The sequence below is a fragment of the Falco punctatus genome (genome assembly GCF_963210335.1).
Source record: "Falco punctatus genome assembly, chromosome: 3".
NCBI classification, from domain to species: Eukaryota; Metazoa; Chordata; class Aves; order Falconiformes; family Falconidae; genus Falco; species Falco punctatus.
This window is the reverse complement of record NC_137582.1, coordinates 110,818,317-111,088,759: the sequence shown is the minus strand read 5'-3', so window position 1 is coordinate 111,088,759 and position 270,443 is coordinate 110,818,317. Positions and strand designations below refer to the sequence as shown.

The window sequence follows — 270,443 nt, the reverse complement described above, 5'->3', positions numbered from 1 at the left end:
CTGGCAACGCCAAACAGAGGAGCCTTTCTGTGCTGCACCTCTGCAGCCTTCGAGGCTTCTTTGGTTCCCGGAGGTGTATTATTCCTCTCTGTTGTGAGGACTGTTTGCACTGGTAAGGGTCTTTTGGGTGCCACAGAGTTGGTTTGTCTGCTGGTGGTGACTTGAGCTCACAGACTGCGAAGAGCCTCTGTCTTCCCGTAGGTTTGAGGCAAGCGAGGGGGATGCTGCAAGAAGCGTTACCGCTGCCTGCAAGCAGTTCTTCTGCTGATGTTTGTGGCTGTTGTGTTTCTTTTCTTCCAGACTTTAGGAGCAGCCCAGACAGGAATGTGAGACACTCACGGGGAGCCCCTTCCCTGGTGCCTCGTGATGCGGATTGCGTCTCGCAGAAGGTGATGGTGGGGAAGGTGTGAGGGATGCCATCCCTGGCCTGGCCCTTGGCAGAGCAGGCAATAAACCCTGCCAAATGGTTGTGTGTCTGACCGTGTGTTCCAGCAGGGTGCAGGGGATGCCACTGAAGGGGACTGCTGGGTGGCTGGAGGATGTGGTGCAGTGGGATGTGGGCAGCCAAGGCGAGCAGGTGGCATGTAGTCCATGCCCATGAGCTGGTACCACCAGAGCCGGTGTCCCGGCATCTCCGTAGCAGCAGGCTGGCAGACAACTGCCATAATCTGCCCACAGGGTGAAAAGCTTCTGCAACTGGACAAGGAGATGGATGGCCTCTCAGGGTTGGGAACAGAAGCAAAGCAGGAAAAGGAGGTGGTTATCAATCTGCAGGATGAGATCACAGTGATGGCAAAGACCCTGACTCAGGCAGCAATGAGGAACGAGGCAGAGCTGACCCAGAAGCTGGGAGCCATCAACCGAGAGCTGGGAGCCAGAACACATGAGGTCAAAGCCTTGGACCAACAGCTGAGAGCCAAAACAGAGGAGATCAAAGCCTTGGACCAAAAGCTGGAAGTCAAAACAGAGGAGATCAAAGCCTTGAGGGAGCAGGTACTGAGTGCCAGGGTCAGTACTGAGCAGGGACAGTACCGTGCCGATACAGCTGGTGGGCAAACACCCAGGTTTTGGGAGGAGCAGCTCGCGTGTCAGAAACCAAGGGAAATGAGGGCAGTGGGATTTTTGCTTTTTATTCCAGTTGCTTTGCACATTTGCTTGCTTCCTCTGCAAGTTGACCTTAAAGAAGCCAGTGAATACATGTCCCCTGTATGTGGTGGGCTCTGTAAAGCTGCAGCGGGGAGGGACACAGAAGCTGCACCAGCTTTGGGTGGGGGAAAGGCATGCAAGGTCACCTCGGACACCGAGCTTCCCCCTGGCCGCGGGAGCAGCCTGCAGGGATGCAGCTGCAGGGGTGTGATACCCATCCCAAAGGCCACACAGCCCCATGGAGCCCAGCTGGAAATAGGTGGCTGGGTAAAGGAAGGAGGGCTTACAGTGGCCTTCTCCAGGGGGATGTCAGCAGCAGTGTGTGTGTCACCCACACCTTCTGAGGCCTTGGAAACATCCTGGCAAGCCAGTGACAGGGTCCTCCTGGGTGTCTCCAGGTGGGAAAGGGGCCGGTCCCCACTGCCGGCCTGATGCGTGGTGCACAGGTCAGCAGCTGGGCATCTCCACCAGCCTGTCCTGGCCGCATCCTGCTCTCCTGCCGGGCCTGAAGGAGGCGGTGAAATGCTCTCTGCTGGTCCTGACTGTCATGAAAAGGAGTTTTTGAGCAGCAGGTTCCTGGGGGGAGAAGAGGCGAGATAATTTTGGGGTGCTGTCAGCGTGGCTGCTGTTAGGCTGCCAAGATGAGATGATGTGCGGTGCCTTTCTTTTCTTCCTGGCACTTTTTCTTTCTCTGACAAAAGCCTTGCCCACCAGTCCATGTGCTCTTCTGTGCCCTCCAGTAACTGCTTTGCGAAACCAGTTGCTTGAGCGGTGGGGAGCGTGCTCGTGCCTCCTGCACAGCAATGTTAGCTGCAGTGGATGGCACAGGCTGTTCCCCCATCCCCATTTCCAGGGGGGACTGTAAAAAACATCTTTGCAGAAGAAACGCCAACGGGAGTTGTTAGCGGCTCTGGATCTGTGTATTTGGTAATAAATACATGTGTCTGGAGAAGGCGATGAATCTACAGGCGTTTCTGGCTGTTAAAGTGTTAGCAGTGTCACCCCGGCCCAGCCACAGATCGCCAGCTTGGAGATGGTACTTCTCCATGCCTCTTATGTCAGGATTTGAGCATGAACAACCAAAGCAAATTAGAGGCAATGCCATTCGAGGCAAGGTGCTGAGTGAGCTGGAGATGCTCAAGGGTAGCCCCATCAGGCCATATCCTGGGAGTGCTAGGCTTCCCTCTTCCAGGGGAGCTGTAATAGAGGCAATAAGTGATGCGGCAAGTAACACGGGGGGCATCTGTGTTTTACAGATCATCAACCTGCAGAAAGGCTCCAGCCAGATTTTCAGCCATTCCCTCTATGAAAGAGACCAGGAGATTGGAAGGCTGCTAAATGAGAGTGAGAAGTTGAAGAAGGAGCAGGCTCTGGCCACAGGTACTGTATCCCTGGAGCTCTGCGCAGGGGCACGATGCAGTTTGGGACCGGCTCTTGACAGCGAGCGAGCGCTGGCCAAACAGTCCAGGCAACAAGCCACTTGTAGTGGCTCCTGGAAATTGTCCATCCTCTGTGTCTGTGTCCTGCAGTTCTGCGGGAGTTGCAGGCGGTGTCAGACAGGACAGGACAGTGAGGGGAGGGAAGGTGGTGAACGATGGGACCGAGAGCTTTTGTAGGGGGGAAAAAAGTTCAAACGTTGACGGCAGCGCAGGCTCGGAGCCGCTCAAAAGCGGGGCTGTGTGACGGGTGCCGTGGCAGAGACCTGCCTGCCCAAGCTGCTGCAGAAGCCGCCTCAGACCACGAGCCATTTCCAATGCTCGTGGCATTTGGCAGGCACAGGGAATGCCCCATGGGCACGAAATACTGGCTTTTGTACTGCGTTCAGAGCAGCAAAAGCGTTCCGCTTGTACGTGTTGCCTGAGTCAAGGGAGCGATATCGGTGCCAGGCAGGGAGGAGACATCAGAGCTGTGGATCCAAGTAAGGCAGCAAGAACAGATCCGTAGGAGCTGCTCATCCTCCTGCAAGGCCTCGAGGAGCTTGTTAGTGACACTGTCACAGAGCAGCATCCAGCACGGCATGCCAAAAGCTGACTTGGCTTTGCGAGGCCGCCGGCTGTCGGGGGAGGAGGGCTGCTGGGCGGCCGGAGGGCTTGGCAGGGATGCGCTTGGGCAGCCTCTCACCCCAGCTGGTTTTCACAGGTCTAGTGAACAGCCTGCAAAGGGAGATTGCTGGGAAGGAGCAGAGGATCCAGCAGCTTGAGCAAGAGGTTGGAAAAATGAAGAAGGAAAACAGAGAAAAGGACAATCAGATAGCAGTTATTTCTGCCCAGGTCAATAGCTCAGTAATTTAGCCTTGCGTACGCGTGAACATGGGAAAGCAGGCTGAGAAGGGTCATGCTTTTCCCTGCTGAGGATTGTAGCAGCTCTGTTTGGGCAGCTCTTTATCAGGGCAGTTGGAACCCACAGGTCCTAGCTGCATGCAAAAAGAATTTGTGGAGCTGTAGCACAGGGATGTAGCAGTGAGGGGGCTGCGGTCACATCTAGGGCTCATGCAACGCCCGACAGAGCGGTGTCACCTTGCCCATCCCCCTCCTTGTTCCACATTCATGTACCCTGGATGTCTGCTAGCAAAGCCCTCATGCTGAGGTCCTCCTGAGGAGCCCTGGAATCTCTGTCTTTATGTGGCTCCCGGCAGCCCAGCCTGGTTTTTCCCTTAAAGAAAGCGGCTTGTGTGGCAGGTTGTTTCGCTGTATTTGCAGCTCCCTCCTCAGCTGGCGTTGCTGCATCGCCTGCATCGTAAGCGCAGAGCGGGCGTTGTGTCTGGGCTGGCTGGATAGGAAGGTACACTTCCAGGAGTGATTTCAGGGACTGACTGTGGATTTGAAGGAATGGAAAAGATGCAGAGGTCGGGTGCAGGCAGCGGTCATGGCACTTGCCAGCCTGTACCCTGCTGAGCATCCTCCCCGAGTTGCTCTCTGGAGACAAATGATGTGGCCCGCTTTGCTGAGGGCCAGCCCTTGAATGGGTGAAAGGGGCTGCGTGGGAGCGCTCGATCCACCGTGCAGGGGAGCAGGGGGGACCAGGCATGCCGGGGAAGCATCCTTGTAGTGCAGAGAGGCTACCCAAGTACCCACTGGCCCTTGGTGGCCCACACTGCTCACGTTGAGGCAGAGCGCATGTCCCAGAGCATCCCTCTGCTGTTTCCCCTGCTCCATGGGTGCAGAAAGACCCAGAGCTGGTGCACACAGCTTGTGGGAAAGGTGCTTGGGGCGGGCAGAACGGGGTCAGTCTCTGGAACACCAATATCCTGAAATGTCGAGCTGCCACACACAGCCTGGCACAGGGGTGATTAACCTGGAAATGATGGTTAACGTCGAGTTCTGCTGACGGTGGATGTTTGAAAGTAGCATTTGTTTTCCAGCATCCTTTGCCCTCTCCACCGTTACACTGTTCCTCAGGCCAGAGGGCTTTCTCTCTGTCAGGTACCCCCTGCAGATGTTTTTCCTTCTCTCAGCCAATTAAAGCAATGTTTTAATCCAGTCAATTCCAGGCACAGATACTCCAGTGCTCTCAGTGCCTTGATGGCCCCATCATGGGCACTCTGCCACCCCTTGGGCATATGAGCACTCAGCTGGGCCATAGCACTGAAGTACAGCTTGACATTTGCTGCAGAAGTGACAGAATCTGCCTGCCTTAATGATTTGTTTTCCCTGCTTGCTGTTCATTCTAGTGCTCTAGAATTAAAGAGGAAATGAAGCATGAAGTTGAAGAGCAAGAAATAACTACATGCCGACACGTGAGTCTCAAGTCATTTGGGGTGATGGAGTGCACGGGAGAGCAGCGACACAGGAATGCATCATCGAGAGAATCATTAACTGGGCATTTTAAGGGACTTGTTTGGAATCCGGCTCCTGTAATAGACGGCACCTAATGTGCATAAGGAGCCGGAGGAGCATAGATGCCCATAGAAATTGTAACACTGCATTACAATGCAGGAGGACACTGTCGGAAATGAGAGTAAAATGCCACTTGAAAGCCCATATAACCACAGTAAAACTAGGTTAGAAGACAAAGGCAGGGTAGATGAAATGGGACAGCTGGGGAAAATGTATCACTTATGGGGTGAAGTCATCCTGAGAGGCAATGCCTGGCTTCTTGGGTGCGACCCTCCACCATCCCGGGACTTTTGCAGCGCATCTGGGAGCTGGAACGTGACATGGACAGGCTGCAGCAGGACATCCAGAAGCATTGTGCTGAGCAGGAGAGCGTCCGCAGCAAGCTGGCTGAGAAAATCAAGGTAACCGTCTGGCTATGGGGTATGCAGCGGAGGGCAGGCACACCCTGGCGAGCACGCAGCAGGTACCTTGGCTGCCTGGCAGGGGTGGCAGAGGTGCGTGACGAGGGCCAGCAGGCCCCAGGAACACGGGCTTGTAGATACAGGCAGGGGGCCAGAAGGCGCTGAGCTCTGCCATGGACCCCAAGGGAAGAAGGTCCCGCCAGTAGCGGGCTGGCCTGTGCAGGCAGCGTGGTGGAAAGCTGAGGATGGATGCTGTCCCGGGGAGCAAGCCTGGGCAAAAAGTGACAGCAAGGTGGGGGGCGATGCTGCAAACCCACGCGCTGCAGCCAAAGGATTGCTGCGTGCCTCCTGGTATTGCAGAGCTCTGCTGGGAGGCTTGTGATGGGAAGAGTGGTGTGATTTTTGGGTATTGCTTTGATATGCAGATGCTCTTGTTGTTGCAGGCGGAGGAAGAGCTGGAAGCAGCATGTGCCAAGCGAGCCCTGCAGCTGCAGGAGATGGGGCGCAGGGAGCACCTGCTGAGAGCCACCATGGGGCAGGCCAAGGAGCAGGTAGGGGGCAAGCGGGGGGGAGCAGCCTGCCGCCGGGGCTGTAGGCAGCACATGTAGGGGTCTCCCCGTGGGGAAGGACATCATGTATGAGTGCAGGGAGGGAAATGCAGAAATGAGCACCGAACCCTGGCATGGGGCTTAACTTGTCATTGGGTGCGGTATAATAGGCTTATCCAGAGGATTTGTGTAGGCGTTGTAGAAGATGTGGTGAGTTTAATGGGATACAGAAAGGCGCTGTACTCTCTGTAATCCCAGTTAGGCTGCTCCGGACCTGTGCGAACGCTCCTCTGTGCCTGGGTAATGCTGCTCTGGGCAGGCACGGCTTTTTGCTGGAGAACATTGTGCTAGTTCATAGAACCACAGAGCGGTTTGGGTGGGAAGGGACCGCACAGAGCACCCAGCTGCAGCCCCTGCCGTGGGCAGGGACCCCTCCCCCCAGCCCCGGCTGCTCCCAGCCCCGTCCAGCCTGGCCTTGGGCACTGCCAGGGCTGGGGCACCCACAGCTGCTCTGGGCAGCCTGTGCCGGCGCCTCGCCGCCCTCACCGGGAGCAGTTTCTTCCCAAGATCCAACCTCAGTCTCCCCTCTTTCAGCTTAAAGCCGTTCCGGCCTTGCCCTGTCACCACGTGCCCTCGTACAAAGCCCCCTCCTGCTTTCTCGTAGCCCCTTTATGTACCGGGAGGTGCCCCAAGGTCCCCCCGGCGCCGTCTCTCCCCCAGGCTGAGCAGCCCCAGCCCCCTCAGCCTGGCTCCGCAGCAGGGGGGCTCCAGCCCCCGGTCACTGTGTGGCAGTCCAGCCTGCACCGACTGCCTTTCAGGAGGAAATAGAAACCAGCCATGGGGCAATTCCTGCTAGAGCGCAGGATGGATCCACCGCCTGGCTCAGGCGGGCTGTCCTTTGCCATGTATACCAGCCCTGTCATCCTAATCCTCCCGCAGCAGCGGAAAGGCAGCAGGGGATGCTCGGGGGTCACATCGTCCCTGGTGGCAGGGACCCGACAGTCTCCCCCGCCGGGGTCCAGGTGGTCACACCGCACGGCTCATAGGCAATGTAAGGGATGGGTGAATCGCAGCACCTGGCTTCCCTGGGGGCTGCGAGCCACCAGGGGCATGAAAGGAGGGGTGTCGGGGAACCCTGGCCGAGGCACGCGGTGAAAACGGTGCGTGAGCTGAGCAGTGTCCAGAGGGGAGGGCAAGAGCCTGCACAGGGCCTCGGTGGCAGGGGTGGCAGGCGCCGGGACGCCCTTTGTGCTGGTGTGTGCGGGGTGGGTAGAGCAGGCGGCAGAGCTGCTGTCGGTTACTGGTGATTTTTGTGTTCTGGTGTCACTCTCTGCTGTAGCTGGAGTCCTTCAAAACCCAAGTGATGCGAGCCTGCTCTCCGGCAGCAGCAGGGAATGACGTGACAGAGCAGCAGGTGAGTTTGGATCCCAGTGCACAGAGATGCTCGGTGCCTCCAAAGCCCAGCGTGGCTCGAATTGGCCATGGTGCCTGCTCCCTCCACGGTAGTGCTGGTAGCGTCCGAGCCTCTCCAGATGGTAAATTGTGCCACAGCTGTCCCAGCTGTTCATGTGGAGGAGACACAACCCTTTGGTCCCCCAAAGCCTGGATGGGGTCAGGGGGCTGCAACAGGGAGGAGCCCAGGAGTCTGGCGGGGCTCCCAGTTTGTGGCAAGCCTTCATCACTGCCCACGGAGACGATCCGCCGTCCTGCAGCTGCAGACAGGTATTAGCACAGCGCCTCAGGCTCCTCTTCCTTGGCCTGCTTTTGCCAGGTGCTAGAGAAGGTCAGGCAGATCTCCAGCAAGAGCCAGCAAAGCCACGAGAGAGAGAAGTACCTGCAGGAGGAATTAAACTCCAGGCTCTCTGAGGAAAAGGAGGTGTCTGCCAATCTTGAGCTGTTCCAGAAATCCCTGCAGGAGCTCCAGGTCAGTCCTTTAAATACCGATGACAAGCTGGCAGTCGGGAGATGAGCGCACAGGGCAGGATTTTGGCCTGAGGCTAGGTCAGAGAGCAGATATGCCAGTGCCTCAGCACCAACCAGCGTGCAGCTCTCCTGAGCAGTGAGAGGTGTGTGTAGCCCCTAAAAGCATTGGTGGGAAAGAAAGAGGAGGTGTCACAGAAAGGGGCCTCCCCCGGGCCAGCAGGGAGCTGGTCCCACTGAAGATGGTGACCCTTGAAGCAAAGTGTGGTACCCAAGTGTTCCTGCAGTGGTACCCAGGAGATGTGCAGAGATGCTGTGTTAGCTGCCAACCCCCAGAAGCCCACGGACTGTGGCAGCTAACTTGTTTCATCACTTGTGTTTTTGCCCAGACTTGCCTGAAGAGCTCCTGCAGCAGCCACAACCTGCGAGAGGAGCTGAAGAGGCTGGAGGCAATGTGCCTGCATCCCATCATCTCAGCCGTCGGGGCAATGGTGGTGGAACTGGCACGTGTGCCCCTGACCTGGCTGGAGGGTATGGAGCAGCTCCTGGCTGGCGTGGAGATGGACCTGCACTCCTCTGGCAAAGGTCTGTGTCCCGCTGGGTGTCCTTGGGAACACAGCAACTCTGGGTGGCATGTCCTAGCCAGCCAGCCATAGAGGCGAAAGACCAGCGTGAGCCATCGCTGGGGGATGTCAGGCGAGGTGGGCAACAAAGAAATGCACTGGGGCAGCACTGGGCTTTTATCCCCTGCCACCGTGGCACCGGCTGCCCTGTGTAGCCATGCCACCCACAGGGGTACAGGGGGGTGTCTGTGAGGCTGCCGTGGTTAGCAGGGTGGTAATGGGAGCACTGGGAGCACTGGGCAGCAGCAAGCCATCCTCAGTTCTTGCGGAAGCATCAGGCTTAGAGGAGACAGGGGTGCTGTGGCCTCATGGGTGGTGGTGTGTGAGAAGGGCAAGTCTCCCATGGGAAGAGGCACCCGGGTTGTGTGCACAGCCGAGCTCCCTTCCAGCGACATCTGAGCAACAGCCCCAATGTCCCAGGGGTGGGAATGTGCCACGGCTCTAGTAAGCGCAGAGGGGTGACACTCGGCTGGCCCCTCAGAGCCTTTCCAAGGGAACCTCGGAGCCTCAATCCTGTAGCCAGAGGCTAGCGAGGGTCTCCGGGTTTAAGGCAGAACTTGCCCACGGATGCCTCTGTCCCCGGTAGCGGGAGGGCAAGCCCGGCCAGGTGTGTGTGTGCTGGGCACCCAGCGAGCGCAGGGGGTGGCTGCGTGGGAAGTCGGTGGCAGTCCCTTCTCCTCCCTGCTGCCTCTGGAGGAACGTGGACTCCCAGCATTGGGTGAGGAGGGTGAGGGCCTGAGATGAAGGTCAGCAATAACCCAAGGGAGTCGTGCAAGGGGGCAAGCAGGTGGTGGACATGCTGCATGAGCACCCCGTGCAGCAAGCCTCCCTCGGCTTTTGCAGGGCTGCTGGCTACTCTTGAGATGTTGCTGGAGAACAGCCAGGCGGCTGCACAGAAGAATCAGATGCTACAGGTACAGAAATTCATCTGTATGTAAAGCGAGGTGGTTTGGGATCTTTCTGTCGGTAAGCACGACGGTAGCCCAAAGCAAGCTGGTGTGGGGCGCGAATTGGGAAGGTACAGTAGCGGAGGTCCCGGGGTCTGCAGTAAGTGCAAGGCAATGGAGAAGACAGAGCCCACCATCAGCGTGTCACTGCCTGTGTCCCTCGTGCAGCCAGGGTGGAGGGTAGTTCTCTCTGTTGGGAGTTGTTTGGGAGCGAATGGATGCAGGAGGTTTACATCTTGCCCCGCTGTTGTGAAGATGCTCCCCTGAACGCCTCGGTATCCACCATTAGGTGCAATTAGAGCAGCAGCGGGAGTCGCAGGCTACTGAGCTGCAGGAGCAGATGAAGAAGCTGGAAGCAAAATATGAGCAAGACCTACAGCTAAAAATCCAGCAAATTATATTGGAAAAGGACAAGGAGAGCAAGGAGGTATGGAGGCGCGGTTGCTTGTTAGGAAAATGCCTGTGGTGTGGGAAAAAGAGGTGTCTGGTGAGAGGCAGAAGCCTCTAGCTCCGAACTGCCTGGGTGCAGCCCCAAGGGGCTGGCTGTGGACGCTCTTCGCTATCGATGCAGATGATGGGAACTCCCCGGAGTACGCAGGGTGGAGCTGGGGAGCACCCATGGGTGCCAGCAGGATGCACCAGTGCCTGGGAGAAAGCGCAAAGCGAGGAACATCATCCAGAGTTGTGAGCTTTGTAAGGCATTGCATGGTCTGTAGGCAGCAGCAGGCTTCCTTGCAAGCCCTTTGCTCCCTCCCTTCCCCGGACTGAGCTCCTTTCAGGGCTGCTTTGGCTGGGAAAGGTGATCTACCCCCCCGTGGAGCCGGGGGGGCACCCTCAGTCCCGGGGAAGGCCAGGTCATGGAGCCGATGGTGCTGGTGAGGGCATGGTGTTAGTCAAGGCGGTTTGCTGCGTGTCATGATGGGGACAGCATATCGTGGGGTCTTGCAAGGCAGCTTCTCACGTGCTGCTGTGCCTGTCGTGTGGGGAACAGCTGTTGCCCAGCGCTGGGTTGCCTAAGGAGGCAGGTGAGGAGCAGCTAAGCGGCTCCTTGTTGGTCTTTCTGCTGTACTCCCTGGAGCTGCCTTGTGTCCTGCCAAGCTTTTCTCCCGTAACGTGCCCCTGCTCCAGAGCGGGGACCCTCTGGCGGGGTTAACCCCAGCCGGCAGCCAAGTACCACACTGCTCGCTCCTGTCCCCACCTCAGCGGGATGGGGAGGAGAATTGGGGAAAAGGTAAAACCTGAGGGTTGAGAAGAACAACTTCATATTTTAATAACAACAACAATTGTAATTAAAAGGGGGGAGAAGGGGAGAGGGATGATATCCAAAGGGAAGGGGGAAAACCCCAAGTGATGCGCAATGCAGTTGGTCACCCCGTGCTGAGCGATGCCCAGCCAGCCCCCAGGCAGTGATCGGCGGACCCCAGCCAACCCCCCCAGTTTATGCACTCAGCGTGACGTCCAGCAGTGTGGCATATCCCTCTGGGTGGTTTGGGTCAGCTGGCCTGGCTGTGTCCCTTCCCAAGTCCTGGTGCCCCTCCAGCCCTCTCGCTGGCAGGGTCTGAGGGACTGAAGAGTTCTGGACTTTAGCACTACCCAGCAACTACTAAAAACATCCATGTGCTGTCAACACTGTTCTCCACCAAACCCAAACCACAGCACTGCGCCAGCTACTGAGCAGAAAATGAGCTGTCCCAGCCGAAACCCTCCTGGCTGCTTTCCTCAGCGGAGTCGAGGTCTTTTGCCGAATGCTACAACTTTGTGCTGAAACTGTGGGCTCTCAATTCTCAGATGCTGGAGAGCACTGTTGCCAAGGAGAAGGCCCAGTATGAACAAGCCATGGAGGAAGAACAGAAGAAGATCCAGGACCTGGAGACCCACCTGGGAAGCCTGACCGAGGTCAGTGGCTCGCATGGTAAAGCAGAGCTGCTCAGGCTCAGGATAAAGAACCGTGAAAGCGCTCTGTCGTGTGCTGGTCCGCTTGGCCAGGGGCCATCGGTGGGCTGTGGGGTGCACCCCCACCTCCCCAGTAGGCAGAGGTGCATCTCCACAGAGAGAACGGTGGATTCCACCAAGCTCGGTAACTTAATTGCTGCCAATGTCCTCGTGCAGGAGGTAGCAAGGCGGTCCGAGGAGCTGGAGGCCACCAACGGCAAACTGAGAGCAGCTGAGCTCAAGCTGGAGGAAAGCACCAAGCGAGAGGTAGCTGCCACCACCCACGCGTGCAGGCGGAGGACGTAGTATGGGGCAGGGGTTCGGTGGGGAGGGGTTCCCTGGGCCCCACAGCCCTGAAATCCTGCCCTTCCCTCTGTCCTCCCGACTGCCCGCCGGGTGAGAGGATGCGGATCGCGATCCCAAAGGAAAAGTGAGAGCGTGCACCTTGTTCCCTAGGCGGCCTTGCGGCAGCAGGTACTCACACAGGATAAGCAGCTCCGGAGTGTTCGGAAGGAGAATGAGTTACAGCAGCAGAAACTGCGGGAAGAAGCAGCAGAATATAAAGAGCAAAGCAAGCAGCATACTCTGACCATTGTGGCTTTAGAGGACAGGTTGCTGGAGGCCAAGCAGCAGCAGAAGGTGCTGGAGGAGGAAAAAGCAGCACTCGTGGAGAAACTGGAAGGTAACTAAGGGCTGCGTGGGATGAGTGGGTGCTGTGAACCTTCTCGGTGAAGGTGGGATTGGTGTGGAGAGGGAGCAGGGCTGTTGCTGCTATGGGAAGCGTTGTGCAAGACGAAGGTTTGCCCGCACGCAGGACAAGCTCCGTGGGTCCCTGAAGAAAGCGTTTCACAGGGCCTCGCAGTGCGTCGGTCTGTGGCTTTGGGAACTGGTGGCGTGCCACAGCTGTGGATGGGGCTTCCCTGCTGGAGACGGGCTCCTTGCCCTCCCAACCAACGGGACTGGGGTGCTTCGGGGGGCTGCCCCCTGGCAGAAGCCCTCCCTAGCCGGGAAGGGTGGAAGGAAGTGTCCAAGCGCTGTTGGAGCAGCACCCTGAGAGACACGGGTTTCCAAAACAAAAAAAAAAAAGGTGTCCTGCAGGCTTCAAAGCGGCAGGCCAACATCTCTGCATCACCGAGAAGTAACCGGCCTCTGTTCTGTGTCTGTAGGATTTCAGAGCACTGCCCACGAGTCGACACTGGGAGCTCAGCTGGAGGCCTGTCTCACCACTGAGGCACATGAAAATCTGAGGTGAGCGGCGCTTGCCGATGGGGGGCTGGGTCTGGGGGCTTGGGGAAGAGCCGTTATCCCTCGGGGGGGGGGGGGGGGGGGGGGGAGGGAGACCAAGGGGCTGTCTGCACCGATGAAGAGTCCTTTGGCTAGACCGAGGGGGTCTTAAGTGCAGGTAGTGTCCAAGTGATGCTGACCAGCGGGTGAGCCATCTGCTGCCCACTCCGGATGGCTCCGGGTGGGAGCGAGCGGGCAAGTGCGGGTGCCCCAGGCAGGAGCCCAGGGGACCGCAAGGCAGCTGAAAACATTAAGTGCATGGATTAATCGTGGGGTGCGGATTAGGGGGGCACGCGCAGGGTCTGTGAACTGAGTTGTTTGAATGAACCGTGGGATTTGCAAGCCTCTTTCTTGGGAACCTCAGGAAGGAGCTGGCAGCAGCGCAGGATGCGGTCCTGGCCCGGGATGCTGCCATCAGCACACTAAGAAGAGACCTTGCGGTGGCCCAAGCCAGGATAGTGGACGTAAAAGGTGAGTGAAGCGTGCTGCGGCATTTCCATCTTCCCATCCACCCCTTGTCCGAGCAGTGATGTGGGCAGGTGGTAACGGGAAACAGACGTCACCATCCCAAAGCGATGGTATCATTCTGCTCAGGGCAAAGCCAGCGGTCTGTTCCCTTGTTCCCTTCAGGGAGGCGACTTCTTCCCAGCCCCTCGGCTAAACAATAGCAGCGTGACAGGGAGCGAGGGTCCGTGGGTGCAGAGCGGGTGGATGAAACAGGGTCCCTCTTTATCCAAATCCTACTGGTGAGCTCCTTGGAGGAGCTCCTGAGTCAGCAGAGTGGGGTCCCTGGGTGGGCATGCCCGTGCTCTGGGGTGGCTTTGGAGAGCGAGCGGGAAGGAGCCGGAGCCTGACAGTGATGGCGTGGGCACGGCTTGTGCTCGCTGCCTGTATGGTGAGATGTGAACGCAGGGATGGAGCCAATGAGGAAGGTAAGGAGGGGAAAAGGCAGCGAGTAGGGAAGCGCTGGTGAGCCTGTTCTGCAACCTGAAGGCAAGTTGCCGGAGGCAGCAATGACTCTGGTGTGCGTCTTGCTCAGCCGTTTAGCAAAGTGGGGTCTGCTGGCCCGGCTGGGGATCCCAGGGGCACTGCCAAGGGCAGGGCCAGGCTCCACGGGGACAAGCCCTGGGCATGGCGAGGGCACACTGGGAAAAGGGAGAACTGCAGATCCCCTGGGGCTGGGTGAGGAGACAGTCAGAAACCAAGGAAGCTGCTGTGTGCCCAGGGGAGCTGTGCGAGGAGCTGAAGGTGGAACAGGAGCGCAGCCAGGCCCACCTGAAACACCAAGAGTGGGAATTGTCCCTGCTCCAAGAGAAGCTATGCCAGATGTCCAGACTCATGGAGAAGAAGGATCAAGACCTGCAAGTGGCAGCTGAGGAGTTAAGGTATACACTGCCAGGACCCCAGGTGTTGCAAAAGCTTCTGGGTGGAAAGAGGCATGTGAGAGCATCACACTGGAGCTCAGCAGTGTGATCTCTACAGAAGCATCACATGAACCAAAAACTGGTGTTTAGTGGCACTCGTGCCAGCAGGCAGATTGCTGAGGAGTTGCTTGTACCGAAGGGGTCGTTCCCACCCAGGCAGTGGTGGTGGGCAGTGGGTGTGTGGGATGCTGCTCTTCCCAAGTTGTTTGGGCAACCTTCTCCCATCACGGTGGCCCACAACGGTCTTGTCTCTCGGCACAGGCAAGCCAAAGTCCACTGCCAGGCACTGGAGGCTTCCTTGGAAGAAAGGGTGGAAAAGGCAGAGGATGCTTTCAGGAGACCAGCACAGGCAGCCAAAGCCTCCAAGCAGGTAAGTTGGCACAGAGTCTGCCAAGCTCTGGGTGTGCCGAGGGTACCACGTGCCCACACGGTGTTTCTCCCGCACCAGCGCTGCTGCCAGCTAACGAGTTGATGTTTGCACAGCGCCTTGGAACCGTGAAGCATTGTGCGTGCTCGTGGCTGCGATAATTGCTAATTAGAGGGGATAGCAGCGGGTGGGAAGATCTGCAAGCACTCCCTCCTTGTCCCGAACTTGCTGAGGATGCAGCAGCAGGCGGAGGGCTGAGGGTGCAGGGGCAGTGCGTTGCAAGGGACAGGAAAGGACGCTCCTTGTCCGCCTGCACCAAATCCCTGCTTGATTTCCCGGTGCTAGAAACGGGAAGAACGCAAAGGCGGTTGCAGCAGCAGATGGAGGGACTGTAGGATTCGTACAGCCTGTACCGCCACAGTGGCAGACAGCGTGCCAGCGAGGCAGGCTGGACGGAGGCGGGCGGCCAGGCAGTGACTCACAGCCAGATGACGAGCGGGGGGTCTCGCCCGTCCTGTGCCACACGTGGCGATGGGGTGGCAAGTGTGGGAGGCCGGAGGGGCAGCCTGGCCCGAGCAGTGCCGCAGGGACTGGCAGCCGGACCTGAGCGCGCTGTTTGCAGCCCCCACTAGCTGTCTGTGTGTCTGGCTGTTGGGCACAACGCAGCCAGCTGGATGCGGCTGGACCAGGGCAACACGTGCATCTGTGGGCACGGGTATAGATTAAAAGAGAACAATGCATGAGATAGTCTGAGCTCTGGCCACGGTGCGTAGCACAGTCTTGGTGCGTTGAAGATGGGAAACGCTCCACAGTTGTGGAAAATGTTGATGTGGCTGTTGGGAGCCACGCATGGTCCCTCTCCTGGCTTTTGTGGGGCTTATGTCCTGCAGCAGAGTGAGAAAGGGCTCTCAGATGCTGCTCCTCTGCCCAACGAGCCCACGGCAAAATGCTCCGTGGGCTTTGCTCTTGGCCAGTGCCCAGTGGGCAGCATCTGCCAGTAAGGCTGCCTCAGAACCAGGGGTCAGCTGAGCTGGCGTGGAACCGGACCCAGGCTGGGCTACTTCTTGCAGGAGCTGCAGCTGCAGCTGGTCAAGCTCGGCACGAAATGCCGAGGCCTCAGGCATGAGGAAATAATCCAGCGCCAACAAGAAGGTTTGTCCGAGCTGCGGGCAAGAGTGAAGATGCTGGAGAAGATGCAGTCATCAGGTAAGTGTGGCTGTCCCTGTAAAGGGAAGGTGCATCTGCTGGCTTCGGCAGAAGCTGGGATTGGTGCCAGCAGAGCACATAAAGTGACGGGCTGTGCTGGGGGCTCGAGCTCTTTGCTTGCAAGCGGCTCAGGCTTTGCCTTTGCGAAGTCAGCTCTCCCATGCACGTGTGTGTGCGTGTAACGCACACAGGTGATGGGAAATCACCTCTGAAGCACCCGCAGCATGGCTGTGGGCTTTAAAAAGGCGCTCAGCATCCTTTGCAGGCATCATGTGCCAGTAAGCTGGTACAGGGGAGGAGGTGGCATTTGCAGGAGCCAGCAGAGGCAGCTGGCAAAGGGGTTTGCAGCAGCAACTGCCGAGCAGCCAGAGAGGGGTGCAAGCAGGCACCTGCGCTGGGGTGCTGCTCACCTCAAAGCAAGACAGGGCAGCTGTGCCCCAAAGGGACGGAGCCTTGCTGCGGTGCTCTCAGAAGCTTGCAAGTGCTGCACACTGTCTGCTCACCCTGCCTGCTTCTCTGCCGGGCCCTTGCCACTGTGTGCATCTGTGCACCCAGAGCAGCAAGGAAAAGCAGCACTTTTTTTGGTGAGAAGCAACAAGTAGAGTAGCAGTTTGCGGTGCTGCCATCTGACGAACAGGGTGGTGTCCCACTTAGTTCTGTAGCAAGAGCGATGCCCAAACAGCTAGCGAGGTGTGCAGGGGCGTCTGGGGTGGGCTTTGCTCCACAGCCTGCACGTCTCTCCGTGTGCTCTGTGCAAGGGCAGCGTGGCCAGCCTTGGGGCGGCTGCAACGTGAAGGTATGAAGCTGTGGTTGTCATACCGAGAGCAGAACGATGCAGTGACTCTGTGTTTGCCCACAGCTGCCACGGAGAATAGTTCATTGCCAGTGGTGGTCCTGGAAAAAGATTTGCCAGAGCAAGTATTTTGCAAGATGGGTCTCAAGAAGAAGCCGGCAGAAGCACCAGGAGCCAAAGTGAGCAAGGTAAGAAGGCACTTTGTGGGTCGTGGGGCTGGCAGCTGCGTTGGGAAAGTATTCCCTGGGGTAGGGAGGGGCAGGCTCGCAGGGATGCTATAGCAGCAGCCCAGGGGGGAGAGGGAGGTATAAAATCTGGCAGGGTGGGAGGTGCAGCCTAATGGAAGGCAGCACTCGCAGAGCCGGGGCAGCTCCTGTCTGGCCCAGCAGCACTGGTGTAGCGCTGCTCAGGGATACCACAGGCTGTGTGGCTGGGAGGCTTTGGACCACAGCAGTGCCGGGGTGCTTTTGCTGTGCAGGGAGGAGGAGGCAGTGGAACCCAAAGGCAGGTGGTCCAGGCCATGGTCTTTCCTCCCCTGCACAGGTTCCTGGCCAGCTTCCTGATGGGGGCTCACAGGGGCCTGCCAGCCTGGAGGCAGCTGAGGAGATGGACTTCGGTGAGAAGATGGTATGTCGGCGAGAGACACGTGGAAAGGGTACCCCACGTTCATGCAACACAGGGTGTTTTGAAACACATTTCAGAAGGAAGCAGTCAGCATCGGGGTCCCCAGGAACAGCGTGTCACAGGGCCCGGGGTGTGCTGGGCATCTGCAGAGGGGACATCTCAGCACCCCAGGGTGCACAACAATGTGTCCTTCTCCCCTCTCTGCCCAATGTCTTCAGGGATATTCCTTTGGGCAGGCTTTTGGTGAGGACAGAGACCTTTGCTGACTGATGCACCCGCTAGAGGAGGCACAAGGCAGACAGCTGCCAGAGGAGGTGGCCACCTCCACCCAGCATAGCGGCTGGGTTGCGTGAGTGGGTCTCTTCCCTCAGAAAAGGGTGTGGAAATGTCCAGCAGGGCAAAGGGATCATCTTGGGAAAGGACAAAATCCCACCCCAAAGAGTCATGTGACTGGGAATTGGCCGCCAGGTGTGACAGGGGCCGGTCATGCTGCGGCGCAGTGCATCATCCCCCCAAGCGCCTCGTGCGTGCACGCCGAAGGCACGGGGAGCTGCAGCCAGCCGGCTGTCGAGGCAAGCTCTGAGGAGCTTGCCCAGGGGAAGCCCACGTGGAAACGGAAGGAGAAGGCATGTGGCAGCTTCCTGGTGACATTGCCATTGTCATCTCCTCCATAGAGCAGAAAGAAAGCAGATGGCTGAGCAGTGTGCTGTTAGGTGGTGGAGGAATTGGCAGGCAGAGTAAATCATGCATTCCCTTTTGTGCCCGCAGTACCTTGATGCAATTAGAGCTCTGGGAAAGCTGATGGAGATTAAGAGGCTCTCAGGAATGCAGCCTTTGAAGAACCTTCCTCAGGATAAGAGGGAAAAAGCAGGCATGCAGAGACAGCAGGACCTGGAGCTGCTGTATCACAAGGTCAGGAGCCTCAAGACTTGCCTACAAAGAAAAGAAGAAAGGCTGAAAGATTACGAGGCCAACATGGAACAGCTCAGGTATGGAAAGGCGAGGCGGCCGCTAGCCCCAGGTCCTGGGATGCAAAGCCATGTGGGATGGGGGAGCGGAGCAGCACGGCCCCTGAGGCAGGGCGCGTGGTGGGCACAGCTGAAAACCAAAGCGGTGGGAGAAATGGAGACATGGCCCCTCGGTGCTGCGATGGTGCTCTGCGGGGTGCTGCGCGGCTGAGCAGCATTGGAGTGGTGATGGTACAGAGTCCCGAGCCTGCGGTGGCCAGACCCTGGGACACGACAGTGGGTGGCCCGGCCGGGGCAGCAGGAGGCAGGTGTGGGAGCCGATGGGAAGGGCTGTCCGGACCGAAGGCGATGCTCCCGCACCAGGTTATAGGAGCAGGGTGGGACCCATGGGTGCGCTGGTGCCATGGTGTAGAAGGTTATTTCTGGGCTTGTGTAAATGTGCCGCCGTATTCAAAGGAGGCTAGAGGTCTGATAGTGATCTCCAAGGCGGCAGCCGCCCAGCGTCCCAGTCCGGGCTGGTCCACCAACAGAAGGAACGGAGACCAAAAAATCAGAGGCAAAACTCTGTAATACTCGGTTTGGAGTTTTAGAAAGCAGGCATTCCTTATTTTTGGTGCCGGATGCACAGAGTCTAAGTTCCTCCTAATGTGCATCCTGACTTTATTTCACCATTTGTCTTTACATCGCCAATCTATACATGTTAATGACATTTCTGAGAAACTATTGGCATATTCATTACAGCTCCATGAACCACATACCATATCTACATGTGGTCTAATGAGTCAGGGGTCCTCTGGTGGTTGGTTGGGACATCTTCATCCTTTCTTCATCATTTTCCTCTTCTCCTGGCCCTGTTTCAGCACTCTGGGCTCATGTCTTGGTTTTGCACCGGTTCTTGCCTACTAGCAGCTGAACTAGACAACGCAGCGCTGCATGGCGATGTCATGGCTATGTTAGTTGCAACATTTACAATTAAGCAGAGCAGTAAAATTCCTCTGGTATCAGGACCACCGCCATCAGTGAGGGGTGCCTGGGGGCGGGCGTGAGGAGGGGGAAGCCTTGAAGAGGCAGCGTCTCATCCATGGTGTAAGGCATAGGAGCAGGGAAAACGCTGGCTAAGACACATGCAAGGTGTCAGCCGCTCTGACAGCCCATAGTGTCACCCCGTGGCATGGGGGTCTGAGGTGGGAGGTGGGCACCGTGTGATTGTGCTCCACAGCCATCGCCTCCAGGCAGAGCCCCGCCTGGGGGTCACAGCTCAGTGGGGGTTACAGAGCTGCCCCCCATCTGTTTTGCACAGGCTGAATAAAGCATCCCTGCAGCGGTGCCAGGAGGAGAAGTCCAGGCTGGAGGATGAAGCCTACAGGGAGGCAGAAGAGAAGGTTCTGCTGCAGGAGACTCTGGAGAGGACACAGCTCCAGCTGAGCCGGGCAGAGAAGCTGCTGCAGGAGTCCAGACAGCTGAAGGTGAGAGCAGGGGAGTGGGTAAGCGCAGCCCCCTGAGGGCACCTGGAGTCCCGCGGGGGCAAATATCCCCATGGCCAAGGGTTCAAAGGCAGCTCACAGCGGGCATTGGGCAGCTCTGAGCTCAGCGAGGCACTGGGAGCTGCCTCCACCCCGACAGTTGTAGGAAGGCACAGAGGGTGCGCGGCACGGGGGATGCGCAGCACAGGGGATGTGCGGCACAAGGGATGCACGGCACAGGGATGTGCGGCACAGCCACAACATTCGCCTCTTAGTAAGAGGCAAATCCTGCAAGCAGAAGGCAGGTGACTCCTGGCATTATCCCGAGCCTGGCAGGGGACAAGGACAAGGGGCCTCCTGGCTGTGCCGGTGCTCCCAAAGGCAGGAGCGATGCCCTCCGCTCGCTCGGTTGCAGGCCAGGCAGGGTGGGAAGTGTGACTTTGCTCGCTCTGGGGTGACCCGCTCAGGCAGCGTTCGGTAACCAAAGAGCAGGGGGTTGTGGCAAGAGACCCCCGGAGCCTCGGCAGGCTGGAAAGGTGCAAGAGCGTTGGTGGTTCTCAGGGCACAGTGCCTGCATGGGGCCCCTCCGCGGCGTTTGCTGCAGCCGGAAAGGTGGAGGAGCCCAGTGTGGAGCCTCGGCAGGAGCCGCAAGCCCGGTGTAACGTGCCGAGCTCGTGTCTGGGACAGGCTGGGCACAGGCAGCGGGGCTGGCGCAGCTTCCCGGGTGCCATGGGGTGGCTGTGCCCTGCTGCGGCAGCGGTGGCTGAGTGGCCACCAGGTGAGGAGCTGGGTGCTGCGGGCCACCCCAGCTCCTGCGCTGTGGGGGCATGTGGGGCAGTCCCCACTCCATCTGTCAGCGACCCAGGGGTTTTGAGTTCTGCCGGACCCTGGGCGTTCCCGAGCCGTGGCAGTGGGTTTGGGCGCTTGGGGGGAGGGAGAAGGGAGGACATCACGCAGCTGGCCCAAGAGCCGTGCCAAGCGCTGCAGGTGAGCGTGATGTGACGTCCAACCTCTCCCTGTTCCGCAGACTGCAGCCAAGAAGCCTTTCTCAGGAAAGCCGAAGGCCAAGGAGTTGGCGGCAGCAGCTGTCCAGACAGGCTGCGCGTAGGGCCGGCACTGCAAGTGAGGGTCTGCGGTGGGAGCAGGTCCCCACGCCGTGGACTCTGTAACGTGGGGTGGGGTGCGAGGTGTGGGCACACCTTAAGGACCCTCGGTTGGTATCTTGTACCTCCAGGCATGCCAGTGGGTCAGCGCGGCACCTGGGACTGGATTTTCCCGCAGCACATGGATTGCCCAGTGCGGTGGGTTTATGGCATAGAGAAGGTCTGGATACATGTCAGTGTATATCCTATGCGTGTACATATATATTCATATAGATAGATAGACACCTGTGTCTGTGTGTGTGAATACAGCCCGGCAGCTGCGCGGGGTCTGCCCCATCGCCTGCCCACCCTCCTCCAGTTGTCACCCCTTGCGCTTGTGACCCCGGTGCCCACCAGTCCCGTGCTGTGGTGGGCAGCTGGAGCATAAGGCTGGAAACGCGGTCCCCCAGGAGCGCAGGGCTGCGGCGGTGGGCTGCGGCGTGGGGTGCAGTGTGGGGTGGGGAGGGGGAAGGGGAAGGGGAAGGGGAAGGGGAAGGGGAAGGGGAAGGGGAAGGGGAAGGGGAAGGGGAAGGGGAAGGGGAGCAGGAGCTGTGCCCGTAGGTGATGGCTGGAGAGGGGAGCAAAGGCTGGGCTGGGTGGGCTGGGGCAGGGCCATGTGCCTACCCAGGCTGCTGCCCTCGAAGGGGGGTCTGGGGGGTCTGCCAGGGGATCTGGGGGGGGTCTGTTGGAGATTTGGGGGGGATCTCTGTTGGGAGTCTGTCAGGGGATCTTTGGGGGATCTGTCTAGGATCTGTGGGTGGTCTGTGGGGATCTGTAGGGAGTCTGTTGGGGGTCTGTCAAGGATCTGTCAGGGGGTCTGTCGGGGATCTGTGGCGGGTCTGTTGGAGATCCGTCGAGGGGTCTGCAAGGAGATCTGTGGGGAGTCCGTTGAGGGGGTCTGTTGGAGATCTGTTGAAGATTTGGGGGGGGAGGGTTTGTCAAGGATCTGTTGGGGATCTGTGGAGGATCTGTCAGGGGTTCTGTTGGAGAGCAGGGGGGGCAGTCAGTCGGGGGATCTCTGGGGGGCTCTGTTGGAGGTCTGTCGGGGACCTCGGCGGGTCTGTCGGGCGAGCCAGGGCTGGCCCCCGACCCTACGTGTGCCCCCTCGCCCCCCGCCCGGGCCAGGGCGGCTGCCTGCAGGTGGGAGCTGGGCCCCGCGGGGCCCCCCGGGCCGCCCCCCCCGCCCTGAGCCGGGAGCGGGAGCCCCCCAGGGCAGAGGAGCCCCCCCAGGGCAGAGGAGCCCCGGGGCCGGACCGGCGGGGGGCGCTGGGCGGGGGGCGGGGGGCGCTGGGCGCGGGGCGCTGGGCGGGGGCGGGGGGCGGGGGGCGCTGGGCCGGCCCCCGACGGGGCGGGGCGGGGGGCGGGGCGGCCATCCGGGAACCATGGCGGCGGCGGCGGCGGCGGCGGCGGAGGGGCCGGCGGGGCGGCGGGGCCGGGGGCCGGAGCCGGGGCCGGGGCCGGGCAGCCCGGCGGGGCGGCCGGGGGCCGAGGGCTCACCCGGGGGCGGCCGCCGCGTCTTCAGCCCCGCCGGGGAGTTCCGCGAGTTCTCCCGGCGGCAGCTCCGCGACATGGAGCGGCTCTTCCGACAGTGAGTACGGGCGGGGGGCGGCGGGGCAGCGGCCACGGCACCCGCGCCCAGCGGGAGAGACCCCGGTTCCTCGCCGGAGGGAGCCCCGTTCATTGCAGGATGGACCCTCCGCACCTTGCGGGAGGGAGCCCCCCCATTCCGTGCAGGAGGGACCCACTCATTCACTGCAGGATGGACCCCCTGTTCCTTGCCGGAGGGAGCCCCCCGTTTATTGCTGGAGGGACCCCCCCATTCCTTGCGGGACAGACACCCCTATGCCTTACATGAGGGACCCCTCCATTCATTGCATGAAGGACACCCCTATGCCTTTAGATGAGGACCCCCCCCTCATTCCTTGCAGGAGAGACCCCCTGGCTCCTTGTGGAAGGCTCCCCCCCAGCTCTGTCTCTCTGCAGGAGGGATGCCAGGGGCTCCCCGTGCCCCCCCCCATCCCGCACTTTGCACAGTAGGGATGCCAGGGTCACCTCCCCCCCAGCTCCCTGCAGGAGAGATGCGTGTGCACCCCCAAACTGCTGCCAAAGGGATGCCCTGTCCCCCATCTCCTGTGAGGAGGGACCCCAGCACCTTGTGCTGAAGGCAGGGCGGGGGGGGCTGGAGGAGCCCGCAGGTGACCCCCACTTCTTTGCCAGCAGCACAGACCCCGGCGGCTGCAGCGACGAGGGCAGGCGGCGTGTCCTCAGCATCCCTGGGTGCTGCGTGCCACCACGCGCGGCGGAGCGTGACTTCATGTGCCAGCTCGGGCTGGGGGGGGGGATGCTGGCAGCCGACAGTGAGCCCTGGAAATTTCCAGGGGGGGAGACAGAAATGGGGATGGCTCTGAGCCTGGTCATGCCAGGATGCGCACAAGTAACCGGGGGCGAGTGGGACAGCCTGGAGCATCCCCCCGGAGCATCCCCATAGAGCCATGGCATGTCAGGTGCTCCGTGGCTCTGGGGGCCGTGGGTGAAGGCAGGGTGGTGGTGGGCTGCTGCCCCGCACCCTATCCAGCACCCTGCCATGTGGTCTTGTTCTGGCATGGCCGAGCGCTGGAGAAGGTGCAGGGGATGGAGGCGGCCAGCACTGAAGCACGAGGCTGGGGGTGTTTAGGGTGCTGGCAGCATGAGGAGCCCCCTGTTCCCCGCTACATCCCATTGCCTGGATGCAGCAGCGAGGACTGCAGCAGAGGGGAGCCCCCAGCGGGGCTGGGGGTCCCCACGGGGCAGAGCGGTGGGTGGGTGTGGGTGCTCCGGCCACGGCGCAGATGGCGGTGGTGGAGCCTGGCCAGCGCTGCGCAGACGAGGGAGCCGGGTGTGCGAGGCAGACGTGTTTGCTCTGACAGCTGCAGCGTCTCACTGCAGCGAAAGGAGCAGCGCCGGGGCTGCGCGCCCGCCGCCGAGGCGGCCCCCAGGGGGTTGGGAGCCAGAGGGGGGGTCTCCCAGGCAAGGGGTGCGTCAAGCCTGGCTCTGCCACGCTGTCCGTGCCACTGCCACAGTCCTTGTGACATGGCCATCAGCTGTGCAGGGTAAAGTGACACATGGAAGGGTATTTTTCTCTCCATAGGGGTGATGTTACCCATTGGGAGCTTCCCCGGGGAGAAGCAGAAAAGCAGCAGCACCCCTGAAAATCAGAGAGGAGGGTTGCGGGGAGTGAGGCAGCGCCCTGCCATCAGAGGAAGGCTTAGGGGACGAAGTGGCAGGGCCAGGCTAGCAAACTTGCCCCTTGCAGAGAAACTCTCTGCCCAGTGCTCCGAGAGGGGTCTCGGAGGCAGAAGTGAGTGGGGCTGGCCCTGGTTCGGGCCCCAGCAGCGTGGGGGAGCAGGAAGGTGATGCTGGCAGCACGGACAGAGCAGACCGCAGCGGGAAGGTACAAATGAGTCATGGACCTGCAGTGTGGGGAGCCGGGTGCTCTGCGGGGCTGCTGCAGCGCCTGCAGGCACAGGAAAGAGGAGCCACGAAAAACAAAAAGGCAACACACCAAAAAAAAAAAAAAAAAGAAAAAAAAAGAAAGAAAAAAACCAAAAAAAGCCCTGTCACGACAGGTACAGCTGCGTAGGTGCTCATCTACTTCTGAAACGTCCTGGGATGTGCCGCAGGGCTCTCCTCTTGTGTCCATGCCATGGAGCCGTACGAAGTGCTGTGCCACGCTGTGCCGAGAGGTTCTGGGGCAGGGGACCGTGTGCCACCAGCACAGACAGCGGAGGGGTGGGCTGCCAGCCCCGGGTGGGTGGGAGGCTGGATGGGATGGCGGCAGGGGGCCGAGAAGGGGCATCCCTGTGGGGTCTGTCAGCAGGTTCGGTAAGCAGCAGTGCGCCTGGGTCTCCTGGTCAAGGCTGGGCACCTGGCTGGGGCTGGAGCATGGATGCCAGGGGGCTCTGGGCAGGCGGGACCTGGGGGTGTCATAGGGAGGAGGAGGAGGAGGTGGTGGCTGTGCTGGAGAGCTCCTGGTCCCCACAGCCCAATGGACAGGAGCTGCTGGGAGCACCCACACAGCATCACACCCCTGGGAGCCAGGCAAGCTGCCGGCTCTGCTGAGAGGATGGGGGGCTGTGGCCAAGGGATGATGTGGGGAGCAGCACCTGGTGGGCTTAGTGCCGTAGCTGTCATCCCTTGTAGCAGCCGAGGGGAGTGTGCACTCAGGCTCCCAGTTTGCGGAGCCAGCAGCAGGTTTGGCAGCATCCCGGGAGGTTTTCCTGCCAAGTGCCGCACAGCAGCAGAAACGATTCCAGATGATGCTCTGGGGAGCTGTTAGCGGTTCGCTGGCAGCTTCCCCCGCGGTCTGGCAAGCCGCCTGAGAGCGTCACTGCCCCGGTCCGTGCCATCTTCTCCATGCCTGCTGCTTCGCTCCCCAGGTAGCGTGGGCACAGGGTGCTGGGTGGGCACAGAGGGCCGGTGCCAGGGTGGCTGCGTGCGCTCTGTGTCCTGCTGCCGTGTGACAGGACTGTGCCTCCTTCCCGCAGGTACGACGCAGGGAAAGATGGCTTCATTGACCTGATGGAGCTGAAGCTGATGATGGAGAAGCTGGGGGCTCCACAGACGCACCTGGGCCTGAAGAACATGATCAAGGAAGTGGACGAGGACCTGGACAGCAAGCTGAGCTTTCGGGAGGTGAGGGGCTGGGGGGCTCTGTGCTGCCAGGGAGGTGACCCGAGGGCTGCTCCGCTCAGGGCTGGGCTGGGCTGGGGCGGGAGGTCGTGGTGGCTTGGTGGTCTCGGGGGAGCTGACACCACCCTCTCCCCTGGCAGTTCCTGCTGATTTTCCGCAAGGCAGCAGCGGGCGAGCTGCAGGAGGACAGCGGGCTGCACGCCCTGGCCCGGCTCTCCGAGATCGATGTCTCCACGGAGGGGGTGAAGGGCGCCAAGAGCTTCTTTGAGGCCAAGGTGAGGCAGTTGTGGGGACACTGGGTCGGTGATGGGCGAAGGTTCTTGGTGCTGGCTCGCTGGGGACAGGGGTGAAGATGGTGGGGGGAGCAGCAGCAGGGGTCTCGTGGGACCCAGCTGGACGTGTCCCCCTCGGCAGGTGCAAGCCATCCATGATGCCAGCCGCTTTGAGGAGGAGATCAAGGCAGAGCAGGAGGAGAAGAAGAAGCAGGCGGAGGAGCTGAAGCAGAGGAAGGCAGCGTTCAAGGAGCTGCAGTCCACCTTCAAGCAGTGACGGGCACCGGCGCGGGGCTGGGCAGGACTGGGCTGCGGTGCCCGAGCTGGGAACGCCGTGTGTGCCGAGTGGCCGGGAGCGCTGCCCGAGCCACGTGTCACCTGTGAATCCCGACGGGCAGGCTCGGGGCCGGGCTCAGCACACCAGCACCAGCCACTTGGCCCTGGCTCCCCGTCTCCTTGCTGTGGTGTCTGTCCGTCTTGTTTGTGCTCCCCTGTGTCCCCAGCGTGTCCCCCCGCCGAGCTGCTCCCACCCCGAAGGGCAGCAGCACCCCGTCCCCTGCCAGGGGTTGCTGCTGCTGGGGCCCCTGTCCCTGGGCTGTCGTGCGTGGCGCGTGCACTGTGAGCTTTGTAGGGTGGGGGCTACCCGGGTGGGTGTCACAGTGGCCGTGCTGGCTCGGTGCCCGTTGGCCACTGCTGGCCATGGTCTCTGTGCCTGGCATGCTGCCCGTGAGCGTGGCGAAGGCCAGGTGCTGGCAGAGGGGCTCTGTGCATGTGTGGGCACCCAGGGTCGGTGCCCACCCCGCGGGTGCAGCCCCCAGGGGGCTGAGCGCCATGGCCCCCACCTGCCTGTGTCTGTGTGTCGGGGGGCAGCTGCTGGCTCACCAAGCTGCGTTACGGTTGCGTGCGCCATGTCCAGCCCAGGAGGGCGAGTGGTGGAGCCTCGAGCAGGTCCCGTTGGGCGACTGAGTCTCCCATGTTTGGGGGGGAGGGGGGGGGGTGGCTGTGAAGAGGCACATCTGTCCCGCCGTGTCCCCTGAGCAGCGGTACTGGGGGAGGGAGCTGTGTTTTGGTTTTTTTTATTTTAATCCCAAATAAATATTATATTTCGTAAGCACGCTGGGTGCCTGTGCGGCGAGCTGAGGCATGGCTGTGTCTGGGGGGGGGACGGGGGGCGCTCGGGTGGGGGGAAGGGGTCTGTGGCTGTGAGCATCCAGCTGCTGGTGCTGGGGGCCAGCGTCCCCATGGGCAGGCAGTGGCGACGGGCACTGAGCTGTGGCAGTGCCAGGCTGGCAGCGTGGGAAGCGGTTGGGGCCCGCTCCAGGTGTGTGGATGTGGCACGATGGCAGGTTTTTCAGCATCACTGCGGGTATCGGCCTGTGTGCCCAGCGGCTGCCCCCCTCCGCTGGGGGCTGGCCAGCCTTGGCAGCACAGAGCGTGAGACAGGAGCGCAGCAGCATGGGGGTGGTGGGGGCTGGGGGGGCCACGTCCTGAGGCAGTCGGTGCTGGAGGTTGGGGTGCAGCTGGGCTGGCCGACTCCCCACCCCCTCCCCCCACCCCCAGCACAGAGCGGCATGGCTGGGGGTCTGTCCAGCAGCTGTCCCCAGGTTGGGGCCAGATGTCCCTGCTGTGTGATGGCACGGTGCCGGCGCGTGGTGGGCAGATGGGGCCGTTCCCAGGCAGCACAGGTGAGGGTGATAAGATGGGGCGATGGGGCTGGGGTGCCCTGCCCCCACCAGCGTGGGACAGTCCCCACATGTTGGTGGCAGCAGGGGTGACGCCAAGGTCTCTGCTGCTGGTGGCAGTTGTGGCAGGCACTATAAGAGGGGCAAGCAGCTGTGGCACGGCAGCTCGGGACTGCACGACCATGCTGGGGGCTCTGTGTCTCGCTGTGCTGCTTGGCTATGGTGGGTAAGGGCAGGGGATGGGGGTGGGGGGGGTGGGGGAGATGGCACCCCAGCACAGGCTGTGGCCCTGGGTGCTGGTGGCAGCTGAGGTCCCTTTGCCGGGTGTCCTGCAGCCTACGGATGCGGTCAGCCGGCCGTGCCGCCACTGCTGGGCACCCGCGTGGTGGGCGGTGAAGATGCTCGGCCCCACAGCTGGCCTTGGCAGGTAAGGGGTGGGAGGGAGGCATGGGGATGGGGGGGGCATGGGGATGGGTGCGGGGGACACCCCTGTGCTGACGCTGTGCTTCTACCCTCCCAGATCTCGCTGCAGTACAGCCGCAACAATGCTTGGCACCACACGTGCGGCGGGACCCTCATTGCCCCCAACTGGGTGCTGACAGCCGCCCACTGCATCAGGTGGGTGCTTGGGGGTGGGGGTCGCAGCAGGGAGGGGGACAAGACATTTGTGGGGACTGACACCCCCTTCTCCCCATCCGGCAGCTCTAGCATGACGTACCGCGTGGTGCTGGGCAAGCAGGTGCTGTCGCAGGAGGACGAGCCGGGCTCGCTGGCCGTGGGCGTTGAGAAGATGATCGTGCACGAGAAGTGGAACTCCTTCTTAATCATGTAACGGCCGGGACGTGGTGGGGGCGAGCAGGGGGACGTCGTGGCTGGGGTCCCTCAGCCCCATGGCTCGGCTTTCCCCGCAGCAATGACATCGCGTTGATCAAGCTGGCGCAGGAGGTGGAGGAGAGCGAGACCATTCGTCCTGCCTGCCTGCCGCCCGCCGGCCTGGTGCTGGAGAACAACTACCCCTGCTACGTCACCGGCTGGGGACGCCTCCGGAGTAAGCGTGGGGTCCCTGGGGAGGAGTCGGGGGGCAAGGGGGCGCGGGGTACAAGGTGCTGTCGTTGCAGCGAACGGGCCTCTGGCTGACGTCCTGCAGCAAGCCCTGCTGCCCGTGGTGGACCACGCGACCTGCTCCAAGCGAGACTGGTGGGGCAGCACAGTGCGCACCACCATGGTGTGCGCCGGCGGCGATGGCGTGGTCTCCGGCTGCAATGTGAGTGTTGGCACCACGAGGCAGGGGGTGCCCCCGGCTGGAGGGGGTGGGCTGGCCGGGGTGCCCAGGAGTGGCTGTAGCAAGCGTCTGTCTGTCTGGGCAGGGGGATTCGGGCGGCCCCCTGAACTGCCAGCGCAACGGGCTCTGGGACGTGGACGGCATTGTCAGCTTTGGCTCCGGGCTGAGCTGCAACATGATCAAGAAGCCGACGGTGTTCACGCGGGTGTCCGCCTACATCGACTGGATCAACGAGGTGGGTGCCCCATCCCCTGCCCCCGCGGAGGGCCAGACCACGCTGTCCCCATCCAGGCCAAGGTCTCCCCCCAACCCGCGCCGTGCCTTGTCGTTGGCAGAAAATGAGCACGAACTGAGGCGGCTGCACGTGGTGCAACAGATCTCAAGCGTGATAAAGGCAAAAGTGCTGAAAGGACCTTGTGTGTCCCACTGGTTATTTGGGGGGGTGGGGGTGGAAATCATGTGGTGGGGCTGGGGGCAGACCCCCAGGGCTGTGGCCAGTGACAGCAGGGTTTGGCCCGTGCGCTCGGGAAGGTCTCCCCACTGCACAGCAGGGCTGGCCAGGTTCCGGGGGGGGCTGAGGAGGGGGGGGCAACCATCCCACAAACTGCCCCCGGTTGGGGAGTGGGATCCACACCCAGGGCTGAGCTGAGGGGCTCACAGCTTAGCTGGTGGTTTGGGGGGAGAGGGGGTGGGGTCTGGCTGGGGGGTCTTGGGGGGCTCCAGGGAAACCAGTTGGCCTTTGAGGGGGGGGCGGATCTACCTTTAGGGAATGCAGCTGGCCCTGGGAGGTTTTGGGGGACCTGACTGGCACTGGGCTACCTGAGGGCAGCTGATTTTTAATGGGGGGTCTTGAGGGACCTGGGTTGGTCCTGGGGGGCCTGCTGGGGTGGGGGATGACTTGAGAGAGCCCAGCTGCAGCTGGAACTCCTGGGAGCTGCCTGGCCTGGCCCGTGCTGGCTCCAGGACCTGTGATGTGGCCCAGGAGCTGGGCATCTTACTGAGGATCTTCTTCCACAGTGGCTGGAGCCACGGGGTGGGGGAGTGCTGCTCTGTGGGTCTTGGCTGTGGGGTCTCTTGAATAAGCTGGAGCTGCCACAGGGGAGATGTGGGGTGTTCCGGGGAAAGAGGCGACCGTGGCAATGGCAGCAGGTGGGAAGAGGCTGCCGGGGAGGTGTGGAGGGGTGCCACACCGCATACCCCTGAGTGGAACCACTCACCATCTCATCGCGGCTGCCGGAGCCCAGCAAGGAGCCTGGTGATGGAAGGACGAGCAGAGATGGATGGCAGCAGTGCCTGGAGCTCTGCAGGGGACCTGATGGGTGGTGCCTGGCTTAGGAGTCATGCTGCCACCGGATCAGCATGCGACACCATCACCGGATTGGCAAACAACACCATCACCTGCACAGGACCAGCGGCAGGGCCGTGTGAGCCCCCTGCCCAGGTCTGGGCTTGCCAGTGTCTTCAGGGACCATGTGGCACTTCCCAGCGTGGCCAGGGGTGTAGGCCTCACTGGAATCGACAAATAAAATCCCGGGAAACCCAAGGCCTAAGAGTTCTCCCCCCCTGCGCTGTTGTTTTCCACCATAACATGGAGAGGGGTAAGACATCAGAAAACCCAAAAACCTTCTGCCCCAGCAGGGGGAAACCCAGGCAGAGTGGGGAGCAAGGGGGTGGAACAGAGGGGGAAGCAGAGAACAACAGGGAGAAAGACAGGAGAAAAAAAAAAAAAAAAAAAAAGAGTAAGGAGGCTCAAAGGCACTGGCACAGGGGAGTTCTCTCAGCTCCAAGAGCCAAAAAGATGGGAGGGGAAAAAGGGAGAAAGGGGGGTGGGACAGAGGAGTAACATAATCGGAGCCGGGGGCTGGTTGTAAAGAGGTGTAAAACAGTGCAAAGCAAAAAAAAAAAGCTAAATACAGAGCAGACAGAGGAAAACTGGGGGGACAAAACACAGACCGTAGGAAGGTTGATGGGCGAAAGATAAGGAGGGACATGGAGGGACAGGGAAAGACCAGGCAGGAGGAAGACACTGGGGGGAAAACGAGTGGGCACTCAGAGACAAGGGGCCATCTGCCACAGGGGGAACCCAGCTCTTGCCACCCCATGCCAGAGCCATGCTGGCACCCACCATCCCAGCAACTGTGCTCCAGCCACCGGGGATGCTCCAGCCACCCCACACCCTGGGGACACAGGGAAGGCACCGCTGTGGCACTGGGCTCTCACAAACACCCTGGGCATGGGCAGGGCCATCACAACCACATCCCAGCTCCAGATGGGGCCTGCCACTAGTTGTGAGGTCACTGTGCCAAACTGCCTCAAAGCACCCAAAACACTCCCAAAAATAAAACAAACCATGAAAATACCCAGCAACTGCAAAGGCAGAGCAGATGTTCCTGGGTTCCCCCTGTGAATCCCCAAGCATCCCTCGCTCCCCACAGCAGCACAGAGGCAAAGGGTCACAGCTCGATCTGCCTTTGCAGCACCAAAGCCCTTGCACGGTTTCCCAAGAGCATAAATCAGCCCACAGGATGAAGACGGGCTGGGCAGCCACGTGTGCAGCTCTCCGCTCCGTCCCAGCTCTGTGCAGCACACACAGCAGCTCGCCAACACTTCCCTTCCCCACCTACATACCCAAAGGCAGCTGCAGCTCCTGAGAGCAGCTCCTTGGTCTCCAAGGATGCTTTTGCCCCAAAACCGCACAAACATCCAGGGTTTCTGACCTGAAACCATCACTGCAGCAGCTCGTCAGGGCAAGTGCTTTAACTCAACTCCAATCTTTAAAGAAATCCTCCTGTTTCCCCGCTGTAACTCCAGTTCTGCCTACAATTGACTTCCTGAAAGGACAGGAGCTGCTTTCTCTATCTGCTGGTGTGGCCACGTTAGAGAAACACTACTGGTTAGAGCAGCAGGCTCAAAATTTGTGTGAGCGAGGTTTTTCTGGCTCTTCCCATTTCAGGGGAGCCTTCAGGATATGCTGAAATCACATTCACAAGATGGAACAGACAAGGAAATGCCAACACTAAAGATCTCTTTCCTCTTTCATTACACATTATTGAAAACGAGAACTATCAACTGCAAAAATCATGTCATTCCACTTAAGGGCCAGACCTCAATTCCGTCGATTGGTTACTGGCAAAGACACAAAATGACTCTGAAGCTGAGCATGGCTGCATCACGACGAGCTAGAGGCACTGTCTTCTGTGAGCACAGAGGCTCCGGGCCGGCACGTGCCTGTCAAAGGACCTTTCTTCACACCCGTCCCTGCTCAGTCTTGAATGTTTCCCATCGGCACAGCGCCATTCTCTGTCTTACCTCTACTTCGCAGCAAGGACAGCGTTGGCAGGTTACATTTCTCAAGACAAACATCTCAACAGACAAAGGGCTCCAGGAGCATCAATGCCGAGCACCGGTGGGCGCAGATTTCATCCGGCCGCAAGGAAGTAACGCTCGCACTCAGCGGGCACCTCGGAGCTCAGGCATCATTTGCACATGAAGAAGAATCTCTTCCGGAGAAAGTTAAAACAGCCTGGGATCTGCTTGTACCTCTCCTTGGCAGAGACAGCGTTTGCCACCTAAGAACAGAAGGAGAGCGGTCAAGGAGTGGGATGCTTCTCTGAGCTGTGCGTCAGGGCACAGCCTCTCTCGTGGGAAGCATGGCAACGAGGACAGGGAATGGGACTGTGGGACAGGAGGGGGGCAGGTCTCCTCAAATGAGATGTTTTCACCCACAAAAACAAAAGGCGCTCGAGGGAATGTGGCCTTTCGGGAAACGCCGGCTGTATCAGGCACGGCTGCCCGTGGTGGGTGATTCTCAGCAGGTGCCCCAACTCCCTCTTCTCCCTTTGGGTGTTCACTTAGGAGCAGATTCCCTTTCCACCCATTTTCTTCCAGACACACCTGTCATTTCCCCATGGTTGCTTCCCTCAAGCCAAATGCCAGCCAGTGGAGAAAGGGTCTCGCACCACTCCCCTGACATTGATGGCTGCCATGCTGCCGCCACGTGCCAAAGCAGCACCGTGACATCAGGAAAATGACAAAAAAGGAGGTCCTCTCCCCTGTCACCTCCACCTAAGACTTTTCTTCTCTTACCCACAGAGACCAGGAAAGGCGTCATCCCCACCTTTGGCAACCTTCTCTAGCCAACAGGGCACGCACAGGAAAGCATTCGTTAGCCACATGGGTTCCACGTTCCCTGCATGTTGTGCTCCTCGCTCAAAGGGACAGATGAACACAAACATGGCATCATCTTCCCAAGGGTCAGATGCTCCTCAGGACTTACCACGGTGTGACAGGAGCACCAGAGAGAAAAAGAGCACCTGCAGAGATTTCCAGGCACAAGAGACCTGGCGGGACTTCCCCAAGGATGTGCTCTGCCTGGACACGTGGTGGCACGCTTATGATGGTGCCCACAGTGCCATCAGCTTGGGCTTTTGAGAATGGGGTGAGCCATGTCATTTCTTAGCAGTTTCCTCGGAAAAAGATTATAGTCCCTACATCCCAGATAACTTTTCACTAGAGAAACCTCAAGGCAGTTTTTGGCAGATTGAGGCCAGATGTTTTCTTTGTTATTAGACCTCTCCCCAGTAGCTCCAACTAGCCACTGCCCAAACTGAATGCTCAAGACCATCCTTGCTGGTTTTTAAGCATAGGCCTCCACGTCCTGGCTGATCGCAGCTCTCACTGCTTCTTTCACTACAACTACAAAAAGCAGGGAAAAAAAATAAGGCATTTACCTGCAGCAACATGTTCAGCAGGTGTTCTGAATGGGCATACTGCTCCAGCACAGCGTCCAGTGCTTCCACATACCACGAGCCACTCGATGCCTCCCTCCAGGAGACAAAACCTGCAGAGAAAGAACGAGAACATTTCTGCTAAAGCCAGTCTTCTGTTCTCGCCTGACCGAGTCACTGCCGCTCCCTGGGTGCTGTCTTGGATGGAGCCAGTTACCCCTAACTGCCCCTGACTTTGGCTGCAAAGCTTCAACCTTCCTGGCTAATCCCCCTGTAGCTGGCAAAGGATTTGCGTGGGCTGGCTCACCTGGAAAAGTTGAGTAGGAGACCAAGATATCACTGGGTGTGGGCAAACTGGCTATGGCGTCTGGCTCGTCCATGTTCCCCGACAGACCCCGAAAAGGAGTCGCGTCTGACTCCAAAGCACCTCCAGGAGCTTCATCTCTGGGCAACTCGTAATCCACCGTGACGCCTTGATCTTTTTGCTCTGAAAAAAAAAGGCAACAAGACAGTCCCTAAAGTTCATCTTACTCCAGCGTTCACCGATAGTACATCTTCTGTTAAGATGAAAAAAACATGTGTAACGAGAAAAAAAAAAAAAAAAAAAAAAGAATAAAAGGTCTCCAACGACACCAAGCTTTTTGGCCCTTTGGCTGTGCTGGTTGAAACGGAGCCACTGGCAACTCACACCAAAGCCCTCGGAGAATCACTGCAGTTGGAAAATACCTTTATGATCATCCTGTCCAACTGTAAAACACTGTCTTGAAACAAAAAGGACTGTGCCAGACATCTTACTACTGGGATGGGGTGGAATATACATATATATATCCTGTGGCCATCAGCTGAATTACTCTATGCTAGTAATTTAGTGAAGGCCTAAACGTGCAGCGAATGTCCCTCTGTGCTTTTTAAAAAGGTCTGTTTTCCTGAGAGATATCTGGGAAATACATTCAGTTGGCTACTTCGGGGATGTAAGAGTCTTCCTCCAACCTGGGAAGGGGAAACCCAAAATACTCCCTCATCCCATCAAATACCTAGCCTGTCAGCCAGTTAGTAAAAATTGCCTTGGCATCTGCAGAGCGCAAAACAAAAGGTTTGAGGAGGTGAGGACAATCTCCTTAAAAGTCAATTCAAGGAGTTTGGGATGGCAAGTTTACCCAACCTTTGTCTGAAAAGGAGTTTCATGCTCTCGACCCATTTGCACAGACCTTCCACTGGGAAAACTCCCTGAGGTCTGTGTTTCCCTCCCGGCTTCACAGCCCAAGACCTGGAGCAGCTGCTTGGTGTGCACCGCAGTTGCTCCCCTCCTTCTTTCCTGCATCCCTTCCATACAGAAAAACCGTTCTGGCACGCACAGATCAGTCCCACCCTCCTTTGAGAAGCCGGTGTCCGAGCCTTCAGACTCCATCTGCACCAGTGGTCAGGACGCATGGCCAAAGGCAAGAGAAGAGAGCCAGAGAGACAGGTGACGAACAAAAAGGAACAACAGGCCAAAGCCTAACCGTGTCTCTGAAGCCTGCTCATGCTCAACAGCCAATTCGCCACCAGAACCGAAACAAAGATTCACCTCCGCCACAGGCCTGGATGAAGAAGAGTTTGGGCTTTCCTCTCAAGCTCGGGCAATTGGACCCATTGAAATAGTTCACAATCTTTTCTATTGGAATGGGTTTTCCATCCGTTCCGTAAACGGCTCCGGGAAACTGAATATGGCTCGTCTGTAAGAGGAAAATCCAGGAGCTAGTAAGGCGGAAGGCAAGGCCAGTTCCGAGGGAGCCCTAAAGGCACCAGACCAAATCTCACTTCCTTGTGTTGGTGTGAAGGCGTGCACCACACCAGGGCGAGGGGACACCCGGGAGTCGTTTGACATGTACTGAAACCCAGCCATCCAACTCCTCCCGTTATCCACCTCCTATCCCATCTCCTCCAGCGACAGGGTTCTTCATCCTCTGGGATAGTGGGCATGTAACACGCCCCATCTTCATAACAACTTCTCTCCTCATCCTTTGAGGCCTCTGCCTTGCAAGGAACAGGCTTTACAACTAACTGTGTCTCCTCCATCAGAGCCAGAGAAACAGGAAGGGCCAAACGACTATGGCGTGAGGGTTCGCGCTACCTCCCTTCACTCACAGCCTGGCGTTTGGCTCTGTGTTATACACCCCAGCCTCCAAAATGGACCACGCTTGTCCACAGGCAACACCAGATGAGCTGGAAAAGCTCCGCTTTCTTTCACCCAGATAGGAGAACATAACTCCTTGCAATGTACTGTGGCAGCAGAACGGCCCTCAGATCAGTCACAACAGACCGCTTCCCTCTCTCCCGCCCCGCGGGGAATCAACCCCTGCCCACGCAGGCAGCCAGCCTAATGAGGAAAAGGAGAGATGTGACAAACCCACCTGACAGCCATGGGAAAGGATGACCACCACGCAGCAGTCCAAGGCACTGTGGTCCCGCCGTGCCAGCTTCAGCAGCTCCAAAATCATTTCCTACGTGGAGAACGTCATGGTAAGCACTTTTTCAAACCATACCTCAGCCACAAATTACTGCTGGGCTGGCTCTTATCCATCCATTGCAGCTGCACCGCTCAGAAAGATCTGGTCCATCTCTTGGCCACAGAATAACCCACACCCCACATACAGGCAGCAAAAGGCAGCAGTGTTTCTGTGGCTCCACCTTATTTAACGTTAGTTACTTTAATTACATAGGTTTCTCTCCTTGCTGCGTTCTTTGTGACACAGCAACGTAAACCAAACTACACTTCCATGTGATTTAGCCACTGAAAAGCACTACTGCCAATTAAGGGCCAGCAGGCGAGCAGAGAACCTCGTTCTACATTTGACAGCTGATCCAGATGACTAAGTTCCCCCTGCCACTTCCAGTAATGGCCAAGGACCGTAGGGACAGGCAACTTGCATCCCCAGCCGCACACAACCCAGGGGCTGGCAGAGCTACACAGAGTAACAGGCTCAGCTGCTTCCCTACAGATCGCAAGGAGGAATCAAAGTTCAGGCAGAAGGGTGAAAGCACGCAAGGGCCTCTCTCCTGCAATCACAGCTCGACAGTAACAAAGAGGATGCAAGTGGTCGATTATTTCTTTGCACAGCACAAGCTGGGGCTTTCGGCGTGCTGCCACCACAGGGGTACAGCCCGCAACACATGACAGCAGTCACTTCCAGGGGCTCGCCACTCGTCCCTCGTGTTAGCTGGACACGGTCGGCCTCACCTGAGCTTTCAGATCCCGTCGAGTCTGGACGTCAAAGCACAAGGCCTTAAAGCGCTTCTCCAGCTTCTCGCAGTCCACGTCAGAGCCATATCGAGTTGACAGATCCAATTCTGAATCTCTACTGAAGTTGACGTTATTAAGGATCAGGCAGTGTCCACATGGGTTTGCTTTCAGTTCATAAACCTGCCAAGCACACACCGCAATTAAACACCCTCTTATTTGGAGTTCTTACTGGCTAATCCAGTGGGACATGGTGCCAACAAGCAAGGCAATTCCTTCAAGCAGCTCATTTCACAGGTTTTGCGTTTCCCCAGGCCGACGGCAAGATAAGAGCATCTGCTCTCCACACACACGTCATTATCAGCTGCTGGGGAACACAAACCCACCTGCCAGATGGGGGACCGCCTTTGTGGAAAACTGGCCACTGCTTTACCCACAGCGTCTCCCATGGCAAGTTGAAGATCCTGGGAGGTTTCTTTAGGCATTGCCACCAAACCTCACCATGAGAGTCCACGTAAGGAGCCAAGAGAACAGGCAGATAACTCTCCCAGAGACTCAGCTCTACCATCAACAACAGCACCACGGCAATTTTACAAAAGCTACCCAAACACCCACACCACTACAGCCAGGAGCCTTACACATACATGGCCAAACCGTTCCCTGTGTGTCAGACACCCACAGGCTGTCAGAAGGCAAGTCCAGACACATTCACGATACCCACTTCCCTGTGCATTTCCCAATGCGCCAAAGCACACTGCACACCTTCATCTCTATTTTCCTGGTGTCCGCCTCTTAATGCTATGATTACTAAGTCTAAACACCACTTTGCAGACAACACATGACTCAGTGCATTCAGAAATTAAGCATAAGTGTTAGCTCTAAGATACATTATTTTTGTCACAGCTGCAATAATCTTTATGGAGGAGCTGGCTAATGATTTACCTGCCCCAAGCCCCTATCAGCCCTGTTACAGCAGCATCGGCCTCGGAGCTATCACTCAGATAACACAAAGCAAGAACCAGCTATCCCAGGGTTATTTTCAGTAGCCACCCACAAGGCATGGAGCTTTGGCTTAATAGGGAACACTTCGGGAATGCCTAAACAAGTACTTACCAGGTCATGGTTCCTTTTATCAATGTCCAGACCACCTACAACACACAACAGACATACAGTAGTTAGCCCTCCACTCTCCATGATGAGACATCGTACACTTTCCACTCCAATTTCATATAGATCCTTCTCTGCCACCTGTGATGCGTCAGCACCACATACCAACTCCCCCTTCCCGCCTGCCGCATGGCAGAAATGAGCGCTCAGCACGCCCTCTCTCTGGAAGAGCCGGGATGCAGCTTACCCCGGGCTGGTGCAGGAGGTATTCGAGGTCTTTCACTCTCAGCTCGGACTGGGATGGACAAACGTGCAGGAAAGTTTCCATATGTAACAACACAGAACCGTCAGGCTTTGTGTTCTCCCCCTTCCCATTTCATGCTCCAAATAAACAAGCCAGGGTCCCCAGAAGGACCCAAGCCAACAGCCACCTGTCACAGTAGCCCTGTGGCAAGGCTGCGATACACCATCACATCCATTTTCCCCTTCCCAGCGTTCAATGGACTAAGGTTTCTTCTTACAACTGCAACGGCTGCATCTGCTCACAGATTCAGCAGAGCACAAGGTGGTGAAGACATTACAAAATCTGTTTTCACAGAGGTACTGCAGAGGTCATATGCAAAAATAAAGAGAAGGAAGCTCCTCACACTGCAAGCACATAGCCCAAGCTCAAAGGCTTCCGCTGCTAGAAAGCATGATGTTCTTTCAACAGCTCTGCATAGTCCCCTCTATGAGCCACGCTCCAGGACAACAAAAACCAGGACTTTGCACGCTAACACCCATGGCAAGAGGGATCCCAGCTGCCACACCCCAAGCTACTGTTTGCCCAGAAAAGACTGTGCCCTTGATACTTACTTTTATTACGCTTCTCTCTATGTAAGTCCAGCTCGACAGGCCTCAGGTCTATCGGCTGCAGTGGTGCTGGCAGGCATTTGCACTCCTCAATCAGCATGTCTGCGAGGTCACCCTGTCCAGTGTCCCGCAGGATCGAGAGGAATACAGGAAAAGCCTGCTTCCCTCGAGTCTCCAGGTCGATGACCAGCTGCCGGGCTTGCTCTCCTCGGCTGCCGGCGCTCTGCAGAGGAGGAAAGCCCAGGCATGTTTCCCCAGGCTGAGGCACACCACCTGGCCGGCCGTTCCAGCTGGCACCCAGAGAAGGGAACCGTGGGGATGCATGCTGAGCACACCTCCCCGGGGCAAGTGAGACCAAGAGCCAGCGGACAGCCACAGAGACCCCCAGCAGCCACCCCAACCCCAGCCCTGACCCCTTCCATCCACCCAGCCCTGCTGAGGACACGTAGCTGCAGTCCACCCTCAGGCTTGGAGGGAAAGGCAGGAGGGGGCACCCCCAGCCCCTACCCAGGGGACACAGTGGCACCCCCCAGCTCGTCGGCAGCGCACGGGACAAGGTAAGACACCCCCAGGCCTGTCCCCAGTAACAAGAGGGGAATTGGGGGGCCTGTGCCTGGCACTGGCTGGGGCAGGGGGCAGTTCTTACACCTCTTACCTGCAAGGCCCGGGCTGAGGAGAGACAAGGGCCACTCCTGAGGCCTGTCACCAGGCTGAGGGGACACACAGCTCTCCCTCGGGCCTGTCACGGGGTTGAGGGGACACAGAAGCCTCCCTTCAGCCTGTCACCAGGGTGACGGGACACAGGGCCCTGCCTTGGGTCTGTCACCGGGCTGAGGAAACACAGGGGCCACCCCCTTGGGTGAGGGGACATGGAGGTCTCCTTAGGCCTGTCACTAGGGTGAGGGAACATGGGGCCACCCTCCTCCAGGTCTGTCACGAGGGTGAGGGGAGACAGGGCCTTCCCTTGGGCCTGTCACCAGTGCTGAGGAGAGACGGGGGCCTCCCCCCGGCCTGTCACTAGGCTGAGGGGACACGCGGGCCACCCCCCCGGGGTGAGGGGACACGGAGGCCTCCCCCAGGCCTGTCACTACGCTGAGGGGACACGGGGGCCACCCCCCCGGGGTGAGGGGAAACGGAGGCCTCCCCCGAGCCTGTCACTAGGCTGAGGGGACACGGGGGCCACCCCCCCGGGGTGAGGGGACACGGAGGCCTCCCCCAGGCCTGTCACTACGCTGAGGGGACACAGGAGCCACCCCCTTGGAGCTAAGGGGGCACGGGAGCCACCCGGCCCGTGCCTGTCCCCGCGGGGCGGGGTCCCGGGGGCCGCCCCCAGCCCACCTGGATCTCCTCGACCATGGGGCGGGTGAAGAGGCCGCGCTGCTCCAGCGGGTCCCAGAGCGGTGCCACCCGCAGCGCCTCCACCAGCCGCAGCCGCCCGCGCCGCAGGGCCCGCCGCTGCGCCTCCTCCATGGCGGCGCCGCTCTGCCCGCCCGCCTCGCTGACCGGAAGCGGCGCCGTCTCTATGGTGACGGCGGGGCGGGCGCGCCGGAAGCGGCGGCGCAGGGCGGCTGAGGGCGGCCCGTCCGCGGCCCTCGCCGCTCGCAGGTCCCCGCAGCGTCGGTCCCCGTCCCGGCCCCGCTCCCCGCCGAGCCCCCGCCGGAGCCATGGAGCTGGGGCGGGCGGGCCTGGCCTGGGCCGCCGCCCTGCTGCTGGCGGCCCTGGGAGCGCAGGCCGCGGCGGCGGGGGACTTCGACCCGTACCGCATCCTGGGGGTGGGCCGGAGCTCCAGCCAGGCCGACATCAAGAAGGCCTACAAGCGGCTCGCCCGGGAATGGTACGTGCCTCCCCCTCGGTCCCGACCCGGGGCGGCCGGGCACACGGGCCCGGGGGCGGCCGGACACACGGACCCCGGGGCGGACCGCGTCCCAGAGCCGGGCAGCAGCGGGGGGCGCAGCCGGGCCGTGGCGTCAGCCGCCTCCCCCGGCTGTCCGCGTCCGGCGGGGCTCCGCGGGCGGCCGGAGGTGAGCGCCGGGTCCTGCTCGCAGGCCAGGGGTCATCCCAAAACCGAGCGGCCGCCTTTCCCGTGAGCCGCAGTACCCGTCAAACCCCCCCGGGGCCTGGCTGCGGGGGAGGAGGTTCTCCCTGGCTCAGCTGGGACCTCCACAGGTCTGACTGGCGGTGAGGCATTGACACCAAAGGGCAACGCGGCTCCCACGCCGACACCCAAGGGCAACTCGGCCATGGAAGGGAAGCGCATGGGATGCACAAATACCACACGCTGAGGAGCGGGATCGAGGCATGGCCGCAGAGCTTTGAGAGCCTGCGTGGCTCTGCCCCAGACGTCCCCGAGGGCTGTGGTGGGAGGTATTTTTCAGGAAGAAGCCAGTAGCTATGTAGGGCAGCAGCCAAGGGACACATCACCATAGTAGGTGGGAAAGAGACGTGCTCCCTCGGCCTGGGCTTGGGCCGTTGGCGAGGGATCGGACAGAGGAACAGGGCCTGCAGGCGTGCATCCCAGTGCTGCGTTTTGGGAGGGTGGGAGAGCATGTGCCAGGTAGAAAACATGATCTCAGCCTCAGTGGGTGCTGCTGCGCACCCCGCCTGTCCATGTCCTGCTCGCCAACAGCTCGCCATGCCCCCGCAGGGAACTGCTGACCCCTTTTCCCTCCTGTTCTGCCTCGTAGGCACCCTGACAAAAACAAGGACCCTGGAGCAGAAGACAAATTCATCCAGATCAGCAAGGCCTATGAGGTAACATGCCCTTCTTGCTATACCCCTGCCATCGTTAAAAGTTAAGCAACCTTATTTTTCCAGATGCGGCTTTGTGCTTTTCTGCGTACATCCACACAGGAAAGGCGCTTAACCCTGTGGAGGCAGACACTACCAACCAGGAAAGTTTCCTCCACCTTCTCAATAGAGAGCTGCAGGACGTCACCAGCGTGGCCTCCATCGCAGTCATTTTGTGACTGGTCTGCCCTGTTCTCACTAAAAAGCCTCAAACGAGGGAGGAGTGGCCACTCACTGAGCCCCGTGTGGCTGGGTGGCCATCTCATCTGTGTCATGTGTACATATAAGTGCTTTGGGGGTGATGTAAGCAGTGTTACTCACCACAGGGCTTACTCGCTTCACGTGATGCTTTGCATAAGCAGTAATTTGCACATCGCTCCTGCATGGCTCTCAAAATTGGCCGCCTTGGTTTGAGGCAGCTGACCTGATGCTGCTGCAGCCAGTAGGCCCAGCCCACAGAAATAAAAGCAAATTCTCATCTCCCAGCTGAAAACTGCAGTTTTTCTGTGGGGCTTCCAGCTACTCGGCAAAACTTGTGGCACTTCCCGATGTGCCGAGAAAGCCCTCAACATTCAAGCAGATGCCAGCAAAAGCTGCTCTGGAAAAGTAGTGTCAGTGCTGAGATGGCATGATGTTTGGGCTCAGGGAGCAGTCGGTGTCTGAAATGGGTACAGCGGCCTTGATTTACAGGCTCCTTTCCTTTGGCTTTTTTTACCCACGTTGACTGCAACGAGCCTGGAGGCCACGCAATAGCTCCCTTCTCCAGAACACTGATCCCTCCCAACACGCAGCAAAAGCTACACATTCTCTCATAGCCCATAATTTACTGAGGGAGTATTGTCAGGGAAGTTCCCCCTCCTGGTTTCAGGTGAGCATTCTTCTATCATCTCCTTCCCAGATCCTCTCCAACGAGGAAAAGAGGGCAAACTTTGACCGCTATGGAGATGCCGGGGAAAGCCAGGGCTACTCTCCGCACCAGCATCGCCAGTTCCACCACTTCCATGAAGGCTTCTATTTTGACGAGTCCTTCTTTCATTTCCCTTTTAATTCGGAGAGGCGCGACACCTCTGATGAGAAGTATTTGCTCCATTTTTCCCACTACATCAATGAAATCATTCCGGATAGTTTCAAGAAACCTTACCTCATCAAAATAACCTCAGACTGGTGTTTCAGCTGCATCCACATTGAGCCTGTGTGGAAAGAAGTTGCTCAGGAGCTGGAGGCACTGGGTAAGGACGAGGCCGTTGAGGCTGGGCATGCATCAGTTGCCCGGTGAGGCTGTGGTGATCACCGTGGGCTTTGGGGGACCACATTTACACTGTAGATTTCCTCAGGGGTTGAGCCTAAGGCTTTCCCAAACATTACTGACACCGTAATCAATGAGGCTACGGCTTAGAAATGGTGGAAAACCCAGGCCCCTAGATTGCAAGGGCAAGGCACCTTTTCTCCTGACCATGCGGCTGGCAGCTTGGTCCAATGCTGACGATAATAGGTGGCGGCGGGGCTGAGGGCTGACCGCACCACTACGGGTTTAGGCTGCCAGCCTAAGTGCTGTGTTGCTCTTGGTCCTGCACTCAGCTGGCTCTGATAGGCAAAGATCCCTGCAGAATAGGTCCTCTGCTTGAGGGCTGCTGCCATCCCGTAAGTTTTGCGATTTACAGAATGTGGCATTTGGACACCCAGCAGGTATTTATTTTGTACTCGCCCCTCCACGCCCAGCTTCCTCATTCTCCCCACAGACATCATCTGTGTGCATGCATTTGCAGAAGAACAAACTCGACAGACATCAGGAGACAAAGGCCTTGTAGTTCCTGCTTGCTAAGGTTTTTCTACTTGAGGTTTTAGCGTAGCACATGGAATACCAGTGGACAGTGGAAAAGAGGACAGCATGTGCTCTCCCTCTCCCCATAGATAAAGCTATGAGTTTAAATGCAGTCTTGAAGGATTGCAAGTGGAGGAGAGTACAGAGTTAGGAGGGATGGTCCCATGAGTAACTCCTGAGCAGGACGCTGGGCAGTAGAACGGGTCTTCAGCTCCAATTTTCTGCTAGGCTGCCTTTCACATGAACTCGCTGTCCTTTTCCAGGAGCAGGAATAGGAGTTGTTCACGCCGGATACGAAAGACGCCTCGCCCATCACTTAGGGGCACACAGCACGCCGTCCCTCCTAGGGCTCATTAACGGGAAAATAACCTTCTTCCACAACGCCGTCGTTCGAGAAAACCTGCGGCAATTCATGGAGAACCTCCTGCCAGGGAATCTCATAGAAAAGGTATGCTCCAGTAAGGGTGTCGCGTGCCACTTCTCACATCCATCCGGATATGCATCTCTCTTCAGCTGTTTTGGTGGCTGACCCATTTAATTTGGCCCCCGAGCTGATGTGTGTCCCTAGCACATGAAGATCCAACAGGTTGGCAGGGCATTTTAAGAGCTGTCATTACAGATTTCACTCCCCTTCTTCCTCGGGCTGTCATCCAGCTGATGAGGGACTGCACGGCAGCTCGTAGGTGTTGTCTGCTAAAACTCACTGAGATCCCAGAGTCCCATGGTTTGTTTTGTCCAGTTTTGATTCAGACCTTGGACAGTGGAGCTGGCATCATGATCCCTTTCAAAGATATAGGGAACACCTGTTGCAGACAAAATTCCTGCATTTCAGCCTTGCTTGGTCATTTGGGGCAGCATCTGAGAGCGCCCACCTCCCCTTTTCAGTGTGACGTGGCCAGGTCAGGCCCTGTAGTGCTCTCACCTGCCTGTTGTCTGCTCAGCGCCTCATTCCCCTCCCCTCGTGTTCCTGCGGGGTCTTTAGCGAGGGCCACCTCTCTTTACAGATGCCTGTAAAGCCTTGGCTTCCCACCATATATAAAACATATGGTCCTGATGAACAGTTAGGAGAGCACAAGTGGCACCAGTATTGTCTTGAAACTGCATCGGCAGAGGGTGCAATAACTGGGATGGTTGGTGGGGGGTTGAGATGGATGGTTTTAATTCACTGCCTATACCAAAAAAGCACAGAGCAAGCACGCCTGTTGTTGTTGTTGGAAAGGTGAACCCACAGTCTGCTTTCTGTAACGCCCTGACAGCTTTTTCAGGCTCGATTCCCCTTCAGACATGACAGTAGGGCATCATGTGTGCCTTCGTCAGAGGCTCCACTAACGTTCTGATTCTATTTAAAGATTACAGATAAAAACTACATCCGCTTTCTCTCCAACTGGAAGAAAGAAAACAAGCCCCACGTCCTCCTATTTGATCATATGCCAGTTGTCCCGTTATTATACAAGGTAATGCGATTTCTGTCACTGTGCCGTTGACTTGCTAATAAATCCTGCTGTGCCAAAAGAAAATGCCGTATCGCTGTGAGCAGAGGCGGACCGATGCCGCTTAGTACTACTGACTGGTTCTAGGAGAGCAAGCTGATTTGCGTCGGTTGAAAACAGTGTGGCCAGGTGACCGACTGCATTGGGGGTCAGTTTCTCTGCCCTGCCACGGATGTACCCTTAGCAGACATGAAGGCACGGGTGGGTTTCAGAGGCAGTGGCAACAAGAGACAGGAACTAACCTTTACTGGTAGTGAGCGATCTTTGCAGCAGAGCTCCTTTGGGTACCCAAAAGCCTGTTTGCTGTGAACCCCCTGCTAGCATGCGAAAGGTCAGGCTGTAAAAGCCAGCTGGGGTCCGTTAAGGCTCCCTGTATGATAACTAAGGGGATGAAAACTGGGCTTCAGCGAGGGTGAGGCAGGGCTCTTGCCTCTTAAAGCGTGTGCCTGACAACCTTTAACACAGCAGGAGGCGTGCTCAGAGCAAAGTCACCTCAGGCACGTGCGGAGGGGAGAAAATGCTGTTTGCTGTCTCACATAAACACATGCTGGTGCTTTCTTCCCATCCAGCTGACTGCCTTTGCATACCGAGATTACTTGTCCTTTGGTTACGTCTATGTTGGACTCCGAGGCACGGAAGAGCTGTCCCGTCAGTACAACATCAACGTATACACTCCCACCATGATGGTCTTCAAGGAGCACATCGACAGGCCCGCCGATGTGGTGCAGGTACGGCTCGGAGCCCCCTCTGGGAGCTTCTGCCAAACAGACACCCAGGTTTTCTGACTTAGCTTGTGACGAGAGGTCGGTCAGTGGCAGGCGTCAAAGCAAAGAGTGTTCAGAGTGTTCGTTGTCAGCATAAACTCTGGCTTCAGCAGCAGGGAAAAGCAAGCCTGAGGAGAGAAGAAGCTCACCAGGCTTCAGCTACGGTGTCTGATCTTTTGAGGAGGGTGGCCACAAGTAGCTGCTCGGTCTCAGGGCCTCAAAACGTCTTGGGTGATTTCCAGGAAGACCATGGTGGCTGGCAGCCTTCGGGCACGAACATCACAGCAGCTTTGCTCTCCTCGTCCGGCTTGGTTCTGACCTCAGATTTCTTTGTCCTCACCAGGCACGAGAGATGAAGAAGCAGCTCATCGATGACTTCCTTTCCCAGAATAAGTTCCTCACAGTGGCCAGACTCACCAGCCAGAGGCTGTTCCAGGAGCTATGTCCTGTGAAGAAGTCTCACCGTCAGCGAAAGTAAGGCTCCGTGGGGGACGCATCCCCCCGTTTTGTTCCCCGAGGCGCTGGGGCTGCTTCTAAAGCCACTTGTTTGATTCTGAGCAAGCGGGGGAACAAATGCATTGCATCACGTTCAGTATCCATGTTGCAGGATGGGGTTCTGGCTAGGGGAAAGGGGATGCTTGTTTCCTCTCGTTTCCTAAATGGCTCTTAACCCTCTCGTCATGTTGCCTAGGCACTGCGTGGTCTTGCTTACTGGAGAAGGTGACAAGTTTGCTGCAGCTTATGACGCATTTTTGACTTTTGCTGTGGCCAACACAAAAGACACACTGAAGTTTGTGCACATCTATAATGATCGGCAGCCAGAATTTGCCGACACCTTGCTGATGGACGAGGAGAAGTATAAGGGAAAATCATCTGTGAGGGTTCCCCTTTTTTTTTTCTTTTTTCCCATCCTCCCCCTTTCCTTTCACCTGTTCTAATTCACATCACTTCGGGCAGGAGGCTATACCTTGATCTGACTCCCAATTCTGGGCAGTGATTTGAAGCGTAATGTCTGTCTAGAAAACCGTACCTTCCCCAGGCTGACATCTGCGCTGTTACTGCCTCGTCCAGGTGGTCATTCTGGAGAGACGCAACAATGCTGGGAAGGTCGTCTATAAAGCCTTGGAGGAAGCCTGGCAAGGCAGCAAAGAGGACAACTTCATCCTCCTGGATCTTCTGGACCAGCTGAGGACAGACCCCAGCCTTCTCTCATTGGAGACCGTTCTGGCAGACCTGAATGACGAGCTCGCTCCCGTAAGCACGTGGCCTTTTCAGCTGCCCAACCACTGCATCCCCTTTTTCAGATAGTCCCATTGCAGCCCTTCACGGGCATTATTTAGATTTTAAAATACCAGGGTGAGACTCCTTTCCCGCTCTTGTAGAGAAGCCTGCGGCATGCTCCAGACCTGATCAGGCCCAGGGTTTGGTTTAAGGGTTGGGAGTCCCATCGGGGTGCTCTGGGTAGCGGGTTTGGCATTGGCTTTTTTCTTTTTCAACAGATGTTCCTTATCCGATGGCTCTACTCTATGCTGGACTATATCTCAGACTGCTGGGACAGTTTGTTTCACAGTAACTGGTACGGATTGGGTGTGAATGAGTCTCAATGGGGAGCAGGACTGCTATTACCTTGTTTCAGAGGCATAGCAGAAACAAGGTCTTATGGACAGGAATTGAGAACATACCAAAACACACAGGCACCTGTATTCTCTCAAGCTTTAGGCAATGAGTGGTGGTGCCACGGTGATGTTAGCTTCTGCCTCGAGTATGCCATGCTTTGCCTCGAGGCTGAGCGTGGATGTTATGCTCCCAAAAACACACATCTCTCATTGTCTTTCACCTCTTCCCTGTCACTTGTTTTTAAAATGGATCCGTTTTTATCCTCCTCCTATTGGGTGGGAGCAGGACAGTGCTCAAAATCTTGATTGTCTTTAAGACCCCAGGAAACCAGGCGAGTTTCTGGGGAAACCGCATGGTATTACTTGAGGTAACAGGAACTGAAATTCGAACAGAAACTGGGGGACTCACAGCCCTGACTGCTGTTTGCAAATGTTCCCCCCAGGCGAGAAATGATGCCGCTGCTGTCCTTGCTCTTCTCTGCGCTCTTCATTCTCTTTGGCACTGTCATTGTTCAGGCTTTCAGGTGAGTGCAGGCCAAAAGGTCCCAGGGGATCTTACAGTCCAGCTGATAGCTCCTCTCTCCAATCTACAGTGCCTTAAACGCACCCAAGATAATCTTCCTTTGCAGTGATTCGAGTGACACAAGGGACTCTCCTCCCTCTGAGAAAGAAGAAAATGCTGCAAAGACGGAGAAGAACGATGCAACCTTTGGCAAAGAGAGTAACAGGTTCCCTCTCTCATTTCTCCACACACATTTTCCACTGAAGCATCACTTGGGGGGCCTCTGGCCAGAGCAGAGCATTAGGGGGGCGGCAGAGAAGCACCACAGTTGTACGGGCATGGCGCCTTCGTTGTGTGGGGCAGCGTGGGTGCAGTGAGAGGGGTGGGATTTGTGCTCAGCCAGCACCAAGGGCCAGCAAGGACAGGGGTGTGCAGCCTTAGTTATTACGTGATTCCTGCTGAGTGGGCCCCAGACGGCATCTTCAGGGAGAGGCAGGGAAGGTCAAGGTCTGACCGACTCGTTGAGGAAGATCCGAGTCTGGCCCTGGCACCCATTAAACAGGCTTGAACTCCAGGGCACGGGGACGGCTTGGCAGAGGACAGGGAACGGCTTTGCAGTTCCTCCATCCTCGGCCTCTCCTGGTCCCTCGTTCCCCCTTCACCTCATCACGGTCTTGTTGCAGCAGGATGCCCAAAAAGGGCTTCGTCGAGGTGACTGAGCTAACGGACATCAACTACAACAGCAACCTGGTGCGCCTGAGGCCGGGTCACATGAACGTGGTCTTGATCCTGTCCAACTCGACCAAAACCATGCTCCTCCAGAAGTTTGCCCTGGAAGTCTACACATTCACAGGGTAGGCCGGGGCCCTCTCCCAGGTTTCTGTTTTGGTTTTAGCAGCTTGGGCAATGCCACTCTGATAACAAGTTAGCAGCGGTGTTGGCTTGTTCACCAGGAGGGAACGCTTCTAGCCAGCAAAGTGGCCTCTGCACACATCAGCAGCAACGCATCACCAAAAACCAAGCAGCCTTTCCTAGCCAGACAGGTTTGGTGCCGCTGCTGCTTTGCCGTACCCATATTTCAATGAGGAGGGTGCACACTAGGCACTGGTCATCTGTGCTGAACGGGGTTAAAAAAGGAGCTGCGGCCACCCAGCTCTGCACCTGCCCTCATTTACCAATGCTTACCTGTCCAGCAGGAACAGTCCGGCTCGGGAGGCACGTGCTAATCCCGCTTCCCCTTTACTCTTCCCCCAGGAGCAGCTCTCTTCATTTCTCCTTCCTCAGCCTGGACAAGCACCGAGAATGGCTGGAGTACTTGTTAGAGTTCGCGCAGGATGCGGCCCCCATCCCAAACCAGTACGACAAGCATTTCCTCGAACGTGACTACACAGGCTATGTCCTGGCTCTGAACGGCCACAAGAAATACTTCTGCCTCTTTAAGCCTCACCGATCCGGGGATGAGGGGGGAACCCTGGCATTATGCGAGGAGTACAATTCCTTGGTACCCGTGGAAGCCAGAGGGAAATCCTCCTGCAGCCCGGGTTCTCGATCCATTAAAAACAAATTACACAAATTGTCCTTTTGGATGGAACGCCTCCTGGAGGGTTCCTTACAGAGGTTCTATATCCCCTCGTGGCCCGCGCTAGACTGAGGGATTTTAAAGAGATTCTAACGGACACACTTTTTATGAAGATGACGAGGGACAGCTCTTTCCAGGAATACACAAACAAGTGTGACAAATGGACCTTAGGTTTTAGATGAACTCTCCTAGGGCCGGCAACTAGAAAATATCTCCCCGTGTCTGGAGCCTGGGAGCGCAGCCAAGCGCACTGAAATCCCCCCGCCGCCCGCTCATCATGCGTTTGGGACACCGTACTACCGAAGAGCCAAGAAGGCCGTTTTTCCCTTCTTGTTCTGCCACATCTGCTTCCCGAGTCACCCCCAGCTCCATCTCTCAGTTGACCTCGGTTGAAGAAAACCCCATGACTCCTCTGCCCTGGCGACTTGGGCCAGACCGAACACGGCCGGTAACGCAGGTCAGGTCGTGGTTCTCTCTCCCCTTCCCCGTGTGCTTAGCCCGTGGTGCATGGTGTAACACCGGCAAGACCCTGCGGACCCTCCTGGGCCCTGCCTTTCTGAAAGGCCTCCCACCAGGCAGTCATACTTGATCAGCTTTCCCTGTGGTAAGTGAATAAGTGTTTTAGGGTATGGTCGGGAGCATCTCCCTCGTAGCAAACCTGTAGCTGGGAGTACCTGTGGTGCGGGCTAGTAGGCAATCTGCATGTTTCATGCTCATCGTATCATAGTTCCACGTGCAGCTTCACTGGCAAAACCGTAACCAGGGAGGGAAGGGGTTTTGCACGGTCGTTAATACTGTAAAAGTGTTGAGCCATTTAAACGTCACATTGAATTTTTCAGATGCCTTTCTGCTTCTGTCGATTTTAGACGATGTATCCTAGAGCCATAACTTTAACTGCGTCCTCAGATAGTAGGCGTGAGCTGCTACAAGCCAGTAGATGTGTAAAAGAAACTCTACCTAGCTGCCAGGGAGTCGGTCGGGGCTCCTTTCAAACACCCTTACACCCATAGTACAAACCTTCCTTTGTATCGTGGAACCTAATTCTTTGCCCAAGGCGTGCGGTATCATCAGACTGTCGCTTACACGCGAAGCTCCTTTTGGTTTAGGCGTGGGTTTCAGATGCTGGGTTTCAGCCGCTCGCCCGTTTCCTTCCTGCCCCCACCCTCGGTGTCTCAACACGCAGGCTGCTGCCTTGGGGGTTTTGTGCATTTGCGTTGGAGGGGTCTTTTTGAACTGGCAGGTCCGTGTGAAGCTAGGGCAGTCACAAAGCGTGGGCTTTGGTTTGGGCTTTGGCATTTTAGCTCCAACAGCCACTTTTGACACCACAGTGAGGGGAAAGGGAGACCCTTTGCTGGGAAGGCGAGCAGCAGATTCGTGGCCAGACCCTCGAGGGCTAAAGCGAAGGAGCAGGGTTTCTCTGTGCGGGCAGGGCTGAAATCCGGCGGGGCTCGTTCTTCCTTTTTGCTGCTTCACACCGGCTGGCACTGGCGGTGCCTCTTCCAGCCCAGGCCCCTGCGGTACCAGGTCGCCGTTAGGCTGCGGCGGTGCCGGAGCATGGGGATCTGAGTGGGGTGGCCTTTGCCGTGGGGGCCAAACCTGACAGTAGAATGCTCAGTCAAGCACGTGGGGTTAACTCAAAGCTCGGCTGCCCCTTGCCGCCTTAGTTGCCGTCGTAGCGGAGCAGCCAGTTAGAACAACTCTGCCAATCTCTGAGCTAGCTGCCCATCCCATACGAAATCCAGGAATGCTCAAGTCATTTTACTGCCACTGTGACCTAGTTGCTCACAATCCCTTGGCTTGCTGTGCTCCTCCCCAACCTGGGAGCAGATCGGCGTGCTTCGACCACCACAGGTATCTCAAACACCGTGTATAATGTACTTCCAAATAAAAGCTACGATGCTACCAGCTGACCCTATGTGAGGTTACTTAATTTTAGCTCAGCCAACTCTGGGCTGCAGCTTGAACTGCTGCACGAGCGAGGCACTAAAGCAGAGGGAAGGAAGGAAGGAAGGGAGAGGCCTGCTCCCTGCCAAAAAGCACTGAGGCGCACACGTACCGCTGAAGTAGAGCGGGAACAAAATGCTGGCTGGATGCTGCTAGACTTCATCTTCGTTTGGCTGGAGCCATTGCCACAGCGCTCTCGTGCACTTTCCCCGCAGCTTGCCATGCAGGACGTGGCCAGAATAAGTCTTGGCCTGGTGGCAGGCTCTGCATAACTTCTTAAGACATTTGCAAAAACAAAAACAAAAAAATTCTCTGAGTCTCCGCTGTCTCTTCAGCTACTCAGAAACCGGAAGAAAGCCCTGGGTGTGTTTAAAAAAAAAAGTGCCTAGCTGTGCTACAGCCAGGGAATTCAGCCCTGCCCCAAGTACGAAGAGAAGGCCCTTGGGCCTTCAAAATACAGGTCGCACGCCGCCCACTTACTGGAATCATTTTTTCAATTATTTGTTTTTAGCAAAGGTAACCACCTCCCCTTCAGGATGGAGTTTTGGTTAAGGGGTGCTTGCGCACTCCGGCCCTGCCGGCTGCAGCTGGAATGGGAGCACAGCTCCTGTTTAACCAGGTCGGACCAGCTTGGCTCCTGTCGCCCTTTGACGGAGAAACATTTTGTGGGCTGAAGCAAACGCCAAACTGTTCTAAACCCCTCGTTCGGTGAGCTTTGGTGCCCACTGCAGAGCAATGGGTGCTTCTTTCTTGTAGAAGAGTGTGGCCAGAGGCCACGTACGCCCAGGATATGTCCACCCTCCCCCAGCAGCTGCGAGCCATCGCCCCCCCCGGTAATTTTCCAAACCCCCCACCTCCAGCGGCGCTCGACCCGTATCATAACATATCATCAGCAAAGCGCACCTGCGGTTCCGTTACACACGCGGTGGTTCGTCATCCAAAGACGGAGGAAATTCAGTCCTGGTGGACTATTTGAGGGAGGTCCGAGCGCTTGCACACCGCTCAGAAGCAAAGGGGTGCAGCCCCCCGGGGCTAAAGGTGGTACCAAACCTCCTCCCTGTATGGAGCGGTGCTGTTCACTGAAAGCCTGCCAGGAACTAGCATGCTAAGGCAGCCTGAGAAGTAGGACTGAAAATTAGGTATATATTTTGCACTTTTGATACTGGGAAAGGGGGGGAGAATTAACTTATTTGGCAAACTTGTCTTTTTTTTTTCTTTTTTTTTTTTGTATTTGTGAACGGGCACTGATGTTGTTTTGTTTTAAGACGATTACAGATTCGCAACCAAAATAAACTATTTTAATGTGTGATGAGGTGGCTCTGTGTTTCCACGTACAAACTAACCTCACCTCCGCGTCAGCTCAGAAATTCCCAGAGCAATTACACTGCTCCTGCTGCAGGAGAGGCCTGGTTATCCCCGCAGGCAATCGAGTCGGGTATCCCCCTGTTCTCAGAACAAGCCCCAGGCCACCTGCGGCTGCTCTCCCTTCCTCTGCATTCATTGTCCTGTTGCTGCATCTTAATGGGAGAAACTTTTTACCCGTGGCAGTTCTGCCATGTGCCCCCTAAGAGCCAGGTAAGCGATTCCAGTGGTGAGAGCACAGGTGAAACACCATTAGCCTCATCTTTTCCTTTCCCAGGCAAACTCAAAAGCTACAGCCACCCTTGTTAAAATGGGCTGTTCAAACCCATCTGCTACTTTACTTAGTTTCTCAGCTTAAAATTACCTTTTTTAGTAGTAAGTGGCATTTATTCCTCACTGCAAAGCCCACGTTGGCTGCAACCAGTCAAGGGGAACGGGACCCGAAAGCCATGGCCAGGGTCAGAGCCGCGTTGCCCCTGGGGCAGGTGGGAGCTGCCCTCGCCCTGTCTGCACTCGGGGGAGGACGCACAGCATCTCGAACAGCAGGTTCGCCGCCAGGAGGGCTGTATTCCCTGAGAGGCGACAGAAAGGGGGGGGAACCCCAAGCCATGAATGCGCGACTGCTGTCCAGCTGCCGGCCAGGCACACCTCTTTACTGCCAACCATCTTTAGACTCACCAGAGACATCGTACATGGGTGCGACTTCGACGAGGTCACATCCCACTAAGTTCAGTCCTTTGCAGCCACGAATAATCTCCAGAGCCTGGGAAGAAAACAGATTTCTCTGCTTTCCCCATACACAGACAAGGAAACCCAACCTCTACAGACCAAACCTCACCAGTTCAACATTTCCCTTCCTCATGACCCCTACGAAATGCTCCCCGGCCTCCCTAACCCTGCGCTGGTGCTATGACCTCCCCTAACGAGCACAAAAAGGTCCCTGTCCCACGGGGGAAGGAAGCTGCGCCCCCTTACCTGTGCGGGTGTGAGCCCAGCCACCTCCGGTGTCCCGGTGCCCGGGGCATAGGCAGGGTCCAGCCCATCGATATCAAAAGTGATGTACACCGGCTGCTCCCCCATCTGCTTCCTCACCTCCTCCATCAGTGGCCCCAGGGACTTCAGCCAGCACTCTTCAGCCAGGACCACCCGGAACCCCTGCGGGCACACGGACACACGTGGGTGTGCGCTCAGGGAAGGCAGGCAGAGCGCAGCATCCCCTGCCCCATCAGGATAAATCCTCAGCGCAGAGCCAAGCTGCGGAGTGCCCACAGCTCGGCTTTCGCACATGCCGCTCGACTAACGGCTCGGTGGGCTGGGAACAGCTGTCTTGTGGGCCAAGCTGCTGGCATGGGACAGGGTGCAGAAAAGACATTTCTTACCCAGCTGATGCTAAGGGAATATTAATGACATGGGAATATCAGTGGCAGGGAAAGAAAGCAACTCTTGGCACAGGCCCGTGGCTGAGCTTACCTGTTCCCGGCAGTACTGGTAAGGGTCGGGGTCATAAGAGGAGCCTCGGATGCCGATCTGCACCACGCGGCTGCAGTCCAGCAGCCCTTCCTCCACGCAGCGCCGGAATGGGGTCCCGTGGTAGATCTTCTCCCCCAGGGCTCTGTCCCCGGTGTCGGTGTGAGCATCCACATGCACCAGTCCCACGGGACCATGCCTAGTCGAGACAGGTGGCTGTGTTAATCCCCATCCCGTGCACGATGGCCCTGCCGTGAGCCTTCCTGAGGCTCCTTCCCAGGTCCTTAATCTACATCTCCAAATTAGCAACTTACTTTTCTGCCACAGCCTGCAGGATGGGGTAGGTTATGGTGTGATCTCCACCTGCAACAGGACAGGCAAGAGGGTGTGAAGCCCTGCAAGAGGTGCTTAGCACTCATTATGTTTCTTCCCAGGCAATTTTCCCCCCCAAATCCATTAATCCTGCACTTGTTTCTACACCCTAGGGCTTCACTCCCGAAGGAAAACTTGAGGATCCCATGTGCAGGTTGCTTCCTCCCTCCTCAGGAGGACCAGAGATGCACCACTGCCGGCAGCCGCAGCTCATGGAGCGGGACACTTGACCAGGCTTTTAAGTAGGTGCTTGATTCACTTCTGAGGATGCTGTAACTGATGATTTGCCCCTGGTGACTCTCTGCACTCACTTCACTCAGTGATGCCAAGCTGTGACAGCTGGAAGCTTGAACAGGCGCCCAAAGCACGCCTTGTGCAAAGCGGCACACTGCCGGGCACTCGCTCGAGCTCGAGGCTTTCCAGAGGGACACAGACTGCTCTTGCTTTGGGTCCTGTGCAACAGGACACAGAAAGCGTGTCGCTGATTGCCTTCCCTTGAGCTCCAGGCTGTGCTGGCTGGGGAGCACTGACACGGCCTCTCAGCTGACCCACCCTCCTCCTTTTTGGCACAGCGCAGGAGGCTTTGCTACTGGCAGCCATTTCAGCAGAGGGCCTGTAAATACAGCACAACACCTCGTGCCAGGGACAGATTCATCGCTCACCTTCGATCACGTTCCGACTGGATGAGGTGGGGAAAAGAGGGAGTTCGGACAAGCAGGCACACGGTGGCACGGCAGGGGGACGCAGGGTCCTTACCCAAGGTGAGGGGCACACAGCCGGAGGCCACGATCTTCTGGTAGGACTCTCGGATGAGGCGGCAGCTGTCGGGTAGGTTGTAGAGGTTCACATTCACGTCGCCGATGTCAGCCACCTGCAGGGAGTCGAAAGGCGCTGCCCCCGTGCTGGCGTTGTATCTCCTCACCATCGCCGACTCAGCCCGGATCTGACGTGGGCCAAACCTGGGGAGAGACAGCGCAGCTGGGTAAGAAAAGCTGCTGGGCAGAGCTGCCGCCCACGCCGTGTGCCCAGCGCCCCTCTCCCCAGAGGAGCCGTGCTGGCTGGCTGGAGCGAGGCACCGGCTCCCCGGGCACCGCGGCGAGCCCTTACCTGGCTCCTGGCCGGTTGGACGTGCCCGTGTCCAGAGGGACACCAACGAAAGCTGCGTCCAGTCCCTCTGCCGACCCCTGAACGGGCAGTTTCATCATAGAGCAGACCCCCGCGGGCCGGGCCACCGAGAGGGCACTGGGGGGAATGTTGAACCGTGAGGCCCAGTGGCGAGGGGCCCCGTGCCCCGGGGACGCGCTGGGCGAGGAGCCAGAGGTGGCCAGAACAGGTGAGGGCCAGGGGCCGCGCCGTGGGGCGGCCACCGCAGCCAGCTTGCGAGCGCGGGGCCCGGCTTCCCGGGGCAGCAGCTGGCTGCAGCCAGCCCAGAGCAGGGTCCTCATCCTGCCCCACGGGCTCTGACCCTCAGCCCCACACGCAGCAGAGCCTGTTCTGTCTCACCTCAAACACCGCGGGCGGGCAGAGCGCCCGCCACCCTCCCCGGGGTTCAAAGTGCAGCCGGACACCCCACCGCTCGGGCAGGGGCAGAGATCTGGGTCAGCCCCCCGAGGTCCTCCTCCTGGCCTTCCATCCCCGCTTCCCAACGCCTGCTCTGCTTCCCAGCCAGCACCGGGAACAAACACCACAGCCTGTCTCCGACAAGCGCCTGCCTAGGGATTAGCACAACAGGGCAAGAGGGACGTGCTGGGACGTGCTGGGCAACGGTCCAGTTTTTCTGCATGTGCCTGGAGGGAGCAAAGTGAGGTAGCATTTGTTGCATTAACAGCATATACTGTTAAACCACGCTTTACAAAAGCGCCACAAATGCTGAAAAATCATAAAAATGTCTCACTAATGAAAGGCAGGCAGGGAAAGAAAACAAAAATAAGTTTAACCTCAGCAGAACTGTCAACAGACAAAACACAAAGGAGAAACACTAATGGGGATTTAAGAACCGGCGGCAGTGCTGCAGGACAAGTGTTTTAGGCCATTTTTGAGGACAGAGATGAAATGATTTCCAGGGGGAGCAAGTTTCCTTAATGCCTGGAGGTAACCAGCACCATTCGATCCATCTGATCCCTGGTTGGCCTAGTACTGACACCACTTGAAATCAGACGGCTCCAGCTCCACATGCTGCTCCCTACTCTGCAGCAATGGGACCCCAGAGAGACAGGGAAAGGCAGAGGCAAGGGAACGCGCCAGAGCAGGTTCACAGCAGCGAGCTTGCTCCCTCCAGCTGCTTATGGAACACGTGTTCCGTGCCCCGTACTGCAGGGACAAGGGAAGACGCTGCATGTCAACAAGGCAGAGCTGCGCCTTGCTGAGCTACCCACGCTGCAGACCGCCAGAAAGAGAGGACAGAGCAGAGACCTGCCAGAAAAGCGACAGTATTTACTCTTCAAAGAGCTCCAGAGGCAGTGCCCGGGGAACAGGCCTCGCTGCTAGACACAGGCACCGAGCTCACAAACCCGAGGCAGCCATCCCAGCTAAGAGTGTGCTGCGAGAACTCAGCACCTGAGAAAAAGCAGTAGCAGCTTTGGCTGGGGTCAGACCAATATTAAAAAATGTTCTTTTTCTGCAGCTTTTCCCCCAAAGAGCTCACTTCCCACGATTTCCCAGGCTCTGTGCTCTTTGCTGAGCCTTCTTTACAGCCCCAGCAGCGTGCTGTGCCCAAGGCAAAATGAGCAGGGCCAGTCCCCGGCAGGTGGCTTTGCACCACTGCTGAACTAGGTGCCGTTTCAGCGTGCAAGATCCTGATAGCATGTTCTGCATGAGGGTTAGGGATATCAGCTGTTCGACACACGCTGTCATCGACCCACAAACTACAGGAGCAGGCAGCGTTTTACCATTCAGGAGAGTACCAAACAGGCAGGTTCACAAGGCAAGGTCCATTCCTCTTCGGGAAACTCCGTTTGGTGGAATAAAATGACACGTTCCACAGGCAGCATTGGAAAGAGCTGAACGATCTTTTAAGACACTGCTGAACCAGGGCCATGTTGGGCCCGAGGCCTCCACCAGCCTAAAGCCCACCTCCACCGAACGGAGATGAACTACATTTAGAGACCCACTCAGCAGCAGAGCTTCATCTTCAATTTATTGTGCAACAAGCATACATAACATTCTCCCCATTTCCTCTGAACACTGCAATAGACATGAAATCGAATGTTGTTTTCATAAACACTACTACAAATCGAATGTTGTTTTCATAAACAGGACTATGCATTCAAATGTTGTTTTCATAAACACCACTGCTGTTGTTCAAACATCTGTCTCCTGCCCTGCCCAACCAAAGGGTATTACTTCAACAGAGAAAAATAAAAGGTCGTTAAGAGAGCAGAGCATCACACTAAACTCTTTAAGCAGGCACTGCTGCTCAGCGCCCTTTCATTTGCGCTATTATCCCTAACTGGTTTGACTCAGCCTTGGACCCCGCGGCAGCAGTCACCACACGACCACAATCAGGAAACCCATGTAAGTGGGTTCTGAGTTCAATGTATTTCTGCTATTTCGCGTGCAACTGGTGAGGTATTGAATGGTGCGTTGCCGTAAGAAGCAAGCGGCTCCTGACGCTGACGTCACCAGGCAGCACCTCACTGAGGAGGCTTTTAGGCTGTAATTTTATAGCAAGACCCTGTGGCTGCAGAGGATTACCATCTCGAGACCACCGCTGGTCTTCCTAAGAAAAGAAAGATCGCGCGTCCCTTTGTCAGCTCGGCTTTCTCAGTGTAGTGCTGAAACCCATGATGCTTCCGTTTAACGAGCAGCCAGACAGTGCCTCCTCCCACACGCCCCCTCTTCCGAAAGGGAAATCGCTTCGGTCAACACACGATTGAGAATCACTTAAGAGCTCCCGAATGCAAGCAAAACCAACCACGTACCTCAGGACACCTGCACAGTCCGCACGCCCTCACACTGAGAGACTGAGAAGCAAGGGCAGTTCCTCTAGCAGGGAGAGAAAAGCAGCGTGTACTAATGCTTGCTAGAAATAAACTCGACCTCTTAAACGCAGGCCTGCACTTTTGTTCCCTAAAGCACTACAGGACTCCAGGCAGACAGAAAAGACAGACTACCACGTGCCTTTAGAAAGTGCCATTTATCTGTAGCGTGGCCGAGTCTCAGATGGGACTCTTCACCCAGAGCGGCTTCTCCAGGCCAGCAACAGGAATATCGCTGCCCAGAGGTCTTCATACTCAAGGTTTGCCAAAAAGCACATCTTCATTTTGGTTTCTACCCGCCTATTGTCCACCAGTCCTTCTGTGAGCAGAGCGGCCGCAGACTGGCAGAGAAGCCAGGCGATCATCTGGTCGGCCTTCAGGGTCGTGGACGCTAGGACACTGCCACCCCAGAGGCTCAGGTGAAGCACGTTAGCAGCAACTCGAGCAGACAATCTCTGCAAAAGGAAGGAGGGGGAAGATAAGCACATCCTGCTGCACTCACATCCCATCACTTGCCTGCAGCACCTACGCTGCCAAAGCCCCCTGAGCCTCCTCCAAGGCACCACGATTCAAAAGCTCTTTGTGACTATTGAAATCAGGCAGCTGCATGGAACCCTCCAGTTCAAGGTTCAGTTCCCCAACAGAAACATCTGCTGAAATCCCTGAAACTATTCCACACCACACACGAGGGGCCACACTATACTTCAGCAAAGACTCTGCGCGGCTCTTTGATCGTTACCTACACTGCAGTGACTAGCTGGATTGCAGTCCTGCAGCCATGGCCCTCCAGGCAAAAGGATCTACAAGTACTCCCTCCCCAAGACCAGCCAGGTGACTTCTTCAAGACACTGGGTTTCTTACCTTGTTGGGATCCCTCCGAAGTAACATCTTTATCACTTGCTTCACTTCAAGGGGCACATGATTGGGCAGGCTTGGCAGCTGGTCTTCACGGTAACTTCTGCTCTCCAGAGCCAATTCCCCGTGGCCGTAGAAAGGATTGGCCAAGCCAAAGATTTCATAGGCAATTGCTCCAACAGCCCAAGCATCGGCTTTACTGTAGTTGATGACCGTGCCTGGACCCGGTGACGCTGTGATCACCTGTCACAGAGATGGGGATGTTCAAATAAACAGCTCTAGGGTGGGCTCTGTGCTAAAACTAATTCTCAAGGGTTGAGTCAGCATTTCCACTGCAATAAACTGAGAGAGACTGACACCAAAGCTAGGTTTCATCTAAATCTCTGGTGTAAATACTGCCTATGGCATGCTCTAAGCCTTTGGCAGTGCTCAACCCAGCGGGACACCAGGAGGAGTTCTGTCATCACGCCTAGGCTTTAGTCCTTGCCCCTGACTGGTGTTCACAGAGTCCCAAGGCCTATTTCACAGTGGGATTGGAGATGGACAGGAGACAGGCAGATGAACAACCAAACCTGCACCAGCACTTAAGCAATGCAAGGCAAGGAGCTCCAGGTCAAGCAGACAGTTAAGGGCATCCTCGCTTTTATTATGGTTATCATCAGAGAAGTAAAAAGGAACTATAAATAATTTCACAAAACCTACTGTCACCACACAAGGACTGCTATGTAAACTTCTTCAACAGCTACACAGAAAGGGGCCCCGAGAACAGACCGAAGAGCAAACTTTGTGGGAAAGGTCGATTCTGCCTCATAACACCGACTGAGTACATTTCACCTTTCAGAGCTCAAGGTGTCCGTTTGACACCCACCTCAGGTGCCATAAGACAGCCGTTGCCACCCCGATCCACATAAGAGCTGGTGAAAGGCAGTCTCAAGCCGATGGTTTCATCTGCCAAACAGCAACCGAAGTCCGTGATCACCAGCCAGGGGCAGCCAGCTGCAAATGACACAGGTTAGCATTCAGTCATATGAACAGAGAGAGAGAGTCTTCTGACCCACCTATTTTAGTTTAAAAAAGCAGATCTGAGGCAGGGTAGGCCAGCTTTAACTCAGCTACACGAACCATCATCCTCTTTATTGTTTGGTTCTGCTCGCAGAGCCTTGTACGTGTTAGGCGAGGGCACCCGGGCAGGTGGGGTGGTCACAGAGGAGACACGCCTGCTGCGCCAGGCAGGAGCTCATCATCGTTCCCCCCAAGCCCTTAAGCCACTGCATTCAGCCAGGTGGAGAGAGGACAGGGAATCCTCCGTCCTGTCTGCCTGTCAGGCCTGTCCCAGGGAAGGGAGGCTGTGATTCCAGTAGCCTCTCTCTCTCACTCCCTCATACTGCTCAATCTACTCACCTCCTAATCACACAGATCTGGCTGCCTGCTGTTGGTTCCTGTCCATTTACATCTCAATCACACCAAAAAAGAGCTGAGATAATGAAAATTGAGCTCAGAGGCTGACAGAACAAGTACTGATGAAAATGCTGCTTTTGGCTTTAACGCTGTCAGTTCCCTTGCCTTCCAACCAATGTTTCATCATTCCAGGGTGCACCACTATTACCCTGACTGTAAGGAGGGATTTTAAGAACCGCCCTGTGCTGTTGGGCTAGTGAGAGGTGCCAGAGCTGAGAGCCTGAAGCAAAGGCACCTCCAGCATCACAAATGCGCCGTTATTATACACCCATCTGCTCCAGCCAATGTTCACTGTGCTTGGGTAACGTGTCGCCTCAGCAATACGCTGCCTCTCGCCACCTGATTACAGCACAACGCTCCTTTCAAGTCCCTTTTAATGATCCAAAACCTGAGGCACAGACAGGATAAATGACTTCCCAGCACTGCAGTGACAGCAAGCAGTAAGCTAAAAACTAAACCCAAGATTCTTCAAAGGGTTTGGCGCTTGGTTTTCCCCCAAGCACACACCTGGGTAGGATTTCCCTGCACAGCAACGCAACTGCATCGCTTTGGTGCAGGACTCAATTGGCATTTATACTCAGCAATCTACGTACCGGAATCAAATTCAACCAGGATGTTGTCAGACTTCAGGTCTCGGTGTGCTATTCCGTGTCGCACAAGATGGTCCACGCCTTCCAAGAGCTGTAAAATCATCATCGTGGAGAGACAAACATCTGGACTGCTCTCCCTCAGGTACTGGCGCAGCGTGCACGGGTAACTAGTTAGAACAAGGAACACCTCTGAATTAGCACCTCAGAAGCTTATCGCTGGCAGCTCAACCTCAGCGCTGGCTGGCTGGTGACACACTCTTCCTGACCTCTGCGATGCCTTCCCAGCTCCCAGCCTCACCCTGACCCCACTCCCCTGCCCGCTGTTCTCAAATCCTCTCTTTTGCAACACCACCCACCACTGAATTTTTGGCACTCTCGCCCAAGTTCAACAACAACAAATAAAAGAAGCCTCTTAAACAGCGGGGCGAGGGGCTCCAGGTAGACTGCGGTCATTCCTGCTGGTTTTATGTACTGGTGTTATATTTTGCCCACAAGAGGAGGCAGATTCCTGTGCAGATTGTATGCACAAAATGAGGAGACGTGCCCATCAGTAGAAAGCACATATTCATGAAATACAGAGAGGACAGGGCGCTTCTCCAGACGCAGGCAGAACAAAAGAGAGGGAAACAGAAGGTGCTTTTATGTCGACACCACCGCAACACCCATTCAAAACCAAAACCTGACTGAGAAAGCCAGAGATGCCAAGTGCTAATAAATCTCATTACTGATTCTACTCTGTCTATAGCGGCGTGTTCAGACTAGGGGTGAAGTTCAGACTTAGAAGGGCAGACAATAATGGGCACAAGCTCCTCACTTCTTACTTTAATTTGGGGCCATGGTTAAAAAGAATGGCTTGTCTTCATTGTCAAATGAGTTAAAATCTCAAGGACTTGGAACAAGTCTTAGCAGACATTTCCAAGAGTGTACTCTGCTTTTTGGCAGCAGCCCGGGCCAGATCTTTGCAAGGACCCGTGTCACAGCCAAATACGCAGCCCCGCCGGGCTGTCTCATGAAAAGCCCAAGTCACGTTAACAAGCTTCTCTCTACCTACTTCTTCATCACCAAGAAGAGCGTGCGGCTATGACCGATCCCTCTGGGATTCAGGCTTAATGGAAGAACATCAGGATAGTCTGCGAAGGCTCCGGGCAGCAAAGGGACAGAGGATGTGAACGCTCGGATCACCTGGATTATATTCGGATGAGGTTGCAACTTCTTCCTCCCAGGGATGGGTTTTCTGTGTAAAAGTATAAATACAGATTACATCGGTCTCCTGGTCAGATCTCATGTATCACAGACACATCTCTGCTCTTTCTGGAACAACTTTTCCTTAATACAGCCTGTCCTCCCCACCAACAGGTTCCAGAGCAGGTGCAAACATGTTTATTCTGCAGTGAAAGCCTTATCAGAGAGAGCATTAAGGCTGCTCAGTACAGATTACAGGACTGCACATTAAGCAAATATTCAAACATTCACCTCCTGGAAACCCTTCAGCCAGAAGCCACACGGACAGCAACCTCCCTGCCCTCACGGCCAACGTCCCAGGCAGCGCCTCAGCCCAGTGGTTCCCACGCTGATGCGAAGTGCCCACAGCCCGAGCAGATCCGCTGCAGCAGCGGGTGGCTCCCAGCACTTTCTCCACAGTTCAGAATCTACCCCGGCACTTCCCACAGCAAACAAAACTGTCACCATCAGGGCAGCACCGTCTGCTGATGCACCAGCGGGGAGGGCATGCAGACCAAGGCTTCACCCCAGCTGTCAGGAGGACCCTGTGGTAACTGGATTTCCCTCTATATGATGGCTGAACAGGGAATACTGGTGCTTTACCTGCGCTGCGAACGAAGCTTTGCCAGAACCCCTTACACATAACATGCAGCCTTTCATTTTATTCAAACCCTGCTAGCCCTTCCCATGCCGCTAACAAAGGCAGAGCTAGTCACAGGCTGCTTCTGAGTTCAAAAAGAACTGGAACAGCAGCTTTAGAGGAAACGAACTCCAAACACTATTACTTTCTTAGACGTAAAATAAAGGTCAGCTTCACACGAGGCTTATCGATTGAGACCCTCTGTTTTGGGGCACGGGCAGGAAGCACTCGCTACAATGAAAGGCAGGTTACCTATCTATCTGCCAAACAGCTCGCTCTCCCCTCTCATCCCCTGAATGTCAAATACCCCTTTGGCTGCTCAGTCTCATTCCCAGCTAGCGACGTACCGCACAGCATTCATTATTCATTTGTATTGGCAGCTGAGATGTATTTGAAATTTAAATCAGACAATCTGGACTGCAGACTCCATTGTTTCAAATCGAACAAGAAGATGCATTTTTGAACAATGATAGTGCACTCGAGAGAACTTAAAAAGTTTCCGTGCAATTTCCCACCTTCATGCTGTTTGCTCACTTCTCACTGAGGTGAAAGAGTAGAAACTGAGTCATTTTCCATTTTCTTTCTCGCCCGTTTCCTCACAGGAGAATAGTTTCAACCTCCCTGCCCAGCAGCAACCATTTTACAGCCAAACCCATTCTAAAACAGTACAGTCAAATTGTGTTACAAATTGTCTGATATTTAATACAGTCACATTGTTACCAATTGTGGGTGTATATTTCTGTAATTAAAAAGCACCACGATGCACGTATTTAGATGATGTTTAATCAGAAGCAGCTCCTCACAGCCTTTAACTCTACAGGTATTGATGCTTTTTACACATGGGGAAACTAAGGCACAGGGCAGACAAGTGCCTGGCCACCGTCGCCCATCAGACCGCTGGCAGGACCCCAACCAGTTCCCCATTTTTTGGCCCTTACTTTTCTGACATGCTTCTGGACTACTACACCAGCCAAGCTGGTACAGTTCAGCTGCAGAAATTCCCCGCAGGCCAACCCGCCGTGCCACAATCTGCTCCTCAGACTCAACGAGGCTGTGCTAAAATCACTGTTCCAACAGCGCTGTTGCTGTGTGGTTTCCTAACCGTGCTGGAGAAACGCACCCTGGAGAAAACTCCCCGCAGCAGCCAGCAACCGATCCCCACACGGGTGTTTGAGGCGTGCAGCACTTCTGCAGGCACTGTCGTTCAGACAGAACACATTGACGTGCCCCCCCAAGCCATTAATAATACCAAGGCTTCGGGTTTATCTACTTTCGGGAACTATTATAGAAACCTCTGGCCACCTGCTTAACAGTACAAATGTGCCGCAAAATGAAAGGACGGATAAAATCAGCAGGTCAACATTTCAGAACCGCCACCGTTTTCCACAATGACTGTACCTGCGGCCAGGGACAGCTCCATATTCCCCAGCTAAGGCAACCCCCGTGGCTGGAACAAGCTCTCGGCCCATCGCATCGAGGATGGCTTCACTTGATGAACCAGCCTGCAACAGCAATTAGACACCAGAGTGGTTTAAGCTGAAAAAGCATTCAGCCTCAATACAGACCGAAAGCAGATAATCCTGACGCGGGTGCTGCATCTGAATCAACTGAGACTAGATTGAAGGGACTCTTTTCTCTACTTTGAAAATCAGGGCAGGCAATGAACGACTTAAATAATTTGCCAAGGGATGTGTCAAGGCCTTGCTTGCAGAAAGAAATCTGTTTGTCTCTTCAAACACACCCTCGACTCTTAGCACCCTGAGCTATATGCTAACACTTGTGTTCAACTTCAAAACCTGACCAGAAAAGCCCACAGCTAAATGTCGGTGTATTCCTGGAGCCCAAGGGATTTCAGATGCTGGTGTTTGGGAAGACTCCCTTAGAATACCCACTTGTCATATCAAGTGCCACAAAACCTCTTCAACAGGAAAAGCCAGGTGTTTTTTTTTTTTAAGTGTGGAACAACCCCATTGAAGGGCCGGATCAGACAGTCACCCAGGCTGGGAAACGTGAGCACAGCTCTCATCCATTCACTTCACAAGGGGCAAGGGGACCCAAACACAGGCTACTGTCCAACCCCCTGTGACCATTCACTCACACCCCAGCTACCCTTTGCAGGAGAAAATCTCTCTCTGTCCTGACACTGACCAGGACACTGATTCCTAAAGCACTGGCAGTGGTGGCTTTGCTGGTCTTACACCTTAACATTACAGACAGCTTCAGAAAAACTCTTCTTCCAAAACACGTCACTTCCATAACCAACACCACCAGCAGCAGCTCCCAGCGCCACTTCCAGAGGAATGATGAATGCTGATTACCTTGCTCTGGGACCATTCGCTCACAACTGATGTCTCCAATGTCACATATCAACAGCTTTGTTTTGAAATGCTCATCGTGTGCTACCTAACTTGCTCTTTCAACACTTACACATTAAACATTTCAGCCAGACTTCCCCCGTGACAGACAAGGAGATTAAGAACCAACTGCTTACCGAAATATTCCACATCATTTTGATAGCTAATGGAAAAGCCCCTTTTGGCTGGCATTTCTCTACAGGCTCCTCTCCAGCCGCTTGCGAAGGTGAGCCATGATCGCACTGCACAGCCGGCCCCGGCCCGGCAAGACGGCTGCTCTCCGCACGGCCCTGACGATCACACGAGAAAGGGATAGCTGCTTCGTACACCGCAGCGCTGCAGCCCTTCCCGATGGGTTGGCCGATGAGATATTCTTCCAGCTTGAAGCCCTGCCAGCGGAAGGAGCTCAGGGGATTTTTCTGCGGCTTGTTCTTTCCAACAAACACGGTCTGAAAGGAATACAAAACCACAATGATAAAAAAACCCGCTCGGTTATCCAAGACTTCCCAACGAAGGAGAACTCCCTTCCTGTTTAAGCAGTATTACCGTCCTGTTGGGCTGGTCCAACCCAAAACGCACAATCAGGTTCTAACCATTAGGCTCAAATCACTGTAATCACAGGGAAACTAATATGCAGCCCATATATTTTTATCTGAAACGATTTACCCCTAAAACAGCCTTTACCAAAAGTGCCCTTTCCAAGGGTGCTGTAGATGCACAGGAAGAGGAGGAAGGGGGAGCGAGAGTCATTTGCTAATCTAGAACATAAACATGTTTTGTAAAGACAAGTCTAATTAAATACTTCTAAAAAGAGATACACTAGTACACTTTTCTCCCCCCTCAATAAATAAATCAGGCAAACAGCATTTAAAAGAAAATCCAATTAAGAGCAAAAGATGGAAAAACAATGCCCTGAGCTTTTGTGGCAGCTGAGTACAAGGGTCAGTTATTTTGAGGAAGAGTGACTCGGCCACAGGAGAAAGCCGGAGGAAATCGAAAGAGATGTGAGAAAACAAAGCACAGGAGGGTTGTGCTGGAGTTTAACTCCAGCGTTCACGATCCCACAGGTCTGGTGGTGCCACAGCTGTCACCTGGACAGACAGAAACCAGCACACTCCCCAGCGAGCCACAACCCTGACCTGCCAGCGGCCAGCCTAGGGATGTGCCCTGGGGCAAAGGGACACAGATTCGGGGACAGTGGAAGGGGGATGAGCAAATTTATAAAGCAAATTTAACTACCCAGCAAGGGCAGGGGAGGCAAAGTTCCCCACAAAGCTTCAGGGAAAGGCAAAACCTCTGCAGGAATGTGTTTGTCTGCTGGTTAGTGGGGCAGGTGACAGCTGGCTCTGAACACCAAATGTCTATTTTTACCCACGAAATACTACGTTCAGCACCATCCGTACCGGTGCCCTGCCAGCATGGCCTGGCCCAGTCTGCCCTGGAGAGAGGTGACGGACTTGGGGGTTCGACACCAGGCTCCTGGGACACAGGACGCCCATCACCAGGGCCCTGACCTCCTCCTTTAGTGGGGGAACAGGGTGTGAGGGGCTCCCCACAGTGAGGACCCTCCCTGATACCTGTTTTAGGGTGCCAAGGGGCTGCTGACCAGAGGCTTCCCCTGTTTTGGGGGAGAAGGAGGTGCCTGTGGGGCTGCCCACAGCAGCCCCCAGTTTGGGGATGTGTCTGAGGGCTGCTCATAGCGGTGCCCCACCTTCCTTGGGGGGAGCTGGGAAGGTGTACCCGAGGGGCTCCCCACAGCAAGGGCCCCCTGTGTCCTTCACTGGGGCTGCCTGGGTGGGCTCCCCACAAGGACCCCGTGTCCTTCACGGAGGGTGCCCGAGGGGCTCCCCACAGCAAGGACCCCTTCATGAGGGGTGTCTGTCTGAGGGGTTCCCCACAGCAAGGACCTGCCTCCCCTTTATGGAGAGTGTCTGAGGGCTTCCCACAGGGACCCCCCCCGTGCTTTATGGAGGGTGCCAAGGGGCTCCCCACAGCAAGGCCCCCTCATGGAGGGTACCGAGGGGCTCCTCACAGGGACATCCCACTTTATGGAGAGTGCCCAAGGGGCTCCCCACAGCAAGGACCCCCCCCACAGAGGGTGTCTGAGGGCTCCCCACAGCAAGGACCCCCCCCACAGAGGGTGTCTGAGGGCTCCCCACAGCAAGGACCCCCCCCCACAGAGGGTGTCTGAGGGCTCCCCACAGCAAGACCCCCCCTCTATGGAGGGTGCCGAGGGGCTCCCCACAGCAGCCGCCCCCCTCACGGAGGGAGCCGAGGGGGCTGCCCAGCGCTCGGCCCGGGCTGGGGACGCCGCACCTGGATGTGGCGGCACGCCGCCTCGGCCCGTCGCTGCTCCTCCAGGCGCGGCTCCGCCAGCCCCAGCGCCACGGCCAGCGCCAGGCAGGCCCCGCCGCGGCCCCGCCGCGCCACCGCCGCCAGCCCGCCGCACGGGCCGCGCAGGAGGCGGCGGGCGGCCGGCAGCCAGGCCAGCCAGGGCCGCCACGACGGGGCGAGCCGGGGCCGGAGCTGGGGCGGGGGCTGGGGCGGGGGCTCGGGCCGGGGCCCGCGGGGCGGGCGGCAGCGCGGCAGCAGGCGCAGGGCCCGGGCCAGCAGCAACCGCACCGCCATGGCGGCCGCCTCAGCTGCGCGGCGCTCGGGGGCGGGGCCGCGGCGAGGCGTCACCCGCGTGCGGCGGGACGTCACGGCCCCACGCGCCGCACGCTGCCGCACGGCCGGGCAGGGGGCGGGGCAGGGGGCGGGGCGGAGGGGCGGGGCAGCGCGGGGCACGGACGGGTACGGCCCGGTACGGCAAGGCGCAATGGGGAGCATGGCCCCGATGTGGCCCAGGGCACAGCTAGGCACGGGCCCGATACGGCCCGATACAGCCCGGTGCATGGCAGGGCACGGCCCGGGGCATGGCAGGGCATGGCCCTGGTACAGCCCGGTGCAATGCAGGGCACAGCAGGGCACGGGCCCGGTACGGCCCACTACAGCCCGGTGCAGTGCAGGGCACAGCAGGGCACGGGCACGGTACGGCCCGGGTACAGCCCGGTGCAGTGCAGGGCACAGCCCAGGGCACGGCAGGGCATGGCCCCGGTACAGCCTGGTGCAATGGAAGGCACAGCCCCGGTACGGCCCAGTGCATTGCAGGGCACGGAGCAGGAAACGGCTCGGTGCGCCTTGTGCATGGCTGGACATGGAGCGGGGCACGGCTGGGCCACTGCCAGGGCACTGCCTGGGGCACAGCAGGGCACAAACCAGCGCACAGCGGGACACAGCCCAGCGCACAGCAGGGCATGGAACACAGCGCTGCCCTGAGCACAGCTGGGGCACAGCGTGGGATGCAGCAGGGCAGGGAGCAGGGCACAGCTGGGTGCAATACAGGGCACAGCGTGGGACGCAGCGGGGCAGGGAGCAGGGCACAGCGGGGCAGGGAGCAGGGCACAGCCGGGTGCAATGCAGGGCACAGCGTGGGATGCAGTGGGGCACAGCTGGGTAGGAAGGCGCTGGCTGCACGGGCAGCACTGCCCTGGCCGCACTCTGGGCCCTGCTGGGTCCGGGTCGTGTCCTGCCTGTACAGCCAGCAGCCTCCTGCCCTGCCTGGCAGCCCCGGGACCCCCTTCCCATTCCCTGCCTGTGCGGCAGCCACCAGGGATAACGCAGGACCGCTTTTATTTCGCTTGGGCATAGGCAGTAACACAGCCCAGCACCGGCTGGGCAATGCAATGTATTCGTTTTTCATTGTGCATAATTAAATTAATAGTACAATCAGCAAACAGCATTACTCTGGAGACAGAAAACCCTCCAGAAGCCCTCAAAACTCGCCCTCTTCATCCCCACAAATGAAATAAAAGCAAAGAAAACAAGCCGGAGAGAAATGAACAAATGACATGCTCGGCGTGATAACCATCCAGTCCCAGCACATCACCTGATCTGAACTGGCTTATTAATAACCGCTGGGGTTGATGGAGCTTTTCCTTTTTGCTTTCGCTTCTCATTTAGAGCTGAAGATTTCAGCATATTCCCAAGCAATGATTTTGCATTATTCAGGAGTGGTTTCTTTAACAACAAGCCTGAGCGTGAGCGGTGCATCAAACCCTTCTCCGTCTGTGAACTTGCCCCTCGCCTACAGCGATATCTGGACGCTTCTTTTCTAATAACAGGGAATTTCTATGATTTGATTTTGCCATTTCCCCAGGGTGAAGCAGGGCCGGCGTCTGCAAATCGGTGCTGAATCAGAAGATGAGTGAGAGGAATAGGTAACTTCACACTATAAATGCATTTCCCATTGCATTGTTCCCAAAAAGCCGCTTACACACCAGGGAAATTGGGGAAAACCATCCTTCCCTGCTGCTGAAGGGCCAAAGCCGGAGGCGGCCGTGCTGCTCACACCTTCTTCAGGTCCTCGGGGCCGAAGGAGAGCGGCAGCAGCTCTTCCAGCCGCTTGACGATATAGGTGCCATCCGCTTTGGTCAGATAGACGTCCCAGTCTGTGCCAAACTGGAGGAGAACGGGAGCGACAAGTGCCTGCTACAAAACCTGTGCTTCTCCATCAAATGACTCAAATAATCCCCTTTTTTTTGGCTGGGTTCCCAGGGAGCATCCCCCTTTACTGCATGTACTGTGGGTCAGCTTTTCTGCATCACCTCCCCCAGTGCTATTTCAGGCTCAGATCCTGTGGGTTTGCCCCCCCCAGGGTGAGCCCCGGTGCTCCTGAACCTGCTGAATCCAGCCTTTGAGCCGAGCCCTGCGACCCGTTAAATATTAACCATCTGAAAAGCGGACTGTGGGTGCCGGGGGCTCGTGGGGAGGAGGAAGGCGAGAGCGGGACGCTTGGCTTTTGCAAGAAAACCCCAGCTTTCAGGCTTGCCTGACCCAAGGTGATGGCTGTGGGGTCAAACTCTGCACCTGGCAGCTCCGGGGAGGAATCAAACCCCCCAGGGAGGGCGAGTTAATGGATACCCACTGGGCTCCCACTCCTGTGGGACAGGGAGGAATACCCCTTTCCCAGCGGATAGTGCCTGGAGCCGGCCCTGGGGCTGGGGACCAGGGGTTGCAACCCCACTTTGCACCTCCGGGTGGTTTAGGGGGAGATGCCTGGGGTCAGGGGATGATGCCTGGGGTCAGGGGATGCAGAGCTCCCGTGCGAGCTGTCACCTCTCTCATGACTTGTCTGCAGGCGCCACAGGGCACGATGAAGTGGTCCCCCATGTCACTGCCAAAGGAGAAGGGCACAGAGCTCAGTCCGGTGGTCGGAGAGGAGGGGGGACACCTACAGAAGACCTTCATGCACCAATAAATACAGAGCCACACCAGATTTCCCCCCCAGGTCCTCCAAAAAAGCATGCAAAACCCTGCCTCCCACTCCCACTGCTGCTGCAGCAGAAGCTGCCCCTTGGGCACACGGGGGGGTTCCCCACTGCCCCCCCCCCTTCCCGTCCCTTGCTGTGCCGGCTCTTGGCACGCCCTTACCTGGTGATGGCCATGGCCTTGAAGCTGGTGTGCCCCTCGGAGATGGCTTTCTGGATGGCAGTGCGCTCGGCGCACACCCCCAGGCTGTAGCAGGCGTTCTCCACGTTGCACCCTGCGGAGGAGCCCCCAGCACCCGCTCAGCCACCCCGAACCCTGCCAGCTTCCCTCCGGGAGATTATTTTTCAGGAATTTGCAAAGAAAACTCCTTTCCCGTGCACACCACCTTGATTAATTTTTAAGGAGTTTGCAAAGAAAAGCCCTTTTCCATGCGCACCACCCCGATTAATTTTTTATGGAGTTTGCAAAGAAAAGCCCTTTTCCATGTGCACCACCCCGATTATTTTTTAAGGAGTCTGCAAAGAAAAGCCCTTTTCCATGCACACCACCCCGATTAATTTTTAAGGAGTTTGCAAAGAAAAGCCCTTTTCTGCACGCACCACCCAATCCTGGGCTCTCACCAGCACATTTCCCGCTTCCTGTGTTTATTTCCTGTATTTTCCCATCCGTTGTGATCTTTGGCTCGCTCTGGGATGGCAGCTGCCAAGATGCAGCTGGGCGGGGGGACCAGCGCCCCGTACCAACCCTGCTACACCCCCATGCATGGCCAAAGAGTTGCAGGGGGGGGGCCAAAACCCAAGGGGGGGATGACACGACCCAGGCTTACCGGAGAAGATCTCGCCACCGGCGGTGAGCAGCGCGGCACCCACCGGGAAGCGGCTGTAGGGGCAATAGGCGCAGTTTTTGGCCTCCTGGCTGCGGCGCAGCAAGAGCTGCAAGCGCTCGCCCGGGGGGGCAGCGGGGGCCAGCCGCTGCCCACTGCCCTCCATGCCTGCGCCTGCCTGCCCTGCCCGCCGACGCCGCAGTTAAATATTTCCTCGCCTGGGAATGGGAAATAGGCTGGCCAGCCCTGCTGGGATAACGCCCCAGAGTGCCGAACCCCGGCGAGCATCCCTGGGGGCAGCCCTGACCTCCCAAGCATCGGGCTCAGGGGATCCCGCGTCCCCTCCCCGCCCGCTGTCTCATTTTTTCCGATTCCCCTTTTTTGTTTTTCACTCCTCCTTTCGCTGTCCCCAGCATTTTTCCGCTGCTGCCTCAGTGGTTTTTTTCCTTCCCAGTTGAAAACTGGTTGCGTGGCTCCACAGGAAAATGTCACGGAAGCACTTCTGAGGCGGGGAGGAACAACAGCTCCTGATCAGTGAGATCAAAAGAAATAAATTAATTTGAAAACAGAAAAATAATATATATATGCACCACATTTCCCCAGGTCTTTTAACTGCCAAGCAGCAGGGAAAGCTGGCTGAAGACAGAGGTGATAAAAGCCTGTTTCGGGATGCCCTCATGCTGCTCAAGCCCAAATTCAGTTCCGTGGTGTTTCCATGGGAATCAGCCCGTGTGGGGTAAAGGGCTCCTGGGATGCTAGGCTGATCAGCAAACTGCTGTTTAATTAAAGATACCTCTTTTTTTCCCCTGAGCTGGAGGAGCTTATTGCCTCATTTTCTGGCTGCAAGGATGGGTGGGACACCTCCCATCGATTTATCACTGGGATTTTTGTACAGTTTGCTGGATTTGGAAAAGATTTTGACCTTACTCACTGGTTTTGCCAGCAAATTTTGCTGCTGGGTCACTGCTGACAAGCCACGACAGGCTGGGATGTGGCGCCCGGATTGGCAGCAGCCTCTGATACAGTGTAAACGCCAGGAGCTGAGAACAGAGCGCAGGGCAGCGAGAGGACCACAGGCACCCCGAGAAATCAAAGCTGGGATGCTGAGATCAATATTGTCCCAGGGAATAACGAGGCGACCCACCTTCCTTGCACTGCGCAGGTGCTTGTTCACCCTGGAACCTAATGATGACAGTTAGCTATTTGCAAGGGCAGCCACTCAAGGCAATAGGCAGCTGCAAGAGGAGGGATGGGCAGCCCTGAATCAGCTCAGAGCCCTTTTTTCAGCTCTCAAAACACAAATCCTGGTTGTTTTCCCATCTAGAATGAGCCGCAGACACTTCTGTGGCCCTCACCCCATTACGCAGCGTGATGCCCCCAAAACCTGGGAGAGAAAAGGAAAACCAGCCCCAAAGCAGCTGGTGGGAGGCACTGCAGGAGTAGACCAGAGCAGGGGGACCCCCGCCCTAAATAATGTGGGATATATAAATAAATGAGCTTTCAGGGAGGATTTAAACCTGCCCTGTCAATACGAACGCCGAGCAATTAAGTAAGGAGTCCTTACCTCTGTCGATGAAGGCAGGAGCAGAAATAAGAGAGAGGCTGGTGCGGGTAGAAACCTTACTCATTTGCACTAATTCACTAATTGCCACCCCTCTGAAACCAGCCACGCACCGGGAGCAAGCCACACACCCCGAGCTGCTGCAGAAAGGCCAAACCCCACACAAACTCATGCATTTTTGTATTATTTTGGCTGCAGAAGCTTACGAGGCTGCTGAGGCCGCGGCAGCGGGAGGAGTGGGGCTGGTGCTGCCTGCCTGCAAAGCAGCTATTTTAAGGTTGCAGTTGCTTTGCTCAAGCCGTAGACAAGCTGGGAAGCTGCTGGGAAATGGCTTCCCGCTCTCTGCAACACCCCACTTGGGTTTTCCCCCTGAAATGGACTAAAACTGGGGGTATGCACCATTATTTTACCCCTTTCTCCTCCCTATTTTTCAATTCCAAGTAAGCCAGAGCATCTTTGTGGACTTCTGAGCCCAGGGGTCTGCCCGCTGCATCTGCAAGAAGCCCCAGATGGTAAAAAAAGAAAGGGGGGTTGAGCCAAAGGATCTGAATCCTGACCATCCTCAGACTCCACTGCGGGGCTGAAATCTCACAGGCGCCCCACAGTGCTCCCCAAAAGTCCCTCCTCAGCTGTGCTGTGGGGAAACATTTAATTTTCCCCAGAGAAAAGCCATCCTGGGGCCTCAGCTGGAGTTAAAAGCAACAGGTTAAAAGCCAAAAGCTCAGTCCAAGAGAAGCAGCAAGGCAGCCTGGCCGGCTTGGGAATGATGCGGGGAAACGGGGGTTCTGGAGCAAAAAAAACCAGGAAACCCACAGGATCCGCAAACCCCAGTGCACCCCCTCGTGCAATGCTCAGGTTTGAGGAAAAAAAACCCTCTTTGCTTGCGCCAGGGCCAGGAGCTGACGTCTGACACACACCCCCCACCCCCCAAATCACCCCCCTGGATCCTGCTCTAATCCCCCGCACGCAGGTGGGCTTTGGCGCTGGGGGTCTGGCTGCCGCAGGGGAGGGCAGGGGGTGAGGGGGATGTCTTTTATTTTCCCAGCATCTTTATTGCCTTGGCCGAGCACGAAGCGAGCGCGCGGCCGGTGGCGTGCACGGCGGCGGGGGACGCCTGCCCCCCGCGAGCTCGTGGCGGGGCGACGTGGCGGGGCGACGCGGCGTTGCGGGGAGGTGGAGCAGCCCACGGAGAGCTGCGTCCCCGCAGCCAGCGCAGGCGACAGCCGGAGCACGGCAGCTCCTCGGCCAAGCGGCTCCGCATCCTCCGTGGGCAGAACAGCATCGGAGCATCCCACCGTGCCGGGGTAGGGGCTTCCCCCCCAGGTGGGGGGGTGTGGGGACACCCCCCAGCCAGCTTTGGGGTCCAGGGCAGGGGGGCGGTCCTTGCAAGTGGGGCGGTGGGGGCCGTGGCGGCAGGGTGAGGATTAGCGGAGGCGTGCGGGGTGACCCCTGTGCAGAGCGGAGATGCTGCCCTGGCGCCGGAGCAAGTTCGTGCTGGTGGAAAATGAACGTAAGTGCAAAGGCAAGAGCCTGGGGCCGGGGCTGAGCTACGCCGCGCTGCTGGCCGGCTTCCTGCGCTCCTGCCCGGACCTGCTGCCCGACTGCCCGCTCGAGCGCCTGGGCAGCGTCTTCCGCGGCAAACGCCAGAAAGTGGAGCTGAACAAGGAGGACCCGACGTACACGGTGCGGTACCTGGGCAACGCTGTCACCCTGCACGCCAAGGGCGAGGGCTGCACGGAGGAGGCGGTGGGCAAGATCTGGGCAAAGAGCGACGCGGGAGCCGGAGGGGCCAAGATGAAGCTGACGTTGGGACCCCAAGGCATCCGGATGACCCCATGCGAGAAGGAAGCCCGTCGGCCCGGCCACGCGTACCTCCTGCACCGCATCACCTACTGTGCCGCCGACCGCCGGCACCCCAAGGTCTTCGCCTGGGTTTACCGGCACCAGGTGAAGAACAAGGCGGTGGTGCTGCGCTGCCACGCTGTCTTGGTCTCCAAAGCCGACAAGGCGCGCGCCATGGCCCTGCTCCTCTACCAGACCTCCGCCTCCGCCTTCAACGAGTTCAAGCGGCTCAAGAGGCAGAACGATTTCCGCCATGTCCAGCAGCAGCTCCTGGGCGACGCCATTGTCCCCTTGGTGCCCCTCCGCAGGCTGCTCAACGCCAAGTGTCCCTACCGCCCGCCTGCCGAGAGGGCCCGCTGCGCCCCTCGCCTCAGCTCCATCCTGGAGGAGGAGGAGGAGGAGGCCTTCAGCACTGGGGCACCCCGAGGGGACGGTGGTCCTGGCGAGCGTGCCGCCGTGCTGCGGCTGGCCAGGGAGATGCGAGGGTGCAGCCTGCGTGGCCCCCGGCCCCCCGCGTGCTGAGCTGCAGTGGTGGGTCACCCCATTCCAGGGATGAGGTGCCCTCCTTACGCCCTGAGCTGAAGTCGGACCCTCCTCGGGGATGAATCTGGACAAGACGGTGGCCTCGCTTGCAAGGAAGACCCCTGGGGGGGTGGGTTTGCACCCCGGGGACCCCCCCCCGGCCACTGCACACAAACCTGCTCTCATGCCTCCCCCGTGGCGGCCATAATAAAGTGTGTTTTCTGCGGTGTAACGGCGCCTGTGTCTCACCCAGACAGAGCCCTGGCAAACGGACAAGGAAGAGTTAAGCCCAGCACAGAGGCAGGCTGGGGGGATTCATACCGAATTTACCCCTCCAAAGGGAAGCCGAGGAGAGGGGGGGCTGCGGGGTCCCCAGCGTTTTCTGCACCCTCCCTGCGGCACCAAGGGCTGACGAAAGCTGCTCTGCGTAGCCATGGCAACTTGGTTTTTTAAATATAGAGCTGGGGAGGGGTGGTGGTGGTGGTGGTAGCATAAGGCCACCTGTGCCAGGGAGGCTGCCGTGGGGGTTCGGCCCCTCGGACCCCCATGGAGCACGGGACTTGCCTGCAGCCCCCTCCGCCCACCCCAAAAGCAGCATCGAGGCCCTGAAGATCGGTATTTTACCAAAAAATCAGTAATTTTTTTCCTCCCCTTTTGCTGCTTTCCCAGAATTAGCAATGGCAAGGGGATAGGTGGGGGGAGCAGGGCCTTGCGTCCCCCCGACCCCAGCACGGGGCTGGCTGGGACCTGCCTGCCTGGCCACGGCCCTGCACGGGGCGTGGGAGAAGGACCCTACAAAACGGGGCTGGGGGCTGCGTCCCCACAGCCCCTGTGCTGAGCTGTGTCTTTGCAGCAGGGGGGCCCTTCGGGGCCGTGGGGTGCTGCTGCCCCACACCCCAGTGAGGGGGTGTAAAGACACCCCCACCCCCCCCCAAGGTGCCATAGGGCTGGGGTTTGGGCAGACCCCCTTCCTCCAGCCGGGGGGACGGGTGTGCAGGCTCTGGCCTGACACCCCCGGAGCTTTGCAGGAGGCTGGGATTTGGGCAGCCACCCGCCAAAGGCCGGGGGGGGGGGGGGGCACTGGGGATGCTCCCCCCAGGGTCCTGGGGGTGTTAGGCTTGGGGGGCCACCACCAAGACCCTGAGGGGAGGCTGGGATTTGGGCTAATCCCCCCTCCCAGGGCCCTGGGGGGCTGGAGCCGAGTCCCCCTTCCACGACCCCGGGGGGGGGTGGGTGGGGAGATGTCTGTCCTGCCCCCCAAGGCCCCGGGGCTGGGATTTACCCCCGCTGAGGCCCTGTGGGGCCAGGGCCTGGCTTCCCTTCCCGCTCCCAGACCCCGTGGGCCGGCGATTTGGGCTCCTCCGCGACCCCCCAGCCAGGCCCGGGGGTGCCCCCGTCCCGCAGCGGCCGCCCTGGCGGACCGAATCTCTATGGTCGCGGAGCCGCCCGCCAGAGCGTCGCGGGTAACGTCATCACTCCGCGCCGGTGGCGGCGGGCGGTTGCCGCGGTAACGGCGCGACGGCGGCGGCGATGGAGGGCGGCGGGCGGCCCTCGGCCGCGCAGGCCGTGCTGCTGGCCGCCAGCACCGCCCTCACCGCGCTGCTCTACTCCGTGTACCGGCAGAAGGCCCGCGTCGCCCGCGGCCTCGAGGTGCGTGCGGGGGGCCCCGGGGGGCGCGCAGGGGCCCGGCCCCGGGCCGCGGCCTAGTCCCGCCAGCTGAGCCGCGGCCTCCTCTTCCTCCCCCGCAGGGCGCCAGGAGGGTCCGACTGGACGCGGACCTGCGGGCGGTGCTGCTGGAGGCGCCGGGGCGCTGCGTCCCCTACGCGGTCATCGAAGGTAGGGCAGGGCCCGGGGCGGGTGGCGGAGGCACGGCCTCACCCCGGCTGCCCCTCGCCGGGTGGGTTCCACCCCCAGCCTCTCGGTTCTGCGCCCTCAGCTCGTCTCCCTACTGCGGTGCAGCCACTAGCTGTCCTGACAGCACAAAACACGGGCTCTCGGCCCTTCTGCCCCCACATCTTGTTCGGATACCGCCCATATTCGCCTTATGCAAGAAAAAATGGAGCAGATGATTACCAAGCACCTCGCATACACTTTGGGTTTGTCTTTCAGGTGTGGTGCGGTCCGTTAAGGAGACCCTGAGCAGCCAGTTTGTGGAGAACTGCAAGGGCGTCATTCAGAGGCTGACGCTGCAGGAGCACAAGATGGTGTGGAACCGAACAACCCACCTCTGGTACGTGCCTGGCACCCACAACCGTTCAGCTTTCTGACTGGCTGAGGCACCCTCGGAGCATGTGACACGCTGAAATGACTTCAGACATGGCCAGAGTGATCAAGGTGCCTCAGACCTGGACCCCACAGTTATGGCTGCCATAATGGGGCACATTTGGCTGTTTTCAGGCCATAACCTTTCAGAGTTTGTTCAGGGGCTGTAGGAGACAAGCACGTAGAGTAACCCAGCATGGGCAGAGCGTTTATCAGCAGCCCCATGTTATTGTTATCAGTACTTCCCAAACAAAACAACACCTTCAAAACAGAAATTCAGTTGGATTTGGGCAATACCTGCAGCCAGGGGACCTGAGGGTGGTCCCAAGAGCTGCCTGGCCCATGAGAGCTGCCAAAACAAGAGCATGATGATGCTCTTTGAGCTAATCGGATAATGTTGGGAGAGGGGTCCGCCAGAGTCAAGAAATTACTCAATATGAGTTATGCATCCTGCTCCCCTTTATTAGATTCTAACACTACTTATATAGACTCGATACACATGCATATTCCCAAAGCAAAAATATGATTGGTTATTAGCCTCTAAGCGCGTGCTGTGCTCACAACCCTAATTATCATGACTAAAATAAGCATTCTATCCATGCAGCTATTTGTGTTACTATGTTTCAGCCTTGCGGTTTGCTACTCCCTTTACTCCCATTCCGCTCCCTATCTCTCTTGGCCTTGCACCTGCTTTCCCAACAGCTGTAGCTTGTTACGTCCACGGCCTGTTAGCACAACAAAGTTACTTGGTCTCAGGATTCAAGAATAGCTCAAGGCTACTTTCTTGTTAACTTCAGCGCAACAACTTCAGCACAATTCTAATTACAGGCCTATTCTAATACCAGGCCTGGATTGTGCAGATTTTTAGGGATTCTATGGCCACGCTTCTGCAGCTATTCTTCTACAGGATAACGCTTATCAAATTCACATGTGTGACAGGCAGTGCTTCTTCTCACAGGGTGATTTCTGGCAACTGGGAATGCCACGGAGAGATGAGGGGGAATTAAGTGGGCCAAAGTGCTCTCCCGGTGATGGTGGAAGCCCACACTACTTCCACAGGGACTGTGGAAGCGTTGAGGCGAGGGTGAAGGGCTTTGTGCACACCTGGATGGCACCATGAGGGAAAAGGCACCATTCCTCAGGGAGTCCCATCCAAATAATCTTTGCTTAGGGCAGGTGACATCTGGCAGTCTCCAACATCGGCAGGTCAGCCTGCACAGCGTTTCCCTGCCAGCCTTGGGGGAAGCGCTAACACTCACATTTGCTTTATCCCTCCTCCTTCCCCAGGAATGACTATGAGAAGATCATCCACCAGAGAACCAACACGGCCCCCTTCGACCTGGTCCCTCAGGAGGAAGGCGCCAGTGTCACAGTCAGGGTGATGAAGCCACTGGACGCTGCTGAGCTCAGCCTGGAGACCGTGTATGAGAAATTTCATCCCTCTGTCCAGTCCTTCACTGATGTCATCGGCCACTACATCAGCGGAGAGCGCCCCAAGGGCATTCAGGAGACGGAGCAGATGCTGAAGGTGGGCACGGCACTGACTGGGGTGGGAGAGCTGGTTCTGGATAACGCCACGATCAAGCTGCAGCCCCCAAAGCAGGGCATGCCCTACTACCTGAGTGCCATGGATTTTGACTCCTTGCTGCAGAAACAAGAATCAAACGTGCGGTTTTGGAAAATCCTGACCGTTGTTTTTGGCTTCGCCACCTGTGCTGTCCTCTTTTTCATCCTACGGAAGCAATACCAGCATCACCGAGAGAGGCAGCACCTCAAGCAAATGCAGGATGAATTCCGGCAGGCCCAGGAGCGCCTGATGCGTGAAATGAATGCGGAGGGTGGAGAGACGCTCAAAAACGCCTGCATCATCTGCCTGAGCAACACCAAAGCCTGCGTCTTCCTGGAGTGTGGGCATGTTTGCTCATGCAACGAGTGCTACTGGGCTCTCCCTGAGCCCAAAAAGTGCCCGATCTGCAGGCAGGCCATCACCAGGGTGGTTCCCTTATACAACAGTTAAATTTCTGTAGCCGGGGAGGGGGAGCTTTTGGCTTTAATGCTGCCTTTTGTGAAGGGGGTTTCTTACCTCACAGCTTGGGTGGTTGATTTTGGGGAAGGGGAGGGAGCTTGAGTGAGTGGGGTACTTGGACTGGGGTGCAAAGCCAGGTCTTAAAAGGCAACGGTCCAGCCGATGCGGGCTCACATCGCGCTCCGGAGGTTTTCAGGGGGAGACGAGTCCTCACAAGGGGCATGGTGCTTAGCTGGGAGGTGCAGTTTCAAGCTCTTTGGTTAAGAGTTGGACTCTCGGGGTTTGCATCACAGCTGACTGAGCCTGCGATCCCTTACCCGGCTTCAAAAAACATTGTGGGGGAAAAAAAAAAATGCATTACAGCTTCTCAGAGGCTGCAGAATTCGGGTGATGCTGCCACGCTGGGGCACGATGGAGCAGAATCGGCTCTTGGAGCGCTTGTGCGGGGGCTTGTGTGTATGCAAGTAATTCTGTGATCATCCACGAAATGGATTTGTGACTGTATCACACCAGGACACGAGACTGAGCAGGTGAAAACACTGTGGCTGATTTCTGCACTCTGCTTGAGCTGGGATAGAAAATGAGATGTAAAGTAATAAAATAGGACGAAAAGCGTGTTTGTCTCAGATCGTTAAGTGAGCCTGATGGGGGTGACGGCATCCGCTGCCCCCCTGCGCTCCCGGGGGCGTACACCCTGCGCTGATAAACACCTGCGGAATGTAAATTGCCCTGAGGTTGTGGTTAAGGGGGGTGGGATCCAGCCCCCCATGCTGAATCCGACACTGGTCATGCCAGACACTGCTGTCCCCTCACTGTCACCCAGCTGGTACCAAACCCCCAAACTTTCACACAGAAAAGGAAAATTCCCTTCCCTGACTCCCCCATTTTGCCATAAATCACAGGCGGGAACTGCACCGAGAGGGTTAACAAACCCAAAGTGAGGCTTCAATTAACATTTGCTGTGGAGGGCACTGAGGTTTTAATTAGAGAGGCCCAGGAATGGGGTGGGGGAGCTGCTGTATTGGGAGCCTGGAGCAGGAACAGCCAAAATCCCAGCAGCAAAGGAGCCCCTGGGATTTGGGGGAAGACCCTGCGGGCTGCCCAACACCTGCATGCAGGCAGAGCTGCTTGCATCCCCGGACGGGTCCCAAAAAAGAAACAATTTTCAATCAACTACCAGGAAAAATGGTGAATTTCACAAAGAAATGGGTCGTTGCCTCATTAAACATTAACGAGCCTGGCCGGGCAGCGTCCGAAGGCCACTTCGGTTGCGTGGCACGAAGCCACCGGCTGGATTTCCCCGCCGGCCCGAGGCCCTGGGCAGCGCCAGCGCCGGGAAGGGCCGCATCCAGCCCGCCCACCGGCTGTAGATGGCGGTGGCTGCCTGCGTGCTGCCTGCCGGTGGGAAAAGCCAGAATCCCGGCAGGAAAAGCCAGAATCCAGCTCGCTGGCAGAGGTGCCCCTGCTCTCCCTGCCGTTATCGCCCTGTGTTGCCCTTGGTGCCCTTCTGCTGCTGCCAGAAAATGAAATTGCCTTTTATCAGCGGCTCAAAGTGCATCGTGGGGAAAAAAACACCCCAAAACAAGATCCCCCCGAGACTTTTCCTGAGGAATCGGCTCTGCCAAATCATGCACCACACACCGCTGTCTCCCCAAGACCGTGGCTTTAAGATCTGGAGCAGCTGAGACCCCCAACTCCTTTTCTCAAAAGGAGTTTTCTGCTGAAAAATCCTATTTAGAGGCTTCTGTTTTCAGCTGTTACTGCCCATCACCCCGTGTGCTCTTCCTTTCCCTCCCCAGCTGCAGTTTCCTGGGGACCCACCACCCCAAAAAGCCTCGTCCCCTCGACGGGAACAGTGGGGAGGTCACCGCCTGCAGGCAGACCGGTGCAGGATGCGGCCTGGAGCCTCGGCATTGTGCCCGGGGAATGGAGCCACCACGCGAAGCCTAAAAATACACTTCTGGGGGGGCTGTGCTTCCCCCGTTACCTTTTGCCTCCTGTTTTCAAGCTTTCCCCCGTGATATCTCAGGCGTAGACGCAACCTTATGTAAGGAGCTGACAGCTCGGGGGTGTGCGGGGGTGCGGGAGAGGGGCTCGCACCGTGCCAGGAGCTGAAGCTTTCTGCACATGAGGGGTTTGGGGAAGGGAGCAGCCGTGGGGCAGCACGCCCCAGTCCCAGTGTCACAGGGTGCCCCGTCATCCCCGTGCCACTGTCCCGCTCAGCCCCGAAATGAGCCAGGCTTCCGGAGAAATCTGCCAGCAGAGATGTTGCAACCCAGCCTTGCACAAAACCACTTTTTTTGCTGCTGTCCCCACTGTCCCCCCCCTACTCTGCTTTGCAGGGGGTCCACCATGGGTGCCTGAACCCCACAGCGTAGCCGTGGCCTTCGCCAGAATGGTAGCCACAGGCTTCCCATGGCCCCTGGGCTGGGCTGGTTTGCCCCAGTGACCCACAGGGCTGCTGCAACATCACAGGAAAAAGCCCATGGGAAGCTCACAGTGATGTGTGGTGCCCTGGGAAAGGCTCGTGCGGGGACCCCCTGCAAGGACGCACAGCCAAAGGGCACCCAGACTGGCTCCCCAATTTGCAGTCCCCCACCGAGTGCCGGGGGCCCTGCAATGGCTCAGTTCTGCTGGGCAAATGTGAGGCTGAGCCCACGCTCCCCAGGGAGAGGTGCTGGGCTCCCTGGGGATGCTGTGGGGCAGCTCCAGGCTCCCCAAACGTGGCTGTGGGGCAACCTAGGCTCCCCAGGGATGCTGTGGGTAACCTGGGCTGCCCAGATGTGGCTGTGGGACAACCTGGGCTCCCTGGGGATGCTGTGGGGCAGCTCCAGGGTTCTCAGATGCGGCTGTGGGGCAACCTGGGCTCCCCGGGGATGCTGTGGCGTAACCTGGGCTGCCCAGATGTGGCTGTGGGGCAACCTGGGCTCCCCGGGGATGCTGTGGAGCAACCTGGGCTGCCCAGATGTGGCTGTGGGGCAACCTGGGCTCCATGGGGATGCTGTGGGGCAACCTGGGCTCCCCAGGGATGCTGTGGAGTAACCTGGGCTCCCCAGATATGGCCGTGGGGCAACCTGGGCTCCCCGGGGATGCTGAGGGGCAGCCTGGGCTCCTCAGATGTGGCTGTGGGGCAACTCCGGGCTGCTCAGGGATGCCTGTTCGGTAGCTCCGGAGTCCCCAGGGATGCTGTGGGGCAGCTCCGCGCCGCCGGCGCCCGCCGGGGGTGCAGCCCAGGGGATCCCCGGGGCTGGGGGGCAGCCTACCGGGGCAGCCCACCGGGGGCGGTGCCGCGCCCGCCCCGTCCCGCCCGGCCCCGCCCCCCGCTCCTCTATCGCCGCCGCCGCCGGAGCCGCCGCCGCAGCCGCGGAGCCGCCAGCAGCGCCGGGCCGGGCCGGGATGTGACGGGGCGGCCGCCCCGCGCCCCGCTCCGCCGCTGCCCCGGGCCCGCGGGCCCCGCGCCCCGGGAGGCTGTCGGGGGGCGGCGGCGGCGGCGGGCCCCCCCCCGCCGCCCCCATGTCGGAGGGGCCGCCCTACGGCGAGGGGCAGCTGGCGGGGGACGCGGCCGTGGGGCAGCTGCCCTTCCCCGTCCGCCTGCGCGGCCCCGACGGGCTCCTGGCCGGCGGGCAGGGGAAGCGGCCGCCCAAGCTGGGGCAGATCGGCCGCAGCAAGAGAGGTGGGTACCGGCGGGGGGCGGCCCCGGGATGGGGAGGGGGTGCCCGGCGTCGCGTCCCGGGGACCTTCCCCGGGGATGGGGCACCGCGTACCCTCCCGGGATGCGGGGCACCCCCGGGGACAGGGCTTGGGGCGGCGGTACCCCGCGGGGTGCCGGGCATCACGTCCCGGAGATGCAGGGCGCCAGGGAGCATCCTCAGGGACACGGCACGGTGCCCCGGGTACCCTGCGGGACGTCGGGCGTCGTGTCGTGGGGATGCAGGACACTGGGGAGCATCCCCAGGGAGGGCACGGTGCCTCGGATACGCTGCGGGAAGTTGGGCATCGCGTCCTGGGGATGCAGGATGCCAGAGAGCATCTCCAGGGAGAGGGCACGGTGCAGCCAGTATCCTGTGGGATGTAAGGCATCGTGTCCTGGGGATGCAGGACACTGGGGAGCATGCCCAGGGGCAGGGCACGGTGCCCCGGGTACCCTGTGGGATGCAGGGTCCTTCTCTGGGGCACTGGGTAGCAGAGACTGTCCCCATTGTGCCCTGGGTACTTTGCCGGGGCATAGGGCAGTAGGGACCTTCCCCAGGGACAGGGCATCACGCCCTGGGGAGCATGCCCGGGGGACAGAGGTGAAGGGACCTTCTCTGGGGACAAGGCACCATGCCCCAGGCCCTTTGCCAGGGTGTAGATGCCCTCCCCAGGGCTGGGGCACCAGGTACCCCGCGGGGTGTTGGACATCGGACACCATGCCGACTTTGCTGCCGGCCACACCAGGGATGCGGGACCCTCACCAAACCCACCCCAGGGTGCCCACCACCCTGGGGTGACCTTGGGCGAGGAGAGCACGGCGGCAGAGTATTCATCACCATTATGTTTTTTTCTGCTTTCTAGTGGTTATTGAAGATGATAGAATTGATGATGTGCTGCAAAATCTCTCAGAAAAGGCCCCTCCCGGTGTTTAAAGCCACCCCTGGGACGCTCGGCTGAAGCCGGGGGGGCTGGTTTACAATGGCACAGGTTATCGGCAAAAAATAACCACCACCACCACCACCCCCGACACCGCAGCACGCCCGGAGAGCCGTCCTCGCCAGCCTGCAACCCCCACTGCCCAGCAGCACGTCCAGGCGACGCGTGGAGGGGAGGGCAGTGAGTGAGGCAAAGCCCAGCGACAAATTAAAAAAATAATACTACTACTAAATAAATTTAAAAAAAAAATGGGAAAAATAACCACCCGCTCCAAACCCCCCCACCCCAGCGCACCGCCGCGAGGGATGAACGGAGGCATCGCACCGTGGCTCCGGATGACTCGTGATGGCTTTTCCCGGGGGACAAACCTCGCGCCACGCTAGATCGGGGGGTAAGAGGAAAGGGGGCAGCGAAAGACGGGGGGGATCAGCCCCAGGGTCCCCCCCAGCCAGGGTTGTTCCCAGCGGGCACCTTGTTTACATTATTTAATCTTGCAAAAATGAATCCGTGCACTTGGATGTACCATGCTATCCCCTTCCTTATGATTTTTTTTATGTTGATGTCTTTGGATGTTGGAAAATGATATAAAAAATATATATTTCATTTTAGTCACGTTTTAAGGTTCTCGAGGGGAAAACCAAAACTTTTATAAAGGAAGGGCCTAGAGGAAGAATTGCTGGTTTATTTTTTAAAGCTTGTACTTTTTGGTTGCTGTGAGCAAAGGGACAGATTTTATATGTGTGGGGGGGCGGGGGGGGGAGCGCTCGGCTTTTCTAACTACCATGCAGTCTGTAGTGTGGGTGATCTTGTTTTTTTTTTTCTCCTTTCTTTCTTATATTGTGGCAGTTTCTTCTCTTTAATAGACTGTATTAAAAATATATATATATATAAAAAAAATTCTAATGTAATCACAAGAGTGCCAAACACTTGGAGATGCCAGAGGGCAGCGATTCCTTCCCCGAGTCAAGCAGCACTCGGGGCTTTCTGCTCTTTCCAGGGCTCTGTCGATCTCTCGTGGGGTTTTCTTTGACTTCTCTTTTCTAATCTTTCTTTTTAACTATTTTGCATGACGTGCATAAAAAAAAAAAAAGGGGAAAAAAAAAAAGCGCCTCTTGCGTGAGGGCTTGGTTTCTTGTTTCTGTTTGCAACTCTGACTGACAGACCTCAAGGCAGGTTTTCTTTCCTCCTTTTCTTAAATATTGTGTATGTTGCACTTTTATCCACTACACAGGGCTATTTCTGCAATGTCCAAATAAAAAGGAAAATGAAACAAAATGGAAAAAAAAAATTATAAATCAATGCGGATCTGCCGTGCTTTCCCGCGTGCTGCCAGGGCCCAGCGCCGTGAGCATCCTTCCCCATCCGCCTAAATAATGCCCAAAATAATTAAGGAAAATGTGGCTGCTCTCCAGCATAGACCCCTTGCTACCAGGGTCGTGCTGCACCCTGAGTAATTACTTATAATTAATACTTATTTATGGGATTTTTTTTTTAACTGGAGAATGCCTCTAGGGCGCAAATTTAACGGAAAAATTCAATGCAAGTCCCAGAAGCGGCTGCTGGGGACAGGGACCCAAAAAGGCATTTGTCCCCTTCAGTGCTGGGAAAGCCTGTGGGAAACGGGGATCCCTCCCCCCCCGACACCCAGATCCCGGCGGATTCCCTGCGCACGCCGGTGTTCCTCACTGCCCAGGAGTGGGGCGGTGGTGCGAGCCGATACCGCTCCTGCCTGCGCCACCAAGGGCGCCGGCAAACCTTCATGCCAGAGGGAATAAAGATAATCACACCAGGGGAAGCAGGGGACGGGTTTTTACTGCCAAGAAAAGCATCTATCGCAATAAAAGTGGCGTGCCACCGCTCTGTACGGAGATGGCGGGGGGGGGGCTGGGGGCGCAGGGGGGAACCTGGAGTGGGACAGAGTTCTGTGCTGCCCAGGCACCCCCCGTTCAGGGTGCGTAGCGCTCCCCTCCCTGGCACCTCTGCTATTCATTTCTCCCTTTCAGAAGCAGGCAAGCTCTCACGGGTCCAGGACGGAATAAGGGACATTCCCTAAAGTGCTCCCTTGAAAAAACCCATTCTTTCCATTTTTTCCCCCAACGGGTCCAGCTCCGAGGTTGCAGCCTCACAGGTTGGACCCAGCGGACACTGTCAACCCTTTGGCCCCAGGATTTTCTATTCCAGGGGACTGGATGCACCTGCAAAGTAGGAGGTGGGCCCATGGGAGGGTTTGGTTTTTTCCTCCAATCTAACGGGTTTTGCCCCAAACAGCATCTGAGCATGAGCCCAGGGCTTTGGGGAGAGCAGATGCAGCTGCCGGCAGGGCAGAGCATCCTGCATCCGTGGAGGAGGCAGCGCTGGGTGGCTCACAAGACACATAACCACGGGCTGCATGCAGCTGTGGACACTGGGTTAATTAGGTTTACCAAAAAGCCCCTGTTTTGCATGAAAACCTGATCTATGGGTCTGCCAGACCCAATTGGCCACTTTCTCCCGTGCATTAAAACCAATGCTGAGCACACAAACCTCCCCGAAAGCTGGGTACACCAGTCTGGGTGCTCCGGGGGTGGGGTCCATGCACTTCCCTGGGAGCCCCCCAAACACACCCCAATGCCTGAGAGGAGCTGGGGATGAACCGAGAAAGCCTGAAGCCTGAGGGGGAAGGGAAGCTGAAAGAAGAGGAGATTCTGCTAAATTATAAACCGCTCTTTTATATGCATCTTTCATGCACGGCACATCAATAATGGAGCAGGAGAGCCCGGCGCTCCGGCGAGCTCGCTTACAGGGAGGATGCAGGATGGAGGGGCGAGAAGAGAGGGCTGCGGGATGGATGGTGGGGAAAGATGTGCCCAAGAGGCCGAGCCGGGGATCCCCCAGCCACACATCGCCAGAAGATGATATTCTGAAGGAGGATTTAAGGATTAAGCTGGCCACGGGGCAGGAGTTTATTGCATACATTATTTAACAGATGGCCCAACGCAGGCGGCCGGCTGCCTATGGTCTCCCCGGTGACCTTGGCCGGGAGATGCCGGGGCTGGGAAGGGAGCCTGGTGCCACTGCTGCGCTCCGATTACAGGCACCGGAGGAAAAAAGCTCCCCGGAGGAGCTGGCACCCAGCACCAAATCCCCATGGAAACTGCAAAAAAACCCACCCAACCCTGGCCCATATGGGCTGCTTGTTTTGGCAGCTGGGGGGGGGGGGAAGGAGGAAAAATAAAAATAAGGGAGCCATTTGCAGTTTATTTACCAAAGAAAACTTGGCGCCTTTGGAAGAAGCAGGGTGCTGGAGGGATGAGTGAGGAGCAGAGGTCCCATTGGCACCCAGAACTCTTGCCAAATCCCGCTCCCACGCCCAAACACACGCTGCCATCCCATTTCGGAAGGTGCTAAAACACTTGCACCCCCAGCAAAGCCAGCTGCGGCCCTTTACGCCCAAGGGCCACGTTGGGTATTTTTATTCATCTTTAAAGCTGCTCATTTTCTGCAGCATTTAAATTCCCGCAGTAATCGCGGCATCAGCACTTTGCATTGCATAAGCCCCCCGGGGATGGCACTGGCCCTGGGGGGCTCAGCGCAGCAGGTGCCCATTTGGGGGGCTGCACCAGTGCCCCTGCCACTCATCTCCCCCATCACCAGAGCATTTTGCAATAACCCATGGAAAAACACCCCAAAACCCGAGGCGGGGGGTTGCAGCTGGGGCAAAGCAGAGCACAGAGCAGCAGGCGAATGCCCCAAAGCTCTTCCCCTAAAATGATGCCCATGTAGCAACAGCCCAAAATAAATATTCTTTTTTTTTTTTTCCCCTCTACCAAAACTAGGGCATGTTAAAGTAGGCCAGCACTCCCCTGCCAAGTGATTTATTTATTGTGAAGAGGAGCGAGGAGGGATGGGGTGGGACAGGGGCTGCAGGGCAGCACGTCCAGGGCAGGGATGCTCCATCCCACCCCCAAATGCTGCAGTTTCGGGGAAGAAAAGGAGGTCAGATTTTCCCTCTGTTCTTGTTGAAAAATCACAATTGCTTAGGAAGGGGCGGCTTTAGCGACCTTTGGTGGGGAAGACACAAAACCGGTCATTTTAATGGTATCAAACCCCTTTGGAGCCATTCGCTTGAGACTGCTACCGTTTTCAGCCGCATGGGGTTAATGTTTTATATTGCGGTGTTACCAACCTAAAATATGCTTTAGGAAAATGGATAAAGACATGAAAGAAATTTTCTCCTGCAGAAAACCTCCATTTTTCCACACTGCTTTTTAACGCAGGAAGAAGAACCCAGCGGCCGCCCGCTCCCATCCTCAAAACGGCTCTGCCCATCCCAGGCAATGGGGCTGGCCAAGGGGTCTGCGGGTGCAGCACCCTCCTGCTGGGTGCTTCCCCCTCAAATGTGCCCTTGGGGCCTTTTTTTTTTTTTTTCTCCCTTCTTATTTCCTTTGGGTTTCACCCTGGGAGAAGGGCTCCTCGTGGTGTGGACCCAAACCATTGCTTGTTTGGGGGATTTGGGGGGGATGCGGGTCCCCCATGCCCAGGCTCTTTGTCCCACAGCCACTAGAGGCCACTGAGGCTCTGTCATCCCACCAGATTTATTCCTGTGGGACACTGGGACACCAACATTAGCACCTAAAAGTCTAAAATGGGGGGAAAAAATAAAATACAATGCATGGCGGCAGCAAGATGGGGGAAAAAAACAGGGCAGAGGAGAGCTTGTCCCCAGCTCCATTGGTATCCCCAGGGGCACCCCCACCCAGGACCCCATGGATGTTGGGGAAAGCACTTTTCTAATCCCAAATCTGGTCAAGCCATGCTGCTGCCCAGGCCTGCGGTAAGCACTAGCAGGATTTGTGCATGTCCCACACCACTAAACACATCCAGGGGGCAGGGGAATGCTGCCCAGCGTTGCTCCCCTCCTGGGCCAGCGCTCGGAGCAGCTGGGATCACCAGGAATTTTTGTGGAGGGGTCAAGCAGCCACCCCCGGGATGCAGCATTTCCTATTTCATGACTGTCCTGCAAAAAAATCCTCAATCCCTCCTGCTGCCTGCCTCGGGGAGCCCGAAGGCAGAGCTGCCTGCTTCCCCAGGCTCCTTATTTTCTTTTCACCTGGAGTTAAAATTTCCAGGCTATTATAAACAGCTGTTCCCACTAATGAGGACTGAGCGAAACATCAGACATCTTAATTTATACATTGCTCAAGGTGTCAAACTGTTGCATTACAATAACAAGTGGGAGACACCTCACCAAAAAAAATGAGAAAAGTTTCACATGGAGCTCAATGCAGCAGCAGATGCTCAAACAAAAGCCAAGCCTGAGCAAAGCACCAGCTCTGCAACACTGCCGATGTCTTCCCAGTTAAATCGTCAAGGTTTGGAGGGGATTCTTCTTTTTCCAGGGGGTGGGGATGCCCGTACACCCTCACATTTGTGCAGCCCAGGAGCATTTGCCCACCCTCAGTGGGCAGGCGAGGGAGGATAGCTGCCGCCTTCTCAGGGCTGCCCAGATCCCAGCCTTGTGGGTCCGGGCAGAAGATTCCCTACCGGAGATCTTCCACAACGGTTCCTCCCTGGGTTTTGGTGGGATGTGCCCGCAATAGCAATCACCCTCCTGCCAGTGATGCAGCACAGGGGGTGCGAAGGAAACTGGGGGAATTAGGGCTCCCTTCCACGCTATGGCATTGCCATTAGCAATATATATTATTGTTTGCAGAGGCACGCGTGACACCCAGGCGAGCCCTTTGCTTTACCAGCCATCATCCTCCCAGTGGCTTTTAGGCATCCTCCGACCCTGCTCACCCTTTCCCATGGAGTCAGGGTTGATGGGCGAATGTGGAAAAAAGGGAGCAAAGCGGCTGCTGGGAGCATCTCCTGGGGTCCCCGGAGCATCAGCCCCTTCCTGGGGTGGGGTGTAAAAGAAAACAAAGCGAAACAACCGACCACCAAAATAACCCCCCAAGCAGGCCACGTGATGTAACGCACCAAAATACCCAGCGGTGAGTCACGGTGCTGGGCGCGGGGATGGGCCTGATCCAGCTCTGAGTCAGCCCAGCGGGCACGGGCAGCCATGCAGGCTGTGTTTACCCCCGTCCATCCACTCTCCACCACCCCCCTCGAGCTCCCCGTTTCCCATTTTTGCTCCAAACCTGCACAAACACAAATAAATACGCTGTGATTCAGGGGCACGTGGCAGGGCTCAGCCCGCAGCAGCCCCTGCTAGCCCCCCGAGCTCCCCAAATCCCTGAGGGTGCCACCGCGATGGGGCTGGACGCACCAGCATCTTACAAAAGCCAGGCCTGGGAACACTTAAAGTATTTAAAGGGGCTTTTAAAAATGTGTATTTTTGGAGAGGGACACACACACACAGGAGGTTCTCACTGATGCCACTGCAAGGAAACCCTTGGGATTTTCCAACTAGCTCTAATTAATTAGCACTTCCACAGCTTAGCATCGTTTTAAACCTGAAGCACCAACTGATTCCCCTCGGTCACAGCCAGAGGAAGCCAATACTGACCAGAGGAAGCCAATACTGAGCGGTGACCCTGCCCGGTACTGGTGAGATGATGGGGTGATGCCGCATGCCTGGGGCACCCACATTGCGAGGGGAAGTGGGTGCTGGTGGAGCTGGGACAAGGCTCAGCTCCCAGCTAGGGGCAATCCAGTCCCAGCCCTTCCCAAGCCATGGCATCCTATAACATCCCCAGGGGGACAGAAAACAGCAGGAGACAGGGCTTATTTGGGAGGAAGCGCCTTCGGAAATCTGCTCCAGGATTATTTTCACCTGACCTGGACAAATACACAGCAGGGAAAACTCTTACAGCAAACAAACGCAGTGTACTAGGTCGAGTGGCACGTAGCACGGGGCAAAGCCGAGCTGCACACGGGGTTTAACCTCCAGGGATTTTCCCGGTCAGGGCAATCCCCAGCCTCGCATCCCAGGTCAATGCCCCATCCCCATCCCGCAGGTTAAGGAAAGGCAGAAAGTGAGTTGCCCCATGCTGGGAGCAGGATGAGACCCTGGCAGCATCCTCAGCATCCTCAACCGGTTTCCATAGCAACAGCTCCGGGCCCAAATTGGCCACGGGTGCCGGGGAAGCAGGGGCGAGGAGGGAGCTCAGAAGGACACGCAGCACAGCAAGATGACAGGTTTAACGTGAATAAGCACTTTGCATCTGGGTGCACTGGGAGCGGATGCGAGGGGAGGCGGGGGCTGGGCTGTCAGGGCTGTGACCCAACACCCCCCCCTCCCAAGCCAGCCCCATTGTGGGGGTCGAGAAGCTGCCCCCCATCCCATCACCCCTGCAAACCAGCACTGTTCAGCACGGATCCTGACCAGCCCATTTCAGCTGTATCAGCCTTCCCAGTTCAATCCATAGCCTGGCTGGGAAGCCCGGAGCCCTGCTCTAGCCAGGAGAAACAACCACCAGACCCCAAAGCATTCATCCTACAGCCCTGAATGCCAGGAAAAAATGCATCCAGGGAAGGCGTGGGCAGGAGGGAGAACCCAGGTGGGCACAGGGATGCTCCCGGGCACACGGATGCTCGGGGGCCCCGCAGCCGCCTGTCCCTGTGACCATGCCTGCCGGCTGCAGCAAGGCTCCTGGCACCTGCATAAGCTGCAGCAGCGTGTGCAGCCCCAAGAAGACAGGAAAGCGAGCAGGGACCACAGCCCCAAAGCTGTGCTATGGGATGGGACCCATGGCCTGAGCCCATGTCCCACAGAGGGGTCCCATGGGTCCTGCAGAGGTGTCACCATGCAGCCGGAGCCGTCCCCAAGTGCGGTGGCATGGCCCACAGCAGTGTGACCACCCAACCCCTTGGCCATCCCTGCTGGAGAGACCCAAGAAAGGCAGAATTCAACCCGCCACAGCTCAAGCCCAGGAGAAAGGCTCCCCAAAACCCCAAAGCCGGTGAGCAGCAGGCAACCAGCCCTATCACATCCAACGCTCACTTTCCTCCACTTCCAGCCCTGGGGCTGGAGGTATCCCCAGGGAAAGACCATGTTTTAAAAAGTTTTAACAGAGCAGGAAGGGGGGTGTGACGCCGAAGGGCTTGGGCAGGCTGGGAGCAGTGTCCCCCACTCCCAGGGAGCCTCCACAGAGCAGCACATGCAGGCAAGCATCAGCCTTCGGCTCCTAGTCCTCGCCCCAGGAGTGATAAGCGCTGCTCTTGACCCAGCATCACATCAGCAACCCAGGGATGCCTTTGGCCAAGCCCCCGGGAGTTTTGCACGGGGAGGCTCCCCCTCTTCACCCACCAAAGCACACTGCTCCCACCAAAGCACACCGCTCCCACCCATCGTGGTGCTTCAGCATCGCTCATCTCATCAGCTTGCACAAACACATGGCAAGAGAGGGCTGCAGGTCCTTGCAACCCCAACCAGCCCGCTCCTTCCCAGGGATGCAGCCCGCATCCTGGGCGACTGCACTTCGCAGGGGCTGCGCCTCACTGTATGTCTGTACCCCGACACCTTCCCAGCCCACAAACACACGCAGCCTCACCGTGCTACCCGCACCCCTTGCTTTCCTGCCTTGTGCACAGAAAGGGTTGACAACAACAAGGCTGAGAAAGCCCCTAATTTAATGAGCAGAGAAGGAGGGGAAGGTCACAGGCCTCTAGCTTCGCTTTTTGAACACCTGCAATGTAGTATCTGTGTGTTAGGAGATGTAAGGATTTTAATAATTAAAGGGACCTCCCAGGTGGCTGCGCACAGAGGGGACACCACTTGCGGGACTCATGCTCACGTGTGCATCCCAGCCCCAGGCACGCTTCCCCTAGCAAAGGTGACTTCACAGGTGGCACAAAAAAAAGAGAAAACCAGAAAAGGCCATTGCACAGGGGGTTCAGCTCTCCTGATTTCAACACAGCCCCCGAAACCAACACTGCAAAGCCGTAGGCATCCCCAGAGCCAAACCAAACACTTACCAGTGACCCTCGGGCAGTGACACCAGCTCCTGGCAGCGCAAGGGAGCAAATTTCCATCTTCCTTCCTCATGGGCAATGGCACTAGGGGGACAGCAACCACCCCAAAAGCAGAGCCATGGGACAGGGATTATGCTCGCTGGTGGGGCCAGGCTGCCTACAGGCACACACACATCCCTCCTCCAAGAGCCCCCCACCCCTCAGCCCCAGGCTTTGGCTTGCCCTTGGGATAAATAAATCACAAAAACTCAGCGCAGCTGCCCTGGGTGTGAGCACAGGGGGGAAACCAACCCAGGAGGGCTCAGACCCCAGGTGCTTACAGAGCTCCCAGCCCCAGGGGCAGCGCTGGCTGATTGCCACTGAGAAAAACACCATGAAGGTGATGCCCAGCAAAGTGCATGAGTGGGACCCCCCCACCCCCCCTCCAACCCCCCCTCAACCCCTCTGTTTTCCTGCACAGAGGAGCGGGGCCAGGGTGAAGCAGAGCGGCGGGAGGCGGCGAAGGCGGCGTGCGAAAGCACGGGGCGGCCGGCTGCTATTTCTGCGCCGTGTCAGCACCCACTGACAGCAGCCGCCGTCTGCTGCACCGCATCGGCGTGAGCACCCCGAGAACGCGCCAGAGCTATAGGTGTATTTTTATATACGGCATCGCAGGTATAGCTGTGTATTTCTATGCTACCCCTGCAGCGCGCTGGGCAGGATGGAGCTGGCCAATTTTGGGTGCAAAGCGAGCTGCCGGCGGGCACTGGGCTGCAGCCGTGGGGGCTGCATTTAGGGGCTCCCTGGACTCCTCCTTTCCCCTTATCCGATGGGCAGAAGCCTCTGGAAATCCCTTCTTCCTTCTGCTCAGGGTCGTTCTTTTTTTTTTTTTTTTTTCTCCTTAATTTCTGGGACTTGGAGATAGAGCCAGGCAAACGCAACCGATTGTGTAACGTTTTGCTGAAAAAGCTTCTTAAGCAGCCACATATTTCTATTGGATTTCCCTTGCCCTTTGCTGCTGATTACTGGTGTATTTATATATAAATAGAAGCTGTCTTCCCTGTAATCTGCTTGTTTCTCCTAATTAACTCGGAGCTGCTCTCGTCAGGCTGCTCAGCCCCTGGGTCTTGGGGGTGCCGGGACCAGTAGTGCTCGGTGACCCCAAATCTGCCAAATTTCAGCTGGAATTGCTTTTTAGCTGTTCCTGGAAGCCCTCCCGGCACCCAGAAGCTTGGAAAAAAGCCCTTTCCCAAACTTTTATGTGCTCAGTATCTGCCCCGGCATCCCCCCATCCCCCCTGCTCGGGAGAGCGCTCGAACGCAATGTCTTCACTGCACCTTCCTCCGTCCTCACAAAGCTTCCCCCTAATTTATGGAACGTCTCGATTTGCTAATTATTTTAATCATTATTACTCATCTTTCCCCTTCTTTCCCCCCCCCCCCCTCAAAACTTCATCCTGGGCCTGTCAATCACTTTAATAGCTGTTTACAACCTATCATCAAGTCTTGCATAACATCCACATGACTTCGCTCAGATGCCTCTGACACCCAAAAGCTGCCCCTGAGCTCTATTTCGGGAGCGATGAAGCCCACGGCACCAACCGGCTACATCCCCCGCTGATGTGCCTGGGCCCTGGGATGGGGAAAATCGAAGGGAAAAACATCCCCAAAGCAAAACGATTTTGTAGTTCATATAAGACAACTCCCCAGCCCAGGGTTTGGGGGTGAGGGCTTGTTTGGGTGGCTGCTGACTCCCTCTGCAGCACCGCGGGTAGATGTTGCTCTGCTGCATCTTTTTGGAGAGACCAGGAGCAAAAAGCATCCGGCGTGGCTCCGGACCATGGTGCGGATGCTCCTGGGGGGCTGCAGCTGCAGCATGGCCTCTGCCCCCCACTCCCCTCGGCAGCGGAGAGGGGGTTGCACACAAAGCATAGCAAACACTGTCACAAAGCTCATTTTCCAGCAAAGTCCTTCACCCCGCAGCATCGCCCGTCGGTGGCGGGTTGGCGGGCGGACGGAGGCAGAGGCGCAATCTGTGCCTGAATGGCTGCCGGCAGGTTGCCAGCCCTTTTCGGCAGGAGATGGCTGGGTGGCGGGGCGGTGGGGGGGGACACACAACAGCTCTTTTTTAAGCTCTCCCGTCCTCCCCCTCTCCCGCAGGTTTCATAACCCTTCAAAGCAAGGAAGGGCTCCTTTGGCTGCTGGCTAACGAGCCCCTGTGGAAGAAGAGCCGCGGCCTCGGCAGGCAGGGATGTTTGGCACCAAGATGCCTCCACTGTGGCACATGTCGGGGCAGGGGGGACATGCAGAGATCTCTGTAGGGTCCCACCATCCACCGTAACCCCCCAGGGACCCGCACTGGCAGCCCCAGGGTGCAATTTTGCACCAGGATGCCCCAAATTGGCTGGTTCTCTCCCCAAAACGCCCCTTGGTGTCAATCTCGGTGTGACGCTGCCCCGGGTTGGAAAGCCCCTCTCCCTCCCCACACGGATGCTGCGTGCAAATATTTATTTACCCAGCATAAAGGGACTTATTTATTAGAGCTAGGGCTGACAACTGTTTCCAAACTAATTTCTCTTAATAAGGCACTTGCGGTCACCCTGGCAACAGCATCGGAGCGCCCTTCCTTAAGACAATGACTTAATGGGGTGAAAATCCCCTTGGATGTGATGAGGGATGCTGAGGGGGACCCTCGGGAGGTGCCATGGCCAGCAACACCTGTCCCCTCTCCTGGAGAGACCCACTCTGTCCCCAGAGATGGCAGTTCCCAACCTCCCCTAGCAGCCAGCTCTGCTCTCATTAGCGGCCCAATTAGCCAACCTAAGGCCAGCTAATAAATGAAGAGCTGCTGCAGCACAGCGGGCAGGCGCAGCCGGGCACTTTTCCAGCACACGGTGGGTCCCTCGGCTCAGCCCGGGGCGAGGTGACGGGGAAGCCGCATTTTCCAGCCACGCGGCTCTGCAAAGGGTGCAGCAGAGATGGACCTCGCTAGGGCAGGGCAGAGAATTTGGGAAGGGAAAGAGGACTGGAAAGCAATCACCAGCCCCTGCCCCAGAACCCTTCCCCAGCGGGCACAGACAGCACTGGCCCAAAGGGGGCAAACTGGGCCATAACTGTCTATTTTGTAATGATCTTTTTTATTTTTTATTTTTTTTTACATAGGTCACCAAAAGCAGGAGGGCATCAGAGTGGGTCCTTTCTTGCCAAGAGGAAAATAAGGGACAACATAGCTCCTACCTCCTGCTTTGGGTTGGCAAACATGACGGCTGCTTTATTAATACCTGTAATAACAACACTAATTAAGGAAGGTGTAGGATGGAGGCAGAAGGATTTCAGCATCCTTCCAATAGCCTGGGTGACAGGGTAAATTGCTGAAAGCCCTGATATTAGAGCTAAGATGGTAGCAGGATTTCTCTCTGAAATTTAATTCTCGTGGAAGAATTAAACTAGACTGCCCCTGGGTTTTAAAACCCCGGATCCATCAGCTTACAAAGCACTGTGCAATTTGAGGTTTGCAAAATACAACTCTCCAGAACCTGGAGGAAGCTACTTCCTTCTGAAATCCAGACCTTAACTCATGCAATAAATTAGGATGGGGTTTTTTGGGGGCGTTGTTTTGGCCAGCCACGGGATGCCTCAGCCAGCTGGGATGCCCCCGGGGAAGTGGGCAGGCACAGCCCCAGCAAACCCACCTTGAAACAAAGGACTCGCACCAGGCAGTCAAGCAGGCTGTGATTTACTGGGACAACAACACTTCTGCAACAGAGAACACGACTGTGCCGAGGCACCCGGCCGGCAAACCGCCGAGCATCGCCATGCTGGGGACCCCAGAGAAGTGACACCAAGAGCAGAGACCAGAGGGATGTTCACAGTCCCCGGGACTGGCATCCCTCCCGTCACTCCCCTGGACACGCAGACACCAAACAGAAACCCGCTGAAACACGGCAAGGCTGCTACATGCCAAGGGAGGGAGCGAAAGGCAACAGGTTTCGGATGGGCTCCACGGGCATCACAGCCACGCCAGAGGCGACGGTGTGCGATTCCCACCGTAGGCACTTGATCCGTGGAGCTGCCGCTGGTTGGATCCTGCAGGAAAGCCCATCCTGGGGGCCACCGGGCAGGGTCAGTGCGAGCCCCATGTCTCCCCCGTTGGCAGAGAGAACTAGGAGGGCACCCAGCTCCCTGGGCAGAGAGTGGCGTCCCCAGGCCTGCCGGCATCCCAGGCAGCAGCTTTAAGAAGATTCACCCCCTCCGTGTCCCAGCACAGACCATCCCAGAGCACCCTCGGATGCTGAGCCAGCCACGGCAGCTGGGCACAGGCAGTGTGCACGGCACAGGCTGGTGCTGGAGAAGTGAGAGCAGCGGTGAGAGCAGCGTTGGGCTCTGAAACAGGCTCACCCATTTCATCCCCTTTTCCTTCCCTGAAAGCCAAGGGGAAGCAGGAGAGGCTGCGCCGAGGCCACGTGCTCGCTCCTAAATGCAGAGCAAGGGACCAGTTGACTCCAGGAGCCCTTCAAGTGGGGCGGACACTTGTTTTGCCAACGGCTCTGGATTAACAGCGCACTGGGCAGCTGCTGGGAGTCAGGCTGAGTCTTTTGGGAGAACCGAGGGATCAGAAACCAGCTCACTGGTAACCCCAGGAGGGCTGACATGCACGTGGCCTGGGAATAAACCCCGCTCCGGTGAAGTCACGGGGACCAGAGGGAGTTGTGGTGGTCAGGGGGCTGAAGAAAGGCAGAAAACAAGAGGTAGGTTTTGCTCGTGAGTTGAAATACTCCCGCTCTCCACCAGCTCTGCTCAGAAAAAAAACCCCAAAAGATTTCGTGCAAAACAGATTCCTGCTCATGACACTTTGCTAGGGAATGGAGGGGACGTTTTCCTCCACGAGAAGGTTTCAAAGAAAAGATGCTTTGCCTAAGGAGGAAACACCCTTTCCCATATTCCATTTCCCCAGTTTCCCAGTGCTCTGCAGCTGGACAGTTTTCAGCTCTTACACTCACACTCCCCCTCGTCCCCATCCCCCTCGGGGTGCAGCAGCCAAACCCCCTCTGCCTGTGTTCAGCTGCAACCCCTTTGATTTTTCTAAGCCCCCAGACAAAACCAGCCTAAGCCCAAACAGAACCGGGGCCTTTCTCTGGCAGAAAACTAAAGATTAAATAAATAAAGAAAGAAAGAAATAAAAAGCCCCCCAAAACTTGGAACCTGTCTTTCCCCCAGTAAAGCCAATGACTTCTAGTGACAAGTGAGCTTTTGGCTGGAAAATGTCCTCTCCCAGCTTCTCCTCCCTGTCTCCTCCTCTTCTTCCCATCAGCTTTTGGAAGCCGCAGTCCTGGTGCCCTCAGACTGCTGTGAACTGCGGTGGGTAACGAAGCTCCCGGCAAGCACCGGGATATCGCTGGGCTGTGCCGGAGCTGCCAAAGGGATGGCTCTACACCGTGGTGTAAAGCTGCCCATCACGGACAACAACTCCACCGGGCTCTCGCGGAGTGGTGGTACCCGTGGTGGGTCTGGGGAGGCGGTTTGTGTTCGGCCGCCTCTCGGCTTTAAGCAGCATGAATGCAAGAAGCGGAGATGGGGAGAGCGATGGCTCCATGTCGTCCTGGAGTTCGGGAGTTTTTTCCCTCTCTTCATTCAGGAGGGTTGAGGCAAGGGCAGATCTGGCTGCGGCTCTCAGGATAGATGCTGCAGGGGCCCTGGGACAAGCCCATCAGCTCGGGGGGTTTAGGGAGTCAGGCACCTTTAAAAGAGCAAGCCTTCAAGCTGTTGGATTCAAAGGCAGGACCCTGCAGTTCAGAGCCAAGAGATCAGCACATGGGAGGCTCGTGCAGAGAAGGAAGGAGTCAGTGTTTCGGCAGGGAATAAAATTCCCCCATTATTTCGATGCAGGGGGTCTCTATCCAGTGTCACGTGCAAGGGGCTGGTTTCCTTAGCCCGTCCCTTCTTTCGATGCCGGGCGCCCCTGCCCTGCCTGCGAAGCTCCGAAGGCATGCTGTGGCTGCAAGGGGTCTCGCAAACTCCCTCTGGGATCACAGAGGGGCTGAGGGAGCCCAGCACCGTGTGGATGCGATGGCGTTTGGTCCCAGCCTCCGGCTGGCCTGGCGTGTCTGTGCATCGCTGGGCTTGAGGTGAGGCAGCATCCTCCCGGCCACGACAGTGGGGCTGCTCTTCAGAGGGTGAGTCCCAGCCCGGATTTCCTTTGGTCCATGAGATGAGCACGTTGTCAGACGTTCACCTTCGCCAAAAAACATCTGAGATGGCAGAAACCAGGCAGGAGGCTCAGGAGAGCAGCGACTCGAGGCTGGGGGACCACAGCGGGGGCTTGGCAGGGATTCAGGGCTGGGAAGAGGCAGCCAAGCAAGGATGGGGCAGGCACCAGGGGGCCTGCTCTGGGAACTGGGCTGGGAACCAGAAAAAAAAACAACCCAGGAACAGAGGGAACTGCTGTAGCCGGAGGTGCTGCACCGGTTAAAAATAAATAGCATCCTGCTGCGGGCAGCTGGTAGGTACCTCCTGGGGCAAAATACCAACCGCTGAGCACAGGATTTTGCCCGGCTGCCTCCGTGGGCAGGGCTTGCTCTGATAAACACGCGCTGCCCCTGCAGCACACAAGCTGAGCTCCCTGGAGGTGTTTCCTTGCGGATGGGTCCCTGCTCCTGCGCCCTCGGTAAGCTGCCCAAGCCTCTCTCCTCGTCCTCTTTACACACTGCTTGGGTTGTAGCACAGCAGGTTGAACTCCAGGTTTTCATCCCAGTGCCGGAGCAGGACAAAGAGCTGCTGGGCTGCGGCTTTCACGGTGGCCAGGCTGTATCCCTCCGGGAAGTCCTGGTCGCTCAGCCACAGGTTGGCCTTGGCAGCCACCAGCTCCCACTCGATGAAGTAGGAAGCCGAGCTGTGCTCCAGCCAGGCCAGGGCCACCGCCGTGGCCCACAGCATCCCCTCCGGCTCCGTCTGCTGCTGCAGCTCAATGTCGAACAGCAACGCTTGGACCTCGGAGCCATCCATCTCCGAACCCCGGCCGCTGTTAGCTTGCCACTCGGCTGAGGCCGGCGTGCTCTCTGGGGAGGAGAAGCGGCGGATGGTGATGGCTGGTGGGGAGAGTTCCTTCTCAGCTTTCAGAGCTTTGGAGATGCTTTCCACCGCACTGCCCGAGAAGTGGCGCAGGCGGACAGCGTCTTCCACGTGGCTGACAGGTCCCTCCGGCACCGCACCCGGAGCAACGTCTCTGGTGGTGGGACTCTTCCCGTGCCCATCGGGAACCAGAAGCTGCCGGCCAGAGCTGAGGCTCTTGTGCTCCGCAGGAGGACTGGCCTTCTTGGTGCTGTAGGAGCTGGAGGGGCTGAGGGCCAGGCGGTGGCAGGCAAAGGGAGATGTCCACTTTAGCTTCTCCATGGGGATGTTGATGGCATCACAGAAGGCTGAGTTCATCAGAAAGGCACCACAGGCCAGCTGCAGAGATGCCTGCAAGTAACGGTGGGCACATAGAGGAGCTCTGAGATACCAATCGCTTCTGGGAAGCTCAGGAAAAAGGCATGCACGGATGGAGCACTCTCCATCTCTGAACAGACCATCAGACATGGCCATCAGAGACAGCAAGAGGCAGGATCCAGGGGAATCCTCTTCCCCTCTGCTTCCCTGCAGTGACCACGCAACCCCGGCAAGACCTGGGAATGAGCTGCTCACCAGGGGAAGGTAGTCGATGTTCTCATTGTCACCCTCGGAGCTGGCTTCACTTCCTCTGCTTGGAGATTTACTCATGAACCCTTTGGCAGCTCGAACCAGCAGCCTGGTTTTACTGAGGGTCAGCCTGCGGGAGGACAGCAAGGTGCCCATAACCTCGGTGCCCCTCCTGACACCCACCCTCCTCTCCAAAAACCACCGCTGGTCCCCAGACACTGGCATCACACTCAGTCCCAGCTCTGGCCGGTGTCACTGGGGTGTCCCTCCTCTCCCCCTCACTTGTGTTTGCATCAGACCCACAGAGGTGGCAAGACAGTTGCTAAAGGCCGAGGAAGGCTGGCCCTTACCTAGCAGCAAAGAGGCTCTCGATGGATTTTGGGGCTTGTGCAGAGGAAGTAGATAGGCTCTGTAACGGCCCTAGGAAGAAACACGAAGCTGGGGGTAAAATGAGGTGCTACAGGAGAGCAAAAGGGAGCAGAGTACACGCTGGGGCATGGGCTGGCTTGTTCTGCTGCTGAGACTTCAGAAAAACCCTTCTTCTCCCCCTACCTCATTTTTCCTATGTGAATAAGGAAATTCCCACACCTCTCAGAAAAGAACCTGGGGGAAATCTACAGCAAAGGCCCCTTCAGGCTCTTTCTTTTGCAGCCAGGAAGGAGTCAGGTCTTGTGCTCACCAGCCTAATTTTAGGTCATCAGGTTTGATAAAAAACCCCAAAACTCAACAGAAGTATTTGGTGAAAAGCCCAAACCATGGGCTTGATGGACCTGCGCCCTGGCAAGTACCGTCGGCCATTTGCCCTACCTTCGGGGAGACCGCAGCGCTCCCAGCCCGAGGAGGAAGAGGTGCTGCAGGGTGACAGGCTGCTCTCCTCTGCATCTGCAACGGAGGAACCACATCAGCAATGCCACCCAGCCCGAACAGCCGTTGTGCCACCACATCGGGTGCGGCGTGGCCGCTCTCCCTCTCCACAGTGTTATCAGGTTAATGAGCCTGATTGGGGGCAGTTTTAATTCAGCTGCAGATCTGACAATGCCAAACAAAGTCCTATCCAACTCGTCTTCATTAGTGGAGGATTTGGTGACAAGCAAGTGTCTCACATCCCCTTGCCTCTAATTACACTCGGTTTCATCCCTCATGTTATCTGTGTTAGGGCTGCCAAGTAACTTCCAAGCATTGTCAGCAGCCACTGCCTGTGATTTGGGGCTTTCAGAGTAAATTGCAGCTTCTTCTCCATTTATGGAGATGGACCTCAGCCAGACACACATCTGGTGAGCACCGTGTTCAAGGAGGAAGGCAGAAGAAAAAAAGACCAGAGATGTCCCTTCATAGACTGACCCACTGAGATCTGTAACACCAGGAAGGAGACGAACGCCCAAGGAATCTTACTCATGCTGTAAAATCCGTCATCTCCATTCTGGCTACAAACTGACTGAGGATGTCCAGGGGAAAAGCCACGATGCCTTCTGTTTCCCGAGCTCAGGCTTCTCTGGCTGCCTTGCTTGGATGCTGCCCCTTGGCACGAGAGAAGGGAATTGCCAGCGTTAGAGAGGGACTGGCACACACAGGATGGCAACAAAACCCACAGAACTCATGGACAGATGAGCTTGGGCATCTCTGGGTCTCCAGACCTAAGAGTAGACCTTTTGGCTGGCCCAAGGGGAAGAGGTTCTCGCCACCAAGAGCGGCAGCCCTGCTGTCAGCCCACCCATGACCTTGGGTATACGCGTCTGGTGCTGAACCGAGCCATGGTTTCATAAGGTGTGCTCGCAGCGAGGCTTCTCAGGTGACACCCTCCCTCCCAGGACAACACGTCATCCCTCCGCCGGCCCCACGTTACCTGTGTGGGTGTACTCCACGACGGTGGGCAGGTAGGCGTTGGTGCTCAGGTCCACTGGCATGAACGCCGTGTACTTGCTGATGACGTTGCACGCCTTGCTGGTGTGGACAGCGTTGACCTGGTACCGCCGCCCAGATCCTGCCATGGGCGAGACACCAGGGTTAGAGTCCACGTGCCCCATGGGCTCCATCCATCCCTCGGACCCAGCTCCCAGCACACCTTCCACGCTTGGGCTCCATGCCCGGCAGGGACTGTATCCCTCTAAACTCTGCCTACTGCTTCCTCTGCTCTCATTTTACATTCACAGATCCACCTCATGGAGGAGTTTGACAAGACCCAGGGACACATGCAGCCCAGAGCAGCGATGCGTGGCTGCTCTTGGACCCTCTCAGTTTGGTGCCACTTCCCAGCTCCAGGTGACTAACTCCTTAAAAAGACTCAGTGTCACCCAGCAGGGGAAGCAGAGGAGTGCGAAGGAGCACGAGCTGGGGCACGGAAGCAGGAGAAAAGTGCCTGGCAGCTGGAAGGGGCTGCCATTTGGGAGCTAGGTGAGACGTTCCCTAGTATTTCCCCAGTGCCTGCCCTTGCGCTAACTGGAGAGGCTGCTGAAGCTGTGGAAAGACCACCCCGGCGCAGGGCAGGGTCTGCCGGCAGCCAGCGCGCAGGCGGGTGGGAGCCGCGTGTTACCGTGCTCGATTTCACACTCCCTCTCGGCAAGCTGCTCCAAGTCCCGGATGACCGACTTGGCTGCCAGGTGGTGGAAGGTCTCACTCCACAGGTCTGTGTCGCCCTCCGCCTGGCTCGCCCGCTCTTGGAAGAGAGGGTGGATGTCAAAGGTGACTTCCCACTGCACGGGCTCATTGCTCCTCAGCCCCTTCACCACCGCCTTGCAGAGGGTCCGGGGGGCGTGTGGGGAGCCTCCGGCAGCGCTGAGGTTGAAGTCCTGGGGCTCCCAGTCAGAGGAGGTCTCCGTTTCAAACGTGAAGGAAGGATGCTGGGCAGACTCTGCAAAGAGGGGAGATAATTAATCACATCTGTGGGAGCTGAATTCCCCGCTGCCACCAAGAAACCATAATTAATACTTCCTAATTTTCGCATGGTGGCACAGGGTGTGACGCCACGCCGCTGACACCCCGGCACAGACAGATGAGGCTGGCCGTGCCTCCCCCTCCCCAGTTACCCAGGTCCCCGGGGCTCCGGCTGTCCGAGGAAGACCACAGGCTCCCGCTGGCATCCAGCGCTCCCAAGCCCCTTCCCGGAGCCGCTTGCTGCAGCCCGTCCGGCACTGGCGGGGCGTCGGCGTCGTGACAGAAGGACATGCAGCTCCGGTGGAGCAGGGACGGCCGCCGGGCACCCACGCCGCGGATCCTCGTGGCAGAGACATGCGGGCTGGCTGCGAAGGGCTGAGAGCAGAGCAGGCGTCGGGGCTGGAGCCGGCGACACAGACCTGCTCTGTCCCTCCTGTCCCATCCCGTCTGCTCCTTGCCCAACCCCAGCGCGAGGTGCAACCACGCAGGTCGCTCTGTCAGCCCCGGCTGGGACCTGTGCCCAGCCAGAGCCCTCCGTCACACCTGCAGGGTGTCCCCAAGGGACCCCAGCCCCAGGGGCTCCTTCCCCAGACATGCAGGAGGTGAAATATGAGTTTCATCCCTCCAGACATTTTAATGACTTCACTTGGGAACCAAAGGAAAGAAGAGAGACAGGAAGATCAAGGACCAGTTGCTTAGTAACGAAAGGAGAGAGGCGCAGGAGATGGGGAGAAGGGAATTTTTATCATCTTTTTTTTCTGTGAGACTGTTTCTCCACCTTCAGGAGACATGAATCCCCCCCTCCAGCATCTCGGGTGCCACATCCAGCACAGATGTCCCTCCCTGTGGCTAGCTGAGACACTGAGCTCTGGCTGTTTCCATCCCCATCCCCAGGGCTGTGGGAAGATCCCCCTAAAACCGACAGGCTCTCTCTTACCTTCCTAGCACAGCACCAGCACGGGACAGAGGTGGTAAGAAGTGGTGGATCTCAGTGCTGGATGGGAAAATGCTTTCTCTGGGTGGCAGGCAAGAACGCGGCCTCCATCACCACCTCATTTTTGATACTCTATGAGACCACCAGCTAAAATGGGAGGCAGGCAGCTCCAGGAGCTATTTACCAAGCTAATACTGAGATATTTAAAAGCAAGCCAGCCACTGAAACCCCTGACAGACCCTTTCCATTCAAAACCTGCTCCTTCTCCGGCCCCAGCTCTCCGCCCAGCCGGAGGAAGCCAGCCAGGAACAGAGCTGGCGGTTTAAGCTGCTGATTGCCAGCGCTGACCTTTCCTTCCCAGCACGGCGCGTGTGGAGCTGAGCCGAGGGCTCACGTTCACACCCCTGAAAATGTCAAGCCCTGGCAGCCAGACTGGGAGCTGAGAGAGCTTGACTGGGAGCCCTCCCAGCACGAGGGATAGCAAAACCAGGCTGCATTTAATTAAGACCAGGAGGCATGCTGTTAACCGTTTACTGTCCTCCAGAAAGGAGTTGTTTCCACCCCTGCCTTCATGCTGAGCATCCTGTGGGCAGGAGGATGCTCTGTGGACCTTTGCAATGCAGGCAAGGTCACTGGTACCCCTAAAACCTACCACTGCCCGCTTTCATCAATCGATGCTGCTCGCCACCCTCACTGCTGCAGCCGGCGGGCAGAGGTCTCATTCCTCCCTGCAGAGCACTGACCCTTCTTCCCCTTCAACCCCTCCTCTCACCCAGCTTCACCCAGCCCATCTCTAACCTGCATCAGAAACCGAACGAAAGCCCCAGACATCCCGCTCTGAGTTTCCATGGGAACAAAAGCGCTGCTGGTCCTCCCAGCCCTGCAGATGCTGATTTCAGAGCTGAGAATCCTGGCGATGCCAAGGATGGGAGAAAACCATTCCTACCCTTCCTCAGAGCAGTGGGAAAATCTTCCCAAATGTCACCTGCTATCTGCTGCAGGCAGGGGACATCACACAGACCAGCAGATGTATCATCACATGGGTCCATGTCCCAGCCTGGCGCTGCATATGGCTGTAGTTCTGGCTACAGCAGCGGGGGATCTGCTTCAGCACGGAATTTCTTTTTCCCTGCAGGGCACAGATGTGCCACAGCCCTAAGGAGGGTTTGTGTCGCATGGCCAGACTCGAGGGAAGTAAGAAGGAAGCAGCAGCCTGGGGATCAGACGAGCAGCAAGGTGGAGTTCAGGCCACTCAGAGGAAGGGGAGAGGCATTTAGCAAAGAAAAGCTGGGCTCCCCTGGGGAGGAACGGCTCTGGGATATCAGGATGGTGCTCTGCTCCCTGCTTGGCTCGTTTCTTACATGTTTGTGATGTGCTGCAGCACAAAGCACAGGCACATATATATATATCTCAGACCTAGTGTGAGCCAGGCTCTTTCCTTCTGCATCTGAGATTTTCCTGCTGCTGCACACTGCCCTCCACCTGCAGGCGAAGCCTCTCGGGGGTCACATACCTGGAAATCCACCTGCCAGGGCTCGGGGCTGACCTGCTGCAAGTCTTGCAGGTGGGTTTTCCGAAGGGGGTTTTTCACCAGAGTGGTGCCGGGATCACTGGCTGTGGGCACCTTCTTGCAAGGCTCATGGTCAGCGATTTGGGTCGTGCTGTACGCCCGTCTCCTGGAGGAAGCCTTCATGTCTGTTCCTGCACGATGGGAGAGAGGATCAGCTCTGCTCTAGAGCAGGACCAGCCAGCACCATCCATCCCCCCTTGGCTCACGGTGGGCAGTGGGGAGCCACCCCTGTGGGTGCTCAGCCCTGCATGGTTTTAGGTGAAGCAAGGAAACCACGAAAGGAAATAAAAGCCTACACTCAAAATTCCTGAGGATGCTAGGAGGTTGGGGAGGCCTTGTCTGAGCAGTTTTCAGCCAGAAAAAGTCTGACTGCATTTCCCCAAACCTCCCTGGAGAAGTCAAGACAAAGGGTTTACTAATGAAATGTCATTAGCGCAGACATTCTCCTGTCAGAGCAAGAGTAAAATTTCATCTGGAAAGGCGTGATTTCTCATCGCTTCTGACAAGGTTGAGGGGATGCGCAGCACAGTTCCTCTCTGAATCCGAGGGAAGAACATTCTGTGAGTAACAGAGATTCCTCTGTCCCATGGCGGTGCAGCCAGCGCTGGGGTGCAATCTACCGCTTTATGCCACATGCTGCTGACACAAGCGCCCAGCCAAGCTGTGATGGTGAGGGGGAACACCCTGGGGACAGGGACAGGGCTTTGGATCCATTCCCCCACCTCTGCTGACCTTGAACAGCAATGTGAGGGCTGGCAGGGAAGTGACTGCTTTGCAGTACAGAGATGGTCTAGCTGAGTTACCCATTTGCTTGTTCTTCTCCTTCTCCGCACATTGGAGGGCAGCTTGGGAAGCTTGGAAAGAATTATGTGGCCAAAGCTAGAGCTGCTTTGAAAATCCCTGGGGAAGCCACTTCTCCAGGGCTTCCCTTGATTTTCTGACAGGTTTGGGTAAAGCATCCAAACCAAACTGACTCGCTCAAGCCTCGGGAGATCTGTCACCCCTCCTGCAAACCCCTCCGGTGCTTTGCAGAGATACAGCCAAAGTGACTTATTTGTCAGACAAGCAAATCAGCAGAGCAAGTGACAGAAGCTTCATTAGAAAGACAGGGGCATCACACCCATGTTTGTACAGAGGAAAATCTGACCGGTGTCCGTGTCTGATTCTCCCCCGGGATCTCTGCCCACCACCAAGTGGTCGGGGGCATGCTCGGCGGGGCAGCAGCCCTCTGAGTCTCTGGAGTGGTTCCAGCTCTCCACGCCTGCTCCCTCCTCTTGGGAGTGAAAGAAAACAGAGCTGCCCGACTCCTGGGAATGCATCATGCTGTAACGCCGCCTCTTGTCCTGGGAGAAAGCAGAGAGAGGAAACAGGTCCTACCACTGCATCCATCAGCTGGTTCCCAGCCAGGAGGAGCCAGTGCTGGTGCTCCAGCACCCTCCGTACAAAGTTCCTATTTCTCCCCAGTGTCTCACCCACCGTCTCCCTTGAGGGCAGAGTGAAAAAGCAAGGGATGTCTCCTGACTGTGCCCAGAGAGCTGAGACGCTGACTTGCGCTGCTCCCGGGACAGCCCCCCAGCCAGCGCAGCATGCACTCACAGATCGGGGGTTGGAGATGTACAGGGAGGTGTCGCAGATGATGCCGTAGCTGACCAGGCGGTCACCAGGGAAGAGGCAACTGGTGCTGACAGGGGAAACTAACACCTCGGTGCTCTCAGGAAAGACCCACTCCACGGACACGTCGCTCAGGACCGGTGCCATTGCCTTCTTCAGCGACTTGATGATCTGAGGCAGAAAGCAGGGGGGAGAAGTTTTAGAGCAACTGGCCGTGGTGTGTGCCATGTTTCACAGGGAAGGGGAAGATTTCCCCAAACAAACCCATCAGCCGATTCCTCCCTCTCCTGACCTTAGACAGGAGCCTGCTCCCTCTTAGACTGCTCTGACACCCACCCTGGCACCCCCAGCCCCTTGGCACGGTTATAGGGCAGCAGAGCAGACAGACACTGATAAAGCACAGAGCTGATCTCACACCGCCTGTTTCCAGCTCACAGCAAGGTGGGAGCTTGAGGCCAGAGGTATCTTGCTCCAGTGCAAGGCAGCATCCCCTGCTCCCCTCCAGCACCCAGGAAAAGCAGTTAACCCTCACTTGTCCGAGCCCTAGCCCTGCCCCAAGCCCCAGCACCCACGCACCGACTGACAGCACTGCTGGTTTTGGTACAGGTCCTTGCTGGCACAAGCCACTGCCAGAGATAGCAGTGCTCTGCCAATTACACGTGCGGAGAAGACCAATATCCGTGAACATCTCACGGACAAACCTACCAGGGAGCCATCTACAAGAGCTTCTCTGCACACCGGGGGAAGAGAACACCAGATTTAGAGGCAGAACAGCTCAAATATTCTCTATTGTTCACTGTTTTTTCCCAGGCTCAGGAAGACACCAAGCTGTGTTTTATAGGGCCATTAATTGATGCCTCAGACTGCTGAAGGCACCAAGCTGCACAGTCTGCAAAGCTCTTTATTAATAGCTCTGTAAAAAAAAAAAAAAAAAAAAAGAATATTTCCCTTCACTGTCTTTGCTTTTAATTTACATCAGAAATGCTGATGCCGTTCTAGTTTAGAGAGGTTTTTGTGTGCTCCGGGTTCATGTAGAGGGGTGGACTGCTGAACTCCTTTTGAGATTGAGAACGCAGGGGCCAGCTTTTCAGAGATACTTCAGAGCTTTCTCCCATTTCTCCCCGGGTTTAGTCATCCAGCGGATGATGGGCTGGGCACTGTGCCCTCACCAGGGGACAGAGCCATTCTTACACCGTATTTGAGGCACATCGGTTTACTCAGTCTTCACGGGGAGAGTGGAAAGGAAAAGGCTCCCCCCTTTGCTTTCAAGACGGCTTAATAGGCAAAGCTATTGCAGCATATTCCTCTCCTCCAGACCCTGGGTACTTCTCATCTGAGCAATGCCAGGGCTGAGCCTGACTTCAAAACTAATTGGCTGCTTTGATGCCAGTTCCTCTGCCCTCACCGGTGTCTGAGGCAGCAGCTACCTTTGAAGCTAAAGCTGCTGTATCGCGGCTATCGCTTCTCCCCATCCCCGCGCAGAGGGTAAACACACCCTCCCACTCCCTCTGACAGCCGGAGATGAAGATGCTCTTTCATCCCCTCCCGCTCACCCACCTGCTGCCGAGTGGGAGTTGGAAAGGCAGCACCAGGATGGGGAACGAGACCCACTAGTGAACCACAGCCTCCCCCTCGCTGAGCCAGAGCATCGCGGGAGCCTGCCAAGGTGCTCCCCTGGGAGCGGGCAGCCGTACCTTGGGCTGCAGCCTCTCGTCCTCCGCCAGGAACTCGGCGATGCCCCTGGACACGGCAGCCAGCCCCCTAACCAGTCTCCTGCAGGCGTTTGGCCCGATGCCAAAGCTGTAGCACCTGCAAAGGGACAGGGAGTGTCAGGATCCAGGGGACGAGCCGTCTCACCCCCCAGCCCCACGAAGCTCACCCACTCCCTGCAGGCAAAGGCTCTGCCCAGCTTTATCCTATTGCTATGCAGTTGTCCAGCACGTCTGGAGGAAAATAAATCAGCTCCTCCTTTAGGTGGCTGGCAGGAGGGTCGGGAAGCACCAGCCCTCTCCTCTCCACAAACTTCTGATCCCTTCCCCAAAGAGCAGCCTTCAGCTGTGACACTCAGGGGCTCCCCAGCAGGACCCCAAGCCCTTGCCTCCTCTGCAAACACAAACAATCTGCTTTGCTGCCAGTTCAGCTCTTTTCCCTGCTGAGTGCCTGTGGTCAATAGCACTAAAAACCCAATAATTATCTCTGCTCACAATTAAAATAAATGTTTTCTCAAGGAAGGAGGAAACAGCCAGGCGAGGCTGCTCCCCTGACTCCCAGCTCAATGAGTCAGGATTTGGTCTGGGCTGAAGCTGCAAACCCAGAGCCAAGCTGGAGCCTGGGCAGGGAGGGCAGGAGGCAGCAGTGCCTGCTGGGTGTGGATGCGGTAGGAAGCCAGGAGGGATGGAAATGGGTGGGATATGATGTTCAGCCAGGGCAAGGAAAAGCTGAGGAAGAAACCACCTTCAGCAGCAAACTGCATCTGCACGAGGGGCTTTTCTCTTACAGGTTTTTAATTCCCAGCTGGCCGCAAATCTTAGGTCAGCCTCACACCCCTGTTAAATAAGGCTCTGATCTGCTTTTGAGACAGGGGCCACGCACATGGCTCAGTGGTGCGCTGGGCACTGCCTGCCAGGGTCACCTGAGACCACACTCCGACTGCATTTAGCCCACCACCATAAGCCTCTGCAGGAGTGAGGGGTGGGTTGCCCTATACAGCTGGGAAGCACTGAGACCTCCGTATAGGAAAAAACCCACAGAGCAGCTTCCCTGATAAGCCTTGAAGTCTGAGGGATGAAAAAGGAGTAAGGTTTTCTTACATTTTCCTTTTGTTTCATGCCCCTTACTAAAGAGGCAGAGGAGAAACCAGACCAGCCTGTCGTCAGAGCTGGGGAACCAGGCTGGGAGCTCAATGCACAAATTAGCTGCTTTTTACATTGCTCTTTTTCAGCATATTCGATTCTGCACAGCCCCATCCTGGAAGCAGCTGGGGCCAGACCCAGATGTGCTTTAAAAAAATAAAAAAAGCAGCAAGGAAGATTGTTCGTGTGTCAATCTCTCCTAGCAGGAAGCATCAGACGAGAGCCTGTGAAGTTGTCAGCCCAATTATGCTGCTTTTGATTGTTTAAAAAGCATCTGAACTTCTGGGATCTGTTCCAAACCCTTTGAGGTTCTCCCATGGCTCATACCAGCAATCTCTCCTGCCTCTCTCTCTGAAGCAGGGATGTCTGTGAGATGGAGCCCTGTTCAAGAAGAAGAACGTCCCTCACCATGCCAGGCTTTCACCCCTGTGGTGGCCGGCCCTGCTGCCCTCTGTACCTGGTGGAGCACGAGTGGTTGCGCAGCAGCTCCAGGACCTTCCCCGTGTTGCTGATGGCCCCGTCCGTCAGCAGAAAGAGCAGTCGGGGATGGCCCCTGTGGATGGGCTGTCGAATGACCCACTTCAAAGGTGACAAGATGTTGGTGCCACCCATATCGGCCCGGATCCTCTTGATGCTCTCGCAGGCAATGGCCAGGCTCTCCTGCCCAAAGCAGCAGCAGAACCATCAGCCTCCACACTGGTGCCCTCCAAGCACCAAGGAGATGTGGTTTCCCTTCACCCACCTCACAGTAAGTCTGACTGGCAGGGAAGAGGGTCTTGAAAGTGGATCCAAACCCAATGACGTTGAAGAGACACGCTGGCATCAGGCTCTTGAGAACGACCAACAGGGCATCCTGGAGGGTGAAAGCAAGCAGACGTCAGGCACACTAGACCTCTCCCTGGCTGCCCCAGCTTCACCAGTGAAAGCTCTGCCCAGACCCCACCTTGCCCTCACACCTTATTCCCACCTGCATTTGGCTGCAGGCTTTTGATAAGAAGACAACTGCTTCTTTCACATGCACTGCACCGAGAAAGCACTCCATACTACTCTGCCCTGTCCAAACTCCCTTAATGAGCTTTGGGTCCCAAAGCAGTGAGAAAAATGGGGAGCCTTAAAAAAAAGAAAAAAAAAAGAGCTGAACAAATTTTTCTATTTGTTTTTAAGTGATTAAATTTGTGCTTGCAACACGGTACTGCAGCATGGAGCTAGTGGGTGAGAAGCAGAGTGTGAAATTGAGAAGTGCGACACGCAATGCATTTCAATGTCCAAACTTGCAGAAAATAAACAAACAGCTTCAAGTTACACAAAAGGAAAAGCCTCCCCCATCCCCAATTCCCTTGTATTCATAGCTGGCATCAATTAAAATAACTGGGAGAGACAGTTTTCAGCTATTTTCTTTACCAGAGGTGGTTATCTAACTTGCCTATTCCTGGTCTTTACGTAAGGGAAGAGCAATTTAAATCGTCTCAGACATCTGTGATGGCTGTGGACAACTCCAGGACAGAGCTTGTGTTAGCAGCAACTGGGCAAGAGCTACCCAAGGGGCTCCTGAGCTTGCAGGGGCAGCAGGAGCAATTAGCGTGGCAGGAGAGGAAGGCCAATTTAAAGCAAAGTGCTGGCAGTGTTCCGGAGCAGCCTGGTTCTCACTGTTTCTGTGCTGATCAAGGCAGACTCCTGCCAGTCTGCCTAGGGCAGCAGAAACCCTAGAGCCAGCCCCAAGAGAAGAGCTGCCAAGGTCAAACGAGCAAGAACAGCCTCCTTGCTTTGTCATACGCAGTGGCAAAGACCAAGTAACCGCAGAGGGGGCGTGCTGGGGCTGCACACAGAGAGCCCCCAGCCTGGGAACGGCCGCAGGGACATGGCTGGCAGGTCACTCCAGTCCCCAACCCCTGCAAGACTCAGCAGCAAGGCAAAGTCGGAGCACTGCGAGTCGGTGAAATAATGTACAAGAACGGGGCTGCCCTTTACCAGGCTCCAGAGTACTTTACAGCAAGCTGTTATCTCAAACCTACGAGAATATATTTATACCGCTGCTTCCCAGATGGCTCCTAGGATGCCGGCTCTTCCAAATCTCAATGCTGACATCCCATCTTGAAACTAATTACAAGGAAAAAAACCCCGAATTTCCAAATATTTCTGTTAAAGTGCTTCCCAAAGTGGGCAACCGATGCCTGCTTTCTGTTTCAACAAACAGAAAGATTTATTGCTTCTTGTAAATATTGATCTTGATCCTGTGGCACTCAGCAACTATATGGCAACTCAATAAGGAGAGATGTTTGCCTCCAGAGAAGTCAATTCCCAGTTATTAGCCGTGTTTTGCCAGCGAGTCCACCCAATGCTGGCACTGACTCTTCTCCTGGACTGGGAATGGGCTGGGAAAGGAATCAGTTGCAGGAAATTTCAAGCCCTGAACTTTCCACCCCAGGCACTTTTCCGAGTGCCCTCCTGCTCCGCAGCAAGCTGCGTCCTCCCGGCCGCAGGCAGCCAGCCCACACGGCCCGTCCCCTCCCTGCTGGCATCTCTGCCCCTCAGCTTTCCCCACGGCTCAGGTCTGAGCCCCACCACAGCACTCATCCAGCAAGCTGAGGACGATGCAAATGTCTCCATCAAGCCTAACCCACCCAAACCCACCGAGAACAGTCCCCGCTGCCAGGTCCCTGGTGTTTGCAAGTCATAAACCAGGACAGGGGACACAGAAGAGGAACAGCGGGTTTCTCCCTTGAGGTCTCTCCTCTGAAATCTCTGATATCTCTCCCAAAATATTTTTCCAGAAGGGGAACAGCCATTTTCTGGTTTTTACAGCCCTCCTGCAGACAGGACTCCCAGGTCAGGACCTGTTGGAGAAGGGCTCTGTCCCTGCAGGGTCCCCATCCCCACGGGACAAAGCAGCCTCCGCGGAGGCTGCAGAGATGCGGTGCCCAAACCCAGCCATGCTGTGGGTCCGAAAGCAAAGACCTGGCCTGGGGCAGAGATGCCTCCTGATTCCAGCCTCCGAATCCTGCTGAGGGAAGGGGGTACAAAGCTCAGAGATATCCTGGCTGCTTTGGTGGATGCAGGGAGATGGGACAGCCTCCCTATCCCAGAGGAGCTCTTGCAGCCACCTTTGGGCTCCCTGGCATCCCAATCCTTGCTGCCAGCAGTGGCCATCCTCCGGCAGTTCCCATGGAAACTGGAGACAGATGGGTAAGGAGATGGGCTAGGAGGTGGGCAAGCTCAAGAAGTGGGCCTGTGTGAACATCGTGAGGTTCAACAAAGCCAAGTGCAGGGTCCTGCACCCCGGTCACGGCAACCCCCGGTGTCAACATGTCTGGGGCTGAAAGGATTGAGAGCAGCCCTGCGGAGGAGGACTTGGGGGTGTTGGTGGGTCCCCAGTATGAGAAGGACACGGAGCTGCTGGAGCGGGGCCAGGGGCAGCCACACAGTGACCAGGGGCTGGAGCCCCCCTGCTGCGGAGCCAGGCTGAGGGGGCTGGGGCTGCTCAGCCTGGGGGAGAGACGGCGCCGGGGGGACCTTGGGGCACCTCCCGGTACATAAAGGGGCTTGTAGGAAAGATGGGGACAGAGATTTTAGCAGGGCCTGTTGTGACAGGACAAGGGGTAATGGCTTTAAACCAAGAGGGTAAATTTAGACTAGATATAAGGAAGAAATTTATTGCGATGAGGGTGGTGAAACACCGGCACAGGTTGCCCGGAGAGGTGGTAGGTGCCCCATCCCTGGAAACATTCAAGGTCAAGCTGGACAGGGTCTGAGCAACCTGATCAAGCTGAAGATGTCCCTGCTTGCTGCAGGGGTGGGACTAGGTGACCTTTAAAGGTCCCTTCCAGTCCAAACTGTTCTGTGTCTCTATGAAGATGCTTCCTGCTGCTCACCCTGGGCAGCAAGTGCTGCAGGAGGGGGTGCAGCCCTACCCAGGGGAGGAGCATTTGGGTCCAAATCTGGGTGGCACTTGTGTTAGGAAAGGGTGTGAGCAGGACACTGGGGACACACCAGCTCGCTCAGTCTCTCAGACACCCAAATGCAACTGAAGCCCTCAGATGAAGCCTGCCTCTGCAATTCCCTCGCTGTCCTCAACAAAGATGCACGGGGCAGCACAGACCCATGCCCCGCTCGGGAGGATGCGATATTCACCAAGCTGTTGGGGCTTACCTGGGCCTGAAAATTAAGACAGAAACTTTCCAAGAGAGCTTTTTGCCAGATCCTGCAGCTTCTCACTGACACTTGCCAGCTGGCAGGCATCAGGCACCAACCTGGCCTCCAAAGCACCTTAGGCAAGGATAACGATAATTAAATAGTTACCGGAGTGATGTCCCCTTTGATGGACAGAGCGGTCCCCAGCAGGTTCAGGGCAGGGACCCTTCTAGATCCTTCAGGCAGCGGCACAAAGCCAAGCCCAGCTCTCATGAGGCAACCTGCAGCTGGGTAAGAGTCATATCTGACAGAGGAACCTCAGACCCTCAAAATATCACAAGAAGGCCTTTCTATGGCCCTTGTTTGATCCAGAGGTCTCAGCACACCTCTCGTAATCCTCCACTAGACTGCTGGTGTTCATTTGTGTTTGAAAAAGGATGCATCATGTTCAAATGACTTCTGCAAGTGCACAGAAACAGCCACCAGCAAAATGTTTCCTAACGCGTGGACAGCACATCACCCCGAAGCTTCCCTTGGAGCCCCTGGGAGGTTTCCCCCTAGGCAGCGATCACCCCAAGCCCTCGTGGAGACACAGAGAACTGGAGAAGGGATGCACAAGACATGCACACCAGCAAGAGGGGGAAAGAAAACATCTTTACATTTGATGTGCTGATAGGAAGAAGAGGAACAGAACCGGGGAGAGTCAGCTTCGCTGCAGGTACCTAACGAGTCGCACAGTTGACATGACTAAAGCTACAGCATGTAATTACCCCCCAGCCCCTCATAATGAACACTCATCAACGCTCAGCAACCCCCACTGCTCTCTAATATTCATCCCTCATTGGCACGCAGGCACTTCCCCTCCTGCGTGGTACCTTGACGCGTTTGATGTTCACACCGCTCATGCTTCTGCTGCGGTCTATGAGGAAGATAAATTCTCCTTGGGCTTTCCGGAGGTCTGGCTGGACGGTCCTCAAGTCAGGGCAGAAGTTGAGCATGATGACGGGGTGGTGGGGGATGTCCTTATTCAGTCGCTTCCTGATGATTTCCGTCTGCAAGAAAGAAGGAGAGAGCTCGAGAGGTTGATTTTTCTGCCCTTTTCCCTCCAAGGGGAAGCAGAGCAGGGCTGCCTGCCTGAAGATGTAAGTGCGTGGCCTTTTGGGGGCAGGGATCAGCTTGTTGTGGCCCCAGCGGTGACAGCACCTGAACCTGCTCGTTCTGTCCATACCCCCTGCGGAGCTGCTCCGTGGGTGAGCAGGATTCCTGCCTCCTCCCAGGCACGGTCACACTTTGCCCAGGGACAAAGGCTGGCAGAAAGGTTAAATCGGGGACCCCAGCACACACGGAGCAGCTGCACGCTCAGGGGAGAGCCTGGAGGAATGAAAAGACCTGCCCCTACGCAGCACCTTGCAAGACTGATTCCCCAAACATTTCATTAGATCCCTCCTGAAAACCTCGTGCAGTTTAATATTGCACCGAGGCACGCTGCAGGTTTTGTCCATGGTCGCTCAATAACGAGGCGCGAGATACAGCCCTCAGCATGCTGTATGAACTGCTGCCACTCATTCCTGCAGCCCCTGCTCTGCTGTTTTTTCTGACCATTTCTTTTGTCATTTTTCTTTGTATGGATTGAAACGCTTTGGAAAGCCAAATCGGTTGCTCAGGACATTGTTCGATAGGAACCCGCATGATATATGTCTCTGTCCTGCACACAGCTCTAATGGCTCTCTGCATTTTCCCTCATTCTATTTCAAGGATCAGTCTTCATTAAAAACGTGATAAAATTAAACTGGAAAAAAAGCCTCTCGCGAGGGGTTTATAGTCTGCTATTATGTGCGCACAAAGCAGTCCCAGGTTCACGGTCTCAGCTCGGTGAATCAGCACATCAGTGCTTTCGAGGGAGCCCCGGGACCCCATGGCAGCCCATGGCCTTTCATCCCGGGGTCTATGGCACGGAAACATGTTCCACAATAAGCAGCTCGGTCCTCAGGGGCTTTGTTTGCCTTTTTTCTCCTCTTTCAAAGGCTGCTGTTTCATGCAGGTTTCACCAGGAGTAAACCAGACCCCAAATAACCAGGCTTGTTTTCTCCAGCCGTGAGTCATATTCCTAGAGCTCCGAGCTAACGGCCAACCTTTATTTTACGTAACTCACTAAACTCAAGCGTCCCTGTGGATCAACACATACACATGAGCTCTACTTTTGGCTGCACTGCCTGAGTGCCGAGTGCCTCTCCATCCAAGGACCGAATTGTGGCCCTGGACCTACCCGCCGCACTCCCTGGGATTCTCTCAGGGAGCCAAGACATAAAATCCCTGTGTGATCGGGATGAGCCCATCACCTGGATTTCCCAGAATGGATTTTACGCGTGAGCCTTCAGTAAACAGCCTCAGAGCTGCTGCTACAGGTCAGCCAGAAAAGCGAGCATCTCACCCGCACCATCTCTCCTGCTCGCCTCCCCTCCCCTCTGTTCCCCTTCACCCGTTATCCAATTACAGTAAACTAATCAGTTCTTGTCGACCGGGACTTGATTCCAGTGTGCATTCATCCCCACCACCCTGCTGGCTGACGAGCATCCAAGGCTTTTGCATAACAAACCGAGGGAGGAGAATTAATTATCATTTACTGCTGAAATTTCTGGGCTAATTTAATTTAAGCCGAGAGGTGCCCAGTGTCACGCTCTGAGCAGCGGCGATTCCAGCCCATCATTTACCCCAGATATTCAGGGCATTTTCTCTGCTTCTTGCCCTTCTCCATGCAGTTGCTTCCCAGTCCTCCTGGGGCAAAGAGGTAGGTTTCCTGCAGGGAAATGGCTCTGGAATGATCCCCCCCTAGATAATTTGACATGCTAAAGACACAGAAATAATTAGAGCCATCTGAGCTGTAGCGTGGGAGTTTCATTTCGTTCCACCTGCCGCATGCTGAACACAATTAGAGAAGATGCCTGCCGTGCGAGCAAGCGCAGTCCTGATCCTGCATCGCACTGCAAAAGAATGCGAAGGGCAAAGGGAATAAGAAGAGGGTCGGTGTGTCTCCAGTGAAAGGAGAAATCACAGCAGCACAGGGAGGCACCTCTGCAGCAGGTTTGGGACGTCTGCCAGGTGGGCACTCAGGCACATGGAGGAGTTTAAGGGGAAATGAGCATCCCCGGTCGCAAACGAGAACGTGCGTGCGGTAGGTGCAGTAAACCAGGGACCTGACACAGTATGCCCAGGGCTGGGGCTACACGAGTGCGACGTCTGCCTTAGGTGAAGATGCCCACCCTGGAAATTCAGAGGGCTCGGGCCGGTCCAATCCTGCTCAGTGATCCCAGACACACTGACATGGCAGCTCAGAAGCGCTAGGCTGTCACTCACTGCTTCAGAATTGCTAAAAGATGAGGCACAAATCCCAGAGCAGATATTTTTCTATTTGCTGATCAGCAGAACAAAGAGAAGTTTCTCCTACCTTGTCTTCAGTTCAGCTCATTATTCCAAGTAAAATCACTTATTTCTCTCTGACAGCTATCCAGAAACGGTAAACATTTACTGAGCAATTAAAAGAATATTTTATTCTATGTCATTGCAATAATTATGATACCGTTAATGCTATAACAATGTACCTATCTAATTATGCTATGCTAGACTAGTACTAATTATACACACAATAACCATCTCAGAGGTTCTTCCACACTCAGTTTACCAGAAGCACTGCAGAGTTTTCCCCTCTTCCTCCACATCAGCCCCTCTCCGAGGTAGGATGCTGCAGAGCTTATTGGGCCAGTGCAATATCTGGTACTGCAAGCAAACAAGCAGTCATGCGCTTGCTCAGCTCCAGTCCCACGGAAAACCCCAGCTAACCCCTGCAGCTTTTGCTTCTCACCTTTTTCTCAGCGCTGGGGTCTTTCTTAGTGCCTTTAATGAAATCATTCTTCCCCTTCAGGTGTCGTTCATACTCTGCAGGTGTCATATCACCTTCTTCCATTAAGATGTGAGGCATGTGGGGCTCTGGAAATGCAGAGAATTGGGTGAAAAACAGCCTTTGCTAAACTTCAGGTTCGGCAGAGATGCAGGTTGTGGAACCAGAGTGCTACATCTGAGCTTGGGCAGCGTGGGCAACCTCGCAAGGGTCCAGGGTTCTCTCCTAGAAAGCCTAACCCTTAACAATATTTGCAAAACCAGAGCTAATCCAGCTGGCTCTAGCACTATGGGGGAGGGTCCTCAGAAGGGGCAAGACCAGCAGAGAGGAGACAGAGCCCACCTACCACTTGGATGGATCAGGATCTCCACGGGTCTGTCAAAGGTGTGCTTGTTGGCCAGCGTGATCATGATGCTCTTGGCGGAGCGAGCGGAGGGGTCAGCGTCCGCTCGGATCTCGTGCGTAGGGCTCTCAACACCTGCCCGGGGAAACCGAGGTGCGGTTAGGGACTGAGGGTGGGAAAGACCAGGGAGAAGAGACAGCAAGATGGCTGAGGACAGGAACCGAGCGGACTGTGCAATGCTTCTGCCATAGCAACACCCCACGCTAACATCAGCACTGTAATGGCAAATCCACCCCAGCACGGTTAACATGCCAAAACAGACTCCACGTTTTGGCAGGGCAGGGAAGGAGGAAGATTGTGGACATTGCCTTGAGGAGGTGATAAACCAGCCTGGTGCAGCAGGACAGCTCCACAGCTCCTACCTGCCAGCAAGCACGGCCCCCGGATCTCCAGGTGGAAGCTGAACTCGTACTCAAAGGGGTTGGTGGCCTCACGCTCCAGCAGCTGAGCCAGGCAGAACCTGCTCCCGTGCTCCTGGCTCCCCGATCCACAGTAGTGCTTCTCCCTGCTGGTGAGATGAACCCAAATCACCCCTGTGCACATGTGATATCCCCCCAGGGACTGCAGATCTGCTGAAGGTAAAGCCTGCAGCAGCTCCCCAGCCTCCCGCAGCAACAGCAGACTTCTGCTCTGCCAGCCCTGCACCCCCCAGCTCAGTCCTAGCCAGAGCCCACCCCGTGGGTCTTCGTACATTCGGAGCTGGTGGCTGGAAAGGCTGCTGGCACTCTCCAGGCTGGGCTGGGGGACCCTGGGGACACACACAGCTGGCAGAAGGACCCTCACAGCCCCACTGGGCAGTGTCTGCAGCTCAGAGGAGGTGCTGATGAAGATGGAGACGCTTTCCAGGGGAGGAATCATGCCCAAGTTAGCCACAAAACCAATCCTCTCCAAGTCCTCATCCATCATGATCCTTCCTGCACAGAGAGAGGACCACACCAGGGAGACACAGTGTCACAAGCGTGGAAAATGCTCCTCTCCAGGTCTCCCCACGACCACCCCAGCCCTGGAGCAAATGCCCAAACCAGCCCTCACTGCACACATCAGTACTTCTCTAAAAAGCTCACCAAACTAGATGAGACTGCCACTTTTGGCAGACACCACAGGGACACGAGCACCACAACCCAAGGCTCAGCCTTTCAAAAGGAGCCCCCTCGATGCCATGGCATATGACAACCTGCCACCTCCCCGTTCCTTTCCCCCTGCTTTTCTTCCCCACGTTCACTAAAACGCCCCCGATCCCCTCACCGCTTCCGTCACGAGCTTTTCCATCGGGGAGGCTGCAGCTGTTGAAATACATGTCATCTATCTTGGCTTTATCTTTGATCTGCACTGTCACGGCACGCTGGGACACGGCAGCCTCGAACCCCACGACGGTGGTGCACTCATCCAAGGGGTAGACAAAGAGACCTGAGAGCCAGAAGGTTTTTTAGCAACACCAAACACTTGCCCAGACCCAACAGCCAGGACGGCAGCAGGGCAGCTCCCTCTTGGCACAGCCCTGCATGCTCGTGGGATTTTTCCAGCTTAAAAAATTGTAGCCTTGGACTGTGAAGGGTACAAATGCGGACTCACTACACTTGGTTACTCGTCCTGCAAGCATCTACAAATTTCAGGCACGCACAGAAACCCGGCGCTGAGATACCCCTGGCTCTAAAGCTCCAGTAGTAAGTAGCTCTTGCACTGGGAGCTTTGCCCCTTGAAACTCGCCTTCAAAAGCCTGAGCTTCTGGGTTGCAGTAGGTGAGCAAGGCTGTCATCCCGAAGGCATAGCCACTGACGCACGATGTCACCTCCGACGCGGTGAGGGGAATCGGGGAGCGGGTCGTCCGGTTAATCAGCCCTGGCATCTTCGTGGGGGTCTGGCGGCAATGGTGGGGTCACACGCAGCGAGCTGGGGAGAGGTGGAAGGGCAAGAATGACTGAGGAGCCCTGAGTGCCCAAAACACTCGTGTGCCCCTGCCACCTCATACTGCCTGCTGCAGCCCTGGGGACAGAAAGGTGACCTGGGGCAGGATGAGACCTGGGCTTGACAGGTCCACCACTGATGGAGGTGGGGATGGAGACAAGACCCTGGTGAGAAGACACAAGGCAAACACACCAAATCCCCACTGGCGCTAGGGAGGAGGTTCAGACTGGGGACACCGTTCAGGGAACGCGCAGCCAGAGGTCAGTGCTGGGTGCTGGATCACGCATCCCAGCATCTCCCGCACCCGCCTACTGCTTGAGTTTGGGCAGAATGGGGTTCACATCTTATTCTGGCCCTCCTGCTTCTCATTAGCCTCCAAACTGTCAAGTTTCTCCCGGAAAAGCCTGTGATGCTGAGAGTTTTTCCTTTCGGCTGCAGGCAGGCAGAGCAGGCAGCCCCCTGCCCTCCCCCGCCCTTGCCCACCCTGGCAGGGCTCTGCTGCCCCACACCTCCAGAGCCTTCCTGCAAAGGCTGACTCATCCCTCCGCTTTGCTTAGCAGAGACATTCAGATGCAAAGTGGCTACTTCTGCCAATTACATTTCAACTTTTTTTTCCCCAGCAAGTTCTTCTCTGTTCCAGCTCATCTCCCCCAGGACCCAGGGTTTCAAAGGAGACCTTGCAGGTAGCTCTCGGGCCACATCCAGCTCCCCTGGGGCATCGGGAGAAGTTGCTAGGCAGCAGTTCTCCCTGGCTGGCTCTGCAATGCTTTATGCAATGATTTACAAGGCCCAGGAGGAGCCAGCAGCAGCAAAATACATCAGTTTCTCATTTCCTAGCAGTCCTGCGTTATTAAAACCACCTTTATATGCAAATGCCACGGAAGATGTGAACGGCAGACATCAAGGCCACAAGCTCCACCAGTGCTTGGGCAGGAAAACGGCATTAAGAGAGGAAAAAAGGGAGAGCAAAGGAGAGCAAGCAGGGCACCCAGGCAAACAAAACAGCAGCAGAGAGGATGATGGAAGGCAGTACTCTCAAGGCACACTCCTGAATCCCTGCCAACAACCTCAGCCATTCCCGATTTAATCCTCCTCTCCCCGCACTGCTCACGGCCCGAGCTGCTCTGGGAGGTGGGGGATGCAGCCAGAGGGATGCAGCCCTGCACGGTCAGGAGATGCAGGAGTGTGTCCAGCTTGACTGCTCCAGCATGGCAGTCTTCCGTGAGCCCAGGGGAGGCCACCACACACTGGGGTGCTCCAAGTCATGCTAACAGGGCTCGTAAAGTCAGGAGCTGGCAAGAGTTCACCTGCTACAGGGAGAGATAACAAAGGTCGCCTGGCTGGCTGCTGAGATGTGGCAAAGGCCATCAAGATACCTGGAAGTGATTAAAAGCCAGATGAGGAAAGAAGGAGGGGGAATTATTTTGCTTCAGGGAAGAAAGCAAGCAAAAAATAACAAGGGGGAGATGTTCTCCATCAGCCAGGCACAATGGGAACTCCTCATGGGATTGCCAGAGAGGTGAATTCAGGCTCCAGGCTTCAGCTTGGCAACTCTCCTGGCTGCAGTCTTACAGCAGAGCCATGGTTGAGATCCAAGCACCTCCTGCATCCGCAGGAGACTGGGGACATGCCTCCCATGGGAGCTGCTCGGCCAGCGGGCATCACCCAGGCCAGCACAAGCGTTGAGGGACCCTTGGTGGGATGCAGAGCCCCTGCCATGTCCTGTATAAAGCAAGCCAGGAGAGTTGCACCTCTCCAGCAGCCCTGGCATGGCTCCGAGGAGCCCAGCACCAGCCATGCCTGCTGTGCCAGCTGCAAAAACTGCCCCACAAGGACAGACAGGGCTCGGAGGGCTCTTCCCGGCTGCTTCCCAGAGAAGGCCCTTTGGATGGGGCTGGGAGGCGGCCGGCTGCTGCCAGCACAGCCCAGGGACTGCTCCACACAGCTTGTGCCACCAACGCCATCAAGTGACTGCAGCATGGAAAGGGGAGCGCAGGGAGGGTGGCGTGGGGGACAGCAGTGGGAGAGCTGGCATCTCTCTCCTGTGCCCCCCCAGGAGCCCACCACCGCCTGCCCCCGCTGCTCCCCATCCTGCCTTTGCCACTCCAGCACCTGCGCTCAGTCTCCATCCAGGTCGTGGGGCTGGATCCTCAGGATGGGAGCTAGCAGGCCCCCACATCCCAAAAATTACCACCAGCATCGCTGCCGCATGGGGCATCCCGGCGTGCACCCAGTCCTCAGCGCATCCCCTCACTGCCACCAAACGTGCCCTGCCTCCCACACACAGCAGGCGTGGGGCCATGTCACCCATCCAGCCAGATGTCTCCTGACCCTGGCCTCATGCTGCATTTGGCATCCCGGGAGGAGAAGGGGAAACCATTGGTGAATACCTTCAGCCAGCTTGCTGCATCACCAAAAATACCCCACACCCCCATACCTCCATCAGCAGGGAGCAGCTCAGGGCTGGGGACAGAAATCGTCCCTTGGCCAGCCATGCTCAGGACCTGGCACACCGGGATGCTACCGTGGTTTCGTTGTTTTTTGTTTTTTTTTTTTCCTTGCTTTGTAAATGCTTTTTCCTCAGCAATCTGCTCCTCTTCACAGGCACAGAGGAAGAAGCCATGCTGGTAGCATGCTCACCCCACTCCAGGTTATGCCCTTAGCCAAATTCTGTGCATGATTGACAGGGAAGGGACTGATGCTGCACCGGCATCTGTGGATGGTCCCGGTGACGTGCAGAGTGTGCAGGGCTGTGACTCGGAGCGCAGGCTCACCCAGAGCTTGCAGCAGCCACCCCACCTGGCTGCAGGTGCCTGCCCCAACACACGGCTGAGGCTTGGGGCTGGGTTTTAAAGGGCTGGGTTGGAAAGTGTGTTTATGTGTCTGAAAAGAAGGTGTGATGCCTGGAACGCTGCTCAGACCTGCCTGGGTGCCCGTCTGCATTTCTAAGCGCTGATGTGCCCTCAAAAAATCCGAGCACATGTAATACACATGTAACAAAAAAATTTTGAGCACATGTAACACAGAGGCAGAATAATGTGCTTCTAAGGTGTATTTTCATGCACTGAACAGAAAAGCAGAGCAAACTGTGAGCCCACAGCCCAGTTTCTACATAAGGCCCAACTCCCAGGAGCAGGATGGGGTCCTAGCAGTGCCACCACCACAGGGTCCCTGGCACCCACAGCCCACAACAGGCCAGTAAGAACCAAACCAGCACTGGGAGCTAGGATAAAGTCGTGTGCTGCCGGTGGCACATCCCCACCCGGCCCTGGAGTCTTGAAGGGCAGATGTCCAGAGGCAGCCCCAGCTGCTTTTGCTCCCCAAGACACAAACGCAGCCACGTGAAACCCAGCCCTGGTGCCGCACCTTGCGACAGATGCATTTTTGGGGCTGCTGAATAGCTGCACCACCCTGCTGTAACCTCTCACCAGCCCCAAACGGGCTCCTTCGGAAATCTCACCTCCGGGTCCAAGCCAAACCTGGGTCTTATCTTCACTGCTCAGAGGATAACTGGTTTTCTGCAGCTGGGTAAAATATTCCTTCTGCTCCATCTGTATCAATCAACACTGACATCCAGTGGCTTGCCAGGATGATTACAGCCGGCGTGCCTTGAGATGTACAGATGTACAGCCCTGGACAGACAGCCCCGGCTGGTGATGCGGTGCTTGTTGCACCACAGCCCTTCGTTAGCATCTCTGGAAGCTGCTGGGCAGCCACCACGGGGAAACCAATCCCCACCTGTTTGCAAAACCAAGACAGGAGAAGCCCTGTGCTTCCCAAACTTCCAGAGCTCTCACGTAGAACCACGCTTCAGTATTTGCTCTGGCCTTGGAGGGTAGCACGGCTCGGGGAGCAGCCAGGGCACGCTGCTGGCAGACCCCTGACTTGGCCTACCTGACCCACATTAGCTGCAGATCGTGCCTAAGACGCAGGAGCCCTCCAGCTGCTCTCCCCCAAAGCACAAGGCTCAAACCTGGCCAGGGAACTGGGATGAACCCCCTGAAATATTTCCAGGAAGCAAAAGGAGCAAATGGTGTCCAAAACGGTGCACACAGCACTGTCCTGTCCGAGCCCCTGCACAGGGCAGGGAGGGGGAGGCTTTGCTGGCTGACGGCAGCACCTCCTGGAAGAGACGTGGCTGCACCATGGCAGACCTGTGGGAACCTCTCATGAAAAGCTGTGGGAGCCGTGCTCCTGTTTACAGCCTCCCCTGGCCTCAAACTGCAAGCACGGGGTACCCTGCCTGCTGGGGAAACCAGCAAAACAGCCACCACACTCACCCCAGAGCTGCTGAAGGGTGACAACATGGTACCCCACTGCCAAAGCGGCAACAAGGACTGCTGGCCAGGGGCACACGTCCCTTTGGGAGCCAGCAGTGCTGCCCCAAGGGGCACCCCAAGGCCTCGGGTAAAGAGACTGGGGGAGCACGCTGCCCCTGCTGCGAGGGGCACCCAGTGGAGCAGCTGGGCTCCCCCTTCCCGGGGTGATGCAGCGCCAGGGTGAGACGTGACCGACAGCCCCAGCAGAGCCAGACTGTGGGGACCGTCAGTCATACCCCTGGCAGGTCTCTTGGGCCAGCAGTCTTGCCCTAGAGCTGGCTCTCAAGAACCCCGATTCATGCCCCGAGCCCCTATTTCTAGAGCCATCAATCAATCACGCCCCTGGGCAGACAGCATTTCTGATACTGGGTTTAGTTAACCCCTGCCTCGCTGGGCTCGCAGCTGTACCAGTACGTGGAAGATCTATGGGCTGAGCCAGAGAGGGAGGTTTTAGCTCAGACACCTTACAGCTGGGCTAAAATTGCCAGGCAGCCAGCCCCATGTTTGGGACGCATCCAGAGCCAAGGAGACATACAGCACAGCCCTTCTCCATCTACCCTTGTCCTGCCCTGCCCTGGGAAATACAAGCCAGGTCCTTGGTGCTTTGGCCCTTACTGGGGGGACCAGAGTCCCCTCTCACGCTGCCAAGGTCAGTCCTCCCTTCCCCCAAAGCAGTGTGTCGGCAGCTGGGATATCCCACCTGCCTGCCCAGGAGAGCAAAAGCCCGTCACTCCCAGCATCGTCCCCCCCATCCAGCCACCTTTGCTTTCCCTGTCCCCTGCCTGCAGGCAGATGAAGACAGTCGCTATTAATGTCTGTACAATTCTGGGGAGGGGAGGGGTGCTCAGGGGCTCACCATCCAGCTGGGAAAAGGCAAGGCAGGGAAGCAGCAGCTTGCAAAGTGTGGGCTTGTGCCTGCAGAAATATTATGACAGGGATCTCTTCACAGAGCGGCTTTGTGCTGAGATTGTGCACAGCCTTGGGAAGTAACAGCCCGCACGCACACACACACACAGCCACACACCCCTGCAGAGCACACACAGCCCAGCCTGCTAAAAAGGTGCAGGAGCAACTGGAGAGTAGCCACTGCTTTTCTTACCTTTCCTGGAAGAAGAGAGAGGAGGAGGAAGAGGAGGAGGAGGAGGAAGGGGATGGGGGGGTTGGAGCAACTTCACCCACTCCTGCCAGCCCCTGCAACTGCCCACAGCTGGGCTTGGTGGGCAGGAAGGGCAGAAGAAATCCCGGAGGCGGCGGGCACGGCTTCAGACTGCTTTTGTCTCTGAAAGACACAGAGAGACGGAGATAAGGAGAGAGAGGAAAAAAAGGGAGGGAGAGAGGGAGAGAGAGCAAGCGCCAGGGCTTGGGGTGGGGGGAGCGCTGCACAACAGCCACCTCAGCAACCTGTGGCATTCACCCCCCTCCCCGGGGCCCTCTCCACCGGGCAGGGATGCTGGGGCTGCCAGCGCTGCCGGGTGGTCCGTGGGGGTTCGGGATGGGGAAGGGGCTTACCTAACGGGCTGCAGCAACATGTGCCCCTGTGGCGAAGCTCTGCCCGGGAGCTGGGGAGGGTTTCTCGGTTCCCAGAGCGAGCGCCCGGCTTCCCACTGGCAACCGGCTGATGAGCGCACACTTTCCAGAGCTGTTTGGGTGACCATCATCAAGTGGAGCCATTTGTTTTGTCAGGGAGGTAACCATGACAATCACCCTGTACACACACCGCTGGCTTCTCCTCCCCTCGCTCCCCTCCTGCTCCCGGGGGCTGCAGGGGAAGGGGCAAGGGGCGAAGCCCACCCAGGCGGAGGAAATGCCCTTGAGATGGGCGAGGTGGCAGAGAAAGGGGGATGCAAACTCATCTTACCCCTCACCCTCACCTGCCTCCCTGGGGTGAGATTTTCCGCAGCAGCTGAGAACCCCCCTCCCTCCCATCGCCTTGCACTCCTGTCCTCCCCTTCCTCTTTTAAAAAAAGGAAAGCATCCTAAAGCCCCCTAAAACCAGGATGCATCACCTCTTACTGGCCTCTTCTGCAGCCCAAGGCCAGATCTCCCTTCTCCCCTCACTGTTGTCCCCATCTTGGCTCACCCACCCCTTCATCCCCAGGCACACCCCAAAGCCCCTTGCCAAGCAGACCCCCTCCGTGGGGCATAGGGGAGGTCTAAAGGGCACCCTCCCTGCAGGCAAAGGGAGCGATGCGGTATCAGAGGGATGTGCTTGCACAGGATACAGTCCCTGCCCCAAGAAGCTTACACTTAATCGCAAGAAAAACAAGTTGTAGCTGAAAGGGGAAACTGAGGCAGCAGGAAGGGCACTGACTCAGCCACTGCCCCACAGCAGAGCTGGACACTGAGCCTGGGTCAGAGCACACAGATGGGTAAAGCTCCTCACTGCTACCTAAATTCGGTGATATCGCACTGCTGCTGACAGGTAGCTCGCTTGCGCTGAAAATATCACTGTCTCCCTTGAGAGGAAGAGCTCTCTGATACAGCAGTGATCTGCAGAAGGACAGAGGTTTCCCCCCCCCCCGCCTCATCCTACGCAGACGCAGATCCACCGGCTAATCTGTCTGATGTCAGTGTCCCACCACAGACCCATCCCTGGCGGCAAGCCCACCACCATCAGCAGACCGAGCCCCTAAACTGACACCAGGCTCTCTGCTAAAACATCTCTTCCCTGTAACCCCCACGTCTCCCTTCCTGCCTGCATGCAGATGAACCCAGACCGTTCTCTTTCACCCCCTCGTTCCTCAGCATACGTCCGTGTCGCAGGAGCACGGGGCTGACCAAATGTATGGCATCCCTAATGAACCATCTTGTCTTCACCAAGAAGGACGTGCTTCAGGGGGAACGGCAAGAAGCTCTGCAAGCAAACGCCTAGTCAAGAGCTTTTTCCCTAAGCCCAATTCCCAGAGGCTGACTTAAGCCCTGAAGCTTGAGAATTTATGGTTCTTGCTAGACAAATAAGTCAGCCACCGAGAAGCCCACGTCCCACGTTTCCAGCGCCTGTTAAAATGTTTGCTTACTATGGCTTTTGGCTCCTATGAAGAAAATAACATATGTCAGGAGAAATCCTGGGATTCTTACCAGCAAATCTGGTAGTTGCGGCATATTTATTTATAAAACAAAGCAGGATCCAACATGGAGGCTGAAGCAGATGTGAGACCTTGGGAGAACACAGAGAGAGTTGCTTTGGGGGGAACGAATATTTAGCCCTGAAGATGAGGCCGCATCACGAAGGGCATGAACACGACCTTCAAAAGTGCCAAACTAGCTCACCAGGGATTTGGACCAGTGTTCATTCCTCCTCATCTTCTCCAGGTTGGTCATGTGTAGGAAACCTCACCATCGGTAAGGGCCACCACCTCCCAGGGAGTGGCAGCTGAGAAATCAGATGGGCTGCAGCAGGGACGTAAATGAGACAAAATTTCTGGGAGGACAAGCTAAAAATAGAATTCAAGCTCACCAGAAGTCCCATCTCTTAGCTTGTGGCTTATCCACCCAGGGTCAGACCAGCCAGCGGTTGGCAGCATCTCTAAACACCAAGGCACTGCAGAGGAGTACTCCCAGTCCTGTTTCATGCCTGGGACCAGTCCAGGTGAGTTGTGGGACCAGCTCAAGGGCATCCAGTGGCCAAGCACAGGGCAGGTTTTCCCAGCTTCTGGCCTGCTCATTAACTCAGCTCATTCCTGCTTCTTCATTACATGAGTATGCAAGTGTAGCACTCTTGTGTTTGCACACTCCAAACACAGCCTGTGTCAAGGGGCTGGGAGGTTTGGGTATGGTAAAAAAAAAAAATTATACAGAAAAAACCCAACCCTAAACCAAATCTTCTGCTAGATGGAGAGCAATGAGCACTTCTCATTATCCCCATGTGCTGCTCTGTATGTAAATGCAATTTTCCTCATCCTGGAATGCTCTGGAAAAAAAAAATCACCTTGTTGGTAGATGGCGATGATAAAAACTGATAACACAGGGCTAAGCAGAGACTGCTGCCTCCTCTGAGCAAGTATGTGCATGGACAAGAAGCCTCTGACCTGTTTGGTGGGTAAGGACCAGAGTTAATTCCAATGAAATTCCACAGTGCAACATCTACCCTCCCGAGATCTCCAATTCTAGCACAGCCTGTCTGCTGATGAGGAGAATTAAGCATCTATTTAATGTTAAATTAATCTGAATATTTATTTCCTGTTTAAAAGAACAAGTATTTAATTACATGACAGCAGAGTCCCCAGCAAAATCAAGGCCCCTGCGTGGGTCTGAGCACCCACTCTGGGAACCCACCGCTGCCCCAAAGGCTGACGGGGAAAAGTCTTGCTTCATGTACAGAAGACGGAACAGAGAAACACCTGCGACCGCCAGCACGATCGCCCCTCAGCAGCTGTCTCCAGAGCCTTGAAAATCCCAAGCAATTATTTATTGCAGCTAAGGTATAAGATCAGAAAGGAGGACTTGGAAAGATCTGCCTCCAGCTAACACTGCCTAACCAAGGGCAGCTATCGCTCCCTGCGCCTCAATCCTCCCGTCTCTAAAATGGGGCTAATCCCAATTACATCTCTTTGCTGGAAGTGCGTGTCTCTGCAAGAAAACATTGAACTGGGAAGCACGAGCATCTCTCCCTCTGCAACTAAAGTGCCCATCGGCCTCTGGGACTTCCCACATCCCTTTTTATTTTCACCCTAATTAATTAATGAATGTCTGAGACTTGCTTTCGGCTGCCTGCTCCCTTTCCATTGAAAATCTCCTTGCGTTCAGCTCCTGTGTTCCACATCCTCCCGGGGCGCTGCGATGAGTTGCCATGGAAAAAAGCCATGATGTCACCTCTACAAATAAAACTGCCAGACCCAAAAGTTCTCGTGCGTGGCTGGAGGGGGGGACCCTGACATACAGAGGGACGTGAGGCTCATGCCTCTGAAGAGGAAACTGAATTGGATGGACAGGGGGAAAGCATCAGCTGGCAATACTCGATAATCACATTTTAGCTGGAAGGAGAAAAAAAAAGTAATCACAGAGGGACTGATTGAAGAGCGGGAGCAAAGGGGCCCGCTCCTGCCTGGGCTAATGCACCAATATCAGCAAAACTGCATGAGGTGTGGTCAAGATTTCTCACGCACCGAAAGAAATAACAGCTCAGATGGAAAGTTTCAGGCTGTGGGAATAAAGAAAGTAGCTCTGTGTCTTCAGTAACAGGGAGGGTGAGTATCGAGTCAAGGAAGTAACCATCGGCTCAGGAACTGGCTGACGGCTAAGGGCTTGGCCATTCTACCAGTCCTGCCGCATAAAATAATAACACCAATTAAGACCCTCCTCGAGGGCTGCTCCTTCCATGCAGGGTTCAAGGAAACACAAACGCTGCGCAGGGAATGACAACGTAGCGAGGAAATCCCGCAGGCTTTTCCCACACTTCTTTCCTTTCCACTTTCCCTTTCATTCACCCTTATTGCAGGAGCTTTAAGGAACAGGTGTGATACCTCGTCTAGGCCAGCTTCTGCCCTACAGCAAGAGACAGGACACAAATGACTTCTCCATGTTCCTGCCACTTCTACACCTCCATGACTCATCCCACAACCTTGTTTTTCACCTACATCTCTATATCGGAGAGAGAAGGAGCTGCGGGTCCCTCCCAAATGCCACAGCCTCCCCGCGATTTCCTCCCCGCTCCCGACTCCATTACACGGGAAACCCAAGCCCCCATCCCGCACCATACGGGGGCCCCACACCATGCAGCAAGGCACAGCCTGACCCCAGCCCCACATCATACAGGGGGGCCTGGACCCCAGCCCCACACCACACCGAGGCCAGGCCCCACATCACACAAGGCACAGTCTGACACCAGCCCCGCACCACAGAGGGGGGGCCTGGACCCCAGCCCCACACCATACAGAGGGCACAGCCTGACCCCAGCCCCACACCACAGAGGGGGGGCATGGACCCCAGCCCCACACCATACAGAGGGCACAGCCTGACCCCAGCCCCACACCACAGAGGGGGGGCATGGACCCCAGCCCCACACCATACAGAGGGCACAGCCTGACCCCAGCCCCACACCACACCGAGGCCATGCCCCACATCACACAAGGCACAGCCAGACCCCAGCCCCACACCACAGAGGGGGACCTGGACCCCAGCCCCACACTACAGAGGGCACAGCCTGACCCCAGCCCCACAGCGCACCGAGGCCAGGCCCCCGCCCGGGCCAGCCCCGCCCCCCCCCAGCACAGCCCCCGGGCGGGCCCGGAACGCGCCGCTCCCGGAACGCGCCGCCGCGGCCGCGGTTGCCGCCGGGTCCGGGGCTGCGGGAGGCGGTGGCGGGGCCGGCGCAGGCGCCCTTCCCCTGCCCGGCGCCATTGCGGCTGATCACGGCGAGCCCGGCGCCAGCGCCCCCGGCCCGGACATGGCCACCGACTCCTGGGCCCTGGCCGTGGACGAGCAGGAGGCGGCGGCCGAGTCGGTGAGTGGGGGCCGGGGGGCGGCCGGAGCCGGGCCGGGGGGCGCCTGGGGGGAGCGGGGCCGGGGGCCGCCGCCTCCGCCTCACGGGAAGCAGCCGGCGCCGGACAACCCTTTTCTCCCCATTTTTTATGTTTTTCTGGCGCATCAGTGGGGCAGGGAGGCCCCTTCCTGTCCTTCGCGGCGGGGCCCGGCCGGCGGCACCGCCTGGGGGGGGGGGGGGGCCGTGCCTAGGGTCTTCCTTGGGGAGCAAAACCCCCTCTTTTCTGCCTTTTGTTTTTTGGTTTTTTGTTAATTTTTTGATGTCTCCTTTCATGTTTTGAGTATTAAAAGAGCAGGGAGGCCCCTGTCCTTCCCCTCCGTAGTGGGGCCCTGCCAGCAGCACCGCCTCGGGGGGGGGTGGGGGGAGGTGGCTGGGGTCTTCCTTCGGGAGCAAAAAAATCCCTTTTCTTTGTTTGATTTTATTAAATTTCCTTCTCCTTTCTCGAGTGTCAAAAGGGCAGGGAGGCCCCTGGCCTCCCCCTGCATCCAGACACAGCCCTATCAGCAGCACCCTCACCCAGCCTGCAAGCTGGCTTCCAGGGGCCAAAAACCCCCTTTTTCTCTATTTTTTTTTTTTAATTACAAGATCTAAATTTGTTTGAGGTGTTGGGGTAGTTTTGTTTTTTTTTGTTGTTAGTTTTTTTTTTTTTTAACTTTTCTGAGCTGCTCAAGTGCCGCACTTTAGCGTGGAGAGAGCGTTAACTGAGACCCTGGACCTGTGGGATGGGGCTTCTCTCCCTGTCACATTCCTGGTGGGAAAACAACCCCCCCATGAGCGGGACTCGTCCTGGGGTGGCTTATGCCACCCAGCCCTGCACTCTGCTCCACATTCCGGCCAGGAATATGATTTTTCCCCTATTTACCATCAGTAGAGCTATGGGGGAGCAGAGGTGCAGGGACAGAAAACAACCCTCTTCCCCCATGTCGTTGTTACAGCTTAGAAAAAGTTGTGTTTGTCTTAAACCTCTTGAAATAGAGCCCGTCTTGCTAACTTCATCTCATTTGCCTTCGAGCATGTGTTTTTGGTGGGGCCTGTGCAATAGTTTTAGCCGGAGGTGAATCTGGAAGCCTTGATTGAAGTTCAGGTTTTCCTGGCCAGTAGTAAAATGTAGGTAGCTTCAGAATGACTGATTTTGTGTTTTTCCTCACTTGTAGTTGAGCAATTTACACCTGAAGGAGGAAAAAACCAAACCAGATGCCAATGGTGAGTTACAGCTGCTCAGATGGTCTTTAGCAAGGGCATGTTTTTCCACTGGGTTTGGAGTGCTGCTGCCACAGTAAATTCCCAGTTAGTAAAGAAACTCCAGAAGAGGGAAACATAAAGTTAAGATTTAACAGTAGTGTAGGGTAAATATCTGGCTCTTGTGCTTGTTCTGCTAGGCTAGCTTTTTTTGATCATGGTTTGCTGTATTCAAGGAGCTGTGTGGGTAAAATCTGTAGGTACGGTGGATAAAATTCAGTTTGGCCATAGAGAGCGAGTAACTTGGGTTTCTTCTGCACAATGATAGAGCAGGGCTGTTCTCAGGGCTGTTCTTGTCAGGAAAATCAGCTGTTGGAGCTTTTCTCCACAATATTCAAAATGTAAATCTTTGCGGGTGTGGGCTGTCTCTGAGGCCTGACCTCACATGTGCCCCAAAACTGTTTTAATTTAGGTACCGTTGTCAAGGCAGATGACAACATAGAGAAGACGGAGGATGAGGAGAAGGGTAAGTGCTTTCTTGAAAGATGCTTTGGCAAGGAATGTTGAAAAGAAATACGTTTCATTTATACTTAAAGTAAGTCTGCCTTATGTCTCAGGATGGATGATCTTGTATCCTGCCCCAAGGACTTAATTGTAAGACATGTCCTTCCTCCATAATACTTTTAAAGCCATTGGGTCCTGTAATAACTTGGGAGACTCCTGGATTAGAGTGGAGAGAAATAAGGGGATAGCAGTATCCTCAAAGGCAGGACTGGATACAGGAGGAGTTGGATAACCTGGAGCTGGAATTGCTGTAGCAACCAACATGTTGCATTTATGAAATGGCTGTTAAGAGGTGGGTATCAGCTCTAAATATTTCAGAAGGTGGCTTTAGAAAACAGATTTGTTAGCAGAACCTCAAAGTGCAGCAGTTTAACCTTCTGTTTTGATCTCACTTATCCTCAGCCCTTGCTGTGTTTCAGCCCTGGAATCTTTCGAAGTACTGTTTGTCCTCAAACTTCCCGTAGAAAGAAAAAAACACCCTGAAAGGTGTCTGCCCACATGTCAGATAATACTGAGGCTTTAGGAGGCTTTTAACCCTGTCCTGCCTTCCAGTTAGATGCTAAGCTATATTATCTTAAGTAAGCAGAGTTCTGTATCTGTTAAGGTCCCCCTTAAAACAGTGCTTGCTTTGGTTTATCTTCCTGGATATTAAATGTGTATCTCTGGGATGTCTTGATAGATGTCCCATTATTCAGGAAGTTTGGGCTCTTTTATGACATTGCTCTGTAATAGAGACTTCCAGTGTTTGGATGCATCTTGTCCTTTTTAACTGGCTCGGTAATGCAGCGTTTCAGTGGGAACAACATGCTCCCACAAAAAAAGTGATTTATTTTTTCTACCTGCTTTATCAACAGAGGACAGAGCTGCCCAGTCCTTGCTGAACAAGCTAATCCGCAGTAACTTGGTTGACACAACAAATCAAGTGGAGGTGCTGCAGAGGGATCCCACATCGCCTCTCTACTCCGTCAAGTCTTTTGAGGAGCTGCGTCTGTAAGTGCCCATCAGCTCAAAGCTGCTAGAAGGGTAACGCTGGGACGGGTCAGAGACTTATCTGCGTTGAGCTCTTAGAACCTGGGAACAGACGTACTGAACAGGCTCCCTGATGGCTGTATTTTTAGTGTATTGTTTGGCCCACTCGGTTGTAGGAAGTCTCGTTCTTGAACTCATGGGGCGCAGCGTTGACTCACTTTTGGTGAAACTGCAAGAGCAGACGTGAGTTTGGAGCCAATCAGATAGTCGGGAGCCTCCCCTCATGTCCTGATAGATTCCCTGGCTGCATAGGAAATACCGCTTAAAAGTGCATGTGTTTCTGTTTCAAGTTACTGTGAATTTGTCATTTATAAATTAGCATATGATTTATTGTATTATTTAAATGCAAAGAGAACTGTTTTCTCTTGGTACCTTGTGAAGGCTTCCATCTGAAACAAGCTCATTTTAATTCCTGCTCTGTGTAGAGCTAGCATTGCTTTCTATAATCAGCTCTAGCAACACTATTCTGAATTTAATGTATGGTTTTCATCAAATTTCCTTCAAGTGCACAGTGGAGTTTGCGTGTGGTAAGCTGGATGAGGTGAACAGAGGACAGAGGGCTGTCCTTCCATGGCCGCTGTCACCGGGGTTATGTGAATTGCAAAGTGAGACCTTTTCCGTGTTGAAGGCATTGTTATTTTGCCCCCAGTTCTCCAGCAAATGCAGGGATGCTCGGAGCAGGTGTTTGGCAGCACTGCAGTGTTTTGGAAAATACAAGATTTGGTTTATTGGCAGAAGTAATGAACACAACCATCTTCTGTTCTTGATGGTTATTTGTGAAGGCCCAGCAGCAGCACTGAACAGCACAAAGGGAAAAGCTTGTCTTTTCTCTGCCAGCAATACTGGATTTATGTACTGGAGAGACTACTAGCATTAGTATTTTCTGACCCTTGCTATTGAAGACCTTTACTGGTGGAGCTTTCAAACAACGATAGCTGGACTTAAGGCATGATGGATTTATATTTTTTTTTAATGTGCTAAAGAGGCTGTCCTGTTGAGATTGTTGTTGGTTATATTGATGATCTTGGTTTCGTTGCTCTTTTGCAAGCTCCACGGGGAAATCGGAGCCGATGAGACTTCTCACTGTGAAATGTCAGGATGTCATTTCGTTTTGTTAATGTTAGTGGTTGAACGTCTACAAAAAAAGCTAAGGTCCTGTAGTGCCTGTTAGACTAATTCCCATCTTTCAAAAGCTAAACAATCCAAGTGAATTAATGATGGGGGCAGTCAGACTAATTGAGTCTTCATTTTGTTATGACTTGGCGTATCCTTGGCAACTGTTGCAGAGTTGGGCTTTGTACGTCCTTGCTACTGAGTAGTACAAGGTTACATTTTCAAAGAGCTTTTGTTCCAGCCATCATCTGAAAGTAATACACGATTTTTTAAAAGCATGCTTGTGCTGAATAGGAAGTTCTTAACAGCGGGAAATGGTGGGCAGGAAATCTGTAACCTGCTTTGAAAGGAAAGCCCTTACTCCTGAGCACCGCTAACAGCACTCCAGTAAGCACTTGGAGGTCATCAGCTAAGAGTTCACTAGCACCATAACCTCGATTTTAGGTGGTTGTTGGATCTCCTTGTCTACACAAGTGTCTGCTGAGACTAGAAAGCTCCCTCGAGAAAAAGCAGTTGGTGAGCATTTGACTAGCAGTGTCAGTACACGCTGAGGTCTGAGTGCTGGGTTATACCTATGGATCACTAGGTGCAGTCATGGTGAACTACGCTTACCCAGTCCTTTACCCGTTTTGTGTGCTACACCAGTATCACTCTGGTGTGAAGATGTCAGTTTGTCTTACAGAATCCACTGCGACTTCCTGAAGTCCTTGCAACAATTTCATGACGTTATGCTTCATTCTGTTCTGCCTGTACCGAGGTCGCTTAGTCCCGTATTTGAGTCTTCAAGGAGTGATAATTTTGGTGCCGAGATTAGGCATGGCTGAGGAAAAGGGATTGGCCTAAAGGACAGGATTAATACTTTCTGCTCTGGGTTTCCCAGGATTGTCTGAAAAGCTGCTTTAGAAAGAGAAGCCCAGCGCTAGCCTTAGAGCTGTGACCCAAGGTTTTCCATGAAAGGCAGGCATGCAGGCTGACTTACTAAATCAAGGGGGTTTTGCAAAGCTTTCTTTCCAGACTTTCTGCTGTCACTAGCTGTAGCTTCCAGGCACTGATCACAGTCACCTCACTGGTGCGACTGTAGTGGGTACACAGAAAGGAGCAGCTCTGGGTCTGGGTGCCAGGTTTTTTCTCACCTTTTTGTACACAAATGAAAACCAAATGTACTTTAAACTCCTGTGTTTTCAGGAAACCACAGCTCCTGCAAGGAGTCTATGCCATGGGCTTCAACAGACCATCTAAGATACAGGAGAATGCCCTGCCCATGATGCTTGCTGAACCGTATGTACACATACTTTCTACTCTCTTCCAGTATAGGAAGGGTTTGACAGATTTAATGTACTATTACTGAACTCTGGGTGGGATGATAGTGATGGGGAAGCTGTCCGGGCTGTGGTGAAAGGGTTCCCATGCCACGGTGTTTCTGTGGTCACAAGCTATGTGACAGCAGCCCTGGATTTGTCCTTTTCCTAGGGCTGGTACTGAACGTGCAGTGCTGAGGTGCTCAGCCGAGGTCAGTCCAGTTTTTGTAGTCAGTGTAGGGGCGTAATAATGAGGCCGCTATGGAACGTAGCTCCAGAAATCCTGGGTGGGTGGGAGTAGTTGAGATGGTGCATTGCCTGCACAGCTGGTTTTCTTCTCTGTGCCCCTGAGCTGAAATGTCTGAAGTATTGAGACACTAGGGGGAGATGTTTGAAATGGAAAAGTACTGACAGTTAATCACAGTTTTCATTCATCAAGGAAATAATCAAGTAGTGCTGAAAGAGAGTTGGTAGAGGGCAGAAGCTAACTTCTGCCCCGTGGAGCATAGCTGGTCAAATTAGGCACCGGTCCAGAGCAGTGGTAAATCTAAAAGGTACTAAAAAGCCACTCGCTGCATTTTCTTTATCATTCAACCCCATGAATATGTTGTCCGGTTCATCTGGTTGAGCTCGTATCTGTTGGATGTTTTGCAGCCCACAGAACTTGATTGCACAATCTCAGTCCGGTACTGGCAAGACAGCTGCCTTTGTCCTGGCCATGCTCAGTCGCGTTGAACCTGGGAACAAGTATCCACAGGTAAAGTTTCCGGGATGTGGCCATTTCGGGGGGGGTTGGGGTGGTGCAGTGCCGCCTAGTGAAGAGGCTGGGCTTCTCTTGGGACCTTTGATACTCTGTTTCTGTAAACTGCTTATCAGGGGCTGGTGATTTGGGGATGTATCGAAATGTTTAATGCAGAAGACGTGGATTTTGCTCACAACTTCTTCCTATCAGTCCCTCCCTTGCATAACTCAGGATGCCATTGGTCTGTGAGGAGTTACGTCAGGGGGATGTCATTCTGGGAGAAGTTAAATCGGAGAAATATTGCAGGCTGGAGGGGGTTAAGGTAGTGGAATTTGGGATGGAATGGAAGATATCTGTGGCAGTAGAGCAGACGGTGCCAGGAAAGGGGCTTTTTCAACCCATTTTCCTTATGAGATAGTTGAGCAGCTTTACCAAGGCTAGAGTTCTTTACTTAAAAAATGCTGTTCTTATCTCTAGGTGTTAGGTTCCTTGTTACTACTGTCCATATATGTCCCCCAGCAGAGTATCTGCGCTCTCGATTCTGAGGAGCAGAATTGAACACAGAAAGCTGGTAGCTCAGCGACTGCATCGATTCAACTCATTCCCCTAGTTTCAGGATGCAGAGCTGTTGGGCTTTCAGAAACTGTTCTGCTGCTCGCATGTTCGTCTCCAGGAAAACGTCAGTAAGGATTTTAGAAAGCAAGTGTGACGGTGTTGCCCAGGATGTTGATAATCTCAAACGCGTTGTCATTCTGTCCCTCCAGTGTTTGTGCCTTTCCCCAACATACGAGCTGGCACTTCAAACGGGAAAAGTGATTGAACAGATGGGAAAGTTTTATCCGGAGCTGAAACTTGCATATGCTGTCCGAGGCAATAAATGTGAGTAAGGTGAAACACTACTAACAGACTGTGAATGAGAAAATGATCTTCCTTGGGTGCAACACAACAGACAAACAATAGAGCAGTGGGATGGTGAAATAGGCTAGCTTGGAGAGGGGCAGAGCGTTTTGCTGTCTGAAACAGCCATCTTACAAAAGACCTCCTTTCTGTCTCGGCAGTGGAGAGAGGTCAGAAGATCTCTGAGCAGATCGTAATCGGTACACCCGGCACTGTGCTGGACTGGTGTTCCAAACTGAAATTCATAGATCCCAAGAAAATCAAAGTGTTCGTCTTGGATGAGGCTGATGTGATGATAGCAACCCAGGGCCATCAGGACCAGAGCATCCGCATTCAGAGGTAAGGCCTTGGTGTGCGTTGCCTGAGGTGATACTTGTTTCTTTCGATTGTAGCTATTTTGTAACACAGGGACAGCAGGGCTAGATTCTTGACCGGTGTCTTCACCGATAAAGCAACAAGATTAAAATGATATATTTAGCTCTAATCCAGATGGTTAATAGAGGCAGAATGTCAGGGGATGACAAGTAGTTTCATTTTCTTACAGAATAAAAAGCCTGTCCCTCAAGCAGGGTTTATTAATTTTTAAGAATGCAAGTCTGGATGCCACTGGTCCATGAGGGAACGATCAGGCATTGGTGAGATTAGCGTCTTCCCAGCCACTGAAATAAATGGTTCTGAGGTCATTGTTCTGCTTTGCCTGCAGCGTTAATCCCATCAGGATATCAGGGGGGTGACAGTGTTGCATGGGAACCCTGCCCATTTTGCTCTCTCTCTTGCAGAATGCTCCCCAGGGACTGCCAGATGCTGCTGTTTTCAGCCACTTTTGAGGATTCTGTCTGGAAGTTTGCTCAAAAAGTTGTTCCTGACCCAAACATTATCAAACTGAAACGAGAGGAGGAGACACTGGACACTATTAAGCAGTATTACGTTCTGTGCAATAACAGAGATGAGAAGTTCCAGGCTCTTTGTAATATCTATGGTGCTATCACCATTGCCCAGGCCATGATTTTCTGCCACGTGAGTCCTTTCGGGGAACGTTAGTCCCAACAACCCTATTAGTGTCTGCTAGTGCTAAAAACCTGGCCAGGCACGCTTGTCAGAAACAAACTGAGAACATGAACGGCCCTTTTCTTTGGCTTTTCTGGCTCCTTCTTGGAGTGAAATCTTGCAAGCTGTGATAGCCCTAGCTAGTTTGTTTCTCTGGGTTTGTCCGTCCAGGAGAGCACAATAGTCATTTTTATTCTTGAAGTCCTCTGAGGCAAAGATCAAGTAATGCACGGTTTTCCAAAACAAAGTATTACTCGGATCTACTTAAAAAAAAAAAAAAAGTGAGGCTGGAAAATGGATGAAAATAGAGCAGAATTGAGGGATGGGGAAGACCTGTAGTTCTGTGGCCGATACATAGCTTTTCCTGGGACTCCATTTCCCTCGGGTAATTGGCGATATAGCTCTGGGCTCTCCCTGTGAATCATACTGAGACTTTTTTTTTTTTTTTTTCTTTTTTTTCTGGAAGCCACTGTAATAACTCTTAGAAAAAAAGAACAGTCCTGACACACCAGAACAGCCATGTAAAGCTTGCTCAGGCAGGAGAAAACCTGTATTTGGAGTCTGCTGCAGCAGTCTGCTTTTAGCGTGTCTCAAGTATCAGACATAATCAGAGCTCAAAAAACTATCAAAATTGGAAACTGTTTAATTCAAGACTGCGTAGAGCCTCTGTGGGATTTCACAACTACATTCAGCTCTAACCCTGCCATTTTCCAAGCTGAGTAGTTTTGTTTTCTTGGCAATGCTCGTGAGTTTTTAGCGTACACATGTAACGCAAGACTCCCTCATAGAGTGAAAGCTTGGGAGCAAAGCACAAAGGGGTGCTTTTCTTAAACAGTGTTCCTGTGGTGGCAGATGCACATTTTCTTATTTGTGGTGTGAGAGCTGGGAGCACAGTTTGTAATGGGGAGGGGGTGGGCACAGCACTTGGGAGATGTAAAAACTGAGCACCCACGGAGCTTCCAGTCAACCCCAGAGAGGTTTGTTTCTGCTTTACAGCATTTAAACTTCTCCCAAAGCCGGGCCTTACTTTGTGTTTCAGACTCGGAAGACAGCCGGCTGGCTGGCAGCAGAGCTCTCGAAGGAAGGCCATCAGGTGGCATTGCTCAGTGGGGAAATGATGGTGGAACAGAGAGCTGCGGTGATAGAGCGTTTCCGAGAGGGCAAGGAAAAGGTGCTGGTGACCACAAACGTCTGTGCCAGAGGTAGGGCATGGCAGAGCTGCGCCAGAGAGGGGCAGAAGCAGCAGTTCCTAAGATAACATACTGCTGGCCAGCTTGCAGAAAGAATTTGCATCTCAAGTGTTCCAGTCTGGACAAATTAGTCCTTAAAGTAATTCCAGGACTCCTGGGATGCTGACTGTGTCCTTGCATATAAAGATGCCTGTCGGCAAACACAGGACTCCTTGCAGGCATCCCGCAGCTTGAGATGAAAAAGTCCATCCCATGAGAATTTTATGCCTCTGGCACCAAGCCTGGCTTGTACTGCTGACCCTCAGTGTTTAAAGTAAACATGTGCTGAAATACAGAAATCTGAAACATAGCAAACTCCAGCAGGAATTTGTGTTGCAATTTGACATCTTAGAACAGTTAAGACAATATAGTACTTGGGGACAAAAAAAAAACAACCAAACACCAAGAGGCCTTTACAGCTTCAGGGAGGAGGAGAGTTTCCAAAATTTCAAAGTTAAAGCATCTCCCAACTGCTTTTCCGTTAGCTGTTTCAGTGGGATTCTCTGGTGTAACAGCTAGATAGTTTTTATTTCAAAGTACCCTGTAAGAATATTGTGGAAAAGATCCATTTCAGAGCTTGAGACTGGCTTTTAACTCTTGACTCAATGTGGAGGCAGCCACAGGGCAGCTCTTGGAAAGCTGTTGGAAGTGCTGCTGCTGGTAACCTGGCTTTGGTGAGCCAGCTGCACACAGGTCAGGCTAGAGGGGGCTGTTCCTGCCCCAAATGTGTCATCTGATGCTTTCTTTTTATCAGGGATTGATGTAGAGCAGGTCTCTGTTGTTATCAATTTTGACCTTCCTGTGGATAAAGATGGAAATCCAGATAATGAGACTTACCTGCACCGGATCGGACGCACAGGTCGCTTTGGCAAGCGAGGACTGGCTATTAACATGGTGGACAGCAAGCACAGCATGAATATTCTCAACAGAATCCAGGAACATTTCAGTATGTACCCTCAGACTTTCTTCTTTCTCTAAAATTAGATGTTATTTCTGCAGAATTTTGACTAGCTGTGTACTGAGCAGACCTAATGGGTATTTGTTGAGCCTTAAACCAACTGCAGAAGAGCACATCAGCTGCATTTTGCGTCATGTCACTTAGGATTGTGAACTGCTACAGATGATGGGAGCAGAAATAAGTCGTCTGCTTGCTGTCTACCTGATAGTCCTTAAAATGCATGTTCCAGAGATTGGTAACATTTGAGTACCCAGATGGGGCTTTGATGAAAGTTTTACATGGTAGTTTTAAAACCTGACTGAACATTTCACAGATAAACCCAAACTCCCTGAGACCAGCTGAAGAAAGCAGCTTTCCCTTCTCTGCTCTGTGTTACGAAATCTGACTGACTTATCTTTTCCAGACAAAAAGATAAACAAATTGGATACTGATGACTTGGATGAAATTGAGAAGATAACTAACTGAAGTACAGCTGCTGGAACTGGTGTGTACCCTGCTGTGGAAGCTCTCCCACTACAATTGGATCAGCGTTCAGATTGGCATGCCTCTCAGCTAGTCCCGCAAAGGACTCTCTTAAGATATGAGTACACAAAAATTACCTCATTTTAAAAATTGCAGTTGGACTTCAAATTGTGCAACTATGGGGAGGAAGAGGAAATGTTTACAGAAGCTTTTAACATTTCTTAGTTTAGCCTTAAAACGGGATGATCTTTTGAATTCTAAGAAATACACTTGCCAAAACAATGGGCAATATGTAATTATTGAAAACAAATTTAAAAAAAAAAAAAAACAACCAAGGAGAAAGCTTTATTGCCTGTAATTTGAAATTAAGTTCAGCATTAACCTGATCAGTTAAAATTCAACAGCTGAATATATAATGGACATAAGTAAAGGAGAAAAAAAAAAAACAAACCACAGAAAACCAAACAAGGCAGCTGGTTTTTGGCTAAATACTCAACTTGTACAAAATAGGATGTCATTCTTTTTGGCGCTCCCCTGAGCTCTTCCAGACTCATTTCTGGCTTCCTGATGGATTTGCCTTGCTTTTCCTTACGTAAGTTGTCCTAAGGATGTCTCCAGTAGCTCATACTTGCAAACACAGGTGCCGTGTTGCTTTTGCTGGGCAGTATTTTCTTTTAATTTGTCCTCGATTTGTTATAAAGGCCACTATGCGTAAAGCAGTGCAGTGGTGACAGTGCTTAAGTATGTACTCTAGAAGTTCATCTGAAGTGTGTAACCTCACCAAGGTGTAGGTGGGTGGGGTGGGGAGGGAGGGGCAGTATGAAGGGAACTGTACTAATTAAGTTTCTGAATAAATTCACCTCCATAAAATGCTAATGACTGTTGGAGTGGGGGTCAGTCACCTTAAGGCAGGTGGTGCCAGTTCTAAGATGCTGCTGTGAAGCTCTGCATGAATGACATCCAGAACTGCCGGGCTTCATCAATCAGTAATAGGAATAAAAAAAAAAATCATGGTAGCTTGTATTGACCAAAAGAAAAGACTTTTTGAACACCAAATTTACCTATTACAGTATGTTTCAGTATCAAGAGTTTTGAGTTAAATTGCTCAGCCAAACTGCAGACGGGAAGCGCTCCACTTTCATTGTGCTCGTAGTGCAAAACAGGTCATCAGTCCCTCGCCCCAGGGTGATCCTTGCCGGTGAAGGAATGATTTGCAACTTCTGTGCTCGGGCTTTTAGTTCGGTTGGGACCATTCTCGTGCGCGCAGCTGAAAGCCTGTGGGTTGTTCCCCCAGCCCGGTTTCCAGGAGAAGGAAGCTCCTGAACTAGAACGTAGGGTGCACATTTTGGGGAAAAATGGGACGTGCGTGAGCAGCCATTGGCCTGCTATTCGATGCAGGAATCACTTCAAAACAAATGTATAAATTGTAAATTTAACTAGGAATTTTTTTCTTTGCAATTTTGGCCATCATATTCTGTTCAAAGACAGGAACATGGATCCTTTTACCAAGTAAAAAAAGGCTCATTTAAAATGTACCTAAAATTTTAGGAAATTGTGCACCCTTTTATCAATTTGTATAAAGGCTTTAGTGAAAAAAAAAAAAAAAACAACTGTTAAAATTAAACTTTTTGTATTCTGGGGTGTATCTATTTTTATTCCGTTGGAAACCTATTTAAAGTGGCAGGTGAGTGAGTGCTTGCGTGTCGAGTGGAAGACTTGTTTCAATCACCTACTTTAATAGTACAGTTGAATGACCTCGTGACAGCAGAGTATTGGGTTGAATTGTCATGAAAGCTGCTGCTGGTCCTGTGTGCTGTTTCTAATGTACTTTTAATTGGAATAAAGAACACATACTGAACAATGCCTTGGCTAATTTCTTGCTTGAATACTTTGTTGTTGTTTAAAAGCCTTAGGTAAGGACGTTCTCAGCTGGGAGTCCTGGTGTTTTTTTCTATTTATGACCTTCTCAAAGCATCCTGTGACAGACTGAACTTCATCTGATTTAATGCTGAAATTTTTAAAAACTTCCCAGGAGGAGGCTCATTAAATGATACCACACAATAAATGAGGTGACATAAATACTGTTCTTTTCCTTCTTGTGCTGGACTTGGCAGCGTTGCTGCTAAACATCATCTCCTGCATGCCCAGATGACTTTTGAAGGGATGGGAAGGACAATGCAGGGAGAAGAGAGGTGTTTTCCCTGCTCTGCACTTGCCTGATGGGGTTTTTAGAAAAGGGAATAATTAAAATGCACCTCTTGGGAGACGCTGTAGCCTGGGGTAAGTTGGTTAGAGGACCAAACTCATTCAGCTTCATCTTAGATGGAGATATTCAGGAGGAATATCCCCTAGCACAAGAAGTGCTGTCCACTGTGATCCAAGTTGTTTTAACCAAGAGCAGAAGAGTAAGAACATCAGCCCTGTACACTCTCAAGCCTGCATGGTGGTTGCCCTGTCTCTGTTGTTAGCAGTAGGCAGTCACTGATCCAAAGTGCTTCTTTCATGCTGCAATCTTGTATTTAATAGAGGACAGAGATAAAAACTCCAGGAAGGCACTTGCAAGGTGGCGTGAATGGCAGCTGACCGTCCCAAAGTCTGATTGGGATGGTCCCTGAGGTATTTGCCATCAAGTTAACGGCATTTCTTGTTTAAGAGAATATGTGATGGCTAAACCTCCTGTTCACATAAACCATTCCAAGTTCAGGTTTCAGCCTGAAAGGTTTTATTGATTACACTACCACACAGTATGAAAACACTCTGAAATGGAGAAGGAATACAGTATACACAAAATCATAATAAGGGAATTAACCACCTAACGCCAAATGAAACACAGAAAATGGTTCCTGCTCTCAAAACATGAAATGCTTTGCTCCACACTGAGGTTTGATTAAAAGCCCCCACATGTTCGGATATCCTGATCTCCCTGAACATGGGGATTGCCACAGCGCAGTTACCATCGCCCACAGTAGCAGGCAATGCTGTTCCATCAGGTACCATTTTCATAAAGCCACTGGACCCCAAACGCTTGGCTTTAGAATGAGCCACTATACTCCTGGTCAACCCCAGCATCAGCTTTCTACTGCTGCTCCAGTTACGCTGCGGTTAAAAAAAAAAAAAAAGTCAGGTTTACCTCCGAATATTACAGCTAGCTTATCTGTGTAGCAAGCTATCCGTTTTTTTTAGTAGATTGAAATACTGCCTTTGACCATATGTATTTCCATTAGAAACTTAGGTATTTTTTTTAGCACTGTGTTTATCTAAACCCGTCAGGTTACCCTATCAGCCTTTTTTGATGGTAGCATAGTAAAACACAGTCTACTGCATAAGCCAATTCCTCAGTCAAATCTAATTAATGTATTTTTATTTAAAATTTCTCAAAGCAGCCCCTTGCTTGCTTGGACTCACTCATTTCAGTGTAAAGGTGTTAAATGGAAGTATTACGTAACATCCCATCTTAACTATCCATCTATTCTTACCTATGGAGCATAAGTTGAATGAGAGAAGGAAAACTAAGTAGAAAATCCTGCTGCTCACCAATACAGCCAAAATAATGACTAGCTGTTCTTAAAAAGGTGATGTAGTCACTCTTAAAAGCTGCACTGAGGTTATCCAGAAAGAGCTGAGCCCTCACAGGTGTATTACCATCGGTCTGGCAATTTAATACTTCACATTAATCCCTTAATGTGTAATTACTGTTATTTCCAGATGGGTTTGGGGTTTGATCTCCTTTTCGGTCACACTCAAGAAGATGTTTAGGGTGAAGATGGTGCTCCAGAATAACACAGTTTTGTTTTTACCTTCCCAAATAAGTGCCTCTGCACGCAGATCCACTCTGGGAAGTGGCACCTTCCCACCATAATAGAAAAGGACATGGGGAGAGGTCTCAGAAACTTCAGTCTTCAAAGAACATCATCAGCACTTTCAAGAAACCCAGAAGGCCAAAGGTTGGTGGTGCTCAGGACGCAATTTGTGATGGCACACATGAAACAAGATGCTACTTATGTAGCAGGTATATACACTCGAAATATTGTTTCAACATGTTTACACAAGTGTGCTTCAAGGGGAATTTTTGGAAGATGGCAAGATGAAGTAGGCCCAGAAAACACCAGGCTCAGTTTTTCGAAAGAAGTAATGCATCCCACTCAGCAGAAAGACCCACAGCGGCATCTCTGTGCACCTAAAGACCTGCATCGTGCTGCTCTTTTGGGCAGATGCACAGCACGGACTTGTGGAGAATCCCACATTCATGGAGGGACCTCGTAAGGTCAGGGAAACTCCTTCGAGGCACCTCCATCGTTTCAACACTGCAGCGTTTGTATTTGGCTGACATCTTCTGTTCTGCCACAGCAAGGACCGTCTGGAGACTGTCAGTGGGCTTGAAATGGTGTTCAAATCTCTGACCAGAGGGAGATCGAATAGCGAGCAGCAAGTGCGACTCTTCTTTCAGAGGCTCTTTCAAATTTACAGTCAACATCGAAGGGCTCTCCTGCCTCAGTTGCATTCCCAGTTTCTTGGGGGGACACTGCACCTGTGAGCTCTCTTCAGCGGGGACATCGCTTTCTGGCAATATGCTGGCAGATCCTTCTTCCCCAGAAAGAGTTTTGATTTTCGGAGTGTCCTCCAGCTCCCTGTTCACTTTCAGCTGGTTGGTCTGTTCAGCCACTGCATCCACAGTGCCACTCCCTTCACCTTTCCAGCCGATAGAGGGGAGCACCCTGTACTTGTTCAGGGAAGAGGAGCTCCTCAAAGGTATTTGCTGCAGGAGCTCTGGGATTTCCTCAGGAGACACATGGCCAGATGGGAATGCTGGTTTTGTGAACGATGCTCTCTGGCTGTTAACCACCTCATGAGGAGCTGCTGGTGGCGGGCAAGATGGCACTCGGCAAGGACAGGCTTCCATGCTCTGAGAGTAATTGAAGCTTGACCTCGTGCGTCCCTTGGCAGATTTTGGCCTGGTGACATGCATGTCGATGGTGTTTGTCCACAAGAAAGCAGCTGCCGTGCTTGAAGGGAAGTAGAAGTGAGATGGTGCTAAGTTCAGGAGAGCCGCTGTGGCCATTGCTTCTCAAGGCACCTGTGGATGGGGTAGCAGAGGGAAAAGTTACAGGAATCAGCCAGAAAGTTTCTAGAGAGCTTAATCTCCCTACAGCTCCCACTTCTGTGCTGCATGTCAGCTAATAATAGCAATAAATCTGGTGTATCACCATGCAGGCAGGCAGCAATCCTACGGTTCAGTAACAGCTGAGTCAGAGACGGCGGGATACGTGTATTTATAGGTGCTGGCTTTGTCAGGGATTGTTTAAAGTTGACCCAGAGCGTCAGGAAGTTATGCCCTTCCCAACTTAAAGTTTTTGATGGAAAGAACAGAAGCATTTTATTCTGAAGCTAGACACTCAGTGAAAATGGGAGATGAGTAGACTTCAAAGCACAGATCTGGCCTTTTTGCTGTTCCTGCAGTGACAGATCAAGTTCCTGTTGCAGACTTTTGGGTAAGATTCACTACACTTCACTTTTTAAAAAGCTCTGAAGACCTTTGAAATTGAGTAAGTCTGATTCAATACAGAGAAACCCATTCTGACTTCTCCTGTGACCAAAAGCTGCTTAACAGAGATTGATACTAACCCCCTGTTAAAGATGAAGTCATGTTCTGCTGTGTGTTCCCCAATTTAAGCTGCGCTCAGACCACCTGTGCTTTACCAGGACAAAGGAGTCCAACAGCCCAAACAACTGGGCCACAACCTTACAACAACATTTTTTAGAAGCGCAACAGGGTCATGCACCTCTTCTTTTTCTGTGGTTTGCATAGCAGGATTTATCAAGGAGGAAAAAGAAAACATCAACTTTGAGCCCCTGGCATTCTCTAGTAATGATAAAGTTGGACTCGCCTCCTGTTCATCACCCCAAAACAAACAAACGAACAGAAGGGAACAGCCACTGCTGTTGTTCCACAACCTTTTGCCAGTAATGTGTTAACACTTGATTTCTCCTCTGCTTCCGTGAAATGGAAAGGCTCAGCAAGCCAACACCAAGCAAAGCCAAGGCCCAGTCCCAGCACACAGGCGTGCCCTGACCCGCTCCAGTACAGAGCTGCTTGGAGGGAGAGATCTGTCCCTCTGTAAGCCTCCAGCAGAGCTCCGGACAGGGACACGCTGCCCAAGTGACTCATCAGAGTTACCTAGGAGCTTGTGGGAAGGAGAAGGTGTGCGCCTTTCGTTTACTGCCTCTAACAAATAAACACCAAGGCAACAAGCTGTAGTTCAGCAGCCTCTGAAGAGGAACTCCCAAGTGCATCAGAGCACTTACCAGGTATCACCAGTTACACCACCAGTTCAAACAAAAACCTCAAAGCAAACAACCTGTCCAAAGCCATGGTGAGACCCTCCTGAGCAAGGGCCTGCTCTGCTTCAGCACAGTATATATTAGAGGTTAACTATGAGGAGTTGTTTTAAATATGGTGTGCTTTACATTTGGGTGCCTCAATTGGGATGGGGAACTCCAGTCATGGAGGGCTGTGCCCACAAGTGCCCCCAAACATGGTGACCCCAGGGCCTGGGAGGGCAGGCACCCCAAGCCCCTAGCCTGCCGCACGGAAGAGCCCTCAGTGCCACAGCCTGGCCCCAGCCCCACAGCTAAGCCTAGTCCTACAGCCAGGCCCCAGCCCTATAACCCAGCTCCGCGGCCAGGCCCCAGCCCTATAACGCAATGCCACAGCCCCACGACCAGGCCCCGGCCCTATAACCCAGCTCCGCGGCCAGGCCCCAGCCCTATAACGCAACGCCACAGCCCCACAACCAGGCCCCGGCCCTATAACCCAACTCCACAGCCCCACGGCCAGGCCCCGGCCCTATAACCCAACTGCACGGCCCCTCTAGCCAGGCCCCGGCCCTATAACCCATTTGCACGGCCCCTCGGCCCCACAGCCACCCCCCAGCCCCACAACCCAGTCCCTCAGCCGGTCTCGGGCCCAGGCCGACCCTGTCACCCCTCACCTGCCGCCCCGGGCCGCCCGCGCCCGCCGGCAAACACAGCCGCGTTGCCATGGCGATCGCTCCACTTCCGGTCGCGCGGTAGACCCCGCCCCGCCACCACAGAGACAAACTGGCCGGAGCGCCGCCGCGCGCGGTCCTCCAGGGCCACGTCGCGGCCCGAAGGATGGCGGCGCCGGGGTCCGTTCGGGTCCCCGCGCCCTGGGCTCCTTGAGCCCAGTGAGGCTGCGGCTGCGGTGGGCTACCCGGCCTAGCTGCCCCGGCACAGCAGCGGCCTGTAGGATGGGCCCAGGGGCGGCCGTGACACTCCGGTGTGGGTGTCCCAGTGTGGGCCCAGGGGATGTAACTGGGCCTGGGGACAGCCCTGGTGTCCCAGCGTGGGCCTGGGTGCTATAACTGGGCCTGGGGACAGGCCTGGTGTCCCAGCATGGGCCCAGGGATATAACCAGGCCTGGGATGGCCACAACGTGCTGGCATAGATGGGAGGGACATACCTGGACCAGGGGACGACTGCGGTGTCCACGTGTGGGCTCTGTGGAGAAACAGTCTGCAGCTGGGCCTGGAAGGTGGCGGGGGACAGCCCCAGCATCTTGTGTGGGGCTGGAGGCTTCGTCCTGGGGGGCACAAGGGAGATGGGGGGGTGAGCAGGGGTGTGGCAGCAGGGCTGTCTCCCACACAACTGCTCCAAACCCTGTAGGTGAGTGTGATGCTGAGGCTGTCCCCATCCCTCCTGCAAGAGCTCTCTTTCCCCCATCCCACCCAAAGCAAAACTCTGCAGTTGTCACCCCACTTGAATACAGAAAACTTTTTTTTTTTTCTTTTTTTTAACCCTGAAAGTTTAAAAATATGGTGTTACACCCTGTCCTGAGCAAAGGCAGCAGAATGTGAGCAACGGGACTTGGTTCTAACCCCCCTGTGGCATGAGTTTCAAGATACTGCGATTGAACAGCTTCGCCTGAACGATTGCTGAATAAGACCAGACAAATAAACACCAAACTTATCAGGTGTTTGATGAGAACACCTTTAAAACATTACACTTCATGCACAAGATCATCCAGGGACCTAAAACAACTCCCTGGGGGATTTTGCAATTTGCTTTGTGCCTGGACGCTTGGCACCCTGGTGTCTGCTGACAGGGAGGGGGAGTCCTTCTGATCCCCCAGGCTATAAATGATCCCTGAGTCAGTTTTCATTGTGGGAACACCCCACATAACGCTGACATTTCCATCTCTTCCCCGTTAATCCCTATTTAAACCCGCTTCTAGTTAACCAGATGCTTCTCCCACCAACAGATGCCCATCAAAGGCAGCAAGAAACGAGCAATAAATAACTTTATCTACCCTCAACCCCGGGGATCTCCACCCTGCAGGTGGGGGAAGATCAAGGCATACCTGTGCGCTGAAAAGGTAAGAAAATAGTCACATATCAGCTCATCCCATCCAGAGGATGTTGAGCAACACCACACAGAAGACACAAACGTTTTGCAGATCAAAGCACCAGGTGTATTTACATTTCAATAAGTCCCTGAACACACAGATGTTGATACCCCTCTTTGTTTGCTCCATAGAAAGGCTGAAAAGTTTCATGTTTCCAATGGGATAGTAACTTCCACGGGTGGTTTTTAAGCCCTAGGGTTTGTGGCTCTGTGAAGAGAGGGTTTAACTTGGGGTGCTCACTCTCCTGAGATCTCTGTAGAGAGGGAGGATTTAAAACAAGGGGATTTGGTTAAAGCCACCTGTGGATCCCCAGCCTGCTCGATCCCAGCCCTCTGGTCTCTGTTTAGGCCCCAGGACGGTGCCTTTTATACAGGTTTAGCCAAACTCTACGGCAAAACCCCAAGGGATCAGGTCCATCTTTCACCATCGGGCACAACACAGCAGCAAACCTGCCCTGAAGGGCAAGGACCTGCAAGGCCAAAGTGTGTGAGCATGAGCAGCACAGAACACAACAGGGAAAATCTTCCACAATGGAAGTTTTTTGTGGGTGAGGTGGGAAAGGGATACTCCAATGCCATGGTTTTCAAAGTCAGGTGGGGAAAACAGAGGGTTTGGGTGTCGGCGTGATGCCCATCGGTTTGCATCGCAGCATTTTGAGATGGTTTCTTGTGCAGATGGAGAGTGGGTAAGCCACTCGGTACGCCTGAGTGGGGAGGCAGGCAAGCTGCTGCTCCTCAGCCTTTCCTTATCAAGCTTGGATGGCTTTTTATTCCACTTGGCAGCAGGAAATACAAGGTTGGAGGGAAGAAAAGCCCCTGGATGGACATCTCTGCCAGCATTGGAGGACAGCTGGGAGGCGACGTCGCTTCCAGTGAGCAGCTTTGGAGGCTCTCAAGAAATTCCACAAGGTGTTTTCTTCTTGGATACAGACCCCCGAGCCATTTTCTTACAATCCCACCCCTCCACCCCACATTCCCTTCCCTAGAAGGGTGGTTAATTGCAGCGGGTGGAGCCCTGCATACGTGCCTGATACCCTCCATTTGTGTGTGTGCTTGCCTCGTGGTTTCACAGGGAAGATAGCAGCTTTTGTTTCTTATCTCCTCCAGTTTTCTGCCTCCCATGTGTCTTTGTATTGTGTCTCAGTTATGGTGATTAAATACTGTATTCAAAAAGCATTCCGAGCTGGGTTTCCATGGCGTTTCCAGCCTTTGCTGCTGCTGATTTAATTTCGCAGACCCCTTGCCCACACACTCCTGGAGTCTCCTGTGCCCTGAGGGCAGGACCGGAATCCCTTCACCTCCCCTTGCGATTCGGTGTGGCTGGATTTGGATGCAGACATGGATTTGGGGGGGCAATTGCAAGGGAAAGACCCAAAAGAACCCATCTCTGAGGATGCAGGGTGTGAGTTAGCGAAACCAAGTGCCCGCTTGAGACGACACTGAGGCCAAAGAGCCACCTCTGCAGCTGGAGCAAGGATGCAACATCCTCTGTGGTGCCAGCTCTGCACCTCCTGGGCATAAATTGCTTTTGTCCTGACTCTCCAGCCACTAAATCCCTCAGTTTGTAAAACCATGGCCAAGACTTTGTCTGGCCTCATCCAGGAGCTGCATTGGCCCGAGATGGAGATGGCAGAAGTGAGATGGCGGAGGAAGCATCACGCCAGCTGCGCTGATGGCACACCACTATGGGGAAACTCTTGTTTCTGGCAGAGGGAAAGGATGGAAACCTGCTCTTCACCGAGGGGCCACTCAGCGAGACCTGCTCTGCGATGAATAGCGCCGTCAGCGCAGATAGAGGAGGGGGTGGACCTCACCATCTATATAAAGCAAACCCGCCGAGCCGGCAGCCTTGGAGCTGCGAGGTTCAGGCGGGGTAAGGAGAGGGGGGATTTTATTGCTGTTATTTCATCAGACAGCACGTGGGGCGGCGGCGGGAGGCTGCAGGCGGTGAGTTTCTCCATCAGCCCCAGGCAGGAGAACCGCTGTGTCCCAGTACACATCCCTGCCAAGTGCTGCATCCCAAAACCGGAGTCAAGAGGTTCCATCAGGAGTCAGCTGTGTGTACTTGGGCACGGTGATACCTTCAGGATGACATACATCCATGGGGACAGTAACATCACCGTGCAGTGCTGCCAGGGTGCACCCGACCAGCCCCATGCCCTTGGCAGGGGCTTGAGGGCAGCGTCTGTCCTGCCCCTGAGGTGCTGCTCATCACCTGCTGTTGTTTCCTCCTCCAGGGCCAGCCTGAGGATGAAGAATCTCCTCTTTGCCATGCTCTTGGCTTGTGGTAAGTGCCCTGGTTTCACCAGGCCAGGCTGGGATCTCATCTGCATGGCAAAAGAGGTGTACAAACACAGTCTTTGTGCACGATTCAGGTTTTTGTTTAAATTTTGCAGTTTAATGCTTCGTGTAGCACTGCTGTGGTCCTGGAGATACTTGTGACGGTGAGGCTTTGGGATGCCGACATCCATATTTATTTTAAGGGGCTCTGGAGCCTGCTGTCACCTGCTTTCCTGCCTGTGCCAAGCCCACGGCCGATCCTGGCCATGTGGCATTGCCAGCTGCAGGATGCAGGCATGGCACAGCCTGTACAGAGAGCAGGAATACCTTCTGCCAGACGGGATCAGGGAGCTGCAGAAACCAGACATAATCCTGAGGGGGTTTGGGGGGGGCTTCCCATGGTTCACATGCCTGAAAGCATGTATTCCCAGCCCACACCAGACTTTAATTCCTCATGGGGAACTCTGCATGCCCCCTCGCTGGGCACTGGCGTGAGCCCGACCCTCTGCCCCTCCGCAGGGCTGCTGCCAGCTCACGGCAGCGTTTTGGAGCTGGAGCGGATGATCAAGTCGGCCACGGGGAAAAGCGCCCTGCTCTCCTACAGCTGGTACGGGTGTTTCTGCGGCATCGGGGGCAGAGGGACCCCAGTGGACGCCACCGATCAGTGAGTACCTGGAAGAGCATCGCTGCCCGGCTGCGGGGTGCGCAGGGGTCTGTCCAAAGCTCCTCGCTGGCAGTCGCTGGCGCTGCTGTGCTCTGATGGGGCTTTGCACCGTTCCCCAGCCACGTCTTGCTGCTGCCTTGTCATCCCCCTCCTCCCGGGCACCTTAGATTTGATGCTGGACCTTCCTTTATCGTGGGGAGGGGGGGTTGGGGGCAGCGGTTTGACGTGGTGCCCCTCACAGGTGCTGCCACGCTCACGACTGCTGCTACAGGAAGCTGAGAGAGGGCAAGTGCAGACCCCTGATAACCCCCTACCACTTCGACATTGCTGATGGAGACATTGTTTGCAGTGAGTACCGACAGGCAGGGGGTCCCACGGAGGTGGGCAACCAGCACTGCTCCCCGTGACACCCAAGCCCCAGAGCAGGGCACACAGGAGGGCATCCCCCAGGGATGGAACCAGCCTGATACCCGGGTGGGTGCGCATGGGAGGAGGCAGCGTACGATAAATAAATGGGCATTGCAAGGGATGTGAGCAGGTTGGAGAGGGCAAGCACCGGGCACGCTTCCTCCTGTGCTTCCCCCGGGCTGCTCCAGGCATCAGGGTGCCCCGAGGGGACTCCATCGCCGATGCAAGCCAGAAAAGCCACTGCAGAGCACCGTGTTTTCCCTCCACAGGTGATGAGCAGAGCTGGTGCAAGAGAGAGACCTGTCTATGTGACAAGGCGGTGACTTCGTGCTTCGCAAGCACTTTGCATTCCTACAATAAATCCTACCGCTTCTATTTCAAGCTGAAATGCCGAGGAAGTAAGCTCCAGTGCTGAGGAGGGGAAACCTGCACACAAAGTTGCAGATTTTGACTGGCTTTCCCCATTGCTGTGGCAAGAAAAGCCTGACATGGGGGCTGAACAGCCAAAGCCAGCAAGGCTCCCCGCAAGGTGATGCTCAGGGTGAGGAAGGGTGTCCGCGTTACGGATGGAGATCCCCCACTTCCCATAAAGACACGTCAGCTTCCATTTTTTATGTCCCTTCCTCTTCTCTTTTCTCTCTTGATTTAATTTCCCACAGATAATAAAAGGTTTTCAAAATGATTCTCTGTGGTGTTTTTCTGAAAGAGCCACTGAGACTGAGGCACTGCGATGGTGGCGTCCGGGCTGCTGGGTCCGGCGAGCACTTTTGCATCGCACAGCTTAGTCACACCATCTGCCTGACACCCCAATATTTCCATGGTCCCGTCAGCTGCCTGGAAAAGCCGAAGATCCAGCAGCAGCTGGAATTCACAGATCTATCACCAAATCTATACAGCTTGGAGCAGTATCGCTGCTCCGGGTCCCCAGCTATGGAGAAGTTCTTTGCATCAAGCAATGGGGACAAATAAATGCCACCAAATAAAGCTCCCTGGGGTTTGTTAACAAAACAATTCCACAGCAGCGAGCCCTGATGGCAGTCAGGTTTTTTGGCTTTTCTCAGCAACACTAGCTGAACTCGCTCCTGGAGCTAAAAAAATGGTGTACTAAGGGCCAAGTGAGATAGGACCAAAAGGTGTTTTTACAGGAATACTGGAAGTGGGAAAATGTGGGAGGGGATCTGAGACCCTCCTGTGACACTGACGTAAATAAGCTAGCCAAAATCAAGGCTAAAGAACAGTGATTTGCAGAGGAGAGAAGATGTCAAAGCCTTGGCCATCCCAAGGCAGATGCTAATTTAGGAGGGCAGTGAAGTTAGTGGCTAATTTCTCCGTAAGGGATGAGCTCTGCACAGGGGCTTCAACAAGGAGATGAAAAAATCATACAGAGGGAAATAAAGAGAAGTTGCATTCACTCATCCAAAAGTACCTATTTTGTTTCATTCTCCCCTCACGCTGGGCGAGCGTTTTATCATCCGCTATCTGCGTAACCCCGTGTTTCTGGGAACTGCGCGTTTAGAGATGCTTTTATTGCTGCTCATATACTTCTCTTAAAGAATTGGTAACTCACCCTGAATCACCTTTGCAGCGTGGCAGAGGACCAGCTCCCAAACCGTACAACCCCTTGAAAACCCCACACCTGCTTCATTCACGGCTGCTAGGATTCAAAAGCTGAATCAGGGCTATTATTCTCCACCCCGATACAGCGCCGTGGTGCTGGGGAGGGCAGGGGAAAGGTCCTCGGGCATCTCTGCAGGCAGCAGAGAGTGTTGGCTTCCTCCTTGGGCTGGAAATGATGCTGCTTTGCTGGCTCAGCCCTCCCGTGCGTGGGGTATGGCGCTGGGGTGCTGAGGGGGATTTCTTGCATTCCTGTAAAGGGGAAGGATGGCACCTTCTCCTCTGCGGAAAAGCCCAGTCAGCAAGATTTTGGGGAGCCGAGCATCGACAGTGGGGAGCAAACGCTATATAAGGAAAGCCCTGCTGGCTGCAGGGCCCTGCAAGCAAGCGGCCACTTTCCTGAGGTAAGTGAGAATGGACAAAGGCTTCTCCTCTCTTTCTTACTTTAACAAAAGCCGTGGTGGGCGCAGGGAGTGAGGTCCGTGCTGGGGAAGCCGGAGCAAAGGAGAGGCTCCCTGAGGTGCCAGCCCAGAGGCAGAGCGGCGGGGTGCAGCCCTCTCTAGGACTGATCCTTCCTCCAACTTTTCTTCCTTTCCCTTCATTTTGCTTTCTTCCAACCCTCTGTTTCCCATCCCCGACACAGCAGCGCTTTGGGCCAAAGCAACGGCGACGGGCACATCCTCACCCTGCTCATCTGCCCTAATCCTCAGAGCTGGGGAGCATCTCTGCCCTGGACAAGGAGGGAAGCAAACAAGAAAGTGGTTGACAGAACGGGGAAACGGTTTGGTTTCCTTTCCCAGGACTGTCAAAAAGATGAAGTCTCTCCTCACCTTCACTGTGCTGTTTGCTTGGGGTAAGTGTCCTCATCCGCACCTGTCCCACAGCTCTCCATGCAGTTATATCGATGGAAATTGGGACCAGGCTGGTGATTTCTTAGTCTTTCCCCATCACCACCACTCCCAAACACAAACGCTCTCCTGCACCGAGCTGGGAGTAGGTTTCCTCTCAGTTGCATCTACTTGCTTCTAAGACCTCACTCACCTAGCACCAGTTTGGGGGCCAGAGGGATGGAGATGCTGCTGGGGAGCTGGGTGGCAGCATCAACTCCACCAATTTCCACCCCCCTACCCCCCCAGGTTTGTCCCCAGCTTACGGGAGCCTCTGGGAGCTGTACAAGATGATCACAAAGACGACAGGGAAAAACGCCTTGCTGCACTACTCCTCCTACGGCTGCTACTGTGGCTTGGGGGGCAGAGGGCAACCCAAGGACGCCACAGACAGGTATGTACCCACATAAAAATCTCCCTGCCTGAACACAGCCTTGCGTTGTTTCAAATCTGGGGAGGGGGGGGGTAGCAGGAGGAAAACCCCCAACCCTCAGTGCCTCGAGCTCCCCTGCAGATGCTGCCAGCTGCACGATACCTGCTACAACAGCCTCCAGAGCTACCGCTGCAACGCCAAGATGCAGGGCTACCACTACGGCTGGCGCAGCGGCAGCCCCTCCTGCAGTAAGTAGAACCATCGAGAAAGGGGGTGTCACCCCCCCCCCCCCCCAAAGCCAGGGGTGACCTCGGGCTCCCCTCTGCCTGCAGGAGAGGGCTCCTGGTGCGCCCAGCTCTCCTGGGAGTGCGACCGCAGCCTGGCGCTTTGCCTCAAGCAGAGCATTGGGAGCTACAGCAAACGCTACTGCTTCTACCCCAAGCTCTGGTGCCGGTGATGGCAGAGCTGGGATGCAGGGCTGGAACATGCACAGCTTCTGTGTCCGGATCGCCCCGTGTCCTTCTGCATCCAGATCGCCCTAAGTCCCTGCCTCCACGGACCTCGTTAGTGTGGCTGTAAATTTAATCCATGTGAAAATAAACAATGTGCTTAAACCACCCCAGTCCTCCATGAGCTGCTGCTGGGCAGAGAGAGAAATCCCCGTAAATACTCAGTATCATCTTCCCCGAACTCTGCAAAAACTCCATCTCGGCCCCTGCGTCACTCCGGGCAGCAGCCCCCAGGAGAAAGGGGGGGTTTGGCCGGCGAGGGAAGGGGCGTAGCACGCAGTGGGTTTGGGACAGACGAGTCATTTCAGTGCTTCCAGTTGAGAGCCGGGGGGCCGGACACGGAGGGCAGCAGGACGGACTGGGAGCGAGGAAGCGGAGCCGGAGCGATTCCCCGGTGAGCAGCTCCCACCACGGGGGACCCTGGGGGGAGGCAGCAGGCACGACACCGCCGCGCCTTCCGCGCTGCCTTGCTCTCAGATCAAAACTGAGCTGGGAAGTTGCTGCTGCTGCGTGATGCCCTGGGCGGTGGGGCGGGAGGTGGGGGGACAGCTTCAGAAAGCATCTGCTTTTGGCCAAGGGGCAGAGACAGAGATGCAAGGGGGCACAGCTGCCTTCCTCCCTCCAAATTTCAGGACAATTTGACCTGATTTTGGTGAGACGAGGCTCACACGGCAGCACCTGTTGACAGGCCACGCTGCTGGGCTGAGTCAGGCTCCTGTTCCTCCTCCCAGACGCAGGTGAGAGGAAGATGAAGGTCCTGCTGGCGCTGGCAGTGCTGTTCGCCTGCAGTAAGTGCAGCCGTTCCCAGACCCACGGAGGGGAGACGATGTGGGGAGCATCCCAAACCCCTGTGCGCTCCACGGGGAGACTTGCAGCCAACCCCTCTTCTCCCCACTGGTTCCCCAGGCTTCATTTCTGCGTATAACTTGCAAAAATCACATTTTTCTGGTCGCTCTAGGTGTGTTCACAGCTCGTGGAAAGTTCCCACGTGCACCAGGACTCGAGGGAAGCACTGTAGGAAACCTGACCGCCCACGGTTGCTACTCGGGATGGGGCAGGAGTGGCACAGCAAAGGCTTCCATGGACCGGTACAGGCAGCACTGCTCCAGAGGGTTAATGCTGGCCCTGGGATGGCTAACGCTGGCCCTGGGGTGACCCTAGGGCTTGTGAGCAACTCCAGCAGCATCCTCTGGAGCTTTGCAAAATGCAGAGCAGGCGATGGGCAGCAAGAGGAAGGGAACAAGTTTTGGGAAAAGGGGAAAGTGAGGCAGTGGTCACCCCCAGCTCCTGCCCAGTGACAGGCACCTGGAGTCAGTGGGATGGCACCAGCGGGGAGGGGTGGGATTTGCCAGGGTGCACAAGGGCTCTCGGAGCTGGGCAGGGGTTGCACAGGGAAGCAGAGGAGAGGGTTGGCATGGAACGGACTGGGAAGAGCAGCCTCTCAGTGATTTAGAGCGGGAGGAGGAGGCAAGAGGTGGCTCTGCTTGCAGAGCCTGTCTCAGGTTGGTTAGGAGCAGCCAGTGGCATGTTTCAGATGAGGCCAGGCTCTCCTCCTCGCTGCAGGTGCTGCCTGCTCCGCGCCTGCTGCTACGCCAAGCTGGTGGCACGGCGGTGCCGCCTGGGACCGATCCAGCCCCTCTCGGCGCCCCAGGCAGGAATCCCCACCTGCAGTGAGTCCCCACCCTCATGGTTCACGACGTCTCTTTCCAGAGCATCCCTCTCCTTTGTGGTACCTATTTTTGGGGCAGCACCCCAGGGATCTTCCTGAAAAGAAGGTCTCAGGCGTGCTTCCTCTCGGGTCCCTGCAGGGTCCGGGACCTGGTGCCAGAGAGGAGCGTGCAGATGCGAGCGAGCAGCCTGGCTCTGCCAGATGCGCGGCCGGGGTCTGCTCCGGCATCGTAGCAAGTGCCGGGGACGTGCCGGGAGGTGTTGAAGGAAAAAGGCTCTGCAAAACCACCTCCAGGCTGATAAGCAAAGGGCCAGCAGGGCGCTGGGAGCATTTCCCAGCCCTGGCGGGTCTCCTCCTCGGGGCTTTTTGGCTTTGACATCAGGACAACAACCCTCTTGTGAAGTTGCATCATTATACACTGGATGCGAGGGGGGAGAGCAGCACAGATGCGAAGTTTCAGCACAGAAAAACAAGGGAGGGGTGGACACCTGCGACACATCGCTGCAAAGGGCGAGATGGAAGCCAACGCGAGCCTCTCCGCCGACACTCATTTCCCCTTGGCTCGAGCTCCCCGTGCAGCCTGTCAGCTCCCTCTGCTTTTTGCTTCACTGCAGATTCTCTTCTGTTGCTCCAAAATAAAAGCAGAGAGCACAAAACATCGGTCCTCAGTGTGACATGCCTCGGCTGAGCCCAGTGACCACCCTTGCAGGCAGCGGGGAGAAGCTAACCTCTCAGCTGGGTCTCCCCCTGAAATACCCAGAAAAAAAAAAGACACCCAAGAGGTGATGCATCTCCCACCGACATGCGGCTGCCCCCCTGGCTTAACCCCAAGCTTTGGTGGTCTGAAAATTTCCAGTTGCTCCGAGACAGACAAATCAAAGCTGGCGGAAAGGGCGGCGGGCAGGCGTGATGCCACGGGAGGGCTGGGCACTGACAACCTTTGCTGCAACAGGGTGGCCGGGAGTTTGCCTCACGCCCAGTGCGGAGCAAAACATATTTCTCACCAGGAAAGAATGTTTTGGCCCAATTTTGCAGCAACCCCAAGCGCATCCCCTAGGAAAAGGCAGTTCAGGCAGTGGCTGCTTCCCCCCTCACGCTGTAGCATCCCCAGGGTACAGGTTTTCTGCGCTGCAGAACAATCCAGCTGCACTGACCCCCTGGGAGTCAGCACTGCACACCCCCGTGGGGCTCAGCAATGAAATACAGCCACAGAAACAGCAACAAAATGCTGTTTCCCTGGGTGGGGGGAATGATGCCCTGGGCATCAGCAGCTGTAATTCCCACGCTGGCTTACCCCAAAGCTGAAATCAATGGCACTGGGAAATACCCTTTAAATCAGCAATGCTCCCCGCGCTGGGCTGTAACCCTGGCATCAAGCTCTGCCACTCTCCGCATGCAGCAGCGTGTAGTCCTGGGGGGTACAAGGAAGAAGGTGCAGCCCTTCACCCAACGGCTGCTGCTTGAAGGCATAAATCAAGGCTCAAACCCTTGCCGAGATGGGAAGGGGGTGATCACGCAGATTGCAGGCCAGGGTGAGCTGAAACACCCTCTCCCTCTAAAGTCTGGGTGAATTTTAACAATCTATGTATTTTTCTGCTCGGACATCTGGCTGTACAAACCCATTCATGTGGAGCTCCAAGTGCCGATGTGTCGGCCCAGCTACTGCACCCACTCGGTACACTGCGGTAAATTGGGCTGCAAAAGTTGCATTTTGCACGCTGCAAATAAAACCCAAAGTCCACGTCCTCCCAGGAGGCGTTTGGCTTGGGGAGGGCGTTTATTTCATATTTGGAGAAGGGCTACTGCAAACCTGTCGCGGGTAGAGGAGTTGGGGCGAGAGTTTTTAACCTGGGAGCTCAGCCAATTTGATGCACAAAAATATACATTATTCCCCAGGGATAAAAACTGGCTGCGGACTCAGAAAATCTTGAATTACGACAAGTCCTGCTCCATCTAATGGACTTGCCTCCATCCCAGGGGTCTTACATCAGCCTGGAGGGCTGATGAGGCAAATGGCACATACCAGAGGGGGGAAGAGGTTTTGCTGAAGCCCTGCCTCGAGTTCCCTTTTCTCACCATCTCTCAGATTTCCTCGCAAGTCACATCCTTGTTACCTGCCTCAGTTTCCCTATCGGTGACGGGGGGATTTCCTCGCCCTGACTTTGTGCCTGCCCGTGCTGGGGTTCCCTGCAAAGCGCTACACATCTGCAATATCTGCCAGAAGAAAACTGCTGAAATGATTGTTCGGTGCCACGTATTTAATTAGAGATTCTCTCTGAGCAAACGACACAACCATCAATCTTTTTTCACCCTTCCATCATACACCACTTGCATTATTTTTTTTTTGCTTACCCTGCTGCTTGCCTTATTTTGTTTCTACATAAAGGTGAAGCAGACACCTCAGGCAATGGTCCGTGAGCATCACCTGCTCTCTCTTTGAGAGCAAGACTGCAGTGTCCAGCACATGTGGGGAGAGCGATGGGGCACCCCACACGCAAGGGGCATGTAGGCACTGACAAGCTCCTGCTAACCAGAAAACCGGCGTACGGGGCCTTTGCTCAGCCCTGTCTTCAGCCACCACCCATTCGGGAGGACACCGGGACCTTCCTCTGCTCATGATGCTGCATCTCACCCGCCTTGCTAAGTCAAGATGCAGAGGCTGCTGTGCACTGGCTGTGTTTTCTCCCTGCCCAGGTAAGTCACGATGGTGATGGTAAGATACAGAACGGCATTTTCTAACCAAGACCCCAACAAACTAATAGTCACCCAGGAACAAAGTAGTTCTCCTTCTCCCACGGGTTCTCCTGTTTTGCTCAGGGAAGCACTGGGATGCTAACATACCCAGTGCACAGACTCGACCCCACTTCACCAAATCCTCCCCTGCAAAGGGCTCCCCAAGAACAGAGCATCCCCCAGCCAGGACCTCCAGCAGCACCAAGAGGCTCACACACACGGTGAGGATGGCCTGTATTTGCCCACTTTGGGTTCTCCACAGGAGGGGCCTCGCCGAGCAGAGAGATGGTGGCCATAAAGGGGGTGACCAGCAGCACCCTGGGCTCACCCAAACACTGGAGCTGCCACTGCCAGACACAAAGCTCTTCTTGCTGCTCCTCTGCTGAGTACCCCCCCACCAGCTCCCACCTCGCCAGACAAGGTAATGCAGAATGCCTGGCTCACAGTTCCTATCCATAAAATTGGGGTGAAAATGTTCATTTTTGCTGTGGAGGGATGGGATGAGAGATTGTTTTTCTCGGTGCTCCTAACCCACACCTCATCTCCAGTCGCAGGGCTGGCCCCTGCTGGATTCAGTTTGGTTCAATGCTCAGGCACAAGACAGGGAAATTGGTGCTGTCCTACATCGGTTACGGCTGCTGCTGCAACTTGGGAGGATCCAAACAGCCGCTGGATGCGACCGACTGGTGAGCTGGGACCTGGTGAAGGCAGAGTGGGTGCCCCCAGCCCTCCTCACTTCCCTCTCCCTGCGTACAGCAAGGGGAATGCCTGCCCCTCTGCTGGGAGCCAAGATAGCAACACAAAACCCATTGCTCGTCCTTAAAACCTCTTTAAAAGTTGCTTAGTAGCAGTAGCTGATGGGAATGGCGTGCATCGGTGCTTCTTCTGCCTTTGCAGTGCTAGGCAGGGACGCACCGGGGTCCCACCACCACCCCGGCTCACTGCAGCACCCACCAGTGCTCCGCAAAGCCGCTGCAGCAGAGCAACAGCAAAGTAATTAGAGCTGCGCTGACGACACCAGAAAGGCACGCGTCACCCTCCCTCGCTCCTACAGCGCAGGCAGTGCTGAGGAGAACAAGGCTTGACCTAACCTGGACACAAACCCAAGGCGTTTCTCCCGGGGGCTGGTCCCCACCGCAGCATCATCCCCACTGCTGCCCGTCCTGCCCTGACACAACCTTGGGCTCCCAGGTGCTGCCCTGCCCTCGCCTGCTGCTACCTGCCACTGCCCTGCCCTCGCCGCAGCCCCAGAGATCACGTACACCTGCTTCAGCCAGGGAAGCCGGACCACCTGCGGTAAGAGACGGTGGGTCACAGCGCGCAGGCAGGCACGACCACCCACGCTCTCGGGGGCTCACTCGATCAGAGATGTCCTCTAGACCATCCTGGGTTGAAAACTGCTTGCTGGGAAGGGGTAGAAATGAGGGGAAAAGTGCCAGGAATAGGGCAAACATTTTATTTGCTAGGACAACGGTGAAGTTTAGAGCTTGCAGACCTCCCAGAGGAGGGGGCTTGCTGTTGTGGAGCGGGCAGGTACTGAGGTGACCGTCCCACTTTGGACAGGGACCTGGCCCTGCCATCCTGGTCTTCCCAGAACAAACGCTGCTGTTTCATGGCGAGCGGATAGAGACAAAGCACTTCCCCGTGATCAAAGCAAAGATCTACACATACATGGTCAGATAAAGTCAATTAAATGGTCCTTCCAGGGCCACGCGTGGTTCACAGCCAGGTGGCTCCATGCCCCAGGGGAAAGGGGGGGCCTACCCGAGACCCCCCACTTCAACGTGGGGGCTGCTTACGCCTGACAGACACCCCCTGCCCCTCGTACCCCTTGCCTGACGCCATCCCCCTGGATTTCCTTCCAGGATCCAGGACTCTGTGCAAAAGACGGAGCTGGGAGCGCGACAGGCTGCGACTTTGACAAGAATCACCCCAACCTTCTGCGCGAGGCCCCCGTGCCCTCCTGCCAGCCCCCCAGGCTCCACACCCCAGAAACTGGGGGGCCACCCCCCATGTGGTCAGGCTCCGACACCTTTCACCGGAGCTGGTGCACAGGGAAAAGCCGAACCCCCACAATGAAATGAATCATAAACCCAAAGGAATCTCTGCAAACAAAACCAAATGTTCAAAGGCAGCCTGAAGGATTTGTGTTCCAGGAATCACTGGTGGAAGGGGTAGGAAACAGCATGAAGCCTCACGGCTGATTTTCTGAAGTAAATATTTATGCATACATGCAGTTTTGCATTTTTTTCTTAAAATACATTTACCAACAGTGACATCTGAGCAGCCAACTGCTAAATCTTAAGAGCTTCAGAGAGAAAAAGAAAATTATCAACAAACTGAGCAGCTGCTGCAGCCTGACTCCAAACCCAGCTCCCCTCAGGGAGCTTGGCCACAACACAGCCCCAGCCCACTCCTAACGACTATTTAAGTAATTAATACTCACGAAAGCCGTGGGGGAGTGTGGTGGTGGTGGTCTCAGAGGTTTGGGGTGGCTTTTTCTTGTTCCCTATCTCCAGCAAGTCTTTGTAGGGCCAGAGGCGCAGCGCTGGTCTCAGGCTGCGGCCCCTGTCCCCCACCGCAGCTGCACACCATCTGCAATTAGCCCTAATGAGCCAGCGCCAGCTGCCCCTCACCCATCCGGTTTTAATGCCACCTCCGGAGATGTGCTTTGCAGCTTCAGAGCGGGGAGGGTCCTAAAATAAAGGTGCTTTAGGGGTGTTTTTGAAGAGTTTCACTTCAGCACAAAGGGCTCCTGCCTGAGTCCATTAAGCATCACGAGCATCGTCCCGGCCCCTTCCTCACACTCCCTATGGCAAACACTGTGTCTTCACAACTCCAAAACGCTCATTTCTACTTTTACTCATTTTCTGGTGCCATTCACTCAAGGGCTTTGGGATGCGGGAGGGGAGAGCTCTGCTCCAGGCAGCACGAAGGAACCATCACACAGCTCAACACAGCACAAACCATCTCCGTTTTGTAGGAGGCTGGAGCACGGGTCACATCAGCCACCATTTCCCCCCCTTCCTGCAGCTTCCAAAGCCTGTGAAAGCTGGCAGGTGAACATACACCCCAGCAGCTAGATCGCATCCCCAGGAAGGGTTCAGGTTGTGCAGACTCCTTCAAATAATTGGAAATTTTTGCCTTCAGCCCTCAGCACACCCCATATGCACAACTCCATTTGCATAGTTCGGCTGGCAGACCTTTGCAATATTTATTGCGCTTGGCATGCAAAAAGCAGAGGAGGTTTGGTAACAGAAACGAGTGTCCGGAGGGGGAAAGGAGAAGAAAACTCTTGTGTAGTTTCAACAGATGCCAATAGAAAAGGAAGGCGCCTTCTGAGAGCACTGCAGATGCAGGTGCCATGGATGACGTGGCTTCTGTGGCTGTTCAGACACTGCAGATGAGGCCAAGCTGTTAAATAAACCAAAAAGCAACTCTCCCAAGAAGAAACAAGGAGTAGCACAAGCAGAAGAGCTCTCCCATCCACAGCAAGGCCAAGACACACTTACAGACATCAGACAGAAGCTGGCTAAATGCTTAACACTTCCAGTTCAAGTGAACTCTGTACCTACAGGGGCAGGATTTAGAAAAAGTCTAGGGAAGACGATGGCAGATGGGATTCAGAGAAAGCAGCTTTCTACATCGTCCTGCTCCGTATTCACCTTTGAGAGGCTGGCAGTGACCCCGCCGGTGCCGCAGCAGTCAAAGCACGCTCCTGGCCCTCTGCCCACTTGTGACCTTTGAAGATGTAAGCTAGCAGCTAGTAACAAACAGCAATCCTCCCCAAATACCGAGGGAACGGGCAGTGCTTATTGTCCCATGACCGCATATTATGAAGCACAGTTAGCTCCACCAAAGAGTAAACACAAGCTATGAATCATGTTTCTCTCTTGCTTCTTGCCTTCCTTTCTCCTGCAAGGAAAACCCACGACCTGTTTCCAAAGCAGATTCTCTGCGTAAAAGCAAGTTCCCAGAGGAACACTGCGTAAGGATTCCACAGAAAAAACAATTTCAAAAGGGCACATTGAAATTTCTACAGCTAAAGGAAAAATCGAAAACAGCCAAACCCAAAGTTTTAATATCTTTGGATAAAAAATGCTCGTGCAGGTACAAAGCTATCCTGGCAAAAATAAAGAGAATTTGATTGGTGTAACAAGGCATAGGAGCCCAGCACACTAAGAGTTTATTTTAATCATATTATACTTGGAAACAAAAGCATTTTCAGCCACAGGTATCAAGAGGCCATGAGCTGAAGGCCAGCCTCTCCCTCTGCTCCATAAGTGGTGCTGCTGCTGCAGGCCTGCCCGTTCAGCCCGCACGGGTGAGCTTACCCACAGAAGGCTCAGCTACAGGGCAGCTCCCCTCACATCTCCTCATGCTCCAAGCACCAACAATCCTTTTATCAGCTCTGGCTCAGGAAGACAAAAAAAAACCAACAACACTTCATTGAGATCAAACATCTTATTTGTAGCACACAACTGCAAATTCTTATTATCTTTGCAAACCTGCGGAACGCACCCACCTTTCAAATCAAGATACAGCTGGGCAAGACAGAGGTGACACTTTAACCTGAACTGCCTTGCTGTGCCCACTGTTTTCAACTCGGCACACTGGCAAAGTGACTTCTACTTTCTCCCTGTTAAGCTCTGACTTGGCATTCTTTCCACTCCCCTAAAACTGACTGTCTGGAGGAAAAAGGATTCCTGGAAGCTACATCACTAACAACAGGCTATCTAAGCTTGGCACAAAATGGGTTTTACCAAAGTCATTTTCCACTTCAACAATGGTACTGTGAATTCAAGGCTGATCCATGCTCTTCCTACCTACGATGAAATACTACTCAGACTTCCCTCTGCAGCATTTAGTCACGTTTACCACCAGCACCTAAAGCAGCACGTAATCCACTGCTTCACTTGCCAGGTACTATGTCCCACCACAAAGCCTAAAAGCTGCTGTGTATTACTTTTTATTTCCACCAAGCTCATTACAGGAACCAAAGGAACTTCTTCAGCAGCATTAAACCCTGTTGTACCTGCACACCACCAGTACCCAAAGTGGAGCTCCTTTCTTTTTATTCTTCAAATACTCTTGATAAACAGTAGCAGAGCGTAACTAGTACTAGCTCAGATCTTGGCAGTTCACAAAAAAAAAAAAAAAAAAAAAAAAAAAAAAAAAAAAAAAAAAAAAGGCATTTATATTTCTGTGCTGATTTGGAAACTTCACAGAATGAATAGATTTTTCAAAAGCAACATTCCTTACTTTTGAGAAATCTATTTCATCTCTGCCCTGGCTGATGAGATGTCTCCTGTTATCTATTTCTGTGTAAGTGCACATGTGCTTGATACAAACCCAAAAACCTGAGTGAAGCTGAAATACTGCAAGCCATATATCAAGGGCCAAGTCCCACAGCCCTTATGCTTCAGTAGAAATGCACAGTCCTATAGTGGAAAGCATCACCGGATTCAAGCTGTACCTTCTACAGTACTTGGTGACCTTACCAAAGAGGAATTTAAGATGAAAAAAGTCCTACCCTGGAAAAACTTTGATTTATGAAGAGTGAAACAGGCAGGGTTCCCAATGATCACTGCTACTTGGAAGCTTGTTCCCAGGGCTCTGGATCCTTTGGCTATACTGATTTCATTTGGAGACTGATGGCTGTCAAGTTCCTGGCTTGGACTAAAGCTCTGAAGTAGCCCAAAACCTCCAGAGCATGGCAAAGGAGATGAGATTCCAAATGTCCAAGTAACAACATTTAACAGAAATCTCATGCCTGCTCAGGTCGCATTTTACGACGTCATTAGACTTCATCAGATTGGATTAATTGGCTCTATGGTCTCATGAGTTCATTGGCATTATTATTCTTTTTTCTCCCCTACAGGTCTCATCAGCTAGCAAACGAGCTGATCCCAAACTTAAGCTAGAAGCAAACATGGATGCAGCAATCCCATTCTCCCTTCACGTACTAATCACTTCTGGAACAGCCTAGTGCAACACGAGCAGTTCTAGTTAGATTAAAAATTTATCACTGCATCCTCTAGTTAGACTAAAAACCTATCACTGCATTCTTCCATGGGAAAGAAAAGAGGAATGTCATGTTTGATATGGTATTGGCTGATACACCTAGCTCTGGAAGGGATTCTGGGATTCTGTTCACTTACATTATTTAAATAGAAAAAAAACCCCACCAAAACCCACCCACCATGTTCCTGAGTTGACAATTGTTAAGCTTTCCCTGACAGCAAAGTAAAATAAAGCTCCTCCAAGCAATACCAAGTAAAAAGTTGCTATTAAAAAAAAAAATAATCTAAGCATATCAAGAGATGTTAAAGCAAATCTGACACTACTGTGTGAAGAAAAGGTTCTCACCTTTATCTAACTCCAAAATTATAAAAACATGTCTCTACATTTTGTTATTTTCAAACAACTCTTCTCACACAGAAGCCGATACAGAATTACCAAGTAACTGTTGGCCCCACAACTGAAGAAACAGGAAGGTCACGGGCGCTTGGAGATCTCTGCAGAAACAGATTTTAACATAATAGGTGCTTGGAGATTTGCTTAAGGGGAATTTTGTCTTAATCAGTTTTATTTGCTTTTCTCACCAAGGCACTCAGAACACATTCGCTCATATGTTTAGGGCTGCCATGGCCTTCACCAAGGTGACGTGGTTGTTTGAGTCTGTGTCTCTCCTGCTGCTATCTGCACAGTTACTCTTGTTGGCCAAGACCTTTTGTCGGTGCCTTTCTTCCTGCCGCTTCTTCTTCTCCACACGCTGCTGTTCCTTCTTTTGTTTTTTTGATACCTGAAAGGGAAGGATGAAAACAGAGATGAAAGCACACTTTTTTTTTTCTGTGCAGTTGAGGAAAAATAACACACTGTAAAGGAGACAAGCAGATATCAAAGCAGTGGCCAGAGAATGTTTATTCCAAACTACTTATCAGGACTTTTGCGTCATTTTGGGAAGACTGCCACATGTCACTATTAAGTGTTTGAGAAATCACAGCTGTAGCAGCAACAAAATCCAGTAGGAAGAAGCTCTTTTTAATTCAAAGGAGAGGGCAGTTGCTGATTAAACAATCCTAAGCATTCCCCTGATCATGAAAGGGCGTGCAAATCACTGCCAAACCACACTTCACATACCTTTGGGTTTCTGCTAGCTCGATTCTCTTCATCGGATCTAGCCTGTCCTTTGTTGTTTTCTATTTCACCTTGCTGCAAGCTCCGATTTCCCAAGATTCTTGAACCACTTCCATTTTCTTCCCACAGAGTTCTGCTACACAATTTCTGATCTTTGCTCGGGGGATCATGCTGCTCTTCAGTACCTACCAATAACAGAATTCTTTCTCAGACACACTCTATGCAGAAGCAGTCTCACTGTCAGCCAATTTCTTCTGCCGTAATTTCTGCAACAGTGTTTTTTTTGGAAGCTGGATTGAATGTGCTCTCACTAACAACCTGCCTGAGCACAGAAAGGCTGAGGTGGGAGCACAGCCAACAGCAAGCTCCAACTCCTACTGTCCATGTTGAACTGCTGTTTACAGTGAACACTAACATCAGACAGCGCTCTTCTGAAGCATCACATGACAAACTCTGTGTACTTACTGATTCTTTCCACTTCATTCACTTGAAAGATGGCAAATATTGCAGATTCTATATTGTAGTCTTCCACTTCCAGAATCTGGCTTACTAAATCAGTGTCCTGTCCACAAGATGAGAAAGATAACACTGAAGAGAGCTCAAATCACTGACATACACTGATTTAACAACCATCTGCACCACTGAGAGGGGGTTGCTGTCTGCTTTCAATTAGCCTGCATTCCATTTCTGAAAAAGGTGAGGGGGAAAAAAAAGACTTTAAATCCTGAAGATACCAGGAAAAAGGAACGTGCTGTTTCAGTGTAACTGTTTCACTGGGAACTGTTTCAGTCTGCAGGAACCACACAGGCTACCCAGTGACAACCGCCAAGTTAGCTAGTCATTTGGGATGTTCAAGTACAGACATCCTCAAAGGATTTCAAATCTTACAGAATTTGTTTCAAAGTGATTTTTCTGAGATGTTGCAAGACAAACCTGCCAAAATTATTAGGTATCCATACAGAGCACCTTTCATCTGCATTTAAGGGTTGAGTCTAGGATGAAATGCATCCGGATTTATGGCTGCAGTGCTGAAATTATCCAAGATGAGTATTTTTTTACAATTCTTCCCAAGGCAACTTTCATGTATCAAGAAGGTTTGAACATTAAGCACAAAAAGGCTACTCAATACTTACTGAACATCCAGTTGCATTACACACTTTTTGTACAGCATCATCCATTTCAATTTCAATCTCATCTTCAGAGTCACCCTTCTGCGGCTTCACTTCCTCCTCCTTATTTGAATCATTTTTGCAAAGCATCTGCAAGAAAAGCAAAGACCAGCAGATCACACAAGCATGCAGCGATTTCATGATATGCAGTAAAAAAACATCTGACATCATAATGAATTTAATTATTATGGCACACTTGTCTCAGAAATATCCTCTGCCAAAGCATCTTGGAAATTGTGTAACTTCTTCATCACTGACACCTTTTCCCATGACTCATACACTACTGAGCAAGCTCTCACATACTACAAAATTGTGCATACCTGTAAATAATCACTGGCTTTTTAAATGCAGTATTTATCTTATTACAATACCACACATTACACAGTTGTGTGCAGAGAATCTCAAGGACAGCACAGCTTACTCCTTAACATGAAAAAGTGAGATATGAAGAGGACAATTGTATCCAGCTGTTGCCTTTCCAGCTCTGTCCTCCCTTCCCTTTGTTTCTGCATTCAAGGTGCATAAGTATGTAACTTAGATGAAGTTGCTTCAAGACTTCTACAGCTCATATCACAGCAGCAGATTTGGGATTGATTTCCAGCCCAGTAATTTAAACACTTCACAGCCTATCTCAGGACAGTGGGCAGCACTACTTACAACGACCTCAGGGGCTTTCCTATGCCCAGCGTGACACAGGGACCAAACTCTCAGTCTCGATGCAAATGAGAAAGGAAATGAACTGGTAATTTTTATCTCTTTTATTTATTACCCACAGCTGACTCAGGTTGTTCTGCCATAACCAACCTCCATCTGAAGATACGCTGGAGCTTCAGAATCGTCATTGATTCTCCTCACACTGTCATAGTGCTCTCCATAACGATATGCAATATGCAGCTCCCTCACATTATTTTTATCTGTGCCCCGAATCTAAATAAAAGAAACAAATTGCAAATGACCATTTGGAATCAACTTCAGCATCGTATTTTTCAAAGTATTATTTTTTTTAAGCAATGATAAACACTGTGATTGGAAGCAAAGTACGTGGCTACTGAAGCATCTTTAAGAGTTGACCTAATAATCCAGATGTGCCTACAGTAACAACAGAGCTTCTGTCTCAAGGATCATATTTGAAAACCAGATACACAACATTGGGTCAGTTACATCATAACAAACAAAACATGGTATGAAAATATTTCAGTGGACAGCTCTTAACTATTTTCTAAAATTTCCACAGGAGCTGTGAGCTTTCTTAATCGCCTTTCCCAGGCCCAGTCGCAGTGACAACTCCCACTGAGTGTACAATGCCTTCTTCCCCTCAAACATGAAGGAAATAAATAAAAAAAAAAAAGTCCAAATTATGACCACAGTGGAAACACATCACCCAGACTAAGTGGTGTTCAGCAGCTGGGACGAGATGCTGTTTTAACAGTTAGCATTCAAAGTGGTTATGTTTTGTTTTTTAAAGAAAGACTAACAGAAATAAAGCCAAACCATGAAAACGTACTAACTCGATTCAGGAGCACTATTAACCACCAAACATTCCTTTGCTTTGTCAGCACCAAGTACAGCGGTTTCCGTAGAAAATTCCCGCTCTGAGTATTATCTGTACTGATGCAAGAATCATTCTACCCCAACCACCAGTGTCTCAAGTTATTAGCTAAAAGCTACACGGCATTCCAACTCTTACAAGGAATGCGGAAAATTACCGGCATTTGCAGTTCTCCTTTGCTTACCTGTCAAGCCAGAGTTCAAAGATCTGACAACCTTTCTGGAGAAGATGTCAGTAAGCAAATGACAACAAATGCTTGCTTTAGGGCTCCACAATTTCTCAATCCTTTTACATCTTTCAATCAGCTTATCCTAACTTAGGGAATATACACCAAGTCACCTTTCAACCATGTCTTCACTCTGCGTTGCTCTAATGACTTCAGATTTCATGACAGAGATTCTCCATTCATCTATTTCACACTTGCTCACCTTTAAGTTCCAACTCAACACTTGGTTATACTTAACTTCTGCCTTTTATCCTGTTATTTGACATGTTGGAACTCAGGAAGATTTGTTTTCAACACCTCTCCTCTGCCAGAGCCTCAATGAGTATCTAACAAATCCCAGAGCTCTTTAAAGATCATTCTGAAAATACCCAATTTAGCTCTCAGTAGTGAAGCCTCTTTTTGCGTGCTCTTTCCACAATACACTGGAACTGTAAACAAAAGATAGCTGCAGATAAACAAAAAACAAAAAAAAAAAAAGGCAAAACCACTGAAAAAAGGTAAGCAGTTATCCAAAAAGCCAATAAAATAGCCTGTACATCTGAGCTAACTTGAAGCTCTACATTTACAGTCACTATCAAAAAAGGTAAAGGCGTTTAAAGCCCTAAAATGTCCACGCAGAGATGCCCACCTCTGAAGAGCTTTTGATTAGGCCAGAGATTGAGATACAAGCTGGAGGTCCTGAACACTTCTGCTCACATCGTTCCAGCTTAGCTGTACTGGATCCAAATGGTTCTCTCGAAATTAAAGGATAACTCACCATCTGCTTTAGAGGAGGGAGATATTCACTCTATCTGCTTTAAGCATCTTGCTCACCTGCCTCTCTGGAAATGCTCTCTTTGGAATCTCATCTTTCTAAAGTTTTGTTGGGCTCCAAAGAAGAAAGGGGGAGGTGGGGGGGTGGGAAAGTAGGTCGACATATAGAAAATCAAGAAAAAAAGGTGTCCTGGGTTAGTCAAGCCTACCAACTTGCTAACATTGTCATCATGTTTGTGACGCCTTACATACTTCAATGTCCTGATGTATCCTCTGTGCGGGCAGGAGACTCCTTACATTACAACTATTACCTTACGCCAGTCTAAAGAGCCTAAGACAACCCTTTACTAATAAGACTACACTCAGGCAAAACAGAACCTCATCACAAACTCTGTCTTTACAACCCTGGAAAGGTCAATGAATGGGGAAAAAGAGTTTAAGCTTTTTAAGAGGATATACAAAATATCAATAGGAGTTAATTACACAGAGGTGAGCACCCGGTTCAAAACAGTAACAAAAACATGAACCGCACCCCCATGAACTCTCCCGCAAGGTCGCTACCTCTGCTCACTCTAGCGGGTCAAGCAGTTGAGGATTTTAGTTAGCTGTCTTACTGCCCATGGCTGCCATGCAAATATGAGCTTAAACTCGTCTGGGTTCAAGAATCCACCTGACACGGTTTCAAATGTATCTGAGACACCACTGACAGTGTTCACCTGGTCTTTTATCTTTATTGCCTTGTTTAATCTATATACTTCATTGGTTCTGCCTGTGAATTGTGGCCAGAAACAATCCTGACTTAAATACAGGTTCTCACTTGCTCAATGGACAGGCAGAGATTGAGCGTGGACCCATTCCACGGTGGACTTGCCATAGAAAAACAACAAAAAAAAGCAAGCAGGAGGGACCTGATGGGTTGCTTGTTCCAGTGCCCTGCTGTCAGAGGAAACCATACCACACAGTCCTTTCCAGAAGCTGATTAAACACCACCTCAAAGTTTTAAAACTTCTTGCCTCTTCCACCCAGTCCTGAACCTCATTTCTCCAACTGTCAGAAACCTTCTCATTCCAAATCCCATGCAGAATTGACAGAGCTTCATTCCAACACAGCTGCCATACCCTGTACTTCCATATTTCTGAATCTTATGGTACAGGTTTCCTTAAGCCTGGCTCAAATTCCTATCAGAAAAGTAACCTCATGTGAAGTCCAATCTTCAGAAGACAGGGAAACAGAAACACAACAACAAAGCTTAAAACCAAACTAAAACATGCTGCTCCATGTCCACATACTTTCACACATTCATTGTTTTCTTTCATTCCCTCTCCTCCTAGCTGAAATCTGGAGTGTTTTTGCCCAAGGGTGAAAAAGCAAGCACAACTCTACACCATACGGCTACTGATTGCTCTTTTGTAATGATCAGGAAGTTTCAACACAATTTGTATTCATCAGCTGAAAATTAGGTCACAATATAGAAGTTTCGTTTCTCACCTGCCACAGCGGAGCATTAAGCTGATGAATAACCACATTCATTTGATTGTTCCTTGCAAAGGCCACAATAGCATCGTTGCCAGCAAAGGTACCGGGCTTGGCCAAATTGGTAACTAAAGGAAAAAACATCCAGAAGAGTTGGAAACCTAGTTTCTGGCCGTTCCAGAAGCACTGGAGGGATAGTGAGTAACAAAAATTCATCACAAGCCCAAGAAATTCCGGAAAGAAAATCCCAACTGTGAAACAGCGACTGCTGAAGCAAAAATTTGGCAGCGACAGAAATTAATGAGTCTTAAATGACCACAGAAACCTCTAAAAAATGCAGTACACCCTTAGATTATGCAAGGCCATCAGCTCTGTGTTAGCTCAGAAGGAAGGAGTGCCACATACTAAAGGCCCAAACCACTTTCATGCATCACCTGCATGGTACTTGGCACATCCTCGAAGCTTTCAGAACAAAGGCTGTATTTTTGTCTGCTTTGGATCTTCCCCTGTGTTACCACCATGAAATATCAAGTGTCAAGGAGAAGAAGAAACCCAAAGAAATCAGCCACTTGACACTCACCAGCATTCAAGAAGAACTAGGCAATTTTTGCAAGTTCCTTTTGAAAACATCAAATTTTAACTTCTTGGCTTTTTTTTGCCTCTCTTCTCCAATTTTTTCTTAAATTTAAACTATTTCCAACACCGATTTAATACAAGTTTAATAGTTCATCATTCTATGGAACAGACAGAAAGGTACACTCACAGTTTCTAAACTAAAGAGAAGCCCTAACATAGTCCTGGAATAAGGAACTGTTTAGTAAGAAGATGCGCTTAATGAGATGCAATCACGTTAAGCAGTAACCCTTCCACTAGTATCCCATGGAGACCATACCATGTTTCTCAAAGGGTACATCATCCTCCACAAAAGGCTCAAAATCCTCCCGCTGCTTTATCATGTAATCCACCGTTTCCTGGCGATGTCTGAGGTGGTTCCGCGAGTGCCCCTCAAGCTGATCACCAAGGGCCCGAAACAAACAATTGCTACCGAAAGAGAAACCACCAGTTAGCATGTGTGAAACATAGCTAACATACACCATTAAACCAACAACCGGCGTAGCAGCAAAAAGATACAGTGATAAAAGGAAAGTATTTGTGCTCCTTCTGCCCAGTTAAGTTCAACAAGGATATGAATGTGAAGTAGCACCTATTCCCTGTACTTTAAATGGCTGCTGCTACTAGAATTGCTGGTAAGAACATAAGGTTTTGAGTGAACATGTCTCCAGCTCCAAAAGGGTAAGTCAAGCGTGGTAAGACTGCTAGGCCAAACTGTCTTAAACTGACAAAAGACATAATGCGACAAAGGACAACTCAATGATCTACCAAGCAGTTTCTCAGCAGACATCTAACACCTCTTTCACCCAATACTTATGGCCCTTCCTACGCTCTGCTCAGCAGACCAGGGGAGCCTTTAGCCCCGCCAGGGACCAGGCCTGGGCCCAGCAGAGCCCTCAGCACCCCGGGGGACCAGGCCCTGCACACCCACAAAGCAGAGCCCTCTGATCCCTGTGGGCTCCAGCGGGGAAGCCCCCACCCCTGCGGAGCACTAGCTCCACTCAGCCGCGAGGGGAAGACCCTCAGCTCCCGGGGACACAGGCTGCCCACCCGCCGACGGAGGAGAAGGCTCCCGGGGGCAGGGGGCCGGCGCTCACCCATCGCCCGGCACCTCCCGCAGCTTGAGGCCGAGGGCTCGCAGCTGCCGGGCGAGGCCCCCGCCACCCGGTGCGGGGTCGGGAGCCGGCCCGGCGGAGGGCTGCCGGGGCCGCCGCACTTTCCTGGCTCCGGCGGCGGGCCGGGCCTTAGCCGCCTGCTTGCGGGACATCCCCGCCGGGCGCCACCGCGCCTGCGCCGCCGAGCGCCCCTCACGTGAGCGCGGCACCATCGAGAGCAGCGCGGAGCGGCCGGAGCGCCGCCGCTCTAGCCCGCCCCAGGCGGATTCCTCCAGGAGGAGGAGGAAGGCAGGTGGGAGCAGGGGGTCCCGGGAGGGAAACTGAGGCTAGGGGAAGCGGAGGGCTTTAGGGATCAAAGGCAATGGGAGCTGTGAAGGGAAGAAGCGTGCAGGAATCAGCTGGGAGAAGGGGGACCGGTGGGGAGGAGGCTGGGAAGCTGCCGCGAGCATCATTGATACGGTACCAAAATGCTTTGCCCGAGATCGCCACGTTCCGCGCCTCATTAGCTTCCACTGTGAATTACACTCTGTCCAGGGGCTTTTTCCTCGGGGCACGGCCACAGGCTCCGGTGCCTCTCCCAGCAGCCCCAGCACAGCCCCAGCTGACCTGGCCGCTGCTTTGGCCGCCTTCTCCCGTCACACGCCAGGGCGAGTTACTGCAGACAGTAACCATTCCACACCAGATCCACGCTCCGGGGTGAGCTGAAAAGGAAAGGACCCGCGAGGTGGCACCACGAGAACGTGGCTGACAGCTGCCACGGGAGAGCTGAAACTGTGAAAATTAATTAAATTAATATGTGTAATATGCTGAAGCTTAGTGTCCCATTTCCCCAGGCACGGAGGGAAACTCCTCCAGACCGCAGAAGGGGGCTGGTGACTCAGTGACTCGGCCGGAGTATGGATTTTGGGGGAAGATTCCCTGCTGTCCTGGTGCCACTCTTCCCACAGCAACCACAGAGGCCATCCGCAGCTGCGCCCCCTCCCCGTTGCTGCCCCCTCCATCTATTCTCTCCCTCTACTCTGCTTTTCCTCGCCCTACTTTTCTCTGCAGGTATCGCAACAGAATCTGCCTGGTGCTGCCAGTCTGATTTATGCCCAATTCCTAGCACTCTCGGTTCAGAAGGTGCAGCCAAATGGTTTCACGATGCACGCTAAGGAAACACTCCAAATTTGGGAACAGGCCCTGAGATAACGAGTGAATCAACTCCCTTGGCAGGAATATTACAGACGTGCCAGTGCCACGAAAGCATGTTGTAGTCTAACAAGGCAAGATAAAAATCACCAGGCAGGATTCTCCTGCGAGGTGTTTCAGATCACAAAAGGCACCATCCGCTGCAGCTTTATTCACCACAGAACAACCTCCTTTTCCACCTCAGCGTAAGAAATTCCTTGGCACCCCAAATGACGTGGTGTAAATCTGAAGGCAACCTCTCTGCTTCACCCGTACTTACACTGGGTAACAGGGGATACAGTGAGAGGCTTCACATCAAGATAAAATTTTTTAAGTTCCTCTTGTTCAGAGTCACAACAATCTGAAAGAGAGGAAGAAGCTCACAGGACTATCACCAGCACCTTCTCAGATGTTTTGAATAGTATTGTGCTGAAAGCCCTATGGCAAGCAAGGATTTTACTCTGAAATGACATGACTACACTTTTATATCCATATCCTGTCATAAACAAGTCCATAAGAAACATTCCATAGAAACATATTTTCTTATGCAAACACACTAAAAGCAGGAAAACAAGATGAGTATATAAACTGACTGCAAATGATTAATGAAACAGTAATTAGCCTAAGTAGCGTTAAAGGGCTATAAGCAATTCAGTTAAGTATAACCTGCATGCAAGCCAGTGAACATCACTCGTGACGCCAAGGACAAAACTGAGTCAAAATTAGGGCAAGTCCTTTGACACTTGGCTGAAAATTTCATCAATGGAGGACAACGACAAAGACATATTTTTAATCCACTATGACCAATAAAAATTGGGCAGGGAGACGACACACTCGCTGAACAGCAGTGCTGAAACCACAGCAAATTGCACGGTTGCAGCCTCCTGAGCCCCCACACTAGATCACGCATCCTCCCCTGGGGTCCCCGATCCATGTGGCAGTAAAGCACAGCCCAGGAAAGCATAAGGGCCTCTCTGAAGAACGAGGACCTCGGCTTTCCCCTTCCCTCAAGCGATTTGTCCTAGCTGCTGACACACATCTGTAGCAAGACAACCATGCCTCTGAAGCAGCTCCGAGTTTCCAGAGCACACAGTCGGAAGGCACGCAAAAATCACTCCCACCCATTGTCAGAAGACAGCACATGGATACAGAGGCATGGATTCATCCCACCTCCTTTTAAACTTGAAGTTAGGAGTGTTGCCCCTCTTGGTGTCTGTTCCAGCTTCCCAACATCTGCAGGACAGTTTCGTACTGTTCTAATAATCAAGAATCAGTAATTTTATAAGACATTTCCATTTTGGACATGGGAACTGACAGACCAAATTTGAAACTGCTAAAGGACTGTGAAAATGGCAGGTTTCTCTTCCACTTTCCCAGAACTTTTTAACAGCATTAACTTCCTAATAAAGAGGTATGTGAAATGCAATAGAAAATTCTCCTATTTTTAAACATAAAAGAACCCGCTTCCAGGTGTTCTTGCACTTCAAGTACAAGTACCACTTCTGCAACTGAAAGATCTTCAGACTCCTAAAATTTGGGGTCACCCCAAAGTCCATCAAACACTGCAATACGCCACATCAGCAGAAATGTAGCAGGAACGCCTAGATACTTTTACGGTTTGCTTACAACAAACCTTCTACTATTTCTCAGCAAAGAAGAACAGGCTCTTCCCCCCATCATCAGCAAGTTCATGAGATTAGAGTCTTCCTGAACTCCTTGCCCTCCTAAATTGCAGTTATTTCATTTATTTCTGTTGCTTTTGTTGGAAGGAGGGGCTGGCACATGGTAACACAGACAGCTTGAGCATTCAGGTGCATTTGAGGCTACTGACTTGGTACTGCCTGTCTTCTACGGGTAATGCTGACCTAGCCCGTCTTTCTGGAGTTAGTGAACCTTCCTTTTCCACCTTCCTGACAAACCACCATCTGTATTTTACCCCTCAAATAAGAAGGTAGGAAGAAATTAAGAGACTGAGGGATTTTGTTCAGGCATATATTTTTTTTTCCAGATGAGATGAACATTCACAAAACCACCTAACAGAAGGGCGTTCCTGAGTGCATGAGGTTGTCCTTTGAACACTACAAAAAAGAAAATGGTGCTACCAAGACACTAACCTTGCTCTTGATCTCCAGCTCTCTCTCATGGACTGTGTAAGACCCTAAGTCATGCTTCAATTCACACTTGGAAGCCCACTGATGACTGAAACTAACAGGTACTCTCCTAGGATAAAAGAGTTGATAATAATCAGACATTTAATGCTCAACATTAATAATCTCATTCTTTACTTTGTGCTGTAGGGTACCAGCTCGAGGGTAGTGAGTATTGCTAAAGCAAGAGCAGACTTCCTAGCCAGAGCTCCCAAAACTGGTGATACTTATGCTCTCTCTAATCAAAGTACTGCACCCAATACACCAGTGTTAATATCAGATAATTCCTCTGAATCTGTTGCTGTCCAGCAAATAAGTGTTTAGAGACCAGTGAAATTGCTTTCAACAAATAAAGTACTAATTTAATAATAATGGTAGTGCCTGGCTACCACAGTGAAGAAAGCTGCAGTCTGTTAACGCCACGGGGTCTGCTTCCGGACAGAAGTTGCTCAGTGATATTATCAGCCATTGTAAAACATCTTGGCCATGAAGTTAATGATTAACTCAGGTCCCCATCTCATAAAAGCACCGTATTGTAAGAGCACAACACGCTTAAAGCTAGCTGTCACTAATCAATCATGCATATAACAGGAATAAAGCAACACATATAAGGAGCCAGAAACTCAGAAAATCCTTCAGCTAAGGGAAGACAAACCGCACTGAGGTTTATCTCCGTGGAGAAATCCACTGACAAGCCAAACAGTGGAAACAGCTCGACAGCTCCTGGAGTACCTCAGGCCGACAAGGACAGTCCTGTGCTCGCTGCAGAAGGTGCTGCAGAAATGAGCAGAGCAGGACCCCTAACCGAAAACGCTGCCGATGTGAAGGGACTGGGATTTATGGAAGAACATCTTAAAGAAATTGAGACACCTTCAGGCACAGAGCAAGATGGTCCTGATGCCATTAACCCAGCAATTTCTGAAAGAGACTGCCCAAATGCAAAGCCTCTTGTTATGCTAGCGAACATAAACCCTTCTGAAGCATGCAGTTTTGAAATGAACCACCAGTGTCCAACCACAACGTCTATTGATACGGACTGCCTAGTCTGCTTCAACAAGTACGATATTTACAGAGTACCAAAGCTCCTGGACTGCCAGCATGCCTTCTGCGCAGTCTGCCTCAAGCTCATCCTCAGGAAAGAAGAGAGTACCTGGATCATCACCTGCCCCCTGTGCAGAAAAGCCACTTTTGTGTCAGGAGGACTCATCCGCACACTTCAAAATAAAGAAGACATCATGGAGCACTTGGAAAACCCAGATTCAAACCCTGAGGTACACATCTCAGCCATAGGGCTGGACAAAAATAGCTGGACTCTGACCAGCCAAGATGTTTTACACGGAGATGAAAATGTTCCAGCAGACAACAGACTGGCGATCCAGAGACTAGTGCTGCTCCTGCTGCTTGTGGTCATTCTCACTATCCTCATCCTCCCATTCATATACTCTGGGCTGATAAAATGGGTAATTTGTCTCATGCTGACTTTGGGGTTGGTCCTGTCTATGGTGCTTTGCTGCACTCCTAAATTCTACTGGAGGTGTAACAGGGACTCGCTCACCTCCTGCCGCAAGGAGACTCACATTGCTGCCATCGCCTGAAACAATAACCTGCGCTGCCGAGAGAGAATGGACCAGTCCTGCCTGCAAAGCTGCGTCCTAGGCGCGCCAGTCAGTTACTGGACTTTGAAAGCAATCATTCACGCAATAAATTCAACAGGTGCCTAAGTTGGCCCAATAGCAATGAGCTGTTAAATTTCATTACTGGAAACATAGTCAAATATTTATATGTTGGTGTATACAAGATAAAAATTGTAGGCTTTCCATACAATTTTTATCCCAGACTAATAATTCTGTTGGTTTGCTTTTGTCATTTTGCTCTTCTCCATGTCATTTCCTGATTAGCACTTCAGAACATTATCTGAAACTCCTGACAGATATGTCCTGTGAAAATCCTGTGGTTGTGTTTTCCCGGTCTCTTAACACACGTACACCTTTTCTTGTGACAATGTGGGGAAATGAGACTGCTAAATTTAGCCTAGCCTCAGTGGAAGAGAGTAGTTTTAACCCAGATTATCACTTAATCCCTATCACTGCCCAAATGGTTGTTGGTAGGGACGGGAAAGGGACTGGGAAAAGGGGATGTCAGTTGATGCCATTTTAAGTTACACACAAAACTGGAGAGGAGAAGGCAAAATCAACACTCCTGATCTTGAGTCTGTGGCTTGCAAAGGGTAAGGCTCTTAGAAGTTCATGACCCTTCAATATTCCCCATGTTATTTAGCACAGAAATGGTTCCTCTCACCTGAATTCCTTTATCTGGCTACCTGTACCACCTCTCTTCTTGCCCTCTTCATGTTAGGTTCAACATTGCCCCTGGAGATGCTTACAGAGATAAACAGAAACCTGTCAATTGTTACGCCATACCACATCTGCTATTTTTACATGGAATGTGTCCATTAAAGTTCAGTAATATTAATTACTCATTGACTTCTGTGTTTCAATTCCTCACTGACAATTCACATCAAAACATTTCACAGTTTCCTCATTGACAGGAACTACAGCTGAGAAAGCATATTAGGGAGCTGCACAATTGAGCTGGTGAGTAAAGCAAAGCAGTAATGTGTTGGATTTTTTTTCCTTTATTTAAAAAAATACTTAGTTGCTAACAGAATACCCTATAACCCAACTAAAATTAAATTGGAAAAAATCAGGAGTTTGCTCTAGTTAAGTTACATTTTTAAGAGCACCATGGATCTCAGGAGACCTTGGATCAGGCCTGGGGTAAATATTTGTGTTCGATAAGAATGGAAACTGATGTACTCCAGTTGCTCAGTATATAAATATACATAGTGTCTCACCAGCAGATAAAACAGATTAGACTAAGAGGGGAAGGAGCTGTTCTCCTCCTAGAGTCTTGGAAAAAAACAGGTCTGTTTTCTGCCCCAAAACACAAACCTTCAAGGGAAATAAATGCTTTGGGTTTTCTCATATATTTGGACAGCAACTGGCTTATTGCAGAGTACATATATAGTAACATTTGCTAATATCCAACCAGAAAAAAAGCTTTTCAATTGGGAAAAGGCAGGTAGCTTTAAATCCAAATACTGTATTATTCCAAATACAAAGACTGGAACAGTTATTCAGCTTTACTGAAAATAATTTTAGAAACTCTTGGCAGGTCTTTCAGCTCATAGACAGTTTTCTTGTCGAGTTCCCTTCACCAGCACTAGTGGGTGACTGGTACTGTAAAGGTTTGTAACAATTCTATTGGCCTGAACGTAGTGTGCATGAATGCATCAGAGTAAGCTAGAAGCGTTAAAGGAAGATCATGTGCTAATTGCTACACTGGTCTCATCAAAACAACCAGATAGCAGGAAGAAACAGACTGTCCTAAAGATAAGATGGCAAAGATGAGCTGGACTAGAGCCATAACATTATCCCAACTGGTGGAGGAAAAAAAAACCCAACAACAAAAAAGATAAAACTTGGGGAATTTTGCCTGAGGGAAGAGACCAAGCAAAATATCAAACAACTCCAGAAGGGTGTATACATTGAACTCAGTATCAGTTTGTCATTGTCAGTCCAGAAATATAATTAATAGACGTAACAAAATGAAATATAATGAAGAATATAGAGGCAGCATCCCTTGTCCTTGTATCACTCACAATGGAGCTGGCCAGCCCATGTGGCCTTGCCAGCCCATGTGTGTGAACAAATGAAATCAGAGAATTAATGTAAACAGGAAAAATCCATTTGTTATATACCCTGTCCTTCCAAAAGGGTGCATTCAAATTCTTTTACACTAATTTCTCCAGTGCCAAAAATAAAAAAGGCCAACAAAAAAGGGCTTCCCTCAAGGCGGTATACAGCAGCAAGAAGGAAGCGCATGCTCTGTTGGCTACCAGTGAGAGATTGGCCCACTGAAAAAACCCCTATGGATCCATACAGTAAGATTAGCAGCCATGGAACTCCAGGTTTCCACCCCAACTGCTTTGCATCAGCAGCTTCCAAGCTTGCATTCAGCAGTTCAACTGAAACATTTCTTTAGCCTTTGAGAGCCACTAACAATCAGCTGATTCAGAGTTCATGGATGTTGGTGGAAGTCATTAGGTCCTAGAACCTGATATCTTTATAACAGCTGTGATTCTCATCTGACAAGATAAGGCTCCATGACAACATAAACCTCTGAAGCAGCAACTGAGTTTATGGAGAAAAGGCCAACAGAAATGTATTCCCATTCCAAAATGGAAAGGATTTTTTTGTACTCAGATTTAATTCATGCCAGTATTCCTGGAAAGAAAGTTTCAGCTCTGAACTACGTTGCCCTGCTTCCCTTACCTAGCTGGCTCCCAATTTCAGAGAGTGATTAGGTTAACACACCGCAGCCTGAAAGAGAGAGGTTCATAATGAGAAATGGGCCCAGGCAGTAGTACTCAGCTGTACCCAAGAAACTGCATAAATATCTGAGAATTGGGATTTACAAAGACAGAATCCCATTGAGGCATTAAGAGCATCATAAGACCCAACATCAGTATTTAAAGGCTACAGTCTGTATAGACAGAATCCTGGACCAGAAGCATCAAAGGTACTTTGTTTAACAACGAATGTACACAAGTGAGTTTCAATTAAAAAATACGTCTATCTTTTTGTCATGCTGTGCTTCTGCACTGCCCCTCTGCCCACAGGACCCTTCCCAATGCCACAACTTTTCCTATCCCAATCCCTTTCCAGGCTTCTCTTCAACAAACAGCACCATCAACCACCACAGTCACTAGTTACTTATGTAAGAGTGAGACAGGTGCCTGAAAAATTCAGAGTGTAGGTGTTCTAAATTACTGTTAGATGTAGAAGTCTCACTTTATCTGCAGAACTTTAAATTATCCATAATTGTGCTGGCTTTGATTACTATTAAACTATATAATGAGATCCCAAGTTTACAACATCTGGTAAAACTCACTCCTAACTATCATTCCGCTCAACTTCGGTTTTGGTCCACTTTTAACAGCTCTTCTGCATTACCACACAAATAGGCAAAAATAAACATGGAATAAATAAGACATTTCACACCTCCACACCGCTCAGATTCAGTACAAACAGAACTTTAGGTCCTCAAACACAGAACTGGCAAATCTACAAGAAACGAATTTGCAGATCTTGCTCTGGGAAGATCTCCACAGATTTATGCCCAGGTGATTCCTTACTTGTTGTGAACCATTTGTAAGTTGTCTGTTGTGTTGTGCAGTTACTCAAGTGAGGTAAAGTCACAGGTGAAGCAGATACCTTCTGCACCCTAACTGGGAATCAACAGAACTCGCCTTTTGAACTTCAGTGTCATATTTAATGACTACATGATGATGCTGAAAATACCTATATTTAACATGAGTACTTGTGCGAGTACACTTGAGGGGGGTGTCTAACATTAGTACCATGCAACCAGGACAAGACTTTGGCCAAAGAAAAATCATCTTTTAAACAGAATTGGTACCCAGCTTATTTTAAAAATGTATTTATAAGTCAGTCCCACATAGCATGTTTTAAAGTACATATCAGTTACCCCAGCTACCAAGCAACCAAAACCAGTTTTGCTTTTGTGAAATGTGGCTATACACAAAAACTGCTCTCTCCCCCCCGAAAAATACCAATTTCTCTGAGGATTACTATGCACTGCACTTAGGGTTCCAGCTGGAGACTGCTCTCGCAGCAAATGCATTTCTTAAACCCCCAAAACACAACGCAAAAGCATTACGCTTGGATAGCTGAACTAACTCCAAAGTATTTGGATTTCTGCAAGGCCAAATAACCAGTGACACAAAACCTCTGGAGGTGACTGTGTCAGTAACCCTGCTGCTATCAGCAATATGTACATGGCCCTTACATTGGTCTGATGAGTGCATATATACACACACACTTCAGCTTCTGTTCCTATGGCTTTGGGATCCCACCCGGTAATACAGCACAAAATTCAAGACTCCACTAAAGCTTTAGTTTTCCTCAGGGTAACCCCCAGCGACACCAACCTGTCCTGTGTGGAGATGGCAGAGAACTCCTGGGGTAGGAACCTGAGAGCAGCTTCACGAAACTCACATGCCTACCTCTCTGATGGAGAGGTTCTCACAGGGGGGAAAAGGGCTTTAGGACTGGAAGGACTTGAGGAAAAAAAAGAGCGAAAGGGCTGGTACCCAGGTAGGCCTGAACCCCCTGCGAGCCACCAATGCGGCGTACAAGGCCCAAGACCGCAGATAAAGGCGGGCAGCGAGGGCAAAAGCCGCTATACTCATCTCACGGTGGAGATGCGCCTACCACCACGCCCGCGAAGGGGCCGCCAGCCGGGAAAGGGCCGGCCCGGGGCTGGCTGTCGGCTCGCCGCCACCATCACCTCAGCCCGGCGCGCCTCCCATCTCGGCTCCGCAAACTGAGCGCAGCGCTACGCCAATCGCGTAGGCGAGCCGCAGCCCGTCTGCCATACGCACATTGCGCAGCAGCGGCGGGACGGGCAGGAAGCGGAAGACAGCGGCGGCTGCTGCTCTTTGAGGCCGGGCCGGCGGCAGGTCGGGGTCGGGCTGGGAGAGGTGGGGAGAGGGGCTGCTATCGGCTGGGGTGGGGCTGAGGGGGCGGCCGGGCCCTCTCCTCAGGCGGGACCCCTCTCCTTCAGGCCGCTCCCCTGTCCTTAGGTGGGACCCCTCTCCTTCAGGCCGCTCCCCTCTCCTTCAGGCTGCTCCCCTCTCCTCAGATGGGACCCCTCTCCTCAGGTCACTCTCCGAGGAGACTGCTTTCCTCAGTGGTTGTCAAAAGTGCTACTTTCTGTTAAAAAAAAAAAAAAAAAAAGCTTGTATTCTAGCAGCAGAGATGTCAGCCACACAGGATTTGTGGTAGAAGTGAGTGTCGGCAGCTGTGGAGGTGTTGTTCCTCACAGCTTTCCCAGCTGAGGTGTTTCCCTCACATTTTCCCACTAGTGATTTCTCCCTGCTGGCCTCATCCCTCTTGGTGGCTTTGCCACCTTCTGTGTAATGAAATTGCTTCTCTGGCGCTGCTGCTACAAGCATCTGGATTAATCGAATCACACGCACTCTGTTTTGCAACTAGTTAAGCTTTTAGCTTTTCCCCATCCCCTCCGTCTCTGAGCCCTGTTTTACATTCAGCATGCATCTCTGCAGTGGCCATCTGTATCACATTCATGTGTTTTTGCAGGGAGATGTGATTTTTATCCAGGACTGAATTAATTGCATTCCATGTTCGTACTTCCTATCTATGGATTAATATCACATGGTGCTGCCAGCATGTGAGCACGTGTGTGGCTCTGGAGTCCCATGCAGGTCCCCAAGAAGACTCATTTGCCCAAATACTTCCACAGTCTGTTGTGTCCGATGCTTAACCGCAGTTCAGCTGTGCTGTCCTTCAGTGTGCCTCGCTAAGGGACTTTTTGGCCAGCCCCATCTGAATAATTATCTACAGCTAGTTATCTGAAGTTAATGAGATGCCCTGTTAACTTTTGAGGGTCTTGGAGATTAACACATCAGTGGTTTGGCCGCTTTTGTCATAGTTTTGGACGAATGCAATGCCAGCATCTCTGTATTTCTCCTTCCAGCAGCAGGGAGCACATGTGTATTGTACAGTTTTAGATTAGGATTATCTTTAGGGTTGTCTTTCTGCTTTCCAAATAGGACTGTGGGAGCTGCTATATAAAACACACCACCTGTCAAGAAAACAAAGGGCTTTGTGTGAAAAGTGAGCACTGGAAGTGATAAAAAAGTGTCTCTTTCAAGTGACGGTTCAGATTATGGCAATGCTATTGATTGCTGAATCACATTGTTCAAGACAGAGATGTGAATTCCAGTGCCACAAGCTGTAAATAACTTTTGAGTTACATTTCTAGCTCTCAATTCCCTCCTCTTGAATTTAGTGGCAGAACTTCTTGGCCCAAGGTTTCTTTACTGAATCACATATTGCCCTTTTTTTATGCTGCGTGTCTGAAAACCCAAACCCCTTATTTCCTAGGCATTTATGAAGAAATAGATACCTGTGTATGTATCTTTTTGATATACTTGATACATTTGATGTACATTGAGCATACTGATCAGAGCACCTTCAAAGTCTTTCAAAACTTTCTCTGGGTGTTTTAGATGGTCAGCATTGTGAATTATTTGTTGCATAATAGCAATAAAGTTGCATGCAAGAAGCCACTATAGTGTCGCTCCACAATTGGTCATATCTTTTGTGTTATTGGGAAACAAGGTTAAACAGCTGTACTGTTTTTGGATCCTTTTTAGCTGCTTCGCTTTTCATATGAGCCTGTGTTAACAAATCAATAAATCTATCACAGCAGGGAGGGGCATTTTATTTTCAGTGTTGTCTCTATAATAAGCTCACAGGTCTGTGTCCAGAGGTGACCAGACGTTCCAAGTAATTGTTTGCAAAGTTATTGAAACTTTAAACTGGGTTATTTATCTAACTTGTAAATTAGATTATTTCTGGGCAAATTGGTCCATAAGTCTGGATGTTTTAGGAAGATCAGAGCCTAGTGAGTGATGTGAAATGGATTTTCATGGTCCAAATGAGGGCTTTGGAGCTGCTGAGGTAATTAAAAAACAGTCTTGGGATTTTGTTAGAAAGTTCTGGAAAGCACAGAGGCACATCCTGCACCACCTTTACAGCTGCACTTCAGCAAGCATAAATGCTGCTGTGTGTTGAGGTTGGTGCTGGGGCTGAGACTGATCCCAGGTACCTGCTCTCCCTAGGGAAGCGTAATCCAGCCCTTCCCTTCTCTGGGTGGTACGGAAATAACAGTTAGTTTATTCCTGCGGACTTTGTGCTCTCATGTTGCTGGAATGTGATGTTTCCATGGAAACACACCGAGATGCCTTAGACCCGTGTGCTCAAGCCACTGACATGCCAGGAGGTACCTGTTGCAGGGGGGCTGAGCTCCTTCAGGGAGAGAGGTGCAAGTTTTGATAACCATCAGCCCTCAAGTGATGAGTTTTCTTTGCATTTATGTACCAGCAGTTAAATAGCGAAAGCCTGAGCAATGCAAATCACTTTGAATAAATTTCTGAGCGGAAGGCAAGACAGACACCTTTCCTGGAAGACCATGACAGACAGCACCCAGATAAAAAAATCTCTTTAAAAAGAGCTGCTCCTGTGCTGCATTTATTTCTTTGAGGACTCTTAAAACAATCCCATAAATGGTCTCTGCATCCTCTGAGATTCAGCTGTAGTGTCATGGGCTCCTAATTTCTACTTAGCCACTTTCTTTTCTTCAGGGCTGAGAAAAAAAGGAAACATTTAAATATGAAGTATATCATGAAATAGGTGATTTGAGCCCCATAGAAACCAACTGAATCTTGATGAAGTCAGTAGAAATGTCAGGTGATGTAGGTGAGCTTTGGAGCAGATTGTTACCCACGTTGAATTGTGAAATGAGCTGTTGTCACATCTCTCTGGTTTCAGTCATCTTGTCAGCTGCTTGTATAATCAGAGGAGCTCCGGGGCAGCGGTTGTAAGCCATTCAGTTGGAAGCATGCACATCTGCACTCTAAAAAATAATATTTTGGCCCAGCTCTAGTCCATGCAACGCAGGGATTTTATGTTTGGGGAAAAAGCAGTGGCAGGTTGTATAAAGAAGAAAATGTTACAAGCAAAGCCTAGCAATGTCCATGGGACACGCTAAAAATCCTTCTCATCAGAGGCTGCAGCTAGACTCAACTTTCTTAATGCAAAATAAACAGAGGAGTGATTTGGACTGAGGATGAGAGGCAAATTATTTCCCAGGCAGCTGTACTGGTCCCTGCACCAGGTGCAGAGCTTTTATTCTACACGCTATTTTTGCAGTAAACATGTGAATGATATGCCTGACTGGAGCTCAGTCTCTGCATCTTGAAGAGGACTTCTTTCATTCTTTGAAATATTGTTGGCTCATTTTGTGCAAAACTTTTGAGAATTGGTGAAGAGGAAGTCTCCTGTTGTCTTCTGTGGTCACAGCACCATGTTGTGGGGGGATACACAAGCTGGACCTTGGCAGACATGTCTTAATACTGACAGCAAGTGTTACAGTGAAAAAACAACGGCGATTTGTCTCCTTGCTTCCTGGTTTCCAGCTGTTTATTGGATCGTTTTTTTTCTTCTGCTTTTTCCTCTTTGAACTTGCAGGTAAAAATGGCTGCAGAAGAGAAGTGGAAAGGTTGCACTTCAAAACAGCATAGCGAGGCTGAACAGGCAGGTGAAAAAGAACCGTGTGTGCTTCTGGGCCAGCAGCTGGGTGAACCGGGAAGATTTGCTTATGCGGCACTTTGTGGGATATCCCTAGCATCGCTGTTCCCTGAAGAAGAGCAAAGGTACTACACGGGGTGGCAGGGGGTGAGCAAAGGAGGTGGCTTTTGGGCAGCAGCTCAGATGGAGCTGGTATCAGACTCTGGATGGGGTCTTCTGAAGTTAGGGGAGTGGAAGATCCTTTTGACATTTTCTTAATGTGTTTTCTTAAATGTACTGACTTTCTTACACCTTTTAAGACTTCTATACTTAAGCACAAATTGCATCCCTTAATACTGCAGAGTTCACAGCCTGCATTGAAGTAAGGTCTGGCCCCATTCAGATTGCTCGCTTGTTTCTTTAGCCAGCTTGTGTAGCAACTCAACTTCTGCCGACTTCTTACAATGCTTTGCTTTTTGTGTGAACAGTAACAGATCAACATTTGAAACTTTCACAGCTTGTGAAAGTACCCAGTTACAGAGCCTAAACTGTGACTGTTGCCTTACAGCTCCTTCAGGATGGAATTCATTGAGGGCTTTGTGAAATGGCTGGACCTGCCCGATGCTGTCTTACCCGCCATGACAGCGTTTGCTAGTGGCTTAGGAGGTGAGGGCACAGAAACTTTTGCCCAGATTTTGCTGAAGGATCCCACCTTGAAAGAAAATCCAGTTGTCATTACCCAAGTAAGTTCATACGCTCCCCTCACCCTTGTTTGCTTTTGCAGGAGAGATTTGTCATACGTGTCTGTTTGTAATGGAGGTTCTGTTTGTACAGTCAGGAATGTAAAATTAATATTTCTGATATGCATATATTTCTGAGCAGCTGTGTGGGTGACTGGTGGTCTCTCTATCCATAAACAGCTTGTGGAAGTGATGAACACGAGGCCTGGTTGCTGCCTGTTGAATTAATGTTTTGTGTGTTTGATGCTTTAACTCTACAGAACAGAGAACTGTTAAACTTTTTACTTTGACTGTATTATTGCAGTGGGTTTGATTCATGTGTGTGTTTTACAGATTTTGGTGAAACACTGAACATGATAGACCTGATTTTAATTTGCTTAAAAGCCTCTTTACCGTAGCTGCAATACAAAACACCTCTACATACATGCTCCAAACAGCACAATTCCCAGAGTCAGCTTTTACTGGAAGGCAATAAGTTATTGTGACTTTATTTTCTTTCACCAAGGAAGTATTAATGAGACTGGAACTCCATAATGTTCTGATGTAAAAGCTGACATAGAGATAAAAAAGGTGAAGCATTTCAGTGGCGTTCACCTTTGCTGCAGAGTCTCAGCTGGGGAAGATATCTGCTCATCCAGCCACACATTATGCTGTGCAGGGCAAAGAGCACGGTAGGCTACCACTGATGCCACACATAATGTGGCCACTGTCACCTCGCACCCTACGCCATATGCTGCACACAAGGGAACAGCGAGACATCCTTTGTGCAGACAGTGCTCTTGTATTGAGTAACAGCACACACTCACCTTTAGCAATGGCCTGACAGAAGAGGAGATGTGAGAACACAACTGCGTAAGGAAAGATATGATAGGAGTGAACTTCCTTGGTCATCGTGACCAGCTCCCATTATCTCAGCCATCTTTCCTGTCTCCTAGTCAGTCCATAAAAGGCTTCAGAGGATCTGCTCCAAACATCCAAATGTTACAATGCTCAAAGTCCTGTAACAGTATGAGTATAGCGACAGAGAGTCATAATTTTAATACGTTAGGACAGGTCTTCTAAAATAAAAGCAGCTGTTTTGATTTTGTTTGCTCAAAATCAATAAATCCACACTTGCTTCTTTCTGCATTTAGATGGCTTGGTGCTTCCCAGGTTGTTTAACCTCATTCTCTCTGCTTCAGGATGGATTCTCTAGATTTAGGCAAGTCTTCCTGCATTGCTGCTGAGTTTATTAAGGGTGAAATTTTGGTGAAATCTAGCTTGTGCTTCCTCTGAGCATATGTTGCATAAGGACTCCATGTGCTTTTACAGAAGTGGCTCCGAATCAGCAGGACTGCGCGGTATTTTGCTCTGATCCAGAGAACTGAGGCACTTATCACCTGGATTCAGGTGGAATACAGAAGCTGTAGATAACAATTCTTTGATTAGTTAAAAGCAAAGATCAGGAATAGCTATCAGTCTATGCCACAACATCAGTGCCTTATGCAGTCTTGTATATGAGCAAGGTGATTGATTTTGTCAAAGGAGGGAGAGAATGAAAGACTTTTGTAGAGCAAGGCAGCAGAGGCTTGCAAGGTGTGTTTGGGAAAGTCTGCTGGCATGTGGGTAATTTCAGTGTATCAAGCTGGGATCAGCTTTTTCCTTCTTACCTGAAAATAAACAAGCTACAGCACAAGCTTTGTGAATTCCTGATATGTTGATTTATGGTGCTCTTGCTTCTTCGTAATCAGCTGCTACTGACGCAACATTTACCGTTCCTATAACAACTATACACTTTAATTGCTCAGTGTGTTCAGTGGCAGGGTCCTGTTGGCACTAACACCTGCATTTTTGAATGCCCTCCATCTCGAAGGTGCTGAAGGGAGGATACATGAGGTCAGGAGATTAGAGGTGAGCTCAGCGTTGATTCAATGAAAATTTGAGCCTTATGGATTTTTATCTTTGTTTGCATTCATTGCAGATGACTAATACAGGCAAACGTTGGTTAACCAAATCCTTTAAGGACAGTAGTTATAACACACAGGCTGTGGGTGCGGTATGAGAAGGCAGTGCAACAAAAAGAGGTGAAGAAATGATGATAGGTGACAAAATGTTGAAAGTTCTTATTATGAATAATTTTTACTTTGAATGCCCATTTTCCTGTGTCTTTCCACACACAATACAGTTTCTTCCACTGCAGTGCAGATTGGGTGCTCTCTGTTGTTGAGGAAATGGGTTTTGAACTTGCAGCAATTCATTAAAAGCTGGCAAAGACTCCGAATAAAGATTGCTTCCCTTTGTAAGGTTTCTCAGTCATATAGGTGGTAGTGTGCACAGAGTTCACAGGGAGATTGAAAACTCCAGTTTCAAAATAAGACTGAAATATAACAACCACTGCTTAGAGGAGGGAAACATACTACTTGTGAACTAATGTAACCAATGCTGATTTGAATTCAGGTGACTGCACAGCAGTATGTGCAAAGCCTAAACCAATTAGTAATAGTTGAGAATGCTAATTGGCACAGATGCCATAAGAACAGTAGTTCCAGTTTATCACCTAATTACCTGTATCCATCTGTCATCTTTTGAAATGCATGGAGGCAACTGCTTAGGCTAGATTTTTAAAAGAGGTTATTTGATATTAGGTGCCACAGATGATACTGGGCATATCGTACAGGACCTGAGTCAACACCCATGCTTCCCTTTGCAACACACAGGGAGAATTTATTGCCTACAAATCGTTGCTGCATAAACCAGTAACCCTGCTCAAGAGGCTGCTTACATTAGTCCATGGAAAACAATGGCAACAAGGTCACAAGCTTCACCCTCTTCTAGACTTCAGGCTTTTTGCTTCATCAACTTTCTGCTTGGAGCTCCCAGCCTTGGACCTTCTGCTGGGCTTTGACACCTCTGTGCCAACCCTTCCCTCTAAAACCGCAGCTGGGGAGGAGGTGATGGTGCCCACTTACCTAATTCCTGCGTAGTCACAGTACTCGGGCTTTGGGAAACCAGAGTTACATCTCTCCCTCTGCCTGTAGAGATTCATGTCTCCAGTTCCCACATCCCACCAACCAGCCTGGGGAACAGTCTGCAGCGTGTGTGCATGTACAGGGTACTAATCATGGCCGGACCTAAAGAGAAGCCTTTTTTTTTTTCTGCATTGTGGTGATTAGGGGAACAGAGGAGACGTGATTCAGTGACAAAAGGGTTATTCACACACTGGTGATGGAAAACCAGGATATTCCTTTTCTTGGGTGAGCGCTTTGGCCATTGAGATGCACGATGAAGGAGCAGCAATGACTGCTTTGTGCAGAGCCCAGCCCAACAGATATCTTCTAGAAAACCTTATCTCATTAGGATTTGCAGGACAGGCAAGCAAAAGAAGGCTTCGCTGTGGATAGGAACAGCCACCCAGATACTCAACAGTAGAGCTGTGTGTGTGAAAACATTAAGCAGCAGGTTCTGGGACTGTACCAGGTGAAAAAGCACCCATAGGTGGGAGTTGAGCTGCCCTAATCCTTTGGTTTTCCCAGTCTTATGCAAAAGCTCTTCTCCTTTATGAAACAGCAGATTTTTCTCAGGTTAAAATGATACTCAGAGTCCAGGCACTTAGCTTATATCTACAGTTCGCTCCTCTTCTGGTAGGAGTTGGTTAAGGATGCCTTGTTCTCCGTTCTACATTTTTCATGCAGTAGGGAAAAGATTAGAGACATTTTTATGATACGAATTTTGCTTAGGAGCTTATGGGACTAATAATTATAAACTCCTTGGCAGCCTCCTACATCTTTGGCTGCATTTTTTGTGTTCCCAAAGGGCTGAAGGATTCCCTGTAAAATTCAGCTGTGCTTTACTTGTCTGTAGGAGAGGGAAGTAGCTAGACTGAGCTAGTGCTTAGTGTTGTAATTACGTAAAGAACTTAAAATTTGTCCAGTGACAATAAAAAGAGAATGCAGTAGTAAAACCACTGGCCTCTTTTTTTCATGGATTTGTCCATAGAAACCATCTAGTGGATTGATTTGTTTTTCCAATTTTTTTTTTTATGGTGAAGAGCTAACACAGAAGTCAAGTCCTTCAGTCTTGACAGATGGCTATAAATTCTGAGTTTTCTATTTCTGAGCACTTAATCCAAAAGAACTTCATGTCAGTTCAGCCTTACTGTCTGGAGCTATGAATGCCCACAATACCAAAGAAAATAGGGGCCACTGGTCCATTAGACTAGCATTCAAACCTGTCACTCATAGTGTAAATATGAATATATATGACTATATAGCAAGAAGAAGACATTAGACAGGTAGGAAGATTAGACCTCTTTTCTCCAAACTTTGACGTCTGGTGTCACCATGGTGCTTTCAACTGCAACAGAGTTGCTAATAACAAAAAATACAGGTTGCTTCAGCATGTACCAAGCATTATCTACTTCCATCCAGCCATTTGGACCTGCATGTGGAGAGTTTTGTACTGGAAATATCTGGCTTTGCTCTGTGCTGCCTTGCTGAATTGTAGCGTGCTGGCTTCCCATGTTTATGAACTGACATGCTGCAGTAATTATGTCATGGTCTGATGGGGTTTCGTGCCTCCATTTTGATACCTCCAGACATAAATCTTCAGTTTTAACTTGAATTTTATTTTTTTTTAGGACCTTCTATCCTTCTCTCTTAGAGATGGTAAGTTTACCTAAGTTTACATTTGTTCTTTGTAAGAATAATGTACTTGAGTTTACATCTGATACTTTGAAACACTCAAAAAGCTCAAGTTAGCATCCTATTTTATCTTAGCATCCTTTCTGGCAAAAGCAGCACACTCTTTTCTCTGTGTCCACTACAGGAAAAGCTACTATTATATTAAGAATGATTAATAATACCTGTTAAAAACTGAACAACTGTTCACCTCCTTGCCTCCAGATGCTGTGCATTAGCATGCAAATGTACGTGATAGTAGAAAAATTCTGAACCGACATACCTAGAATGGAGTGTTTCTACTCAAGTGTTTCTAGGGGAGCAGACAATTTCTTCCTTTAGGAAGGCAGTAAAGCTGTTGTGACAATCTCAGCCTAGCAAACTTTCTGCAGATTGCTTGTTGCCTAAAAAGAAAAAAAAACAACAACCTGGAATAAATTCCAGAGTGTCCTGTGATGCCTATTATAAATAAATGTGATTTTACACATATATTATATTACACATAAAACAATTTTCTGGTTTACAATCCATAACATGGATTAGTCTAATAAAATTAATGGATAAAGACTGCCTACTTAACAAAATGTTCATTTCTAAAAGGAGCCTTTTCTATATTGCTACTTGCATTTTTTAAATCTCTGTGTTTTAACATGTTCTCCAGGAAAGAACTCACTGGTTGCTGATTAGCCTGTTTCACTGCAGAACAAAGTACCATTTTTGTTCTTGCTTTATTTCTAATGGAAAATTAACAAGTCAGTCATTGCAAAACTGCTTATTTTGCTAAGCTGGAATTTAAAAGAAATATATTTTCAAGCCTTGCTGACTTGCTGCCAAGCTGGCTAAGTAAAAAGCTAAGTTGTGTGTTAGCAGGCAGGAAGCAAGAAGGCTACTCGTTAAAACACCTGCTTGGGCTTGCAAGATATGGCACATATGAGGGATGAAGTTCCTTATTTCTCAACTAAGCCCAGATCTTAAGAGTGGTGTCATTAAAGCCTACCTAAAACCAAGTAGTTTGGTATCCTGGTAATGATGGTGCTAAATAAATAAACTTAACAGATTGCGAAATGCCGTATTTGATCTATGTGTGATCAGAAACACACTTTGTAGTTGGGTGTTGCTGGTATCTTCACCCACCCCTAAAAAAGCAATTGCGTTTTTTCATCCCAGAGTGCACTGTAACCCTTTACAAAAGCCTGCCCTCAGGAAGCAGCAGGTGCTACTGAGAGAAACATATTAAAAAAAGCAAGAGATGGCACAAATAACTTAAAATCTATTACACTTACAATGGGGTTCTTTTGTTAAGAACACCTGCTTATAAGCCCAGGAGTAATAATTTTTCCTATTGGGCATTGTCTGAGTGCGCTCTCCGCTCCTGCATCTCCAGCAGTGAAGTATACCTGCAAACAGTTGTCAGCGATGCTGCTAGGTTAGCCAGCGCGTAGCTTTAAACTCCAGAGTGCCTTTTGTTGCCAACAAGATGAATTGGAAATAAAGCTTTTGCATGGAGGTGCATTTTTTAAAAATACCGTATCTTGCGTTGGTGCATAGCTGAGGTATATTGTGTCATGTTACCCAGATATATATTTGATATTTCCAGTTAGGAATGGTCTTGCTGCAGCATTTCTCTGTTGAGAAGAAAGATGCAGCCTACCCAGAGCCAAAAGGCCTCAATCACAGAGGAAGCAGACCGAAGGATTTGAGATCCTCCTGCCATAGAGGCAATTACCTGGTGCAGTGACTATTCGTAGGATGAAGTTTACAGGGAAGAAGGATTTTCCATTTATCGCTCTCTTTAGATAACAGGAGTCATGTTCAAATACATGGAAGATGAAGAGGGCCTGAGGGAAGGAGCTGTACTTGTATGTGACGTGGTCCTCTAGCACAGCTGAGTGCGCCACTCGCTATTTAATCTGGTGTGATGTAGACTGATTGATTTCCTGGGCTTCCTTCTGTTTAAGGGTACTATGATGCTCGAGCCAGGGTGTTGATCTGCCACATCACCTGGCTGCTGAGAATCCCCTTGGAGGAGCTGGAAGTTCTGGAAGAATCTCTGCTTGAGAGCCTGAAGGAACAAAAAGAGGAAGAGTCAGAGTAAGAACATTTGGGGTGACTGTGGGATGAAAAAACACTGCTGGTGCTTGAAAACTTAACAGCAATTACTTGTTCCTAAGTCCAGTCTCTGATCATTCCCCCCATGGCTCTTAGCATAATAATTTATGGCTTGATTAGAGTTGCAGAGCCCTCACAGCACTTCAGCTGCACTGAGAAGCAGGAAGGCTCAGCATTCTTAAAATCAGAGCCAAGAGCCAACCTTGCAAGCTGGTAAAGGCTACTCCACACTGGGGAGCCTCATTTCCTTGTTCCTGTTTCCTCTCCTAGACGGTAGATTATGCTTAAATACATCACAAAGATCTTGTGTCTCTTATCTCGTGGCACAATATTCTTCAGCTAGAATTGCCTCTTGCAGAATGAAGTTCCTGTAAACTTCAGGATTAGATCCTCAGCTGCTCATTTGCTATGTATCTGTCCTTCTCTGTACCTGTTTAAGAGACAGCTGTCTAACTCCTGTTGAAGGTAGATTTCCAAGGGCAACAATCTGCATCTTTAGATACTTACAGACCTGACTCCTAATTCTGTGTTATTAATATGAGATTAATTCTTTTAGTCACTACTTCTTAGATGTGAAACAGCCAAAAAGTTGGTGTCTGTAAGAAATGTAGTATTTTTATATTCCACTTATCAGGAGGAATTATGTGAAGGTTTAGTAATATGTAAGGCAGTAAATGTGTCCGTAGTGGCTTTCAAGGGACCTTTTACTATTTTTACCTGTCAACTCAGCAAACAGATTATTAGATTAATCTGAGTGCTAATAAAGGCTTTAATCAACATCACTGACACAGTATAGTTCAGACATTACTGTGGGGTCCAGCATGGAATCTTTCCATTATTTCAATAAAGCTTAACTTTATAGCGCACTGTAAAAAGGGGAAGTCAAAATAATCTCAAAGATCATGGACTGCTAAACAGCACAAAATCTGGCATGCAGGAGCAAGGGTTGGTATTAGCGGGGGCTGTTGCTGTGCTTTGTGGAAGCAAACTCAGGAGTGAGCCTTTAGAACAGAGAGCACCAATGCCGAGGGTGGGGTGTCACTTGCAAAGATGATGCTCCAATACTTAATTCTGCATCAATTGGACTGTGGCTCCTATAGCACAACCCCAAAAGATAGCAGTGTGTCTGGTAATGGCAAGAGTAACTGGAGAATTACGCTGCATGCTTACAAGCATGGCTTGCAAACATTGCAGCTAGCCTGGTGGCTTTGTGCATATCTGGTGTGGTGAAAGCCATGGATTTCAGTCTTGTTCTTTGGCCAAGTTGCAGCCATGGAAGTAAATACCTATTAGATAAAGGAAAAAAGAAATTCTTTATAGTGAGAGTAGTCCAAGACTGCAGTGCGAACACATTTGTTACTGCAGTGCTAAAACAAGGCTGATATTTGTGGGGAATCGATGACCCTTTGTTTTAAAGTTAGGAGTCAATGGGGAAAGGAAGCAGAATATAAACCTGTCACCGCTTTGACCTCACAGACATTTGGGGGCAGGGAATACATTAACATTTGTTTAGGATGCTTCCAGCTTTGACCATCCACCAAGAGGTTTTGGAACAGTAACAACCAAACAGGGTTCTGGCAGCTGCCTCATAGGTGCTTTTTACTGGTCTTTGTTAACAGGAGGTTTTGCTCCTGCCTTTGCTGCTGTGGATGTGTTGGACAGTGGCCCAGCACCTGCAAGGTTAAATGTACAGTCATCTGTAGAACAATGCTTCAAACACTTAAATCCGTATTATTAGCACCAAATGTGTTCTGACTTGCAGGTGTGGATCTCTCTTTTGTACACAGTTCTGTAGGAAACTGGGAAACATGATACCAGTTGTTCACTAACTTGTACTCCTGCCGCTTTTCATCATTGGAAAATGTCCTGAAATTCCACCTATAAAATCTCTCTGAATATAATTTGTGGTTCAGGCAAGGAGCTGCACGTCAAAGATCACTGAGGGTAAAGAAGTACCAGAAGAGGCAGTTAATTACCATAGTGGATAAAAAGCAGTCTAGTAATCGAGCGATAATTGTAATGCAGAAGCTATTAGGAAAGCAACTGTCAAAAGCAGTTGCTAGCAGCTATGGAAGGAAAGCAATGACAGGTAAAACTTCTCATGACAGTTGTTTTACTTACTGCATCTTCAGGCAGGATTTAGCTGCAAACGATCTTTCTACCCACATAACTCAAATTGCTCATTATCGCAACTGAAGCCAGTTTAGCCATATTTCAGCTCCCTCGATGTCATTTGCAGCCCAAGACAACAGCATGTTGACTCTAAAAGCTGATGAACCAATATGTAGAACAGAAATTGCTGGATATTGCCAGCTGAGGTATTAACAGTCAGACTGCAGCACTTGTTTAAAGAACTCCAGCAGCAATTGTTTCCAAAGCCAGGCATTCAGACTGGGGACTACATACACCAACTAGGGCACATCCAAATACTGCGTTGACCATGGGGTTGTAGAAAGTGGACTTGGTTATATAGAAAGTGCTGACAAGGTAGCCGTTGCAGGCTGCACTGCTGTTCTCTGTGGACAGTTACGTCTGCAGCTGCCAAATGTAATACACCATGTTTTTTCGGAGGATCTCTGTGGAGACAAAGTCTCCGTGCCATGCAAGTCAGTGGGAGTTCTGCCATTGACTTCAGTGACGTGGGGATTTCACCCACTGTGCTTCATTCTCCTCCTGCTGTGTTTTACAAAGCTGCATATTGTTTGGGACTCGTCTAAAATTGTCTTTATCAAAATTACAGTGTGCTTAGGGGGTTCCAGGAAGGATTAGGCAATTATCTGGATAATGAAAATCCACAATTAAGCTAGGATTAAGAGGAAAATATCCAAGTTTGGAAGCAAGATAAATTCTCATGTTTCAAGGCCCAGATTAACTGCTGCATAAGCAGGCTAGAAGGAACCTTCCTCTGTAAACAACTTACTCCAGTATCCTCTGCTTCTCACACTTTCCTCTGAAGTGGGAAGTATTTCTTGTAAGAGAGAAACCAAAGACAGTAGAGACAAGCCAAAAGTAATGGCTAATAAGAGGTTCCTTTTAGGTGTAGTTACCTGTTTCTGATAAGCTTGTTAAAATGTAGCTTAAATGTACACAGACAAATGAACTAGTGACTGTGTTTAATACCTATTATATTATATTGTGATGTGCAATTAGAAAGTGGCTCAATGTAAACACTGTGGCTGGAAAATAGTTTAATTCCATCTCTTTGTTAGCACAAATTGCCCCTATTCCCTTTTGTTTCAAAAACTTTTCCCTGTTTCCACTTGTGGAAACCACAGCTTGCTTGTGGTTTTTTAAGACACAAAGGCAGTATATAGTTATTGAAATGCTTTTGACTTTTTGTTTCTTCTTTTTTACAAGCTTCAGCCCCATTAGGAAGGGGTTTCCAAGTAAGTAACATCTGTTGGCTTTTGTCAGCAATTAAATTGTTTCAATTTAAATCTGTGGGTTTATGTCCGTGCTCGTAAATCTGTGTGTGTTGTCACAGTCAACACCTGCATGTTACTTTTTACTGTTCCCGGTAGGGAAATTACACTGAGGAGAATAAAAGCAGATTCTGATGTAGCACTGTTATCTGTCAGGCTTCTCCATCAGTTTTTGTGCTTTTAATTCCCCCCACAGAACTGCAGAGGTATCAAGAAAAAAGAAGGAAAGAAGAAAAAAGCTGAAGAGATACCTGCTGATCGGTTTGGCAACTGTTGGGGGTGGAACAGTGATAGGTGAGGCTTGCCCTAGGTTTTTTAGAGACTTGCTTCTGAATTGCATGTACAGCACTAGCCATCATACCTTTTAGCCCAAGCTCTAATTTTAAAAGAGTTCACTACTTTTCTTTGCCAGGCTGAAGGTAGTATGTCACTTAAGATACCGAAAAACCACCTCAAACAAAAAAAACCAAAACCACCAACACCAAAAGAAACCAAATCCAAGAAAAGTATTTTCAGCCACACAAAAATAAACCTGAAAGAATTAGCTGGAAAAGTTATTCCAGTTTAGCTTCAGTGGCTGGGGGACGTATTAAACTGAGGCTGTTATCCTTAAAAAATGTTTTCTCCTCTTTGCTCTTGTGTTGTTAGAAGATCAGATATTCCAGCTCTCAGTTCAAGATAATGTGAGACCAGATCAATGTTTCCTAAGCAAATAGGGCATAGCTCACCCCAGCATACCACACATGCTTCCTTTTACTTCTAAATTATTCTTCATTTGTACTGAAGTCAGTCAAGGAATCTGTGCAGATTCAGGACCTGGGGAGGGTCTTAGAAAGCCCCTTCAACGGTGATCAAAAAAGACCATAATTTGTACTCTTAGTTGCATTAGCAGTACGCACACAGCACAGGGAAATGACTGACTGTGTTTTGTCAGTGGTACCAGTTTGGTGATATTGCTTGTTGCATCTTCAGGCTTGACAGGGGGTCTTGCTGCCCCGCTGGTTGCTGCAGGAGCTGCTACTATCATCGGAAGTGCTGGAGCAGCTGCTTTAGGTTCGACTGCTGGAATTGCTGTCATGGCATCCCTTTTTGGAGCGGCTGGAGCTGGCCTTACTGGTAAGAGAGCAACGACACATTTCTCAGCTACTGAGGCACAGGATCTTGTCTGCAAATGCAGAGCTAATGACTTAACTGAGCTCTGCAGAGCAGGGGAAGCAATACGAGGTATAATCTTAGGACTGTGACATTTTTATTTCAATGCTGATTAAGATGCTGCATAGCCCCTGATGCCCAAGTAGGAGAAGAATATTCAGTATGTGGCTAATGAAGGAAATGAAAGCTTGCTGCTTTGGATTAGAAAGATGCTGCCACGGAGAGCAGCAGCTGTTACAACTGATGTCTGGTCTGCAGCAAAACAAGCCTTCTGCTGGGATTTCCTCAGATCGCACAAGCTCAGAAGGATCATGTTGGCGCCTTACCAAGCTCTAAGTAATGCATGAACTGGCTGAGGGGTTCAGAAAGGAAGAAAAAAAACCTATTCCAATTACCCGAGTAATTTCTTACGAACTTCTACTGTTATCAGTCTGTCCTTGCTTTGTGATTTCTAAGACCCATGTTTCTGCCTTGCTGTGTGTAGGATACAAGATGAAGAAGCGTGTGGGAGCCATAGAAGAGTTTGAATTCCTCCCACTTACTGAAGGAAAGCAGCTTCATATCACCATAGCAATTACTGGATGGCTGTGCACTGGCAAATATGGTAAGAACAAGAGGAGGAGACTGAGAGAAGCCTGACGAGCAGTGTCTGTGTTCCACTCCAAGGCAGTGTGCTCTCATAGCACACATAGCACACACAGCTCTTCCCCACACTTGCATGGCCTGATAAGTAAAACAGATCAACTCTCAACATAAAGACTTTGAAACCCAACCTGCAATCCCAATCAAAGCAAAGGAGAGAGGGCAGTAAATTGGTAGTGATAGTAGGCTTGGTAGTAGTCATAGCAGGATTGTTTCTCTTAATAAATGCTTTCTGGTTTTGCTAGGAAAGGTCTGTTTGGGGTGGATGATTTCCAGCACTAGTACAAAGTGTCTCACCTATCTCTCTTATTTTTATCCTCCAGCAATTAACAGAAAATAGCATCTTTTTTCTTTCTTGGTATCTGCCAGCTAATGAGGTTTATTGGCAAGAAAGTTCTGTCAAGTAAATCCTGTTAAGCACAGCACTCAGGAGGTGAACATACAGGCAGCAACCTTGAAAGGTCTGTAGTGTTTTATTTTCCACGTAGCTTGTCATATAAAATATGTCAACTGTCTGCTGATGTGTTCAGCAACCTGACTGAACAGCTGCCAATTTATTCTGAAGCATCATAATTAACAGTGGATATCATTAAGGATGTCTCTGTCCTGTTATTTTTGCTCTGCAGCACTGCACCTTGGCTTTTCTCATTGTCTCTCTGCCAGGGGTCCAAATCCTTGGGGTTGGAGGGCTCCTAGGCACTGTTACAAAGACAAGTGTGTCCCTTCAGGAACCTTTTTGTGTCTGCTTGCCCTTAAAAGGGAGTTACAAATGACACACATTCTTCTTCCATAACTAGCAATCTGCTATAATGTTTAAAAAAGCAGAACTAGAATGGTCATCTGTTTTCCTCCTTACCGCTGCGTGTGTCTATTTACACACTTGCCTGACTCCTTAAAACAAAGCGACTAGTGACAGGATTTTTATGGAATTTGCCAGCTTGTGATTTTTGAGCTGCCGGTAGCTGCCTATCTGCACGTCCACAGATTGGACGGTACATTGTGGTGCAATCGGGCATGGGGCTCTCTCATGGCACTTTGGTCAGCAGCTGCCCCAACCTGCCCACATCGTTCAGGGAAGGAACAGTGTGGGAAGGGGTTTAGTTAATTAAGGTGAAAACTGCTTTGCCATTCACAGTTTATCTACCATTAATAGCATTGCCAGGCCCCTCCTGGCCACTTAATACAAACTCCACTACAAGGAGGAGAGAGAGTATGGCTTAAAAATTGTTCTTTTAGCCAAAAATTAGACTCGCACAGTGGAAATTATCCATTATCTCTCAAGCATCCAGGCACTGCTTTTGAGTAGCACCTGGAGGGAAAAAAAAATTAAACTGAAGTGGCTAACAAGGCTAGATGACAAAGTAAAAATAATTGCAGCCTGGATCTGCAAATGCAGATTCCTTGCTTTCAGACAGGGCCATTACTGCAATCCTTGCCCACCTAACTGAAGTGCCAGAAAGGTGTTTTATGATAGATTTTGACAAGATCTTATATATTTTCCATGCTTCTGGTCCCACTGAACTCAGTCCATGCAGCCATTCAGCACTTCATCTTCCTCAGGACAGGCCTTCCTTTGATCTATATGACAAGATGGAGCTGCAGGACTTGGCCAGATGCCTGATGATAGGAGGAATGTCCTTCATACCTGACATAATTAGTGTTAATGTCCATCTGTCTTGGCAGTTTCTGAGTCAACTGAATGGGTCATTAAGTCTGAGCCTGTCCACACTGAAGACTCTTTGCCAGGGCAGCTAAAGCTGTACCATTATTTGCAAAGCCCAAATTTATTGTAAGGCACTGGAAATGCAGAGTCTAAATCTCACAGTATTTTTAAATATGATTCTTGATCATCACAGTATATCACTATATTCCAGTGTCCTGCAGGTTCACTTCTGATTCTCTATTGGGCTCGTCTTGCCAGGAGTCAGCCATTGTTGTTTTCTCTGAACTTGAATTCCATCTTTGCAACCTTTCTCAGGGAGCTTCACAGCACCATGGAGCAGCATGTTGCAGTCAAGTGAGCAGTATTGTCTGGCCTGGGAATCCAAGTACTTGATGGAGCTTGGCAATGCCTTAGATACCCTGTTGAATGGTTTTGTGAACATGATGGCTCAAGAAGCCCTAAAATTCACCGTCTTGTCAGGTAAGAACATAAACGGTATCCGATCGGCTTGAGTGGGTCTTGTGCAGTTTCACTGCTGGTGTCTGTTTAAAGGAGCTTTTCTAAACAGAGAAGATTTCTGAGAATGCATGTCCCTTGGACCACCCTGCAGAAGTGGCCTGAGAACCTTCTCTGCCACACCTGTAATTCAGATTTGCTTTCCTGGATTGCTGTGCCTCTGTGTCATTGACTTGTTTGTTTAAAATGACAGCTAGAAACACCTTCCTTCACGCGTGACTGTGTTTATTTCTCTATGTTATTACACTGTGGTTTACTGCTTTACATAAACCTTTCAAACACGCAGGTTACATTCATGCATGGTGTCTGTTTGCCTCTGTATCAGAACATCAGATTCTTTCTTATCTTTTGTCTAGCAAAACATTTCTCAGATCAGCTCTTGAGAAAGAAGAACTGGAAATGACAAAAGGTCCTAGGCTTAGCATTTAACTTCAGTGAACCGTCTTGCTTTTGATGTTTCCTAAGAGCAGCCCAGATTTGTGACTATGCCGTGCTGTTTGTTTTGTGTGTTGCAGGTATTGTGACAGCCTTGACTTGGCCAGCTTCGCTCTTGACTGTTGCCAGTGTCATTGACAACCCCTGGGGAGTGTGTCTCCATCGGTCTGCTGAAGTAGGCAAACACCTAGCACATATCCTGCTCAGTCGACAGCAGGTAATTGGCTAGAAATTATCCAGAATAATGGCTGGAAGGGATTTGGCCCATGGAGATTTAAGTTTTATAGTCATGCTAGTAAATTATCAAGTGGTATCATTCCAAAGAGACAAAAATTAATAATAAATAGAAAAATGAAAGAATGCTACATGAAGGTGACCAGCATGTATCTTGTTCACTGGGGAAAAACAGGAAGTCCCAAGTGAATCAGAGAAATCCTGCTAAGATCCATTCCATTTAACCTAAAGCTTTTCTAAATGAAGCAGAAGAGATCCAGGTCACAAATGACAGATGGTGTGACCATGTCACAAAACAGCCAGGCCAACTCACCTAGTGGAAATCTGAGAACAGAAAGTAAAGACAGATTTAGATAAAGATAACGGAGAAGAGAATACAGAGAGTTAGAAATATTCGCTGGTAATTAAGAGGTATTAGCAAAACAGCATAAGAGAAGACCGTGCAGCAGTAGATGCACCATGAGCCATGTTTTTGCCTCCAGAGAAGCAGAATGGGCTGGTACCTGAAAGAAGTGGCAGAAATTATTGACCTTCCCTGGGAAAGCTTGCAAAAGATGTTCTGCCCCGCAAAAGCCTGCCATTATTTGCTGGGCTATCACTGGCATGGAGAGAGACTGGTTTTTGCTGGCCACATGTTCATCTCACAGGCACACTAGCCCTGCATCTATTATAGAGGAGCCCTATGGGAGCCACAGCCCCAGAGATGCATGTCATAACAATATGAACAGCAGAGTAAAAACAAACTTGATTTCTCATAAAAATATAAACCCAGGAAAGGCAATTCCTTTATATAAGCCCTTTGTTTTGCTTGGGGGCATTTGTTACTGTCTTAAACATTTGCTATTGTGAAAACACACATTCCAACGTGCTGGAGCATCTAAAACTAGTTAGCGTATGCCGAAGGAGTCCATTGCACACCTGCTCGCTGGTTAATACAAAGACCAGTTTTCATTGTTGTGGAGATTAGGCTCTCTTTGATCTTACAGAAAATCTTATTAGGCTATTCAAAGTAAAAGCTTACTCCACATCATTTTTTGTAACAGCTACACAGTGCTGCTGTCGTTCAGTCTTAAATCTAGAAGTGGTCAATATTTTTGTAGGACAGCTTCTTCTGTTTATTGAAACATTTCTAAGAAAATTTTGCTCCTTGAATTAGGCTTTCATTTGGAAATTTCAAAACAATGACAGGGGCTGTTTTGTTTCTGTTTGAAACGTCAGCTTTGTTGTAACTTCCGATTATTTAATTCTTTCCACTGATTTTCTGAATATCAAAAAATACAAAATACTCAGATATGGAGAATTCTCAGTGTTGAGCTGTGTGTAACTTTGAGGAGACACAACCCCTTTGAAATCAATCAAATCACTCAAATGTTTGAAAGATCATGCACAAGCATAAGCACTTTGTGGATCAGGGTCTCAGGGATCCTGCGGCCAGTCTCTCTAGGCCTAGAACAGTATTTGACGGCATTTTCTCCTTTCCTTCTTTCTTAGGGCAAGCGACCTGTTACACTGATTGGTTTCAGTCTAGGTGCAAGAGTCATTTACTTCTGCTTGCAAGAAATGGCTCAAGAAAAAGGTAAAATTCACCTTCTAACTTTTTCCTCCTTTATTTTCCTTGCTGCTGGTAGAGAAGTTTTTCTTCCAAGAGGAAGAGTTCTTCTGGAACAGAGCTTGGGTCTTTTAGGATAGGACAAAAACCTAAAAAAATGCTTTTGAAATGCATTTGGAGCCAAATTCTACTGTCATTTCCACCAGTTCAGTGGATTAAATCCACTGCCTTCACTTGAGGTTCTCTAGTGTGTCAGTTTGGTCTCCAGCCTGTAAACAACAACTTGACATTTTGTGACATTCGACTGCTAGATCAGTCTGTGAGCTGCCCACGCGCCACTGTGATCTTGGCAGAGGATGCTTTGCCTTTATTGGAAGCTCTCTGTAACTATTGTATCTGATTCCCTGAGTCCTCCCTTCCATTTAAGTCACTGAAATGCCACTGTCATCTGCTATTTTCATGGTAATTTTCCCCCAAAGTCAAGTATAAAACCATCTGTCAATTTATTACCCATTGTGGTTCTGTTTATTAATAGATTCTATTTTTAATTTAGAAAAAGAATAAAATCATGATGATCAGTTGATGTAAATTGCATCTTGGAGTTGAGTCAGTAGTGAGTGTGTTCGTGCAGCCTGCCTTCCCCCCTGCATAGCAATTTAATTCATTAACCATTTAGCCTTACAAAGAGTCACTAATAAATAAGGAGTTTTATAAAGGAAAATGTTCAATGAAGTCCAATAAGGTGGGAATAGAGTCAAGTGAGGACGAAGGAGGTCAGCATTTTTTCTGTCAGCAGCTGCGTACCAGAACTTCACTTCTGGTTTAAGATGGAAGTCCTCAAATACAGGAATTTTGTTCTCAAAGTAAATCTAATCAAATCCAGAATGATCCTAATGTAGTTATACTGAAGCCAGAACCCAGATTCTAAGCTGGCCCTAGATCTACTCTTTTTGTATCCTGAGCATGCCAGGGGCTGAGATATTTTCAGGGTTTTATTTAATGGTCTGCAGTCTTTCACTGGAATAACATGGGACCACAGCTAAGTAATACGTGAAAGGAAACCATTAGGGGTCTTCAAGGTTGGCTGCTATTCTAAAGAAATCTAAGTATCATAATTATGTATCGTAGCAGCTCCCCACTGTACACTAATTTTTCAGTTCCTTAATTGAATTATGAAAGCTGAGCTGTTTGCGAAATGAAAAGCAGCATGTTTAGTGCAGATTGCCAAGGCGTTCACATGCACATTCCAGTGCAAGCCACAGAAGGAATGGAGCTGGGACCTGGGACATCTGAGACTGATTTGGGTTTGGACTTGGATGTCTCACACAAAAGAAATACAAGGCCTAGTCATGCAGGCCTTTTGTATCCAGATGGCAGTGGCATTTCTGAGGACAAATAAATAATCATGATTATCCAGTGAAACACTATGGCAGAAACTCAAATTCTGTTAAAAAAAACCCACTCTTCTGCAAAGCAATTAAATAACCTTTGGGATACTTCATCAGAAATGAGTTTGGAAGCAAGAGCTTAGTAGGTTTCCAGAAAATGACATTATAGCAGAAGATGTAGTAATGACGCATCAGAGACAAGTTATTGCATGGGAAGATCATTGGTCTGATTTCTTCATCACAATTCCCATGCATTTTAGTAAATAAAAAGTGTAAACTAATGAAAACTGATAATGGCTGTTACCACCGGAACCTGAACCTTGAAACCAAACTGCGCACCACAGGAGTGAGGTATCATACAGTATGTATTTGTCTGATACTGATCGCAGTGTCCTACAGAACTGCTTATGTGACCAGTATCGCCACTGGGTTATCATCTCTGCTGTGGTTAAGTATCAGGAATACGGCTGCCAGACTGTGGCGTGAAACACTGTCCCAGTGCTGCATCTGCACAACGCCCAGAGAAATCTAAATTCCACCCCTGTTCTCTTTTCAGTGAGGACTAATGTGATGAGATGCTTTCCTCTTTGCCCAGTGAGCTGTACCCTAAAGGCACAGCAAAGCACGGCTCCCAAGGACTTGTGGTGACCTCCGGGTCAGTTTGTATCTTCCGCAACTTTTCTGGACAAATCATCTTACTAGTTTTTCATTTTTGGCCATCAGTAATTCCTTCCCCCCCCCTCCCCATTTTCCTGCTTGTGCAGACTTTATTGTTCTTCATCATACAAAAAAACTTGCAAACTGCGAAATACATTTATCTAGAGTGTCAGCAAGTATGTCCGTGATCTGTTCTCAGGTTTCTGTCTCCCTCTGTCAACATTAAAAGAAAAAGAGTATTTTTCAGCCAAGGCTAAACATTTTTGTTCTGAGCAAGAAATAACCTGCACAAAGGACTGGAGAAACAAAAGCTTCCAATACCTTGCCCAAATGTTCAGGATCCTGATGAATTAGCCGTTTGTTTATTCAGTTGGCTCACACTGTGGCCATGGAATTTAGTACCTTGATTGGAACGAGCTCCCCATTTGCAAGGCTCTGGGTTTCGTTTTCATTGCCCATGATTATGGGAACAGGACTTTATTGCTCACAGATTACACTAACAAAACTGAATTGCTCTTTGCTGTTCTCAATTGGCGCAAAATTTGCTTTGCAATAAGAAATAATACCACCAGAGCTCTTTTGGGTTGTTGTCAGGTGCTGGAATTTACACTGCAGAGAAAGATGCAGGCACTGCACCCAGCTCCAAGTCGTTTACTGCTATCAGGGAAAGGAAACCAATTGATTTACATTTTAAAAATCTAGCCAGGCAGTGCCTCTCCGTCAAGACTTAATGTGGTATGCAGTCATTCTCACTTTCACTTCCCCGTAAACTTCAGCATATTATTTCACGAACTGCAAATGCCAGCCTGAGCACGGTTTAGCTCACATCTTGCAAACTCTGGTCTCCCACAGGTGGGGAGTATGGGAGTGCTATGCCCATGAGTCTCCCAGGATGTAAGCTGCTGTGAATTTCATTTAACTGCTGTGGCATCAGGTGCTTGATCTCTCTTTACAAAGAGGATTTATGAACAGATATTAATATATCATTTAGAAGTTTAGGAAAATAGCAGAGCTGCCCAATATTTCTCATTCAGTCATTAATTCTACAGAAATTCCCCAGCTGCAGCTGTCTGATAAGAGGGGGAGATTTATTATGCTTAAAAGTCAACATTCCTTTTCCGTACATCATGCCCTGGGCATTCAGGTTGAAGTACCCTTCAAGAAAATCAAACCAGTTTGACAGATTATCACTTTGTGTTGGCAAATGCCTTATTGCTAGTTCCCAATCAATATTAAGAACTTGGGGGGTTTCTGTTGCATGTACAGGTCATGTTTTTCATGAACTCAGCTCTAAGGACTGGTTGCAGGCAGAGTTTATCACGCTTAATATATGACATTTGCTCACTATATGGAATGTCAGTCCCTTTTGCCTTTTTCAAAGCGTAATAGTTCAGCTCTGTGCTAAGCCAGGTCGATAGGTCTGTGGAAACAACCTTCCCCAGGTTTGCTGCTTGAACTGCACCTTTCTGGACAGAGGCCAGGCCACTACTCCCTCTTGCCATCAGCCTAGTTCCTTTCACTGTCTCAGGTTCTTTAATTTTCACATTTACTGGCTCCAGCTGGAACTGCAGGCACTTACCATTTATGCAAAATTATATTTAAGATCCTCCCTTCCGTTGTTTCTGTCTTTAAAATTTAAACCACAGAAATGATGATTTTTCTATAGTGCACGTCTGAACATACCCCTTCTTCATGTACATGTTTTCTGATCCGTCTTCTAAATCTGAGCTGTTCTGCTTTCATCTTAATAGACTCTCAAGGGATCATTGAAGATGTGGTCTTACTGGGAGCTCCAGTGGAAGGAGAAGCCAAGTATTGGAAAGCAATCACAAAAGTGGTGTCGGGCAGGATCATAAACGGTTATTGCAGGTCTGTATGAGCTCAGTCCCCTGCTTCATTATCCTACTGTCACATTGAAAAGATACTGTACATTTTAAACATTTTGTAAGTGGATAATTGTTCAGCTGGTGAGTACATTGATTCAGCAGTGTCGTAGTCTCTTCCGTCCGGAGGTCTGTTGCCTGCATTAATTGGAGATGACAGTCTTCAGGAGACACTTGAAGGCTGTTCTGCTTTTACAGTGGAGCCTGAGGTGCGCAGTGTGTAGGTTCTGTTCATACAATCGCAGTGTTGTATTGCTCTGGCAGCTTAAAGCTGGGTCAGTTTGGTTTTGTGCATCATTTGACATATTCTAAGGCCCCTTTAAATCTCAGCTTTATGTAAAGGACTATAAATACAGCTGTTAAGTTCACTGACAGTTAAAGAATGTGAATTCAAACCTATAAAAGCTTTGAGACACAGTTCACTAGGGGCTGCTTATAGGGAACAAGATGTAAAAATTGCAATGGAAGGGAAGGAGCTGAAGCAAATTGAAGATTTTTTACATCTAGAGTCAGTTTCTGGTCAAGATAGTCCATGTGAACAAAGGAGGTATAGCTGGAATAGCTGTAGCAATTAACTAAGGATGTGAAAGAATAGAAAGGTTACCTTGAAACCAAGTATCAGCCTTTTAAAACTGTGCAGACAACTGCTAGGCAGAATTGTGAGAGCTACTGGGCGAGAAGAGGGAGATTCAGAGGCACAAAACAACTGAAGCGATTTTATAAAAGCTATTAAGAATTCAAGTGACAGTTTCAAATCTAATGACTGTGTATTGGAAGATAATTGTGACAAGAACACTGCTTACCAGCACAATTAGAAGATGGGAAATTCAAATGAAGGAATGAAGCAGGGAAGACTAAGAGCATGGGCAAATAAATTGAGAAATAACCAGGCAAAGATTAGCAAAGAACATGTAAATGCCAGTCAAGACAGCTTAGAAAGCCATGAGCCCTCAGGTCAAGGACAGTTGGAAATGCTGTTGGTACTTTACATATACAAATACAAAAGTATGCCTACATACAGACGTATAAGATGAGGAAGTATTGTATTCATGTGCTTCTTAACACAGTATATTAATTTACAAAGAAGAATTAAATAAAAGAATTAAAAGCATTCAAGATTAAAACAACAAATTGTTAATCACATCTGGCAGTTAGGCTGAAAATTGTTGCTTTTGTCCTTTTTGGATCACAGGAGGTTTTATGGATGCCAGATGTGCACACCAGTTTCAGTATTTCTTCACTTGACATAAGGAAAAAGCAATTGCTACCTCCTTGGGAGTGCTTCTGTGTTCCTCCAAGAAGCCATAAATGACAGCAATTGTTGCATATAACTGAATCTGCCCTGGCAAATATCATTCCTCCCTGTGTTATACAAAAATCAATTACACTGTAAAAAGCTCAGTGTATTCATTTCCTATAATGAAAAAAAAAACCAAAACAAAAACGAACAACAAAAACTTGTTATAGTTTCTAAGCCTGCATGTACTGTTGGAATAAAATAGTATGTGTGTTTGTACCTCTGTGTGTGCAGTAATTTGGTTAGTCTCTGCTTTGGCAAGCCCATGTCTTGAATGTTGAATGAAAAATGACACAGAAATTGTAGCTCGTTGCTCACAAATAGGAAGAAGCAGGTGAGGAGACTGTCAGGAAATATTCCACTATGCAGGTTCTCTGCTTTGCCCTCAGATGCTGAATTTGAGGGTTATGCAGTTAGCACGAGGGGCAGCTAGAGGAGGTAACTGAGAGATAGGGAGAATTTATGTGGGGATATTAGATGTGAGAGAAGGACTATACAAACGTTTTGTGGTGAGACCTCACCTGATTCTGATTTCTCTGGTCTCGTGCTTATACAAATTGTGGCCTCGTTCTGTCACTTGAGGAGTAACTCTATTTAGGTCAGATGAATTACATTGAATAGAATTCCTGCAAGATCAGATTTGGGCCTAATTTGTTGAGCTTCAGTCCACTGCAGCTTGTCTCCTTTGGCTTTGAAGTCTGAAAGGATATGGAGAGTGAAAGCCAGCTGTCAGAGCTGTCCCATCCAATTTCACAGCAGGGTTACAAATTCCTAGTGGGAAACCTTAACGAAATTAGTTAGACTCACTCAGCTTTTGAAAGAACCCATGCCTGAGTAGTGTGGATGTGTTGCAAAGACTTTGCAGAGCTCTGCATAGACTTAAGAATTCTAGGATAGACCATTTTGGAATGGACAGGAGCAGCCAGAAACAGCCACCTGTGCAGATGCACTTCACCTTCTGCCATCACAGAGTACAAGTACCACTCGCATCCAACTTAAATTTACTCTACAGAGTGTAGTGGTGTTCAGGTGCCCAGATTTTATGCTGTTGCTCAGTGCAGAAGAGGTTATGTATTTCCAAAGGACGCATCACCTTCTCTCATCATGCTATAGTCTGCCCTGAAGCTGTCACAGTGACTTATGGCAATACTTTACAGTGGGAACAAACTCTTCCTAGTTCTGTCATTGAACCCAGGTATTTATAGAGTACCTATAAATCAGGAGCAATCCAAGGAGCTTCATGGTCAATATTTATGTCAGCAACATTGGTATTGCAGGCCTCATCACGTTTACAACTGTCTACAGGCTGGAGAACTTCTGCCTATTAGTACATTAAAAAGATTAAATATGTGAATGTATTGCAATCTCTAAGCAAATACAGGAATAAACAGAAGGGGTCAGATTTTTAAACATGCGGCATGTAATGAGACTACACCCGTGAACGAGGATTAAATTGAGATTTACACTACTGTGTTCCAGATACCTGCCCTGAATGCGGCAACTGCTGCGATTCCTACATCAGACAAAGCTGCAGAGGTCTCAGTCCAGACATCGCTGTCCTTCCCTGCCCTTCTACCCTCCTCGTGGTCTGAGCAGACACATATTGCACGGGTTTGGCAACAGGATTTATTCACACTCTTCTTCTGCTCTGCTCCTAGGGGTGACTGGCTGCTGGGATTTGTATACAGAACCTCTTCTGTCCAGATCAACGTTGCAGGCCTCCAGCCAGTCGACTTGGATGACAGGAGGATGGTAAACATGGACCTTTCGTCTGTAGTAAGTAGCGCTTCTTATATCATCAGTTTTTGTCAGCTGCCCTTTGCTTGCAGCACTGTAACCTCACACTCATCGATTAGGAGAAGACAAGATACTGCGGAGAGCACCTCTGTGTACATGGTCCCTCTTTCCTTTTTTTGAGATAACTCTTATCTCAGACTTCACTATAGATTTTGTTGGCCCAGACAGCACTCAGTATTGAGCAAAATAATGAGAATTTTTCCTCTCTTGCTGGATATCTTTGGGGTTTTTTTGTTCTGAAATATCTCATACTGGAGACAGACAATGCCATTATTCTCTTGCTGTCTTGCAAGCCCCCAGTCAGCGGGTAGGTAGGATCAGCAGCTGAGAAACCTGGGGCTCAAACACCCAACTGTGGAACAGGTGCAACCTGCAATCTGGTCTTGGTGGAGTCTTCAGCGCTGTTCAGGTTCATCCAGGGTCAAGTTTGTAGGCCTTGTACCTTGGTCCCCTGGGCTGCACTGACGCCGTGGTGCAGGAACTAGTCCGTAATTACAGAAGCTCTGTGATACCGCCGGCTGGTTTGCCAGGTCCTGGCCTGGGCTGCCGCCTTTTTGGAGTGGAGGTCTCGCGCAAGCAGGAAGCGATTCACCTGGTTGTCTCTAGGTATTTAGTTTCCTCAAAGCTATCTGGTGTCATTAATGATAAGCCACTATATCATAGGTCTAGCAATATTCAACTCAATTACCTTAAGCAAACTAATGATCTTACTGCCTTATCTTTACTCATGAGTGAGCTCTTCCACAAAAAATCATGCAAATTTAGCGTGTGTATTAATTTTCACAGTAATCTTGGACATGCAATTTTGTTTCTATGTATCTTAGATGTTTTAATTCATTTTTCACTCTCTGCAAACTGGACTGAAGAGGCTCAGCACAAAGCTGAGGATACTTCCATGGGCATTGTTCCTGCCATGACTCCTCCCAAATGTCCCCACAAGCTGGTAGCGATTGTCAACGTTGCTCTGCAGCCAAAGGCACTTTAAGCGCTTTCAGATATTCTTGAGCACCAGCCCACTGAGCCTATAAATATGCAACTGTTACCAGCTCATTTCATTCATTATAACTGAGCTATGTACAGCCCCTGCCAGAAAACACAGGACTTAATGCTGTACAGATAAAATAGAGACTTTGCAGAACAAAATATAGGCTTCCCAGAAAGCAGTGGTATAGTAGAGGCTTTTAAGCATGGTCCAGTACTGTAGCTGTTCTTGTATCTTTGCATCTTACTGGGTTGTTGTGGACAGCATTTCCACATGCTCTTACATCTATTTTTTCACCATCCTCAGATGGTCGCCTGCGAGCAGCAGCATCTGTTGCTGGCGTGAAAAGCAAAATGGCCAAAGATGTTAAGCAGCGGTGGCATTAGGGTGACTTTTCCTGACAGTTCAGTCTGGTTTATTCTCCTCTTCTTGACTTCTCTTCAGAGACCCTCTTTCTGTTGACCTTCTGCTTCCTGCACTCTGAAACCCCCTGGAGTCCTGCAGACTTTATCCTGCCTGGCTCACAACAGCCTCTCCGCTTTTCCCCCAGAGGAGCAGTATTTACATTTCAGCTAAATGAATAATGCTTGCAGAGCTGCTATCTGCTAATCTCCTATTGTTGTACATCTGTATCCATGCTGCACGATGCCAACAGACAAATCCCAGTGCTGTTCTCATTTCAGAAAGAGCTGACACTTTCACTTGCTTAATCTTACTGCAAAGCATTGGGGGGAATAAAGAGCAACCCCCACAGGGGGAAAGACTATATTAAGTAGATGTCATTCTCTTGATCCATTTTCCAGACCATGGAGCTTTATGAAAAGAAATACACTGCATTCTTGTGAACATTTTACAAGTAAAAGGAGCAAGAACAGGGAAGGAAATATTCAGGGGCAATATTTTTTAAAGTGGTAAGAAAGCCAAGATGGATTTTGCTGCAAATATGGTGCAGTAGCATAACAGAAATACAGAAAGAGATATTTTCTATAATAGGGACCAGCTCCATCCCTGCAGATGCCCTTGCTGGAGGTCACCATGAGTCTCCTGCCAGGAATAAGAAAGGACAAGCTGTGATAGAAGAATAAAGCATAGCTGATGCAATGGTGTTCAGCATGAAAATATTGTGCAAGCAGGCAGCCTCAGCATTTTAGGCATCTCCCAGTCCATCCATAGTGAAAACTGGACTGGAACCAAAGAGCTGGGTTGTCTTTGCTGTGGTAGCACCAGAATCCTCAAGTGAGTGGAGGACTAAGAGACCTCGGTATAAGCAGGAATTCACCTCCAAGGCATTTATTGCATGTCTCTCTTAATTAGTATGTTTTTTATCTGACTGTCAGTAAAACTGAGAGAAAAATGTCCTCCCACTCAGCAAATGCAGTTATAAAAGCCTTCCTAATGGTTACAATGGCACTGATTTATTCAGTAGATTTATTTGACAGCGCCTGTTACAGAGACCGAGGAAGTAATTGAGCTGTAGTGTATTAGATTGATTGCTGTTTGTTCAAATGGGATATTGTAGATTACATTTTGCATTAACATTTGAATATTGCAGAACTGCTCAGAGTCAGAACACAGGCAGAGCATTTTCATGGAGGCTCACAAGTCAGGAATGGGTACTTAAGTTTCTCTGGGTGGTTTTACCACAGCAGAAACCAGGGATGAACTTGCAAGCTTAAGGGCAGTAGGAATGTGTGGCTGGAAGTCTAGTAGAGAGCATGGGTGGATCATGACAATTATTGCAGCAGTCAGTACTGTTCTCTTGTTAGTCCAATATGAAAACAGTCTTAAACAGCTTTAGACTACGATTAAGTTTTGCATTGACTTTAAGACTCCTTCCTTTCTTGTGCTTTCGATGGCAGCTGAATTCTCCTTTTCCTATTGTGGATGGCAGCTGCCTACCTGCTGCCAGTGCTCACAAATCCCTGTAAAGGCAACACGTGGCAACACCAACTGAGAGTAAACACCTGGCGTGCCAGAGCCGTGCTCTGTACAGCCCACAGACTACAGATACACTTTTTAATCTCTAGAGCAGTGATTGCAGTGGTACGGAGAATGCTGATACATTTCACAGCCATATCCTTCTCCTGCGGCATCTCTGCACAGTGGAAGGCAAAACAGCAGAGCTTCTTTTTAGAACAATCCGTATCACACAGCAGCACACTGTTGCTTTATCCCTCTGAGATACCTCAGAAGCTTTTTACCTCTTCTTTTCTTTGCTGCTCTAAGTGAGCAGTGGGAAAGCCCTCTTTATGACAATGATTACAAACCAACCATAGAATCGTGTAAGTTGGAAAAGACCTTCAAGATCATCAAGTCCAACCATTAACCTGGCACTGCCAAGCCCACCACTAAACCATGTCACTAAGCACCACATCTCCACGTCTTTTAAATACCTCCAGGGATGGGAACTCCACCACTTCCCTGGGAAGCCTGTTCCAGTGCTTGACCACCCTTCTGGTGAAGAAATATTTCCTAATATCCAACCTAAACCTCCCCATGCGCAACTTTTCCTGAGTTCCAGCCAAAGTTCTCTGTTCAGCCAGGCTGGTCTTCCCCAACAGCTCATCTTTTGGCACATGGGGACAGCCTGCTCCTGTGCCTTCAGGATTTCCTTCTTGAAGGATGTCCTGAACCCCCTGGACCCTCAGGGCTGCCCCCCAAGGGACTCTGGCAACCAGGCTCCTAAACAGGCCAAAGCCTGCCCTCCAGAAGTCCGAGGTGGCAGTTCTGCTGACCACCCTCCTTACTTCAATGAAAATTTAAAACTCATTATTTCATGATCGCTGTGCCCCAGATGGCCTCCAACCATCGCATCACCCACCAGCCCCTCTCTGTTCGCAAACAACAGGTCCAGCGGGCACCTTCCCCAGTGGGCTCCCTCACCAGGAAGGTCCCTCCCGCACGCTCCAGGAACCTCCTGGACTGTGTCCTCCCTGCTGGACTGTATTTCCATCAGACTCCTGGTAAGTCAAAGTGCCCCACGAGAACAAGAGCTAGCAGTCGTGAGATTTCTCCCAGCTGCTTACAGAGCATTTCATCTGCATCTTCACCTTGGTCGGGTGGTCTATAATAGACTCCCACCATGGTATCTGCATCGTCAGCCTTCCCCCCGATTCTTGCCCAGAAGCACTCGACCCTATCGACACCATCGTTAAGCTCTAGACTAACTCAGGAATAACTGATTTTTCTTTCCAAAAGCTGTCTTAGAGGAGGGGCCTGGTATTCCCATTATGAGGGAAGGCAAACAAATCCAAGGCAGTCTGGCCTTCAGCCAAGCAGGTACCCAGCATACATAAATACCGTAAGCAGATGAAAAGTCTGAATTTTGTGAAATCCAACTGATTTGGCACTTTTGTGACTTGGGCTTTTTTCCCCTAAATGCATCAAACTGTGTTTTGTTCCCCTGCATTCCCAAGACTTGCAGGAAAGAATTAATTGTCGTTACGAAATGTGGATTAATTAAGAACCCTGGGAAGTTCAAAAGGCAAAAGGTTGCCTATGTCTCATTACACCTTTGTTTCATTTGTTTCAAATGAGCAGTGCCACCTCCCATGGTGACAGGCATTAACAGGATCAGAAAAGCAAGAGTTAGGAGCAGAACTTGGCTTCAGGCAGCGGCTCGAAGGAGCCCGGAGAGCCTTCTCTCACATCTGGGGACCTGCAAGCCTTTTTGGAAACTAGTCTATGTGTCTGCTTGGCTCTAAGGTCACAGGGATGATTTCTTCCTCTTCACGTGTCCCTACAACCCTGGAGTCATCAGTGGCTTAGTTTTCTGTGATCCTTCTTGCTGATGATTTGGGAATTCCAAGAATCACACATTGAATACATATTAAATAAATGTTTCCCTTTGGGATGCAAGCAGAGGGTGCTGGCAATATCAGTATGTTAGAACAGAGGAAGAAACTGGAAAAGCTTTTCCATAAAGTGCGTGCAAATGGACCCATTAATAACTTGCAGTTTGTTTTTGCTTTGTGGCAGAAAAAAACCTCAAAAGCCAATGTCCCTCCTTGCTTCAACACAGATGTATTGCTTCACCTTGGTGTACACTTTGGGAGGCTGGGGGTATTTAGCTGCTTCTGAGAGGCAGAGAGAACCGTTTTATAGCACTCCCTGAGCCTTTACTCCATAAGGCTGGTGCCAAAATTCACATACGTGCTGCCACTCCGAAGCAGTGTGGTGCCAGAACAGCATGGCCTTCCTGCAGATTTATAGAAGTAATTTTCCCATTTCCTCCATTGTGCGTGGAACATGTGGGTATCGTTTCATGGTGGACTTCCACAACATCTGTTTGAGTGTGTACAGTGTTCAGAGACCCCAACTACCCTGGGCAAAGCTGAATGGCTGGGACTGCACCCCTCGCCTTCAGAAAAGCTGAGATTAAGTGCCACATTGTAGAAAGATCCACAAGTAGTTTACATTTACATCTAATAAGTTCAACAAACGAAATTTGCTATTCCACTTGAGTAACCAGCAATGTTTTCATACCATGACATCTTTCTCCCATGGAGCCTAAGAATTTACATCACTTTTCACCTTTTATAGAGCTTCTTTTACATTGTATATATATCAGAGCACCTTGCATTTGGAAACAGGACTGCTCTTGCAAAGCCAGATGTTGCAGACTCATTCTTGACAGGTTTGCGGTGAACGCATTTGTAGCTGTTGACTTTGCAAGCAGCTCACCTGATCACACAGACCCTACTCCAGCAAAACAGCCAGGAAAAGCAGTGGGAATTTTCCCTAAGTAGTGTTAATTACATTTGGTTCTGCAAGGGTGGCTACACAAAGCACGGTAAGGTGAATTAAGGATAGAGAATTCAGCTTTCTATCTCCTGTCTTATGTTGGAACACGATCGCTAATTCTGTATAATTTTTGTGTTCAGTTTTGAACTTTGTTCCTAACCTCTTCAGCTAACATGGAAAGAAAATTCAGCTGCAACATCCAATTAAAAGTGTTAATCAAGGGGAAGACTGACTTAGCTGACACATTGTGTACATGAGGTTTTTCTCCTGTAGCACACTTTCAGCTAACGTGTTTGAGATCTCGCAATTACAACAGCACGTATTATTGATGTTAGCTGCCTGTAGCTGAAAACACCATGAGGCTTATCGCTGCCTGCCGCCCCAGCGACACTAGGGTGAGGTCAGGGCTTAAACTGGCAGTGTGATGGATCTGTAGGAGATCACGTTGCTAAGGAGAGATGTTGCACTGCTCCATAGCTTTGGAAATTTCCCAAATGCCCAAGACTTCTTGTCCAGACAGATTAGTACCATCAGCTCATAAGGGGTGAATAAGGTGAGAGCAGGTCATTGTCCCCAGAGACAGCAGGAATTCCCTTAGCTAACCAAAACCAATCTTGTTTTGTGGACTTCGGCTGAGAAGTTGGTTTGAAAGCCACGAAGATGGTAACATTTCAGCTGCCAAATCTTGTGTATTCCTGGAGCAAGATGGGGAGAGGGAGGGTAATCAGTCCCTTTTGGTGTTACAGAGGAGTCATCCTCCACTGCAGGCAGGTCCTGTTATATCATCCTGACTATGGAGACTGAATCTCATCTCAGTGTTTTCATCCGGACTCTTGAAAAATTCTCCATAATCCTGGCTTGATCAGTATAGCAGATATTTTGGATCACTAGTGGACTGCTGTAGTTTATAACATCAGATACATGGGTCCCCTAAGCTACTTCTAGGAACACTGCAGTTCAATACCTCAATCCAGTCTTCGTTTTGGGAGATCTCTTTTCTTCTGAGGCCAAGAGATGATGTTCAGATTACTCACCAGTGATAATTATATGCACAGTTGATGCTGGGCCTTTGAAAACATTCTTTATAGCATCTAATGTAAATAATTTGCACTTGGATTAGCACTGAAAAATAAGTATTTGATTATAGCCACCTTAAAAGTGAGTGGCATGTTTTGCAACTTTGATATAGCTGGAAAGACTCTCGAGTGTTCAGACACCAACCCGATAGCTAGAGAAAAGAACCAATTCCACTTCTGGTAGTTGTCAGAGCATCAGCAAAATAAAACCAGTCACCAGCAGCTGTGCAAACGGTTGAAAAATTCATGGCTCGGTGTGCGGAGCGTGTTACCTGTGAGCAGAAGGCCACCTGTGAAGGCAATTGATCCAGAATTTATGAAGCTCCTTCTTCCTAACTTTATCCTGCCCGTCATCGCTGACATACAGCCGCTCTCCATCTCGCCCCCTTAGGGCTTCAGGCTTCCCAAACTGATTTCCTCCATTTACTTCCTCTGTTTTCTTGTTGTATTCTGTGTTTCACTCCTCTCCATCAGTCCTCTTGGAATTGGTCAAGGTAAATCGAGAGTAAAGCTGGCAGAGTTTTTCAGCAGTGGACAAATCCAGCAAAAGAAAGCATTCACTCAGAATTTTCAACACCGACATGTTCCCACAAAAAAAAACATATCAAAGTTTGATGGGAAAAGTCCTTGGAAAAAGTTACTGCGTTGGTGTGAAACTGCCTGAGTGCTGTCTGAGGGTAACATCCCTCAGTTATTGTCCCAGAGGTGAGAATGACTTGATCAATAAGTTGTGGCTGAAAGATGATTGCATGTAAAAATTACAGTCTTGCTCAAGACATGTTGCTGTAATTGAAGGAGAACTTTTACCGGTCAAGTTAGTTGTTAAATGAGGAGAAAAATAAGAATCGAGCGACTTAGTCTATTCACAAAACTGTAATTGTGCGAAGGGCTGATTTAGAAGCAAAGCCTATTAGCTACAGCTGAATCATGCTCCAATCTTTATTCCGTCAGTTTTTCAGAGCAGAAATAGAAACATTAAAGAGGAATAATGCAAATGACATTGACAGTATTTTCAAAATAAATTCAGCTCTATAGAATTTTCCTCAAATATGTTTTTATTAGCTTCTCCTCTGCTGGAAGCGAGAATCGCTAATGCTCAGGATATACCTATAGTGCAACACAGATGCCAAATTCACACTTTTTAATAAATCCATTTAAATGACAGCTTCTGAATCAGTGGATGTGTTCACTGCCCTCACTTTTGAAAACATTGTTTCCTAAGAACCCAAACAGAAGAATTTTATTTCTATTTTAGCTTAATTCAGCCACAGCCTCTTTCCAGGTTTGTTTCATGTTCTTCTGGTTCTCGCTATGGGAATCTGCTCTGCCACTGGCTTTTGGCAGGTCCAGCCATATTCCCCAGCTTGGGCAGTGTAAGATCTTTGCCAGAAGCTCTCAGAAAACTGTGGAAAATAGATAGGACATTTTCCACCAGGCTGAATGCCCTCTACCATGCTGGATATACCCAGCACTCTGAATTAAGGCTTACGCTGACACATGGGAATAACTCTGAGCAGAGGAGCCTGCCAGCTTGGCAGGGATGACTGCATTTTGAGTGATAACCTGGCATAGCTTGAGAGTCCTATAATCAGTCAGGCTTTGCCACCATCTGGAAGAGGACGGCTGCATGGCTTTGGAGGCAGTACCCAGAACTGAGGATTTTTTTGGAAAGGAAGAATGGCATGTGAGTTTCTTCCCTTCTGTACCAATGCCATGCCAGAACTGGCTGTCAGTTTATTTCAGCGCGCAGGGTTGCGCTCCGGTTCTCTTCCTGAAAGACAAATTCACTGCCACTGTTGGAAACGGAGAGGAAACCCAAGAGTTGAACGGGCTATTGCAAGAGTTGCTGAGCTGGCTTTATTGAGATATGCCACCCGGAGGCAGTTTGCATTTCATTATGTGTGTACACAAAGTGTCTGGCACCATAGTGGGAAGAAAGCACTGTTGAAAAGTGAGGTGTGATGATTAGCTGAGCTTCAGAAACTGCAGCTCACTCTGTTAACTCTTTTCATCCAACACAAAATACCGTTTTCTATTAAAACAGACAGTATTTGCCAAAAGGGAATCCTGAAACTGCAGTGGCCTCCAAGATAGTCTTTACTTCTCCTGCTGAAATAACAAAGCTCTGGAGAGATGTTTTAACTTGAGAGTATCTTCTTCCTGCACAATAAAGTTGCTTTTTGGATGTAATGGGCTCAAAACAAGTCAAAGAGGTGAAATTCTGAGCCATATTAATGACCTGCGCTCCTGTGACTTGCAGAGGGTACCTGTGCGTGCTCCACTCATGCTGCATGCCTCCTGTGCTCCTCAGGGATCCTCTGCAAATCCCTAGGATGTTTGGTCAAGGAGAGCAGGAGGAAGGCACAGCCCAGCTGCTCTGTCCTGTATCTCTCCCTGCAGGTGGCAGAGGCCAAGGGAACCCAGCTGAGCTCTGGCAAACTACGCAGCCCTGCAAAGCAAAGAGCTCTGCATGCTGTGCCAGGCTTTGGAGCCGGTGTGCACTCCTTGCCTTGGCTGCTTGGGATCGGCGGAGGAGCTCTTTTTGAAGGAAGCTGGACAGGATCTTACAACAGTTGGCTCTGGAGTAAGCAAAGACTTCCTCTGCCATATTGAGCAGAGTCCAAAAGAGCTGGATAGATCCTGCGTTGCTGCTCTATCCGTTCTTTTGCAACGCTGGGGAGAACCAACTGCAAAGGCAATTGAGTAGAGCCGTGGAGATTGCTCTGGCTGACCATTAATGGAGAGAGCTGCATGGTAACTACAAATGGATTCCATTATCATCCCTTCTCAGACACGCTAATCGCTGTCCCCTGTCCCTCTCCAGCTAGAAGTGCTGTCGTTAACATGGGGAGCAGCATCTGCGCTGCAGAGCTCACAGCTCGCCTTGCTACAGTGGCCACCAGTGAGTTGGTTGCAGGCCCAGGGATGACATAATTTGTTTTCAAAGCTCCCATAAATTGAACTGTGTTTTTATGACACCATAACCAGAGGCACTTATTGCACCAAACAGAAAGACTTCTATTTGAATTTAATAGATGCAGCTGATAGGCTTAACGATATTTTGGATGCTTTTTGGGTGGATTTGAACTTGAAAACTTTTCCAAACTTACTGAACTGGAGCCTCCTTTCAGCTGCCCGATCGATCCAGCTGAGCGATGCTATCGCCTGTAGTTCTTTGGAGATCTTTTGGTGCCGTGCCATAGTCCTGCAGCAGAATTAGTGACACAGACGGCTGGCTTGTGTTTTCTAATGAGTCAAAGCAACCATAAAATCAGATATACCAGGGGAGAAGTCACCTAAGCACACTGATTTTCATTTCCTTGTAACAAGCAGAAACATATTTGCTTTGGTTACAAGAACACTTTTCTATTCCATTTATTCTTAAATGCTTCCTGCACTTTGTTCTGGAAAATATTAAAACAATTCTTTATTTCCCTGTAAAATTTTATTGTCCCTTACAGTGTTTTAGATGTTCCCATCCCATCTCCAGCACAGCCTACCAGTGGAGGAATTCAGCTTTGCAGATAAAAACAGGCTCTTGAGAGATGAAATTGCTGAATTTTCCCACCAGGCTGGCTTCACAGTGGCAAGGCAGTATGTTTGCTGTTCTTTTGCTGGTGGCTCGGTATTTAATATCACAATATAGCAGAGAAGGAGTCCTGCCTCCTCCTGTGCTGCTCAGGGCTTGCACTGGGCCGGCTTTGTGGGCTATCCTGGAAACAGCAGTGGGTTTCCTTTGAAGAGATGTCGTGGTGCTGGCAGACCTGCAGTAAGGGACAGACTTTCAGGAGGGTCAGCTTCTCTTTTAGCTGCGTGAGGAAAGGCTCAGCTCTTCAGAACGGCTCCTATCCAGCATCTCTCAGCGATCGTGGTGCTCGAGGAAGAGGAGTTCCCCATGGTTTTAGTGGAAGCTGCTGGATACTGAAGTGTTATGAAAATCTAGCCCTCAGGGTGGCAGAGGAAATTTGTTCTGTCTCATGACTAGGTGAGAGAAGAGGCTGAGAGATCCCCAGGTGGTGGCCAGGGCAGGCAGCTTGCGGTGACTGTAGAGGTTTCAGAATACAGCAAAGCAAGAGGCTTCAGCAACCCCTCCCAGTAAGTCCATTTCTTCCTTGTTTCTCTCTGCCTTGTCCAACGCTGCACTCATTTCTTTTTTAGCACCAAGCCTTCCCACTGTGTAGAGAGTTCATGCTTTTTCAGAGAACATGTACGTATCTTAACAGCCAGTCCATTAGCCCTTCAATGGTTATTTTAATTAACTAATCTGTTCAAAACACCAAGAGCCTGTTGAGCCATCTGGACTGATGAAAGTCACATATTGCATTACTAATGTGCTGATTAAATCCTTCATTTTGCTCCAAGTCCTAAGTGCCTCCAAACGTTACCACTCAAAAACTGTTTGAATTTTGCCCATGCAGGAAAGGAGGCTGGTGTTAGGGTTGGGGAGAGGTGCTGGTAACCCTGCTGGCCGCACAGGGAGGCAGGGTGCCCAGGCACCAGCCAGCCTGTGGGACTGAGCCAGCAGGGAGTGCAGCGGGGGGCCGGGGCTGCTCTGCAAAGGGCTCTCACCGCCTCGTACGAGCAGCCAGCCCCTGCCTGGGGTGCTCCTACACGTGGCCAGGAAGCGGGAAACCCAGGGCTGTGGTGGTGGGTGTTCCCCACTGTGGAAATTCCCTAATTACTAGTAAGGTTGGGGAAAATAGGAGGTGGTGTTACCTGAGACAGCTTTCTGGCGGGGTCAGGAAGGATGTAAAGTGTTAGAAATTGAATTTACCAAAGATGTTAAATATCTGAGGATGCAAATCAGACCCCTGAAGCTGTGCTGAAATCTGTAGGCCGGCTGGTGCATGCACCATCAAAATAGCCCCAGCTCAGCCTCCCCGCGCTTTTCCCCTCCACAGAGAAACCAGCTGGAAATCCACCTGGCGCTCACAAGCGCTTCCTCCCATCTCGGCTGTGAGCACAACAGCCAAGGAGCTCTGAAGGCTGCTCTCTGGCAGAACCTTTGCTGTCGCTGCCTCAGACGCTGGGTTTGCACAGGACCCCTGACACGGAAGGGACCTTCTGCCTTCCCAGCCAGGTAGCCTGCTGTGGATGACAACGACGACCTGCGGAGGAGGTTTTCTCTCCCTCCTGTGCCCTGACTGGAAGGACGCATTCCAACGTCCCTCTCAGAAGGGTTTATCTTATCATGGAAATCACCTTACAATAAAAATGTGTGGGGTTTTTGCATGTGCTGTTGACTTTAATGTGGTTTATGAACCCATAACTCTCAGGCTCCCGGTTTTATATGGTGTGGGACAGATCAGTGCACCTTCCAGCCAAGAACCTTAACACACTCGGTAGCTGCTGTGAGATTTAATGACTATATTCTACTTTAAATAAGATAATTTTTGCTTTTACAAGGCAGCTAAGGCACAGGAAGGACACGTAATTTAGCAGAGAACAAGGGGCTGAACTAAGACAAGTTGTCTCCTACCTGGGTGTCTCTCACTGTGGCACATCGCCTCCTCTCTTACTCTTGTGGCACCCAGAGTCTGGGGGTTTGTAACTCAGCAATGTTACAAACATTGTAACGATGTTACTGAGGAGAGGCAATGCAGCAGCCGCAGCCAGTTCAGGTTATTCGGTGGACAACCGCATTTTTCAGACCTCATTCTTCCAGCCTTTCAGAGCTAAACTCAAACCTCATGACAGTGCTGGCTCTGGAGATGAAGGACTTGACGGAGCTGGGCTTCCTGCAGCTTCCCCACTAACAGGACTCTTGTTGCTTGCAGGTAAACGGCCACCTGGACTATATGAAGCAAATGGACACGATCCTAAAAGCTGTGGGCATTAAAACCAAGGAGTGTTGTCCGGAAGAGAAGGGCAGCGGCAGCCTTTTCTCCCCTCCAGCCAAGAAATCACAGCGGGCAGCGGGCGGCGAGGCTCCGGAAGAGGAAAACACCATGCGAGAGGAGGATGTGGCCGATGGTGAGGCTCTCCCCGCCGGCCGTGCTCAGCACCCTGATGCTCCCAGCTGTCTCGGGGGAGAAGCCTCACTCCCCTGCCCAGACTGTTCAGACAGTGGGGACGGCAAGAAAGAGGCAGCAGACAAAGGAGCAAATTAGAGCTCTTTGTGTGAGGCAGAGATGCTCCGCCAGCGCTAAAACCGCTTTCAAAACACCATCCTGTTGCAGCAGGATTCCCAAAGGAGCACTGGTGGAGCCGGCAGAGCTGTAGCTGCAGTTTGCAGACCCTCCCGAGAGCTTGGAGCGTGGCAGCGGCGTGTTGCTGCATCAAAGCTTCTGGAGCAGCCACCCACGGCATCTCCCATGGACAAGGAAGGGCTGGTTCCTGCCTGAATCAGCACTGCTCAGGAAGTGGCGGCACTTCCCTCCTCGCACAAACCGCGTTGGTTCTTGAGGGAAGCAGCTGTCACCGTTAGGGACTGTGTCTCTGCTATGTAACTCCTGGGAAAGCAGGTGGCTCTGCGGGTATTTTTAAGCATATCATGGAGAGGGGCTCATCACTAGGAAATTAAAACCATTTTTCCCGCAGTGGTTGATTGGGGTTTTGATTTCATGTGAGCAGGTGTGCTGCAGGCTCTGGCTGCCCGGCTATGTACATCTCAGCGTCCCCGCTGCGGCTCCGCTGACGGGGCAGGCGTACGGCTCGGGCTGCCTGCCCTTCTTCCCCTCAGTCCTGTCAGAAACGCGCGTTGAGACCCTAGGTGAAAGACAGCAGAAGAAACAGAGCGGGCTTTTTATGATTTATTACTTCGTGAAATTTCCTCCCAGGCTTTGCAAGCCAGCAACCCACAGAGACTTTTGTTTTGTGTCCCACACACTTCTCCAGCCTTAAAAGCCCCCTCTAGACATATTTTTAATTGGCTTAGCAGAAAACCAGTACTTGGCATAGGATAAATATGAATCTGTTTGATTTCTACCTCCCTTTATAAAAGCGGATTGGCATCCGCTCTCTTCTCCCCCCTCTCAAACCGGAGGGAGGGACGCTGCTTTACATCCCCTGCCTTGCAGAATCTTCCAGAACCCTACGGGACTGATCCACATCTTCCACAAAAGGTCCCTCTCTGGCCTGTTTTGCTGCTGAGCCCAAGGCAGCACATCCAGCCGGAGCACGGCGAGGACAGGCCCCAGCTGAGAGCACCCCTGTGCTTCCCTGCTTCAAAACAAGCGCCGAGGGGTGTCAATACCCTCCCACACCCACACCTGGAAGGTCTTGTTGAGTCACAGGGGGAAATACTGTGCCTGCAGCTTCCGATTTCGGTTCACACCGAGTCCTCCTCCCTCCCGGTTCCAGCACCAGTTTAACCAGCACCACCTCTCCCTTCTCTCCCCGGACCTTACCTGCCGATTATTGCTCACGGCGTGGGAAACGCGGCGGTTTCTGGGGGCAGCGGTGCAACCTGGCAGCGTGCCATGGCTTTGGCTGCAGCACCCGGCTCTTCCTGTCCCCCCGTCCTGCCACCGAGTCCAGTATTCACACTGGAATTTGAGCTGTGATCAAAAGCAGCTTATTTAGCAAGTCCAGTTTCCATATGACGCCAGGAACACCATTAATAAACACCTTTTCTTGGTTTTCCCTGTCATTTGAGAGACGTTATAGCTCTTTGATCATATTCAGGAATACATCTGTCTTGAGATAGCTGGGCCATCGACCAGCTACTTCCTACCCGATCCTGAAACTACATTATTTCATCTCTGCCTCTGGCATGATGCCTTGCTGCGGGGCGACGGGAGATGTCCCGACACAGGCTACGGGGTCCCACCACGGTGGGCCCGGCACGCTGCTCGGCGGTGCTGCTGCCTGCGGGGAAGGGGCTTGACTTCTCCACTGCACCAGAGGATTTGTCCCCAAGCAAACGCCTCGTTACACAGAATTGGCTCGATGAGGGTAGTGCATTATTGCTTTCGGACATCTGGCTTGAGGAGGCTGTCTCTGTTTCTCCATCTCCTGCAGCCTGTCTCTGCGGAGCCGCCCACCCAATGGACCTTCGGAGTTTGTCGTGGATTTTTCTGCTCCTTTTTAACTGGAGTTGAAGTATGTTTTTATATAAAGCCATTTGTGGAAAGACGCACATCTTTACCTTCATGCTTGATACCAAACTCAAGCTACATGGCCACAGCTACGTGGCAAAAATGTATTGAACAGTTTGATGTTTGAACCTGTGCTCAGTTCTCCTTTGTCACGGTCGTTTATCACTGACCGCTGGGCCAGCCGTCAGCTGCAAGGGGATTTGTGGCAAATAAATGTCAAGCTACTCATAAAAACACTTGTTGTTCAGTTCTGGAATATACGTGGGCAACGTGGAAAGAAAACTAATGAGACTGGCTTGGCGTGTGGCTGCTTCTTGCAGCACCCCGTACCCAAGGGACACTCTGTGTTCATTTCTCTGTGTGACCGTGAGTTCCAGGAGCACCTTAGGGTGCCGCAGGCAGCGCGGGGTGCGGGGTGCGAGGCCAGGGAGGGCACAGCAGCCAGCGGCCAACCTGCCTCTGCGTCTGAAAGGCACTTGAGGAAGACTTTGCTAAAAGCATTTATTATTTTTTAAGTGCCCACTTACCACACTACTCGCTATTCCCCCTGCTTGTGGCTCTGTGTGTGTGTTGGGGGAGGGGGCTGGCATTGTTATTTAAAAGACAGTATTTGTTTAGATTCTTATTTGAAGCAGGGGGAGGGGGGGAAGGTGTGTTTTCTAACAGCATCATCTAAAAATTGATGGATTGTCAGAGCGCAGTGTGATGGTCGGATGCCAGAAATAGGAAGCTGTAGGATGAAATCTAAAGGGAAGCTGATCTCGTTACTTACTACTGTCAGGATACCCACGGAACCACCACCGCGGCGAACGCCCACACTCTTGCTGCATCTGCAGAAAGCGGCGCTGGACGTTTTGCATCAAATTTAATCCCCCGTAGTGCAGGCTGCTTATGACCAAACACGATGGTTTCGCTGTGTTGCAGTTTGGCAGGAAACTGAGGCAGGGAGAGCCCAGATCAGGTGAGGGAACTAAGATCCAAGGAGATGTGACGTTCTGTGGCCTGAGGCGGCCCCAAACCCCTTGTCCATGAGTCTCGGGACGTGGTTTCCACCATTCCTCTGGGCACACTGGGTAAGGGAGGCGATCGGCTGAGCCGTGTCAGCGGAAGCTGGAAACCTGGCCTGAAGTTTAGGGAGCTGGAGGCTGGCGGAAGAGTCAGGCGCCCGAGGTTCGGACTAACTAGGGATGAAAAGGCCACAAGAAGCAGCTCTGGAAAAGGGCGAGGCATCGGTGACGGTGAGCAAAGGTGGGATGGACACAGAGAGAAACGAGGCAGATTCGTTCAGCGGTAAAATGCGGCTTTGCTGTTTAAACCTACCCGCCGAAGCGCTTGGTGGCAGCGCCTTCTCCGAGGAAATGCCGTTGTGTTTGGAGAGGGCATCGGGCAGCGAGGCGCGGGCAGGGAGAAGCCTTGCAGCAGAGCAGCCCCTTGGAGAGTTTGCACCGGGCTGGGGGACCCCTCCCAGCACACAGTGGCCCGTAACCCCCTGCCAGGCCACCCTGGCTCAGGCCACGGGGGTGCCGAGCTGCCTGGGCTGCAGCCCCGCGTCGAAGCGGTTGAGCAAGCGGGGGCTGGGGGCTGGGGGGCCACCGCCGGCCGGCAGCAGGCCCTGTTCATTCCCCAGTGCCCCGGAGTCAACCGAGTCGGTCTCCGCCTGCAGGGTGAGGACGTTCTTGAGGGACGTGGCGGCGCGTGGTCCGCTGTTGGAGTTCCTCATGGAGAGGGAGATGGCGCTGGGCCGGGGCTCCCCCGCGCGCCGGCAGCAGGGCAGGTACCTGCCCATGGCTCTCTTGAAGTCCCTCATGAAGAGCGGGTAGATGATGGGGTTCATGGTGCTGTTGCAGTACCCCAGCCAGGTCAGCACGTCGAAGAAGCCGGCCGGGACGCAGCTGCAGACTGCCTGGCGGGGGGACAGCAAGGGTTAGCAGCATCTCCCACCTCGGCCCCGATCCGGAGCGGTTTCCCAGGCATGCCAGCATTTCCTTTTTGAAGGAAACCTTCCAAACCCTTTTGAAGGGCTTTTTCCTCCCGTTGCTCCCTGAGGAAATTACATCTTTGACCCCAGAGGCTCTCCAGCAAGACCCGCAGGTGTCTAAGATTGAACCCAGCTGGATTCGAAGCGTCAAACTTCTGAAAACTCGACATAAACCCACCCGACGTGCTTACCTGCGTCACGTTGGTGACAAAGAAGGGGAGCCAAGCCACGAAGAACATGCCCAGCAGGATGCCCAGCGTCAGGCTGGCCTTCAGCGCCTTCTTGCTGTGCTTGGTGGTGAACCTCCTGCTCTCGCTGCCGGCCGCGGGCTGGCTGGGGGCGCGGGGAACCTGCAGCGGGACAGGGGGCGGTGGGCCAGCGCTTGTCCCCAGGCCAGAGCCACGGGCACCCACGCCAGCCCCCGCCAAAGAAAGGGGCGTTTGGGCTGCAAATCCCCCACCGATACCCGCCGTTGTGCCCCGTCTCACAAGGGGCAGGAGGGCGGCGAGCACCGCAGCCCTGAACCACAAATCAGGAAGAGGAAGCAACAGAAACCCTCAACATTGAGAGTATTTTTGGGTTTTTTTACTGCAAAATAGTGATTTTTTATTACTATTTTGTAATACTGTATATTAGGCTGTTCTTTTATAGAAAAATCCGACTCAGTCAATGTTTTGGTCAGGATAAAGCATGCCCTAAAGAGCAGCTCTAGCTGCTGATTAGAGCAGCAAACTACATTTTAAAAATTACATTTTTTTTAAAAAAATTACATTTTTAAAAGCAGGACATCAAACATTTCACCCTACAAACACCACAACTAACTCAGGCCTCTATCCACTCCTGCAATCTGAAATTGTTATCTCAGCCTTCTGCCGGAATTACTTGAGGCCCCGTTGCCACTCAGCTTCCTACCCCAAAAGAGAACAAAAAGATGTTAAAAAGATGAAACTCAGGGGTTCCCTGAATTTTTTTTTCAGCTCACACCCACCCCCCACACCAATGTGGGGCTCCCGGAGCCCGCGGGGACACTCGCCGCCGCTGAGCCACGGGGTGGGTGCTGGTTCACCACGGCAGAGCAAAGCACCGAGCATCGCTCGGGGAGCCGGGCTGCAGGGCTGCGGAGGGTGAGTTCGTAGGGTCTGGGTGGAAAATAAACATTTTATGATATTGTCCGTTGGTTCTTCGATTCCCATTTTCCTTTGGAAAGCCTGGCACACCTGATGTGCGGGAGAGCTGGCCAGCTCGGAGCCCTGGCTCCTTAAAAGAAAGGAAAACAGCAAACTAAGTCGAGGTATTTAAAGGCAATTAAGTTTGTCTTTTTCCCTATAGGATATGAGGTCAATAAAGCCTATTACAAGGAATTAAAGCTGTTAGATTTAGTGGCAATTACCTTCTCCCGGAGAAACACAAACAAGGGCAGCCACGTTTTGGTTATAAAAACACACACGCCGGTTGAACCAGCGCTCGAGTACGGAAGCATTTTGCAGTTGCCGTTATAGACCAGGTGACAAAAACAGAAGCCGGCTGTTCAAAATAAGGTGCTCCCCAGAATTTGGTATGTGCTATTAATTAAACTCCTTCTCCCCTGCATGTCTCACACCCACCACGGCCCAGATTTACGAGTGGAAAGTCAGATAAGATTAAAACCCTCCGGGATGACGCTCGCCAAGAGTGGGGTGAAACCGCATTTATTTTGCACCACTGAGCGCTTTTGCCTGTATCTTAATTTATTTCTCTGCTTCTGCTCATGCCGTTACTGTGCTCCTGAGCAGCTTAAAAGCGCAGCATCGCTGGGGTGAGACACGGGGCACCTTGGGGGGACAGCAGGGAGGTGGGTGCTGCCCAAAATCTCCCTCCCAGCTGGTTCCAGCCCTTTGCTGGCTCCAGCCCCGAGGCCACCTGGAGGGCAGACCCCCCCCAGGCACTCAAATCACTGGGGTCCACCAGGAGCAACGTCCCTGGGGCCACCTTACCTGTGGCGTGGTCTCGGTGGTGGTGGCGGTGGCCACGTTGGAGGCGAGGGAAGCCACCTGCACCGCTTGCTTGCGGGCTGCCAGGAGGATGCGGCAGTAGGTGAAGGAGATGGCGGCGGACGGGAGGAAGAAGGTCAGGCAGGAGGCCACCAAGGCGTAGGGCAAGCTGACCAGCAGCCGGCACTGGTCCTCGTCCCCTTGGGAGGTGACGTTGGGGGACCGGACCTCGAACTCCAGCTCATGCCAGCCCATCTTGATGGGCAGGAAGGAGGCCAGTGCAGCCAAGGTCCAGGTGGCCAGAATGAGCCAGAGGGCCCTGCAGGAGGTCATTCGCAGCTTGTATTTGAGGGGGGAGATGATGAGCAGGTAGCGGTCCAAGCTGATGATGCAGAGGTTGAGGATGGAGGCGCTGCAGCACATGACGTCGAAGGAGTACCAGAGGGAGCAGAAGTCACCCCGCAGCACCCAGCGCCCATAGAGCTGGTTGAGCATGGCCGGGGGCATGACCACCAGCCCCACCATCAGGTCGGACATGAAGAGGGACACCAAGAAGTAGTTTGAGGTGTTGCGGAGGGAGCGCTGGGTGATGATGAGGAGGATGAGGAGGAAGTTCCCTGCCGTGGTCAGCAGGATGATGAAGCAGAGGAAAGCGGCCACCCAGCTGCTCCCCACCAGCAGCGAGTGCTCCCCCAGCATGCTGGCGTTGGGGGCCCCCAGATCGTCCTCCATGAGGAGCCGGGGGGCAGGGCTGGCTCGGGAGCTGCGGGGACCTTCTCCAGGCATGACCTGGGCTAGGTGATCATCGCCAGAGCCAGCGCCGGGGGAAGAAGCACCATCTGTCCCTCTCCACTCTGTGTCCGTCCTCCTGACTCCTCTCCTCCTCCTCCTCTCCCTCTCTTCCCCCTCTCTCCCTCTTCACTGGCAATCAGGACAGAGTGACATTCCCAGGAGCCGATCAGCAGCAGCAAGGTTCCCCTCCCCGTTACTCACAGACAGGCATTTCCTCGTCCCTGCAAATCCCCCTGCTCCACGATGTCCACGGACGCTGCTTCGCTGCTTCTGGATGCTGGGGATGCTCTGGACACCAGGGAGGCTTGGGATGCTCGAGATGCCAGGGATGCTCTGGATGGCAGGATGTTCTGGATGCTCTGAATGCGCTGGACCAGGGAATAATCTGGACCCCAGGATGCTCTGGATGCTCCAGGTGCTGGGATGCTCTGGACCCCAGGATACTCCAGATGCCAGCGATGCCCTGGGCCCAGGATACTTTGGATGCTAGGGATGCTCGGGACCCAGGAAACTCTGGATACTGCGGATGCTCTGGACTCCAGGATGCTTCAGATGCTGGGGATGCTCTGGACCTTGGAGGATCAGCTCTTGCCCCCCGAGCTGGGCTTGGCTACCTGCAGAGCTCTGCCCCCTGGGGCAGCGGAAGCCGCCCCCCGCCCCCCCCCCCCTCCCCCCCGAGTTCCTCTGTGCCTTCGCTTTGCTGCTGCTGCAGCCAGAGCCAGCAAGGAGAGGCAGAGCAGCCCGGAGGCGAGTACAGGGATGCTCCCCGCCGGGGGAGGCGAGTACAGGGATGCTCCCAGCCAGGCTCGCCCCTCAGGAGGACGATGCAACACGCAGGGGTGCGGGAAGGTGTCTCTCCCCTGGCAGAGGTGCGTCCAGCGCGCAGGGATGTGAGCAGGGGTGTGTGTCCGTGTGCAGGTGCCAGCCGGACCTTCACCTGCTGCTCGGTGATGCACAGAGAAGGATGCAGAAATGCCGATTTGGAGGAGGTGGGGCCGGCGGGGGGTTGCGAGGGGGGAGGAGGAGATGAAATGAAATGCTAATGAAAACATGGATCTGGTCTAAACTCCACAAAGTGGCAGCCTGAGAGTTCCCTCTCCTGCCTTAAAGAGACAGCCAGCACTGGGCTCTGCCTCCCCACCGGCGCTGGAGACCCCGACCCCGCATTCGCCTGACAGGTGGGCAGCGACCCACAGGCCAGCAGGTCCCTACGCCCGGCCGGCAGCACCAAAAGCCAGGCTCCATCCTCTGCACCCGCCGATAAAAAGCGGAATTTTGCAAAACCAAATAAAAAGCCACAAAACCTGCCTGCCATCGCCCCCAGTCACCTGCCCGGAAAGCGGCCAGAGGCACGGGAGGACCGGCTGGCCGGTTTTCCAGCCGTCGGCAGCCAGGGATGGAGGGTGGAAGCAGAAGCCGAGGGGAAAGGCTGCCCCTCTGCCCCAGGGCTGTTTGGGCTGCCCGCAGCACAGCCCGGGGCCCCCCTTTGCAGGGGCAACCCTGGATGGACCCACGGCACCTTGCCCTTCGGCAAGTGTGAGGCAACACGTCAGAGGACCCAGCGGGTCCCGCCGGCTTCTCCACCCCTTCTGGTGCAGAAGACACTTCTGAACCTCTAAGTGCTGTTGGGAGCCCCACGTGACCACCTCCACGCTCCAGGGCCAGCACCTCGGGGGGCTCGGCAGGGACTCATTTGGGGGGGTTTAATTTCCAGCTCCAAAAGGGGCTCTTTTCTTCCAACAAATGGCTGCAGTTCCCGCTGGTGGGGAGACCAGCACCGAGGGCACCGATGCCAGCACAAACCAGAGCCACGAGTGCGTCTCCGCTGCGCCCCTGGCACCCACCCCTGTGGTCACAGGGCCAGACGCTGCCGGCTGCTGCCCCTTCCTCCCCTGCACCACTGCCACAGCTTTTGCTGACACGTTCCCCTGGGATGATGCTGCTGCAGATGTGGGGGTGAGGGCCAGCTGTGCACACCACGCACCCCACCGGCCCTGTCCCATGTCCCCCCCAGCGCTGGCTGTGCTGCCCAGCTGCCCACCCCCAGACAGAAATGTGTCTCTTCACCAAGACCTACTTTTCTCATCACCTTTTCAACAACTTCATCGTGCTTTTCTCAGTGGCTGAACGGGTAATTCAGGCCTGGAAACCATCTCAGAGCCAAGGACGGGGAGATGCAAAGCAGGGCTCACCTCCCAGCGTGGACACAGCCCATCTGCCCCCCACTGCCCCCCCCAGGATCTCCGTGCCCCTCAAAAGCTGTTCACTGGGAAGCAGCTGCCATCGAGGACAAGCTGCTGTGCACGGTGCCCACCCTTCCCCTGCTTCCCCAGGACCCTCTCCTTGGATGCTCCCAGCCAAACCTCCCCGGCCACCTCTGCGTCACTCGGTCCTGGCAGGCGTCCCAGGGCAGAGCACACACATGCAAGGCTCTGATCGCAGCAGGAGGTTTCTTTAGAAAAGTGCTTGTACCAGGAAACCCTCACTTCCTCGCCCCATCTGTGCTGGGAGCAAGCGAGAAAGCCCCCCACAGCCCCCTCTGCGGCAGCCCCCCCAGCTAGGGCCCAGCAGTGCAGCAGCACAGATTTATCCCAGCTGCTCCACGCTAGCGCTGAGCGAGGAAGCCCTGCCACGGTGCAAAGCCAACCTCCCCCCCAGCCCCGCTGCGCTCCAGCCATACCAGCATCTTGGGTATCTCCAAGAGCTTTTGCTTCAGAGGAGACGGGATGGGGAGCGTCCCCTCCACAGGCAGGGATGTGGGAGGTTTCGCACGCTGGGTTTGGATGTGTTTGCTGGGGAAGCGAATCTGAATTGATCGAAGTAAAAGGTGTTGAAAAAAACCCAAAAAACCTGCCTTAAAATGAGGTTCAAATCCTACCATCGCCCCTGCAAAAGCTTCTCTGCTCCGGCAGTTCTGCTGGCCTGTTTCTGCTGTCTCCCCTGTGCCGCTGGGCACATCGGCAGGGGCCCGCGGCTTCCACCAGCTCTGCTCTCCAGTACCGCCAGCAGGGAAAGCAAAACCAGGTTGTCAACAGCCACCCAAGTGCCAACGTGGGGAAAAAAAGGGCTGGTGAGCCAGAGTGAGTGAAACGGGAAGGCCAAGAGACCTCGGTGAGGACATCCAGGCGGGCCAGGGCTTAACGCAGCGGCCTCCGATAGTGCAACCTATCCTCAGGACCTCATTCCATCCTTTACCTGGGATGGCTCCTTAGGGCCGATTTTGGGCAGAGCCTGGCTTAGGGACCTTTAAAAGATTTGTGTTTTCGTCTGCAAAATGGCTCTCCATTGCCTGCCTCCCCTGAAGCTCAGGTTGTGTGACAGGAGGTGGAGACACGCTGCTCCAACACCCCGATCCGCAGCTCCTGGAGTTTACAGGAACGGCCCCCCCGCTAAACCCAGCCCGTTTCCACTGTCCCCCAATAAAAGGGCCACGTGGTGGTGGTCAGTGACAGCAGGGGCTTCTCCACCTCCTCCTGCCCCCCTGGCAAAGCCCCCCTCCTTGGGAAGACACTTTACAAGCCTAAAAACATGATCTTCATGCACAGGACACCTCCTCCCCTGCCAGGGTCCTTCCCTTTCGGCCTTTGCTGTGGCAACCGCTGCCGTAACGCAATCCCGCTCCCGCTCCCCACCCCGAGAGCTGCTCCCCACCCTTGTGCAGAGCCCCCCGAGCCTGGCACTCGGAGAGGGGGGCAGCAAGAGCCCCCGGCACGGCACAGCCCCCTGCCCCTCCGGGAGCAGACGGGACCTTCCCCAGGGTTAGGCTCAGACAGGGGAGCATCATCTCATCGTGTTGGGGGCACAGCCACGCCGGGTGCCCGGGCATCGGTGGGAGCGGAGGGTCACGGGGGCAGGCTCTGCCCTGCCCAGGGAACACTCGATCCAAACACCCCTGGAACGAGCCCGCCGGTTTTCAGCCAAGCCGCTTGGGTCCCCTCCTCACCCACGAAGGGCCGTCCATGTCCATGTCCATGTCCATGTCCATGTCCAAGTTCGTCATCCTCTGCTCCAGAAGCACTCCCGGGGCCGCGAACAGCTGGAGGCCACGAACAGCTGGAGGCCACCAAACAGGCTGGATCAAGAGTGTCACCTAGTGGCAACAGAGCTGATAAAGGTTGCGTGATCCCACAGAGACCCCACGCACTTCCCACACGAGTGGGACCCGCCAGCCCTTAAACCTCCAGGCTGCAGCGACACGGGCGCTGGAGCGCAGCTGATGCGCAGGCTCCCCGCGTCCACATGCAGCCCATATGCTGGGATTTGGGGATCCGTTTTCCTTTTAGCGGCTCTCCCTCCTCCTCCTCCACCTCCTCCTCCTCCTCCTCCCAAATGGAATGCAGCAGAAAGCTAAAGGGAACCATCGCTCTCCCATGCCCCGTGCCCTCCTGCGCTGCTGTCCTGCCCGGTGTAAACAGCCTTCTCCCCCGTCAGCCCTGAGGAGCCTCCTGCCAAAAACCAGACAGGCATCAGAGCACTGAGAAATGGAAGTCAGAACTAATTTATTTAAGAAAAAAAAAAACCAAACAAAAAACAAACAAATAAACAAAAAAACCTTGTAAAAAGGAGGGGGAGGCATCGATTACAAGCTCTGGAAGCTCTTGTCAGGACAGCGCCAAAGAAATCAGCTTTATACAACTGAGAGAAAGGGGTAGCAGGAGGGGCCCAGGGCTGTCCCCCCCCGCCCCCGAGCCTCCCCAGCCCTGCACGAGCAGCCCCCTGCAAAAGTACATCAGCATCCCAGCACTCGTCCCCCTTCTCCCTCCACCACCATTAAAGTGCAGCAGGGAGAGGGGGGAGAGGGGCTGGCTCCCACCCAGCCCACCCCCACACGAACCTGCTCCTGGCTTTCCCCTGGGGGCCGCCAAGCGCGAAGCCCCCGCGCCTGTGGCATGGCCCAGGTCCCTCGCTCCCGGGGAGCTCCGCGGTGGCCCTGAGGACCAGCAGGGTAAGGGCTCTTGTCACCGCGGCTCCCCACAACGTCACACACACAGCCCCAGAGGCACACCCCGGGGGCCACACACCCCCCAAGAGCTACCCAATTAATTAAGGCAAGGGGGTTGGGGGTGAATTAAGATCCAGCACGTGCCAGGAGGGACAGCGCGTCCATGCTGAGCCCACGTGTCCTTAGGCAGGCAGGGGGAAGAAGGGATGCTGGCGGCCCCGCACGCTCCGGGAGAGATGCGCGTCTCTTGTGGGACCGTGGAGAAGCTGCGTCCTTTCTTCCTCCACCCGAAAACCCCAGGGCTCAGCGAGGGTGCGTGTGACCCGCAGTGAAGAGCGGGTTCGGGAGCCTGCAGCCAGCCCCGGCAGAGCCCAGCTCAGCTCTGGCTCTCAGCCGAAACCCCCTCGTCCGGGCTCCCGCTCCTCTCAATATATTATTACTATTATGTGCAAGTAGTTTTGCATCAGAAGACGCCGAGCCCTCCTCTCTCGCCCTGCAGCTCCAGCCCCACGGCCGCCCCTCAGCCCTGCTTGTGCCTCAGAACGTTCCTCCAGCCCCGGGGTGTCGTGGAGAGCAAAGCGTGAGGGTAGCTATTAGACAGGAAAGACTCCACCACCCCCCTCCCTCCCCCAACCCCAGCCCTCTCCCTCGCACACACCCCCTGCCCGCGCCGCTGGCTGCAAGGACAGTCCGCAAGGGCCAGGTCAGTCGTCGCCCTCCTCCTCGTGATGGTGGTGGCTGGAGGCGGGAGGTTCTTCCACCTCCTGTTGGTGGTGGGCATAGTGATGGGGGCTGGGACCCTCCGCGGGCATGTTCTCCTCCGCGTTCAGGTAGACGTTGAACAGGGCTCCCTCGTGGCTCGGCTCCTTCCCGCAAGCCTGGCAGCTACAGTGAAGGATCTTCTCCACCAGCTTGTCAACCCTGGGGATCTCGTCGTTGCCTGGACAGTCCAGTGTCACCTAGGCAGAGGGACGAGGACATGGCAAGTGAGGGTAGAGCTCAAGGCCCGGATGGCCATCATCCCCACACCCTGCAGACGTGGGGTATTTTAAGCGAGAAGCGATGGCTCCTGTCCGTATAAACAACCCTCCGCAGCCAGTCTGCAAGGCAAAGCTCTCTGGGAATGGCTCACCAGGGTCACAAGCTGCAGAGACCCAGGGAAAATGCACCAGCTCGAGAGGGACACCGCTCCCAGGTGCTACCGGCACAGAAATATCAGCGGTAACTGCAAAGGCCACCCACAAGGCACGTTGCTGAGCATCTCAGGTAGCTCGGACTAAACCATCTGCCCAAATGGCTGAGTCGAGAGCAGAGCAGAGCGCTGAGCCCAGCTCCCCGGGCGCCTGGGCTGGCCTCGGAGGCAGGGTTTATGGCTCTGCCAGCATCAATGGCGGCATCAAGCTGTGAGGTCTGAGGGTGACGGGCAGATGGGCTGTGGGAAGCACTTCTGGACATCACAGAAGTCAAAAATTCCCGAGTGGGAGGAGGTGAAAAAAGGAGCGGTGGAGAGAACAGGCAGGAAGGATGAGCACAGGGATGAATAATGCAGGGATTGACGGGGGATGCTTCTGCAAACAGTGATAAATGCATCATTCATCACATCAGTCACGTTGCTTCCAGCAGCCCCTTCTACCCAGGCATCTCAAGCCAGGGTACAGCCACCTGAGGGACACCCTGGAAGGAAACGACAAGCAGGAAAACCTCAGGGAAGGGGAATGACTTGCCCTAAAGCGGTGGCAGAGCAGAGCTGAGAGCCCCTGAGCGAGGCTCCGCAGAAAGAGCCGTGGAGCGGGCAGGGATACTCCAGGGATACTCACGATTTCCCACATGGACTGGGCTGGCATGCAGGAGTCGCAGTGCACCAGGGACTCCGTGGACTGAGGGAAGGTGTTGGGGACGCTGTAGCTGAAACACTGTCCCAGACAGGCCCTGCAAAGACAACGGGAGGGATGAGGGCTCAGGGGAGGCACCTGCTCTTCCCAGCAATGGCAGAAGGAGATTTGACCTTCCACTGAGACAGACAGAAGGCAGCCGGGCAGGGGCAGGACATGGTGCGAGTGACAGTCCCCAGAGCCACTCCGGCGTCATCAGCAAATGGAAATCAGCTTCAGCTGCGTGCAGCTCTGCCCCCAGGGCGGATCCATACCTGTTCTGGATGGACTTGGACTCGCAGCCGCTGTGCCCCACGATCTGGGTGATGTTCTTTGCCTCGCACCAAGCGCTCTTGTCCGGGAAGAGGGCGAGCTTGTTGATGGGGGGGGGTGCGGCCAGGAGCAGCGCTGGGAAGAGGGCACCTACCACGAACCATAACATCATGGCCAGCTCTGCCAAAACCCTGTAACTGGAGAAGAAAGCAAAGCGTTAGCAGGGAAGACAAGAGACAGAAAACAGCCCCACTCCTCCAAGCCCGTGGCAGTTCTTGGCTGCGACAAGCACAGGTACATCCCCCCCGTGTGCCGGTACTCACATCTCCCTCCCCAGCCGCTGCCAGGGCAGGAGGGCTCCCCAAAACACTGCACAGGCACTGGGAGATGCTGCTGTGCCTCCTCCCTCTTCAAAACAAGCTCTGGGGCAGGCAGATACCTGCATTACTTCTCCCAAGCTTTGGGCCAGAAGCAACAGCAGCTTTTCAGCATTTCCCACCCAAAGCTGGGCTGGGAGGAGTTTGCAAAACACAAGTGTCACCGCCACGGGCCGAGCCAGGTTGGAGAAGTTGCGGACCGCAGAAATGTTTTTATTTGAGGAAGGAGCAGACTTGCCCACTTCCTCCTCTCCCACTTTAAAAGCCCAAGCCGGCCCTGCCGTAAGCTTTCCCGGAAAAAAAGGGACCGCTTTCCCGGGAAGGAAAGCCACCCTCCTCCTGGCAGCACGCAGCAGATGTCGCTGGGAGGCAGCAGCACGCAGGGAGCCGTGGAAACCTCAGTCCAGAAGGTAGAAACCCACAGGAAAGACCAATGCAGCATTGATTTTTATAGAGCCACTCAAATTCAGCCAGCGGTTACTCTGAGGACGGGACCTCAGGCTGCAGACGAGGTGTGGGGGGCGCTTTTATCACTGAGCATAACCCTCGCTCGCAGAGCTGGTGGGCTGAGGGGGTTACTCACCGCCCCGGAGCAATCCCATGCCGCTTTCCTTGTGGGTCAGCTCTGCTCTCCAGCCAAGGTGCTGCATTAACACTCCCAATCGCTGGGGAAAGGCAGATGGAAAAGCATCACAGAAACCGGGAATTTTTTTCCTTTGTGGGGTTTGGATGGAGTCACAGTGAAAGGCAGGCATTTTCTACTTCCTAAAATATTTGTTAGAACCACGTTATTTGTTATTTCCTTCTATTTATTTATCCAGACGAAGATCCAAAACCCACACTGGAAAGACTCTTGTTGATTCCCATGGCTCCTGGGCCCAGCCCTCTAACGCTTGCCGGGAAAGGAGAGGAAAAATGCCTTGTTTATGGGAGAGCGGTGTCAGAGGCAGCTCTGCGCTGGGGACTCCCAGCTGGGTGGTCCCCCGGTCACTCCGTCCACCTGCACAGTCTTCACCAAGACATCCTCGGCTGGAGGACCACCACACTTCTCTGAATGATGGAGATGGCCTGCTAAGCAATTCTCCCAGCTCCAGCTCAGGTCATTTTAAGGTCATTATGGGGCAGAGGGTTTTGCCCTGTTACACTTCCACTGAGCCCAACATCCTTGATTGGAACCGAGAGACGAAAGCGAGATGCTTCCTCATCTCCATCCCAAGGCAGCCGGAAAAGGGCGTCCTCATTCCCTGGCCCCGGCATCTCTGGAGGAATCAGGTGGACCCTCTGCTATGTTTTCTGACTTCTCGGTGATACAGGAACATAATGGTATAACGAAGCAACACCTTTATAGTCCTGGCTTCCTAACCCTCCCAGCACTTTGTTGACGTGAATCCCGTGGGTCCCTGGTGAGAATATCCACACAAAGCAGGGTTTGCAGGTCTTGGTTGGAGATAAGCAGAAGGTTTTTAGCCCCTGAACTTGCAATACCATTAACAAGAGCGGTGTGGTTAAACACATTCCTCCTGAAGACACCTCTCAGGGCTTACTTCTGCTCCCTGAATTATATTTTTTTCCATTGCAGTAGGGGAATTCTGTAATTTCTGCTAAGGAGACATAGCTAAGCTGCGCGCGCGCACACACACACTTGGTTTGCTTGGTTTTCTGAAACGAGCATCACTCATTCCTCAGATGCCAGCAGCTCTGGGCTGAGGAATCCCGCTCCCAAAGGCAAGTCCGAGATCCGAGCTGGGATGTGACCCAAACAGCAATAACAACCCCCCAGGGAACAGCCGAAATTCCTCTGGAGTCAGCACACAAGTTCACTTCCACACGCCCGATTAGAGAGCAATTTCCTTCCTTCCAAAGAAAGGTGGTGGCTGGTTTTTCTCCAGGTTTCTGTGCATGTCTACCCAGCAGCAAACAAAGAGGCAAACATTTCTGTCTGCGCTGACAGTCCTGCTTCCCTGGGACCTTTTTTTTTTTTTTCATTCCTGGAGGGAGGCGTTCAGTACAGAGGTGTTTCTGCAGCACTGGTCAGAGCAGACCAGTTGCCAGAGGCATGACGGATCATCTCTGAGCATCTGGGCTCCCGTCTCGCTCCGATACCGAGAGGAAGACGAGTGAGGTTGTGCTCTGCTAAAGCACAGGGCCTGGCCTGGATTCAGAAAAGCACTTCAACACACGCTGAAGCCCTCTCCTTTTCTGAGCAGGGATGGCTTTGTAACCAGGGCCCCTGGTAGCACAGCCACGGTGAGCAAGGGAACCGGGTACCTCTACAGAGACGGAGCAATTCCAGCTCTGCCCCATCCTCCAGGGCACGCAGGTCCTGAGCGCCGCTATCCCTCCCTGATGGCCACAGCCCCACGGTGTTTTCCTTCTCCCAAGAATGCTCTGGAACCCGCAGGGCCACATTTCTAGCAAGTAACAAGGTTTATGCCAGCGCCTAGGAAAACATCTGATGCAGCTGAGTTTAGGAGGGAGCTGAGGCTGGAAACAGCCCATGTTCGCTGGCATAGTTCAAACCAGTCATGCGAACAGAGCTGCCACTAAAACCATTCATCTGACAGCAGCCACAGGGTCGGAGACAAAAGCACCGTGTTCCTTCTCCCCCCCGCCCCGGCTGGGAAGGGAAGGGAAAAAGGAAGACAAGGCACCCAAGCAGGTTTGCAAACTCCCGATTAAATAAAGGCATTGAGCACATTCCTCCGTGACAAGCTAAATTACACGTTGCAGCCCCTAAAGGAACAAGTGTGTTGACCCCAGCCCTGGCCAGCTGGCGGGAGCAAGCGCTGCCCCGCACACAGGGGCTTCTTTCTCTTCTCCACGCCAGGGCACATTTTTTTCCTGCTAGTCAAAGCTTTTCAAGCAGAAAGTTCAGCTCAGTTCCGGCAGAGCCATCAGCCCGTGAGGGTCTCCCCCCTCTCCCGCTGCAGGGAACCGCATGGCAGCTTCCTCCACCATCCCTTCAGCGCATATTTGAGAAATCAAATGACTCAGCCCTTGAGCCTGGCACATCCCGGACTCCAGAGACAAACAACTCCTCAGCGCACGCACAGCTGCAGCCTTGTGGTGAGCAGCCCCGGAGCCCTTTTCCAGCCTGTCCCCATGCCCAAGGAGCTGAGGGGCAAAACGTGCAGGGCTGACGGGGCTCAGCCGTAGCACCCCTGCACCCCGCCGGGGCCGGGAGCCTGGCACGGGTCCTGCCGGCTGAGCCTCCCACCAGCCTGGCTGCCAGCACTGGTGGCGGCACACTCAGATGTTTCGTGTCACCTGGAATCGCTCCTTCCTCCCATCCCGGCAGTCCCCGGGGGCTCTCAGGAGTCCTTGCAAGCAGGACAGTCCCCACCAACGCCTGAAAGCAGCTGGGAAAATCTACACTGGTTACATCGGCCGGAGGACAATCACGGGAATTACCTCGGAGGCCACATTCCCACCATCCAGCCCACAGCTGTTCCCGGCCACTTGGAAACCAAACACTTCTGGAGGAAAATAAAAAAGATCTAATCAGTTTTACCCTCTTTTTCCAGTGGGAAGTTTAAAGCATAATACAAGACAAGCCTGCAGGTGGACATGGGGAACATTTCATGAGTAGTTTAATATATTTATAGGGGTTTTTTTCTTATCCAGGATCTTGCAGTTTTGCCAAATACATAAAGCCACAGACACAGGTATATTGTGCTCATGGCCACACACACGGCATCCCAGGTTCTGAGAGACAAGAAGGCCCTGAGCTTTATAAACATTGCTTAGCCGAGGCTCAAAGCCCGTGCATGCAGCACAGAAACAGTGTCAGCTCCACGCTGTAGCTAAGGAAAATGAGGTACAAAGCCGGGAAATGGCCTTACCTCAGCGCTTAACGCAGCCATCCAAATCCTTGTGCGAGATGCATGAGATCTCAGCAGAGATGGACAAGGTCAAGGTGTCAGCTCCTGGTCTGGATCAGAGCTGGGACCTCCACCGTCCTCTCCTGCCCCCCTGGACACACGACTCTCGAGCTACACCCTGCCAAGCTGCCAAGAGCAACCCCAAGTGAGTGTTAGACAGGAATCACAGTGGTAACGGGTCCTGCTTTTGTGTTCAACGAGTTATTTGTGCCATTTTACTGAGAAAAGTTGCTGCAAGGCACTGCCCGGAGAAGAGAAGGTCCCAAAGACGTGGTGCTGGGTGCACTGCTCCGTGCCTCAGTTTCCCCGCTCGTGGGACCACAGACAGCGGCGTGCCGTATGCCGAGCGAGCCGATGGGTGCAGAGAGAGCGGAAAAGCACAGGGAGGTCTCTGGAACACCAGACCTCCTCCAAGGGAAGGGGCTCCCCAGGGCAGGAGTGGAGGGATGGCTGCCAACAGCCTCTGCCCCACACGATGCGGCGTGCGTTCCTCGACAGGAAAGGCGCTGTGCTTCAAGGGCAGGTGGGAGTCAGGCCGGGACATCGCTGGGGAGTCACACAAGGACAGCGTGCCGCAGGGCGAGCGGGGGTCGCTGCATGGAAAAGAGAAAGCTCTCCAAGGAATCGGGTGGGATCACCCCCGTGCACGGAGGTGGCCAGGAGCCATCTCGCTGCAAGTAGCTACAAATGCTAAAAGGCAAACGATTGTTTAGGCACCTACAAGAAAGCAAAGCTACAGTCAGCGTCTGGTTTGGTGGCAACTGGAAAGAAACGTGTATCTGTCCCAGAAAGAACCAGGGCATGGCTCTCCTCAGACATGGGATTTTGTCTGAACAGTTAACCCCTGAATCCTACAGGGAATTTGCCTCTTAGGAATCTCAACTCAAGTACTATTTGCTTACATGTAACAAAAAAAATCTAGCCGGCATTATTAGCAGGAAAAGCTTAAATTTAAACTTCAAAACCCTAAAAGGTCACTGCATACTAACAAAAAATATCAAACCAACCGATTTCATTCAATACTTGTCCTTATTTCATACCTGCCACTTTTTTGCAATTTGCGTTTAGCTAAAACTTCACAATTTCCAATTTAGGTGCAAAAAATACAAAGCGCAACATGCTTTTGGAGACTCTACTATTGTGCCTGCAGCAGTCCAAATTCATCTGATCAATGTCACGACAATATTGCCAGGGGAGAAGGAAGAGCACTATGCCCTGAGAGTATCTAGAGGTAATTCTTCAGGACAGCAAGATGGATGGGTGTTTAACTGAACACAGAAGTCTCTTCTGAGCTGACACCTTCAGTCTTGTTTTACTGAGCTGCAAAATCTGGGAAGAAAAAATTATAAAAAAAATAAAAAGGGAACTACCGTAGGAAGACATTTGATATTTAACATGCACAAGAATCAATCCTACAAACTTTTTGATAACGGCGCAAAAGCTGTGTCATTTCTCACTGTGCATCTGGCTGCCTCTGCTCCTTTCAAAAGCAGATGTTAGAGTTTCCCTTTCCGTAACATATTAATCTCCACTCAAGCTTGGTTGGGCGATTCACAGAAGTAAAGCAGAAATAGAGAAAAGCAGTGCAGCATTTTAAAAGCCTTCTCCCCTCCCCACTTTGGCCAGAATTTCAAAAGACTTTGGTACATTAGAAGTTTAAGTCTGGCTTCTCAGCCAGGCACTGAGCACTCAAGAAACTCGTATTTTGCAGCTGGAAAAAAAATAAAAATCCAAGCTCTTTTACCTACAAAAGTCATTGGAAAGCTACCTATGGACTTAGATAGGCTTAGAAGGAGCTCCTAAAGGAGCTCTGCTGGAAAAGGGACATGCTAATGGCCTGTGGAGGAGGCAAGAGTAATATAAACAGTTTCTGGTAATTTATTTCAATTACTCTATTTCTTGAGCACTGAGAACAACCACGGCCAGGAAAAGGCATCAGCCTAAAGCAGAGGAATATATCCTGGCCCCCACTACCCTCCACTCCCTCTCTTCTTCAAGCACCTGCTCCAAACGTGGGGCTCTGCAGCCCCTAAGAGCAGCAGGGCAAGAGGGATGGGAGCTGGAAAGCCAGCCCAGCACTAGCCTCCAGCAGCCAGCAGTTTTGGGGAGCCCCGGGATGGGGGTGCCTCGGCGAACTGGGGACAGGAGAGATCGTACAGGCTCCCTGCGCCAGGGAGGACCAGTCTGCCACGTGCTCTGGCTGCAACGGTCCCCAGCGGTGGGTCGTATCTGGGTGCGTTGCAGATAATAGGAGAAACAGGCACTTTTAAACACAGCTGTGAGCTGCATTTCAGCCAGGGGCCTTGCTCGCGTGTCTGGACCTGAACCGGGCTCGACTCCCTCCCACCTTTCCCCCGGAGCTGGTGTTTCCCACACAGCCGTCCCACAGGCTCGCTGCCGCCCGGCACGGGAGCTGAGGGGATCGGCCGAAGCTCTGGCGGCGTGGGAGGACAACAGGCACCCGAACGTGGACCGCGCATCCCAAACCCTTTGGAAATCCCACGCAACAACAGCGCTGGCTGCCCTCCAGCCGGGCTGCCCCTGACCCCTGCAAGCTGCAGTCTCCCCCTCCGCGTGGGAAGGGGCTGTCTTTTCCTCCACCGCGGCATCACCAACAGAGCCTGACCGCTGTCAGTATCTCCCCCCAGCACCTGGCTCACCCCGGAGCCCACGGTCACACCGCTTCCCCTTGCCACCCAAGCCACAGCCTCTCCCCTCCTTTTTTTCGGTGAAAACAGCTTTCACGGGGCCGGTAATATGCGTGCTGCCTCTGGGAAGGGTCCCAAGAGTCGCTCGCTTTTCCCGTGTCTGATCTGCAGGCAGGCACCAGCCGTTCCCCAGGGGAGCACTTCTCCCAGCAGGCCCAGTTCTGCTTCCACTTAGAGTGAGGTAAACTGGGACCGGCTCCTCCAAATGACTCCACTGGTGCAAATGAGCTCAGAATCTGGCACTGCTCGTCTTACTCAAAACAAGCCTAACTGGAACCAGATAAAACCAGTTCTAGTACATAGTGGCCACTAGGATTATGATTTTTTTTTTTTTTTTTAATTTAGCACACACACCGCGTAAGGCCAACCTGCAGGCAGGGATGGGAGTTGTCTCAAATGCCAACCGCGCTGGCTTTCGGCTCGCGCGGTCATTCATTACCAAACTCGTATAAAAAATCGAGCCCTGTCCTCCGCAGCAGGGTTGCGCTTGCAGGATCAGGTTCCCAGCTGCTGGAGCAAGAGGGAAGGAGAAAGGGGTTTGCAGCTGAAGCTGTGGACTTTTCAGTGACAGCTCAGGATCCTTCCTGCTGTTTCCCCTCTCCCTTTACGCCCGTTTAGGCTGTATCCCAGCCACAACAGCAGAAATCCACTCGACCCGAGTGCTGCTTCGCCCTCTGTTAATCTCTGATTTACACTGCACCAGCCTTCCCAGTTTGGACGGCATAAAGCCCAACGTCTGCGTTAGTTACCCACGGCACTGACTGCGATTATCTCCAGTACTGAAGCATAAAACCAGGCAGCAGCGCAGGGCCGGAGGCTTTCAGGGGTAACGGAACAGCTCGCAGCCCAGTTGGTATTTTCAATTGCTACCAGACGTGCCGGAGGCTGACCTCACACTTGACATCCAGACAGCCTCCCTAAAACTGCAGGACCGGGCGCAGTAACCACAGCGAAACCCAACGGTGAACCGAATGCCGGTGTTTTTCCCCGCTCTGGGACAAGTCAGCCGAGCTCTGTATCAAAGAAGGAGGCTTAAGCCTTGTTTGAGAGTGACCAACGCGAGGGCCCGATCCTGACGCCGTTTCCAAAGCTCGACTCCAAAGGACTGCGATCTTGGGGATGGGGGTAGCGGCCCAGCCCAGCTCCACGACTGGTAGAAATGAGCGTTGTGTTGCTCCGTTCCCACCACCGGTGCTAATTTACACCCAGGAAAGCCCTGGCCCCCACCGCCCCGTGTCACTCCCTCCCTAAACAGCACCACGAGAGAAACAAAGGTCTGGGGAAATGGCAGGCACAGCTCCTGGCTGTGCTAACGGGAGGTGCGGAGGGCAGACCACCCCTCATTTCCAGGCCGGTCCTCCCCCAGAAGGACGGTTTTATCAGCTGTTCAGGTTTTTAAGAGTCTGGTTTGAGCGGGTGTGAAGTTTCTTTCCCCCAAGCGCTCTGGTCCTTGCTTTATCACAGGGGATCTCCAAGCCTGGGCGACTCGAGGCAGCGCGATTTTTTCCAGCAGACTTCAAGAAAAAAAGGAGCAGGAGCAGTGCCCTTGGATGGAGCAAGTCCCCGGCTTTGCCTGCCCCACAATTGTTGCAGCTAGGGTAGGGGAGCCGGCAGAGGTACTGGGAACGCTGTACTGGGAACGCTGTACTGGGAACAGCACAGAGCTTGGGGAGGAGGCACTGCCCAGGAGTTTACTCTGCTTCTCGGGCAGGTTTCCCACGCCTATACCAGCTTACCACGACCTCAGCAATGCCAACAGACACCACGAGCAAAGTTACTCCAATACGGGCAGGTCTTCAAGGCTACTTTAAAAGTGTTCTGGTTCAGGGCCCAATCCTGCACTTCTTGGGCACCCGAAACTCCCTCCAGTTTGACTCTTTTCCTCGCTCCGGAAAGACGACCGGGCACTCGGCAAGGCTTTGCTCATTTGCCCTTTTTGCAAGACCGCAAACTCCCCAAGCTGGAATTCAGCACAGAGAGGTCAAGCCAAGAACCCGGATTCTTCTCAGGACTGTTTGCAAACAACTTGGGATTTTTATACTGAAGGCAAATTCCATTTCCCATCCTGCGGTTTGCAAATTTGAGGCGAGCTGCCTTTTTCGTGATGGGAGACTGCCTTCGAGAAGCAAAAGTGCCCATTGTACACAGCTGATTTTTGGCTGGTTGGACACTGCAAAGAGGACATTAAGTTTTCTAGGCTAAAAATACAAGAAAATCTGGGCCTTGCCATATCACCAGGTTCCTTCCCACTCGTTTCAGTAGGGTGCAGATTTTTCCCAAAAAAACCCTGTAGCAAAGCTACGGTGCCCTAAATCCACAAACACTTCACACAGGCTGAATTTTTAATTCGATGGGGTTATTCCTATCCCGTAAAAACTTTGATTGTGGAGCAGAAGCAGAGCATAAGTTTCTCGTAAAAGTGCCCTCATAAGAGAAAAGTTAGTAGGCAATAAGGGATTGTCTGGATCAACTTTAATGCAGCCTGAAAATGAGCTGAAGCGTGCTCTGTCCCCAGAACTTCTCTCAGAGAAAAACAGAAATCCCCACTGTGCATAAAACGCAGAGATGATCACATATAACAAGTCAGAATTGCAGCAAATATTGAAGAGAAACTGAAATATGCTGTTACAACTCAAGAAACAGGTAGAACTATGCCGGATATAAACCTTTGTAATATTTCAGTAAGCACAAAAACCTATTTGTAAGATACAAGGATGTATTTGTCCCTAGTGCAAACTTTTCGAGTACCCATTGGGAAAACCTCCTTCCTTCACGCGTGATACCCGAACTATACGAGTCCTCCGGCGCTGCGGTTCATGGATAGTCTGAACGTTCCCGTTCGCTCCCTGCACTTTTGTTCGAAACCCGGAATAGATGGGAAGGAAGGACTCTGTACCACAGATGTGCAACCGATAGAGCGCGGCTCCTCGTATCCTATTCTTTTTATTTTATTCGAGCTAAAGCGGCGGTGGAAAGAGTTTAACGCTTGCACAGCAGACCCCCCGAAGTCCGCCTCATCTGCAACCGATTTCTGCCCGGGGCGATATTCTCATCCTCCCGGCCATCCATCACCCGCGGGGGGGGCAGGGAAGGGAGAGGGGAAAGAGGCGGAAAATCTGGTGCTGATCAAGCGGCGGCGAAAAAGCAGCAGGTCCGCTCCGCTGGGGCGGGGGGCACACAAAGCCGAGGGGTACTCACCACCCAGGCGACGGCGGGCGCATCCCATGGGCTCCGGGGCCGCGGGCGGCGGCGGGCGGCTACAGCCCCGCGGTGCCCGGCGGCTGCCGCATCCTCGGCGGCCCAGGGCCGCCTCCTCCCCCCGGTGCCGGGCTCCGGGCGGTGCCGCCGGCCCCGCCGCTCGCGATTGCACAATCGGGACAGGGCGGGGGGGAGCGGGAGGAGGAGGGGAGAGGAGGGGGAGGGAGGGAGGGACGGAGGGAGCGGCTGCAGCGCCTGCCCGCCCCGCCGGGGCTCGGCCGCTTGCTGGGGCGGTTCGGGGAGCCCCGAGCGGCCCCCGGGGGAGCGGCTGCCCCCCGCGCCGTGCCTGAGCGTGGGAGCCCCTGGGGTCGGCAGCCCCCCCGGCAGAACCCCCGGGCGGCGGGGCCGGCAAACCCCCAGGGGGCTGGCAGCACCCCCGGGCAGCCCCCCAGCCAGCAGGGCCAGCAGCACCCCTTGGGGCTGGCATCCCCCCCGGGCAGTGGGGCTGGCACCCCCTGCGCATCCCCCCGGGCAGCAGGGCCGGCAGCCCCCGGGCCGGTTGCGGAGCTGGCAGGCAGAGCTAAAAAAACCACGGGGAGAGCCCGTTGGCAGAGCACGGCTGTAAAACTGATGGGTCTTGAAAAAGAAGAGCCGTGTCCGAAGGTAATTTCCCAGCATTTGCTCCTGCAGCGACATAAACAAAGTCTGGATTTGCCTCACCGAAGGCAAACAGTTCCTCTTTCAACATCCCACTTGATCGAGTGCTTGGGGGAGAGTCCCAGCCGCAGCAAAGGCTTTGGGAGAGTTCTCCAACACCAGGGAGGCCAGTTGTCTCTTCTTCTCTTACTTTTTGCTTCCTCTCTCTCATCCTTTTCTCTTTCCTTTTCCTGCTCTCCCATTAAAAAACCGAACACAACCCCAGCGAAACCCCATTCATTGCTATCTTTCAGTTAGGGTAATTGCTGGAGGCCGGAAGGGCTGTTTCTGTCGAGGCGCAATTAATCTGATAGAGGCCTCCACATGGCCTGCACTACCCAAATCAAAAGATACCTGCAAGGCTTGGATGGGCTTTGCTGGCTCCTGTTAGTGTGAAGATTTGCGTAGGGATCAGAGAAGCAGGAAGAGGAGATGGTAAGAAAGCACCAGCTGCGCCGAGCCAGCGAAGCGTCAGCCGTGCCCTGGCGGTGGTCCTGGGGAGAACCTAGGAAAGCAAGCTTCGGGGCTGGCTGCTAGCTGAAGGAGGCTGGAGGTTGCCAGCGAAGGAATGGTTTCCCGCTGCTTGGTCCCTTCCAGCTCCAGGACAAGAGGATTTTGTAAATAGGATGACAAAAAAGGAGACATCAGAAGGAAGTTCTCAGGTTTGTGGATAAATGAGGAAAACCAAGATGTAGGCGCGACCAGCTATGAAGCAACAGACCACAGGCATCGAGGTGAAATTCCCCCAAGAGTATCAGGTCCACAGTTCAGCATTTTGATGGTTTTTGTGGGATCCTCAGCACTGGGGTGTGATTACTCTGAGCGGAGAACCAGGCTGCGTGCAGAGATGTGAGCCAGCGTGCAGTTCATTCACCTCCTACTATTCATTCTGTTCCAGTTCTGTAAACAGCCAAACAGCAGAAAAGGGGAACGCAGCCATCAGTAAATCTGGGGGTGGGGAGGCACGAGGACCGCGGTTCGGGTTTTCTGGTGTCAGGAGATGCAAGCAGAGGTGCTGTATGACAGAGCAGGCTGGCTGGAGGATGAAAGAAGCTGCCGAGAGGCCATCAAAGCCCTGGGCCAACGTTTTTTCCCCTTCCTCTCTGGCAATGCGGTATTGAAGCCAGAACAAGGAGTGAAGACCTGGTGCCTGCAGATGTCGTTTGGACAGACACTGGCTCAGGCACGGGCTGGAGGCAGCTGCTCCGTGGCTGGGAGCGGACGGGAGGGAGAGCAGGGAGGCAACAACACCGGCAGGAAAGGAGCCATCCTCACCGCTCGGGCCCCTTGCCCCCAGCCAGGGATGCTGGCTTCAGCAGCGTTTTTGGACTCTTGCTCCACATCACCCCTTGGTTTCCCAGCTCCTGCTCTCCCCGCAGGCCCTGGGGAGCTTGCTGCCTGCTCCTACACTGCCCATGCCAAACTACACTCTTGTTTTCACGCTGAGAGGTGCAACACGTAGTACGATGCAACTCTCCAATCCCCCCGACGACAGCCCATTTTATCAGCCTGTTGTTTTCCACCACAGATAAGACACCATATGAAAACACAGGTGCACACAGCCTTGCCCAGAACATCCACACACCCACGGATGTCTTCCCCCTCAGCCCCTTCCCCTGCTGCTGGATCGCCAAAGGCTTTTGTGCACTGAGACACAGCAGAAACCTGCTCTCCGGTCTCCAGGAGCTTCCCTCCCTCGCCCGCTGTTGCTGTTTTGGGCCCGCTGACAAACGCCCACAGTGCCAGGGGCTCCCCGCTTGTCAGGACAGGACTAGAAACTGTGGGCGTGAGAATTAAAAGGGTGTATTTGGAAGTTAAAAATAAAACTATTCCTTTTATTTGTGCCTTAACACAGAATTCCAAAGCTCCCTGCCCATATCTGGATGCTAGAAAACGCACGTGCCGGAAGGTAGCTGGGAAAAGAGCGAGCGAGGGCGTGTGTATCCGTGATGGGCTGCAGGGAGCAGCAAGGGGGGAACTGCCCTTCACCCACCGCAGCAGGACCCACGCTCCATCTCTCCCCCAGCGACTTGTGTTTTGTTCGCTAGCCCCGAGACAAACTGCGTAGGGTCCAAAGAAGAGGTCTCAAGGGCTAAACCCTCTTGCATGACCCACGAGGGACTTGGGAGAGCGACGTTTGGGTCTGCCGTGGACTACCCTACTCCACCTCAGAGCAGGCAATTCACCTCTCCGCATCTCATTTGCAAAACAGTACAAAATTGCACTGCAGCTCCCTGGAATAAAGACAGCTCGTTATCAGCTCCCTTCTCTCACCCGACCATCACCTGCTGGAGCTGAACTCCTGCTTCTTGGTTCCTAAATAAGCCCTAAGACAGCTCCAAGATATCTACTCAGGACCTCAAACTGCTGTGTGTAAGGACATACATGTCTGAGGTGAAGGGAGCGGTCCTCATGCCAGGAGACGGAGGCAAAGGTTTTACTGCTGAAAAAGCTGGGGCTGATTTCCCATCACCATCTCGGGTAGAGTAGCGGCAGGTAGGGTGTGAGGAGCCCATCCTCCCATCGCTGCTAGTGTGCGACTCTCACATTTGTGCAGTTCCAGCACCCACGGGCAAGGACGGAGCAGTCCTTACAAATACCATTCTTGCTTTTTTAGATTCACCCAAAGCACGTGCATCCAGTAGCACTTCACCGCTCGTTCAGCCCACCAGGTCGACCCACCCCGAGCACTGCATCTGGCTTAGTAACACACACAGCAGAGGTAAGGAGAGGCTAGAGGGGAAGGTTCAGCCATGGGAGGAATTTGGACCAGCAAGCTCCATCAGGCCACAGCTGCAGGATACGGGATTTGAGCTCGGTGCTGAATCCCTTTGTGTAGGCAAAGCGGAAGGGCACGAGTCCTAGTGGTAATCTGGCTAGCTGGCTTGCACTGCAGAGTCTGGCTTGGCTGGCCATGTGTAGAAACGGAGATCTAGGGACGGACCTGGCTGGCAGGGACTGTGCTCAGTAGTAAAAGAAAAGGATTTATCATAGAGCTCATTAGAAAACATCTGGGCTCAGCAAATGACCTGGAATGCAACTCAGCAGTGGGGCGCTCCTCTCTTCCTCAGTCCCGAGAATGCGAGCTCCCGCAGGGCAAGACTCGAGCCAGCTGTTTCCTCTAATCCCATCAGCCTTTCCTTCCACAGGGGTCCCAACGCTGGGTGAGCGGGAGAGAACGAGAAAGTCCCCGTTCCCTCCCCTTGGTGACTGGGATTAGTGGTTTCTCTGTAGTGCCGTGCCAATGCATTTTGGGGCCCTGGAGCAGCAGTAAAAAAAATGTACCCCTCCCATCTCCGAGCAAGTCCAAGTGTGTTTAATCACTTTATTTTTCACCTTGCCCAATCGTTCCCTGCTCTCAGGCGCTCTAGGCCCCTTCGTCCCTCCCTCCCTCGCTTCCCCAGCAACTCCGGTCATGCAAAATCCTTCTCCTATTCAGTTCATGTCTGCAGGGGCAGCTTCTATCAGGGAGGGCTGGGAAGAAGCTGTTGGGCTTCATTTGCAGATGCCCTCTTCCCTACAAGTTCAAACAATTTTTTTTCTTTCTACTTCAAAAATACCGGTTTCCTCTGACTCCATTACAACTGGCTAAATCCCCTCTGATAACCATCTTATTTTCTGCTGCACAACTTCCCCCTGCTGCAGTCGCTCAGATCCTCTTATTATATGAATTATTTTTTCTTGCAGCACTGCCTGAAGGCCCCAGCCAAGCTCAGGGCCTCGTCACAATAGGTGCTTGTATGTGTTTAGAGACAGTTCTGGCACCGAAGCGCCTACAAACTGTCAACCAGCAGTACAAACTTAGCACATACACATGTGTGCAGGGAACATTTTGCACATTACCGAAAGGAAACCGGCACCCGCCTGAAACGGGGTGACTCAGCCCAGAGCAATATTGCACTGCTGTTGCATGGGAAGAGGCTCCTGCACAAACTCTCCGGCCTTTAAGAAAAGCACCCAAGATCAGAACTCTTGAAATGCCAGTTTCTGAAGTCCTGCTGCTGCAAGAGAGTCAGCCGTTTTTATAGATTAGGGTAACAGAGCAAAAAGAATGTATGTATGTATGTATGTGCTAACAGATTAAACTCCTTTGCTCCCAGTCCCCCCACCTTACAGAAGACAAATGCAAATGTAATTCTTAAAGTGATAACATGATTTTCATATTTTAGGAAGGTGCGGTTCAGAAACGTGGGACCCTCAGAAACCTGCGTTCATTGCCTTCCTCTCCTCCTGCCCTGAAGCAGGATCGTGATTTTTGAGTTTGTGAAGCTGGTAACACTGTTGCAGCCGATGAGGAACTGTACAAAACTGGCCAGGAGTTGTAGCTTATCACTGCTTTCATGAACATGCTGAGACATCCGTGTTAGCACTGGACCAATTTTTCATCATTTTGGTTTTAATTCTGGTAATAGGGACTAGCTCGGGGGCTGCTCCAGTGTATGACAAGAGTTAACGTTGAAGCCTCAGCTAAATAATTACACAGCTCATCCTGTGCTCCGAGGAGTCACAATGACCTTCTCTCTATCTGCCAGCCTACCTCTATTTATACCTAATATGGATATAAAATCCACAACTTAGCCGATAGTAAACTAGAGCCTCCCACAAGCATGCTGCCAGTATACTAGGATGCTCCCAAAGATTAAGGCAATTATTTCTCAGGCCTTAAAAAAACCCAGTAAATTCACTTTCTCCGTTCTGTCCGATGCGGACTCCCCCATGCAGTCCCTCCAGTGCACCTCCAGCCCACAAACACTCCTGCAGTTCCAGCCCCAGGCTTCCATCCTTCATTCAAAGGTGCATTTATCGACACACGAAATACCTCAACCCTCAACAGATTTTTCTGTGAAACCATGTAATCTTCAGAGAGAAATAAAGAAAAAACGGGCCCCGTGCCTGGAAAAAGGAGCAGGGGAAACACACACCATCAGCCGTTCCCTCAAACAAACCCAAGGAAAACAGTGCAAAAGGGAGGAGCTGGAAGAACAAAGCAGCAATGATCAGCACAGGAACAGGTTGTCTTACATCCAAGAACCACGCCAGGGACATCTTCAGGGAGCGTCTTAACAAACGGGGTCCCTCAGCTAAGAAAATTCTGTGTTTAGTTCATACTAACGGGACAGAGAGCAGGAGCACTGCAATCAACCTTTACGACCTTACAAGTTTAAGAGAATTTATGGCCAACAAGAGCAGTTAGATCATCTGATACGAATCCATGCGTGTTACAGGTCATTTGACTTCACCCAGGCACTCCCAGGTGGAGCACAGGAACTTGCATTTAAGACATCAAGGGTTGAAGAATCCACCCATTCCGCTACCAGCTTATCCCAGTCTCTGCTTATAATTCAGTCCCTCACTGCTCGCCTGCTTGGGTCAAGCTTCAGCCTCCAGAGATTTCTTTTCATTACACCTCTCCCCGTCAGCAGCAAACCCTGCCGTTCCTGGGTTTTCACGACCCCTAAATCCTTGTGATCTCTGGCTATGATCAGCATTTGTTGCATCTGGATGTCAAAATTCACATTTGATTATATCAAAATTTACGTCGCTGTACTTTCTTTTTCATTTACATAGCATCCCATCAAATAGTAATTATTCATCTGCCACCATTTTTACACTTACTTCTAGATAATTAACGAAAATTACAGGTAATACAAAGCAGTTACACTGACTCCTGAGGGAGACACGGCATCCACAGACCCCAGAGCACCACTGTGTTGCAAATCAGACACAGGGCCATCAGGACACAAAATATTTTCTTCTCCTGTGGCCTCAGTCAATCTTTGACCTAGAAAGAGGCTGCTGAAGAGAGAGATGCTACAACCCATGACAGCTGCCTTCAGCCTGAGCCTCTTTTCCCCTTACTCCATCCAGAACTACCGCCCTTTCTCTCTTCTTGCTCTGTGCTACAGCACATTGTCCTGGAGAGGAGGTGCAGGAGTTTGGCGACAGAGAAGCAGGTGACTGGAAGAACCGAAAGGGTGGATAAGAAAGTGCAGAAGTATTCCCCTTTCCACAGCACACCTTCACCTTATTATTCCAGCATCTTCAAGGAGCAGAAGCCAAAGTATTTTGTGAACTGTGGGGGGCGATTCCATCCAGCGCAGACCGGCAGGGTGCTGTGGTGTCCCACAATATACACTAGCTGGCTAACAGAGCTGAATTTTACCCAGCAATGAAGTTAGGTCTTAAAGCCACGACCAGGTGGGACGAGTATCACCATTTCCATTTCACAGGGGAGAAAACTGAGGTGCTGTCCATCACAACTGGACTACTAAATCCTCGGGGAATGCATGGCTCATGGGATTAGTAATGGTTTTGGGTTAAGCTGTTGGTCACTACTAACAACTTCAAGTGCAGCAGCAAGGGGGAGGAAGAATGCTCTCTGAAACTTCTAAAAAGAAACACGCTCCTTCATACAACAGGAGATTTATGAACTGAATTTTAACTGATAAGGGCATGACCTTTTCTAGGAAGGGGCATACGCTCCTAACCCAGATCTGGAGTCTTTACAGGCACTACTAATAAAGACTATAGATGAAGAGCAATTTATTAGTCACCAACAACTTTCTCAGCATCTTTAAAAGCTACAGGAGGTGGGTATCCACCACCAGGAGGAACATCCAGCTTAAATAGCTAGCAATGCTGTACAGCTAAGTGCTGACAGCCAGAAATCACAAGAGAACAGCGATCCACAGCTGAATTTCCATAAACTACATTCTCATTTAGTTTCAATCTCAGTTAAGCACTTCACTGTGGGTGGGCTACAGGCTGGACTCTCCGAGCAGTTAAGACACAGTCCGCATTGCATACAGCTGCCTACTGGAACCGGCACGTCAAAATTTGCACCAGTCCCATTTACAAAGGCAGGAGTGCGGTGGGAGAGGAGGAGAAAGTTTATTTCACAATAAACACTACCGGGGTGTGGTAGGGGGGAAAGCAACAAACCCCAGCCAGCTCAGAGCAAAAGGAAGGGTCAGCAATGCCTCACCGATGCAGAACACTGCTGGAAAATGTGGTTTGCCCAGCAGGTCACCGATCGTGTGCTCCCCAGCTCTGCCACCAGCCTCTCCCTTCCAGCTGCAGCATAAGAGCTATAGCTCATGGCAGATCACTACCACCACAGCCACCACGCACCCACTGCTTACATTTGCAATTGAGCACCTTTGCGATTTCTTTTGCACTGCTCCAAAATTTCGGAGGGAACCCAATAAAAATATATAGAAACAGAATTCCTTCTCCTTTGGAGAACCATCCATGTGAATCCTTTGGGAGAGCTGAGCTATGCTATCGCTGCTGTGTTTCCACTACTGGAATGACACTGTCTCCTTGATATTCTCCCTCTATCTCGATCTGTTACCTCAGCTTGTATTTAAGGTCGATGTACTAAAGCAGTGACTATCTTCTGGTGTTACGCTTACGCTACGCCTAACGCCGTGGTGTCCAATTCCATGAGATGCAAAGAACTGGTAATACGTTTCAATTTTTTTTTCTCTTTATCAGATTCAGTTTTACACCAAAGTCATTACTGAGGATCTCAGTGTTTTACACCTATTAGTGATTCAATAAGCAATCACCCCCTGGACAATAAAACAGAACTCCTAACTTCTCAGAGATTTGCCATTAAGAATTTGGGGCGATGTGAGGACAGCAAATGGTTGCAGAACATACCCTTCTGGAGTCTCTCAGACTGTGAAGCAGGCAGCCTTCCCCTGAGACTCCATGACCTGCCAAGTGAAAAAACAGAAAGGACGGCTGATTGAGTTCAATGGCTCAAGACTCAAATTCGAGTCCCAGCTCCATGCCACGTTCCCTCCAAGACTCATCACTGACCTTGCCTACAGCTTCTCCCATCTTTACAATGGAATTATAAGCCTTTCTACCTCCCTTAAACCCATCTGTTTAGTTTGTAAATTCTCCAGGGCAGAGACTGGGTTTTATTTGTGTGTACAGCACCACATACAGCAAGGTCCTGATCTTGGCTAAGGCTCCTACACATGATTGAAATACAAAGAAATGACGGTATCTTGATCAAACATGAAGAATTCAGATAAACAATAGAAAAGCAGCTTGATATTTTTTTTCCTACAGTCTCTGCTTTTCCGTGACTTGTTTATTCATCTCAAAGCCTCAGCAGACATCTAATCAAGCTGTTAGAGAGTCAGATTTGTGGCCAGTCAAGCACTTAGGGAGTTGTTAAACATTCAAAAACAGTTCCATTCAGCAAACAGCTTCTTCTTTTTTGGGGTGGGTTTTTTTTTTTGCTTCCCCCTTCTCTTAGATAGCAGTATGGTTTCTTTACTCACTGTATACTCACTGATTTCCTATTCCAATTGCATCAGGGTGATACAGTAACTTCTCCACTAAAAGGTCTCATCATGTTTCGGGTAGGGACACCTGACTTTTTTAGGCCCATCTTGTTTGCACTTTTTGGTACTGATCCAAATCACACTACAGTTAAGACGAAGCAATGATTTCAGCAGGCTTAAGAAAGAAGGAAAAATGTGATAGTTTCCAGATGAGCGTATTATACTAAATTTAACATGCCTTTTGGTACTTAGAATTTCCACTTTTCCCCCTTCCATTTATGTAATTAGAAATCAAGCAGCAGGAAACCATTCCTATTCCAACCTCAGTTGGGAACAGTATGGTCTCATTCCCATAGAGCGAAACAGGAGACTTGTCCTCACCAGGAGATACTTTGCACAGCTTACATGGACAGGTTCAAAAATAGGTTTTGAATAATACAACTTTAATCAAACCAAAACAAATACAGGCCCGTTATGTGCTAGTTATATATGCATATACATATCTCAACACAAAAAACAAGCAAGGCAGCTGTGAAAAACAAACAAACAAAAAAAGGTTTTACCCCATTTAAATGACAAATTTTAAATTCCACTTTTTAAATTGTGCAATTTTTCCACACTCACCCTACTAGATTTTGTATTATTGAGCGAGAACACTTGTTGTGATTATTCTCACTCTAGCAATAAAGGACACACTTTAAATTGATATCTACAACTGGTACCCTCAGAGTCACAGGGCCAGCAGAACCACTTGATCACGGGCCACAGTAGATCAAAGTAAGAATGAACTCTGGGAAATCAATATTTGAACTAAAGCAGAGCATACTAGGGCAGGACAACTCGTCACCAGGGACAATAAATAAAAGTGGAACCCATCATCACAGCCCAAATGACACAGTGCGAGCTAAAGTTTTTTCCGACAGCCATTATATTCAAGAGCGCTGCTACCACTTTTGGTTCTCCTGTTTCTTACCCAGGTTGATGCTCTTCCCTCCAGCTGAGCACAGGGGCTTACCAGACTGCTAGCATTGCAGCACACATGCACAGAACTCAATAAAAACACTTTCCAAACCACAGAGGAGCTCTGGCTCCAAAGTACATAGTTCAAATTAAAAATTGGGGCCAGATAAAATGATTCAAAATTGGGAAGAAAGAAAGAGATCCTGTTTCCAATAAGCTGTTTTGACCTGACTGATGAATGCAGTCCGGCAAGGGAGGAGGTGGAAAAACAAGGACATGCTCGAGCAATGGTCCTGGATGGTATCATGCTTTGACAGTCTTTAATGCCGCTCTGGCATTAAAGCTATTTTATTTCACAAGTCCATTGCTCTAGGCAAGCTCTTCAGCTTCTGTTGACTCTGGGCACAGCTCAACATGTTTCTTCAGCCTGCAAGATCCACACACATGCGCCCAGGGGTATGTGGGGGTGCAGGACCGCCGTAGCACCCAGACCAAATCTCAGTCCATTGCTCGGTGAGATAAGGAGCTTCTCAAGCTCTCCAAGTTCAGAAGACCGACCCTCAGACCATCCCCTTCCTTTTCTGGCACCGTTTAAAACACAAATATTGCGCAACTTGTTTTCCATTGTGTTTTCCTTTCTGGAGAGGAATTTTTTTGTCACTCTTCCATCTGCCAGCACTCACCATGCAGCAGAACAGGCTTTCAATAAAGGAAAGTTCCACATCAATCTGTACCATTCCGTTTCTATCTCAGGAGACAAGCATTTACATCTTGTGCTACGCAGACAATACGCAGCAAGCATGGGACAAAGAAAAGAGGCCCTCGAGAGCCATCTCAATAGCTAGAAAATTGTGCTGAGTAAAGAAACACTGAAGACAACCTCTTGAATCAGGAGAAGAGCAGTAGACAACATGCCAACAAGTAATTACAAGGACTGGGGTAAATGGAAAGTAGAAAGGAGTACTTGGACCAGTGAATTGCCAAGATAATAAAGAGCTTTAAGTATTTGTGACGTTCCCAGACACTGAAACCTGTATGTTCTCCCACAGAAGAGGGGCGAAAAAACAATCAATCTAAAAAGTAAGCTCAGAGCTAGACATTTAGTTCAACCACTATCCCAGGAAGTTTCAAAATTGGGTCATTCCATGACTCTAAGCTTCAAGAGACAGCACTGGCTAGCTGCATCAGTCACACAGTTAGGATCTGCCCTTTTGGATTCTGCCTCTTTGGAGAGGACAACATTCCAATTGTAAAGGGCAACTGTACAAACAAGACATAGGAGTATTTATATTCCTCTCCAAACACCAGCAAAAGCACCAGGGGTCTAGTGGGTGATTTATGAGGTGGGAATGCTTCTTTGAACTGTACGTTAGACGGGGGTTGCCTTGCAGGAGTGGAGAGGAACATACGACGGCTGTCTTTTCTGAAGAGCTCTCACAATGGCTTTTACCCAGGTGGTCACAGCTGCTAGGTACTCAAAATGAAGTTCGCTCCTTCCATTCTCTCTCCCTCACACTCACATACAAAGTCAACACACCAGAGAAGGCCATTTTTCCTTTATTTATTTCCCAGAAGAGCTCTTCCTTGCACTTTCCAGACATGATACAAAACAAGCAACAGAACTTTGTTTCATGTACAGAAACAGTTTGTTGGAGTATAAAGAGTTACTGGTGATCGTTACTGAAGAATGTTGGCTTATTCCAGGGGCACTTCAGTATTCCTGAGGAATAATCATTGATTTCTCCTTCCTTCCCACTGGGATAGTCTTAGTCATTAGTCACTGTTCCTGTAAAGCAAGAAGGCTTATATTATTAAAAAGCCATTTGGGTTCCTTACATGGAAGGTGCTGCACGATGTAAAGCAAGCCACTTAGCTTTGTGACATTTCCAGAAGGTAGACTAATATTTTCATCCTTCACTAGACTAAGAAGTTGAGCGTGGAGAAGTTAAGCTGCTATTTTCATCCAAGAAGCATGCCACGTTTTCATGCATATAACCCTCCATTCTGATAAAATGGGTACTTCAAAAAAACCCCCAACATTATTCTTCAAGTCAACTATTCACAGATTGAATAGAAATCAGATAGAAATCAAAGCCACAAAGAGCAGGAGGAAAGGCTCCAGTTGCCAGACTTCTTGTATTCTTGCACATCAATATAATCCACATTGTTATCAGAGTACAGGGTTGTGGGTTTTGGGGTGATAAATACAGGCTAAATAACCTGAGAAATATGATACATGGAACAGGTTTTCTTGCAAAATGGGAAGTAACTTTCAGTCATACTGTTTTAAGCCTTGAATTGCTAGATGTTGATTTTAAATTCAGCTGAAGTCACAGTGAAATCCACTTGATCAAATTACTTTAAAAAAAAAAAGCAGCCCTCAGAATCTTATGACCACAAATTAGAGCTTTTCTGCATTTTAAGTAGTCTCTTAGTCTACATGAATGGCTCTTGCATTGGTGTTAGTGTTTCACGATCAAATTACTAACCCAAAGAATGGGCACTGTGATGATCCAAGTTACAGTTAGAACAGCTGTAAAGTCACTTTGCAGTCTCCTGATTATTTGGTATCGTGAAGGTCCACTGTCCTCTCTCATTCTCACTTAAGATTCAGAATTAAGAACTTGATCCTGAAGAATCAAGAATTCAGACTGGATAAAGCCCTGACTAACCTGGTCTGACCTCATAGCTGACCCCGGTGTGAGGTCAGACTAGATGACCTTCTTGAAGTCCTTTCCAACTTGAGTTATCCTGTGATCCTATGAACTTGACAGGTTCAGAAAACTAGAAATAATTTCTTTCAGGTTAATCAGTGTTACATTTCTCTCTCTCTTAATAAAGCTAATTTTCTTGCAGAATCTCACATTTTGACAAGTTAGCATTTGAACAGAACTCAGTTTTGTAAAGGAAGTCCTATAGAGTTTAGCTACAACAGTGTTTTCTAGGAAAAAAACAGATGAGTGATAATGCAACAATATTTTCCATGTTCCTAACCAACAGAAATGAAATAATTTTGTTGTAATAACCCTGGAGCCATTATCCATGACATGACATTTTGGAGAGAATTAATGACATTAACCATTAGATGGCTTCATCCATGTGTTCCCTCTCTCCACATATTCAGCTTCTTTGTGCCAGAGAAAGCTAGCAGAGACAGTGCGCTGGAAACTATTTGTCTAGTCTTGTGCCATGCAGGCAGCTGTGGTTCTTCTGCAAAGTGTCCTTCCAATTACCTCATGCTTCGAAGGACCACCCTTGCTCCAGAACACAGATTAGTCCTTAATCCAAATGAAATCCCTTACTAGGCTGACCTGAAAGTCAGTTTTCTGTTGCCCAACATCCCTAGTAACAAGCATCCTTGAATGAATAATGCTTTCTTAAGACCATGTGAACAGGGCATTTACCACTCACCTGAAGCCACAGGCATGTCATTCCAAATTCTTTTTTGAGACATAAATTGGAGGAATACCCTCAGGATGGTGTGTAAAGCTAACACGTTTTAAATGTTAACAAATCCAGCCAGAAGACTCAAGCACAGACTTTTGATTCTGGGCCGTAGCTTGCAGTGTTGCATCAGCTGCATCTAAGTCAGTTTCTCTATGTTGCTATCCAAAATATTTTATTCTGAAGAAGTTGTTCAAGAATCTTGTTATCGTTTCTCCTTTCTTATCAGACAGCTGAAGAACTTATTTATAAACAGGTATGTCTGCTAGGGCTGCAGAAGGGTGGCAACACGTCTGCCCATAAATCTCAGGAGAATTGGACTCAACTTACAGCTCTAGATGCATCAGAAAAAAAGCCCCAAAACACTTTCAGGCCTCCTCCATCAGCAGACAAGCGATACAGGAGCAATTTTTGCATTCTGTGTACTTGCCACGAAAAGTTCCTGGCAGAGCATTTGATCTCAGTACTTTCTGAAGTGCTAAAATAACTGTAAATATGTCCTGGTGAATGCCTCTCCACTGGTATTAGGGAAATGCTTTTAGCAATATATGGCTTTGGGGATCCGAAGTATGCACGCATATCCTTTTTGTCCCCAGGTGCCACAAGAATAAGCTACCATACAAACAGCCCCAACTTTTACATGTAAAAAAAAGAAAGAAAATATTAACAGAGACAGTTTGTGGACTTCATGCACTGCAGGCAGTTTGTGAGCACACAAATAGTTCCTGTTAATTCTTCTGGTTTTAACTGTTTTATCTCAGCATGGTCAGTGATAATACTGAACTCACGCAGATTATCCTCTTCGAAACTATTTAAATTGTAAAATTTCTCCAGACTAATTATTACATTACTATCCAGCCAAACAAGCCACAAAACTTCCTAGTGTTTTCATGTTGAAAAGGAAAAAAAAACAACCCCACAGAAAGTCAACAATACACTTCCACAGGCAGATCTACCTGACATGACTTTCAGTTTCTTCCTAGCTCCTCTCTTTCAAAGTCTGAAAACAACAAAGTTTAAGTTTTTCAGCTTTTCTAGCATGTATTTTTATTATACTTGTTTTCAGTTGTGGGAAACCTACCTGTAGAATCTGTTAGACTAAGTCTGTGTATTCAGTCTAGTAAGTTTCCTGCTAAACACACCAAATATTAAAATTTTCTGAAGAGCAGGGGAACCACCCCTGCTTCAGCAATACAAGTTTCTTACTGGTACACTTTTGTGAAAGTCAGAGGAATATCCATTTAAATGGTCTCTAGATGTACCATTTAATGCTCACTTACAAAGTTACCAATTAATAGCAACTAGTACCAATACTTACTTTTACAAATTTACCATGGAGAAGATATGGAGACTGGAAGTCATGTTGACAATTGGAATAAGCCATTCCTAACCCCATCCCTGACCCAAAAGCAATAGGCCATGTCCTTCCTGTGGGGAAAGCAAGCAGAGAGGAAAAATTAAAGTCAAGAAAAGTTGTTCATTTCACGTGACAGTGAAAGCATTGTTAAATAAGCACCAAGAAAGAATAAATTACTGGAAGACACATATTAGGCATTTTCAAGTTCTACGAGCCCTAAAATTGTCTAAAAACCAGACCACTTCAGAAGAACAACAAGAGTAACAGCAAGTAAGGCATCGTATTTAGAATTTAATGGACAGCAATCTCTGAATTCAAGATACTACTGAAAATTATTCCATTACCAAAGCATAACTAAAAAAGAATGTAGATCAGTTTTAAAACACTGGCAAGACTGGCATAAACTGATGTCTAGACACATGGCTCCAGTAATTTGGCTCAGGGTTTCCTGCAATTCCAGAATTTGAGCTGAGCACAGTAGGAGCTTAGAAAGATGCTGCGTGTAACAACCTTGTTACACAACAGCTAAAAGTTTAGGTAACTCCATCTCAACTGAAAAGAGATGACCTATAATGAAAGAATTGGTCTAACATGCCGATTAAGTTTTACATGCCTCAAAGACTTCTTGGTTTTAAACTGCACCTAAAATAGACGGAAATAAGAAAACCAGGCAGCCAAGATTACTGCAGCGTACTTACTTTTGAAGAAGATGACTGAGAAAACAATTCCTAATCCAAATCCAGCACCTGTAAGAAGAAATGAAGTGAGTGAGGACTAAGATAATGCAAAGTAATGGAATGTGATTTCGTTCTTTACAGTAATTCTTGTTCCAACCCAGGAATATCAGGCTACACGTTATTTCATCACACAAAACAAAAACATTCTGAAATAGCAATTCTGAAAAAAATAATTCTTGTTTTCTTAAAAAATTTTAACAAGCTATTTCAGATTTGAATCCCAACATATCTAAGTAGATTATCAGAAAGATTTGAGAAACAAACCAGACTCTCATCCCAGGGAAAGTTACTGAATTTCTGTCACCATCTACAATGTGGAATTAAGATTTATTTGGCTCATTGTCAGCAAATGAGAAACACTTAAATGAAAACTTCTTGTGTCCTTGAGCTTTAGATTTTGCAGATGAATATCTTATTGTATTTCGTTTATCTCACTACTTTAACTACTTCAATGTGTGTCCTGAGGGCAGCAAAACTTTGATGCTTTGTGTTACCCTATACCTTGCAAAAGAAAGCTCCAGGCTGCTTATCTTCCACATCCAGAACATTCATTATGGAGCATATTTAAACACATTAGAAATGAAAGACTTTTCACATCCTCATACTATATATAGAAATAACTGCAGCAGTTGAAAAAAATTTATCCAGCACCATTTAAAAAAAAAAACCTCGGCTGGCACATTTAAAAATAATTTTTGCTTTCCTTGGAACGTGCACTTATGATTTTTTGCAAGAAGTCAGGCAAGTCTGCAAAACTCCTCTCACGACCCAATAAATGTAACAGTGAACACTTGGAGCTCAGTGGGCAAATTCTATCTTTAATTCTATCCACTAAAGACAGGAATTTTAGATAAGGTGCAGAAATACAAAAGTTTAAAAAAGGAAAAAATAAAATCAGTCATGCATATGCTCATTAAAAAAAATATTCTAAGAGTTGCAGATTTATTTTGTAGCAAAAATATCCTGTTATGCATTTCAATTCTCCCCTTTCAATACAAGAAATATAAAAGGTATAGCAAGCTTTATTAATTAAAAGACATACCTTATTTTTTTTAAATATTCCTAAGACCATATGATCCTTATTTAAGCTCCTGTTGAACACATTACTAACTGGGTTAAGTCCAGAACAATACTAAAGAATCATATACCCTCACGGCATATAGGAGTAAGTTCCATTTTTCTTTCTTTTTAGTTTCCTTCTGCTTTTTAAACCTTTTTCCGTGCAAAAAATTATCTAATGGTAGATTCTATTGAGGCTCAGATATTTAAACAATACTTATTGCACTACCTAGTAAGTTAACCAAGCACCCCATGTTTTTCGTTGATTATAAAATCTTGAATATTAGAACAGAGATGACCAAACAAATGATCTGAGCAAACCTCCTTACGTTTACTCTCCTGTTAGGGCTTCACAATCCATATTTACTGAGAGCTGGAAATCAGAGTTGCTTTTGAAAACTCTCTTCATTCTACTACGGATTTTCAATTGTGACAGAGGTAACTACTTTACCAGGTCACTACAACTTTGGAGTAGGTTTACAAAACATGCAACTGCAGGAAAGAACTTTGACTGCCTGCCAAGTGGTCCTGACATAACTCCCCCAGACATTTTAGAAACCGAACCTTTTGTAGAAGGTCAGATTTTCACTCTAATCATTTGCACAGCTAAGGGAAAGTCTCAGTCCCTCAGATGTCTGGTCAGAGCTTTGCGTTTTTTTCTGCATTACAGACAGCAAGAGATACACTACTTGGAGCATCTCATACAGACAGCTAACTACTCATACCACATCACTGACCGGCACTTATATGCAGACTGGAGGAGACATCATGCATTACTAAGTGCAGTGGTTCATCCGTGCTAATTCCTCCACTCCCCCTCGCCAAGTAGGGCCTTCCTTCTGTACCTTTGCTATAATACAGCTGGTGTTGGCTCTCCCAGAATGTTTATGCTATTAAGGATAATCACTATCTTCAAGAATTCATCCAACGGACAACCGTTCGGCCCTCTGACCTGCCTCCTTCTGCCAGTCTTTTCCTGTAATATGCAGTTATGCTGCCTTTTTGTTTTGGGCTGTTGTACCATAGGTCTGAAAACGACTTTCTGGAGGCAATTACTTTCCGTTCAGACAGCAGTAGGCGTTGTTTGAACTGTCCAGTTCAGAAGGCCTGTCATGCAGTGAGTGATACTGGTCCTACGCTTCCTGTCCAAGAAAAGATCCCCTCTGCCAATCCAAACAGTTTAGCTAATCAATGAGAAATGATTTACACGATGACAAATTCTGCATCATCTCAATGCAGAGCCCAGGCAGTTTCTAATGTCACCACATTTTCCACGTTACCAGTCAAGTCCACATTCTTCTTACCGGAGTGGTGGTAAACTGCTTACTTTCTTAAGAAAAGTCTGCACTAAGGAAGCTGCTATCCTTAATACAGTTTCTTTCCATCTACTTCCAGAAATCGTCATTGTCTTGTATTCTCTTCACCTCCTTCAGATGCTCTCTCACATTACAGCCCCGCTTGTAAGGGCTCCACGCAGGTGTCATCAATGCTGCTTCCTGCTGGCTATGGAGGAAGCTACAGGATACACTTAAAAGGTGAAAAATTTATTTCTGCCATCTGCAATTCAACCTAAACCTAAAACAAAACCTAGGTCTTCCCCCACGCTAATACCCAACAACACTGTTAAGCAGATGTGGTCCAGCACAACTGACTTAGGAAAGACCATTCTGTCTTTCCTTAAAAAGCTTCTTTCTGAAGCAGTGCATCTCAAGGGATTCTGCTTTTTCATGAAAATGCAATTTTCATGCAATTTTAGAGGCTATCACTGCAGCCTGTTCCAGCAGGAAGGCAAGTACAGTGGCTGATCAGTTTAAAAAGATGATGGTAAGATACCTAGTGCCTTGCTTTAAGTTATGAAAATGCCACAGAGAAGTAAAGGAGACTGACAGCTAAGGATTTTTTGTTTTCTGTACAGGAAAGTAACTTGAGAAACGAAGCCAAAGAAGTACCTTAGCTTCCCTCATCCCAAAGGCAGCTAGGTTCACTCCTTTTCTTACTGAGGAAAAGACTACAATCTGTGCTGAAAATCATTGCTGATAACACCCACCAACAAGAAACACTTAGATCTGCCCCCTCACACCAGCCAGTGCACATACAGCATTCACTCCTTTCTACTTGGTTTTAATGTTTAAGCATTGGTTTTAACTTAAAACCAGAAGCTTCGACTACATTTAATTTCTCAGCCCATCTGGTTAAGAACCTATTTCTGTGGATAGTTTGTCACTCATCTTCATTCCACTAGAACATATTTGTGGTTATGTGGTCATTTCCTGCGTCCCCAGGACCAAGAGGGAGCGAAACCACCTTACCAGCAAAGTAATGCGTTTCACTTTAATTCTGTATAGAGTTACACCAGAGATAAACAATGGCAGAGCTGTTGATGAGTTTTACAGGTTTAAGTTCTCACATGCTCAATTTCCTTTTAAAGAGGCAACATGTTGCTTCAAAGAGCCTCCCACCTGACCAGGGGACACTCAGTCTGCAGCTGTTTCTACTAAAGATCAGCACCTCTAGGCCAGGCTTTAACTTCATAACAATAAAACATGAAAGGTTTATCTTACAATAAAAACAAACGAACATGGAAAAACTAAGGGCTTGATCCATGCCAGGCACATTTTCCCTCCCTTTCTTGCATGACAGACTCTTTGGAGGAAAAGGCCACAGGAAAGAGTATAACCCATTTTTCACCTTCTCTGACAGTTTAAAATGTTTAACTAGAAAAACAGTCTCTTCCACCCTACATCTATCACTTCAGCTTAAACCCATTTACAGTCAAGTGTCAACAGGGGACAGGACAGTTCTGTGGCCATCTTACTCCTGCTCCCCAGTAAGCATCCTGGCCGTACGGACCAGTGCAGCCACACGGAATTGGTATTAGGCAGAAAGCCAAGTCTCCAAAACTTTTTCATTCTACTTTTTTGGCTCATACACCTTCCATGAGAAATGTCACAGTACCTCAAATCAATCTAACACACAGAAGAGCACGTGCCGTATACCCAACAGGACATCATAAAAGTGTCTCTGAGAGAAACACAAATCTTCAGGATGGGCTCCTGCCCCACAAGAACATCTGGGAAAAGCTTCTTCTATAAATTTAGTTAACAGTCCCTCCAACAGCGGTACTATATGGTTCTTTCCTAGGCTACCCAAGTAGCTATGGGCTGAAGCACCTATTAAGACTTGCCACACCTAGATACATTTTTCTTCACTAGTTTGAAACTTAAAAACCGAAGGATTAAAACATATATGCTCACTGACACTTGGCCAATGTGTTGCTGTTACTATAGCAGCTGCAAGTTCTTCAATTACTTAAGATGATGACAAAAAGAAAACTATTATTTTCCTCTGCTGTTCCTTATACACAAATACAAAATAGAGAGCTGCAGTCTCCTGTCCATCAGATTCTGTTATTTTACAATTTAAAAGAACTAAATGAATGAAATCAAATGAAGAAGGAGCTCCTGGAAGATGTCTTCTTGTTCTAAGAATATAGCGACTACTCTATATAGACAAGACACTCTAAAATAGGTCACAGGCTTGTCCCAGCAGAGAAGATTGCTTCCCAAATAGAAAGAGCGC

General features: G+C 52.1%; 23 protein-coding genes across 44 annotated transcripts in view; 13 read left to right on the top strand and 10 right to left on the bottom strand.

The window, feature by feature from the left end:
• FHAD1 (forkhead associated phosphopeptide binding domain 1) overlaps window positions 1–21,051 on the top strand; it is a 23,936-nt gene extending 2,885 nt beyond the window's left edge. Inside the window, exons 1-25 of the mRNA XM_080380818.1 lie at window positions 1–389; window positions 679–993; window positions 2,403–2,526; window positions 3,286–3,416; window positions 4,817–4,882; window positions 5,279–5,383; window positions 5,827–5,934; window positions 7,271–7,345; window positions 7,703–7,855; window positions 8,241–8,436; window positions 9,318–9,388; window positions 9,711–9,848; window positions 11,210–11,317; window positions 11,531–11,620; window positions 11,810–12,035; window positions 12,520–12,601; window positions 13,002–13,108; window positions 13,863–14,022; window positions 14,323–14,431; window positions 15,499–15,634; window positions 16,494–16,615; window positions 16,971–17,054; window positions 17,820–18,040; window positions 19,320–19,485; window positions 20,510–21,051. The exon at window positions 1–389 is cut by the window's left edge and continues 2,885 nt beyond it. Coding sequence (XP_080236944.1) covers window positions 222–389; window positions 679–993; window positions 2,403–2,526; window positions 3,286–3,416; window positions 4,817–4,882; window positions 5,279–5,383; window positions 5,827–5,934; window positions 7,271–7,345; window positions 7,703–7,855; window positions 8,241–8,436; window positions 9,318–9,388; window positions 9,711–9,848; window positions 11,210–11,317; window positions 11,531–11,620; window positions 11,810–12,035; window positions 12,520–12,601; window positions 13,002–13,108; window positions 13,863–14,022; window positions 14,323–14,431; window positions 15,499–15,634; window positions 16,494–16,615; window positions 16,971–17,054; window positions 17,820–18,040; window positions 19,320–19,485; window positions 20,510–20,590 — 3,342 coding nt within the window. The 5' untranslated portion in view covers window positions 1–221 and the 3' untranslated portion in view covers window positions 20,591–21,051. The remainder of the gene's footprint in view (window positions 390–678; window positions 994–2,402; window positions 2,527–3,285; window positions 3,417–4,816; window positions 4,883–5,278; window positions 5,384–5,826; window positions 5,935–7,270; window positions 7,346–7,702; window positions 7,856–8,240; window positions 8,437–9,317; window positions 9,389–9,710; window positions 9,849–11,209; window positions 11,318–11,530; window positions 11,621–11,809; window positions 12,036–12,519; window positions 12,602–13,001; window positions 13,109–13,862; window positions 14,023–14,322; window positions 14,432–15,498; window positions 15,635–16,493; window positions 16,616–16,970; window positions 17,055–17,819; window positions 18,041–19,319; window positions 19,486–20,509) is intronic.
• Window positions 21,052–21,991: 940 nt separating this feature from the next.
• EFHD2 (EF-hand domain family member D2) lies at window positions 21,992–26,515 on the top strand. Its single transcript, XM_080379352.1, has 4 exons — window positions 21,992–22,212; window positions 25,148–25,295; window positions 25,433–25,567; window positions 25,707–26,515. The coding sequence occupies exons 1-4, from the start codon at window positions 22,007–22,009 to the stop codon at window positions 25,839–25,841; spliced, it is 624 nt and encodes a 207-aa protein (XP_080235478.1). The 5' UTR covers window positions 21,992–22,006; the 3' UTR covers window positions 25,842–26,515.
• A 549-nt stretch (window positions 26,516–27,064) lies between these two features.
• Window positions 27,065–28,940, top strand: CTRC (chymotrypsin C). 2 transcript variants are annotated; one of them, XM_080379349.1, is made up of 9 exons: window positions 27,065–27,249; window positions 27,376–27,468; window positions 27,582–27,673; window positions 27,767–27,864; window positions 27,949–28,074; window positions 28,158–28,294; window positions 28,365–28,510; window positions 28,614–28,763; window positions 28,864–28,940. In XM_080379349.1, exons 1-9 carry the CDS (start codon window positions 27,180–27,182, stop codon window positions 28,879–28,881), a joined length of 930 nt encoding a protein of 309 aa, XP_080235475.1. In that variant the 5' UTR covers window positions 27,065–27,179; the 3' UTR covers window positions 28,882–28,940. The 2 variants fall into 2 exon arrangements, with proteins under 2 accessions (XP_080235475.1, XP_080235476.1); XM_080379350.1 differs by lacking the exon at window positions 27,376–27,468.
• Window positions 28,941–31,536: 2,596 nt separating this feature from the next.
• On the bottom strand, window positions 31,537–52,159 carry CASP9 (caspase 9). 3 transcript variants are annotated; one of them, XM_080379340.1, is made up of 10 exons: window positions 51,051–52,159; window positions 38,438–38,657; window positions 37,830–37,877; window positions 37,589–37,623; window positions 36,476–36,658; window positions 35,649–35,738; window positions 34,823–34,970; window positions 33,563–33,742; window positions 33,259–33,368; window positions 31,537–32,097 (listed from the first exon to the last, which is right to left on the bottom strand). In XM_080379340.1, the coding sequence occupies exons 1-10, from the start codon at window positions 51,159–51,161 to the stop codon at window positions 32,005–32,007; spliced, it is 1,218 nt and encodes a 405-aa protein (XP_080235466.1). In that variant the 5' UTR covers window positions 51,162–52,159; the 3' UTR covers window positions 31,537–32,004. The 3 variants fall into 3 exon arrangements, with proteins under 3 accessions (XP_080235466.1, XP_080235465.1, XP_080235467.1); XM_080379339.1 differs by lacking the exon at window positions 51,051–52,159 and adding an exon at window positions 39,773–39,911; XM_080379341.1 differs by lacking the exons at window positions 37,830–37,877; window positions 51,051–52,159 and adding an exon at window positions 39,773–39,911.
• DNAJC16 (DnaJ heat shock protein family (Hsp40) member C16) lies at window positions 40,088–50,904 on the top strand. Of its 2 annotated transcripts, none has more exons than XM_080379338.1 (14): window positions 40,088–40,268; window positions 41,119–41,185; window positions 42,120–42,450; window positions 43,307–43,491; window positions 44,393–44,497; window positions 45,103–45,261; window positions 45,641–45,771; window positions 45,989–46,172; window positions 46,369–46,551; window positions 46,797–46,873; window positions 47,357–47,437; window positions 47,543–47,641; window positions 48,102–48,269; window positions 48,670–50,904. In XM_080379338.1, the coding sequence occupies exons 1-14, from the start codon at window positions 40,099–40,101 to the stop codon at window positions 49,064–49,066; spliced, it is 2,337 nt and encodes a 778-aa protein (XP_080235464.1). In that variant the 5' UTR covers window positions 40,088–40,098; the 3' UTR covers window positions 49,067–50,904. The 2 variants fall into 2 exon arrangements, with proteins under 2 accessions (XP_080235464.1, XP_080235463.1); XM_080379337.1 differs by having other exon boundaries at window positions 48,099–48,269.
• Window positions 52,160–52,214: 55 nt separating the features above from the next.
• Window positions 52,215–57,176, bottom strand: AGMAT (agmatinase (putative); the record flags this gene model as incomplete). Of its 4 annotated transcripts, XM_080379344.1 has the most annotated exons (9): window positions 52,215–52,872; window positions 52,979–53,063; window positions 53,276–53,455; window positions 53,771–53,966; window positions 54,082–54,130; window positions 54,896–55,098; window positions 55,247–55,381; window positions 55,643–55,851; window positions 57,028–57,111. In XM_080379344.1, 9 exons carry the CDS (start codon window positions 57,028–57,030, stop codon window positions 52,760–52,762), a joined length of 1,173 nt encoding a protein of 390 aa, XP_080235470.1. In that variant the 3' UTR covers window positions 52,215–52,759. The 4 variants fall into 4 exon arrangements, with proteins under 4 accessions (XP_080235470.1, XP_080235472.1, XP_080235473.1 ...); XM_080379346.1 differs by lacking the exon at window positions 55,643–55,851 and having other exon boundaries at window positions 57,028–57,176; XM_080379347.1 differs by lacking the exons at window positions 55,247–55,381; window positions 55,643–55,851 and having other exon boundaries at window positions 57,028–57,176.
• Window positions 57,177–57,257: 81 nt separating this feature from the next.
• PINK1 (PTEN induced kinase 1) lies at window positions 57,258–67,906 on the bottom strand. The gene is made up of 8 exons (XM_080379336.1): window positions 67,551–67,906; window positions 65,372–65,683; window positions 64,279–64,382; window positions 62,071–62,253; window positions 61,023–61,186; window positions 59,840–59,967; window positions 58,978–59,214; window positions 57,258–58,571 (listed from the first exon to the last, which is right to left on the bottom strand). The coding sequence occupies exons 1-8, from the start codon at window positions 67,860–67,862 to the stop codon at window positions 58,311–58,313; spliced, it is 1,701 nt and encodes a 566-aa protein (XP_080235462.1). The 5' UTR covers window positions 67,863–67,906; the 3' UTR covers window positions 57,258–58,310.
• A 1,048-nt stretch (window positions 67,907–68,954) lies between these two features.
• On the bottom strand, window positions 68,955–71,535 carry CDA (cytidine deaminase). 2 transcript variants are annotated; one of them, XR_013926769.1, is made up of 5 exons: window positions 71,371–71,535; window positions 70,707–70,818; window positions 70,392–70,449; window positions 69,554–69,734; window positions 68,955–69,464 (listed from the first exon to the last, which is right to left on the bottom strand). XR_013926769.1 is itself a non-coding variant. In XM_080379353.1 (4 exons), the coding sequence occupies exons 1-4, from the start codon at window positions 71,531–71,533 to the stop codon at window positions 69,621–69,623; spliced, it is 447 nt and encodes a 148-aa protein (XP_080235479.1). In that variant the 5' UTR covers window positions 71,534–71,535; the 3' UTR covers window positions 68,955–69,620. The 2 variants fall into 2 exon arrangements, 1 of the variants encoding a protein (XP_080235479.1); XM_080379353.1 differs by having other exon boundaries at window positions 68,955–69,734.
• A 2,857-nt stretch (window positions 71,536–74,392) lies between these two features.
• Window positions 74,393–76,056, top strand: FAM43B (family with sequence similarity 43 member B; the record flags this gene model as incomplete). Its single annotated transcript, XM_080379351.1, has 1 exon — window positions 74,393–76,056. One exon carries the CDS (start codon window positions 74,393–74,395, stop codon window positions 75,290–75,292), a length of 900 nt encoding a protein of 299 aa, XP_080235477.1. The 3' UTR covers window positions 75,293–76,056.
• A 668-nt stretch (window positions 76,057–76,724) lies between these two features.
• On the top strand, window positions 76,725–80,193 carry MUL1 (mitochondrial E3 ubiquitin protein ligase 1). Its single transcript, XM_080379348.1, has 4 exons — window positions 76,725–76,942; window positions 77,041–77,128; window positions 77,402–77,522; window positions 78,842–80,193. Exons 1-4 carry the CDS (start codon window positions 76,823–76,825, stop codon window positions 79,569–79,571), a joined length of 1,059 nt encoding a protein of 352 aa, XP_080235474.1. The 5' UTR covers window positions 76,725–76,822; the 3' UTR covers window positions 79,572–80,193.
• A 2,184-nt stretch (window positions 80,194–82,377) lies between these two features.
• CAMK2N1 (calcium/calmodulin dependent protein kinase II inhibitor 1) lies at window positions 82,378–90,695 on the top strand. Its single transcript, XM_080379354.1, has 2 exons — window positions 82,378–83,253; window positions 84,135–90,695. Exons 1-2 carry the CDS (start codon window positions 83,094–83,096, stop codon window positions 84,203–84,205), a joined length of 231 nt encoding a protein of 76 aa, XP_080235480.1. The 5' UTR covers window positions 82,378–83,093; the 3' UTR covers window positions 84,206–90,695.
• Window positions 90,696–90,707: 12 nt separating this feature from the next.
• On the bottom strand, window positions 90,708–131,195 carry VWA5B1 (von Willebrand factor A domain containing 5B1). Its single transcript, XM_080379335.1, has 21 exons — window positions 120,734–131,195; window positions 120,272–120,433; window positions 119,718–119,940; window positions 119,389–119,531; window positions 118,970–119,101; window positions 118,588–118,712; window positions 115,604–115,780; window positions 111,343–111,453; window positions 111,058–111,260; window positions 109,443–109,557; window positions 107,734–107,919; window positions 107,285–107,480; window positions 106,081–106,268; window positions 103,786–104,008; window positions 103,293–103,610; window positions 102,606–102,743; window positions 102,155–102,280; window positions 101,570–101,644; window positions 101,113–101,182; window positions 100,769–100,892; window positions 90,708–100,546 (listed from the first exon to the last, which is right to left on the bottom strand). Exons 1-21 carry the CDS (start codon window positions 120,870–120,872, stop codon window positions 99,785–99,787), a joined length of 3,936 nt encoding a protein of 1,311 aa, XP_080235461.1. The 5' UTR covers window positions 120,873–131,195; the 3' UTR covers window positions 90,708–99,784.
• Window positions 131,196–131,515: 320 nt separating this feature from the next.
• On the top strand, window positions 131,516–144,112 carry LOC308060496 (ATP-dependent RNA helicase DDX19B). 2 transcript variants are annotated; one of them, XM_080379313.1, is made up of 12 exons: window positions 131,516–131,692; window positions 132,886–132,934; window positions 133,383–133,436; window positions 134,329–134,464; window positions 136,802–136,894; window positions 137,569–137,671; window positions 138,421–138,535; window positions 138,715–138,892; window positions 139,333–139,570; window positions 140,640–140,802; window positions 141,584–141,775; window positions 142,191–144,112. In XM_080379313.1, the coding sequence occupies exons 1-12, from the start codon at window positions 131,636–131,638 to the stop codon at window positions 142,250–142,252; spliced, it is 1,440 nt and encodes a 479-aa protein (XP_080235439.1). In that variant the 5' UTR covers window positions 131,516–131,635; the 3' UTR covers window positions 142,253–144,112. The 2 variants fall into 2 exon arrangements, with proteins under 2 accessions (XP_080235439.1, XP_080235440.1); XM_080379314.1 differs by lacking the exon at window positions 131,516–131,692 and adding an exon at window positions 133,528–133,766.
• Window positions 143,017–149,678, bottom strand: UBXN10 (UBX domain protein 10). Its single transcript, XM_080379324.1, has 2 exons — window positions 149,239–149,678; window positions 143,017–147,323 (listed from the first exon to the last, which is right to left on the bottom strand). The coding sequence occupies exon 2, from the start codon at window positions 147,306–147,308 to the stop codon at window positions 146,427–146,429; it is 882 nt and encodes a 293-aa protein (XP_080235450.1). The 5' UTR covers window positions 147,309–147,323; window positions 149,239–149,678; the 3' UTR covers window positions 143,017–146,426.
• Window positions 149,679–149,857: 179 nt separating this feature from the next.
• LOC308060506 (phospholipase A2, membrane associated-like) lies at window positions 149,858–156,452 on the top strand. Of its 2 annotated transcripts, XM_080379330.1 has the most exons (7): window positions 149,858–150,641; window positions 151,454–151,579; window positions 152,908–152,957; window positions 153,470–153,614; window positions 153,856–153,962; window positions 154,292–156,040; window positions 156,280–156,452. In XM_080379330.1, exons 2-6 carry the CDS (start codon window positions 151,491–151,493, stop codon window positions 154,435–154,437), a joined length of 537 nt encoding a protein of 178 aa, XP_080235456.1. In that variant the 5' UTR covers window positions 149,858–150,641; window positions 151,454–151,490; the 3' UTR covers window positions 154,438–156,040; window positions 156,280–156,452. The 2 variants fall into 2 exon arrangements, 1 of the variants encoding a protein (XP_080235456.1); XR_013926767.1 differs by lacking the exons at window positions 154,292–156,040; window positions 156,280–156,452 and having other exon boundaries at window positions 151,457–153,949.
• Window positions 155,904–157,353, top strand: LOC308061132 (basic phospholipase A2 daboxin P-like; the record flags this gene model as incomplete). The annotated part of the gene is made up of 5 exons (XM_080380682.1): window positions 155,904–156,040; window positions 156,437–156,489; window positions 156,773–156,917; window positions 157,038–157,144; window positions 157,229–157,353. 5 exons carry the CDS (start codon window positions 155,904–155,906, stop codon window positions 157,351–157,353), a joined length of 567 nt encoding a protein of 188 aa, XP_080236808.1.
• Window positions 157,354–157,437: 84 nt separating this feature from the next.
• On the top strand, window positions 157,438–159,730 carry LOC308060507 (basic phospholipase A2 A-like). Of its 3 annotated transcripts, none has more exons than XM_080379332.1 (5): window positions 157,438–157,799; window positions 158,137–158,193; window positions 158,364–158,493; window positions 158,969–159,075; window positions 159,214–159,730. In XM_080379332.1, exons 2-5 carry the CDS (start codon window positions 158,154–158,156, stop codon window positions 159,336–159,338), a joined length of 402 nt encoding a protein of 133 aa, XP_080235458.1. In that variant the 5' UTR covers window positions 157,438–157,799; window positions 158,137–158,153; the 3' UTR covers window positions 159,339–159,730. The 3 variants fall into 3 exon arrangements, with proteins under 3 accessions (XP_080235458.1, XP_080235459.1, XP_080235457.1); XM_080379333.1 differs by having other exon boundaries at window positions 158,094–158,193; XM_080379331.1 differs by having other exon boundaries at window positions 157,438–158,193.
• A 4,278-nt stretch (window positions 159,731–164,008) lies between these two features.
• Window positions 164,009–179,230, bottom strand: OTUD3 (OTU deubiquitinase 3). 4 transcript variants are annotated; one of them, XR_013926759.1, is made up of 9 exons: window positions 175,827–176,071; window positions 175,010–175,158; window positions 174,133–174,245; window positions 170,921–171,043; window positions 170,081–170,206; window positions 169,413–169,509; window positions 168,951–169,132; window positions 168,177–168,612; window positions 164,009–165,204 (listed from the first exon to the last, which is right to left on the bottom strand). XR_013926759.1 is itself a non-coding variant. In XM_080379317.1 (9 exons), the coding sequence occupies exons 1-8, from the start codon at window positions 176,054–176,056 to the stop codon at window positions 168,436–168,438; spliced, it is 1,197 nt and encodes a 398-aa protein (XP_080235443.1). In that variant the 5' UTR covers window positions 176,057–176,071; the 3' UTR covers window positions 166,866–168,325; window positions 168,413–168,435. The 4 variants fall into 4 exon arrangements, 3 of the variants coding, with proteins under 3 accessions (XP_080235443.1, XP_080235444.1, XP_080235442.1); XM_080379317.1 differs by lacking the exon at window positions 164,009–165,204 and having other exon boundaries at window positions 166,866–168,325; window positions 168,413–168,612; XM_080379318.1 differs by lacking the exons at window positions 164,009–165,204; window positions 175,827–176,071 and adding an exon at window positions 179,129–179,230 and having other exon boundaries at window positions 166,866–168,612.
• Window positions 179,231–179,920: 690 nt separating this feature from the next.
• Window positions 179,921–185,165, top strand: RNF186 (ring finger protein 186). Its single transcript, XM_080379328.1, has one exon. It carries the CDS (start codon window positions 179,944–179,946, stop codon window positions 180,754–180,756), a length of 813 nt encoding a protein of 270 aa, XP_080235454.1. The 5' UTR covers window positions 179,921–179,943; the 3' UTR covers window positions 180,757–185,165.
• Window positions 185,166–185,634: 469 nt separating this feature from the next.
• TMCO4 (transmembrane and coiled-coil domains 4) lies at window positions 185,635–226,818 on the top strand. Of its 5 annotated transcripts, XM_080379307.1 has the most exons (15): window positions 185,635–185,705; window positions 189,301–189,485; window positions 189,908–190,082; window positions 194,695–194,722; window positions 196,693–196,825; window positions 200,462–200,559; window positions 201,238–201,381; window positions 201,902–202,021; window positions 204,038–204,202; window positions 204,754–204,890; window positions 206,399–206,483; window positions 210,253–210,370; window positions 213,340–213,457; window positions 217,309–217,423; window positions 218,001–220,574. In XM_080379307.1, exons 2-15 carry the CDS (start codon window positions 189,307–189,309, stop codon window positions 218,162–218,164), a joined length of 1,779 nt encoding a protein of 592 aa, XP_080235433.1. In that variant the 5' UTR covers window positions 185,635–185,705; window positions 189,301–189,306; the 3' UTR covers window positions 218,165–220,574. The 5 variants fall into 5 exon arrangements, with proteins under 5 accessions (XP_080235433.1, XP_080235434.1, XP_080235432.1 ...); XM_080379308.1 differs by lacking the exons at window positions 217,309–217,423; window positions 218,001–220,574 and adding an exon at window positions 222,680–226,050 and having other exon boundaries at window positions 185,636–185,705; XM_080379306.1 differs by lacking the exons at window positions 217,309–217,423; window positions 218,001–220,574 and adding an exon at window positions 226,057–226,818 and having other exon boundaries at window positions 185,639–185,705.
• Window positions 226,819–228,000: 1,182 nt separating this feature from the next.
• Window positions 228,001–237,433, bottom strand: HTR6 (5-hydroxytryptamine receptor 6). Of its 2 annotated transcripts, none has more exons than XR_013926758.1 (4): window positions 232,270–237,433; window positions 230,488–230,646; window positions 229,639–230,221; window positions 228,001–229,529 (listed from the first exon to the last, which is right to left on the bottom strand). XR_013926758.1 is itself a non-coding variant. In XM_080379315.1 (4 exons), exons 2-4 carry the CDS (start codon window positions 233,050–233,052, stop codon window positions 229,826–229,828), a joined length of 1,338 nt encoding a protein of 445 aa, XP_080235441.1. In that variant the 5' UTR covers window positions 233,053–237,148; window positions 237,417–237,428; the 3' UTR covers window positions 228,001–229,825. The 2 variants fall into 2 exon arrangements, 1 of the variants encoding a protein (XP_080235441.1); XM_080379315.1 differs by having other exon boundaries at window positions 228,001–230,221; window positions 232,270–237,148; window positions 237,417–237,428.
• Window positions 237,434–237,540: 107 nt separating this feature from the next.
• On the bottom strand, window positions 237,541–250,703 carry LOC308060499 (neuroblastoma suppressor of tumorigenicity 1). 2 transcript variants are annotated; one of them, XM_080379319.1, is made up of 5 exons: window positions 250,309–250,703; window positions 241,105–241,186; window positions 240,147–240,341; window positions 239,818–239,929; window positions 237,541–238,959 (listed from the first exon to the last, which is right to left on the bottom strand). In XM_080379319.1, the coding sequence occupies exons 1-5, from the start codon at window positions 250,334–250,336 to the stop codon at window positions 238,705–238,707; spliced, it is 672 nt and encodes a 223-aa protein (XP_080235445.1). In that variant the 5' UTR covers window positions 250,337–250,703; the 3' UTR covers window positions 237,541–238,704. The 2 variants fall into 2 exon arrangements, with proteins under 2 accessions (XP_080235445.1, XP_080235446.1); XM_080379320.1 differs by lacking the exon at window positions 241,105–241,186 and having other exon boundaries at window positions 250,309–250,497.
• Window positions 250,704–261,808: 11,105 nt separating this feature from the next.
• MICOS10 (mitochondrial contact site and cristae organizing system subunit 10) overlaps window positions 261,809–270,443 on the bottom strand; it is a 15,403-nt gene continuing 6,768 nt past the window's right edge. Inside the window, exons 2-4 of the mRNA XM_080379334.1 lie at window positions 265,767–265,814; window positions 265,030–265,139; window positions 261,809–262,053 (exon numbers count right to left, since the gene is read on the bottom strand). Of these exons, the coding sequence (XP_080235460.1) occupies window positions 262,045–262,053; window positions 265,030–265,139; window positions 265,767–265,814 (167 nt within the window). The 3' untranslated portion in view covers window positions 261,809–262,044. The remainder of the gene's footprint in view (window positions 262,054–265,029; window positions 265,140–265,766; window positions 265,815–270,443) is intronic.

Excerpts from the sequence above, each read along its gene's own strand:
- TMCO4 (XM_080379306.1), top strand. The coding sequence starts at position 189,307 with ATGGCTGCAGAAGAGAAGTGGAAAGGTTGCACTTCAAAACAGCATAGC. Across the intron at positions 196,826-200,461 it reads CAAAAAGAGGAAGAGTCAGA|AACTGCAGAGGTATCAAGAA; the intron begins GTAAGAACATTT and ends TTCCCCCCACAG. Across the intron at positions 206,484-210,252 it reads AGAAATGGCTCAAGAAAAAG|ACTCTCAAGGGATCATTGAA; the intron begins GTAAAATTCACC and ends TCATCTTAATAG.
- CDA (XM_080379353.1), bottom strand. The coding sequence starts at position 71,533 with ATGGAGGGCAGTGGGCAGCGGCTGGCCCCCGCTGCCCCCCCGGGCGAG. Across the intron at positions 70,450-70,706 it reads AAGGCCATGGCCATCACCAG|TGACATGGGGGACCACTTCA; the intron begins GTAAGGGCGTGC and ends CTCCTTTGGCAG. Across the intron at positions 69,735-70,391 it reads GCAGACAAGTCATGAGAGAG|TTTGGCACAGACTGGGACGT; the intron begins GTGACAGCTCGC and ends GTTCTCCTCCAG.
- PINK1 (XM_080379336.1), bottom strand. The coding sequence starts at position 67,862 with ATGGCGGTGCGGTTGCTGCTGGCCCGGGCCCTGCGCCTGCTGCCGCGC. Across the intron at positions 65,684-67,550 it reads CGGCGTGCCGCCACATCCAG|ACCGTGTTTGTTGGAAAGAA; the intron begins GTGCGGCGTCCC and ends TATTCCTTTCAG. Across the intron at positions 62,254-64,278 it reads GGAGCTGTCCCTGGCCGCAG|AAAACCCATCCCTGGGAGGA; the intron begins GTACAGTCATTG and ends ACTTTTACACAG.
- LOC308060496 (XM_080379313.1), top strand. The coding sequence starts at position 131,636 with ATGGCCACCGACTCCTGGGCCCTGGCCGTGGACGAGCAGGAGGCGGCG. Across the intron at positions 138,536-138,714 it reads TGCTGTCCGAGGCAATAAAT|TGGAGAGAGGTCAGAAGATC; the intron begins GTGAGTAAGGTG and ends CTGTCTCGGCAG. Across the intron at positions 139,571-140,639 it reads AGGCCATGATTTTCTGCCAC|ACTCGGAAGACAGCCGGCTG; the intron begins GTGAGTCCTTTC and ends TTTGTGTTTCAG.
- CASP9 (XM_080379339.1), bottom strand. The coding sequence starts at position 39,904 with ATGGAGGAGGCGCAGCGGCGGGCCCTGCGGCGCGGGCGGCTGCGGCTG. Across the intron at positions 34,971-35,648 it reads TCCTTTCCCATGGCTGTCAG|ACGAGCCATATTCAGTTTCC; the intron begins GTGGGTTTGTCA and ends TTCCTCTTACAG. Across the intron at positions 32,098-33,258 it reads TGCTGAACATGTTGCTGCAG|GTGGCAAACGCTGTCTCTGC; the intron begins GTAAATGCCTTA and ends TTCTGTTCTTAG.
- DNAJC16 (XM_080379337.1), top strand. The coding sequence starts at position 40,099 with ATGGAGCTGGGGCGGGCGGGCCTGGCCTGGGCCGCCGCCCTGCTGCTG. Across the intron at positions 41,186-42,119 it reads AGATCAGCAAGGCCTATGAG|ATCCTCTCCAACGAGGAAAA; the intron begins GTAACATGCCCT and ends TCTCCTTCCCAG. Across the intron at positions 45,772-45,988 it reads AAGTCTCACCGTCAGCGAAA|GCACTGCGTGGTCTTGCTTA; the intron begins GTAAGGCTCCGT and ends CATGTTGCCTAG.
- EFHD2 (XM_080379352.1), top strand. The coding sequence starts at position 22,007 with ATGGCGGCGGCGGCGGCGGCGGCGGCGGAGGGGCCGGCGGGGCGGCGG. Across the intron at positions 25,296-25,432 it reads GCAAGCTGAGCTTTCGGGAG|TTCCTGCTGATTTTCCGCAA; the intron begins GTGAGGGGCTGG and ends CTCCCCTGGCAG. Across the intron at positions 25,568-25,706 it reads AGAGCTTCTTTGAGGCCAAG|GTGCAAGCCATCCATGATGC; the intron begins GTGAGGCAGTTG and ends CCCCCTCGGCAG.
- MUL1 (XM_080379348.1), top strand. The coding sequence starts at position 76,823 with ATGGAGGGCGGCGGGCGGCCCTCGGCCGCGCAGGCCGTGCTGCTGGCC. Across the intron at positions 77,129-77,401 it reads CCCCTACGCGGTCATCGAAG|GTGTGGTGCGGTCCGTTAAG; the intron begins GTAGGGCAGGGC and ends TTTGTCTTTCAG. Across the intron at positions 77,523-78,841 it reads AACCGAACAACCCACCTCTG|GAATGACTATGAGAAGATCA; the intron begins GTACGTGCCTGG and ends CTCCTTCCCCAG.
- LOC308060507 (XM_080379332.1), top strand. The coding sequence starts at position 158,154 with ATGAAGGTCCTGCTGGCGCTGGCAGTGCTGTTCGCCTGCA. Across the intron at positions 158,194-158,363 it reads GGCAGTGCTGTTCGCCTGCA|GTGTGTTCACAGCTCGTGGA; the intron begins GTAAGTGCAGCC and ends TGGTCGCTCTAG. Across the intron at positions 159,076-159,213 it reads GGCAGGAATCCCCACCTGCA|GGTCCGGGACCTGGTGCCAG; the intron begins GTGAGTCCCCAC and ends GGGTCCCTGCAG.
- UBXN10 (XM_080379324.1), bottom strand. The coding sequence starts at position 147,308 with ATGGCCACAGCGGCTCTCCTGAACTTAGCACCATCTCACTTCTACTTC.
- LOC308060499 (XM_080379319.1), bottom strand. The coding sequence starts at position 250,336 with ATGGGATGCGCCCGCCGTCGCCTGGGTG. Across the intron at positions 241,187-250,308 it reads CGCCCGCCGTCGCCTGGGTG|CGATTGGGAGTGTTAATGCA; the intron begins GTGAGTACCCCT and ends GCCTTTCCCCAG. Across the intron at positions 239,930-240,146 it reads TCCAAGTCCATCCAGAACAG|GGCCTGTCTGGGACAGTGTT; the intron begins GTATGGATCCGC and ends TTGTCTTTGCAG.
- VWA5B1 (XM_080379335.1), bottom strand. The coding sequence starts at position 120,872 with ATGCCAGGGCTGATTAACCGGACGACCCGCTCCCCGATTCCCCTCACC. Across the intron at positions 106,269-107,284 it reads AGAATCAGACACGGACACCG|GAACAGACATGAAGGCTTCC; the intron begins GTCAGATTTTCC and ends CCCATCGTGCAG. Across the intron at positions 100,893-101,112 it reads GAGAGCCTCTTTGCTGCTAG|GCTGACCCTCAGTAAAACCA; the intron begins GTAAGGGCCAGC and ends GTCCTCCCGCAG.
- RNF186 (XM_080379328.1), top strand. The coding sequence starts at position 179,944 with ATGAGCAGAGCAGGACCCCTAACCGAAAACGCTGCCGATGTGAAGGGA.
- LOC308060506 (XM_080379330.1), top strand. The coding sequence starts at position 151,491 with ATGGACATCTCTGCCAGCATTGGAGGACAGCTGGGAGGCGACGTCGCT. Across the intron at positions 151,580-152,907 it reads CTCTCAAGAAATTCCACAAG|GGCCAGCCTGAGGATGAAGA; the intron begins GTGTTTTCTTCT and ends TTCCTCCTCCAG. Across the intron at positions 153,963-154,291 it reads TGATGGAGACATTGTTTGCA|GTGATGAGCAGAGCTGGTGC; the intron begins GTGAGTACCGAC and ends TTCCCTCCACAG.
- CAMK2N1 (XM_080379354.1), top strand. The coding sequence starts at position 83,094 with ATGTCGGAGGGGCCGCCCTACGGCGAGGGGCAGCTGGCGGGGGACGCG. Across the intron at positions 83,254-84,134 it reads GATCGGCCGCAGCAAGAGAG|TGGTTATTGAAGATGATAGA; the intron begins GTGGGTACCGGC and ends TCTGCTTTCTAG.
- CTRC (XM_080379349.1), top strand. The coding sequence starts at position 27,180 with ATGTCCCTGCTGTGTGATGGCACGGTGCCGGCGCGTGGTGGGCAGATG. Across the intron at positions 27,674-27,766 it reads CCCACAGCTGGCCTTGGCAG|ATCTCGCTGCAGTACAGCCG; the intron begins GTAAGGGGTGGG and ends CTACCCTCCCAG. Across the intron at positions 28,295-28,364 it reads CGGCTGGGGACGCCTCCGGA|CGAACGGGCCTCTGGCTGAC; the intron begins GTAAGCGTGGGG and ends CTGTCGTTGCAG.
- HTR6 (XM_080379315.1), bottom strand. The coding sequence starts at position 233,052 with ATGCCTGGAGAAGGTCCCCGCAGCTCCCGAGCCAGCCCTGCCCCCCGG. Across the intron at positions 230,647-232,269 it reads CCACCGAGACCACGCCACAG|GTTCCCCGCGCCCCCAGCCA; the intron begins GTAAGGTGGCCC and ends GTCCCGCTGCAG. Across the intron at positions 230,222-230,487 it reads TTGTCACCAACGTGACGCAG|GCAGTCTGCAGCTGCGTCCC; the intron begins GTAAGCACGTCG and ends TCCCCCCGCCAG.
- OTUD3 (XM_080379316.1), bottom strand. The coding sequence starts at position 176,056 with ATGGTGCCGCGCTCACGTGAGGGGCGCTCGGCGGCGCAGGCGCGGTGG. Across the intron at positions 174,246-175,009 it reads TGTACCCTTTGAGAAACATG|TTACCAATTTGGCCAAGCCC; the intron begins GTATGGTCTCCA and ends TTTTTCCTTTAG. Across the intron at positions 170,207-170,920 it reads CAGCGTATCTTCAGATGGAG|ATGCTTTGCAAAAATGATTC; the intron begins GTTGGTTATGGC and ends CTTTTCTTGCAG.